The sequence below is a fragment of the Heterocephalus glaber genome, unplaced genomic scaffold (genome assembly GCF_053883595.1).
Source record: "Heterocephalus glaber isolate CG9 unplaced genomic scaffold, H.glaber_assembly_v1.0 deba00001442, whole genome shotgun sequence".
NCBI classification, from domain to species: domain Eukaryota; kingdom Metazoa; phylum Chordata; class Mammalia; order Rodentia; family Bathyergidae; genus Heterocephalus; species Heterocephalus glaber.
In genome coordinates, this window is record NW_028258296.1 from 12,768,245 (window position 1) to 13,012,037 (window position 243,793).

At 41.2% G+C, this 243,793-nt stretch overlaps 2 protein-coding genes, 1 long non-coding RNA gene and 1 pseudogene across 5 annotated transcripts; 2 read left to right on the forward strand and 2 right to left on the reverse strand.

Annotated features, from left to right (window-relative positions):
• Positions 1–53,620: 53,620 nt before the first annotated feature.
• LOC147827602 (uncharacterized) lies at positions 53,621–65,583 on the reverse strand. 2 transcript variants are annotated; one of them, XR_015451936.1, is made up of 4 exons: positions 65,393–65,583; positions 64,499–64,617; positions 64,270–64,324; positions 53,621–56,192 (listed from the first exon to the last, which is right to left on the reverse strand). It is a non-coding gene; the product is annotated as an uncharacterized LOC147827602 (long non-coding RNA). The 2 variants fall into 2 exon arrangements; XR_015451937.1 differs by lacking the exon at positions 65,393–65,583 and adding an exon at positions 65,083–65,347.
• A 9,450-nt stretch (positions 65,584–75,033) lies between these two features.
• St6galnac5 (ST6 N-acetylgalactosaminide alpha-2,6-sialyltransferase 5) lies at positions 75,034–242,667 on the forward strand. 2 transcript variants are annotated; one of them, XM_004841423.3, is made up of 5 exons: positions 75,053–75,430; positions 76,127–76,339; positions 222,595–223,004; positions 229,354–229,461; positions 240,192–242,667. In XM_004841423.3, exons 1-5 carry the CDS (start codon positions 75,416–75,418, stop codon positions 240,421–240,423), a joined length of 978 nt encoding a protein of 325 aa, XP_004841480.2. In that variant the 5' UTR covers positions 75,053–75,415; the 3' UTR covers positions 240,424–242,667. The 2 variants fall into 2 exon arrangements, with proteins under 2 accessions (XP_087069050.1, XP_004841480.2); XM_087212924.1 differs by lacking the exon at positions 222,595–223,004 and having other exon boundaries at positions 75,034–75,430; positions 240,192–240,376.
• On the forward strand, positions 190,142–215,065 carry LOC147827603 (leucine-rich repeat-containing protein 37A2-like). Its single transcript, XM_087212923.1, has one exon. It carries the CDS (start codon positions 201,272–201,274, stop codon positions 206,816–206,818), a length of 5,547 nt encoding a protein of 1,848 aa, XP_087069049.1. The 5' UTR covers positions 190,142–201,271; the 3' UTR covers positions 206,819–215,065.
• On the reverse strand, positions 215,008–215,666 carry LOC106009121 (fibronectin type III domain-containing protein 5 pseudogene; annotated as a pseudogene).
• Positions 242,668–243,793: the final 1,126 nt, after the last annotated feature.

Genomic DNA, 243,793 nt, shown 5'->3' on the forward strand with positions numbered 1-243,793 from the left:
TTCCTCCTCTTGTAGTTTGGGGGAACTGATTCTGTTTCAAAAGGTCATTCTGAGGATAAATTGGGTAATACTTGCAAAGTGCTTCACCCAGTACATAGCATATAGTAAGCTTTCAATAACTGATAACTGTTTTTATTACTATCAGTAGCAATTAGATGTCAGTTTTACCATAAGTGAATTTCTAAATCTTTTCAATCTTTAATTTTCTTACCTGGAAAATGAGTTGAGTTGAAGTTACCTCATATGGCTATTGCAAGAACTGAGACAACCTATTTAAAAACCTGTGGCAACGTAATTGACACCTATTGGGTAATTAATAAGTATTTCTCTCTTGCCCACCCTGATTTTCACACTACTAGCTGGAGGCTACCTTCTTCACTTTATGAAGAGGTGCTTCCATGAACAAACATTGCTTCTTGTACCTATTTCTCATAAGTTCTCTCTTGATACCTTTCTCCACCTCCTAGAACCACTGTTTTTTCTGTTATTTTCACAACTGGCCATTGGGTGGTATGAGTGTAGGTGACCTGAAATGTGTGCCTGAATTTTTCCAGAAAGAGATCCTTCCAAAAACCATCTCTGTCACACATTTCACACTTCTATGCTTAGAGATTTATTTCACCATGTTCTCCATGAGACAGAAGCACATTTTAATACATTAGTTGCAGTGGGTTTTATAAAAAAACTTTTTTTTACAAGAAAATTGAGGAATCTAGAAGGCCCTGAAGGCTGGAGTAAACCCAGGTAAAAAGAGGTTTCACAAGGAAAAGCAGAAGAGGTGACAGTTCTTATAGAATGCACTTTTTTTTTTTAAGAAATGGACCATGGTCTTCTAAAATTAGCTTTTGTACTTCCTTGTCTCTCTCTCTCTCTCTCTCTCTCTCTCTCTCTCTCTCTCTCTCTCTCTCTCTCTCTCTCTCTCCTCTCATTCTTTCTCCCCTCTGCTTTCCTTTATCCCTCCTCTTCCTTCCTTTTCTGATTGGTATTTATTCTTGTCCATTTAAACACCTATACCTGCTGTCTTTTTTTCTACTCACAGTGTTCTAAACCATTTCCTTTTCCCCTTCTTAGTTTCAGGTACCTTTTTTTTGGTTTTTTTTGTTTGTGTTTTTTTTTTTTTGGTACCAGGGATCGAACTCGGGACCTTGCACTTGGGAGGCAGGCAGCAGAACCACGGAGCTAAATCCCCGGCCCTCCAGTACCATTTTTACTGCATTTGCAATCCCTGCGCTGACACAGCAGCATTCTCCTCCCTCCCCTTTCCCACCTATATCAAATACTATGCAGAAAATTCATCCTGCTCAGTGCCAAATGCCAGGTCCACTTTGGAGAGGCATTATTTTTGTTCTGAATGGGTTTCATTCTCACTCTTTACCATCATAACCCCTCACAGTACACCAGTATACACAAAGACAGATGCACTTGCGCGTGCGCACACACACACACACACACATTGCCTGGCCAGTAAATCAAGAAACTATTTTTCAGACCCTTTAGAGCTGTGTGGAAATACTAGACAGTGAAAGCTGAATCAGTTCAGAGTGAATTAGTGCCCCAAAGCTAAGAAGAATGGAAGCTTATCTGATCAAATTTCTTTTTCCCCTGAAATGTATCCCATCTTTTGCATTTGTGAAGTGAATGAATAATGTGGTGAGGAACAGATTTCTCCAAAGGTTTGCATAGTCTCCAGCTTCTCTTTAAGCTGAATTTTTAACTAAGAACAGTCTTTCCTTTTGGCAGTTGCAGAAATTAAGGTCCAGGGAAACAGGATGGACTCAAAACGGAAAGACACATACCCAAAGGTAGCACATCTCTCAAGACACTGTGTAGTCACTTCCATCTGAGTCCTTTGTAAGCCTAATACCTCGACTACTATGTACTCTGGTTAACTCCTATTGGATTTAGGAGCAAAAGTGTAATCAAAGACCAAAATTACTGGAGAATCCACCTAAAAATGCCCTACACCTAAACCTCAAACATGTAACTCTTTGGGGGCAGCGATGGTGAAGTGGTTAGGTATACAATAATTGTGTTCCTGTGTCTCTGTACACCTACTAGACTCCATCTCTTTGAATGGAGGCTTTGTGTGTGACTAATATTTCTGATCTCTGAACCCAAGCTCAGTGCATACAACGTGGGCTCCATAGATGCTCTTTGAGATCTGAACTGAGCAGATGTTAACTAAAGCAATCTTTATTTGGTTTTGTTTTGGTTGTGGTACCGGGGAAAGAACTCAGGACCTTGCACTTGCAAGGCAGAGAGCAGCACCACTGAGTTAAACCCCCAGCCCCTAACTAAAGCAATCTTAAGGAGTGACGCGCAACATGAGCTGATTGAAGATATGTTCCACTGTGTGGTCCCAACCAAACTCCGCACAAATCGAAATTCAATTTAAAGTCCTAAACAGTGGTCAGAGAATACCTGCCTTTCACCCAGGCTCTCTTCCTTTTTCCCCCCTTTTCTAACAGTGCTATGCATGTTCACTTATTTGGTCATGCAGTACCGCTAGACTGTGAGTTGAGACAGTCAATTTAGGCACAACCGGAAAGGTCCTGAGAAGCAGTCGCGTTGCACTGAGATAGTTTTGTCCTGACCGGAAGGCATTGGTAAAAACTTCGTCGATCCCTGGAACATTGGTCTTTCTAAGACTGAAACATGGTTTTTCTTTGAGCACCATCTCTCATAGAAACCTGGAGTGGAAATCAGGAATCTTGGTTTTTACTTCTGCCTTTTCCCCTACTTGGCTTTGGGAGCAGAACCACTAAAACCACTCAGGACTTGTCCAGTGACACTTAAATCTATTTCCACATGTCTTATATCATTTTTTCTCTCAGTGCAGCTTTTTAAAGTGAGTTGTTTTCATCTTTGATCTACAAATTCGTTCAACAGCACATGTTTGTTGATTACTAACCATGTTCCTGGCCTTGATTCAGGTTTGAGGGTGGAATACATAAGGTTCAAAGAGGTTTTGTAGTAAGGCTGTCACCTAGAAATTTCTCCCAGCAATGACAGTCTAGATAATTTTAGTCAACCCACTGAAAACAACAAAAAAGAGGGGAAAGTAGCTTTTAAAGACACTTAAGAGCTAACACCATCCCAAGAATGACTCTGTCACAATCTAAAAGCAGCTGAGCATCCACAGGCAGAAAGCTACTTCTGCCATAAGCACAGTCGCTGATGGGCAAGAAACTGCTGTAAAATCAAGTTGTGGCTCTCATGGCTTTGAAATAAGACTCCACAACCTGCACAGTCCAGGAAGCCTGACGATCCCTCCACATTAACAGGGAACCCTAAAGAGTCTCAAGAGTGAACCTGAAATAAACTAGCCCTTGCTGGATGTGCAGTCCACACTTATAGCAACTAGAGGTCATGGGATCCCCAAAACAAACTCTGGTTAACGTTATCCAAGATCAGTGTTGCCCCAAGACTAGAGCAGAGGTCAACAAAAATCCCCTTTGGAGAAAGAGATCATTAACCCAAGTCACCAGTAACTTACATAAGTATTTTTTAAATATAGTATTGAGTTCAGAAATATAACCAGACCATAAGGAAACATGGTATTATAAGCAAGGTGAACAGGAAAAATGAAGAACAAACAAAAACCAAAAGCAGAAACAGATTCAACATCTTTATATTTTTTTAAATGCCCAGGGTAGAGACTAGGGCCTCCCTACATCCCCAGCCCTCAGATTTACCACCTTAGTGTGGGGTTCACTGAGTCAAGGATTTGGGGGAGAGGGGGTAGCCAGCAGAGGTGAAGTGACACAGGGAAGAGAGGATAATGACAACCAGTAAAGACTGCATTGCCAAGCTAGATTCTCTTGTGGGAAACCAGTCTCAGTTCTTCTGGAGAACTATGGGGTCAGGAAAAATACAAGTCTCAGATTTGTCTGTCTTCAGGGGAAAACACGAGAGGCAAAGCTACTCCCAGAGGATGTTAGTTGTGCAGCACTTCAGGCCCGTGGGTGTAGATCACTTGAGGAGCAGACGCTGGCAGGAGAGACTGGGCTGCATTCAGTGAACTGGTAATGGTAATGGTAATGGCAGCTCTAATGGGCCAGCAAGCAGGGAAATGGCAAAGTCTAAGGGAGTAGGGTTGCGCGAGTAGTTATCCTCTGTATCACAAAGCCTTGATATGTGTCAATTATCAGACAGAGATGATAAAGTAATACATTTGGCTGTATAAAAGGGATGCTGTAAAGCATCTGTAAGAAACAAGAAAGTATGAAAAGTTACAGAGCTAAACTTAAATTACAATAAACAAAATTAAGAATTAAATTGCTGCATTGAAACCACGCTAGACTGAGCTGAAGAAGGAATTGGTGAACTAGGGAAAAGCCAGAAGATAGCCCAGAGAAGCCAAAATATAGACAAGGTAAAACACATAGGAGATACTATGAGGTTATCTAACACACACTGGAATCCGATTCCCACAAGGAAAAGAGAGAAAGAATGAGATGCGAGCAATATCCGAAATGACAGTGCCAGCTGATTTTCCCGGAGAGTGGAATTAAACTCAAGGCTTATAGCTCCGCATATGCGTCATCCTTGTGTTTGGAAGAGACTTAAGACTTCATCACAGCCTTCTGTATTATTCAACTTTCATTTTTCCTCTCCTTCACTTACTCTTATCACCTTCTTTGGCCTATAGAAAGTTTGTAATATCTCTAGTCCTCAGAAGAAAGTTGATGAGGCAACTCCTCAGTGTCTTAGAGAAAGAAATGAGGTAGAGAACTTAGTGTGTGGCTCACACAGCTCGTTCCTTGTCAAGGGATTGGTGCTGCAACGGTGTCTGCTTTAAATGGTGCTATGGAGAATACAGAACAGCAAGCCAGCTAACTGCCGTGGGGCACTTGGAAAGCCTTCCTGAGAAGATGACACCGCAGCTGCATCACACAGTGTCTTAAGGGATGAGTGGGATTTGTCAGCCTAATGAGGTCGAATGGGCATCCCCTGCAAGAAGAGGATGTATGCAGGCATCAAGACACTGTGGCCTATGGAGTGTCAGGGCGACAGAGGCCACTGATGTGGCTGGAAGGTGGATCATGTGACAAATGAGGAGGGGAGGACTGCTGATAAATGAATATGGCACTTCAGCAAGCTGGGCACCTGTTTAAGGTATGAGTGTTAGTTCCAGTAATGCTCAGACTGGAGTCCATGGAGCCTCAAGGAAGAGGAAGTGAGAAACTCTTGGAATGCAAAATTTCTCAAAGAAAAATTGTCTTTCTTTTCTCATTTTAATGAGAAAAAATCTGAACAAAAGAAAACAAAAACCCTAAATGAAAGACACATATGCTCGGGATCTTTCAATTGATACCATATTTAGTATCTGTGGCCATATTATGGTCACCCTGGATGCAGTATGGGAGTTGAAAACTCAGTAGAGTTCATTCTGTGAAGAAAGGATCATGCTCCCTATGAAACAGTCAGAAGTGGTAGGGCTCAGACTAGTACAGACATTTTATGTTTCATTTTAAAAAGCATTCAAATCTAGTTTTAAAGAAATAACTCTGCATGGTCCAAACAAAATACGACACTACCAGTTTCTAAACCTGACCTAAAGTGACAATTTTCAACTTTTAATGGGTTAGTTAGTAAGTGTACTTGATTGTATGAGGTTAGGATGACACTTCCAAATGGCAAGGATGACAATTGTCCTACACTGAGTTCATTGTATTCCTGTGAAATTATTGCACCAGTTATAATAACAAAACCTTTCTTGTGATAATTGCAGTAAAATACGTTTTATTAAAATGTGATTTTTTTGTTCTTTACAGTGGACAATAAATTGAGATTCTAATGTGAAACCATGGCAAGAATATTGTGCAAAGAAATATGGCTTATACCAAATGAACAGAGACAAATTTATTAAGTTAATGCTTTGTTTATGCCAAGTAAAGGCCAAATAACATCCTGGGATACTATGTAAAGAAGGTTATTCACAGGAGTTATGTAGACTTTCTCCCTAATTTCAGGCATAATGGAAACACAGAGAAAATATGATTTGTGGCCAGGCCATTTCAACATGGCTCGAGTGGGTCACTCCCTCTGGCTCTGTCCCAGGCCCTTCGATATTTTTACAACATCTATAAGGAAAAAGAGTGACTTAGAATATTATTATCATGTTCACAAATCCAATAATAGTTGGATTGAGTAATCATTTAAGGCAGATTTAAATATGCCATGATGATAACCTTATCTTCAAGTGAACAAGGTAGCCTCACAGGGATTGACAGACAGCTCATTAAGACTGGCATATGATGATTACACCACAGGCAGAATTAGGATACCTAGGCGGTCTCAATATCCCAAAATAATAAACAAAATTTTGATGTTACTCACTAGCATTATGAACAGCATTATTAAGTATGCAGTACTGCCCTCTTTACCCTGTTTAGTATTTTAAATTTAAGATACTCCCACAGATTAAAGACAGAAATTAGAAATATAGAAACTTTCATTTTATCTATTATCAATCTTTCAAATTAAAATAACGTTGCCCACTAGCATTTTATTGGTGCCATAATTTTGTTTATAGTTATGGTATATAGTCTTACGCCACATGTTTCGCTCAACATCAGATCCATGTAACACAGGGGTCCCATAGGACTCTATCACTTCGTGACATAGATGTCTTAGTTTGTGGTCTATGATGTTCACATGATGATGCAATTGCCTAAGGGTCCATACCTCAGACTGTGGCTAATGCCCATCATTAGACAACACATGACTGAACTGACTTTTGGATTTAGATTTATACATTGTCTATGAAGAATAAAATTGTTATACCGAGTCTCGTGCATCTACAGATTTTGTTAATATTATAATAAATAATTTAAATCCACTGAGAGTCCAAAAGAATTTCTTTTCATTTAAAAGAGAAGCACCACGATAGGCCCCTTGTGCTACTGAAAGATTTAAAAGGGGGGAGACAGTGATCTGATTTTTCCTTTACATTTACCTTCAGAGAGCATGTGAAGGCCAGGATGCAGACAGGCAAGACTTGAGGCAGCAGCTTGTTTAGGGTGCTGTTGCATTAACTGTGTTGGGAAGAGATAAGGAGTTAACCAGAGGCTGCTTTAGGACAAGAGGAGGGGCTTGGGATGTGGCTTGCCAGGCTGGTCCCTTGTGGCTAACCCCCTACTATACACAATGAATTGAGATATATGTTGCCAGGGCACAAGGCAAGGGTTAAGGAGTAGGCTTTATTGAAGAAGAAAATAATGTACAAACTGCCTTAAAAGAAGTCAAGAAAGCCAAGGATCTCCAGATCTTAATATTACCCGTCAGAGAATTGTGCTGGGGCCACACATGCATTCGGGTCTGTGTTCCGGTGGAAGTGTGCCCCCGAGTCAGTGGTGGGCCTCTCTCTTTAGGAGACAAGCTTACAAACGACCTTGCCACTGAAGAAATGCACAGGGTGCCTGGGATGAGACTGTCTGAGTCGGAAGGGCCAGCAGGGTAGGAACGGGTCTGGAATGCTGGCTCTTTAGAATCTGGAAATCTTTTGTTCCAGAAATGGTGACCCGGGTGGAGAGAGGAAGCCTCTTGATTGATGGGATCCGACCATGAGATCTGGTGAGGAAGATCCCCTGGCTCGAGCTCCCCAGCCGTTCAAACAATGAGTGAGCTTCCAGCATCACTTTTGGACAATTCTTCTTATGGCACTAATAACTGAAAAGTTTTTCTATGGATAGAATTAACCAAACTTGGCTATTAATGGGATTTGAGCGTGTATATGAAACAAAGAAGATTCATGAATTACTCTGAGGGCTACACCTTGGCTAATTGAGTGTATGGTGATTTCATTGATGGAGATAAGGGGTAAGGAGAATGAATAGGCTTTATGGAGAGGGAGATGGGGCATTCAAATTTGGAAAGATGGAGTTTGAGGTCTCTAGGAGACATTCATTTGAAAGAAAGGGAGACCAGGGGATACTGATTTGGAAGTCAGATTGATTGGTTAAAATTGAAGTTTGGGAGATGAATGGCAGTAACATTGTTATCTCTAGATGTGAAGCGAAGAGACAGGAACTCAAACATTGAAAAGGCAATTTCACCACAGTAGATCAACTGTTGAGTGGGAATGAGGCTGGGCATGGTAAGAGAAAAAATACAATTAATATTTCAGATCTTGGAAAAATGTGATTTTAGAAGCCAAGGAGCTGTCAACAAAATGAACCATTTAGACAATGTGAGAATTTTCAGGAAAGTGATGAAAGCATAGTTTGCGGTTGCCTGAGATATGGCTGAGCTGGGAAAAGAGATGACTTCTTCAGGGAGTTTGCTGGTGAAGAAGAGACAAAGAGGGATGCTGGGCTAGGAGCCAAAGGGGAGGGAAATATACTACTTATGTTACTATAAACATTAAAGAATCACCTTCTGAGGCTTTAGCGGTCACATTATGCACAAAATATGCAAGAATGTTGGATCATGTTTGCCTACCTCAAATGCTTCTTGTGATTATTGTTCTTTAAGATGCTTACCAAAGAAGATGTTAAGTATAAGATAGATCTTCAAGATAGTTTCTTTATTTCATTACCCTTTGACTCCATTTTAAGCACCACCACCACCAATTCCCAAGGTCTTGGTTATCAATCCAAAAGAAATATCCAGTCTCATCACTCACATGTTCATGCCTGATGCCTTCTATGATTTGGTCCCTGACCAGATTCAAACATCCGCTTAGTACCCATTAATTGCACACTCCTACACGCAGTCTAGCAAGGGAGGGAGAGGTGAGCAAGCATTCATAATACAGCGTGGTGTGGGCTATCATAGGCAGGAGCCTAGGAACCAGGTCTAGAGAGTCCCCAGTGTGTTGATTGCTGGGCTGAGTCCCAGGGGAAGGGAGCGGAAAGTTGCCTAAATCTCCCATAAATGCTCCTGACTCTGTTCTGGCCTTTCTGTTTCAGGTTTTAAGGTCTTTGTATGTATGCTTCCTCATAACTGAGATCCCCATCCCTATGCCTACCAGCCTGTGGACGTCCTGTTTATCTTCAAGATGTCACATATCACCTTTTCCCTGACACCTTCTCTTACACCAAGGCTTCCAGGCTAGGTTAGGTGCCTGACTGGGATCACAAGGCATGGTGTATCTACTTCTGCATACATTGTCATTACACACATCTATGGATGACAGGAACATCTTCTCTCTAATTGCGCCTTCCTGGCATATGATAAATATTCAATAAATCACTGAATCAATATAAATTGCTTGATAAGTGAGCTATGTGTTCTAGAGCTTTTTAGGATGAGAGATAGAAGGATACTGCAACATCTTTGAAAAACATATCTATCTTTCTGATTTCTAGCTGTGTATGTGGCCATTGACTACTAAGCTCCCTTAACACAACAAAATCCTCTAACTTGATTTGACTCTGTGCCTATGAAAACACATAAGATTTGATTACTGAAGCACATCTTCTGTGGTAGAGTCTGATAAATTAACTCATTTGACACTCAACCATATTTATCAAAGATTTATTCTGTACAGAGACATGTGTACAGTGCAAGTATCAACCGTGCAGACAAAGGTCTTATCCTCTTGGAGGTCATGATCTAAGGAGAAAAACAGTGAAGAAATAAGCTTATATGTAAATGTGATTTGGCATTAAAGCTATGAAGGAAAAATAATATGATATACCAAGAGAGATTAACAAAGAAAGCCTAGTTTCAGTTACAGGGCCAGAGCAGGTCTACTGAGTGAAGCGATTAAAGCTAAGACATAGTAAGAGTACGCACAGGAAGTAAGGAGAGAGCAAAATCACTTGCTAAATTTGAAAAAACCCTTTGAGAGGAACCTCCATGTGTCCAGAGCTTGGTGACAGAGGAACAAGGCCCTGGAGATGAGGTTGACAAGCTGGGCAGAAGGTGATGAGACTTATGGGCCAGGCTAAAGATTCTGGAATTATTTCTACAAAGAAAAGGAAATTCTTAAAGGGTTTTGAATAAGAAAATGATATAATCATTTTTGCTTTAAAAGATCGCTTGTGTATGGCCTAAAAAAAGGATGTGTAGGAACAAAAGTAAATGTGAGAGTCCGATGAGAAGATATTGGTTAAGAATTTGGATTTGGTTGCTTATCGTGGAAAACTCCAGAGAAGAATGAAAAATGAGCAGAAAGCTAGGAGTGTTCTCTCCTCTCAAACGAGCAAAAGTCTGAAAGAGCCGACCTAGAGCTTTGGAGATGCTTGAGCATGTCGCGTTTGCTTGGGCACGAGGTTTCTTTGATTGTCTGAGTCAATCTCTGTGAGTAGTCATGAGATAAACCATTTGTCAGCCCACCCATATCCAAGGAAGAAGGAAAGGAGAGGCTGTAAGGTCAAAAATAGAACAGGTCAGCATCTGTCTCTACCCATTTTGAATGACTTTTCCCAGAATCCCATGCAACAATTTTTACTCACATGTCACTACCCAGAACTATGGGACATAGCTACCTGTACTGCAAGAAAAATTGAGAGATGTGGATTTTTCTTTTATAAATGGATCTGTCACCAACTCAGAAAAAAATAAAAGGGTAAGCATGGTTTGTGTACATGGGAGATGGCTATATGTTATGTTAACAGAAGCATTCTGTCCTTTCTAAGTTTAATCATGGGAAGAGAAAGGTGCTAAGGAGGAGGTTAGGAGATTCCATAAATTGACTCACTCTAAAAGCGTTATTCATCTCTCTTCTAATTTGTTTTCTTGAACTAGACTTTTCGCAGCTAGGCTAATGGCTTATCATCTGGTTTACATCTAGTACACCTATATTATTATCACATTCTGGATGCAGAAATCAGCAATAGGTAGTGGCGTATCTATACTCAGAGATACACAGAAGCTGATCAGCTTTTCCGGCAAGAAGTAACAGAGATGTATAGACCCTGGTGCTGCTGAAGTCTGTGTTCTCAATCTTAAGCTTAATAAGTGCCACACTGTCCCGGAAGTGGTTGAGTATTTTTCTGTATGTTGCTTCTAGCTGTACTGTTCAGTTATGAAGTATTCAAAACCAGTTCTCTAGCTCTACTATAAATAGTTTGAGTCAACCATTTTCTTTAATTAATATTGTAATGCTACAAAGAGCTAGAGTAGATTCAGTTGTCTACAACTAAGGATCCTGACCAATATAAGAAATACTAGCCTATGTGGCAGGACATAAGCAGTTTCTTATATTGCCGTGACTACACAGTGTTTATAGAACATGATAAATACATGTGATTTTATTAAAGGCTACGTGGCAACTACCTAATTAACACTCTTTTTGTTATCTCAAAGATGCCTCAAATGCCACATGTCAAACAAAGAACATTTTTGCCACTTTACATTGTTTTTGTGTCTTTGGGTTATACAATCCAGAAACCAGAGAGGCTTTATAGACATTTCCCTCAATTCACATGTCTATTCCTTAATCAAGTTCTCCCTCCTAAATATTTCTGGATTTTACAATCTTTTGTGCACTTCTACTGCCACCACCACCTTCATTCAAACCACCATGATATCACTCCTGAACTACTAAATTAGTCACTTAACTAATCTATTTGCAACTTTTCGGGACTTGCTCTAGTTTTGACAATTTTGTCACAGTTTTCAACATGCAATGAGATCGTGTTCTCAAATGGTTAAAATCCTCAGTGGTTTTGGATTGTTCTTGGGATAAAGACAGTCTCACGAACTCACCCCGAAGTCCCTGAACAATCTGGCTTTTCCTTTCCCTGTCCCTTGCTGTCCATTTGCCTTCTTACTTGCCACCCTCCTAGCCTTTCACACACCTTCTCCTCCTCTGAAATGCTCCTCCTCACCTTCTTTCCCTGGGGAACTTATGTACATTCTTCAAGCCTCAGCCTAAGCACTTCCTACTTGTCTAGGATCAGACAATCATCCTTGTTGACTCTTTATTACAGCAGTGATTTTTAATTTAACTATTATTTAATACTTAGCTAAATCTGCTAAACTATCAAGTTTCATGTAAAAAAAAAAAAAGAACAAAATTTGACGTGTTCCCTCTTTATTGTATATGACTTTAAGTCATGTCTTTGATTACTGAGACTGAACAGTCTTTTGAATAGTGAAGAAAAGAATAAATAAGTCAGGTAGGTACATAGACCATTAACAGTGCTCATGTCAAAGCTGCAAAGCAGACATCATTTCCAAATTTACAGATCAATCCCACAAATAGTTCCTGGCATAAAGGGAACTTAAGTCTGGGCATGTCTGAATCCAAACCCTGAATTCCCCCCACTTCACCATCTAGACTTCCTCTCTTACGTGAAACAGTGTGTGAGAGAGCACTTTGTAAGAAATATTACTCAGTGTTGGGTGTTTTATCATCATTTAGGCTGGAAGCATGAACAAAAGGCCCACATTCAGTATAAAATGTCAAATAAAGAAGGGAAACCCCTGGCGCCCCTCTGTCTGCCCGGCACCACACTGTCAAGCACCTTGGTGTTTTGGTTTGGCTGGCAGTCTTGGGCACTGGGTATTTTATTAGGTGTCCTGTGGTAGCAACCATTCAAAACACAATTCATCTTGATTATTAATGTCTCTTCAGTATTTCTGCAATAAATATACTGTTCTGGTCCAAACCAGATAAAACAAGTATTTGATTCAAATCTCTCCATCTCAAAAAGCCATAAGTCATCAAGGACTAATGTTAGAGACAAAGACCAAAAGGGTGGGAGGATGAATATGGATGGAACCTACTCATCATTTTCTTCCTTCTGAGGCACGCAACCTCCCTGCGTTTCTGACTAACTCCAGCCAATTACTTTGATTTGTGGCTAGGAGTTGGCAGTCTCCAGGTAAATACAGGGTCTACTCCCTCTAGCAGAATATAACCGGAGAGAAAATGTGAAATTTCCTAGGGTCTCAAGAGGACCCCACTTCTAAGGGCAGTAACAAAAGCAGACTGAGATTTGGGGAGCATTGCCAAGGCCATGAAAAGTAGGGACTCTGGGCCTGTAAATGTGACGGCTCACTGATGACCAGAGACTTCAGTCTCTCATCTCAAGAGACCAGGAAGAAAACAAAATCAGGACGGGTTTTCCAAGGTCAGCAACATGGCCAAAATACCTTGTAAGTGCTGATAAATGATGAAAAAGAATGCTCCGTGTGCTGCTTTGTTAAAAAAAGTAACATTTATTATTTTGCTATTGATAATTCACAAGAAAAGAGAATGTAAGAAGTAGAAAAAACATCAAGTAAAAAGTAGCCAATAGTTACGAATAAACTTTGCTGATTTTTGATCAGACATATTTACTTCCAGTATTTTATATGACTATCTCCACACAGCTGTTAACAGTCTAGACAATTTGGTATTATTATAAGATATAATGTTTTCATTTTACCATATCATTAAATATTCTTTGTAAGTGTAATTTAAAATTGCACTACCTCATTGCACAGATGTACATATTGTACTTAACCCTAACCCTGATAAAGGTTTTCCTTTTATTAAATAGCATCATTGTAAACATTTTTGTTGTTAAATATTTGCCTATGTATGTCATTATTTCCTTAAGTTAGATTCTGTTGAGGGGACTTTTGCATCAAAGGGTATGAAAAATAAGATCTTTAACACAAGTCTCCAAATTGCTTTCTACTGATAATGTGAGTTTCTTTCATCCATATGTTCAGCAGTCCAAAATCTCAACAATTAAAAAATATTTAACATTCCAACAAGTAATAATAGTTTTATTTAATTTAATTTCTTTTTATCTCTAATGGGAGTAAATTAGGATATTATATTCATTATTAATATTTCTTCTTTTGTAAAATATGTTTACACACCCTTTGCCCATTTCTCTATTGAGTAGTGCTCATTTTCTCAAAGATTTATGTGAGCCACTTGTATATTTATTCTTATTATTTTCAATTCATTTATATTTATTGAACAAGTTGGGTTAAATAATCTTCAGAGAAAGGCAGGAAACAGTGGTACAAAACCAAATATAGTTCTTTCATTTTGTGCCTTTCTGAGCCCTTTTCCATATCATCTTTCTTCTAGTGGATTTCCCTCAATATCTGAAATACTCAGCCTTACCTCATTCCCCATGGGAATGTAAAAAACTAAGGTTTATAAATCACTATGTTTCCTGAAATCAATAGAGTTTGGCAATACATTTGACTGTAATTCATGTAAATTACTGCCAACATTTAAGAAGATGCCAAAAGATCCTGAAAATTGAGAAGACTAAGCATGATTATGTTTTTTCCAATCTATAACCAGTGATCTTTAGGTAACCAAGACTCCCAACAAAGCAGGCATTTTTTTCAGGAGGAGAGGGGAGCTCCAAAGACTTATAGACTGAAGGGAATTGCAGAATTTGCCTTCAAGGTAAAAATTCCACTTGATTTCCTGTCTAAGTGGTAACCAATTATGAGTGTCAATATGCAAACAGAACAGCAGGTAAACACAATAACAGGAGAAAATTCAAGGAATGCCTTTCATGTTGCTTTAGAGTTCTAGGATAATCAGTCACTAGACAAAATAAATTACTAGAAGATGAACAATTAAAAAATACTCCAAACATGCAGGAAACAATAAAAAATCAAATATGAAGAATGGCCTAGAAGATGGACATTAGGGTGTGTTTTATTTCTAGCCTATGAATTATATTTCTATGTATGTATAATTAACTGAGCAATAAAGCTGTGGAAAAAAGTATCTCAGATTATTAGCAAGTTCAACAAAATTAACAAAATTAAAATAAGGAGGAAAATAATACTTTGAGAGCTGTAACAAGTCTATATGGTTGTTTATGAAGAGCAAAATTGGATAACTTCTCTGCAGTTTTCAGAAGGAATAGCTAAGAAACAATGTGTGATTTTGAGTAAGCTAGGCCTAGACCCAAACACCACTTGTTGGCTTAGTTATCTTAGAAGATTCCTTAATCTCTGAACCTCAGCTTCCTCCTATGTGAAAAAGACCAGTAAGATATCCTCTTGCAGGACAACTGAGAAAATTAATGAAAAACTATGTACCACAGTTACCATATGATGTCACAAAATAGATATTTAGGAAGTGGATCCATATTACTATTTTTATTTTTAATCATTGTGTCATGAACATGCCACTTCTTGTCCCGACACGGCATATCCGTAGGATATTCACTGACTTCCAGAGGAAAATCCAAGACAGGTACCTAGCAGCTAGCGGCCCTGGGAGCCACTGCCTATGAGTTCTCACTGTCAGACAAGCCTTTGCCTAAGTGCTTCTTGTGCATCAACTTATTTCCACCCTCAAGCCATCATCTGAAGTCCTTTCACTTTATCAGTGGCAGACAGAGACCCTGACACTAACGGGGTCTATAAGACTTGGACAAGAGTTGGTAGGTTGTGGAACAGAATTTGACCAATATATGTTTGACTTCCTAGCTATGCTCAGAAGCACTGAAGTGTTTGACACATGAAATCTGGATGAAGGCATACCGAATGCAGCGAGACTATCCCCAGGGCTAGGGGTGTCACTGAGAGAAATCTGAATCTTGTCCCTGGTGAATTTGGAATTCCAGCTAAGAGACAGGAGGACCCAGGCACCTTGTGCACTTTAATTTATTCTTCCAATAAACATTTCTGTCTCCTTAAGAGAATTCCTCAATATAGGAGGTTAGGGGAACAGGATTCAGCTGTTAAATCCAACTTCTGACAAGAGATAAGATACACATCACAAATGCTAAAAGAATATATTTGGAAGAAGATTCAGTGACCTGACCAAGAAGGTTTTAAATTGTGATGTGAGCAAAGGAAAACAAAATAAATAAGACCACCAAGCCACATCCAACAGAAGACATATGACAAAGAAAGGTGCCACCTTGAGGGTAGAGCTGACAACTGTCAAGGAAAGACTGTGAGGAAGTGGATCAGCCACAGCCTTACAACACTAGGCATGTCGATATGGCCCGGGTGCCAGGAAAGACACGCACAAAGAATAGAGAAAGCTGAGGGTGGAATAGCAAGGGAACTGCAAGTGATTCAACATAGCTAGGAGCCAGAATGCACAGGGAGAGATGAGAAAGAATCTACTCTATGTTTGAGTTTTATCTTGAAAAACAAGAGGAGATACAGTCAGGTTTTATGGAAGGCAGTGAAATGACCAGTTCTGTGTTTTTTATGGAGGCTGAATGGAGAAAGACCACGATAGTCAGAGTAGCGGTTTGGGTACATGAAGTAATTAAAGTAAGAAAGCATGGTGACCTAAATGCAAGACCAGGCAGTGGAACTGAAGCAAGGAGCTGATTCATGAGCTGTCTAGGAAACAGAAGCTCGAGACCTGGTTTGTGTGGGAGGTAGGACCGTGAAGCATTGCAAATGACTCATCACACTTGAAACATCTGCAGTTGATTCTTTTCTCTCGTTGTGTCTCAGTTGAAAAATCATTTGATCAGAAAGGTAGTCCCTGATCACCTTATGAAAAATAAATCCCTTTCTCAATTTCTATCCCATAGCCCTGTTAATATTTTCCTTCACAGCAATCTCAATTTGGAATTATTCACCAATTTGTTCTTTAGTCTTATCTGTCTCTCACCTCTCTCATAAATTCAGTGAGAAAGGGGACTCTGTCTACCATATTCATCAATACGGGGCTAGCTGTATACTGAGTAGTTGTGTTTCTGCCAATGCCTGAGTTAGAAAATAAAAAGCAAAATAGGAGATTTTTGTGAAAATGAAGGAGAAAGATGAGAATTTCTGCATTAGAAGTGAGCAGTTTTAGGAGTTTTAGAAATTGCAAATGGAAATATTCAATGGCCAATTGGTCATACAAGTGTGAAGCTCAGGACAGAGTTGTGGCTAGAATGAGTATTTATAAGCCAACTATATTAAATAACAGCAATGGAACCATTCATCTGACAAGGTACTGTGTGTTGTCACCAATTCAAGATGGAAAGTGGAGGCTGAAACCCAGCCTGGTTATGGCTTATGCCCTGAAGTGGACCTGAAGTCTCAGGAGAAAAGGATGTTATTCTTCACCAAAAGGAGCTAATTTCTAGACAAGCCAAAGAAACTGTGGCACCCACCAAAGCAAAGGGGAAAGCTTTTTTCTAGTCAGGACAAAATCACAGTATAGGCAAACAGCATGCCTGAATGTGAATGAAGACTACCTGAGAATAAAGGCTGGTGGCATAGCTCAGTGGTAGAGCACTTGCCCTAGCATGTCCAAGGCCCTGGGATCAATCCCCACCACTGCCAAAAAGAAAAGACAAGGAGAAGCAAAAGTGACAATACCCAAAGAAGACAGAATGGACACCAAAGGCCCTACTTCAATCCTCACTAAGCCAGGATAAATTTCAATGCGTGGATGAATGCTTCAGGTGAGAAGATGAGGAAGGCAGAGTTTAGACTCCTGGGTGTAAGTTAAAATCCCAGCTTCTGTGCTTACCACCTGTCACCCCAAAAAAGCCGCTCTACATCTCTAGCCCTCACTTTTCTCATTGTTAAAACTGAGGGCCTAATGATAGTCATCCCGTAAGACGCTAGAGAAGCCTCGATGAAATAATGTCAGCATGCACACAGCACAGTTCTTCCGATAGGCAAAGGCCTGCAAAATGCTGATTGTCCGTATTCCAGTTGTGGTGGACCCTGATGCAGAATCATGCAGATTCTTCAAAGAAGGGGGGCTTTGTTGTCAGTGGAGAGTGCTGCCAACAGGACGCTCTTGGTTGTCAGCTTCCGCAGAGACAGCCAAGCCCCTGAAGCCACCTTTGCCTACATCGCAACCCCTTTCTCAGGGCAGCCAGCATCCAACGGCAGATCCATGTGGGACACAAAGGCCCAGCTCCTTCATCCCAGCTCATCTCAACTTCATGCCTCTGTGAAGGCTCACACTGGTTCAGGAATTCCCCTTAGGGTCAGCTCAACCTCCACTGTGATTGTATCCTGGCTCAACTTCTCCTTCTGCCCTGCCAGGCTTCCTTCCACAATTGCAAACACCCTCAATACAAATCACACAGATCAATCCCCACCTCACAGTCTGCTTCCCAGGAAACTAAGTCTGAAACACTTAGTGCTGGGAATGCTAGGAGGAAGAGGAATTGGAGCAGGATCTTGGAGCCTCATCATCCACCTCCAGCTGGCAGTGAGAACCCAATTCGGGGTGAGGGGGCACAGATAGTTCCTAGTACATGGTGCGATCGTTAAAATTTTCACCAAGGGTAAATTGAGACAGTAAAGCATTAGCTAGTTGATATACTGAGTTTTTTGAGAGAGAAGGAAAACTAATAGCTATAAGTAGAAGAAATTGGGTGGCTAAACCAATTGCTAAGCCTAATTGATCTCAAGAAGAAGATAAGAAAAAGTTGAGAATACCTATTCCTCAATTAAACTGTTAGTGTGAAGGCCAGAGGATTTGTTTGGAAGGATGTAAAGATAGTCTTACCTCGTACAGTGAGAGGGTAGAGAAATAAGCACCAAACCCAGGACTTTCCAAAGAAAGTTAATTTCCCAACCAAGGAAGGTCTGTTATGCCCTACTCAGACACTGGTTGATAAATAATATGAGCCTAGATGGGGACATCTGGGTTCATGCATCTGAAAATATTGAATGCCAGATTCTCTGAGCCCTCTGAGCCTGCAGATACAGCCCAGTCTTTAAGAAGCAGCAGGCCTCTCTTGCTTAAAGATGATGCAGAGGCCACTGTGTTTCTCCCCAGCAAGGCCTCCATCATCCCTCCAGGTCACTAAGCAAACAACTGTGGTAAATTACAACATAACCCAGCTAGATACATGTTGGGCCTGATAAAGAGGAAAGGGAGCACAACCCAAAGGAGCTGCAGGGCACAGTGAGTACATAAGAGCAGGACCAGGGAGTATGCACATGGAACTTAGTTCCAAAGGTGTTTGCTCAAGAAGGTCACACATACGGTCTACTTGATAAGAAAGAGCGTAGGAATTTGGGAGCATTCTTCCAGGATGCAATATTTAACACTCTAGTAAGGATTTGGGGAGATGACGTGAGAATCCTACTAGATTAACACCTAGAAGATGGTAAAATGATGATCCACACAAAGAGAGCTAAAATAACTATGGCAGATGGCAAAATAAAGGAGAAGGAGACTCAAAGAGGTGGGCTGAAATAAAGTGGATATACTGTGTAAGTCTGAACAAACAACTATGATGGTGGTTCATGCTACCAGTGTAGTATGGGATGCGCTGGGAAGATGGGCACTAGTGTTACTTAGAATTTAATTGTGTGTCTTCCTTCTGCAGCCTAGAGGTGACCAGTGAACATTAGATTACAGCACTGGGCTGACGAATAGCATGGCATCATAGGACCCTGACACGTTAAAGGGCAGGTAAGTTCAAGTGGTGAATGATGAAGACAGAAGGGCTCCCAGTAGCACTGGCCCATGGCGGATATGGAGACGGTGAGTTGTGCATTGCGGTCTGGAGAGGGAAATACGTGGGCAAACAAAAAGTGGTGCTCATCAAAATCAAAGGTACAGAATCAAAGAAATCAAGGGTACGTGAAGTGAAGTGAGGAGAATCAAGGAAGAGACCCAGTAATAAATCATAATTCCTTGCCCAGTTTCCAGGCCAGAGCCAGATTTCAGACCCAGAATCCAAATGTGTGGGTTTTTATTTTCCCACACCAACCAGTACTCTACCACCAGTGGGATGACCTACAATTCAGTTCTATTCTCACACTGTCTACCTGGAATTAGGATCCGATGGTACAAATGAAGGGCTCAGTCTCACAAAACTCCCCCGCTTCGGCTGCTAACTGTAAGTCCTGGGGTTCCCACACTTCTAAACCACCAGGCAGCAGTGAAGGTTCCCATGACCCCTCCCTGAGCTTCCATAACTTGCTACAATGTCTCATCCAACCCAGGAGAACCATTTCCTTGCTACTAATAGTCAACTATAAAGGGTACAACTCAAGAATGGCCAAATGGAAGTGGCTCACAGGACCAGGCAAGGGGGCAGGGGCCCGGAGCTCTGTGCCCTCTCTGGGCATGCTGCCCTCCCAGCCTCATGTGCTGACCAGACCCTGTAGGGTTTCTACGGAGGTCCATTATACACACATGATAAATTAAATCACTGACTGTTGGTGACCTCCTAGAGGTTGGGGGTTAGGATTGAAAATTCCAACCCTCTAGTCAACATGCCCAGTTTCTCTGGCAGCCAGCTCCTGGCCTGAAACTATGGTTTCATGGTTTCTCTTGGTGTGCACACCAAGAGGAACCTCATTAGCATAAGCTCAATTACGGGTGAAAAGTTTTCATTATCAGCAATAAAAGGTGTTCCTCTGAACCCTATCACTCAGGAAATTATGGCAGTTCTAGCAGCTCTGTGCCAGGAGCCAGGGCTAGAGAGCTAATAAGTATTTTTTATTCTATCACAATGTAACACCCCCACAATGACCCTCAGCCAGTTACTTTGGTAACTGTACACTTGGGCTATTACCCAAGCACTGAGAGGACTCTTGGACACCGGATCTGTGTCAACATCGATACCTGGAGACCCAAGGTAGCATTGTAATCGACCATTAGCATGAGGAAATAGAAGCACCAGACAATAAATGAGTCCCTGGCCAGACTCAGGTCACAGTGAGTCCTTGAAGTTCATAACCTACCTAACATTCATTTCCTCAGTCCCCTCATGCATAATTGGTATAAACTGCCTACTATTTGGCCTGATATGGGTGGGGCTTAGCCTGTAGGGAAAGAGCTAGCATAGTAGGAAACCAAATGCAAGCCACTGAAATTGCTGCACACTCTAAGCCCAAGATAGGAAATTAAAAATAATATCACATCTGGGCAGAAATTAGCGCCTCTTCTACATCTAAAGGATGTAAGGCTAGTGATCCCCTCACAGCAGCATTTCGTTCACAATCTGGTCACCATAACGAAGCAGGTGGTTCTGGAGGATGACAGTGTAGTTCTGAAAACTCAAAAAGTAGGAGCTTCAATGGCAGCTGCTCTGCTAGACATGTTATCCAAATCAGATGAGATTAACACAACCTCAGATACATAGCATAAGAGGTATTGATCTGGAAATGAGTTCTTTTCCACCCCATAAAAAAAGGAATCAGAAATAACTACACTCACTTGAACAGAGAGAAATATGTATTTGTAGTCTTGTCCTAAGACTTCCTGTAAGGGACAGACCACAGGACATCAAATGACCACCCAGCCAGAACTGCACATCAGGAGCTGGGCTCTGTGACATTCACCAGCTCATAAAATTGGATGGGCCCAGTGGCAGCAAACCACCTTAAATTACAAGTGATGCAGCCAGGATGCGCAGGAGCGATTCCTGTGTACACAAGCAAGCTACATATGGAAAAGGCTCGGGACCTTAGTTCACAGATAGGCTGGCTTGCTACGGGAGTAAAGGCTGAAAATGAAACAAGGCAGTGTGCAGCCTTTCTGAGAGGTGTCCTGATAGACAGTCACGAGTGGAAATCCCCTATCTATGCTGCACCTGGTGCAGTTCAATGGGTCAATTTGTATCAAAAAAACAAGTGGCTCAGAGGTGAGGCTGTACACCAATGCATGGACGCTGGCATATTGCTTGGCTGGTTAGCTGGGTCCTAAAAGGAGAAAGACAAGAATACCAAGAAAAAGGAGCTCCAGGGAGGACAGAAGGGATTTAGTCAGTGACCACTGGGTTGATTATAAACCACTGAGGTTATAGTGTGGCTCAGTTTCCTCTGCACAATCCTCTCTGCTCTTCTTGTTCCTCCTTGTTGAGCCACAAACACAACCTAATAAGTTGCATTTCAGAGTCTCCTCCATAGGGAAAGCAGCACACAAAAATTACCTAAAGCTTTGAAATCATATCTCTATTCTCTACGGAATTCCCAGTGCCTAGTTCTGTCCAAAACAAACAAGATTCTTAATAAATATTTGTTGAACAAATGATTGAACCTCAAGAAGGCTGATTCGACAGCTCCCCCACACTCCCTGCAGATAAATGTCTGAGCTCTTGCCAAATGTAACTTCTTGCTTTCTTGGCTCTGCTGCACATTCAGTAGCCTGAGCAGGGCATAAAATAAGATCATTTCTGCTTTATTTTGTCACGACTGCAAATTTAACACACAGATGCATAGAGAGACATACTTCAACAGATATGCCAAAACATGCATTTTGGTGTGCAGTTTGAACAGTCAGATTGTTTATTAAAAATTTGTAGGGGCTGGGGATTTAGCTCAGTGGAGCTGCCACCTGCCTCGCAAGTGCAAGGTCTCGAGTTTGATCCCAGGTACCAAAAAAAAAAAAAATTTGTAAAGTCATCAATAACATAACAATATCATAAACAAATAGTTATTGAACTCATTCTGAGTAAATTGTTTTTAAAAACATTTCATAGATTTTGGGCTTTTTGGTGCTATTGGGGATTGAACCTACAATCTTAATTTTTTTATTTTGAAATAGGCAGGGTCTCCCTACGTTTCCAAGTTGCCCAAACTGGGTTTGAACTTGCAGTCCTCTTGCCTCAGTTTCCTAGAGTTCTGGGATTACAGGCATGCACCACCATGCCCAGCTTAGATAATTAATTTTTAAAATTATTTTTGTTAAATGCTGATTTATAAAATTTTCATAAATACTCTAATGCAATGCACCAACTCAGTTGAAAATGTCCTACACATTGTAAAGAACATTTTGTTTTCAAATATTTTAGTATATGTGCTGCCAAAGCAAGCACTTTATTTTCAAACATTAAAAATAATAGAAATATAAATTTTGTGAAAACATACATAGTGTTTGTTGCAAGGGATGCACCACAGGAAAAAGCTTGAAGGGAACGTGGAAATGTCCTTGGTGATCTTAAATGTTGTGCATAATAGCACCCTTCCTAAAAGGTGAGAAATTAAGTACCTGGTTGGTCAGGGTCTCTCTCTAACTTGCTCTCATAGTCCATCTTCCCACACAGAGAAAAAACTCAAAGTTCTGTCTGGGGTGATATAATGTGTGGGGTGTTAGACAGTCTAATTTGTATCAAAATAATTTCCTATACAGATAGGCCAAACAACAGGATAGAATTTACGTTCTTATACAATTTACTAGAACTGTGATGATCCAATCTGGGTATAGGAAGTACTGGTGCCTTCCAATGTCCAAGGTCTAATGGCAGCAGCAACAGCAGCCTGTCTTCCTTTTCCAATGTGCAACAGAGCTGTTGGGCCCTTTTAGGAAACAGGCTTTTAATAGTTAATCATTGGTAGCAATTCATATATCCCTGTGTGCATATATATATTTGTTATATATATTTTGTCTGAATGTTTGCTAAAATTCTAAGCTAATGTCTATTGCTGGCCCATTTTATTTGCTTTTTTAATATTTGATTGCTTACTATATTATAAAAATAAAACTTTGCACTATGAAAAAAGTGTTAAGAGTAAAAAGTTATGATCTCCACCTTCACTTCCCATGTCATCATTACAAACAGATAATGTGGGAACGTAGTTGTATAAACATTTTATATGCATTAATTTTTATTTCACTGTGATTATAAAACCATGCCAATGTTCTTGCTTTTTCAATCTTTTGCTAGATTGTCTGTATTTTCATTTTATTTTGTTCAGCAAATTTTCTTTCTGATCTCCTTTTAGTTCTCCTGGGGTTGCCTTGGTAGTGATATGAAATACACATATATCTCTGTTTCTTGGTTTGACAGTTTTGTATTGAATCCTGTCCTCATTTTTATCAAAACCCCTTCTACCTAACCTCTTTGGTTTTGCCAATTGTATTGTTACTTTTCAGTTGTCAAGTATAAGATCAATTTACACATTGATCTGCAACCATAATTCTCATAGTTTTCTAGTCCTTTATTTCTTGCCATGGCTGTCTAATACCAGAGCTCTTTATTCGGATTCTTATGACTGGCTTGATTTATTAAGGGACTACAGGACAAATATTTGAGAATACTTTTTCTATCTTTATTCATAAATAACTTGGATACAAATTCTTGGGTTACTTTTATTCCATCTTCCCAGACCTCTAAAAATATTCCTACAATATTTCTAAACCTCAGGGCCAATTTGATATTTCCTTCCTGAATATCATTTGTTTTTCTTCTTGGATATCAATGGAGATTGTTTTTTCCCTTAATGTTTATTGCTTCGGCAGACTGTGCCTTTGGGTTATTTCTGTTTTCTTTTGATGGGAGTGTTGTTTCTGAAACAACTTGATGTAAAGTTATAACACACCCTGCTAGAGGTCAGAAGACCCAGGCTCTAGAATTTGATATGAATGAATGGTTTGGATGTCACTGATGCTCTCAGATTTAATTTCCATATAGTATTATAGAGTAAATATTACAGTATCTCTAAGGAGCCTTCTAGCTCCCAAAGCCAATGATACCCACTCAGATTCATGGCTTTATGCAATATTTATTAAGCTCCTGCAATTTGAATATGCTGAGAGTATTAACAAGAATAAAGTTCATTATAATGAAGAAAAGAGAATAGGCATCTTTTAGCTCTTCCTCCTGGCTACTTATTCAGTGAATTACATTTCATATAAATGAATGTTCAGATGTTATAAAAGATTAGGGAGAATAACTAGAAGGAAAAATCTGACTCAGGTTTTATTCTTAGGGTCAAAGCCCACAGGTGCTTAGAGGCATCAGAGTGAATGAGAAGAGGGCGGGGCTGTGAGTGCAAAGGTCTGGGTCCTGGTCTTATTAATTAACGGCCTCACCGGTAGGAGCTGGCCAATCAAAGCAAGTAGACCCAAGTTTTAATCCTGGCTTTCCTACTTCCTAACTGTGTGATGCTGGCAAATTACAAAGCTTCCCTGAGGCCCACATTGCTCTGTATGTAAGAGAACAATAATTATTCCAACTTTCTAGTGATAGTGTGGGTACTAAATGAAGCATATTTATTTAAATGGATGCTGAGTTCTCTGCTTCCCAGCCTCTCACTCTCTGAGCTATCTTCCCATTTTAACTTTCTATGAGTCCAATTCTAATTAAAATTGGGATAATATAGTGTATTATTCATTTCCCCCCTTTTTCTCTGTAAAATTTTTGTAGAGCGCTTGCCGTTATAGTTTGGATATAACATTTTTCTATTACTTGGAAATTTCATTTTTAATGAAATATTTGCGGAAAACCCATTTATAGTCCCTAATTAGCCATGACAGATGGGTATCCCCGAGATCACCACTTAGTAATTACAAAATAGGTATCATAAAAATACATAAAGAAGAAAGCTGCCTGATAGCAGCCAATTCTTCTTATTCTCCTACCTAGCAGTTTCATTAGATTTTGGGAATTCTCTGAGGTCAAAAAGAAATTACATGTGTGAATAAGAAACTTGATATTTTATTTCTAAACAATCCATCTGCAGAATCTGAATCTGACATGAAATCTTGCTCAATTAAAGTAAAGAACAAGTGAAATATAATATTTTTCAAACAATAAACAGGTGTTGGTAAGTCTCTGTATTCTGGTTCTGTTAGAATTGCAAAAGAGAAATAAAATATATGCTTAACTGCTTTAACTATTTTAACTTTGTTTCCTGAAGCCATACATCATCTGGCTAGGTGATTGATGATATCATTTAAATTCAATTCTCAAAAAAATTAGTCCATTAGTTTGCAAATAAAATTGTCATATTTTCCATTTACAAAAAGAAAAGGTAGGAGATGAATAAATTAAAAGTCTGGCATCCTCCCTCAGGGAATCTTGCATTAAAGTCTTTTTAAAGTAATGACCAGTGGGGCGGAATCAACCCTGAGATGGGAACCAATCAGCACTGTGCCCCGGCAGTGTGACCCCCCCACCAGGGAAAGCACTCAACCTCTCTGAGTCAGCTTCATTCTCTTCATCTGTAAAGTGGTATAAAGCAAAAATCAAAGAAAGAACCCAAAGATTTTCAGAGGATATCATAAAGAAAATGGCATCATTAAGAATTACTGGCTGATCATTATGATAAAATGATGACACCCTTTTTTGCTCTTCATTTCCCTGACAACCCCAAATGAAGAATAACTTTATATCTTCTCTTTTTCTTGATTTGTAAGGGAAAGCAAGAATTTTGAGAAACTCTCAAGATTTTAGCCTCAAATGTAAAGCCTTAGTAAGAATCTATCGAACCAAGTCAACTCATCTTTGCTGAGGCTGCCAGGTGCAATGCATTGCATTAGGCCCTGTAAGAAGAGAAGGAACCCAGAGCCTTGTTAACTTGTGGGACGTTAGGAAACAGACTCGCATTAAGCAAAGTTTGCCTTCAGCATGGATGGCACTGAACATTTGAGGTGACCTTCGATGAAGAATTCAGTCCTACTCAACCCTTGAGCCAGGATCTTCTTTTGCATCTACAGACCCACCTCCTGGCTTGACCATCTAGTTCTCTGCCCCTCGAAGGCTGGCTTGTCTGCATAGATCAGCAGACTCCTTTGCCTGATTGAGTTCAGTCAATGAGGGGACTGCAGGAGAGAGAGTGGTGAGGGGTGTTTCCCAGCCCGCTTTTGTGGGCTGGCCATGTCCCCAGCTGAAGGTCACAACTTCTTCTGCTGGGAGGAGAATCGCTCCTTCCTCTATTCTTGCTAGTTAAGGCACTGTCTTGATGCCATATTACCCTTTATTGTTTTGCTATAGCCTGTGAATCTTGTACACAGTCTCTTTAGTAAACTCTTCTCAAATTACTCAGTTTAAATGGTCTCTATTCACTGCGGAGACCCTGGTCAGAACATCAACCATCTACTCCTTCCAATTCCCCATGCACCTCCACATCCATTCCCAATGCCCTGATGTGAAAAGTAGTATTTCTCCTCAACCTTCTTAGAGTCTCCAAATGGAGAATTAAACTAACCTAAGACAGAGACACAAAAGAAGAGCACACAAGCTTCAGTTTTTTGAAAATTGGACATGAGAGTCTTCATAAGAAAAATAAACACCCAAAGAAGCAGAGCTGAATACTTATGTACAAGTCAAAGAGTACTCAATGGTGAAAGCAGGAAAGGCGAAAGAGTTTGGGCTAAGGTAACTAATCTTGGAGAAGTAACTAGGAAGATAAGGGCTCCTTTTCAAGGTTTGTTTGTAAAAATTTCTCTTGGCCTCAAGTCCTGCCTTTGGTGATAAGAATGTTTCTTCCTCCTGAGACAAGGAAGGCGTCTTTCACATGGGAGCTTTGCTTCCTTCTTTCAGGAAGAAAAGGGACACCCTGAATCTCCGTCTTCCATCTGCCATTTTTCAAGTGTCTTTAACTAAAATAGTCAATTTACCAGAGTGGCATGTCTTGGGGTCGTACCTCCTAAACTGCATCAGGTGTGGTTTGGTGTCTGCACCAGGGTTTCTTGGACTTAGGAACTTGTCTACCTCTGAGGATACACTACAACCTCCCAAGAGTCTATGAACACCACTCAGAAAAGCATTAGTTTATCTAGTATTCCATCCACATTCCCCAACAGAAGAGCTATGGCTAACTCTTTTTCTATTTAAAGGTATCTGATCTTTTTAGAAAGAAGACAAAGTAATGATTATGTATTTTTGTTGTTTTGCTTTTATAACATTACATATTTTTAAATCTCAGTCTATCAGACCTCAAATTTTAGCACTAAATTTTAGTATTTAATCTAGTGCTTTCATTTTTTAAATGAATAAACTATGATTTAGAGAAATTAAGTGATTTACTCAATGCCATTTTGCTCTTATTGATCAAAGCTACAATCTGTTTCCTGAGTCCTAACCTAACGCTATTTTCTGCCCAACACCTGCTAGCTAACACTATCTTATATAGAAAATAATGAGAAAATGATGTGTGCCTGAATAGGAAGACTTTTTAAAGAATATGTTCCTAAAAGCGGGGGAGAAATTCTAAATTTATGAGACATTAGTGCTGAAAGATACTTTCTGAGTTTATAGACAGGGAATCTGAGGCCTAGGAAAGATCAATGCCTGTCCTTGTGCTCCCATATTTCCTGGAGTATTACCCCAGCATGCTCTTTGCCACTTTCAGAATCTCTATAGAACTCTGAATAATTTGATAACCAGAGTGTCCCCATAAATCTATCATCTTTCCTGATGCTAGGAATTTCAGGCTCAAAGAGCTACAGGAGTCAGACACAGAATGAAAACGCAAACTGTGGTATCTGAAGGACAGTCTCACAAGAGCTGACCTGCGAGCTGACATATGGGAAAGTTAACCATGCCCTTTCTACCAGCTTAATGGCAACTGACAAAATTCTCTGAAACAGGACATCCTTGACCAGCGAGCTCTGAAGTCAAGGCCCCTGCAGCGGTGGTGTGCTGTTCCATCAGTGTGCGCTCTGGTGCTAACGCTTTTGAGGGGCCGGCATCATCACCAGTGCAACACATTGGAGATAAAGTTTTCCGTCTCTAGTCTCCATCCATGGAAGGAGCAGCTGCCATTCAGTCCGCTGGAACACTTTCTTGGCATCCGGAGATGCTATTTACACTGAGCTGGCATCGTTTTTCATCTTCAGGGGGATATTAAATAAGCACGGTAAATTCATACAGGTGAACCTACACGGACTAGCCATAAAACAGCATAGTGTGCAGGCTGAATTCTTACATGAGTGCTTTTTCTTTGACTAAATTGCCAATAACTTTGTCCCGCTGTTAATATCTATATTGAGGAAGGCTAGGAAACTGAGGTCCCATGGTCCCCGCTATGTTATAATCAGCTCCAATTTTCTTCTTCTGCCATCATCAGTAGGTGCAGTGGAATCTGGACAGAGATCCTTGAGCTTTGTGCTTGGATGACCCTTTCAGGCAACAAGAGGCATCTTGTTGCTGGTATCTGGTCATCGCCCTTTTCTCATCTCTAGCTCAGAAAGGCCTTTCTGCTCAATCAGGTTCGATCGACTCCACTACAACAAGAGAGGTGCTACAACATGTCAGAGGTCCTATTGAGGAAATTCATAAATTATGAAGATAGTTACATTGGGTGACCCCAAGGTTGCTTCCAACCCTCTGATCCTCTGGTCTCAAATTATCCCTTGTTTCTGTCATTTGCAAATCAATTACACCGGAATAACTGTATAATAATTAAATAATTAGCTGCAGAGTAACCCAGATTTCCATGGGTCTCACCTTCAAACACTTCTGCTCCTTTCCCCACTCTACTCTCTATCTCTAGGAAGCTCAGACTTGCCTGGCCAGGACTGCAGAGCTTGGCCCAGGCTGTCCCTCCTGTGTAAGTCTTCCAGATTGACCCCCAAGTGAGAGGGGCCAGGACTGGAGCCCAGGGAGATATCAGAAAGCTTGGCCCCCACTTACTGCAAAGTGAGGTCCCTCAGTTACAGTTTTAGGTTTGAATCCTGATACAACTTAGTCCAGCTGATTAACCTCTCTGAAAACCAATGCTCTTGTCTGTCAAACTGAGTACTGGAAGTTGGGCCTGGGCCCTGGGCTTTGGCCACAATCTGGTGCTTAGCCTCAGCTGCAGCCGTGGTGCCTGGAAGACACAATTTACCTACTTCATCATCATTTCTGCCGCGCCCCACTCTGCGAGTGATCGATGATTATGTGTTCTCATCAGCTACACAGATCAATGAGATCAATAAGAGCCAAGGGGTTCTAGTCATATTCATCATTAATGTCTTTATATCCACCTAACTTTGCTTGGTTTTTCTACCTAGTCCTTAACACTGATTTCATAATATAATAGCATTCAGTATTTTTTCTGTGTTTCTATCTTCCTAACTCATATGGAAGCTATACCAGGGAAGGAATTTCATCACTTCTATATATCACAGTATCTCAAATACCTAGAATAGCACCAGCCACTTCATAGACATGCAGTAAACAACTGTTGAATGAATGAATGAATGAATGAATATATAAGCGGCAGATCCTGATATCTGTCCTCATCCTCAAGTGTGAAGAGACATCTCTATTTCCTCCCTCCCTGAGCCAAGCTGCTCTCCACCCCGTCCGCAGTGGTGTGGGGTTCAGCCCTTATTCTATGGTGGGCTGTACCCAGAAGGTGCAGGCCTTCTGTGGTGACAGTGACGTAGGGTGGACACCACAGCCACCTTCATCTTCCCATGCTGCCACCCACAGAAAGGTCCTTTCTGCTGCTCGCTCTAAGTCCTTATGTCTCTTACTCCACCAGGCTTCTTTGGGGTTAGTGCCTCTTCCTCAACTGTTTTCAGGACACTCTGGAGCACCCATGGATCACTGGGAGCTCCCACCCCACAGGGGACTCAGGGATTCTGAGTCTCCAGGTCTCGTCTGCCAAGACGCCCAAGGCTCACTTCTCTTCAGGAGCCCGTGGGCTGCCGCAGCTGTCCCAAGACTGGACAACACTCAGAGTCGCCCTGGGAGCTTTCAAGGCTGAGTCTGTGCTGGCCTGGAGCTGGGCCCAAGGTCCAGCACACAGAGCTTCTTAGGACACTGTGGTGTGGCGTGGCCCTCTGACCTCTCCTGCCCCCATGAGAGAAGCCACTCCAGTCTTCGTGGGCGCTCTGGGGCCTTCTGAGTCTGTACTCTGAAGCCCAAAACCAGGAAAGCGTTTTCCTTTCCTCTCTTCTACATAGTCACTTTTTTCTTCAGAGCCAGCAAACTTTGACTCTTTTAGCTGGAGAAATGAAGGGAAGGTGTGAAGGAATAAAATGAAATAGGAGAAAAACATTTATTAGCATTTCCAAAGTATCCTGTCTCACACACACACACACACACCTGAGTAAATTATAAATATGAGCCCAGCTGTTTCAGCCTTTCAATGAGGACAGGGGAAACTGCAGACCAATTTATGCAGGAGCTCTCAAACTCTCCTACTGAACTTCCCGGTCCTGCACACTGTGTCTGGAAATAGATCCAGTATGAAACTCCCAACACAGCACCCTGTCAGTGGGACCCCTCTGCTCACGCTCCTCACCTCTGAGGAGTTTGGTATTGCATGGTCTCCTAGAACCCTTCCCTGGCCCCCTAATAGAAAGACCACCCATCCCTACCAGGGTCCCTCGATGTAGTCTGCCGCATTCGTTCAATCGAGGTAGATTTTAAGTTGCACAAAATTCTAAAAAGCAATATTTTAACAAAAATGCTTTTTTCCTCTCATATAATAAAACTGGAACATCAGAACCCAGGCTGGATTTTGGCCTCATTGTCACCAAGCATCTAGACTTGGTGGTAACTCTACTAAGAAGCTGCAATACTCTCTCCCTATGAGACTTTTCACCTCGGGTTGAAGATGGCTGCTCAGGCTCCAGGTATCACATCTACATTCCAGATATGAAAAAAAAGGAGTAATAAATATATGTTCGTTTACATTCAAGAAACATTCCAGATGTTATGCAAAGAACTTATGATTTTTTTGGAGGGCTACAATATAGGTGGAAAATGGAATTAGGAAAATAGTATTTTTGCCAAAAGACAATATTTTCACATAAATTGGGGGTTTTTATTCGTAAGAAAAAAAAGATAAGATGGAAACTATAATTCATCTAGCACTTTAATTCTGCTCCTTCTTATGAAACGGTTACCACACTTTTTTACTTGTCTATGTTCTCAAACAGAAACTAAGCTTCCAAAACCAAACAGTGTCGGTTTTGTCTCTCTTTCCCACATTCCAGCACAGGACCTAACTGGAGTGACACTCAGTAAATGTCTTTTAATGCAGGAGAATTTAGAGTACCTAAAATGTACCAGGTACTTGATACATAATCTCTAGTTCTTTGTTAAAATATAATACAAAAACCAAAAGAAAATTAGCTTTAAAACAACCTATCTTCATTCCATTTTATGAAAAGATAGAAAATAGCATCAGCAGTACTGAGTCACTTCCGCAACATTTCAGATCTCCTGAGTGGTGGAGGTTGGATTTATAGAGAGCAGTGTCTGACGCCAAAGACACCCTCTTTCCGTTAGGTGGCGCCCCCGCTGCTGCTGCTGCTGCCGCTGCTGGTAAGGATCCCTTCCACAGTAGTGATAGCATCAGGGTTGTAATGTGGGTTTTCAAACATTGGTCATTGACTGTGCCTGACCACTCTAGCGGGCAGAATGACTGGTAAGAGCAGCACCCTCCAGAATTTTGAAAGTGAAAGCTTGGTGTATCCCTTTCATTTGCCACAAAAATCCTTCCCCACTTGATCTTACACTTCACCATCTACTCCAGTCATTCCTTCCCTCCATCTCTAGCCCTACCCCAGGGCTGGCTGAGAAGACCACGCTCTAACTCTGCCTTGGTGACTTCATTTTCCTGGAGTTTTGCTCATCCTAGTAAATTGAGAAGGCTTCTGGATCTAGACCAACAAGATTCCCACTTGTAGAGCCCCAATCATAGAGTCCAAGATTTCTGTCTCACCTGATGAAGCTATTATGGTTGCAATCTAGAATGGCCCCCCAAATCTCATGGGTTCAGAGGTGAGGCTTTCGGGAGGTGATTGGATCATGGGGTGCTATAGTGATCAGTAGATTAATCCATTGGTGTGTTCATGACTGAATGTGTTATTAGCAGGTGGGACCAGTTGGGGAATATGATCACTGAGCACGACTTTGGAGGGAATATTTCTCCCTCTGCCTCTTCCACTCTCTGCTCTGTTTCCCGGCTGCCATAGATTGAACAGCTTTCACCCAGCAGCCCATTACTGCCTTGGTGCCAGCTGACCATGGACTGAAACCTCTGAAACTATAAGCCAAATAAAGCTTTTCCCCATTAAGTTGTGTATGTCAGGCATTTGGTCCCAGCAATGAACAGCTGACTAATACACAGCCTGTGTATTGACCTTGGCTGTCATCATTTTTATGGACACAAAACCAAAAGATCCCCTACAACCCCCTCCTCTCCATTTAAGAGCATCTTAATTAAAACAGCTTACAATCCAAACTCTATTCCCTTAAATTCACTAATTCTGTTTTCAGTATTGTAGTACAAGCCATTTCCAAACATATGTAATAACCACATAACTATAAACCCTCTAACCAAATACATTTTGTATGCTAAGTAATTAAACTAATAAAATTCTCAATAAAGTTTGACACTAATCTACATTACACATCACAACACCTGATATTGCCTCTCGAATAGAGAAATTCTTAAACACTTTTTGCCTGTGACTAGATAACTAGAATCAGCCGCAGCTCAGGATGAGAATGTAAGGTCTTCCGAGAAAAGCACAACTGTGCATCTCCAGTGTCCCTTTCTCTAGCCCTCACCCTACTATGCATCATTTAAACTATCACTTATTTCTCAGGTTGATCCATGCAGGATTAGAGTCTCCAGCCAAGGAACATCCCCAGCTGTAAATGTTCTTTGCCTTCTCTATAAAACAATCTTTTCAAGAAATCAATTACATTTAAGAAGAGAATTTTGCCCAATCCAGGGCAGACATTTCTCATTCCCCTCAGGGAGTGCTTCTGAGGGTCCTGCCATCACCTCACTTTTAAATAAAATTATAGGAGGCCATTATTTTGGACGAGACCTCAACAGACCAGATCGAAAATCAAATCAAAATGGAGTCTAACATACTACAGTGCTGTGTCACCAAACCAAACTAAATTGTTCTCTGACCTTCCTAGAAATAGCCAAGTTTCTCAAACAGACCGCTTTCAGTAGCATGATAGTAAAGTTTCCTTTGCTTCGGTCCCTTCAGAAACAAACACAGTTCTTTTCTGTTGTTCTCTTCCCTGTCCTACCTTACCAGGAGAGTAACTTTGAAATGAACAAACCCTCTTTGTTCTGTTTCTCCTCAGCTCATCCCACTGAAACACTTACTCTATTTTACGAACTGAAGTGTTGTTTGATTCTAGAATTGTAAATAAAGCCAACTAAGATATTGAAATTAAATTGCAACTTTTTCTTTGGTCATCAGGAAGCCTTTGATCACATCCAGAGGCCAAGTTCAAGCCCACCAGCATTTCCTAGAGATGGAACAGGAGAAAAATTTCAGGAGCTTTCAAGGGACTAGAACCTAAGATGCATTTGAAATGCCTAAATTTTAAAAGAACATAAATTCATAAAAAAAATTCTCTTTTAACTAAATTTAATAAATTTGCATTGCATGTCTATTACACACTAACCACACCAACATTAGGCTCCAGGGACACTGCTGAATGAGACATACTTCCCTCCCTCACCAGCTTTGTACACTTCAGAGGGAGATCGAGGTGTACCCATTTAGTTGATGCTTGCCACACTGGGGCATGAATTCTAATACGGACATAAGAATTCTTCTGAATAAGAAAATAATACAAACACAAACATAAGCATAAGAATGGCTAATATTTGTGAGTGCTTACTGTGAACTCTAAATGCATTAGCATGTTTATTCCTTGTGGTAACCTAACAGGTAACTCCATTTTGCAAACAAGGAAATGCCACTGGGATGAACAGAAGGGACTAACAAATTCTGCCTTCGGGCAGTGGAAAAGTCTTTGTGGAAAAAGTAACATTTGTTGGGATCATCAAATCTGGTTTCTAGTACAGCCCCCAGCAGGCAGCAATGGAACTTCATAATAAAGTCACTAATAGAAATCACATACTGGAGAATTTCCAGTGAAATTGCTAATGGGGAAACTGCCTAGATTAGATGACTAAATATGTTGTTCTGGGTCATTAAAATTGTATTATGCATATGCTGAGGTTGGGATTGGCTACAACAGCACAAAATGCTGCTAATCTGATCACTGGACCATGCTCAGTAAATTTGTTCAGGGATGAGCCTAAGTTAAAAGTATAAATCCAGCTGTAAATAAGGAAATAATTGGACCTTCTGTGTCAGTTGATGACAGTCTGGGGCTAGTGGAAAACTTTTAAAAATTTTATTTTTCATGAAACATTTCGTATAATCAAAAACCATATCTATACTGAATAGCTAAGCCATAAAAATAACTAAATGAACATTCAAGTGTCCAAAGCCAGTTTAAAAAATAAGAAATTACTAATTTTGGTAAAGCAATTGAAATTCTTCTCCATTACTTTTTTATTTTCCTGCTTCCACCAAGAGCTATGGATCACAGAAATAGTTTTATTACATATGCATGTAACCCAGAAATACAAATTGCTCATTTTTGTATATTTGAAATTTATTTAGGTGGAATCATCATCTGTGTATTCTTTCGTAATTTGCTTTCTTCATATTTTCAGTTCTTATCCATGTTGAAGCACTTAATTGTATTCAATCATCTCCACTGCCGTAGAATATGAAACTTATTGATGGAGCCTCCCCTCCATGGACATTTAGCTGGACATTTAAGTCAATATGGAATGTATATTCATATACATTGTGCACGTGATCAGGAACTTCTTGACAATGTACATCCATGAATGAAATTACTAGGTAATAGGAGATGCTTTTTTTTCACATCAAAAAATAATGCCATCTGGATATAGAATAGTGAATAGTAAAGGCCGGAAAAGGGAGAGGTAGCCAGAGGGAGACTGGACAGTGGGTACGAAATCATAGAGAGAAGTAATAAATTCTAGTGTTCTAGCACAGCAGGCTGTCTAGAATTGACAGTAACTTTATAGAAGCTTAAGGGCTCTAAGCATCCAGTAATGACAAGGAGATGGAAACATTACTTACTCTTGTTTGGTCAGTAAATATTGTTTTCATGTATTGAAGTATCATGCTGTTTCCCAATTATGTGCAATTCTTTTGGGTTAACCACGTTTTAACAATATCTAAAAAGAAATACTAATAGTACTGATATGATCACCAGAGATTGTATAAATACATTGAAGTACTACACTGTACCCCATAAATATGTACAACTGAAAAAATAATTATTACCAAATAATTTTCCAAAGTGGTAATGTCAAGTTATACTCCTGTGAGGTCTGTGTCTCACATTCTCACTAAAATGAGTAGTGTTCAACTTCGTCAGTCTGATCCGTATAAGATGCTCCATCATTGTCGCTGTAATTTGCTTTTTCCTGATTAGTAATTAGATTGAATGTTTTCTTCATATATTTAGGAGCACTAAAGCTTCTTGTTCTGTGAAATGTCTTTTCACATTTTGTGCCTCTGTGTATATTAGGCCTACTGCCACACATTCAATGTCATCTCTGAATACTCAGTTTTGCTTATTTCCATTCATGGTGACTTCAATTTCTTTTTCTTGCCTTATACCAATGGCTAGAGCCCTAGCACAGTACAATGTTGAATAAAAGTAACAGTGGTTTAAAATATTGAAATGTTTCAAAGACGTTCTAACACAGGACCCTTGCTAGAATTCTTGAATGCATTTTATTGTTAATTTATGTGCCACCAAAGGGAGACACAGCTAAATTCTTCTCTCCCGGGTGGCAGTGGAACTTCCCAGATGGACACGCAGGGACCTAAGGAGATGATTTTACAGGTGAGCTCTCCCCTATGAAAAGAAAGAGACTGCTACCTACCAGACAATAAGTTCAGCCCTTGAACTAGAATCATCCCTTTGACCATCAACTTTTCTTATCTTAGCATCAACCATATGATTCATCGTGTGTTCTCTTACTACAACCACCTTGAAGAACGAGAGATATCTCTGCCACACAATGAGCAGGAGAGTGCAGTCAAACAGATTATCAGTCCTCCAAAGGACCAAATTTACATTCAGTGTAAACATATTTGATTATTTTGCAAGCCCTAGGTGTGTCATCTTTATTGTCTAAGTAACCAAATCAATGTGCTGGAGCCTTGGCGAATGCAGCAGTCTCTTGCTTTTCTTCTAAATCTCTATCAGGTAACTCAGAATTTCAGCACCCAGGAGCAGATGTTGGTCCATACTACTTTTTCCTGGTATATGAGCATTTCGGTTTAACTCCAGTAGCTACATAGTTTATTGCATAAATCAGAATACTTCTAAGAGTAGGCAGGACTGATAAATAGACAAGGGGCGTAAGCACAGGTGTAACCTGGAACCATCCTGAGAAAATCACAGCACACAAGCACTCTAGCTAAAACACTTCCATAAATGCCACGCTTCCTCCAGCTCCTCTCCCAGAGGTTTCCTCCTGTCCTATTTCATCCTCAGTTCAAGCATTTTTCAGTTCTATTGTATGAGGGATGTACCTAATCACTGTCTGACCTATCAGTCCACTTGGAAACTATAAAACCACAAAAGCAGTATAGCTTAAGTACCTCGGAAAATGATTTCACAGCACCTCTAACTGACCTCCACTGCTGCTTCACACCCTTTGTAGCATTGCAGAAGATAAGGCTCTAATCTTCTCATCTGCACTTTTCCCAAATTACACTGCCCACATTTCCCGTTACCATGGATGGCTTGCATTCCTTAAATATACATGCACACATGAAGAGTAAAACATAAACGATGGTTTTTGTCACTGATCTGGGAAACTTGCTACAAAGAGCACCACATCAATGTGCTCTTTGGTTCTGCTTCTCATGGTTCATCGGTGACACTCAGGAAAGCATTTCAGCTGTTTTCAAAGAACATTTAAGTGTGTTTCCAGCTCATTCTGCTAACATGACAGGTTGCTGAGCTGCTTGTCTCCCAATGTCTCTGCCATAAGCCCACGTCCTTCTACACTGGAGTTATCACTTATTAATTGCATTTTAATTGGTCTTGACTACTGCCAGCTAACAAGAAGAGGTGACCATCAAATGCAACAGGTGTGAGCTTGAAAGAGGGGAGGAGGGACTACACAGAAGCAGCCAGTTGGAGAAGTGGCTTATCTGAAAAAGGAAATAAAACTTCCACAAACCGCATTTCCTGATACTGAAATAGTTTCCTGATCATCTCCACTTTTATATTTGCATAAAATTATAATATTTCTTTGCCAAGCAAGATGAATTCAAAGAAATAGATTCAAAACTAGCACTGGGTCTAGTCTTTTACAGGTACATGGAGAATAACAAAGTCACAAAATAGAAAATGACAGGGCTGGGGATTTAGCTCAGTGGTTCCAGAGCCTGCCTCGCAAGTGCAAGGTCCAGAGTTCGATACCTGGTACCAAAAAAAAAAAAAAAAGAAAGAAAATGACAACTTTAGTTTCTACTATGTACCCAGTAGTTATCATGTCAGGGGCTTAATATGTATTATTTAGTTGAATCCTCAGGTCGCTGTGGTGTAGATACTATTGTCATTTCTATTGTATAGTTAGAAAACTGAGCAACTGGCTTAAAGTGGTAGAGCTGGAGATTGCCTCAGAGCTGGTGCCCAGGACACAGTCTGGCCTGCAGTTTGTATAAGCTAAGTGTCAACGAACTGATTCTTCAGAACCTTCTACCACCTTATTCTGTAGACTCATCCAGCAGGGCATGCTTTATTTCTGGTAAGATAGAAATTTATGTTGGGGTTTATATCCATAGGTGGGGCTTTGGGGAGATGATTGGATCGGGGTAATAATCATCTGTGGATTAGTCCTCTGATGAGTTTAAAGCTGAAAATGATGTTGGGAGGTGAAGCCTCATGGGAGGAGGTGGGTCACTGGAGTTGTGGCCTGGGTGGGTCTGTCTCCCTTATCATACCTCTCTGCTTCGCTGCCATGTCGAGAGCTATTTCTCCTCTGCGATGCCCCTGGTACCTGCCTTGGAGCCAGCCAACGATAGACTGGTGCTTCTGCAAACTGTGAGCCAAAATAAACCTCTCTTTCCTTAAGTTGTAGATGTCAGGTATTTGTCCCAGTAATGATGAAACCAAGACAACTTAATCATTCACACATCCATTCATTCACCCAAACATAGACTGGTAGAGCCATGTAAAGGAGGGAAGCTTGCTTTCAGACTGTTGTAATACAGCAAGATTTCACAAGTGAGCTTATAGTTAACCTATGTTTTCTAAAAGTAAGGATGGAAGTCCTTCCAAGTGGAGGAAACACAATGTACACAACACAGATAGGAAAGCACAAGGATTGCTTGGGAAATATGGTGGCTCATTTGTAGATGGTGCAATGTGCCATGCTGGGAAATGCACTGGGAAAGACAGTTCGGGGCCAGATCACAGAAGGTATTAGACTAAGCCAGGCAGCCCTGCACACCTCAGAGTGACTCCTAGTTCCTTAGGGTTATGGATCACAGCATTCATCGTAGTGACTCCCTTCCCCAATGGAACATTAAATGGTGGCTCATTATAGGCATTCGTAAATATGCTAAGCATAAAAAGGAATGAGAAGTCTTCCCCAGGCAGTATGCTTTATTAAAACATAGATGAAAACCCTAAGGAAATACATTCAAATGGTGTGGTTGAGTATCATAAGAAGCTAGCGGTGAATTTAAGGAGTTAGCAGTATCTCATAGAACTCCTGAATTAATGATAGCTCACAACTTCCATGCTTGCACTGTGTGCCAGCCAATGTCCTCAGTATCACATGTAGCATCTCACCGTACCTCCAAAAACCCTATCATTGCAAAAAATTATTATGCCCAGTGTCCATTCACAGATACTGTTGAATCATTAGTAATCGTTATCACATTCAACTAAAATTAATGTGTAACTAGAATTTACAGAAGCTTCTAATTTTGGATTCAACTAAATCTAGCTGCTCATAGCCTGGCAATACTGGGAACATTCTACTGCGTGGTTTACAGTAGTTAGATCTCACACTTCCCAGGAAGAAGTTGTTATGAGAGCACCCCTAATATTGTCCTGATTGATCATGGCTTTCAGGACACATTATTCTTGCTTTTCCAGTACCGTTCCTTTAGTCTCATTGTTTTTATTTTAATTTTTATGGGTTAAACTCTAAAATTGGCAATGAGTGCTTTTGGTTTATAATTTCTCAATAATAACATGGAAGAATTTAAGTGTGGTTTTCATTATTTCATTCTTCTCCAACTTTTTGTCAACCTAGAATATTTTTGATATTGGACAGTAAGAATGAGTTAGATGAATCAAGGAATATTTTGATGTGCATGTGTAGGCTTCACAAGAAAAGGAGGCAAAAAAAGGAGGAAGGAAGAAAGGGAGGGAGGGGGAGGGGGAGGGAGGGGGGAGGGGGGGAAAGAAGGGTGGCACTCCAGAAGAAGGCTACTAAATAACTTTCTCCACCCCACTGCCTCACAGTTGCCTTCTCCAATCAATGACGGCTGTCCCTCCCACTAATTTAAGATACAGTCTCAGTATCCTTCTTTACTTAGCATTCCAGACACTATATGAGCAGAGGAGTAAGCTATTAGTTTAACCTTTGATTGGAAAAATTCTGCAACACATTCACTTCTTATAAATTATTGTTTTCCTGGTCACTTTGGGACTATCTAATTCAACCAACATCACAACTCACATAGGCATGTTTAGGCATTATGCTAACAGCTTCCTGCATTATGTCCTTTAGTCTTCACAATAAACGTACGAGGCAAGTACAACCAACCACCAGTTTGTTGTAGTTCCCCAAATTATTACCTTTAGGCAAAGGAAGGAATTCCTAGAAGAATAATGTAGAAATGCTTTAGACACCACATGTTTAAATAGTCCTGAAGAAATATGAATGTAGATCCAATCAACAAAGAATATTTGTAAAGATAAGGAGATGATATAGTGGAAATTTTTCAAGGCCAACACCATTAGAGCTAAAATTAAGCCTCTAGAAAGAATACAAAGACCAAAAATATTCTTAACTGGTGTGCATTATGTCATTACATTTTATTTCCATAACTATCTGGTAAGTGCTTATTATTAGCCCCTATTACAAAGAAGAAAAATAAAATTCAATGGGATTAAGTCTTTTTTCAAAGTCTCCTCATTAGGAATCAGAATTCAATTTGGGCCACTTGAATTCAAAGTCTAGCTCCACTGTGAGAAATGAATTGGTTCCAGTCCTAAATGATTTTCTGATTGGGTTTAGAAAGCAATGACATTAACATTTAGAGTCACTGGGTCCTATGGTTTTGGACTGGCTGTGTTCTGTGACAGACTGAAGAACAAAATCTAAACAATCTTTGCAGTTAAGTATGGAAGAAGAAGAAAAAAAAGAATGATCCACACATTTGAACACTGTCTTTCCAGGTCTTTCATTTTAAATATTTCTTCTCTCTGCTAGAGCAAACTCTTATCCTTTCTTGCCAAAGTGTAGGTGCCAAGGGCTGTCATCATTCATTTTCCCCCATTGTGTTGTCATCAGACAAATGATGCTAGTGATTATTTCTGCTCAAGTCGTGCCAGGAAAATGCATCAGAAAATGTCAACCCTCCATTTCTCATCTTAAAGACAACAGCCTTAAATAAGAACAGAAATTCACACAGGTGAACCCATCTGTGCTAAGCATAAAACCACACAATCTCCAGGATGAATTATTTCAGCCCATGAGCTTTTTGCATCAGATGGCCAAGTTTGCCAAATTTTTAATGTGTTGGGTGTTTATCTCTTCTCTCAGGAAGAGTCTGAATTCAGAAGGAAGTTCTTGCTCACACCCCTTGGAATCTGGACTTTAAAGGGTTTCAGTGGCTCTGGTTTTCCTGGTATGTTGAAAGCAATCTGGGTTTAGAGCCTGTACCTCTTTTCCTTTGCCTTCACTAGCTACTTGTGTCTCCTGCTAATCCACTCACCAGTAGGAAGTTCCCGGATCTAATATGCTTCCTCATCTCTCCTTAGAATAATGACATAGTGGGGCCAGGATTTAGCTCAATGGTTCTGCCGCCTGCCTCGCAAGTGCAAGGTCCAGAGTTTGATCCCTGGTACCAAAAAAAAAAGATTAATGACATAAACCAAACTCCATTGAAACCTTTCTTAGCTGATGTTACACATATAGCAGAGACTCATAAAAAACTATAAGGGTCAGAATTAGAAATCTGTTTGTCTTGCAGCTCTCTGTGCCTTAATTTGTTTTAGGTTGAAGGTAAATGTTCTTCTTGTCACAAAATATTTCTCTAAATGAAGCAGGACTTACACATTCATTGAAAGCCTTCATGTTCTTCCCCCAAGAAAGCAAATTAAAATATAGTTTCTTGTATACTTATATGGAATGAGCACTATTTTCATTTCACTTATTATCCTCTGTGTAAATAAATAATTTTGCTAATTATTTTTGTTATCACAAGAGCAGTACATGCTTCTGAGATATGTTTTGCTAAAAACAAAACAATTAAATTGGCCATAGTCTTCTATCCAAAGGTAAGCTCTGGTGTGTTTTGATGGAGAGGTCCCTCTCATTTCCTCATAGGATGAATTAATACTCAGATGATGAATTCACTGGAAGTGGGCAGGGGAAGCTGAACTGCAGTAATTCAAGCAATAGGAGGATTTGTAATAAGGATATCTGGCTCTCTCTGAACTCCTGGGTGACAATGCCCCAGCCTCAGAAACAGGGGAAGGCACTGCAGGCCCTGGGAAGGTCTGCCCATTGCATCCTTCACCTCTATTTCTTCACCTTGTGACAGAAAATATCTAGTACCAACATCTTGTGATTTAAATTCCCTCTATTCAGACTGAGATTCTATGAGATATACTAAAAAATAATGCAAATGTTTAAATTTTTAAATTTTATTACAGTAAAAGACATATTACCATTAATCCCCTTAAAATGTTCCCCCTCACTTCCAACACACTTCAACATAAACTTAACGGGAGCTGTCTAAACTCCTCTAATAATAAATACATTTTCTCTCTGCTACAGAAAATTCTTCATCAGGTATATGAGGTATGATAAAAATACAATGAGTATCTAAATTTTAAGAACTTACTATGGTAAAAGACACATTGCTATTAACCCTCCTGGAAATACTGCCCCTTGTTTTGAACACACTTACCCCATCATCATTCTTGCTACTTTCTGAAGCAGTTCTGGAAGTCCTCTTCTGTGAGTGCCTTTAACTGTAGCTCTCATGGCTGCATGGATGTTCTGAATTGATTCAAAACACTTACTTCTTGTGCTCACTTCGGCAGCACATATACAAAACATTTACTTCTTGTGGTCATTTTGACTTTAGGGAAGAGCCAAAAGTCACATGGTGACAAAGGGTAGATGAGGACACATGGTAATCTTTTTACAAGCCTGCCTTTTCATGGGATGGCACTCGGTAGCAGCACTACCTGTACTTTCGATCACCCCTCATAAGACACTCATGAAAGAGGACTTCCAGAACTGCCACAGAAAGTGACAAGAATGATGGGATAATGTTTGAAGAGTGGGGAAGTATTTTGAGCAGGGTTAACAACAATGTGTCTTTTCCATTAATATTTTTTTTAATTCAAACATTCACCTTATTGTTTGATCACCATTTGTACATTCTTGGTCACAATCCCAGAGCCCCCAGGAAGGGAAAGGGCATGTGTGTGTGTGTGTGTGTGTGTGTGTGTGTTCTACAAACATAGCTGCTTCCACTGTTAACTGTGTATTTGGGTTGAAGAATACAACATAGAGACATGAGTTACTGTGAGCCGGGGAGACGGCAATGCATACACACTAGAGATAGTTTTCTATTTTTATTTTGCAAAAATGAAATAAATCTGCTGTGCAAGCGCAAGGACCCAAGTTCAATCCCTGGTACCCCCCCCAAAAAAAATATTTTAGGGCCGGGGATTTAGCTCAGTGGTTCCACCGCCTGCCTCGCAAGCGCAAGGACCTGAGTTCGATCTCCGGTACCAAAAAACCAAAAAACAAACAAAAATGAAATAAACCATACCTACAGCTTTATACTGTCCCCCTTTCCTTAAAACAAATGGCTAGTGTTTAGATAGACTAGCTTTGTTTTCCCTTTATTTTAGGTAGAGATAAAATTTTCTCAGCATATTTATTTCCCAAATTCAGTCTTCCTAACCTCTTAATTACTTTTTAGTAAAAGTGCATAGAAAATAATACTTGGGTTAACAGCCCTCTAAATTAAACTAGAGGAAATATGAGAATATGTATAAGCCTTACTGTAAAATATATTTTATTTATATCATAAATTATGACTAAAATATAAAATTGTAAAAGATAAAATTGAGAAACATATTACACATTGAATTTATGTAAAGTTTCCAGTTAAAATATTTTCAGGAGGTTTAATGAAAATGTTAGCTTGCTTTCACACCTCTAACTTTTATTTATATCAGGTTTTCTGTCTTAAATAATGATACAAAATTCCTGATGAAGATTTTTTCATGACGACTTTTACGTTCTTCATAATTACCATCATGAGAAACTTTGTTTGAACAGGTAGGCGATAAAAAATAGAAATACAATAATTCAATAGAATACAATAATTCAAAAATGGACATGTTTAAATTATATTTAAAGAAAATAATAGGTCTTCCTCTTTTACCTATTAATGCAATGTTGAAATTTCTTATGATAATGTAAATGGATTCTGAATCCATTCAAATTTTCCCAAAGTCAGTAGTTCTAAACTAATGGTAATGGTCTTATTTTCAAAATGAGTGCAGATTCTTAGAAAGACCACCCCAAAGCTACCTAAATTGTCACTACGAAGGCACCGGCCAGAACTGTGTTCCATATACATGTAAATACAGACAATGCGGTTATCACAGAGATCCACACCCAGGACCCTCGTCCCCTGGGCTAGAGCTGAATTCCCCACCCTACTCTCAACACTGGGACACACTGGCTACAGACCTCTCATGCAGGGTGGACCTCCTAGCCTGTGCTCTGCGACGACACTGTGGAGAGAAGAGGCATTGCCAGTTTGTGGGGACCAGACCAGCACACTATCAGACCACTCCACCTTTCACAGCCCTGGATGAGGCAGATCCGAGTCAATGACCATGGGATTCCAGCAGCCCTACAGCTGCCCCACCACCCCAGTGCTAGAGATCGAGATCCCCTGGCATGCCTGTAATCCAGTCACACATAGCACTCATATGGGTTGAGGAAACCCGGGGACTAGAGTCTTAGGTTTGCTTTCTCTATCTCAGTCAGAAAAGCTTTCACTATAATCTGTTTTATATTTGGGAATGTGGGAGTGTGAATGGGGTGAGGGGAGAATTTCCATTGCCCCAAACAAAAAGATTTTAACCTGCAGTATTGGTGCTCAAAGTTTTCTTAAAAAGAAGATACATATATTTCTATTAACATCAAGTATCACACACACACACATACCCTCCCTACCAGTCAGCTTTTGTTTAAATTATCTAGGAATTTAGATCTCAATTATTTTTATTACATTATGTATCTTCTCTTTCTCTGTATTTTTGACATTTGCAGTAAGTTTCGTAACTACATTAGCAATATAATCTGAATTTAATGCTATTGCACTGGTTCCATCTTTTACTACATTTTCTTTGATAAATCTTCCTGATTTTTAAATACTTTATTATGATTAATTTCTTGGCTCACTGGAGCACTTATTCAAGTAATTTTTTCAGGAAGGATACATTAACAGTATGATTTCTGAAACCTTGCACAGTGGAGATTGTTTTTCTTCCACCCTCCTACAGGAAGACAAGTGTGGGCAAGACTAGAATTCTGAAAATATAATATTTTGTCCCTTAAAATTATATGGACAGGGCCAGGGATTTAGCTCAGTGGTTCCGGTGCCTGCCTTGCAAGAGCAAGGTCCTGAGTTAGATCCCCGGTACCAAAAAATAAAAAATTATATGGACAATATCCCATTATTTCCTGTCAGTGTGCTTTCTGAAGAGTTCTGATGTTAACTAGATTATCTTCCTTTATAATAGATCCATTTATATCTCTTCAATCTTGCCTTGAGGTATCCATTTCATTTCAACTCTAAGATTCCAGTTTTCACCCACTTAAGACTATTTTTATTTTACTATTTCTTTAATTATTTCTTCTGTACACTAATTATGTCCACTCCTAAAGGTGTTTCAATTATGTTTCATCGGATCACAAAGATCATACTCCATGTCTCTTTTCTCTCATTGTTTCCAACTTAGTGCCTTGAAACTAGTCATCAAGTTTATTTCTCATTCATTAATTCAGTTTTCTACTGTGTTCCATTTACTGTCTGCTTCCTTTATTGTATAAATTCAAAATTTATGTTTTTCACATCCCAGAAATATTTTTGATTTTCAGATTCTCTTTTAGGATTGCCTGTGTCTCCATCACAAATGTAATATCCTCTTATTGAAACTACAAATGAGATATTATCTGAGAGTTTTCCTTGTTCTTCTCATGACTTGCAGGGTAAATTTTTCCTGGTCTTTTGAGTTGCTATTTCTTCTGACAGGAAGGTCTCTGTCATTCTGCAGAGGGTCAGATATGTTTGCCCAGCATGAAGAGTTCAGGCATATGGGTCCCTGACTAAATATTTAAGCTTCAAGACAAATTGAAAAGGAGAAAATGAGGACTGAATATAGTTTCACCTGTCCTCAGGAAATTGGAAGGAAGCTGTAACCCCAGGATAGTCACCTCAAGGGACCTCATCTTTCTGCCAGTGACTCTGGTTCTTTTCCATATGAGTGGGGAGCCAGAAAGCAAGCTGGAGCTCCTGCTTCCGATCTGTGACTGGCACAACTACCTTCATCAGGAGACTGCACAGTGTAAACTGAGCCAGTTTCAAATCCTGAGTGGGTATTGGAGGTGTCAGTTTCCTCATCAATACACAGGGAGGACAGTGTTTACTCCTGGTCATAGTGTGATGGTGGAATGAGTGAAGGTGTATAAAGCTGGAGGAGACTGCCTCGTGTGTGGTCAGCAAATGTCAAAGTCTGCTGTTTCCATTTGGTCACACTCTGGGAATTCCAGTTCCAGCTCCCTTCCTCAGAGGTTGTTATAGTTTTGGTCTAGAGTGTCCCAAAGGGTCTTTCATTGAAGACTTGGTCCCTAACTGCAGCACTATTGGGAGGTGGTGGAAACTTTAGCAGTGGGTGCCAAGTCGGAAGAAGCAGGCCATTGCTCATGTGTGACTAAAGGGTATGTTGGGACCCTGCGCTTGTTCTCTCCCTTTCTTTTTTGGTTCCTGGTCACAGTGAGGTGAGCAATTTTCCCTGACATGCACTTCCTGCTGTAATGCTCTATTTTGCCAGAGGCAGAAAGCAACATAGCCATGATACCATGGACTGAAGTTTCTGAAGTTGTGAGCCAAATACATTTTTCCTTTTTAAAATTATTTATCTCAGTATTTTGTCACAGCAGCAGAAATCTGACTAACAAGGAAGTATAAGTGAATAAAGATCACACAAACACATGTGCACACATGCACATGGCACGTGGAGTCCCCACTACATACACAAATGGCACCTTGGACTTCTGCAGTGTCTCTTTCTCTTCACCCACTTATGGGCTTTTTCTCCACACACAGCAATTTCAAAGCTAGGCAGCATTTCCCTCAGTCTGCACTTACCATCTTTTCCAATTACATTAATCTGCTCTTTCCAGTGAAAAATTGGAAGAGTAAGTTTTTGCTCCATTCTGACAGTACCTGGCACACAGTCAGTTCTTAATTTAGGTCTGTTGAATGAATGATTATCCATAGCATCAACGCTCCTCTTAATTTTGAAATCTTCATGTTTATAGTGTGAGGAGGTGACCTAATGTCACCTCTAGAATGTCAAGGCTTACTGAAAACAGTTTTATCACAGTTGGCAGCAGCTGACACCAATCAAAGTCCAATTAGTCGATGAGAATGTCAGAGAAATGATTTTAGACTCCTTTTGGGCTGGGAGCTGGAAAGGCAATCGGTCACTTGCTTAAGACAAAAGCCTTGGAAATTTACCAAAGATTTTTTAAAAGATTTGGGACACTTAAATGAACATATCTTAATCAAAGATAGGCTGAGCTGCTAAAATCTGTTCAAAGGCTTTGAAAGCTTTAGCACCAAGCTAATATTAATCAACATTTTTAGATAAGAGATACACAGGTCACTTTGGATTATTTAGAAATGCTATGTAAGGTTTAAAACCAAGAGCGAAGAAGTGGAATACGTGATCTACATATTCTCCCTTGCTCCAAGATTGCAGAGGTCCAAATAGTTCCCTACAACATAAGACCTGGTGCAGTTTCTGGAATAAGTTCAAAAGAATATTGAATTTGGAAAATAGAATGGGAATTCATTTCGGAGCAACCAGAGTAATCATTAAAATCATGGTGCATCCAAAATCAGAACAAATTTCAAAATGGCAAGAGTCAAACTATATAAACAAATCCTCTGTGAGATTTGGTGGGCAAGGGAAAGAGAATCTGAAGGACAAGAAAATAAAAATGACAATTTAGGCCTTCATGAGGTCCCATCCCAGTGGATTTGGTTAAATGTAGTACAAAGAGAGACTGGTCAGGTAAGTTCAAAACCATAGCTGTTCACAACAGTTGGTTTAGCAATGTCTAAAAAAGAGGTTAAATTCCAGAGAGAATAAAGCTCCACCTACCCTACTGTAATGGAGACCAGTAAACTCCTCATGCTAAGCCATTGAGATTTGAGGATTTATTTATTGCTTTTTTAATGTACTTTAATGGAACCAGTTATGTACTTTACTAGTTCTTTAATGGTACCAGTTGGCTTTCACTAAGTTTTTTTCCATTTAAAACAAAAGCCACAAAGTATAGGTGGCTTATAACACTATTAGATGTTCGCACCACATCATATGCGAACTGGCTGTGTCTTTATTTCAGGATTCAGGGTGAAGAAGCAGCTCGAATTCTGTCTTATGGGAGATGCAAGAGAGCTGGTGGAAGCAGCCTTTAAACCTTCTCTTTGAAAGTGGCACATGACACTTATGTTCCCATTTCATTGTTCAAAACCAGTTATATTCCTTAGTCTTAGTACAATGTGGCAGAGATCTGTAATCCTTTCATAGGCAAAGCTGCAAATGATTGGAGATAATAACACTCAATGTGGCATTGGGCTTGTGGTAAAATGTTGAGAATATGCAAAATAAAGTTGGTGAGACAGAGATCTACGTAATATATTTAGTAAAACCATCTCCTGAGATGCTGTGGCAGGCTTATCATGTGTTTTCTGGACAGGCATCTTAAGAGAAGAGGTTGAAAAACCAAAACTCAATAGCCTATGTTTTTGTTATTGGCTGTTTGGCAATATTATAAGACAAATATTACCTCAGGAAAGAATGGAGCAATTTCTAACAGAAATGAAGTGCCTAGAGAATTCGAAGTGTAGGATCTTCCAAGACTAGAATAATTGAGTGCTCTCGTCCCTCAAAGGCTAGACATATCTTGAGTGACAAGCAAATTAAAAGGGAACTCTGGTGGCATTTGGTGCCAGACTGCCTACTCCCTCAGCCCATAGACTCATCTAGCTGGGGGGTCCTTCCATGAACGATAAACATCTGCCTTGTTTGAGCAGGTTTGGGAGGGTCTGTCTGTTACAGCAGCTTATCTTGTGCTTGAAGAACACACACCGTAAAGTCACTGTAAGCACCACTACTTCCAAGACAGAGGTGTTCAGGAGACCTCATGGAGCCCAGAACAATTGTCTGCTTTTATTTGACCTGTGATCTAAAATAACTTCTGCTTGTTCATTTATCTTTTGTAATTCCCAAAAGAGAGACTCTTACCTATTTGATTTCCTGCTAAGAGTCAGTCATAGGAAATACCAAGGTATTTAAAAGCAAGTTCACTGTTGCACAGGAAATTATAATCTCATACAGAATTTGTATTGAATTTGAAGATCAGGGAAAATGCAAGGTCAAATGTAGGAGCTAACATTCTCATCAATTCAGTTCAATTCTTCAAATGTTTATTGTGAACCAGACAGGTAGAGAGATATGCCATATTTTTCTTATTTTAATACTGTTTTATTCTTAAATTGCCTTGTTTTTCAAATTGGTTGATTTTTCATTGTATGTGTTTGTGATACACAATAAATACATTCATCATGGGGAGTGTGTCCCTACACATATCCTATCTCGATCTTTTGTCTCCCTTTCCCCCTCCCTTCCACCTTCCCCCATTCCAGATCCCTTTCTTTTCTCCACAAAGTCTAACTTCCTGTTTCTTGTAATCTTTTCTTTTGCTCTTTAAATTATTTATGCTTTGGTTTCTCATACAGTACAAGAGAAACCATCCAATATTTAAACATCTGTGTCTGATTTATTTCACCTAATAATGTGATCTCAAAGTGCACCCATTTCCTACAAATGACTAAAATTTATTCCTCTTTATGGCTAAGAAGTGTTCCATTATGTATATTTACTACATTTTCTTAATCCATTCATCGTTGATGGGCATATTGGCCACTTCCAAGATTTAGCTATTATGAATTATGCTGCTATATACACGTGTATGCATGTATAATTGTGATATGATGTCTTTACCTTTTTCAGAAAGATACCTAGAGCAGGAATATATAAGTCAAATGGAAAGTTGACTAATAGAAACATCAGTACATGACTGTGACAGAGCAATACGTGGTGTCCCAGCAGAAAGTAAACGGAGTGCTGTCAAACTCAGCTGTGGATGCTTGCCTCAGATGGAGGGAAGGGCTAAGGACAGGTTTTGTAGAGGAGATATACTACAGTCTTCACGGAAAAAATGAAGGAAATAGCCTGGAAAAGAGGGAGAGAACAGTGCTGCAGTCAGAGAGAGCTATGGGCACTAAGTATATGGAGACATCTCTACTCTCACCCTAAGGTCTCTAGGTGAATCGTTTTTCCAGATCTATCACTCTGTAAGCACCAGGCCATGAGAGGTGCACACTCCCTACTCTCCTTGCCTTGCTTTTCTTAGGAACCATTGCCAGAATTCCAGCCTTATACAGTGGCCTTACGTACTCTTCATGTGTGTTAAAGTTGCTAACAGTTTAACATTCTATCACGTCCTGAGTGACATTTCTACATAATGTTTTACTATCAACTTTTGTTCAGCACTATCTTTTCAAGGATATCTGTAAAACAGATAGCCTTGGAAGACAGAAATAGTGTCTCCCATCTGGATGAAAATATTTATGTCCTGACCCAGGATAATAACATTAGACAATAATATCTTCCTCCAGAGCAAAGGTTGGGTAGGTTAACTAGAAGCCTGTTTATTTATTTTTTTTAAGAAGCCTGTTTGAAGATAAGGATTTCCTCATTCATGATGCAAAACCAACGTGTGCACACAATTCGCCTAGGCATACCTCCATATGTTCTTAGTGGGGCTCAGGGGCAAGGGAACCCAATGCTAATTGCTGGCTTAACAGTTATAAAGTGCTTTGCCTCTGAGCCAGGAGTCTCATGTCTCCTGCCATCCTCTATGAAGTTGTAGCTAGCTAATCTGTCAGCTTGCCAGTGAGGAAAATTTCAGAATCCTCACAGTTCTCGATAACCCAGAGATATTTTCATTGTGGAACAAGAAATATTCCCTTAAATCGAGGGGATGTATTTGCAATGAAGAATTTCAAACAGCAGAAGCAGATAAAGAAGCATTTTTAAGTGATAAATTCCTCTGTGGTGTCACCACTCTGACCCACTATGTGTTAGGACAGCCCGAGCTGAGTGCTTGGGCTCTTGCTCACCCACTGAAGCGAGGGGCTGAGAAAGTAGGGGTGGGCAGAGCCTTTAGACAACTACTGATACTTTTCCACGTATTACAACAAAAAAACCCTGGAAGCTTGCAATTTTCAGATGTGTGCTAATGTCTTCTCTATTATCAAATGTGTTGTGTCATATTCTAGAGTGTGGATCTGTAGTTAAGCCAGCTCTGTGGGAAACCATACCTGTCAAACTTCCAGCCCTCTGAATTATTAAGGAATCTGTCATCTCTGAGGGAATGGCCCTGGTCATGCCATCAAACATATTTCGGCAGCACCGTGCCCATTCCCAGCCTGTGCAAAAGCAGAAAGTGAGCACACAAAAGGCAAGCACGTTTCTCTAAGGAAACTAACACAAGGCTGCATAATTCTCTTCTACTTACACCCTTCTGGGGAAACTTGGTCATACCTACGTGCCTTTAGCTGGGTTGCTTGTAGCTATGTGCCCTGATAAGATGTGGCCAAGTTGAACTAGGGCTCCATAAACACAGAAATGAGGGGAAAGAGAACACCAGGAGGCAGTCAGTGATCTCCTTCATGGACTAAAAATATAATAACCCACTCCACTCTGCATCCTTGCAATAAACCCAAGTACTGAAGGGAGTCTGGATGAGTCCATTCCTGTACAATCCAGCCGCTGCATGTGTAGGTCCCCAACAGGTGTCTCTTTCTCTTTCTAGATGCAGAGTGATTGTGACAGACCCCAGAAGTCTCCAGTAGCTCCAGGAAGAGGGTCAGAGCTGGAGATGCCCACGTTGAAATAAAAACCCCAGGGTGATGAGCTGACTAGATGAATTCATCAAAGAGCAGTCAATATCATTCATGTTAGAGAATGAGAGACACTCATCTCACAGTGTTTCCTTAGACTAAAAGCCACCAATGGTGGAGGTGGCAGGGAGGGCAGGATTAATATTCCCTTCGTCCATTTGGTGGGCCTTCACAGGGAGGAAAATGAGAACAGAAAAGAAGAGGGGGAGAATCCTTCTTTCCTAGACTCAGGTTGTTTCTGAATAAAGAAGAGAAGTGATATCCAGTTAAGACTACTCTGTTTTCTCTCTCCATGAACTATCTAAATAATTCAGCAACATATTTTCTAGCTTGGTGTAAAGGATGAAGTTAAAAACATGCCAAGTACCATTATATTCTGTATTTGAAGGAATTTTGAAATGAGTTACTAAATTAATTTGGGTCTTCGGAGTGACTGAAATCCAAGTGTGAGAAAAGAAACCAACAAGCCCCCATCCATAAGTGCTTACATATGTTAAATGGCAACACGCTCCACTCCATGAAAAGCATGTTGGAAGGCGAGGGTCATAAACAGTCTTAGTCAGCAATTCCCAGCCTAGGGAAAAGACCTCCCTGGTGCTTAACCCTTCCCCAGGAAGAGCGTGCACCATTGGAATCTGAAATCTGCCCATTCCTCAGTGTGCTCTTAACTCATACTGCATTGGGTTGTTGGTGGTTTCCAGGTGGTGTCAATTCTAAAAGGACTCCGCCTCCTGCATTTCCATTACCATGTGCATTCTTAGCTGCACATTTCTCTTTCCTTTGGTTCTTCCACATGGTGGCCAGTATAATCCTACAACACAAGTGTCATCATGTCCCTTTTCAGTGTGTTTTCACAGCCAAAAATAGTAGCTCTCAGTGGTTTCCCCACTAAACTGCACAAAATGAATATAATTTAGATGGATGAAGTCACTCAATCCTGATCCAAGCTCATTCTCTACATTTTATGGAAAAGAAGACCAAATAGCATTACAGATATTTTTCAGATCTTTATATATTTATAGGGTTGGAAGGAAGCAGATTCTAGGATGGGGTGTAGGGAGGAGCTCAAGGAGGCAAGGGTGCAAGACAGAGGGAACTTCTCATTGAAAAGACTACCTTTTCCTCATTGTGCATTTTTGGTGCCCTTACTCACAGTCAACTTTAGATGCATGAATTTATTTCTGGTGTCTCTATTCTATTCCATTGGTCTGTGTGTCTGTTTTTATGCCAGTGCCACACTGTTTTGATTACTATAGTTAATAATATATTTTGACATCAGAAAGTGTGAATTCTACAGCTTCAATCTTATTCAACGTTGTTATGATTATTTATGATTTTTTGCAGGTTTCTGTGATTTGGGGAATTGAGGTTTTTTTCTGTTTATCTAAAGAATGTCACTGGGATTTTAAAAGGATCTCATAGAGTCTGTAGATCATTTTGGGTAGTATAGATATTTTAAAATATTATGTATTCAAAACCATGTACATAGGATGCCTTTACATTCATATATATATATATTTCTTTAATTTTTTATCAATTTTTATAAATTTCAGCATATAATCATTGAACTCTTTGGCTAAATTTATTCTTAATTATTTTCTCTTTTGTGTTGATATTGTGAACAAGATTGCTTTCTGAATTTTTTTTTCAGATAACTTGTCAGGGCACAGAAAATCAACTGATTTCTATATGTTGATTTTATATCCTGCAACTTTTTCAAATTAATTTATTAGTTCTACCAATTTTTTTGACTCTTTAAAATTTTCTATTTATATGACCACGTCAGTGTCAATCTGCACGCAGAGATAAATTTACTTCTTCATTTCTGGTTTGTTTTTTTTTTAATTTTTTTTTTTTTGTATTTTTGTGTTGAATATAAATGGAGCAGGTAGGCATCCTTTGACTGTACTCAATGTCAGAGAAAAAGCTTAGTTTCCCCATTGATTATGATGTTAGCTGAAGATTTTCATATATAGCCTCTGTTGTACTGAGATAAGTTTTATCTATACCTATTTTGTTGAGAGTTTTAATTCTAAATGGATGCTGAGCTTTATCAAGTATTTTTTCTGTGTCCATTGAGATCACAACACAGTTTTTTTCATTTAATATGTGATATTGACTAATTAAATGATGCTAAAGCTCCCTTTTTTCTCAGCAATAACTGCCACTGGGTCTATTTTTAATTTGCTGTTGAATTTGGTTTGCTAGTATTTTATTGAAGGTTTTCGCATTTGTTTTAAACAGGAATATAGTTTTCTTGTGGTGTGTTTTTTGCCTTTACAATTAGGGTGATGATATCCTCATAAAATAAAATTAGAAGTGTTCTCTCTTCTGTTTTTGTTTCTTGCATTGCTCTTGAATAGTTTGAGAAGGGTTGGCATTAATTATTTTCTGACTGAAAGAATTCACCTATGAATCCATTTTGCCTGGGCTTTTCTTTGTTGGGACATTTTTAGACTGCACATTTATTCTCCTTAATTGTTTTTTATCTGCTCAGACTTTCTATTTCTTATTGGTTCAGATTTCATGGGTTGTTTGTTTCTAGAAATTTATCCATTTTTCTAAGTTATCTTATTTGTTGCATAAAACTATTCATGAGTCTTGTATGATCCTTTTTATTTCTCTGGTATTTTTTATAATGTTTCCTCTTTCATTTTATTTTGAGTCTTCTCTCTTTTTTCTTAGTCAAATCATTCATTTGTTAATTTTGCTGTTTTTTTAACAACCAACACTTTTTAATTTTCCTATTATTTTTATTTATTTTAATTTTTCTCCTCAAATCTTTACTATTTCCTTTCTTCTGCTAACTTAGGACTTAGTTTGCTTTTCTTCTCTAATGTCTTGTGGAATAATGTTAAGTTGCTTGAGATCTTCTTTTTAACATAGGCATTTATTGCCAGAAACTCCCTTGTCGGTAGTGCTTTCACTGCATCCTATAAGGTTTTGTGTATTGTGTGTTCATTTTCATTTGTCTCAGATATTTCTTAAATGCCTCTGCTATGGTTGTGTTTTGATGTCTCCCCAGATCCTCATGCTTTTCCAGAGGTGGCTGGATCTACAGTGTGAGATTGATTCAGGGTAGGCTGGAGGGCACTAGGATTAAGAGCGTGAGTGCTACCCACCCTAAGTAGTTTGAATGAGATAAAAGAGGCAGAAAGATGCTGCTAAGGTCCCTTGTTGCTTTTGCTGCCTTCTGCTGCTATGAACTGTTGCCTCTCTGCTATGTGCTACTCTACCTTGGAGCCAGCCAATTACGGACTGAAACCTCTACAAACTGTAAGCCAAATAAACATTTTCCCCCTTAACTTGGGGTATAGGGTATTTTATCTCAGCAATGAGAGAAAAGAAACTAAGACAGCCCCTTTGATCCAGTGCTTATTCAAGAATATGTTATTTAGTTTTCATGAATGTGTCCATTTTTCCCATTTTCTTACTGTTTTTGATTTCTGGGTTCCTTCTGTTTTGGTTGGTAATGATACTTGGAATGATTTCAATCTTTTTTTAATGTGCCAAGCTTTGTTTAATGACATAACATGTGAACCATCCTGGAGGCTATTCCTTGTGTGCTTAACAATATATATTATTCTGCTTTTGGGTGAAAATGTCTGTATATGTCTCTTAGGTCCATGTGGTTTACAGTGTTGTTCAGTTATGTTATTTCCAGCTAGTATTCTCTCTGAATGGTCTATCCATTATAGAGTAGGGTATGGTTCTTTTCCACTATGATTGGATTTCTTTCTATTTCTCCCATTGGGTTTATCAATGTTACCTTTACATATTTTGGTGCTTTCATGTTGGGTGTATATATATATATCTATAATTGTTATATCATTCTGTTCTATTGACTCTTATCATGTTATGACTTTCTTTGTCATTAATGATAGTTTTTATTTAAAGACTATTTTATCTGATATTAATATAGTTATTCCTGTTCTCTTTTGGCTACCATTTATAAGGAATATCCTTTTTTATTCGCTCACTTCTAGCCTATCTGTGTCCTTGAACCTCTTTAGGTGGTTCTCTAGTAGTCATCAGTAGTAACAGTTCTGTTTTCAGCCATTCAGTCACTCTACATCTTTGGATTAGGTAATTTAATCTATTTACATTTAAAGTAATTGTTGATAAATAGAGACTTATTCTTGTCATTTTATTCATTTCTTTCTGTTTTGTGGTTTCTTTCTTCCTCTCTTATATCTTCCTTGGTAGTTTGATGATTTTTCTTGCAGTAGTATGATTCGATTTTTTTCTCCGTATCTTTTATGTATTTCCCAGTGATTTTTCCCTTATAGTTACCATGAGGAAAACAGAAAACATCATAAAGTTACAATAGTCTATTTTAAGTTCATTACTATTTAACTCCAATGACAGAAGCTCCATACTTTCATTTCCCTCCACTGTACACTTTATGCTATCCATGTCACACTAAACATTGTTTTATGTTGTGGATCCATTAACAAATTATTTTATCTGTAATTTTTAATACTTTTCTCTTTTAACTTTTGTACTACAGTAAAAAGTGTTTTATGCATTACCATGTTAGAGTAGTCTGAAATTGACAATAAACTTATCTTTACCCCTGAACTTTATACTTTTGTATGTTTTCATGTTACTAATCGGTATCCTTTTGTTTCAACCTGAAGAACTACCTTTGGAATTTCTCATAAGGCGGTTTTGTTGGAAACTGACTGCCTCAGCTTTTGTCTAAAAAAGTCTTTATCACTCCATCATTTCTGGAGGATAGGCTGGCATGTACAATATTCTTAGATGGCAGGGGTTTTTTTTTTTTTCTTTCATCACTTCGAATATACCTTCCAATTCTCTTCTAGTCTGCAAGTTTTCTGTGGAGAAATCTGATAGCTTTATGGAGGTTCCCTTTGTACCAATTACATTTTGAAATGATCACGTTTTTAAAGTAATAGGTTAAGTGAATATATTATTACTGCTAATTTCACCTGATTCTTTCTTACCTTTTGTAATGTAGCTAGTAGAAAATTTCAAATATTTGAGCATACAAAAGGGAAATATATAATATTTTAACACAAGAATCTTGATTTGTAGCACAATTCTAGGATTTTAGAAGATAAATTAGATAATTTACTTCAACCAGGCATGACTCCTGTTGTTTTATAGTCACAGAATTCACACTCTCGCCATTAATTCATTCACTCATTCATTTAAGCATCTCTTAAAGTATGGGGTTCCTAGTACAATGCTAAGAAAATATAAAGATTGTCCTTATGATTGAGGGCTTCTCAATTTATGGCAAAGTGAGTATGCATTAATACTGTGTGGGGTGTTTGGGGATTTTTGCGTTGTTGTTGTGCTAATTTGTTTGTTTGTTTGTTTGTTTTTTGAGACAGAGTCTCTCTATGTAGATCAGACTGGCCTTCAACTCAGGGACATCCTCCTGCCTCAGCCTCCAGAGTGGTGGGATTACAAGTGTGTGCCACCACGCCCAGCTGTGTGTTAAATTCTATACCAATTTTTGTATGTTCTGGGGTCTGGTACTGCAGAAGCGATCATCTGCATTGAATGTTTTTCAACTGTCCTTCACGCTCTCCTTTCCAACCTTCTCCATGGTGCTTAGTGCTCCCAGGAAGCAGACCTTATGGAGATTTCAGCTGCCTCACTTTCCGCTTTTAGACTGCATGCAGACTTTGAGGCAGAGGCTGCAAAGCTACCGAGGAGGACAGGATATTTACCTCCAGCCCCTCCTGACAGGTAGCTGCAGGTTGTGAAACAGACCACACTTCCTGTTAGGGCCTCTCCTGAGGCACTGCCTCCTCCTTCCCGTCAGGCTAGGGGTGGGTGGCTCCCAGCTATGGCCAGCCCCGGGGCTGCACACTATCTTTGTGGGTTCCCCTTAATTCTGTCTACACCTTTGCAAGTAACCCCTATACTAAACTCTCCTTAAACTTCTCCAAAAATAATACATGTAATATGCAGTTCATATATTGAAAAAAGCTGTCCTAAAGAATAAAAGGTCTGTAGTATTTAGAAACATCATGGATGTAAAAAACACAGAGAAAGACTAAAAAATTGTACCAGATTGAAAGAGTCTGGAAATACAAGACTAGAGAGCCAGTTCCACACTTTGTTTATCCAGTTTCTTCATAACCAGACTCATACATGCGTTCCTTGTAAGTACAGTATATTATTGAAATAAATTTTATATGTGTATCATTAAAATAATATCAGTATGTTATTATATACTATTTATATATTGTTTTATAAATGTATTATATATATATAACTTATGAGAGGAGGTAGGGTAAGATTGCTAAAATGCTCATAATTAGAAAACCCAGGTGAAGAGAAACTGCAAAATATTTGCACTGTTCTGTCAACTCATATAAGTTTCTATTTTAAAAAATAAATAATAAATGTATCCATAGGTAAAATAAAAAATAAATAGGAAGTAATGAGGGAAGTAAAACTCAGGAGCACCATAACAATGCATTGCCACTACAATCATCGGGGTCACCTCGGGCCTGGTGGCTGACTTCCTGTGCTCTGTGATTGAGAAAGGATGGATGGTAATTTGTGTGCAATTCTTGGAGCACCGGTTAAAATTCCATTCCATTCTCTTCCATTCAGGAAAGCAAATCAGAATCCAAGTAGACAAGGCGGATTTATAGAAAGGACAGCTTGAATCTGCTCTAATTTATAAAAGAAGCAATGTGCCTATAAACCTTGACATTTCAACTAATATTAGTATCAAATTGTGCCCTGATAGACAAGCATGCTAACCACTTCACAGGTGAGCACTCCTCACTTACACTTGTTGTTTCCTGTAATGGAAAGATCTCTTCTACTTTAAATTCTTCTCTGAATATCACAAGGTAGTAATTCCACAGATTTTTATTCAAACTGCAGATCGGGTTTGGTCACATGTGGATTCTTACAGGCTTTGGTTTTTAGGCTATGCAATCACTAGGGATCCATAGGCTAAATATTGGGAACCACCGAAGAAGGATAAAGCCTTTCATGATTAATTGTGTACTGAGTGCTCTGCTCTGAGCACTTGGGGTTATTCGGACTTATTGTGCTGTTTGAGACCATCATGGCTTTGCTCACATCTTCCTTATACCAGGAGTACCTGGTTCTCCTTTTCCTGCCTCACGTTCAAAATGTTTCCATTCTAACTTAGGTAGGGTGGTTAGATTCTAACTCTCTGATTAACACAGTACAATACAAAACGAATGTCTTGGCAGGACATCAATTCACAAGATTGAAGGGATATTAGAAGAACCAGACTCAGGAGAGGCGAGAACAGGAACAGCCCCTGAGATCCTGGTGATGGGAAAAGCCAGTCATGGTGCTGCACCTTGGGATGAATCCACTTCAGTCAGATTTGGTCTCCACCTTGGCATCACTCACAAGCTCTCCAGTCCTGGGAGGGAAAGTCTGGTTGGCCTAGGACTCATGGGCTGTGTCACAAACCCACTCACTGACTAGAGGAGGCAGAGTCCCTCAGCTAAGAGTGACATCACGGATGACATACTGGGACAGAAGTAATTTTCCAGAAGAAAACCAAGAAAAATGGATTCTGCGCAGCAAGAAAACTAACAAAACTTAATTGTATAAGCTTAAGGCTTAATTAATAACTTTATCATCTGAAATAATAATACCATGACAAGCCAAAAATGTGCCTATTCTCCTGAAAGGAAGAATACATCAATGTAGTATGATTTGATTTTTGATTGATTTCTGTCCCCCACTCAGCTTGTATCCTAAAATTAGGCTAGACCAAATTTCTTATTTTCCTGAGAGGAGCTAGGATAAGGGTCAAGTTAGAGTGACTGCCTTCCAATCATTTGGAATTTGATTAATTCCGTATGCAGAACATATTCTGTGCATAATAGTTGATGTATTTCCTGCATAGCTAATAATTTAAAACATTGCCTTTTATTTCATAGTGACTAAAAGACCAAGTAATAAATATTATTTTTTCACCAACCTCATAGTAGCACAATTTTTAAAGTGTTGGGCTCCACTTTTGATGTTAGGCTAGAGCTTTACTCTGGATGGATGGATAGATGGATGGATGGATATGAGAAAGTATGAGTCAGAGCTAAAAACCTATATTCTCTTGCTTTAACCATCAATTAATCACTGGGGTTCTTTAAGGCAGATTTTCATTCTTTAGGGATTTGGACACTTGATAGATCTGCCTATGAAGGGTGGTAAGAGTTAAGATTCCCCGCAGCACTTTTCATTCTTACTTTTTGTATTTCTCTCTGAATAATAGCAAGTCTATTTTGCCTTACTACTCAAGGTCAACCAGCCCAGCTGAAATATAACTTCTTTTTGTGTGACTGACCAGTGGCATGAAGAACCTACAAGAGCAAGACAGCAACAGCAGCTCCCCATTCAAAGGAATATTATTGTCTTTCCTGGTAGAAATAGAACCCGCAGTCATGGGAATAAGCACAAATATTGCTAAGCTATTAGGTATAATCATACAATGTACCTCTCCCCTCTACCTATAGTTCTCAGATGTCTATATCTTATTCATGGAAAGTAGCAGGAGGAAAACAGACCATGTATTGATTTCTGGTCCGTAGCAACACGTAGAGAACACCAACTTCAGAGAATGTTGGAATCAACCGAGAACAGCAGCCACCTAAATGATACTCTCTGTTTTAGAAGAGGATGGGGAGGTATATGATAGCAATGCATATGTGCATATGTGACTTCCATATGCACAATCCTATTGCCCTTTACTCTGCTATCAGGTGCCTTCTCTGGTCCCCTATTGTATACTACCATAACACTGCATGAAACTCGGGTATGCTCAGACTTGGTGTCTGGAGGCATGAAGAAGGGTAAAAAACAAATCCAAATCCTCTTATCAAAACTACAATGTATGTATTCTTACTATTTCAATTTTGCAGTTTGAGGAAACCCAGACAAAAGCTAAGTAACTTGTGTCTGGTCACACAGTAAGTGGCAGAGTCAGAATTCACACCCCTTGCATGGCTCTCAGGCTGACAGCCTGAGAAACGCTCTCTTTCATGTTTAAACCACTAGGCCTCTCCCCAGAGAAGAAACTAGATGACTCAATCAATGGAAGAAACAATGGTCTTCTAATGACTGGCTTCCTGCTCTGTTCTCTCTGCTCTACCACCTGCCGGCTGGACTCTGGAAAGAGAACACCAAGGATTTATAATCCCCAGGAAAGGCAAAGTAAACATTCTTTACACAACCACTGAAAGTACTAAACACATCATGATGTTTATCTTACAAAGATGAAATGTGAAACCTCATTAATTTTTAAGCAGCATAGATTTAGTAGCATAGATTTTCATAAAACAGAAGTAAACTAAAATCATTGTCACTCTCCTCCTCCTTCAGCTATCCCTACTGTCTTTCAAATAAAGTACAACGTCCTTAACCCAGTAAACTTCATAAACTGGCCCAGCCTACATTACACACACTTCCTCTCCAGCCTCTTTATTCATGTTGCATTCTTACTGCGGAGCCCACACATACGCAATACAACCCATTTTTTCCACACACCTGGTCATTTTCATAAGTTGAACCATCTGCCCAGAAAGCCCTTTGCCACCTGGTTTAGGTTCCTCCTCCTGGCTGCCCTAGCCTCACTTGGTCATATTAGCTATAATTTTTGTTTTGTATATTTTGGTGCTGTGACATCTTGGGCTTTGCAGTGCCAAGGGTTAGGTAATTCCTAGAGAGAGCCAATAACCACAAAGGAAGCGCTCCTGTGATGGGCAAACTAAGCAGTCCAAAGGCCACACACCCCCAGATGCCTCCTGTGTCAGCTTGCATCCACCTACCGTAACTACCCAGTCCCAACTACCAAACAACCAGGGACAACCTCCTGCTCCAGAGTCTGCGAACATTGCTCAAACTAGCCAGTCCTAAACCCGCTTACCCTGCCTCTCCCAAACACAAGGCAGGCTCTTGCTCACACTGTACTTTCCGTACACACCTAGCCACCACCTACCGACCCTGCTCCTTTTCCAGGTGCCTCCAAAGCATCTTTCTGTGCAGTCATCTGTTGATCTCTTGGCCTCGTCATACCTGAACAATAACAAAATCTGCATTGTAAGACTTGTGAGTTGACTGCTCCTGCTTTTCTGCCACCACCAAGCTATGACCACAGTGCTCTACTGCAGTCTGCACACACCACACAGCAATCCTTCTCTGCTTGTAGCCCAAGAAACCCTCACCTTCATATAATCGGCCCCTGGCCTGATAATTTACTGAGTGCATCCTCTTAATAAATGCTTGAGAGGTGAAACAATTAATTAATTAATTGATCTGAGAAGTTGCTGCATGTGAAATCACTTCAGTGCAAATCTCACTTGTCAATTGGCCCTTCTGTTTACAACACATATAAATCCAGGTACCCAAATTATTTGTGAAAAATTAAAACTCTCCTCATCGGTACACACAACTAGTTAATGTAAGTGTGAAACAATGCCAAACACAGTATGGTAGCAAATGTCCAAGTTGAAAATCAGTTTTACAACTGCAAGATATTATTAGGTTACAAAAATGTGTGTGCAAGAAGTTCTGAGCAAAAGTGTGGAATAGAGCTTTATTGCCTCAGTTTTATACTGTGCATCCCAACCCCATGAATCTGAGGGTTCATAAATTCTATTTGATGATAACTTACAAAAGGAAAAAATGACCTCCATATATTTAAGTCCTTGATGTATAACAATGCATAAATTGTGACTGATCACACGGTATTTCAATTCAGCCACCGTGTTCTTCGGGAAGAGGGGAAATCACACATCACTGAGGCTCTGTTAGGTGCCTGGGCCTGTGCCAGGTGTGACCTGAGTTGCTGAGGTGAAGCCTCCTGATATTCCAGCAAGTTAGGAGCTATGGCAGCCCTGTCCCTTCAGCATGGCCCTGCTAAAAGAGATCCCAGCCTCCTGCCTGACTTGAAAGGGGACATAAATTTACAGGAGGAGGTAGCCCTGGTTGGAAGGCGGTGGGAGGGAGATTCTGAAGATAGCAAATGAAATACCAGGTGCCTTGGGTAAAGGAGAAGACAGAAGATTCTGGAACATGGAAGGACTCACGGGGAAAGATTGTAGGGTCTGGGTTAAGGTGGTGCAGCAAAGAAGTGGTCGTCCAGACTGCACACAGGAGGACAGGGGCAGGCAACGGGGCACTCACGGGTGCCAAGGGACAGGACCAAGACAGAGGAGGTGAACGAGTCTGTGGCTGGGTTTCTGCTTCAGTATTTCTGGCCAGTGCAAGAACCATGTCTGATTCATACTTTGTATTCTATCAGTATTTGTTAAATGACTGAACAAATAAATTAACAATTTTCAAACAGTTTAACTTGTTATTTGCATATAAATTGTAACACTAAACCCTCTCGATGTGGCATTGTACCCATGTTTGGACTCATAACAGCGAGCCCAAGACAACACACTGTTGTGGTGGTCCTTGTTTGTCATACTAAAAGATGCAGGCGCTTAGTTGTGGAATGACAGGCAAAGTAGTTCTGTCAGAAGTGTCTGGTAAGTCAAATAAAGCACTGTATACAGCATACTGTATTGAGACCCATCAGCCTGTTTTCGTTTTCTGCTCTTTGCTTTTCTCTGTCAGCCTTAGGAAGGCCAGTGGTTTCCTTGTGGTGTTTGTTTTCCAAGGAGCTACCTCAGTGGCCACCCCGGAAGCATAGGAATGAACGTAGGCTTCCCACTCCTGTGCCCACCAGAGCTGCTCCAATTTGCATGCACACAGTGAGCCTCCAGGTAAGATTTGATGGTGATGACAATAATAATTTAGGAGGCTTTTGTGAAGTTTATGATGTGCTGCAATCCAAATACTAACACTGCCATTTAGAAGCTATGCAACTTGGACAAGATACTATGGTTATCTGTGCCTTAGTTTCCTTCTGTGTAAGAGGGATAAAATAACATCACCTAATCGAAAAGACTGTTAGGAAGACCCATGTTTTGGTAGCATATGATGTCCCTGGTTTGGTCCCCAAGGTGGTGGTACTGGAAAATGGTAGAGACCTTGTAGAAGTGGGGCCTAGTGCTCTTGGGGACATTGCCCCCAAAAGGGAATGGTGTTCTCCCAACGTGAGTTCTTACAAGAGCTGAAACCTGACCTGAGTCTCTCTCTGGTTTCCTGTTCCAAGATACAAACTCTTCCTTTCACATGGGCTTCCACTGTTGTGATGCCAGCTACCATCCACCATGAAGTCCTCACCGTGGCCCAGCCCATGTTAGCACCTTGCCCTTGAATCTCCTGAATCATGAGCCAAACATAAAGTTCACCTGTTTCTGATATCTTGTCAAAGAAACAAAAATGAACTTGTACAACTAAGTAAAGAGAAAATACATATCAGATACACTTACCATGATCTCATTGGATTCTTCCTCGGCCCCTCTGAGGAAGCCTGCTACGGTCTCCCTGGCGAAACAGAAGGGAATATACAGAGACTATCTTTTTTTTTTTTGGTACCGGGGATCAAACTCAGGACCTTGTACTTGCAAGGCAAGTGTGGTGCCACTGAGCTAAATCTCTGGTCCCAAGACTGTAGGGTCACAGTCCATCAGTGACAAGAGCTGGGATTGAGACACAGACCTGGCTGACAATGGAGCTTGTATCCTTAACTTTACACAGAGATGAAGCGGAGGCTCCAAGAGAAAAAGCAATGTGAAAATCACCAATTTAGGGCTTCCGTTGAGACGACAAGATTCCAACTGAAAACAAAAAAAAATAATGTCTTTTAAAACTTTAACATTTCAATGCTGCTTAAATAAAATTATTTTAAATGAAATATGCAACATTTCCAAGTAAAAGTAAGAAGACATGAGAAGATAAAAATCAGCTTGGGAAGAGAGGTAAGAAGATGCCTGTGTATCAGTCAGGCCTTTTACATTAGCAAAAGTAAGGCAAAGATGGCCAAGAAGTCGTTCAATTCATTTTGACAACTCTCAGGGGTTGCATTCCAGCTGCTCCCCATGTCACATGCTGCATTAAGAGCCCATCGAAGGACAGGGATTTAGCTCAGTGGTTCTGGTGCCTGCCTTGCAAGCACAAGGTCCTGAGTTTGATCCCCGGTACCAAAAAAAAAAAAAAAAAAGAGCCCAACGAAGCCTTCCTCCCTCCATGTGGCCCGCACATCCCTTGGCTTCCCAGTCCCTCCAGGGGACAGGGAACTTTACCACACGGGTCCGGGTCCTCATTCAGCTTTCCATTGCTACACTGGGTCCCCCAGCAATGCTCCCGGAATGTTTGGAGGGAAAATTTTTCTTCTATGGGGGAGCAATGGTATTGATTCCTGTTTTTCGTTCCCGGTTTTACTTTGAGACATTATAAATACAAAAAATATCAGTTCTTAATGGGTAACTGTGGGGAGCAATGCTACATAATTTTAGGGAAAAACCATTTGATTAGGCCTAGTTCTCCTGCCTACAGGCCAGCTATGGCATTTTGAGCCATAACTCCATTTTGGCCTCCTGTCACAGCTAAGACCTCAATGATCCGGTGATGCTGGGATTCTCCAGGACAAGATTACACCAGCTGAAGACATCCTGGGAGGAACAAAATCTTCATCTACTCAGTTCCTCATTGTTCTGGGATTGTTACATCTTGTTTACGTCAATGTACCGAACTCTCTGCAAGTCATTTGTTACATTTGTTTCTCCAGACATTCGATAAACTGGGAGCTTTCGTCTTTGCCCCCCAGAGCAGCACTGATCAGACCCTAACCTCAGCTTCTTCTCAGTCTCAGTTTTCTACCTTTCCTGTAATTCGCCTTGTGCTGCCCTGGCTCGCAGGAGACTAGGACTTAACTGCAGAGCTTCTAGTAACGTCCCCTTTCCCTGTTCCGTACAGGTAAGGCTTCCCTCAGTGAAGTTTCGTGGTCTTCCTTTGCACTCATTGCTCTTCCTGCAAACTCCCTTCATGTTGGGTTAGGAGTATATTTGTGTTGTTTGACCGAAGTCTTTTTCCCTCCTCCCTATCTCCCCTATTCCCTATCCATATGTTCATGTAATATCGTAATAGAACTAAAGAATAACAGGCATTGTGCAGCGATCCTGGGCTCCAAACTGGATCAGTAACTAGTGAGGCACAACTTCGTGCCCTTGGGAAGCGCACGTGTGCTTTTGGCATCTATTCCCACATACTCCTCGCTCACTCTGTCTGCGGGGTGTACAAACTCCCAGCTAAGACTCATCCAGGCCCCTTGCTGAGCTATGCTGCAGTTCAGGAACCCTGGCGGGGATGCAGAGGACATGAGTTCAAGTCCTTTCAAAACTGTTGGCAACTTGCTCAGCTCTCTCAGTCCTCATGTCAATAACATTAAAATGGCGATGATAATAACCATTCGTTCCTCACAATTTCCTAAGTGCCTACTGTTTGCTAGGTGCTGAGGAAAACCTGTGACTAATACAGTGGCGATCAGGCAACAGGTATCTCAGTAAATCGGCAGTAAGGGAAAGAAGAGGGACTGTACCAGCCAGGTGTCCCTCTACAAAGCAGCTGGCTGGCAGAAGGACCTGGCCATTCCTAAGAGCCGTGTAGCCTCCTGTTTTGCTGCCTCACAAGCTTATGGGGAGGCTCAAGTGAGTGAATGAATCTGAATCCTGGGAAGACTCAAGAGCAATTTCTATGTGCAGCAGATGGGGTGTGCCCACCCATGTTCCTGTGCCTTTGCCACCTCTGCAGAGATGGGGACTCCAAACCTGCTCATCTGGAGGGGACTTCTCCAGCCTCTGCATGCCAAGGAGTCAGTGCCCACTGCCCTCCAAGTGGCCCTCAACCCATCCACCCCACCACCCTCTTGCCCCACAAGAGGAATAACTGAGCCTGAGCTCTGCACTGGCTGCTAGGATTTTCCCAGCAGAACTGAGCTGCTCTGCTCCCCAGCCCCGTGGAGTTGCCTTCACCTGCCAAATAAACACCGAAAAACGAATCCTTATCTCAGGGTCCGCTGCTGAGAAAACTCAAACCAAGACAAAGTGTAAACCATGTTTATTATTATTCTGTAGCGTGCTTCAATGTGACCAGAATGGTCCACACTATTTTGCATGGGAAAAGCAATGCTTTTTATTTAGAAACCCACTTATGAAAAGTTAGAATGTGATCCGCACTAGCCATTATAACATAATACCAAAGAATTTCTTGAATCCATCCCAGCTAACAGTGCTATGGTCAAAGCCTTTACCTCTCACTTACATTTCTGCAATAGTTTCTTAGCTGCTCTCTGGCTCCACTGTTTTCCTCCACAAATCCATCCTTCTCTCTTTGTCTCCAGCCACATCTACCTTGAAAATAATTCTGAGCCGACTGCCTCCTTCCAAAATAACACTTTCATGCAAATTTATAAAGGGTCCTGTTTCTTATAACATTCTACTTCTATCTACTGGGAGACTGTAGTAAAACATTCTGAAATGTGCAAAGCAAAACACTTGATGGTCATTCTCAGGGAGACTGACAAACTACACATGAGATCTGCGGTTCTATGGTGAGTGATACTTAGGTGTGTATCCTCCTGTACTGCACAACCTGCACGACTATATGGAAACATCCTGGGGCCGGGGATTTAGCTCAGTGGTTCCGCCGCCTGCCTTGCAAGTGGAAGGATCCGAGTTCGATCTCCGGTACCAAAAAAAAAAAAAAAAAAACCATCCTGGTTCTTACAACCCCGTGCCTCGCTCACTGTTCCTCTGTTCCCAGCACTTATCATGAGGTTCTATGAGATTGCACCTAGCATAGCAGGCTGTAACTATCTGCCTATCCTCTGATGCAAGAGCTGACTTATTCCACTCTGCATCTGCAGGATCTAGTAGAGAGCTGGACCTGCGGTTAGAGAATTTTGAAAATAATGGAATCTGGAATGGAGAGGTTGTGAGAAATGGCTCTGCAGACCTCATCAGGTTTTGGTCTGTCGCTTTCTAGCCCTGTGACCTTGGACAAATGACATCACATCTTTACTGCTCAGTTTCCTCGTTGGTAGGATGGAGATGACACCTTTACTTACCTCGGTAGTGTGAGGGTTAGATAAACTGAAGTCCAATGAGTCAGCTCAATGCCTGACAAAGGGCACAAATACGTAGTAACTACTTTTTTACTCTAAACGCAATAAACATTTGAACGATGAATGCACATCCTTGCTACCCAACAGGCTGTCCCCTGTGAAAAATGTCCCTTTAGACAGATCCAGCTGTATACCCAGAAGAGTGACAGGCACTTTACATAATTATAAATCATCTACACACCACTCTGCTAGAGGGGCTTGACCATCAGCCTGTTAGGAACCAGAACACTGAGAACAGCAACCAGTGGCTTCTCTTAAGTGTCCAAGGTGGGGCCACGTCTGGCCTGTGTGAGTCCAAACTGTGCTTGGAGCATAAGCAAGGAGCCTTACTTTCACCCAGAGGTTTAGGAAGTCAGGCTGCTGGAAGGGGTAAGGCTGAGATGTGAAGGAGTAGGAGGTGGAGCGACTTCTCCAAAGACTCAGTGAGTGACTGTAAATACTGTAAATTCAAAGACTCGTGCTTAGTTTAGTTCCAAGGGCTCTCATGTTGCGGGTCAGGAGGTGCACTTAAAAGGGAATGCTGAGCCATAGTTGGAAAGGACCCTAGATGCTAAGCAAGGATGTCTTGCTTTATCTGAAAAGCTGTAGAATTTTTTGAAAAGTAAAGGACATTTAAAAGACTACCTGTAATCCCAGAACTCTGGGAGGCTGAAGCAGGAGAGCCACACGTCTGAGCCCAGCCTGGGCCACTAGTGACTTAGAGATGCCCCACCTCAAAGTAAAAAATAAAAACGGCTGGGGTGTAGCTCAGTGCAAAGGCCCTATATTCAATCCTCAGTAGCTCCAAAAACAATTTTTTTAAATCTGACCATAGCAACTGCTGACAGGAATGTGCAGGAACTTAAACTCATTTATTGTCGGTGTGGCCATGAAATGGTACAAATAATTTGCAAAACCATCTGTCACTTCCTTCTGAAGTTAACCATACACCCGTCATATGGCCCGGCCATTCCACTCAACTCTTAGGGATTCACACAAGAAAAATGAGAAAATGAGAGCATGCGGCTACAAAAAAAAACCATACAAGAATGTTCTTAGTGGCTTTATTTATGAGAGCCTCAAACTGGCAACAATTCAAATGTTCATTAACAAGAGAGTGGATTAAAAATTGTGCTCTATTCACACAATAGAATAGTGCTCCATAATAAAAAGGAACAAGCTATTCATATATTCAGTGACAGAAATAAAAATATTATGCTAAGCAAAAGAAGTCAGACTGAAAGGTATATATGCATGGTGTCATCTACATTAAGTTCTATATAGGCAAGGCTAATCTAGATTTATGAAAATCAGAACAGTGGGCCGGGGATTTAGCTCAGTGGTTCTGCTGCCTGCCTAGCAAGCACAAGGTCCTGAGTTCGATCCCCGATACAAAAAAAAAATCAGAATAGTGTTTCCTTACTTGATTTCTGAGTGAGGATAGGATACCCACAAGGAAGCAGGGGGGTGCTTTCTAGGGTAATAGAAATGAGCTATGCCTTGATAAAGATGTTGGTTAACAGGTATGTGACACCGTCAAAGCTCATTAAATTGTACACTAAATGTTATGCATTTTATGATATGTATCTTGAAAGGTTAAAGCAGCAAAAAACGTACATCATGAAATGAGAAACTGCCTTTGGAGATGGATATATATTATATATATATATATTTATTGGATCTTAACTAAGCTCGAATTTTGTGTTGAGTAAAAGAAACTGGCTGTGGGACTCTTACAAAGCTTGTATTCATTTGTTTTTTAACAAATATTTATTTGTTTTAACAAACATTTATTATGCCCAAAGATGCTGTTACTGTTATTATCTGGGTGACTTTGGGCAAAGGACTCTCTGACTGGAAGTTCATTCATTCAGGAAATGCAGATAGAGACAGTGCCTAACTCTAGGGGCTGTTGTGGGGAATAAATGAGTTAATATACATAAATCTCTGAGAATAATGCTGGCACATAGTAAGGACTAGATAAATGCTGGTGATTAATATTATCATCCTTAGTTTTGTGCTGGGCTTGGTAGATATAAACAGTGAAAAGGCACCAGCCCCAGTTCCAGAAAATTTATAGTTTAGAACGGAGGATCAACACTAAATAGAAAAATAAATGTGACCAAATATGCTTTATATGATAATAGAATTTGAAAAGTGCTTTGAGAACATAAATGACTAACTGCCTTGGCATGCAAAATCCATCCAAAATGAAAATAATCAGCCACCTAAATCATATCAAGTTCAGATCATTTACTGTTTTCCAGAACTGAAGCTACTATTCATAACTCTTCCTTCTCTTGGCATCTGAAATTGGAGCATCCAGGGCTCAGACCTGTGACTTCTCCTTTTCTGAGTCCTGGCTCATCCCTAGGTGCTCACAAGCATGCCTGCTGGTGATGCCAATTCCTGGATCCAAGGCCAACATCGTCCCTGAGTGGCAACTTCCAGACTGCTCCGACTGAGCGGGCCTACAGCCAAACTCCATGCCCTGCGCCTCACACCTGCTTCTCCACAGAATGCCCACCTTGGAAATTCAGCCGCATCCTCCCAGTTGCCCGATCCTGAAGTCTTGAACTTTGCCCCGCTTCTTCTCTTCTTGTAGCTCATACCCCCAAATCAGCAAATCCTCAGTTCAGTCCTTTATAAAAGCAGGTTGACCCGCTCTCGCTCAGCCTGCTGCACTGGTCTCACTGCGCTCCCCGTTCCACTCTTGCTCCTCCAAAGGCTGATCTTAGTACTGCGTTCAGGCAATCTGCCAAAACATTAAGAACCCATGGCAGCCTCTGTCTATGTCGAACCCTCCGTTTCCTTTACACTGTCTGTTTCATGGCCCACAGGTCCTAAACCATCTGTCCCTAGACTATTTCTCTGCCCTCCATCCCTTCTACTCTTCTTCGGGCTCCATCTACTGCAGCAGTGCCGACCGCTTCCTATCTCTACAACATACCCGCAAGCTCTTTCTTCCCTTCAGGTCTTTGCATGAGCCGTCCCCCTGGCATGTACTGCTCTTCCTCCAGATAGGTTCATGGCTCACTCCATCATCCACACCTCTGCTCAGGTGCCACCATCCCAGCTTAAACAACACATGTGCCCCACTTTCTAACTACTTCTATGCTTTCTGCGTAAAATTCTATTGTATCAGGCTTTGCCCTCACTTGAGTATCATCCTCACAGGGCTTGTCCCTGTGTGTCTTTCACATTCCTAAGGCCTAGAAGAATGCCTGGCATATAGTGGATGAAGAATTCTTTTTGTCAAATGAATGAATGGGCAATTACTTTTACTAGTCAACTTTCTATCACTGTAACAAAATGCCTGAGACAACTGACTTTATAAGAGGACAGATTTATTTAGCTCACAGTTGCGGATGTTCAATGCCATGTCACTTGCATTGGGCTTAGTTCTGGTGAGAACTTCATGGAGAATGGCAGGTGGCTGAGTGTGTCAGGAGGAAGGATCATAGGAAAAGCTAGGAAGTAGAAAGAGTTGGGATCCAGAATTCTCACAGAATTTTGTTTCCCAACTTGCTGGTACCCAGAAGTCTCATGGAATCACTTTTGAGGGTCTACCCCAATGACATAAGGGCCTCCCATTGAGCTTCACCTCTTAGATGTTCATGCCATCTTCCAGTACCACCACCCTGGGGACCAAATTGCCAATGCATCAGCCTTTGGATGGACACAAACCATATCCAAACCATAGCACTATTAGGTTATGCAAAACTTCACACAGTTTACAAAGCAGTCACATAAACAGTATCTTAAGCCGTCTAACAATTTGTGGGACAGGCTTTGTTATCACCATTTTATAGAGAAGCAAACAGTCTGCTGAATATATTTTAAGTCTCTTGCTCAAGGTCATGCAGCTATTGGATATAAGGATCAAGCCATGGTGTTTTGCCTCCAAGCCCAGCTTATTAATCACAATCAGAAAGTACTATTAACAACTTGTATCACTCTAGACACTTCACCGGTAGTATCTCATTTAACATTCACAGCAATGCTTTGAGGTAGGTGCTATTTTGCAAATGAGGAAGTTAGGACACAGCTAAGTAAGATGCCCAAGGTCACAGAGGTTATAAGTGGTAAGGTCAGAGTCTCAGTATGGGCACCCCGATTCCAGGAACTTAATCTACCACTGAGCCTCACCTCTGAAATGCCAACAAATGACCAGGCATCGAGTGTATTCTGCCATTATCTTATTTCATGCTTTCATTGCATTTTGTGGTTCTTTCTCTTTAAGACCATCAGGTGTAAACAGGTGTATCCTAAAGTCAGTTTGCATTGTGTTGTTTTCTGCTTTTCATCCATCTGTGAGATGTGTGAGGTGTTTATTTCTGAATTAGGAGTCACATCGGATTTGGGCGGGGTTAGGGGACCTCCAGCTGTCGGCCTCTCTTCCCCCTTGGGCGGCTTTGTGCTCTCTGCAGCTACGTGCACCAGCCAGTGTCCCTCTGAGCACCGGATTGCACCTGCTCCCTCATCCTCCCACCACAGGCCTTGTTTCATACCTTCTCACTTCATTTCGTCACACAACCTCCATTGTGGCACACTCAATTTCTTTTCCAGTCCATTCCTTTTTTTTTCAAAAATAGGAATCTATTTGTTTGGACATGTTAGCACGTGAGGCAGAAATGTGGCAAAATTTTAAATGGTGAGAAATGTATCTTGGCTACCTGGGTTTCAGAAAGCAAACTGTGACTCCTCAACTCACTTGGTATTGAACTGTGCAAGTTAGATGAACCAAAAATGCTTCATTGACTTGTCCACCTGTCTGCTTGTCTCCAGTTCAATCCGGTATTTGTGAATGCCACCTATTTTGTGCTCTTCCTGGCTATTCAAATTACTAGCTTAAAGGTGTACATGAAGTTACATAAAGAATGCATGGATACCTTTGAAATCTCAAATCTTAAATCTCAGACAGAGATTTAAATCCCCCTCAGATCTTAAATAAGCAGACAGTCAAAAGTGGAAAGACAAATCAGGCCTGTTGATTGTTCTTGGTTCTTTGGAGCATAAAGGTTTATGGCGCTTATCTGAGAATAGGCTGGGAACTCGAGGGGCTCTACTGACACAGGTGTTCCCAATGCCTGCTACAGAGCAGCCATTCCATAGAGTAGGTGATTAATACAGTAGGTGCTTGATAAATATTTGTTGAATGTATAACACTGTCTTTTATTGTCTGTTCATGGACTTGTCTCAGTATACACACACGCTGCGCTCTTACAGGAAAATGTCTATTTCATTCAGCTCTGTGTCTAATACAGAACCATCCAAAACCAGATAATCTATAAGCGATCAAATTGAATTCACTTGTGTCACTTGTTTTATCAACCCCCACCTTGTCCACTTGGCTATTAATCCAGATGCCTAAAAGAGTCCCATTAATCAACTCAAGTAATTGAAAACCAGACACCTTGAAGTCGTTGACATGAAGCTCAAAATTAAACATTTACATTAACCCTGGTCATCTCATAAGTAGCCTCTGCAGCTAGCTCACTACTATCTCAGGGGGGAGAAAAAGCACAAGCTTAATGAATTTTGTTGGACATACCATGTAGCGGATGTCCAACATGCTGCCCTGAGCTTAAGTCACGAATATGATGGCTCTGTGTGGGATGGCAGAATATATTAGAAGTGTTTTATCGGTCACTGGGCAACTTGATAGATAGAGGGAAAACAATTCAGAAAAATACAGGAGCTGCCTCCAGTAGCAGCTCAGAAAGAGTCCTGGAAAAATACAGAAAATCTGCTTGCAATGATTCATTAAATTGGTCCTTTGTTTCATTAATTCGAATGTCAAGTGCAACCATACAATAAAGAATCGCCAAGGCCCGATAAGATTCTCCTCTGACTGCTGCTTTTCCTGCCCTAACAACTGGTACCATTCATGCCTAAAGCACAAATTGAATAAATAGCTTCAAGGCTGGCAATGTTGGGCAGTGTTTCCAATTTTGTGTTTTTCCTTGAAAGGCTGAATCACATGGGTTACTTACCCTCTCCTGAAAGCCTTGTGCTGATATTCATTGTCGGACCAATCATTTTAACTTTCTCAATACAAAGTAAGGAAGGATGCTTCATAAGTTAAAAATAGTTCCTGGTGTATCACCACTCCAGCAGTAGATTAGTGAAGATTAGAAGAGAATTGTAATGCCTTCTTTGGCCTTGAGAAAGCTCTTATTGTGCCCATGGTTCAGTTGTCCTGTTGATCATTTCCATTTTAATGTAATCTTAAGCATCACACCGCCACAGGTGAAGTGGTAATACATTAAGACAACTATTTTCACTCGCTGAGCGCTTACACAAGAAATATATATTTAGCTAAATTAGACACTTAACAAATGCCATTTGTAATTAAGTGCATGGAAGAGAGTATGCTTAAAATAAGCTATTGATGTGTATTACCCAACACCTGAACAGTAATTATGCTTTTAATTTTTTTTTTTTTTTGGTACCGGGGATCGAACTCGGGTCCTTGCGCCTGTGCAGCAGGTTGTGAAACCACTGAGCTAAATCACCGGCCCTATGCTTTTAATTTTAATTAAAGTTCTGAATGTGAAACTACATACCTTCGCTGCAGTAGCCCAACATAAGGAAAGCACTGAAGACTTTAGAGTGCTTAGGAAAAGTTCTATCTCTAGTAGCTAGAAATTACTGATGGAAATCAGGAAGAATCTATTAAGTCCAGTTAGTCACGCATGCTGTGACGTGCTGAATATTTTCAAAAATGTTAAAATCCTTTAGATGAACACTAAGAACCTCAAAGGTCAAGTAAAATACAAATTGTAATCTCTGAAGTAAATAGCAAATGAAATAATTTAAATGAAATATTCTGATCTAAAGACTGCATGAAAATAACTGAATTTGAAAAAGTAAATTAAGGGGAAGAGAAAAATAGAAAGTTCCAACTGCAATGATGTAATTTTTTAGGAAGAATAATTTTATGATAGACTTCTCCAGACTGTGAACATAAATGCAAAATCCCTAAGTGGGTTTACTGACGTTTCAGAGATTGCCCTGTTTTTATCAAAAATCACAAAACAGATTATCAAATGGCCATCGCAGGCAGGATTCAGTTGGGTTCTCCTTCCTTTCTGCATGATGACTTCATAAAAGATTTTCAAAAGCCCTCGAACCCAGAAGTGGGTCCACTGGCAAGGTTAACTCTCCCACCCCAGAAATTTCACTGGTGAACGCGCGTTCATCTGGGGGCGGGGAGGGGGAGGAAGAGGTCTTTAGGACCCAGCGGGCGGCGGCAGGCGGCAGTTGTGTAGCTCGGTGAGACTACGAGGGTCCGGTTCAGTTTTAATTCGGTGTCTAATCTCTGCTACGGCGGCGCTTCCCGGGTCCCGCGGCTCCAGCCGCCGGGCGACAGTCGGAGCCACCGCTGCCCCCTCACCCACCATGGAAACCCTCCAAGGAAAAGTGGCTCCGGACGCGAGTGCCTGAGATTCCGCACGGAAGAGGTGCCCAAAATGAAGACCCTGGTGGTGAGCCTGTTGGTGCGACTCGGCCGGGCAGCGCGGGGTCCCCGGGCTCAGCGGCGCCGGGGGTGCCTCACCCTGAGCCGCGAGGTCGCCTGCTGCAGAGGGACAACTTTCCACCTGCTCCGCTCCCCTCCCGATCCCCGGGCTCTGCCTGGCTTGGAATGTGGATGGCGTTCGGGTTGCCTTGGCTCTTGGATCTCCGGCGAGGGTCCGAGGGGCCGGTGGAGAGGTGGGGGAGTGGGGAGACTGCCCCGGGGTCGGGGGTGCCCCGAGCAACAGCCTGGCTGAGTGAGAGGGGCGGAGTGGGGGGACCTGTGCAGACTTTCTGGGTTTCCTCGTCGGATGACAAACTTGTGGGGATCCCCAGGGCAGCGTCTCGGGGGCCCAGCAAGGAGGGCGCGCTTGGGAACCGCGTCCGGCTGCTGGGCCGGGCACGGCCCCTCCCCAGAGAGCGCGCCCTGCCCTGCCCTCGGCGTGGCGCGCTCGCCCGCTCGCCCGCCCTCCTGCCCTGGGCACCGCGCGCCACCTGCCCTCTACCGGGCGGCGCGGGCGGCGGCCGAGGGCGACGCGGCTCGGATCCTCTCCCGCCGGCCGCGCGGGGGCCGCGCTGGGGCCCAGGCCACCCTCGCCGGGGACCTGAGCGCCGCGCCGGTGTCCCGCGCCCGACTCAGCCGCTCTCCCGTGCTCTCCCGCCCGCAGCGCCACGGCCTGGCAGTGTGTCTCGCGCTCACCACCATGTGCACCAGCTTGTTGCTCGTGTACAGCAGCCTCGGCGGCCAGAAGGAGCGGCCCCCGGCCCCAGCGACCGGCAGCGCGCAGCCCGCGGCGGACAGCAGCCCCCACCCGCGCCTCGCAGCCCCCGCCGCCGCCCCGCGGCCGCTGGACGGGTACCTCGGCGTGGCCGACCACCAGGTGACAATCCGGGACCGCGCACCTGAGCCTTCCCCTTCCCCGGGCCGGGAGGCGCTTCAGTAGGTGCCGCGCGCGCTGGAAGGGGGAGTGGACCCTCCGGGGTCGGGGACGGGGATGGCGGAGGGCTGGAATTCCTCCTGGGAAGGGACCCTATCTGGCCAGAGGTGCGAAGTTTTTAGGGACTAGGGGGGAGGTGAGTGGACCCCCCAGAGCCCAGTTCCCTAATAGCCACCGGCCCTGAAGCTGGAATCCTCAGCCCCAGAATTGCAGCCTAAGGAGGTGCAGGTCCGGTGGCTGAAGCCTTGGGTTTGGCAGCAGAGTGGCGCCCTGGAGGCAGGAAAGCCCAGGTGGCGCGGGCCCGGCGCCTGCGGTTCTCCGACCCCGAATGGGAGGGGGTGACGCGGCCCTGCGCCCCACGCAGGTTCGTCCGCCTCCAGGCTCTCCCTAGTGCCCGGGGCTGCATTCCCTGGGCCCCGGGGAGCGGAAGGCTGGAGGCGCAAACTGGGCTTCCATTGGCTTGAAAGGCTGTTTTCCTCTGCCTTCCGGGAACCTACTGTTCGTTGGCTTGGCTAATAATTAATAAGTTGAATTTTTAAAAATTGAGCCTTCTCTCCCTGGAATAATGAATCTCTAGTTTTAGTGTATGAAGCCTCTGGGAGAATCCTAATCAGGTTTCCTGATTCTAAAGATATTTTAATACAGTTTAAATGTAGCCCTCATTTGAAGCTGCTAATACACTTTTATTAAAACACACTTCCACTCCGTAGCTGTTCTATGAAGCTAGAGGATTTCTTGAGCTCCCCCAATTCTTTTACTTTTTATTTTACTAAATTTTACGGCTGTGGATCAAAGCAATATTTTGCAGATTCTCCTTGTGTGTGAAAAGATCATTCTTAGAATGCACGAAAAAGACAAACTTTTTAAAAAGTGGCAATCAAAATATTGCCACCCATTATGCAATGCCTAATGCTAGGGTTTGGGATGTACAAAAGAAATGAAGGCAGAACCCAGCCTTTAGAGATCTCTGAGTGCCTGGGGCGTGATACCATGAAATGGGTATAGATAGATAAACTGGTAGATAGAATGGATAGTAAATGCTACTTATAAACAGTTCAAGTGCAGAGAGGAGAAGGAAGACGCCCTGTGCTGTGAGGAAAGTCCCCTTGAAAAGATGGAACTTGTATTGGGAAGGTTTCAGGGAAACGGAAAGGAGGGGGCGACTGGATCAGGGTGCAGTCTTGATGATGGGTGGGTAGACTCTTACAATGCTAAAACAGAGGCCCTAGAATTTACAATTACACCTTCAGTTTTCTTTCTTGGTTGTTGATTGACTGACTGCACTGGATCTTCATGTCCAAGGAGCTCCTGAGGGCTGAAGTTCTAGGAAAGTATAGAAATGTGGCTATGGATGGATGTAGTGTTTATGCATAACTGGTGTCTTATGAATATACTGAACTCGTGAATTTCCATATGGTTGTTGTTTAGTGGAAATGGCTAACACTTGGGAAGCTATGATTAATAGGAGTGTCAAAAGATCAGTTCACTGAAAGCTCCAATCTGCTTTTGGGAAGATGCTCTTAATACTTTTCTTCATGCATTCTACTGTTGGACAGACACCAGCTAAGAGTATTGATAGTTAAAGACAAGCCATGATGACCTCGTGTTCATTTTCAAAAAAAAGTTTATTCACACAGATATGTTTGATTCCATTTTCAATGTATTAGTGCCTTGAATAATTAAAATAACGAAACAGCCCTTCTCTATATTGGAGGACAGGTTGAAACTTTACATGAAAAAATGAAATTATTTGCAATAAAAGGGTTTTATAAACTGTGAAGTACTATGCAAATGATATTGTATGAAAGTCCTTGGAATTCTTGTTAGAGGATCTTTTTGCAGATAATTATCGGTATCATATCAACATCTCACGAAGTTTCAATGAAGCTTACCCCATCCCAAACCAGAGAGCAAACACAGATCTTAATATTTGTACTTTCTCTTCAGGCAGCACCCAATAATCCTGCAGAACTAAACTTCTGTAAACTTCTGATCAAAATGCATTCTGAACCTCTTTACCGCTACTGTTTAGCTGGCTGGAAGCTGGGCAGAGTCCATTTCCGATGGCCAACAAAAGGTGCATGTGTGAAACATTTATGTCCTCTCCAAAAGCTGCTAATTAGGTTTTGTTTGAGATCTTCCTGTACAGTCTTGCTTAGACAGAGGTAGAAATCATTTATTAAAATGTTGCTAGGAATTTTTCCCCAAAATTAAAACAAAGAAGATTAAGAAATGAAAGCTTTTCTATTCTTATTATATTGCCAGATGATACTCATAAGAAGCCTGAAAACAATTATAGGGTATGCACAATGTGATGGCGAGAGAGCCATATGCTGCTGCCTATTGAATCCGAATTCCAACAGACTTTTTATTTGCCATTGATTTAAAGAATCTGGAGAGAGTTACGGATACTATTTAGGAAACTGTTCGTATCTATCTCCACGTATCTCCATCGCTGGAGGTCTCAAAGACTGATAAATATGCACTGTTTATGTTCAGTTACAGGATGGCATTAACATTGTAACTCCAAGATTAAATTCAACAGGTGGTCCTAATCCCCAGCACCTGAATTTCACAAATTGCAGCCTGTGTGTGATGGTGGTCTTGTCTCCTATGACTGCAGACTAAATTACTGTGGAGATTAAATCGCTGTGTTTGTTGAAAGATACGCTGTAAGTCAAGCCAGTGATAAGCAGTATTCATTGGAGCTTAAAATATCCCTTTCCATGGTCATATTCCCTACTTCTGCTTTCACTATGGATGTGAGCTACAGTTGTGATTCCAATGGGATAAAGGCATTTCGTTTTCTGGTAGATTCCCAAGCCCTCTTCCCAGATCTTTGCCCACAAATGACCCACCAACTCATTCCCATCTTGGTACTTACCTGTGCCTGCAGCTGCTGTATCTGTATTTTGCCCTCAGTCACCTGGTCCCCATTTTCAGAAGCCATTGCTTTCTGATCAGATTGGCCAGACACAAGTGAAGAAACCAATTTTCGTGGCTGTGGGAAACTTTTGCATTTAGAACTGTAGCTTAATGTGTGACCCAGCTACACACACACACGCACGCACACACGCACTGAATCAAGTGACTCTCACGGGAAGCGACATGTCTTGCAACAGAGTGGAAGGGGTCTGGATCTGCTGTGTGTAGATAAAGTTGTTCGCCACCTGGTGGGCCCTGTGAAGTGAAAGCCTGAGCAGATTCCCGTTTCCAGTGGGCAGACAGACCCTTATCACCAAAGGCCCACTGTCCCCGGGCTACCCTCACCTGGGATGGCTTAGGAACAGACAGTGAATGATGGCTGAGCAGCTGTCTCCTCACTTCAGAAGTAGCCCCTGGGGATGGATTTTACCCAACCAATGACATGCTTGTCCTTGGTTCCTTCCTTCCTCAGGCACTCAGTTATTCAGACGAATCAAAGCTGTTTGCGGTAATAGTACTATTACTATTAATATATAGATGTCCAGCTGAAATCAAGCAAGTCAATGCAAGAACTAAAAAATAATCTAAAGACAAAATAAAGGAAGATGCTGTGTAACTTACTTTGAAACGGTATCCATCTTTTAGAAAAGGATATAAACTCTGACAAACAAGTTTCTGCCATACTGCTTGTGATACATTTGAGTAATCCAGTGAATGATAAGTCATTTGGGTCTCAAGGAAATCCAAAGAGAACTCATTCTCAGTGCTCAGGTGCTATAAAATATAATCTGCCAGTGGCGATGAAACCCTGTTACACAAAGTGGCAAGCAAAAGGAATCATGCAATAAGCTACCTTATTGTGGATAAGGATTTGCAATAATATGGTCACTTCTAACAGAAGTGTCTGTTTAATATCTTCACTTTCCTTAATTCTGTGATAGCTAGGAGCATTTCTTCTGGGGAATAACCCTAATAAACCTCCACCCTCCTGTTCCTGGTGGGTGAATTTGATCCTCTCAAGTTACAGACATCCTAGCTTGCTTTCTTGGTTCTTTCTTACCTCAGGACCTTTGCACTTGCTGCTCTCTTTTCCTGGAAACCTCTTCCTCAAGGTCTTTTGCACGGTTAGTTCATTGTGGTCGTTCAGTCCTTAGATACTATGTCAGTTTATGGACCAATTCTTTAGTTCCCTCCTCAACAGTCATTCTCTATCTTATTCACTTGGTTTGCTTTTCCTTGTAGCGCACAGCAATATCTGAAACAATCTTTTTGAGTTTATTTGTCTTTTGTCTGCCTTCCCTAACTAGAATCTAAATGCTATGGCAGTGAAGTCTGTACTGCTGACTAGTTTGTTTCTAGGACCTAGAATAGTACCTGACATTTAGTGGGCACACAACAAATATTTATTGAAAGAAAGAAGAATGTGAGGTTGGAGAGAAGTATAGAGCTACTTTACCTTGTGTCAAGTTCTTTCTCCCCAAAATATTTCAGTTCAGTCCCAAGACCCTATTATGTCTTGCCTTTCCTAAAATTGTTTTGCAAAAGAAGAGCAACAATAATAATAGTGGGGAGAAGGAGGAGGAGATGGGTCAGAATATTAGCATCTTTGGGAATGAAACACAGAATCTGCATCTCAATAAGATTCCCTTGACTCTTACACACATTAAAGTTTGAGAATCACTGAACATTTTTAGTGTTCACAATCAATAGTTCTATAGCTAATGCACTTTGAAGTATTTGGAGTAAACCTAGCCCTTAGTAAATACTCACTGAAGGCCTAACAATTTCAAAATCAGGCATTCTGGAGAAAGAACACAGTCCCTATCGTTAAAGAAACTTTGATCTAATTAGGGAGAAAAGACAAGCAAGGAAAGTTAAATAATAAACCAAGTGCTGAATAATAATAAGAGGCCAGGAAACAATAAATCAAGGCACCGGCACTAAAAAGGAGGCAATTTCTGTGATCTTTCTTCAACTATGAAGTGAGTTAAATACTATTATTACTTTAGAAATTTATAAAGCTTTCAAACTAGCATTCCATTAACTTGTTTAGCTCCGTGTGTGTGAGATAGCCAATTAATAATTAGTATCAGCTGGGATATGAAAATGGATTGATTTTTATTTCAAAACATTAAGTTCTTCTGTGATAGGATCTCGTGGACTCTTATAGGGGACTAACCTGGTTTAATTGTCTCTGTAACATACGATAACCTTCATGTCCAAGCTAAACCTCACAGTTTGCGCTGTGATGAATGTGAACGTGTTTGTCACTACCCAGAATATTTGCAATCAGATCTGTCCCAAAAACATGATACCTGTTCAGAGGTGATTTTTCCCTAACCTCTAGGGCCAAGTGGCAGTCCAGTACAATGTGTGTCCTGCACATTCTGGGAGAAAGGGACATTAAAGATAAACACTTCATCAATCAATAAGTATTCTTATTATATACTCTTTGAGGGACTGGGTAGGATGTTAGGTCATAGAAAGGTAAAGAATAAGTATCTCTTAATATTATTACCCTACTTTGAATTTGGTCTAAGGGAAGAATTCTCTTGGGAATCAATGAATTTATGATCAAATAATTGCTAAAATTGGGGAAGGGTCACTTATGAGACACACATTCTTTCAGTCTTAAATGCTTGTTCTAAGCCTGGGACAAATAAATATTTTTATTGCATGCTGTATTCAATATGATTTCCCAAATAAAAATCACAGGGTTGCATGTTCTCAGCTTAGACAGCCAGTCCACAGGGAAGCCTTCCCTGACGTGTACCCCAGGTTAGATCTGAGCTGTACGTTTTGTCTCATAGCTGTAATCCCATGATAATACTTATCTGGCTTATTGTTATTTCTTGTCTGAAATAGTCTGCCTCCTCTGTTAGACAGCCAGCTTTCAGAGGCTGGGGATTTTTCTCACTCTTTTTTTTTTTTTTTCATTGTATTCCTAGGCTTTACCATAATGCCCAAGTCTTCAATAAATATTTGCCAAACGAATCAGTATTATCTATGTAAGGATTTTAAATTTCTTCTAAAATAAGCCCACCTCAAGAATTTCTGACCATGTGGAGTTACTGAAAAGGAATAGCTAAGCATCATAAATATCAATTTCTCCTGCCACAATTTGTAGTTCTATAACTAATTCATTTCTACCTTCTTGCTCTAATCAGATCTCTTAAAACATGCTCAGAATTTTTGAGCTACATGAAAAACTTAAAAATCATCAAAAGGAATTCACAAGTGGTCATATGATTTGCCCGAGGTCACTGGTTAGTGGCAGATGTGGGAATAAAATATGAGTCTCTGAAGTGAACATCACTAGCATATGGAAAATTCAGTGCCAGTATCTTCTAAGAAGTGACTTAACATTATTTGGACAGAATTTATTAAAATGAAGAGCTTAGGCCTCCCCAGTTATTGGAAAGAAAGAAATATTTAAACATCTTATTATTCTGAAATGAATATGAGAATATCCTAGATAGAGACTTACACCAACAACTAACTTTGCAACACTCCTCGAAAGAGCATAAAATGCGTGGGACTAATGTAATTGGAACAATCTGCAAATCAGAGTAGGTTTTGCCTTTAAAAAGTCCACTAAGCCAAAGGGAGTGTCATGTTTCATTATTTCAGAAAATGTCATGACCAGACCACTCATTTAGCTGATTTACCTTCTCCACGGTAGGGAAGAAAACATCACCAGGAAGCTCCATCAACCAAGTGTTGGAAGAGCTGCCATTCTGCAAATATCATTGATTTCCCCTCAGTTCTGAGATGGAATATTTATTCAGAAGTACTTCTGCCAGAGAAGAAACCATTTTACCTATGGTAGAGAATAATACCTTGAGAGTTGTAGGTCGGGATGAAATGGAAACACTATATATTTTTTTTCATGGCTTATTAAGGAGGTGTCTGCAAAGTTCCTGGGAATTCACAGCATCTCAGACTACTCTGCATTCGAAGTACACTTAACCAATTGTCTTATAAGGAAGCATTCTGGAAATTAATTGCACATATGGAACATCTCCACTGAACTTCAAACACTGCTGCACTTGTACTTACAGATCTGTTTATCCTCCTTGCGTGCTTCCGGTGGCTTCCTGTGGGCTAGAGGATGGGGCTCAGATTCCTTAGGACGGCTCAGCAGGGTCTGGCTGGACTGCTGCTCCACCTCACCGCGCACAGCTCTCCGCAGCCCAGGTTCCAGCATCCTGGGAACACAGCTGTCTGTCTCACACATACCTACGTTTCTTTGGCAAGAACTAATTCCTTGAAACCCAGCTCAAGTATCTCCCTTCTGAAGTTTTTACAATTTCGATCTCCATGTAGAGTAGATTTGACATTCTCTTAGGCCACTCACACATCAGTCAGTCAATCACATTGGCTGAGTACCCTCCTACTATGTGTTAGACACAGGCCAGGGGGCGTGAGACAAAAGATTTAATCCCTGCTTGTGAAAAACCAATGAGGAAATAGATACAGTCATGTGTCACTTAACCATGAGGACACCTTCTGAGGAATGCATAGACCACTTTGTCACCACATAAACATAGTGTGTACTGAAACCTACATAACTACAACATCACTTGGTGATGAAATCTAATGAGACTACCATCATATATGTGGTCTGTTGTTGACCAAAATTCCATTATGCTGCACATGCTTGTACTATAATTACTATACCTTGATAAGTGCTAAACTATTCATTGTATCCTGTACACACCTCTTGCAGTTATTTGTCCTCATGTTGACTCCGTGAGTAGACTGCCTTCCTGAGGCCAAAACATGACTTGGCCATCTTGGTATCTCCAGAGCCTAGAACTGTTTTTCATGTGTGCAGTTCTCAGTGAACTTTGTTGAATGTTGGGTAGGCAGAGTCCCGTTGTGATTATGTATAATATGAAGAAAGTTGAGCAAATCTGGCTAGTAGATTCATTAATCATAAGAAAGGATAGGAATGATAAATGAGGGCAAAAGGACTTCACATATGCAATATGCCGATCTTTAATTTATGTTTCCCCTTTGAATACAGAGCAGCATTTGATGACCCTTCCAGAATGCTAGACCAGATGTTGAGATGCAGTAATGCCCATATTTCAGAACAGGGCAGTATCACACGAGACAGGCAGACATGCCCACACTTTTTCCTTGCCAAATTACATAACTTCTAGTTTGAAGAGGAAGTTAAATGATATTTATTCATTCCTTCATTTGTTAAATAATATTGTATTCCTACCGTGTATCTAATGTGTTAGTCTGCTTTTCATGGCTGGGACAAAATACTCCAATACAAAATTTAAATATGAAAAGTTTATTTTAGTTCACAGCTTCAGAGGTTTCAGTCCATGGTCTGTTGGTTCCAGGGGAGAAGCATCATGGTAAGAGGGCATGTCAGAAGAATGAATGGTTCTTACCTCATGGCGACCAAGGATCAGACAGAGGGAGAAAGAGAGAGAGGAAAGGGGCAGGGATGATGATTTACCCTCCCAGGTTACACCCACAGTGGCCCAACTTCTCCAGTGTGGTCCCACTGCCTAGTGGCACATTCAGCTAAGAACCCATCAGTGATTAATCCATTGATGAAGTTAGTGCCACAATGATCTAATCACCTTTTCAAAGTTCCTGCCTCGGAGCACATGAGCCTTTTGTGGGACATTTTAGGTCAAACAGTAACGCCCAGCTTTATGTCCCGCAGTCCACTGAAAGATGAAGAAGGTGCGGTCCCTGACTATGTGAAACTTACATGTATTGGAAGAGACAGAGAAACAACCATAAAAGTATAGTGCAGTGTAGATCAGAGTATTTACATGCTATGGAGATTGGATTTTGTCCTGAAAGCTTTCAGAAAGCTTTGAAAGAGTAAATTGGAAGAGAAACTCCATTAGGTGGGTGTTTGAGTAGATCACCTTGGCTTTAGCATGGCCTGGCTTGGAGTAGTCACAGATTATAGGGAAGTGGACCAGTTAGTGGACCCTTGCTGTGGTCCAGGTAGTGGTGCTGGCGGCCAGAGGTTGAGGGTAAGAGCTCTGCCTCCTCAGGTTTCTGGGATGACTGCCCCACTGTGTCTGTGCAAACAGCTGGAATGCAGCTTCTCCAACAGCAGAAGGTTTGTGGTTCAAGATTGCTCTCGATACTTGGTAAAAAAGAGTGTGAGAATGGTCCCAGATGGCACTTCAACTTTGTCTAATTTCAAACCTTGCTGTGCGTCATAATACCATTTCCTAACTTGAGCAAAACAGGAAACAGTGTTATGGTTAGGACTGAAGCAGGCTGTTCGTGGAGAGGTTGTAATGCATGGTGGTAGCAACAGGAATTAAACCCTCCACCTGCGACAGAGCCAGTAGGATGTGGAATAAATGTGCTGGCAGGGACTTTATTATGTAACAGTTCTACAGTGGGGCGGGCAGATCTTATTCTAGACAAATCTTGTCAAGGGAGACTTTGTTGCACAATAAATCTCACCAGGTATAGATCTATTGGAATTTGGGGTAGAAAGTGGTTTCCTCTCCATTTCCCACATAGCTATAGAGAGAGCAATTACCATTCTTTTAAATCACTTAAGTTTGCTAACAACTTTTAAGGAAAGTAAAGTTTCCCTTCTACTTGCATCAGAAGGAAATTGGCCATAAAGTAATATACAATTTGTCAAGAGTGAGTCTGGTTCCTAATTCACTAGAAAGTATTTGATTGGGAACAAAAATGTACACTGTACATCTAAATGAACTTCAGGTTTATGGGACCGATATTTGGAGTTATTGGCAGTGTCACACCTGCCAGGCTGCCGCTGAGGATGTATCCAGGATGTCTCACATTACCCGAAGTAGCATCTGCTTCCACTCTACTGAAAAATCATAAAGCTCATGCGCTTCATGTTTATTCCGCTTGTATAAGTTTTGAATGATGAAAGTCCAGAAAGTGAGTGCTCATTGCTTATGTTCCAGAACACAGAGGTGGGGAAAGGGTCAGGAAGAACTGTGTGGTCCCCACTTCCAGTGCTCCAGCCACTCAGGGGGCAGCTTTGCACTGCTGTCCTGAGGAATCCTGCTCATTGCTCTCATGAACAACTGTGTGTGCTTTGGAGCTGGAGATGCAGTGGGGTTTTAATCCCAACACTTGGAAATAAATGTCAGAGAAAGAGACAGTGAAGAACAAGGTATCCTGACAGAGTGTGCTTACAGTAGTGAAGGGAGTTTTTAGTCTATTGTATGCTGCTATTACAGAATTACAAATTTGTTAAGGACAGAAATTTGTTTCTGATTGTTCTCGAGGCTGCAAATCCAAGATCAACCCACTGATACTTGATGACTGGTGAGGACTGCATCCTGGAAATAGGGGAAAGTTTCCTAACAGGACTGAAGGTGAAGGCAGAACTCCCTCTGTCTGGCTCCTTCATGAGGGGCTCTAATCCCATTCATGAGGGAGGAGCCCTCCTACCCACCTCTTAATACTATCACACCAGCAACAGCCAAATGTTGGATGAGACACATCCAAACCACAGCAGGTAGAGATGATGTAATTAGACCTAGAACTGAGAATAAGAACCAGAATGAAAACTAATGGAATCACACAGACATGAAATGTTGACTGGGTTCCAGAAAGGCAACTGAGGCTGGCTTGTCAGGAGCTCTGCATTGACCATGAGAGGTCACAGTTACTTGATATCATTACATTTGAATATGTTTGGTTTCCAGTTAATAACAGAATCACCATGGACAAAAGAATCAGTCAAAAATAAGTTCCTCCCATCAGGACCCAAGACAACAGGGGCAGAGCAGCAACTAGGTCTTTTCTGGGAATGGGCACTGTAGTACTGCTCCATGAAGGGCAGACTCGGGCCTCTAGAGAGATGTGAATCTCCACATGGACTGCTCTGCTGTTCTTAATCGGCCCACAGAGCAGCCAAACCTTTGGAAGGTTTGAATAGCGGAATGGGACCAGATGTTCCTTTATGTATCTTCTGGGGTTCTGTGCCACTCTGTGATCACCAGACTTCCTCAGTTTTCCACCCGAACACCACTGGTAGGCCATCTTACAGAGCACAAGATGCCTGTTTGGGAAAATCTTCCTCTGCCTTGTTCTCACTACACATATCAAAAAGGAAATAAGGACCAAGAGAGCCAGAGTGCTGGTTTTGAAAAGTGAACGTTACCATATTGTTTGTAATTGTAACCCCATATGTACTCATTGACTTCTCCGAATGACTAAAAAGTAAAGAGGGAAAAGTAAAAATTAGTCATAACTCTACCACCAGAACAATTGCTGTTGACATATATTTCCTTACAGAGGTTTTCATGTAGATCAAGATATACACCCAAAATAAAGAGAAGTCTACTATTGTACCAACTGTATTTCTTAGTCTAAAAATTTCTGAAATTTTAAGAAAATAGAAGAGGGAAAATATTCCCATAATCTTAACAGTTTGGTATATGTATAATTTTGGTTTGTTTTTGCCAGTTTTTTCACACAGAATTCTTTTTTAAACCTTAATGTGAGTATATTATGCATGTTTTTTTAAAGTACATATGATTTTTGTCTGTATTTCCGTTTTGGTGATATGAAAATAGCCATTAAATTTTCCTTTCCCAGGGGCCGGGGATTTAGCTCAGTGGTTTCGCCGCCTGCTGCGCAAGCGCAATGACCCGAATTTGATCCCCAGTACCAAAAAAAAAAGTTTTCCTTCCCCAAACACTAGTTTGCTTTGTACATTTTTTCCACTTCATACTTATCTGTCTTTCTGAGTTTTGTGCATATCCCCAGCCCCTAATATTTGCAGTCTACTCAATAGTACGAATGGAAGCCCATGTACTTTATATCTGTTTTACTCAATAATTATGTCATTTAGGGAAGATTTTCAAATTTTAAAGGTTTTAGTTGATGTATTCAGTTTTGGATTTGATCAAAATAATTCTCTTGCTTGTTTATTTTTTGATCAGTAATTACATTTTCATTAAATAAGAATGTGTCATATGCTGCTTGAGAATTTTTGTGGGTGTCACTTGACAGAGGTCTGCCAGGTTTCATTATTTCTAGTATTGCTGTTGTTTATTTTTCTTTTGTTAATTCCCCCTTATTTCCAGTGTTTAAAGATGTAAGCAGATTGTCTATTTGTCCTTTTTTCCCAAAAATTTCCCCTAAGATTTCTTTTCATAAGTTCTGTTTTACCACGATCTCATTCTATTGTACTGATTCTATTCTCCCTTCTTGATAGATATGGAAACAGTGACCAGATTTTTAGCAGTGGCAGAACCTACAAACTGCAGCAGGAGATGTAGGGTCAGGAATGTGGAGAGCACTTTTTCTGAGTGTGATCAATATTGAACACAACAGTGGAGGTTTCTGATTGTGGTTGGTGCTGGGACAGAATGACAGAAGTCTCTCTCATGGTCTTTAATAAAATTCATGTCTTTGTGATACGCTATGCCACTGAAAGTGCTTCCCAGACATTAATGTAGAATTCATGACGATGCAGATTCTCAGCCTTTTGGGTAACAGATTACAGGTGCGCATCCTGCATGCATCACCATGCCCAGCTCACTTTCCATTTTTCAGCCTACTTTGCCTCTTTCCTCTGTCTCTGCCCACCACTCCCCCATTCTTTTCCATTTTTTTAAACCTATACTGGTTTAGAAATTAAGAGTCTGATTTCTCTTGTTTTAATATCATTCTAGAGATTTGAACATTCATACTTATCAAAGTCTTAATATAGTTCAAATTTATTTTTAAAATCACAAATAAAATTCTGTTTTCCTATTATGAACAATACAGTGTTTCAAAATGTTTTTGTATGTTGTGGAATTACTAAATCAAGCTAATTAACATATGTATCATCTCACATACTTATCTATATAGATTTATCTGGATATTACATATTTCCTTGGTATGGTTTTAGTTTAAACATTTTTATTTTGTTTAGATTGGTTATTTTCTGAGTATTTTGAAGTCATTATTCCTGTTGTTTTCTTTCTATTATTATTGATACTGAATTTTCTGTTAGACTAACTAGCATAACGTTTTTGGTATACCAAACCATTTTCTCTCCTAAGTACATTATCTCTCCCTTACTCTGTTCCTCATAATCTTGTATTTGCCTCTCTGTGCTCATTCTGGTCAGTTTCTTCTGCTATTTCCTCCATTTCACTAATTTTATATCCAACTATCTAATCTACTATTTATCTCTTCCATCAATCATTTTTCCTGTGCATTTTATTTTAATAATTATATTTATCATTTTTAGATTTTTTTCAAATTGCTCTGATCCTTTTCATGTCGTCCTTTTACATACGTTTCATTTCTGTATCTGATAACTTCATTATCTTAAATCTTTGCAGGCTTGAATATGCTTTTTATTTCTGTGCTGATTTTATTCAAAGGAACTTATTTCTCCCACGTGTTTTATTTGTGTAGGTATGTATGCTTATAGGGATTCTACGCTCCTCTGGACTATGTCTTGGGGAATTCTTAGTGACCTGAAATTTACTCCTCCAAAGAGATGGCATTCATTCCTCCCACTGCCTCATTCTGGCTGGATTTTTCTTTTTCTAGTTTGCTTTTGCCTTGGTTATGGATTTTGTGGCCTTCCAGCTCTCTGCTTGTTGTTTAGGCCTGAGACTGCCCCCTCTTAGTCCATTGGCTTTTGAAACACAAGGTCCTAAGGTAAAGGATCAGCAGTTACTCGTAGGTCAGCAGTTGTCTTCAGTACCTGTGATTCTGCTAGATTTATACTCCAAGGTTATTTTTGGTACTAGGGATCTTCCTTAATTGTCAGCTTACATAATAAAATATCTAAACACTTTCTTTTACATTTTTAGGAATTCTGTAATGTGAGTGCTTATCAATGGTAGATTTTAAAATATTGTTTTTAAACTGATAAATGATTTTATGGTTAACTTGAAAATATAGAAAAGTAGAAGAATAAAGTAAAAATCTTCAGGAACTTTTATAAGCTAGAGAGAGTCCAACTATTGTAAAAATCATGAAATGTTTTCTTAAGGTCATTTTCCTATGTACATTTTTGTACAGATGAGATCACACCATGTAATATAATATATAATACATGTACACATACACATATATCCACTTAATCATCATTAAAATATAGTCACAAGTGAGAAGATGGAGAATTTATAGGCAGATTGGCAGCAAATAATAGCAAATCTTTCCAAATGAAAATTTCAATTCTCAGGTCAACCAATATAAATTTTTAAATGTAATAATTAATTGTGTTTATTTTTAATAATGAAACTGCCCATTATTCAGACCTCTAAGTACTATTTTTTGTGTGGAATGCGTGCTTTTATTTTTCTTGGGTATATACCAAGTGGTACAATTGCCAGTCAATCATATGGTAACAGTTCTTTAGTCTTTGAGGAACTGCCCAATGGTTTTCCAAAGAGGCTGTACCATTTACAGTCCCACCAGCTATTATGTTAAAATTTATCTACATCTTTGCCAACACATTATCATGTCTTTCTTTTAACCATACTAGTGTCTAGTTGTGGCTTTGATTTACATTCCTCTAATGAATACTGATATTGAGTGTCTTTTCATGTGCTTATTGCCACCTGCTACTTACATATCTTTTCTGGAGAAATGTCTATTCAGATCCTTAACTCGTTTTAATTGGATTATTGGTATTTTTATTGTTGAGTTGTAAGTGTTCTGTTTATATTCTGGATACAAGACCCTATGATTTGCAGATTATTTTCTCTTATTCTGTGAATTGACTTTTCATTGTTTTGATAGTGTCTTTTGAAGCAGTAAAGTTTTTCTTTAATTTTCATGATTCTAATTTATCTATTGTGTTTTTCACTTGTGTATATCTTTAAAAACTATCACTTAGTTAAAGGTTGTGACTACATTTTCTTCTAAGGGTTTTATAGTTTTAGCTCCAACATTTAGGGTTATGGTCCAGTTTGGATAAATTGTGTAGAGAATATGACACCGAGATTCAACTTTTATCTTTCACATGTGGATATCTGGTTGTCCTAGCCTCATTGTTAAAAAAATTGTTCTCTCTCCTCTTTAGTTGTCTTTGAATTGGTGTAAAAAAGAAAGAGAGAGAGTGAGAGAGAGAGAGAGAGAGGTCCAAATTTAAGGTGGGTGTGGACAATGCTTATCACTAGTCATAGAAAAGAAAACCCACCTGTGATGTCCAAAGATCCTGTAATGATACCTGTGCAGCTGCAAATTTGTTTTATTTATACAGACTAAGAATAAGTCTACTTTTTACCTATTGAGTAAGTAGTTAAAAATTGTAAAATATCTTGTCTCTGAGAGCTCGCATTTGTGAGAAGCTTGATTTCACAACTTGTACATGACAGTTTCAAATAAAAGCACTCCCCTGAGAGTGTTACTAGGGACAGAGAAAAAGACTACCACTTTCGCTTCTGCTGTTGTTATTTAGGCCTTGTTTTTTGATGTCGTTGTTTCAAAAGATTGCATTTTGCAATGAGCAGCAACACCTCAGGATAGATCTTAAATAGAGAGAACCGTGTTTAAGATTTTTTTCCCCTTTAGTCACACTGCTTTTCCATTTACTCTGGATGGCATTCACCATTACTTGTAAACAATGAAGATAAATGTAGCTTCTGATACCATCTTTATGAATAGTCTATATATATATATATATATATATATATATATATATATGAATAAGAACAGAGCTAGAGTATTGCCTCAAACTTCTCATTCAACTCTAGGAACATCTAAATGTATTTCAAATATCTTACCTAAATTAATCTCTCTCCTAAATAAAACATTACATATCTGAGGTGGAGCAGAAAATAATTTTTGGCCACACCACACATGAATATTTTTTATAGAAGGAGAGAGACGTGTTGCTGATGTAAAAGAAATATTGGAAAGGAAAACAAATTTTCTTGTATCAGGAGTTCTTTAAGCAATAAAGGAACTGCAAAAAGTATATATATAAGCCCTGCATATATAATCAAATCTTTTCTCAAATTTTTGTGCCTTAGTGTGTCTGGTTGTGGAAAGAAAGAGGATTATATATGCAATTTAGTAGCAAGGGCCTCTAGCAGCTTCCTAGGCAACTTCCCTACAGGAATCAATGCTTGTCCCTTGCTCTCTGTCACTTGTTTGTCCTCACCAACAATTATGTGCTGGGATGTCCAGATTTATGACTTTGGCCCCAAGGGTATTAGATTCCTAGACAGCAGGATTTTGTTTTTAATATAATTTAAACATTCACTCTTTAACTTATACCCACAGTCTTGGTGGGCGTAAGGAGTTTAGTGGTATGAAAAAATGTAGAGTCTACCCTCAGGATTCTGTAATATTTAGAGATCCAGTGGTTAGAAGGTAGGTTGGCATGGAGAAAATGATTTTCTAAAAGTTTGTTAATAGGGAAGGAAGAAAGAGGAAGAGAGGGAAGGAGAGAGGAATGGACAGACTTGGGTTCCATCCTTCATACCAGAGAAAGATGAAAGGAGCATATTAAGACATAGAAGTGGTATAGAAGACAGGAGGAGATGAATTAAAGAACGTGTCAAAAGAGGAAAATTATAGTAGCATAGTGCTTAAGCGCACTGGCTTAGGTATAGACCAGAATTAAATATTATATTTGCTAATCACAAGTTATAGTTTTAGGCAATTCACTTAATTATTTGTGACCCTCAATTCCCTCTATAATGCATATGAAGTAACAGTACCCGCTCCATTGGATTATTGGGATGATTTAATAAGAAAATAACTGTAGGGCCGGGGATTTAGTTCAGTGGTTCTGCCGCCTGCCTCACAAGCACAAGTACAAGTACCCGAGTTCAATCCCCTGTACCAAAAAAAAAAAAGAAAAGAAAATAACTGTAATAAAACCCTCCTTATTACAATATCCAGCAAATAAGAACTCATGAAATAACAACCATTAATAGAAGATACTACTCACATTCAGCTAAAGTGTGGCTGTGATACACAAATGTAAACATTTTCAAATCCATCCTGTGTAGTGAGAGTCTAGATTTTTTTCCCCACTTTTGAAATAGATCCAAGATAATACTGTCATGGGGGGGGGGATTTGATGTATTAAATCAATAGATAGTTAAATATATAGATGATAGATCTAGTACCATTTGCCTTTATAAAATCTCTCAAATCTCTAAAGATTATCTCTGACATTCCTAGAAGCTTGGACAAAAACTAAATCATCATAAAACACGTTGCCTCTATTTTGGGTACTGCTTAAATGAGGTCTCTTGCTAACTGACCTCTGTCATCCCAAACATACCAGTTCTCTTGTACTGGGGCACACTTTCTGTCTACCAGCCCCTGTGGCTGCAGTGTTCAGGAGCCTGAGAGGCTCATGTGAGGAGCAGTGACAAAAACCAGCCAAGTGTGCATAATGATACCAGGTGACTCCGGAGCTTGGATCACAGGACAGACACGGGGGAATCTTTAGGCAAGGAAACTTTGTGTCCAGCTGTGCCAAATGGGCCTTCCCTGTGAACTCAATGGACAGACACCCTGTCATCACTTGTCACTCAGTAATTGAGGTCACATTCCAGGAGAAAATAAAAGCTTTTTTTCTTGCATGGTGTCATCTTTCAACAATGCAGCTGTACGAGTGAAGATGGTGAATGCTCCAGCAATTAATCCACTTCTTTAAAACGTTACCTAATTCCTTGTAGGTACTAGGTCTGTAATAAAAGGAGATTGGAGTGGGATTGGCATTGAGATTTGTTTGGGATGTGAACCCTTATATAAGCCTTATACGAGTAAGGGTTAGTGTTTTCACCACAACCATGAGTAATAAGCAAGACTTTGGATTCCTAACTACATTTATTAAATGTTACATAAGGGTCAACATACTGGACATACTAGTTTCTCAAAAAAGCCTTTGGAGTTCCCCAGAAGTAGGCCACGCTTTTGCAAGAGAAAATTTTTATCAAGTCTGCCATAAAGAGAAGCCAATCATTTGTTTCTTTCTAGGCTTTTAATAAATTCCCTTGCTATATAGTCAACACAGTAGAACATATGTTGAACAAAATGAAAGAAGAAAAGTGGCCATTTTAATTTCAAAGTGAACAAACTTACAAATATAATTATCACTGCCATTATTTCCAATCTTCCACTTTCACACTTTCCAACTAGAAATAACTTGTCTTAAGTGTGTTTCTTATTTCTTCAAGTGGTTCAAAAAAATGACATGTAGATACATTTACTGCTAATGAATATTTTCATAGTTTAATTGGCTTGTTGAGAATTTTTTGAATATATAATTAATAGAGATAATGAATTCCGAACAGTAATATGGATTAATATTTGCTTGGAACATCAGTATTGTAGCACATAAGATAGTTACAATCAGCACATTATTAGCCTCATTAAATGTCAATGAAGTTCTCACTTCATATGCTATAAATTTCCTCAGTAGTCTTGAATAAGAAAATATTCTATTTTAGAGCATAGAAGTTGAAGAAATGGAATATTTGGAGTAAGTATTCCTGTATGTTAATCTCAGCATCCTTTTCTGATGAAAATACGTATTGGTGAATTTTACACATCAGCGATAAGGACACAGAATATTTTCAGGACAGAAAGAGTTATGAATTCCCCGGGGCAGCCTCTTCGGACTTTGCCCACGTAGGGCTGAAAGGAGCCTGTGTACTCCTACTGCAAGTTCCCTATGCCTTTCTAGCACCTGCCACAAGAGGGAAGCACTGAAACTGTCTCCAGCCCTGGGATTGGTGGATGGTCTTGAAAATATGTTTGTACCTAGACTTACTCTGTATATGGAAGAATTGCAATCAGGTTATGGTGATATATGTCCTTGTAGTGTCATTTTAGCGCTTTATTACAAGTCCTCAAACACTATTCCTGTGAAATATAAGAATATATTATAGTACACTTTAGAAAGTGCTGATTAAATAGCCAGAAACAAAAGAACAAGGCATTTTGAGAATACAAGGTCTTTTGAATGAGAAATGCTGTGTTCTGGCTATGACTGAATTTTCTACTTGGAGAGAAGCTCTATTTCATTGGTCATCTCAATTAGCTAATATTTTCTTGATCCTTTATCTAGAATAGCAAATAAAATCCTGTTTAGTCTTTTAATTTTGAGTTTCCAAAATATCTTTATTAATTTGAATTTTACTTTCTCACCTTAATTTAGCTGATTTTAAATTTCTCTTGGGTGTATTCACGAGGTAGCCATGTAAAATGGAATACACAAATGGAACCTGTTTCTATTAGCAAATACTACACATCTTGTTTTTGTTTTGCCAAATCAGTTATACAGTCAGCTGAGAATGAACATTGTATCACTTTGGTCTTGAATTCTTTTGCAGATGACCATTTTGGGTTATGGAGAAGATGCTATCTTCTCATCTCCAGAAAACTAATGTAAAATGATACATTGAGGTAATCAGGTTCCTTCTTTATTGTGATTACATTTCTATAAAAATAAAAATGGACCTCAACGTATAAAGAAAATGTTAAGGAATACTCCAAAACAAAAAGTGAGGTAAACAAGGTTGCAGGATGCAAGATCACTATACAAAAACCAGTTGTATTTCTGTAAACTTACAATGAACAGACTGAAAATGAAATGAAAGAAAAAATTCCATTTATAATAGCATCCAAGGGATAAAATATTTAGGAATAAATATGACAGAAGAAGCACAAAGCTTATACTCTGAAAACTATAAAATCTTATAAAAAGGTTTTAATATGCATAAATGAAATAACTACCTTATATTCATGGATCAGGAGACCTCATATTATTAGGATGATAGTACTTCTCAAATTCACCTATAGATTTAATGCAGTAACTTCTGGAATCACTGCTGTCTTCTTTGTACAAATTGACAGGAGGACCACAAAATGATATTGGATTCACAATAAGGGTAAGGAATTCAGAATAGTCAAAATAACTTTGAAAAGAAGGGAAAAGAAAAATATGAGAAAAGGAAAAAAATGGAAACAAAATCTTTGTAAATAGGGAAGAGTGAAGGGAGGGCTGGGGAATGGGGAAAAAGTAAGAACCAAGATACATCATGTGCAGGTACAAGCTCCCAATGATGAATGTAACTGTCTTGTATACCTAAAATGTACCAATAAACTTAATAGGAAAAAAAGAAAATATAAAAAGTACCAGGGAGTAGAAAATAAAGATCAAATAATGCCAATATCCAGAGACAAACTCTGTTCATATTTTTAGGTGTACTAGTTCTGGGTAAGATTATTTTTTGGCACACTTAAAATATATACCATACACAAATGTAATATCCTGTCTCTCCTACTAATTCATAACATATACATACCCATATATGTATTATATGCCAATATGTAATATTATAAAATGTGTATCTGGACCACTTCCCTAGCTTGGAAATTTTTAAAGCATAGTTTAATGGCATCATTGTGTGTATTTCCATTGTGTCAACATAATAAAATGAACCACTCTCTCTCAAAAAAAAAAAACTTTGAAAAAGAATAAAGTTGGGGGCTTCCAAATTTCAGTACTTTCCAATTTCAAAATTTATGATAAAATTACAGTAATCAAGACATGCATTACAATATAGAGGCAGACATAGATCAGTGGGGTAGAATTGCAAGTTCAAAAATAAAATAAATCAGTTGACTGTGATCAACTGATTTTAGCAAGAAAGCCAAGACTGTTCTTGAAAGAATAACCATGTCTATAAGTGATGCTAAGATGCTGGATATTCCCACGTGAAAGAATGAAACTAAACTGCCTACCCCATGCCATGTGAAAAATAACTCAAATGGCTCAAAGACATGAGTGTAAAATATATGTAAATATAAAAACAGAAGAAACATTCAGGGTCAATCTACATGGCCTCAAATTTGGCAGTAGATTCTTAGGCATGGCACAAAAAGTATGAGCAACAAAAGAATAATAAATAGATTTTCATCAAAACTACATTTTTCTGTGTTTTAAAGGCCACTGTCAAGAAAATAAAAAGTCCACAGAATGAGAGAAATTACTTGCAAATCATATATCTGATATGACATGTATCTAACATATGTAAAAGCTCTTATAAAACTCAATAATGAGGAGAAATAACGATTTTAAAAATAAGAATCAGAACAAACATTTCCCTAGAAAAGCCATACAAATGGACTGTAAGTGCATCGAGTGATTGTCAACATCATTAACAATCAGAGAAATGAAGCTCGGAACTGTAGTGGATATCACTTCACACTCCCTAGGATGGCTGAGTCCGAAAGATGTAACAGTAAGTGACAGCAAGGATATAAACAAACGATTCCAGACTGAGCAGGCATGACACTCTGGTTACAACATCAAGCACAACAAAGAGGAGGAGGGAGTGGAGGAGGAGAAGGAGGTTAAGAGGAAGAAGGGGCAGGGAAGGAGGGAGACAGAGGGGGAAGGGGAAAGGGAAGAAGAAAGAAAGCAAAAAATATTGGATCCCTCGTGCACTACTAATAGAAATGTAAAAAGGTACCCCGCTCTGTAAACGGTGTAGCAGTTCCTCAAATGATTACACCTAGAGTTACTATTTGTCCCAGAAATTACATTCCTGATATATAACAGTATAATGAAAAAATAAAAAATTTAAACACCACGCTTATAGAACCATTATGTCCCTTAGTTGTCAAATGGGTAAACGTGACATATCCATGCAATCAAATGTTCCACCACTTTAAAAAGGAGTGAAACTATAATACATTTTACAATATAAATGAATCATGAAGCCAGGAGACTATTACACTAAGTTAAAAAGATGATCACAAAAAAACACCAATTATATGATCTCATTTTATGAAATGTCTAGAATAGGCAAATCCATAGACACAGGAAGTAGATCTGTGATTGTTCAGGGCTGGTGGGGGATGAGTAGGCAGAAAAGTGATAACTAAAGGTAAGAGTTTTCTTTTTGGAATGTTAAAAATCTAAAATAGACTATAGTGACAGTTTCATATATCTCTGAACTTACTTAAAAAAACAAGTCCATGGTACACTTTAATGGGAGAGTTGTATGCTATGGGAATTAGACCTCGATAAAAATGAAACAAAACAGCAGTGTGATACTCTACTTGTCTTAGGCTCCATCAGACACTCCTTGTCCCTTCCACAAAGGAGTCCCACTGGCAAGTAGACAGGTAATTTCTATGGCAAAAGGTGAATAGATGCCAGTTCTTAGCCCCAATAATACCCATCAGTGTTTGAGCAAATAAACCGCCATGTTCAAAATCGAAAACCCTATGACAGCAAGAGTGAATAAACTTCAAAAGTACCCATACAAATGAATCTTACAGACGATATCATATGAGAAGAGCCATTCACAAAAAGATAGACTGTATGATACCATGTCTCCAAAGCTCAAACATAGACTAAATGAATCTGCTGTGAGAAGGTGGGTTAGTGTCTGTCCTTGGGGACTGTGCAGGGGAGAAAAAGCTGTAGGTGCAGCTCTTGATCTGGGGGAGGTGTTTACATCATTGGCCTACTTTATGAAAATTAACCAAGTGGTGCACTCACTTATATGCCTTTTCTGTGATGAAAGATGAGGGAAAGCAGAGAACTTTGTGTACTCTGTAGAGATAAGCAGTCAATTGTGTTTAACCTAATTGGAGGTAGATATGCATACTGCCCAAAGATAGCATGGAAGGATAGTCACTGAGGGGGTGAGAGTTATGGGGTGTTACCCGAGTGTGGGAAGAATAGACCTGCTTACACTTTAGCCATTTCATTTTTATTATCTTGGAAACAAACTCTCCAGTGGTTCTCCCTGATACCAGGTTAGCAATGGTGATGGTCATCTCTTGCCACATTGGTTAGGCCAACCTCACATTCTCTCTTTCAGATTTACACAGAGAATGAGGTTTAAGCCAGGGTGCTAATGACATAGGGGACAGAGTATCTACCGCCTGTGGACTTGGGTCCAAATCAAACCATTCTCTTTCTTGATCATTAATCACTAAGAATTGTTAGCTATCAGGTACTGTTCTTCAAACTGCAACTGGGAGAAGGACTTTTTCCTTGAATTCTGTGCTTTGATAATGAATAAAAATAAGTTTTCCACTTGTGAAGATAAAACTTTATATTGCAAAAAGAATCATACCACAGTGATATATGTGCACCCATGTTTATAGAGGCACAGTTGATAATATCTAAAACTTGGAAACAGCCCAAGTGCCCATCAACTGGAGACTGGATAAAGAAGATGTGGGTTTTTTTTATAAAATGGAGTACCACTTAGCTATAAAGAACGAGAGACTAGAGACACTTATAGCTAAATGGGTGCATATTGAGGCCATACTCTTAAGTGAAATCAATAGGACACATGTGTAAATACTGAATACTTTCTCTAGTAGGAGAAACTGAAAGTGTAAATAAGGATCAAAATGTATAATAGATAATGTGAAATAGGAAGAAAAGGTCCAAAGGGGAAAGGGAAGTGGGAGGGGTAGAGGAAAGGAAAGAAGGGAAAGGAACAAATATGAGAAAAGGAAGAAACAGAAACAAAGTCTTTATAAATAGGAAGGTTTGGAGGGGTTGAAGGGGGAATGGGAAAAACATAAGAACCACAATGTATCATGTAAACGTACAAATTCCCAATGATGAATGTCATCATATTGTATACCTAAAATGTACCAATAAACTTAATGAATTAAAAAAACTTATTGCAAAGTTATTTGCATAGAATAAAACCTTAGTTTCTTAGGTCAGTTTTCTGCAAATTGGGATTCATGTGCAATTTATTGAGAAGGTCTTTCTGCCCAATAAGTGCAGTACGGTATGTTTAGGTTGGTTTGCTATATACAGAAATATTTGGGCAAGGAGAATGATATGGTCATCTCTGATTTGCTGCAGTCTTTCTCCGTACCACAGCAATTTTTTAACTAGTGTTAGGATTGGAAAAGATGCTGTTTATTGTGCTGGTTCTGAACCACCTTACTCATCAGCACAGAGTTAGCATGACCTAACTGCTTGAAAGAAAACAAAGTGCTGCAATTTTAAGCATATTCATCAGTTTGGAGAAGGAAAAGCCCTAAGGAGCCCTTCCTTTCAGTTTCTTACTTGAAGAATAGCAAGTGATTTTTTAAGTTGTTATCTAGAAACAACAAATTCAAGCTGATATTTAAAAATTGGACACTTTCCTTTCTCTAGGTAGTAATATAGCCAAGGTAAAGTCCTTTCAAGATGGAGAATGTCACAAGAATAGGGACATGGCCCCTAAACAAAGTGGGCTTTCCAAGATCTTCCAGAATAAAGCCACTCTTAAAGTTTTCACAATGTTGTTTGTTCTCTGAAATTATTTCCTCCATGGGGAAAATAAAGTGGTGGTATCTTTCATTACGGTTGGAAAAGATGAAGAATTTGAATTGAGAAAAGAAGTTAAAATAATTCCTGAACTTTTAAACTTCCTGATCAGGTAATTATTCTTGAAAGTCTGTAGAAGATGGGAGAAAAGAATTATTCCACTTAACATGTTGAATTCTGGAGGAATACCATCATTAAATGTCGTACTCCTACCATAATTTTTATATTGTTGAGTAGAGACACGACAAGAATTTTAAGAAGACACTGATGATTGATAAGATAGAGTATAAACAGAAAGTTCTCTTACATAGTGAGGTGTGTTTGGAAATTGGACTTGTCTCTTTTGGCTTAGCAGTGTACATGATTAACATATGATGACTACCTGTATCTCCACCCCAGGTCTCCTCTGAGCTGCAGATCTATATATTTAACCAATTATGAGATAAATCCCTTTGAGGTACACCACAGGTACACTAATTCAACATACTCAAAATAAAACTCACCAACTCAGCCTTCTCCTGACCATCGAAATTTCCCCACAAGGGTTTCTTGTTTTCATTTTCTATTAACCATTGTTTATCCAGTTTCCAGAATCATACATCTAGGTATCATGCTTGGCTTTTGCTGTCTCCTGCTACGTACCCTAATCATTCACCTTCCATAGAGAGAGTCACCTTCTGAATTTACCCACTTTCTATATCCTCACTGTGGCCATCTAGAGGCCACCATCATTCCTCCATTTGACTCCTTTTACATTCTTTTAGCTAGTTTTCTTGTGACCTTCCTGCCATAAGCCCTTTAATCCCTTACAGCAGAAGGATCATTCTAAAACTCAACTTTAATCATATTATTTCTCTACCTGTTATGGCTTGTGTCTGGATGTCCCCACAAAGTCTCTATGCACTCATAGGTGGGATATTTGAGAGGTGGCTGGATCTAGGGTTGGTGATGCTGGATTAGGGTGTGTGGTACTGGGATTAAGGTTGGGTGTGGCTAATGGAAGCTCCAGCCTGAGTGTGGATAGCACCAATCAATAGGCTTAAAGCCTGGATGGAATATAAAGGACAGAAAAAAAGACAGGCTTGATGCTGCTGCTTGCTGCTTCATTGCTTCTGCCTGCCATGCAGTGAGCTGTTTCTCCTCTGTGATGCCCCTCTGCCATGCCACATTGCCTTGAAGCCAGCTGACTATGGATTAAAACCTCTACAAACTGAGCTGAATAAACCTTTTTTCCCTTAACTTGTAGACATCAGGTATTTTGTCCAAGTAAGGAAAAAAGTAACTAAGATACTACCTAAACCCATTCATTGGGTTTCTGTTGTTCTTAGGGTAAAACCTCTAGCGTGGTTTATAGGATCCTAAGTGTAAAGTTGAGGTCAAAGCAGGTGTGGTTGCTGAAAAGGTTAATGTCATTTAGAAGACATCAAATCCTTTGAACTAAGACAAGAAAGATGCCTTAAGGTAATCAGCAAGACTGCACCCATTGCAGGCTCAAGGGTGAAAAGTGTAAACCTTTTATTTGAGAAATGATCCCCTATGCTCCTTGCTCCAGAAAAGCCACCTAGGGAATTGTTTTCCTGGGTTCATTTCACTGTATTCAGCTATCAGGACACTCAGGCTGCTGCAGCCCTGGGCCGGGGGCCTGGCTACTGATTTAGCTGGTTACAGACCTTGCACCATCCGTCTGATGCTGGTTGTTCAGGCATGTAGAATGCAAGAGCTGTGGGTCATGGAGGCTTCCACCTAGATTTCAAAGAAAGGCCTAGGAGACCAGGCAGTGTCCCACTGAGGTGGGTGCATGAAGCTGTGAGAATGAAGCCAAAGGAGCAGTGGAGACCCAAGGAAGTCAGAGATGTCAGAAACATGGAACATCTGCTGGGAAAGCCATGGGCAGTGAGCAGAGCCAGACTGAGAGAGGCCCAGTGGACTGCAGACAGGAAGGCAATGGAGGTAGTGTGGCCCAAGCACTCTGGAAATCACATCTCACCACCATATTCCCTGGAGGTTGGACACGGAACTACAGGACTTAATGTTTGCTTTCCTGGGTTTCGGTCTTCTTGATCCTATTCTTTTCTTTCCTTATATTCCTCCCTTTTGGAATGGAAATTTTTACCCTGCACCATTGTGTATTGGGATTGTGTCATTTGCTTTTTTAATTTTCATGGGTTCGTAGCTAAGAATTTGCCTTGAATCACAAAGGAGACCAATGCTAGAAGGTTTGAGAGCTTGGGAAAGGCATCAGGCATTTGTGGTTGTACACAGGATACAGATATTTCTCCTTTAATGACCTACCTGTTAAGACTTATGACTGAGGTGTGCTATTCAGACTTCACAACCCATCTTTTTTTCTGTACAGTTCTGTACATCCTGTTTATAGAGCCTTGGTGCCTTTTTTCTACAGTATACTTTGTTTATACAATTTTTGCTGATTATACTATACAGTACTGTAGTTTTAGGTTCTATTATACAGTACATTACAGTACTGCATGTAACAGTTATGCAAATAAAAGCAAAGTCATCAGGTTGGAGCATCCTCTGACCCTTTCTTTGTTTTGGATGTCATAATGTACATACTACATACAATTCCTCATTTAGCAATCAATTTATTTAACAACCTACTCACAGTAAGAGCTCAGTCGTTAAACAAGGACTGTCTGTAGTTAGCATGTTAGGAGGAATTGTGACCTTGCATTTGATTGGAAATAAAGCATGGTTTAAGGAGACATGTTTGGATATGGAGTTGACAAAGGTGGAATGTGACAATTAAGCTTGTCAACTGGATTGCTTCAGAGCTGCATAGGGGATCACTAAAGCACACGCTGGGTATGCCTGGTGGGTCGGGAGGCATGGCCGTGGGGTCTGTATCTAGTCTTTGGCTCCTTCCTCCTGTGCTGGTCCCTTGCTCTGTTTCCTGGCCACTGTAAATTAGCAGCTTTACTCCACCTCTACTATGGTGTTTTGACCTCAGAGTCAGCCAAGCATGGACTGGACACTTGAAACTCTAAGCCAAAATAAACCTCTCCTCCTTGAAGTTATGGGTGTCAGGTGTTTTGACCCCGTAATGGGAAAGCTGACTGAGGTACCTGGCTACTGTGTACTTCATTGACATGAAGTTTGCTCTTTACTCAGCGAGAGAAGAGAAGTCCCATAATGAGGACAATCAAGTCAAATGCTTGGACCAAGTCTTTGCCTCTGTTTCACTCTGGCTGTATCCTTAGCTTACCTTAGTTCTGAGATCATCCTAGCTCCCTACTTTATATATTTGGATTTTCATTAACCATAAAAGTTAAAACATTAATTTAGTGTATTACACCCCGTTTCTCCTATGGTTAGCACAAGAGCTATTTGCAGCAGGCAGGACCACCTGCAGAAACTCTGAAAAGGTTTATTTCCCAAATGCACAATTAGCAAAAAGCCCTTTAATGCAATAGATTTTCTTTCTGATTATGCTACTTACCTCTCTCCACCTTCTCATTCCTACCCATTGCTCTAAGCAGACTGAATTTCTCTTGGATTATTTTTGCCATGCTTTGTTTTGGTCTCTTTGATCTGAGTTTTCATCAATTTTATGTTGGTAATAACATGATATCACAGACTTGGTTAAGTTTTAAAGAAAATAGATCTGTTCTGGCTCAGTGTTCTGAAGGTCTAAGGTCAAGAGCCTGCATCTGACACAGTCCTGAGTGGTGCAGACAGTCATGTGACATGGAAGAGCGAACAGTGTGTTGAGGTCTCACCCCACTGTCTATAAAGCCACCAGTGTTCAGTCATTATGGATTAGTCCTGATGAGCTTTCCTAATGCTAATCACCTCCCAAAGGCCCCACTTCTAAACACCATGGTTGGCTTAAGTTTCCATTCTCTTAAACTTCACAATGGAGCTTAAACTCCAATGTGAGCTTCGGAGGAGATAAACTATGTTCAACCCCTAGCCAGTTACTATAACAAAATACCATAAAGAGGTTAAGTTATAAATAACAAATTTATTTCTGACAGTTCTGGAGCCTGGGAAGACCAAGGTCAAAGTGTTGGCAGGTTCAGTGTATGATAAGGTTTCACTTCCCTGTGGACAGTGGTCTTTTCACTTTAACCTACAGGAAAGAAGGGGCAAAGGAGCTCTCGGGCTGCTTTTATAAAGACAGTAAGCCAGTCATCTCTCAGAGGGGCCACCTCCTAACATCATCACATGGTAATTAGGTTTCAACAAATGAGCTGGGGAGGGACACGACATTCTGACCATAGCACACTCTTTCCTCCAGATACTGGAATCTTAGCTCTCCTCTCTACTTGGCTACTTCATAACATCTGCATAGACCTCTCTTCTGCCAGGACATCTAGGTTAGACCTTTCCCGTTGCCTTTGCCTTCCCTTCACGTAGCCCCCAGTGCACCCCATTGGTGGATTTTGAGGGCTGTGAGCCCGATATCTGCAAGATGCTTCTCTTCCTTGTTTATTCTCGCATCTTCAGACTACTGTAGCAGCTGACCCAGTGCAAGTACTTAATGCTTATTTGTTCCTGAATGAACAAATAGATTACTCTATTAATCAGATAATCAGTGAATCAACAAATTTACAATTATACACAGTTCATTGGTGCGCTAAGATATTGAAATTTTATTTTCTTAAGTTACATGTTAATTTTATTTCTTAAGGAATGTGCTTTATTCTGTACTATAGATTGTCACTACACGATATTTATTAAAGCTATGGCACTGTATAGTAAAATAATGAAGCAACTAATACTGCCGTAAGAAAGTACCTCAAATAGCTTTATTTTCATACTAAAACTCTTCAAATCTCTCTGCACTTTCCACTTCATATTGAAATCATCGTTGTTTGTGCCTCTCTTACTTGTAAGACATTGAGTGCCTCAAAGGCAGGGAACGTGTCACTGCCATGCTTGTATCCGCACAACCTCAAATCTAGAGCAGGGCTGAAAGTCAGGAAATGTTTCTATAAATGATTAAAATAGGCCCATTTGCATCTTGGCTCAACTCCTTGGTACTCTCTGATAACTCTCAGTACTTATGCTCTCCAGGCCTCAGTTTCTACATTTGTGAAATGGGAATTCTGTTGCCAGAAAAGTTCAGCTTTCAAGGTTGTTCTCAAGTATTACATAAAAATCAGCACAGGGCGTGCAACATTCAGGAACTATGAATACGCTGGAATGAAGAAAAATCTGAATTCCTTTGTGAGGACTTCCAGTATGTCAGATTGTTAATTAGCAAATTATGGTCTGAAATCTAATAAAATAATTGCAAAAAGAAATAAAAGAGGCAAACTTTATATTAATGATACTTGTCTGAAATATAAAACAATGTGAGAAATTGGGATATAAATAAAATACATCGTGCAACAATTTATGGAAATTCAAGTATATGAGTCCTCTGAATATTTGTTCCTAGAAGGAAAACAAATTCTACAAACAACATTCCTAGACTATAGTCCTTATAAGTGGGATGTATACTTGAAGAAAGCTTGTAGAAAACAGGATAAGAAAATCATACCAAGACCTGCTCTTTCCTAATTAAAATTCTATACAGGTGTTTGTGTTTTATTATCCTAGTAATTTTCCTTCCTCTTTTCTTTGAGATAATAAGAAATCACCAGGGGAAAATGTAGTCATAACATGTTTAGGACACTCAAGATGTTAAATATTCATGTTATAGGACCAGAAAAAGATTTGAAAGAAAAAGCTTCTTAGGCCCCCAGTTTCCCAGTATAATGTCATTAAGTTTGCTAAGATTAAAGTGTTTTTCCAGAATGTTTACTGTTTTATGGATGGGTTCATCTTAAAACATTTTCTTTTCTTACACTGGTTTGTCTGATGATTTTCATATCATTTAGTATTATCTTAGTGGAAATTTGTAATTTTTTTTCAATTGTTGCCTATTACTCTGTAATTATTGTAATTACATCTTTCATAATTTGTGTAAATATATGCAATCATGGAATTAGAACATGCGGGTGGTGATATGCAATGTCACAATTGTACTGGTTAAAGATGTATAATTTTTTTTAAGCTTTGAAAAAAAAAGCCATGTAAATGTAGCAATTTCGGGAGAATTTTAGCTGTCTAAATTGCTTGCCCAAAGAAATCAACCAAACTATTTTATTTATATGTTGATAAGAGGTTTTATTTTTGGCCTATTTCTATCATCTAAAGCTTTGGAAATCTTAGTTTTAAATAACCAGTTTGATGCCTGGTAAAACATTTTTTAAATTCCAATATTAATTTTAAAACATAAAATACTGAAGATCATATGCTTCTAATTATACTTTTACTGTGGGTTGTTAAAGGTGAAAGTTTGAAAGAGCATTTATTAATACCATACATTGGTTATACAATGGCAATATTGATGCCTATACTTACAAAGATATACATGTTTATGTTGAAACAGGTAACGATACCGGTATCTACATGGTGGTGATTTATGTGATTTTCAAAATCCCTGTGCCTATAAAATCTATTTTTCTGACTACATATTAGTAAATATACTATTAGCAAGTAGTATATTTAAAGAAGTGGTCAAGGCCGAAGCAATGTAGCATGAAGTTCAGTGCCCACCAGAATCCTGGCTGACTGAAACCAGCCCTTAATCAAGCTAATCCTTGCAGTAGAGCATTCCATGTGCACCAAGAGCACAGTCTGTTGAGCTACATTCATCTTTAACTGGGGAAGCAGAGGCTGGTGTATGTCTCTGTGAAGATTTTAACACGTTTATAAGACTTCCCTGGTGATTATAACAATCACTTTGTGCATTCAAGAATTTGAAGGTGAACAAACTTTCTACCAAAGCCAAAGGCAAGACAGATTTAGTGACCTCATGAAAACAGAAGTCAGCTCACAGAAGTGCTTGTGTAGAATAGATCCTCCACGGATTCACGCTGCATTCAGGGTTTGTAGAACAGTATCGTTTACCTTTGAACCAAGAAGAGAATTCAGATTTTGATTGAAAGCATTCCTGTCCCATCTCTGAGTATCTCTGAGACATGGCATTTGCAGGTGGGAAGCGGGGAAGCTGGGTCAGGCAGCACATCAAGAAGGGACAGAACTGACCCCCCCCCCAGGTGTGCACAGCTGCTCCGCTTTGTCTCTAACAACTCATCCCTTGCTCCGCATTTTGAAACAGCCATTCATTACCAGAGAGACTGTCTGTCTTCTTGTTTTCTCTTTTATTCTATTTAAAAGAAAAAAAGGAAAACACAACTGTATGCCCTATTCAGATACCATACATTGGTCCCAGGGACTGGAACTGAAAACTTTCATGATCAAAAAATGTTCTCTTCCAATTGTGATGGCAGTGTGAATTTCATTTTTCAATGAATAGAAATTTCCTGAAACATCGAGATTTTGGCATCCACTGGAAAGTGAATGATTCGTAATAAGAATGTAAGGACTTATGTGACCATCATTTAGCAATCTTGAGCCCCAGGCAACAATGTAAGTTCTAGTCAGAAATCTGGCAGGTTTTCGGGTTAGGCCAAAGGCAAGCGTTCATTTTTACCAGACTTTTTGTTCCATTCAGATCTTCAGCTGATCACCTGAGGCCCATCCATCCCCACTGGGAAGGGTCATCTGTGTCAGTCTGTTGACTCAGGTGTTGTATCAGCTGGGGTTCACCAGAGGAACAGGTTTAATATAGGACATATAAAGGATTTACAAGGTAGGCTTACAGTGGCCACCTGCAGAGTCAGGTGTGGAAGAATCCGAAAGGGCTGCCTGCACACTGGAAAGCACTGCAGAGTCTGTGCGAGTCTGTATGGGGAGGCCACAGGCTCTGTCCTGGAAGCCTGGAGATGGATGTCCAAAGGCAATGGCGAAGACTGGAGTGCAACCAAGGAAGCAAAGCGAGACTGCCTTCTTCTTTCTCATTGTATTCCTTCTAGGCTAAAAGCCTATTGGTTGGTGCCACTCGCACCCAGGTCTCCTTCCGTGGTGAGTCAGTCATCCGGACACACCGAAGCAGTGCTGAACCAATCAGCTCGGTGTCACCACTATTAACCTTCACCGAGGTTAATCTCTTCCAGAGACGCCCTCACAGGTACACACACCATAACGTTTGGCCAAAGGTCGGGTGCCCCTAGGCCCAGTCTGCTGACACATAAATTAACCGTCACACTATATAACATAAAAAGTTATTTTTTAAAAGAAAGCTACTCAGCTGGGTGGAAATTGTCACCTTTCTAGAAAGCAAGGACATAGAAGAGAGGCAAGCTGATGATAGGCCTGAAATCTCTTTTTTCCAGCTTTTGTTACAGATTGAGAATCAGGAGAAGAGAGTTAAGGCAAAATGTTTCTAGTATGTGGGTCATTTTTACCAAGATTGCTGGAAAGCCAGAAGAATGAGACCCCAAGAAGGGCACCAGACACTCCTCATCCTTTTCTCTGCTTTTGTATCTGCCCAATTTTGGTACTAATAGACACTGTCCTTAACTGGAAAGCAGCATGAAGAACTCTGTTCAATGAATGGTATTTAGGAGAGAGAGAGACTGATTCTATAGCTAAAGGACTGTATTCCACCTACTTCCTGTTTTCTTCTCCACTGAATAGGTTTACTGCAATATCATCAGGATACTGTAATACAGCATCAAAATCCTACCTTTTAGTTACCTCAGTCAGTACCTGGGCGTTCCTTTTACCGGTGGCCTGGCCCTTAGGCCTTCGTATGTTTCTCTTTAATTTTGTGAACAGAAAGGTCACCACCTCTGATTTTACTCCTTCCACTTCACCTTCCTACGCAGTTGACTGAGTGATCCCTCTGAGGAACAAATATGCCTGCAGCTGTGTCAGCTTACACAGCTCCCAGACTCCCTCAGTAACCCGAGGATTGCATCAGGGCTCCTCTATGTGGCTTGGGCGCCTCCATCTTGCCCACTCACCCCTTGGCACCCCTCCCCTAGCCATACTGGTCTCCGGAAGCACTAAACAGCATGTGGATCTTCACAGGCCACACCAAACGTGCTGCTGTTCATGCCGAGTCTCACTCCTGGACTCCGCCATGTCCCTCAAAGCCACACCTTCCCTTCATGACTTTCTAATGATTCTTCAAGATGTCGTTCAGGCATCTTCTCTCAAGTTTTCTCTGCAACTCTCTCCCTCTAAGCACAAGGAGCCTTCCTGTGTTGCCCAGTGGCCACCACATGGGGCATGCACTCAACTGTGTCTCATCATCTCCCAGGCTGTAAGGTCTTTGATTGTGGAACCATATTAATTCATCATAATGACTCCGGTGCTTGCAGGTGCTAAGTGCTAAGTAAATGTGGGCTGAACTAAGCTAAATTCCCACGATTAAGCCAAGAGTTCTTAGTTCCTTTTTATAAAAAATAAACTTCTGACCTGTCTTCATTATAATCTTGGCAAACTCAGAATACCTTTGCCCTAAAGTAACTTGGTAATCAAGGAGTTGAAGGTGGGGTGAGAATGAGAATTGTAGTGATCCCAAGTGAACTGGCTGGCACCGAATGTGAAATCCTAGAAAAGCCCCGCAGGTGGGTTCACAGAGAACTGTTAACAAACACTAAAGAAAATGCCATAAATATGGCATTAAACAAGGGGGGAAACAGTGCTGAAGCTAGAAGATGGAAATATTTGTGGAAAAACAAGGCAGTGGGAAATAATGTCCTCTATCATGTTTTTACATGCTCTTTTCTTTCTGGTGACAACTTTATTTTACATGTAAATTAGAAGAAAAAGGGGGGAAAGGATATATATGCGTATCTTTCACTTCCAGGAACAGAGAGTCAGGTATCTTAGAACAGCAACTTGAGTCAGCTCTGGGCTTAGAAAATTCCTGTGAATTTTTAAATCCTGTCTTCTACAAAAAAAAGAAAAACCCTTAGAAATTAAAATATTTAGCTTCTGCTGGGCACAGGAACACACTGCTATAATTCCAATTATAAGGGAGGTTGAAGTAGGAGGATCACAAGTTCAAAGCTAGTCTGGGCAACTTCCCAAGACCCTGTTTCAAAATAAGATTTTGAAAGAGGCTCCAGAGATGTAGCTCAGTGGTTGGGCAAAATAAACTTACTATAAATGTAATGACTTTCCATGAATTAATCTCATTACTTTTGACATTGTATATGATTGATAATCTTTGATGAATTTCAGCTACATGTGCAACAGATGCTGTGAAGAAATTTAAACCTGAAAGTATTCATACTTTTTTAAAGCTTGCCAGTTTTGATGTAATGTTTATCATTCAATAATCTACTTAGCTCTTCTACTAAATATGACCAAAACCCAAAAGACATCAGATGTACACTCAGTACAGAATTCTACATTGTGGTTTACAGTGAGTGCTTCACAGAAGCCCCCTTCTGCTGACAAGATTCTTCTGCATAGTCACCATGCTAGGTATCACCCTTCTTTCCTGGGCTGGTCAAGCTGACTGGATCAGGTAATGGCACCTGTTCCCAGAGACAGCCAAAAGGCTATTGTTACGAATAAGTGTGGCCAATTAGGTATTTTTGCTGAGAATGACTAACCAACCAATACATAGTCTCGTGCAGAAACACAAATACAGAGTGATGCTTAAGGCAAGAAACAGGTAACCAGCATGCTGTGAGCAGAAGCTACAGAAAACAACAGTTGTAGCTGGAAAGAAAAACAGAAGTCAAGTCAGTGGGCACATTATAAACCACCATGTAGTGGGCAGTTAGCGTCAGGAGTAGAAGCTGGTGAGCAGAATCAGAGTTAAACTGAGTCGTGTTTAAGGCAAAATCACGCCAGTAGATAGTCACTGAGAAGTAAAATGTAATGGGAGACAGTATAGATGATGTTCTTAAATGTTTGGGGGTAAAAGAAAGCTACAGCAATAGTTCAGTCATGCTGGGTGAAATTTACTTAGGGTGTAATGGGGGAGCAAATTTATCAGCTAATGAGTAACTTAAATATGAAAGAAAGCAAAGTTACTGAACATGACACAACCACAGAGGGAAAAAACTAAAAAATTAAGAAGGGCGTGTTTAGCTTTAGAAAGGAGAAGAAAAGAACTTTCCTCTAATGCAGAAGGAATGAAGAAAGGATAGAATAAACCAAGAAAGAAAATTATCAAAAAAGAGCTCTTTTCCTATCTTGGGGACTTGGTCTTCAATATAAAGAAGAGAGAAATATAAAGCAAGAAAACAGCGGAGAAAATCAGTGAAACAAAAAGGTGGTTCTTCAACAGAAGTCAATAAAATCGATGAACTTCCAGCAAGACTGATGAAGACACAGAGAGAAGACACAAATCATCAATATCAAGAACAAGATACAGATATCACTACAAATTTTTCAGCCATGAAAGGGGTAATAATGGGGTGCTGTGTGCAGCTTTACCCTCATAAACTTGACCAGGAGGAAGAAATAGACCAATTCTTTAAAAATCACCAGTTACAACTAAGCCTCAACCTGAATAGTCCTGTAACCATAAATGAGATGGAATTCGTGCAAGCTAATTCACCACTTGAAAGTCTGTCAAATCACCATATTAACAGGCTATTAGAGAAAAACATCTTATTAATTGACAGAGAAAAGCATTTGACCAGTTCTAACACCCATTTGGAATAAAAGCTCTCAGCAAACAGAATAGAACTCATCAACTAGGTAAGAATATTACAAAACAACAACCAACCTAAAGCTACTATTGTTCTTACACTAACAGACTGACTGCTTCCCCTTTAAATCAGGAACAAGGAAAAGACGTTTGATACCACTCTTACTAAGCATGGTACTGAAAGTTCCACCCCATAAAGTAAGGTAAGAAAAAGAAACTAAAAGGACATACGTTTTTAAAGGAAAGAAATTAAACTGTCTAGGAAATTCCCAAGAATCTATTTAAAAAGGAAAAAACCCCTAGTGCTGAAAATAGGTTAAGTAAGTTGAGTGGTCTAAGATATAAAAGATCAACATACACAAAGCAGTTGTATTTGTCTTTATTCACAATGATCACACAGATTGAAATTTAAAACTCAAAACTATTTACAGTCTGAAGTAAATGGATAGTGGGATATAAACTTAAAAACACATACAGAATCAGTGTGCTAAAACCACAAGATATGATCAAAGAAATTTTTAAAAAAAGAAAAACATTTGTATTAATGAATTAGAAGAGTCAACATAGTACAATGTTAGTTTTTCCCAAGTTATCCTATTGATTTAATACAATTCTTATCAAAATGGAGCAAGATTTTTGTGTAGCCATACATACGGATATTTCACAATTTAAAAGGAAAGGTATAAGCTGTACAATAGCTAAAATAATCTTGAAAAAGAGTAAAGTGAGAGTAACCTCCCCACTTAATATAGCTATAGTTATCAATGTAGGATGATACTGCAAGCAGAACAGACATATAGATCAATGGAGTAGGACAGCGAAACCAGAAATAGATCCACACAAATATGTCCAACTGATTTCCAGCAAAGATGCCAAAGGTTTTCTGTCGGGAGCAATGGTACATAATTTTAGGGAAAAACCATTTGATTAGGCCTAGTTCTCCTGCCTACAGGCCAGCTATGGCATTCTGAGCCCTAACTCCATTTTGGCCTCCTGTCACAACTGAGACCTCAATGATCCGGTGATGCTGGGATTCTCCAGGACAAGATTACACCAGCTGAAGACATCCTGGGAGGAACAAAATCTTCATCTACTCAGTTCCTCATTGTTCTGGGATTGTTATATCTTGTTTACACAGATGTACTGAACTCTGCAAGTTGTTTGTTACATCTTGTTTACGCAGGATGTACTGAACTCTCTGCAAGTCATTTGTTACATTTGTTTTTCCCAATGGTGGGGTAAGATGGGGGCTTTCGTCTTTGCTGCCCAGAGCAGCACTGATCAGACCCAAAGCTCAGCTTCTTAGTCTCATTTTTCTACCCTTCCTGTAATTTGCCTTGTGCTGCCGTGGCTCGCAGGAGACTAGGACTTACTGCAGAGGTTCTAGTAACGTCCCTTTTCCCTGTTCTGTTCAGTTTTCAATGAAGAAAAGACAGCATTTTCAACAAACAGCACTGGAGTGATTGGCCATCCATGGGGCAGGGGTGTGAACCTAGTGTGAGATCCTGTGATGATGAGATAGTTTATCTCTTGGTTGTATCAATGTTGCTGCGCTATACTTTTGCAAGGTGTTACAACCGAGGAACACTGGTAAGAGGTGTACCCCATCTCTATTATTTAACTCCATATGAGTTTATTTCAAGACAAAAAGGTTATTTTTAGAAATTAAACCATGACATAATGAAAAGGAAACAAAACAAAAAGAGTGAAAGATCAGGGAAAGAGATTAGAGATTTAAAAGCCCCAGGTTGGAATTTGGAGCAACCCATGTTGAAGGTATTTCTTTTGTCCAGTGGAGATGAATAAAAGGATTACCCAGTTTGGTTGCCAACCCTGCAGAGGTTAGATCCCATGAACGTGTGGCAGAACATTAGACATATTTAGTGGGCATGTTTTGGAAATGCATGATCCAAGATATGCCCATCCCCTAACATCTAATAAACACCATTCAGATTATCCCAGAAACTATAATGAATCTGTTTCTACTCTAAAAATATTGCCCCATTTCAAAGAAAAGTTACTGCATATTGCACTCAGAGCTTTTGTGAATGCATCAAATGAAAATCCTATGGAAAACATGGTCAAATAAACACAGCATGATGGTACTAAAATGACCATTAGAGCCAAGAGGGGCGAAATATGCCCTGCTGTGATACCAAAGAGCAAGAGAGAATGCTGCTGGGTGGTCCTAATATATGTGGGGGGGTGGGGGTGGGGGGGTTGTGTGAATGTATCCACATATGCCTAGGCCTGAATTAAGGACCTTTACTTCTAGATAAAAGAAGTGTTATTTCTAATTTCCAAAGCCTCAAAACCAGAATCTGTTCGTGTTTGGTGGCTTTGGCTTCATACTCTCCACTAAGCCCTTCTATTCCAATTTCATGTGGAAGTAGCCAACAGCTGAACACTGCAGGGATATTCTGTTACCTAAGTATCTAGAGACACAGTTTCTGTTTGGAAGGTTCATTCAAACCGTTTCTTGAAGGCAGGTCTACCTCATGCCTCTTGATAAATCAACCAGTTACTTTTATTTAGAGGCCCACAAGTTATTTGTTGAGTGATTGCATGAATCCACACATTAATGAGATCAAGCTTTGTGTCTGATATTTTATTAGACATTATGCAAATAGCAAAGCATTTAACACATCATCCTTTCCCTAAAAGGTTCATAACCAGAATTTTGCATGTCTCCTTTTCTCTGCAGTGGCAACTACACTAATGGGCAAGTTCAGACATGTTTGTTTATCTTCCTCACAAACTTTTGTACACACAGCCAACTTCTTTTCCCTACCTTGGGCACAACAATGGCAGAGCATCTTGAGTTCCATGAGCTCAAACACCCAGTTTTAGGCCAGGGTGATCTCAATTGAGGGCTCCAAGAGGGTTCAAGAAACATTGAGGGTAATCCAAACACTTCCTGGTCACTACAAACCCATGAGCAATAATTATATACTTTATTCACTTTTTTGAAATTTAAAAAAAGTAATTCTACATAGCCTGGTTTCCTTAAAGATTCCAGCAATCTATTTGTGTTTGCTAATTAAAAACCGAAAGCACATTTTATGTTTGTCATTAGAGTAACTCACTCTTGAAGGATCACAAGGCCAAACAAATCCATTTTTCTGCCACCAGTCAATATTGTTCTCAGATTAATTCCAAGTAAGAGCAATCTGATCTTGGCTTTAAATTTTCAAGTTTCAGAGCCTCTCTTGGAAATGCAATCAGAAGTTTTAAACCGACATCATTAGCTATAATCACTCAAGGCAAATACATGCTATCTGAGGAAGAAAAGCAGTTAAAGAAGTCTGTGTGTCCTTCATGATACAGCCATGATTAGTGATGTGTTTTTAAAGCAAATACATAAACAGAAACCTCGACTCTAAACTTTTTCAGGAGTTCTGATAATAAATGTGGACATTTCCTCTATTCTTGAACTGCATACATTGCCATTTCAAAAACTTTGCTTATTTTGTATTTGCCAACTTTAGAGAGACAATATTTTTAAAAATAACAAGTGATAAAACTCCATAGATATATGCTGGGACCTAGACTGACCAGTGTAATTCATACAAAAACAACACTGAAACCAGGACTCAGAACACACCTGCAGCTTGGGAGGGATCCCCACGGAGGTCCTACGGGCAGTCTGGTGTTTGTGGGGAAATTGAGAGGATCTGTTGCTAGGCACCAGTAATTCCATGGTCTTGTTCTTTTATTTTATTATTACTGTGTTACGAAAATGAAACAAAAGTAATAGTAAATTTCATAAAATGTTTGAAAGCTTTAAAAAATGTAATTTCACTATCAACTGATAATAACTTCTGTCTTTGTACACAAATATATTTCTAAAACTAAACCGCATACTTTGAAAATTCAAGCAATATCAAAATAAAGGTGTCCCAGAACCCAGAGACAACTATAGTTAATATTATCAGTGAACACGCATTCATCTTTGTATTCATACCCACACTCAGTTATTCCTGTAATTTATGGAAGGGATCATTCTCTATATCATGCCCAGCTTTTTATTAAATTGAATTTCAGGGAGATCTTTCCATTCTAGGAAATATAGAAAAACATTTTTAATGATTATAAATAATTCCTTTAAATGAATGGATATATGCTATAGAATATTACATGACTAATCCCTTATTTTTTTTAGTACATAGTTTCTTTCTAGCTTTCTGTTTTCTGAAATAATGTTTCAGTAAAGTTCTTGTACATGTATTCTTATGTGTAATTTGATCTAACAGCTCCTTGAGATAAATTTCTAGAAGATGAATTACTGGGTTGATTTTGATATTTATTTTAGGACTGCCAGAAGAAAGGTTGTGAGAATTCATGTTTTTGCCAGCAATACATAAGAAAAGTAGGTTCTCCAAGCCCTTGTTGGTATTACTAACATTTCCCAATTTACCAGGAGAAAAATGTGGTATTTACCCCAGTTGTTAGGTAAAAATAATGAGTCATTTTTACTACCAGTTTTTCATTATTAGTAGAGTCAAACATCTTTTCATATATTCACTGATCATTTTATTTCTTTTGCAAACTTTCCATTTCCAACCTGGGATTTTCATCTTGTTCAAAATTGCTTTCAGAAGGTTTATTTTATACTATAAATGTGTACTTCATGCCTATTATATACTGCAAATATTCTCCCAATTTCTTGTTTGCCTTTTGAGTTGTTTATGATGTTCCTAGTGCACAAAAATTTTTAAATTACATATATGTTTTAATACTTTCAAATAATACCTGATATATAATTTTATATGTGGCTTTGTTCTTTTTAACATTGTGTGTTTTTATGTTATTAAAAATTCTGCAAAAAATATTTAAACAAAAACATGAAATACCTTTTAGGAACATTATTTCTTGCTATTGACTATATCTCTATTTTTTGTCAGTTTCTCACTACTCTAAATAGTGCTGTGTTGGAGGATAGCGAGGGTGGGCAAAGGAAGAAAATAAAGGAGTGCCAGGGCCAGGGATTTAGCTCAGTGGTTCTGCCTCCTGCCTCGAAAGCACAAGGACCCGAGTTCGATCCCCAGTACCAAAAAAAAAAAAAAAAGAAAAGAAAATAAAGGAGTGCTGATTCTCAAATTTTTAAGAAGAGAGATCAAAATGAAAGTGAGAGCTGGGGATTTAGCTCAGTGGTTTCGCCACCTGCTGCACAAGCACAAGGACCCGAGTTCGATCCCCGGTACCAAAACAAAACAAAAAAATGAAGGTGAAGGGCCGGGGATTTAGCTCAGTGGTTCCGTTGCTTGCCTTGCAAGCACAAGAACCCGAGTTCGATCCCTGGTACAAAAAAAAAAGGTGAGACTGTTCTTCCCTTATCCCTATTAGGAAAGAAGAAAGATTTGGCAAAGGCCCAATTGTGATGACTTGAAGAGATTCTTATTAACAAAAATTGAGATTCTTACTAACAAAAAAACAGTCCTGGGAGGAAGGAAATACGTTTTCTTGTGTGTTTCAGTAGATTTAGGATTTTAATTGGGCCTCCACATTTTTGCTCTGTGCTGGTCCCTTTTGTTTTAATGGGACATGAAATCTTTTTTTATCCTTTACTGTAGGACCCCTAATGGTCCCTACCACATTTTGTTACTTGTGGCAACAATAAAGTGTTACCTTTCTCTTTATGTTTGTCTAATAAACGGCATTACTGCATGATTCAAGCGTTTAAATTTGATTGATGAGTTTATCCATAGAGGTTATTCATAAATCTGTTAAAGCCATTTATTTGTGATTCTGGTATAATTGTGCATGTCAGTACTACTGCTGCTTTCCAGAAGATTAACCATATGTTGTAGGGCCCAATTTGGGGTTCAGAGTGGAAAGTGGTGATCTTTTCAATGTATGATTTATTGGAAGAGAATAAAGCTTGCTGGGGACAATCTGTAAGTGCTCGCTTGGGAGGGGCCCTCAGAAAGGCCTCAGTATAGCTTTGCTCTGCTTCAACTTACACTGTGGGACTTTAGCACCAGCTGGGTGCGGCGCAGTCTCGTGCTTCACCATCATTCCTGTTGTTTCTCTCTCTTTTCCATACTAAGGCATAGAATGGAAAGGTAGACAGCTTTATCTGAATCTGAAATGTTTTGAACACCGTACTTGTATTTTCTTCCTTCATTGACTTTTAGTGTGATGTGATGCATTATAACAATATTCATTCTAGTGTGCCACGCCAAAATTATGCCTTTGGAAACAGGGCTTTTACTAAAAGGCAAAGCTTCCAATTATTTATATCATATCAACATCAAGTCTTTGATACACCTAATTCAGTTGGGGTGTTTTGCCCAATTTCATAACAGTAAAAACAGCACATTGGTTCCACTGCATTACCTAGGTTTTAGAGTTGTTTTGCTTGCGGTTTTGGTGACATTTCACCTAAATCAGACAGGTGAATCTACCGCAGCTACTCTAGGGCTCAGGATAGCTATAGTAAATGAAAAAGGTGCCTTGTTTTGCAAATGTTCATGCCTACTTTTACCTAGCCTCATATCTGTTACCTTTGCTCTTCAGGTTGTGACCTCCTGCCATCCGCACTTCCCTCCCCCTACCCTCTCTCCGGCGTCCATTAATCTTTCCCAAGTTTTCCAGGTTCCATTCCACACCCACCCATCCGTTCTCTTCTGTGCATGGTAAGGGCAAGTTCTGGATCTGTCACCTGTACTATCTGGACCTCTCTTAGGCTGCGGCACATGTGACATTTGACAAATTCTACTGAGTGAGGCCAATTTCATTTTCTTAATACACTGAGCAATTAATGCATGCAATTGATGGTGCAAACAAAATCCATCAAGCCTTCCTTTCAAGAATGTCTGTTGAGGGCCGGGGATTTAGCTCAGTGGTTTTGGTGCTGCTGCTGCTGCTGCTGCTGCTGCTGCTGCGGCCACGGCGCAAGCACAAGGACCCAAGTTCGATCACCGGTACCAAAAAAGAAAAAAAGAATGTCTGTTGAGTGCTTGCTATTTTGTGGACACTGTCCTTGGCACAAAGAACAAAGCAGTGAAAATGGTAGAAATAACCTTTGCCTTCAGGGAGTTAAAATCTTATGGAATAACTCAATAATCCCATTCGTCCAATTCCCAAGCTTTCAAGCTTTAGTTTGCATGAACAAATCAAGTATCCTCTCATATTAAAGAAATAAATTAAAAACTGAGTCTGAGGCTTTGCTAGTGACAGCATAGTATAGCAGGATCGCTTGGGTGCTGTCTGTTCCAGCAACTCACTGCCACCTGAGGCTGTTAACACAGCATGCTCGTCTGAGTTGAGACACACCGTAATTGTAAACTACACACCAGGTTTTGAAGATTTAGTATTTTTTAAATGTCAAAACCTCAGTAATTGGAAGATTCATTATGTTGAAATAATATTTTTGACATTTTGGATTTAATAGCATGTTATTAAAATTCATTTTGCCTGATTGTGTTAATCTTTGAACATGGCTGCTGGATAATCTTAAATCGCAGGTGTCGCCTGCACTTGTGGCTTGCATGACATTGCCATTGGATGGTTTCAGGGCACAGCGAGACACAGCTCAGGGTGGAGGTCATTTCACACCCAGCAACTTATTTAATCTGTCTTTACTTCTTTTGTCTTAGCATCTTATAAAATCAAGGTATCGGTTGTCCCCAACTGATACTATTGCTGTGAGGTTCGCTTAAATCCCTTAAAACTCCACCTCTGGCACAGAGCACCTGTCTTGATTTGCTGTATAAGTAAATAAATCCACTGGTCACTTGCATTTTCACCTCAGGAGGCAGAATTATTAAAGAAGTAATGTTTTTAAACAGCAGTGTTATAAATAACCTGTGTTTTTCTGGGAACAATAATAGCAATTGTAGTCTTAACATAGTGAACAGTTTTGGTGGTTTATTCATCCAATTCCCTTCTCCCCACCCTTTTCTTCCCCCTGAAAACAGGTGGAGGAAAAGGGATAAAATTCAAATGAATTAATTCATTACTTTCTAGCAGACTCCTTGGGAAAAGATTGCTAAAATGAATGGCAAATCTACATGTTTTGCGATTTCCTGTTACTTTGTGCTGCTACCTTGAAGGAAACCTAAGTATGAAAATCCAAGCTTCTGACTTGTGAATGTGTTCATTACAAAGTCGATTCACTGAAGAACATGATCATAGGCCACTTACAGACAGGCATGTATTCCATAATGAGAAGAGACACCTGGAGGTCGGCCACAAATTAAGATATTTATGACATCAATAGGGAAGGAAAATACATAATGCTTGTGCCAGAGAGATTTGGGATGCCCTTGTTCACATCCTTGAGTGATGTCCTTGAGTGTATGCAGGAGCTGTGACTTGCTCCTAACCATGCAATAAAGCAAATGTTGGGCCATTGTGACTACAACTGTGTGATAACAGGCCAGAAGATGGTGACCTCATATTTCTTCAGTTCTGCGTGCACTCAGAGTACAGTGGGCAGCCTTGTTGGGTGACTCCCACAGCCAGAAATGCTGGAAGCTTCTAGTAGCTGAGCTCAGGCTCCTCCAGCAGCCAGTAGTGCAGGGCAAAGAACTGACTTCTGTGAACAACTGGCTTGAGTTTAGAAGTAGCTCCTTCCCCCGCTGAGCCCCTGCTGAAACCCAAGCCCGGTCAACACCTTGATTCCTTCCTTGGGAGACCCAAGAAAACAGTGCCAGGCTCCAGACCACAGAAACTAAGACCCCAAAAGTGTGTGTGTATTTAAGCTGATTTGTGGTAACATCTTTGTTCCTCCATAAACTAAATTACTCGTACTTTGACTTACTCTTAAACAACAGCTACAGGGGATTATAGAGTCTAGAACAGAGCTTTCCTTACATGGTGGAAGAGATGCTCACATTTGTTGGCCTTGAAGACTTCCTCAAAGAGAAGCTGTCAGTGTAAGAAAGGAAGCAACCATGGGCTGAGGGCCAGTTTAAGAATTAGTGCTAGAAGAGGAAGCACACTTGGCGTTCTCCCAGGCCAGAGGGAAGGAAACCAAACCCCACAAAATCTGAAAGCAACATCACTGAAATCTTTCTAAGTTAAAGGTGCAGGGACTTGGGGTCACCTTGGCAGAGTGAGAACCCTGAGCTTGGGAACTGTCTTACAGTGCAGCATCCAAGGCTGGTTCAGAGGCCCTCGGACCTCCTGGCTCCCCTCAGCCTCCTGGCTGGCATGCTAGGCTCATGCTTTGTTTTGTGTTAATTTAGCAAGATCATGAGCAAAAATATCTTCAGATTGGAAGTGAGCAATTCATTTGTAGGAGATGCTTTTTGCAGTATGTGGAGGGGTGGATGCTCCCTGCTTGTGAGAAATGTTTTCGGTGCTCTAGGTCAGCTCTCCTGTTGCTGGGACAAAATAGCTGATATACACGAGCTAACTTCCTCTTTTATTAGTGTATGTTTGCAATGTCTCATAACTACATTCACCTAGGAGAACTGGCTATATGTATGTGTATATATATATGTGTGTATATATATATATATATATCTTTTTCACATCTTAATATTTTTTATTCTCCTTTTTCTTTCCACCCTCCCCTCTCCCACCTTTCCCAGATCTCCTTACCTCCAGCATCTACCTCCCTGTTTCCTACCATTTCTCTTTCATGCTGCTCTTTAAATTATTTCTAATCCGAGTCCCTCATGTTATAAAAACTATGTGATATTTAACCTTCTGTGTCTGATTTATTTTATTCAGCATTATGGTCTCAATAATGCTAAATATTGGTCCATCCGTTTTCCTACAACTGACTCAGATACTCAAATTATCCTTTATGGCTGTATAATATTCCATTTAAACGTATAATTTTCTTCATCATATGCTGATTAGCATATATCCTGCTTCCATAATTTAGCTATCGTGAATGATATTGCTGTAAACATACATATACATGTATCACTGAAATGTGATAACTGTAACTCTTTCTGGAAGAGGTTCTTTCACAGAAGAGGTACTGATGGGCCACATCTCACCTACACAACTTAAGATGGTCATTGTGGCCCAGTCCCAGCGGTTTCAGTCCGTAGTCATCTGCTTGAGGGCATGGGGGGGAATGGTGCTCGAGACTTGGCAGCCAGCACAGAATGAGGGAAGGGCCAGAGAGAAGGGGATGGGCCAGACGCAGTTCCCTGGCCCCACCCCCACGGACGCACTCCCACGCGCCCAGAGCTGAGCTTTCCTAGTTTCCTTAGAGCAGGACTGGCTTCTCTCAAGTCCGCCAAGTGGCTGCTCAAAAGTGCCTACCTCCCTCTCCCTCCTCCCAGTTTAAGGGAGACAGGGTAGCAGGCGTCCCTCATCTCTCTCTCGGACTGGCTCTTCTGAAACCTGTGCACCTTGCAACTCTTCAGAAGTAACTTGTTTTTCTGCTTCAAAAAAATTTTTTTTTTAGTACCGGGGATTGAACTCAGGACATTAGTAACTTGTTTTTCTTGAGAAGCCTAAGAACATGAAACTGGAATTGTTTTCTATTCCTGCTCTTAAATAAACTTCCATTTTTTTTTCTCTAGAGAATTGGTCTGTAACAAAAACATTCTTCTTATCAAGACCATCTGTGTATAGATAGTGCTCCGGCGTGGCTATGCCAGAGCCAACATCTAGATCAGTCTGATCTCCAGATACAGACCTTCATTTCAGGGAAATACGTGCCTGTGAGCATGTTGTGGGAGGGGATGTGAAAATAAATGATTCGATAAACAGGTACAAGAAAAAGGCATTTCCGACAGTGATGAGTGACAAGTATGAATCAATGAACACTGGGGAGGAGACGGACAAAACTGGGAAAAGCCCGGCTGAGATAGCCTGAATCTACACAATTCAGATTTTCAAGCTGCAACCAGACAGCGAAACAGTCTGTGAGTGACTGGACAGGAAGATAAATAGCATAATTCCTGCTGTGTCCGTATTTTGGGAAAGCAGAAGCGAAGTTAGAAGTCAGTCCTTCCATGAACTTTGACCTGTCTGAGGTTAGTGTGGGTGGTCCCCCAGCTCCTCTGCCAAAAAAGGAAAATGATCCAGAAAACCAAAAAGGAAAGGGGGCAGAACGCCTTGAAGATGAGATGAATTACTTTTTTGGGGCGGGGGGGTGGTGGGGTAGCGGGGATCAAACTCGGGCGTTGCACTTGCGCAGCAGGCGGCGAAACCGCTGAGCTAGATCCCCGGCCCGAGATGAATTACTTTTTAACACTCAGTCTCAAGTCAGGAAAGGGTCTTATAAGTGTAGTGGCAGCCAGGACTCTACTGCTATTACCCCAACTTTATCTTAAATTTTCAAACTATCTTTTGATTACATAATGTCACCGCCTCTTTTTCCCATATAAATATTCTCAAACCTCCATCTTTTCTTTTATTTCATACTTGGGCTCTGAACTTTGAGTTTCTTGACTACATTCAGACTCTGAAAAATGAAGGTTTCTGAGGTTACATTTGAAAGCTCTTTGAGTGACAGGCTCCCTTTGGCCACACTGAATTTCAAGAGTGGAATAAAAAATGTGGATTGAGTTCACCTCCGGCTGCTTTTTCACCTCAGAAATGGTATCTGGCTGTGGCTAGCCCCAGGGAATGTAAACAGAACCTTACCTGTAATTAACCTAGGGCCTTGCTTGTTCTCAATGCAAATGGAGTTATAATTGTATTTCCCGGTGATAGAATAAAAAGCCTGTGTGGCAGAAGGGAGCTGGCAGTTGAACAGGGGACGAGCTCTCTGTCTAACTGTGACAGCACTCTCCTATCTCCTCCTAGAAAACCTGAATGATAATAAAACTCGAGTTGCATTTGATGTAAGACATATGGTAATTACTATAATAATATTATCATCCAGTTTCTGCAGTGGTTTTGTCAGTGAGGTGCAATTTCACATATTGTCGGTGATAAAAATCCGTTTTTGGTTATTGATAGCAATGCCTTCCTAAAATGGTATAGGTGTTTTGTGACAGCTGCGAGGTTCCAGCTTCATATCCAGGTAATTGGGTTGAGAGTGAGGCCTGCATGCTAAAAGCTGATGATAGGAAGGCTGGTGAAGGCCCAGGGAATACTGTGAATATTTTGGTAGTTATTAACAGGCTAAATGGGAAGTCTTTGCTAGTCCGTTCTTCTGAAGCAATCTCAAAGGAGGAAGAAGAAGGAGGAGGAGGATGAAGAGGAAGAGGAGGAGGAAGGAGGAGGAAGAAGAAGAGGAAGAGGAGGAAGAAGGAAAGAAAGAAAAGAAAGGAAGTCCTCTGTAGAAAGCCTCTGTGAGGGCTTCAGTTATGATCTTGACATTTTTGAGCCCCCAAGTGTATTGTGAATTTGTAGGTACTATTTAAAACCTGTGTACAGTATTCACAAACTAAACTATACTTGCTTTCAGCTCATTTGCTGTCAGTTGTTTCAGAAGTCAAATTTGACTTTGCTTAATTGCTGGTTTAGTAGAATTTATTTCAGCAGAATAAGTATGTAGGCATATAATAAACACTTCTATTTATTTTTCACAGAAGGAATTGGTTCTGTAGTAGGTTAGCTTGGGCTTAGCTATATATATTCAATTTCACGGCTGTTTCCAGGAAACCAAAACTCGTAACAGCATGTTAAAATGGATGCTCTAAATCCTTTCTTTGGAAATATGTGTAAAATAAATAAGAAGTAATGACAGTGTGTCAAAGTGATTTTATTGCTTAGATTAATAAAAGGAAACTAATACAGTGTCTGCATGAGGGAAAAACCAGATTATAGGGATTTTTCCTTTTTAATGTCATCCCTTGTGCAGAATTTATTTTTTAAAATTCCCACCAAAGACCCATAAAGTAGTGAGTTCTATTCAAGAGTTATTATTTAGGCACAAATCATCAGTAGTAGCAATATGCATCCAGTGTGGCAAAGCATACTCTTGTTGAATTGAATAAATATGTATATGTAAAATGGAGTTTAGCAATTTACTTCTGTTATGAAGGGCTAAAGAACTAGAAATAATGTGATTAATTTGGGGACAAAATTGGCATTGTATTAGATGGTTGCTATGATTTAAATTCCTTAGTTGCTTCTATCTCTTTTTTCTTATAAAGGGGAAAATTGTCCAGAATGTCAAACAATTAAATTGCAAAGTTAGCCCAACAGTTAAAGACCTTTGGCTCTATTATTTATTAAAAAAAAAAAACACAACCATTTGAGATTTCTATAAAAGACCTACAGCAAGGTAGTAATTCTAATCATTTTGATGCAATTTAATTCAAGGGTTATAATTATTATTAAATGTCTTCGAAGTCTAGACCCTCTCTAGGCCCCGAGGATGCAGCTAGGAACAAAATTAAATCCGACTCCCATGCGCTTACACTGATTAGGCATGACTTCCATGCCAGATCATGTATATTTGATCATAACTTCTTGAAGTAGCACAACAATTTTTACCAGATGAAGTTGAGATTCTGAGCTGTCATTGTCAATAAGAGAAAAAACAGGATTGGTTCCTGAGTCCCCAAGCATTTTGGACTATCTTCTAGTGTAGCCAAAATGTTGTATAACCTTTGAAGTAATAAAACATTATTTTAGGGTGGAAGGATATGATCAGAGTATGTTATATGCACATAAGAAATGCCTCAATGAAACCCAACATACTGTATAATTAATATACACTAATAAAAAAATTTTTAAATAAAAAATCTCAAATTTCCAAAATAAGTTTGCTAATGTAACAGGCAAGAAAGATAGCTCAAGGCAGGGTGCACATTTTTGCACATATTTATTTGTTCGTTGTACTATTTCCTTTCATGAATTGTTCTTTGGCTTTTGCAGGAGTCCTAATATTTTTATATTCACTTGAAGCTTTTTGCATAATTGGTATGTTATGCTTTTCATACGGACTGCATAGTGTGCCTGTCTATCAGGTACACAGCTTTTAAAAGCAAATGTCTTATTCATTGTCTTTAATTTGAGAAAACATATCTCTCTTCAGATTATAGTAAGAACCAAGCTTTCAGTTAATTTGGTTGTACATATACTAAGAATGGTTGCATGCTTGCCTAGTATGTATGAGGCCCTGGATTCAATCCCTAGTACCACAATAACAATGATAACAACAACAATAATAATAATGATGCTGGTTTCTTTCTGTGAATGCTCCTTCCCCTTGGAATAGATTTTGTGTGTAGGTTCCATAGAAAGATATTCTTCCTCTGAGATCTTACATGTATATGTTACTGTAGTCTGAGGAATAATTTCATTAATGGGGTTAACTTTTAATTTAAAAAAACATTATTATAAGACAGTTCAGTAGTGTTTGTGAGGTTTTCCAAATGGAGGAAATTTCATAAACACTTATCTTCTGAAACTGTGTTAATTGTTCAACTATGAATAATGAACCTTGAATAGCAAAAAAATTGTCTAAGGCCAGAGGTTATATAGTCATGTTTTGAGAAGAGCATTAGATTTTGTGCCAGAAAATGTGGGTTTCACCTACAGATGCGAATGTAAACTAGATAACTATAAGGCCATTTTAGAATTTTGCAATTTTAAGACCACTGGGAAGGTCTTTTAATTTTTAAATGGGTATCCTCTTTTCATAACTTCTCCTCCTTCCTAGACTATTTAAAGAGTTCAAATATTTAATTGTACATGTTGAGTCTTAGATATTCTTAGTTGTACGGGTTTGGAATACATGTGAACAAGTGAAACTGAAGTTACATATTTGAAATTTTTAGTAGATAAATTTTTTTAAAGTTGTGAAAATGAATAATGGGAGAAATATGTGAATTTAGAAAAATTAGGGATGGAACTCTGATAAGTTTCAATATAATGGTTCTATGGAGGAACAGATGGCAAAGGAGACAGTGGGTCCCTTGAACAAATATGTCCAAGGCTCAGTGATGCCATTTGGTTCTAAGTGACACAGAGTTGAATAAAGCATCATGGTCAGTGTCAAGACATTAACACAGATAATAAATCAAGAAAATAAATAACCGCAGTCTTAAATGAAACAACAGTGAAGGTATTAGGGGTCCCTGTGACACACCTTTAGGGATGTTGTTACTGTCTCAATTCCTGTATAATTTGGGTTTAGAAGGAAGAGGACCTATAATCAGTTTTAAAGAAGAGAGGGACCAGGAAAGTCTTTATGAAGGAGGAAATAACTAATTTGAGCCTAGAAGGATGGTGGGAGAAGTTGAAGGAGAAGACATATCAGACAGAGTGAAGTAACTAAGCCAGAACTGGAGAAGGACCTGAAGAGAATGTGTTCAGAAAGCAGCACAGGGCTGAGCAGCTCTCTCTAGGACTCACGGAAGGTGGAAGGTGGACAGGTAAACAGGTCCTTATTGTACAGTGCTCTGAATTCCTACCTGAGGAGCTTATTCTTGGCCAGCAAAGTAATCAGAAGTTACCAGATGAATTCAAAGTAGAGAAATTTGTTCTACATAACTATTTAAAATGAACCTTTAGAAATCATAAAATTGGAGAAACAGTATCTAATTTATTTGATAATGAGCTAACATTTCAACCCCCTCAACTTGGAAAGCTTCCTGTGAGTGGAAGCAGAAGGTACGACTAGAAAGAAAAGCAAAAAGACTAGAGAAGAAAGTGTCCCTCTGCGTTTACAAGGCCCGCTCCATTCTCCCCCATCAGTTTCCTGAGCACCTCCTAGAAGCCAGAGGCCTGCCACACTCACCTAGTGTTTATTATCAGAGGAAGTAGAGTGGACAGCTGACCAAATGCCCGATAGCTTCCCTTTCCTCCTTACTGAAGGAAGGACTTCTAGACAAAATCTGAAAGGAGACAAAGGTGTGCTGGAGTTTATCAGGGATTTCCCTGGTTTCCTCAGGTACTCATAGCGTGTGTTCCATCCTCCATTCAGCAAATACCTGCCAATCTCAATGCCAGACGCTCAGAAAATGAGCTGCATCACTGTTGATAGCCACAGGTGGAACCATTAAGATGATTTTCAGGATAGTCTGACTTTTCTGCCCTACCTGAGCTATGACACTTGCTGTCACAAGTCCTCCCCCTCTGCATGGAAGAACCCAGGCTGCTCCTGACCAGAATAGAAAGCTGGGAATAGTTATTTTTTTCTTTCACCAGTCACCATCACTCTGTATCACTCCACCTGTCTGAGAGCTCATTGTGCAAGATACAGGGGAGCAAAGAAAGCATGGAGTCAGTCCAAGGTGTGTGGATTTCTTCAGGCAAAAGATGAGGTCTTCAACGAAGGCAGTGACTGCAGAATTAGACACAGAGGGGTGGGTGTAAAAGCTCTTTCAGAGGGAGAATGGAAAGGACTTTGCAGCCTGTTGAAGGTGGAAGGTGACAGAGAAAAGAGACTCAAAAGTGGCTGAAGTAACTGTGTGTGTGTGTTTCGTTGGGGAGAAAGTGGGACAGGAAGAGATTCACTTTGGACACATTCTCTGAGGACAGCACGTTGAGATATTTTATAGAGAATGAATACCATCTCCTTCTCCGGAGCATGCTCTGGGCTGGAGGTATTAGGTCTTAGGGTCAAGAACACAGAAGAAGTAATAGGAACCAAGAAGAAAAATAAGATCTCTCAGGAAAGGAATAAAGAGCAGAGGTCCTAAACTGGCCCTGCAGGTGGCTTTTGGCTTTTGTTTATCATTTCTTTTTGCTTTGTTTTGGTGGGTTTTGCAGTAGTGGTTGTTGTTTATGTTGTCACTCTATGTGTATTTGACTATATAGACTTTCTGGAAAAAAAGATAAATTCTTTTCAGAATAATGCACTAAAACTAACAAAAGTTATGGGGGAAATAAAGATGTGACGGACCACTGAAATGCATAGGATTGCAACCATAACACTAGCAAAAGGGCCAATACTCATTAAATTATTAGCACAGTTAAAAATAAATCAGATAGGGCCGGGGATTTAGCTCAGTGGTTTCGCCTCCTGCTGCGCAAGCGCAAGGACCCAAGTTCGATCCCTGGTACCAAAAAAAAAAAATCAGATTCCCAATTGTTTTTCACATTTCAAAAATGACTGACAGCTGGATGGAAGGGGGCTGACTTGAAGAGGAAAGAGCAGAGACAGATGGCCAGTGGCCACTGCCACGCGAGTTCCTGCAAACTTGAACTCAGTAGAAGAACCGGTGATGAAAGCACTCAGCCAGCCACTGCTCTTTAGGACCAGCTGTTGTTATCTTGGTGCCAAACATTAGGGTTGCAATAAAAAAACAATGTGACTCCATTCCTGGTGTTGTTAGCTCTATCATTACCAGAGCAGAAGCACATTTACAAGGAAGAAGCATACTTTTTCTTCCTCACCTACCTGGCTGGTAATGTTCGTACTTGTAGCTCATTGCTCATAGTAAGAACCCTGAAGAGCTCAGATCTGTCTCTATTCTCAATCCAATGCTTTCAAGAACCCAGCATTCCATATCCATTTGCTACAGCCTCCCCCATTCCCTATTTCTTGTCTCATACACCTCATCTCCTACGTGTTCCATATTTCTGTTGAGTCTTAGTTTGCAGGCACTTAGGTAGAGAAGAAAAGAACTTATTAGGAAAGATCACAGTTAAGGGCAGGCCAAGAACTAAGAACTAATCATTAGAGAGGGAGAAAGAACATTAGACAAAAATTATAGGGCTGAAATCAAAGAAAGAGAATTTCAGAAGAACAGAGCTGTGAGTGTAAGATCTTGTAGTGAGGTCCCATGAGGTCACTGGATTACCCAGGCGGACAGCACTGGTCAGCTTAGTAAGAGCAGCTTTTGCACAACATGGAGGTGGGCCTGGGCTGCCACCCCAGGGAAAGGAAGCTGCAAGCGCCAGGGAGGGGATGTGCTCCAGCCTTTCAAGGAGTTTGATGAGGGAAGAAAGGGGGGCCAGGACTGGCTGCTTCTATGGGGAGACATGTTGAAAGAATTCTCTTTGTCGGATGACAAATACTTGAATGTATTATTTTTAGACTGAAGAGAAGTAGCTACTGGGGAGGAAAAGGGAAATGATTGAAGACGAGAGAGCAAGAGCAAAAGAACAAATGGAGCAACTCTCCAGAGAGCCAATTTCCATTATATAATTCACTAAACAAATGTAGATTCATCTTTGTTTCATTTCTAGCTCCCTCTGGCTGGAATTGTGATTTCTAGCAATATATTTATAGAATCTCCTCTGCCCCCTTCAAACACTCCCCAATAAATCTCTGGGTGGTGATACCTGTCCTGTAGTAGTTTCTACCCCCAGATACCTTCAGATCTCCACCAAGCCCTGATGCAGGGTTGAATCCTGAACAGCCAGAAATTCTTGTAGGCTGTTACTCCCTGACAGGGCCCTGAAGGTGCTCAGCAGAGATTCAGCAAGAGTGGGCCCCTTTATTACTGATAGATTGCCTGCCTAATTATGCTTAACATTTCAAACATTTTTAATTTTTAATTGTTTACATTTAATTATCTGCATTACTTAAGCATCCAAATTCCACAGCTAATGTTCTTGATGAAATATTTACTAAACAATCAGTCCTCTTGGATCCCACAGAGCTACAGGGTTTTGATTCACAGCAAGCTTTCCCTCCTTTGCACACTGGGGTTCTGATGGTGGCTAACGCCTGGGTGGCTTCCTTTTCCACGCAGGGCCATCATGCTGACTGTGAAGGGATGAATCATCTGCTGGGCATTAGCATGGGTGGTGGGTGCCATGGGGACCCTCGTGCCATCTCTCTAACCTCTTCTCTTAGGTTAGGGCTGGAAAATGTACTAAGAACTGATTCTGGGGACTGGAAAGCAAAACAATGTTATTTTGAGGTCAAAAGGCAGAGGTAGGATGAAAACCCATCATTGTTTCTGTAAGTGACAGTTACTCAACTACTGATGGACCAGGAAGCTTTACCAAAACCAAATTAGGACTGGCAGTGGGAATGCCCTGTATTATAGGGGCCAAGGGAACAGGTCTACCTACCCCTAGATCCATCCTTTGTGCAGAAAGAGGGGCCCATGGTGAGAAGAACATGAATTGTTCTCAGTTGGTTTCCAGGAAGGAATAGAAGCTCACTAGAGCTGTACCTTGGTCACCAATTACAAGATCACCAAGAGGGCTGATTATGTGGCCTGTAAGGCATATGGTGGTTAAGAGTAAGGAATATGAATTAGACCTTCAGTCATTCCACAAGTATTTACTGATCACCTACTGTGTGCCTGGCACTGGGCTCCACCCCTGAGAGATAAAAGCAAACAAGACAAATGTGGCAGCTGCCTTCATGGAACTTTCAGTGCAGTCAGTCTGAGATTCCTTGGATTTGAGTTGCAACAGCAACCTACTAGCTACATCCCTTTGGAGCAAGTCACTTAACCACTCCTCAGTTTCCTTACCTTTGCAGTGGGAATAATCCAGATGCCTTCCTCATAGGATAGTCACGGCGATTTAATTGTTCATAAGCAGCTGCACATAAAACTCAGAAATCATAAGACCAGGACTTACATCTGGCTTCACTGAGTTGTCAGAGATTAGTTATGCATGTGTGGTTTCACTAAACACTTGTATCTGAAGCCTAACAAAATTAGCATTTTAATTATGAATGTTAAATAAAAACTGTCCTTACCGAGCACAACTCTAGTTTAAATAGCGGTTGGAGAGAGAAGCAGAAGATAGGGCTGGGGTGACCAGATGTTAAAGAATACAGATTTCTGAGCTCAGGCAATGAGGAGTCCGACGTAATGCTGTTAATACGTGGTATGAAGTAAGTATTCAATAAATGCCAGTGGCTGTCAGTGTTGTGATTATCATTATTAAGCCCAAAGAGCTTCATAGTAATGTGACACTCATGATGAGCTTGTGCCTGGTTAAGTCATACTAACAATGGAGTACTAGTGTGAGGCTTGGACATGTCAAATAACTAATGAATGCTGGCGGCACACACGTACACACCCATACTCACAGCTGCACATCAAAGTGGTGTTTTTGTTTTTATTTTTGCAGTGCTAGGGACTGAACTCGTGGCCTCCTATATGCTAGGCAAGTTCTCTGTCACTGAGCTACCCTCTCAGCCTGTCAGTGGGCATTTGTAGATTCCCTGAAAACTTTTGTTTGGAGTCACACAAAATTAGCATTTTAATTGGGAATATGTAATAAAATTTGTCATTACTGGGCACAGCTCCAGTTAAGTGGCTGTTGGAGACAAGATATAGAAGATGCAACCATTCTAACTGCAGATCAGGATTTGACAGCTCTGCAACCTTGGGTTTGGGTCATTGTGAAAGTTCTTGTCTACACAGTAGCACTCAAATACTGTCCTTATGCTTTCTTAAATAACTGATGTTGTGCTCAGCCATTTACACTGGACATACAATAGGCAGCACACAGGAAAGTTAGCAGGCAGTGCCTTCTAGTATGGACGGGATTTATCCTTTTATCCTCCCAGGGAGTTCACATAATAGTCAATGTAATAAACACTTCCTCACTGTCTTCACATGAGGTAATGCACAGAATTCTGCTTGAATCCCACATAGTGAATTCAGAGAACAGGATGCAACCTACTTACTATGGTGGAGTGAATGATGGCTTCCATGAAGATATTCTAACTTACACCCACAACCTGTGGCTGTGACCGCATTTGGAAAAAAAGGATCATAATGGAGATAATAAAGTTGATGGTCTTAAAATGAGATAGTCCTGGATTACCCATTGTCTGGGTCACCTTTTCTTCACTGGGACAAAATACCTGACACCCACAATGTAAAGGAAGAGAAGTTTGTTTGGGCTCCCAATTTTCAGTCCATGGTCAGCTGGCTCCAAGGCAGGAACATCATGGCAGAAGGGTGGTTAAGCAAAGCTGCTCACTTCCAGACAGCCAGGAAACAGAGCTCAGGGGAAGAATATCAGTAAGAGATGAACACTCCACAGGCTCAACCCCAGTGACCCATCTCCAGCCGAGGCCCCTCTCCTGACAGCACATTCATCTATGATCATCAGTGGCTCAACCCACCGATTGATACAGCACCCACAGGATCTCACCACCTCTCCGAGGATGTCTTCATCCCAATACCCAATGGCAAATGTCCTTACAAGAGATGAGAGAGAAGACCCAGTACAGGCTAGAGATGGCATGAAGATGGTGGCAGGGACTGGCATGGTGCTAAGGACACCCAGAACCACCAGAAGCTGGAAGAGACAAAGAAAGATTTTCCCTCCCAAAAACTTCATTTCTGACTGCTGGCCTCCAGAACTAGGAGAGAAGACATCGCTCCCGTTCTCAGTCACTAAGTTGGTGGTAACTGGCTACAGCAGCCCCAGGAAACAAATGCACCTTGCCAGCTGAGAGGAAAGTACCCTTTCCTTGTCCGAAAGGGGTGCGAGGTGGGACAGTGTCTCCATTTGGTTCTGAGAAGCCCTGTCACGGGATGCCTGTGTGGTTGGCGTTAGCAAGATGAAGTATGGAGAGGCCTGACACTGAGATTCTGGGGTGAATACTTACATATTCTTCTGCACAGCCCTTTGCTTCAGACGAATTGCTTGACGGCCTGTTTGGACACAGATGCTTCTATTTCCCCCCCTCCTCACATATAAACAACCCAAATTTGCCTTTTTCTTTAAACTCCTACTATGAGAACAACTTGAACTTCACAGCCAACTTCTTTAGCAAGCATCCTTCCTTAGTTTTTTTACCGTTTCTGTGACTTATGTAAATTAGAGTTCAGATTTCTTCTTCTACTGTTCATTCTAGAATGTCTGTCACAGGAAAAGTCACCATCCTTGAGGGTTGGGAAGATTACTTGCAGTAGATAAACAGGCTCTGCCCCACATATGTGGAGCAACGGATGCTCCTGTGTGTGCCTGGCACTGGGTCAGGCACAGGTTGTGCCCAGTGGTGTGTCAAGAGAGGTGTGGCTGCCTCCCAGAGCTCTGGGCACAGCTTCTGGATCTTGGTAACTCTGGGCTTGGTGTTTCTGAGATCCCTTTGGGACTGAAATTACTCAATTTTCTCTTAGAGATCTCTCTCTACACGCAAATCAGAGCAACCCAGACTCCAAAAGAGACCTCTGAAATGAATGAGGTCATCCACAGGGCTTCTGGGACCGTGGGATGACTGTTGGCGGAAGTCCCCTGTCCTTGAGCCCTCTGCCTCCCCAGACATCTGAAGCAGCTTGCCCAGCCCCAAGTCCAGACAGAACTTGCCTTGAGATCCACAGAAGCTATTTGACACTATTTGTCGCAGACACTTAGCAACCTGACCAATTACCCTTGTAGAAGTGTATTGTGAGGCATCATAAATCCCATAAAGAAAACTCTATTTCTCTCCAAGGTGATAACAACATTAAGAGTAGAAATGGTCACTCACCAAGAGCCTGACTCACCAGCGCTAGTTGTTTTTCACAACTGGCAATCTCCAGTCACAACTAACATTAATTGAGTCTCACTGCTCTAAAGGTTTTAGTGGATTGATTTATTTGATCCTCACAGTAGCCTGAGGCCGGTACTATTATTCCCATTTTACAGATGAAGAAACCCAGCTAATGAAGGGTTAAGTAACATGCCTAATTTCCAAGCCAATTCAGCAGCAGGGGTGGGATTGAAACTGGGATAGCTTAGCCGTGCTAGACTGCAGTCACCCACGTGCATCCTTAACCTGTCTCTGACTGAAAGGGAGTAAGCTAAATAGCAGCCAGACTGCAAAGAACCCAGATTCTTTGACCAAGGGTACTGATCTCTCTGCTCAGGGTTATCATTTTCAGTTGCAGGAAAGGGGAAAACAGTATTAAAGAACCAAAGCATTGCACTGAATCCTGACATCTGGCTGAGTTAAGTGCCCATGATCAGAGAACAGCCTTTTCCCAACCAGCCTTCCACATCCTGGAGGATGAGGCCCAGCTGGCTTGACTTCTGTCATGAATTTTGCAATCCTGGAGCATTTCCAAAGGCAGGCAGGGCACCCCCCAACCCAACAGGCCCTTCTAACAGTTTGGAGAGGAAGATATCAAATTCTCTATGTCAACCACCAGAGATATAAGTAGCTAGCTTGAGAGTTTAACCAGAATCTTTTTCTTTCTTTGCTGTTATCTCAATATATAGTTTGTATTTTTAGTTCAGTATTATGACAAGGTAATACATCGAATTCATGGAAACACTTAAAAACTATGAAGGCATTTTAGTAAGCAAGATCTGATAAGCACACATCTCAAATGGTACAGGGTTCTTCAGAGTACAATACCTGAGTATTGCACTCTGTGAGGAAAGTTGGGGTGTGGATTTGCACACAGAGGGAGCAGGAGAGTGGGGGGCCCAGCAGGTGATTTATTTAGTGGTCATGTCCTGAGTGCCACCAGGGTCCAAATGGAGGCGGATCAAATGAGGGGAGGACTGTACGTTCCTGGCACTGCTTCGCTCCCCGCAAGGCTGCCCAAGGCAACAGTTTTCATCCTGGTAGGACACAGCCGTGCTTCCCCTGATATACGGGGCCAGAAATCTGGGGGAAAACGTGCCCTAGTCCTGTCTGAGAACACTGGCAACAATTCCTTCAGAACAGCTTTCATTTTGTAAAAGAGAGGAAATAGACGGCTGGTGTATCGCATCTACAGCTAATAGTGTGTAGGTCAAGCTGATCTGGAGCTAAGAAATGTGATGTGAATTATGATCGTGTACCAAACAGAAAGAGAGAGTTGTTTGGTAAAGAGCCTTTTTTTTTTTTGGTACCGCGGATCGAACTTGGGTCCTTGCGCTTGCGGGGCAGGCAGCGGAACCACTGAGCTAAATCCCCAGCCCAAGAATTTTATTTAATCACAAGCACCAGAGGGTGAGTACAGAGAGGTATTTAGTGAACTGAGAATAAGTGAGATTAACCCTCCTTTTCTCATGCCAATAATTATTTATTACCTACCCAAAGGATGGGAGGCACCCGAGGGCAGAGATTTTTGTCCATTTGTTCACTTTGATATCCCCAGTGCCTTGAACAGAGTATCACTGTTAAGTGAATGAATGAATGAATGAATTGCAATCTGCCAAATTGTCCTTTTCAAACTATAGAGATACATGCATGCCTGTGTTTATAGCAGTGCAGTTCACAAAAGCTAAGTTCTGGAAATAGCCTAGGTACCTATCAGCAGACAAATGAACAAAAAAAGATGCATCTATGCACAAAGAAGAATGAAATCATGTCATCCAAAAAAAAAATCATGTCATCTGCAGGAAAATAGATAGATCATGAGCTCATAATGTTAAGTGAAATAAGTCAGACACAGAAAGTTACATGTCACATGGTTTCCCAAAATATAAATAAGTTAAAGAGTGAAATAAAGGAGACATGGTAGAAAACAGGGTGGCAGACTTTTTGGAATGGAGAAAGGAACAGCTACCTAAAGGGATAGAAAATTATCAAGAATATAAATATATATATATATATTAAAACTAATATGACTATTCTGTACCACAAACATACACTGTTTTTAAAAAGTGTTCATTTGATTCAGTTGTTAAGATGAGCTAGCACACTGTCTCTAAAGCAGCTTCCTTGATTGAGGGGCAAACTCTAAGGTGAACATGAGGCAGAGTTTGCAATTTTCATACGTAGCCTAGAGAAACTGCTTCCCCTTAGAAACTTTTTCTCTGGCTTTATCAGTATTTACTTTGGATCCCTAATTATAGCTTTTACTATCCAGAGTTCACTTGAGGAAATATATGTTGTCCTTACCTTCGAAGCTTAGCAAATTAAGAAATGCCAGCTTAGGCAGAAGTCTGATCATCTTTTGAGATGTAAAATGCTGGAAACTCAAGACATCATCCCACTGCTGGTGTGGGGACACTGGGCATTGTGGCCTTGGCCTGAGGTTGTTCTCCAGGAAGTTGGGGTGACTCTAGACTCTTACAAGACAGCTCCAGAGTTACAGGGTAAAATGGCATTGGAAAGGTTCACACATAACCATAAGGAGGGTCTGTGAAACCCTTCTGACCTGGGCTTAGGCTGACAGTCTAAGCCTCTAAGATTCCTCTAAACCCGGTAGGAAGTTTCCAGAGGTCTCAGGTAGAGAGTGAATTCTTCAAGAACAGGATTATGGATGCCAATAAATTGCATGTAAGATGGTTGAGATGTTTGTAGCAGCAAAAAAAGAGGAAGATTAAAAAGGCTGTGCCAAAAAACTGTTTTGATTAGACTAGAAGAATAATTTTAGAAAATGGAAAATAATACAATGTAGAAAATGTGCCTGGGCCCTGCGCCCTGGGGACAAACCAAGGTTATAAATTACCCCTACATTCCCTATTTTTCCACTGTGATGTTTCTATGTTTTGTAGACTTTAATTTCCTACATGATGAAAAATCACCAATGCACGGTCCCCTATATTTGAGCTTGTATTATTATATTTGCCATCTTTTTACTTTATGGAGGTTAATTAATTTCTTGTTTTCAGGAATATATGATGATGCTATGCATTACTCCCTTATGAAGGAAAAAAATGTCAAAGGAGAACGCTCCTTGGTTTAGGGAGAACTAATTGGTAAATTTCTCTCCAGTTCTGCAGGCCTGTGGCAAATAACTTTCTTCCTGAGAACTGAACTTTGAATCCCAACCTCCATTAGTCTTAATAGAAGCCATGCATTCTCTCCCCCTCGCTGTGATACAAGAATAATTTTTCCTCTGAGTGGAATAATGGTTGTAAAGTCATTTAGGTATTCACAGAAAAAAATAGCCCTTTACTGTTGTTTTTTATTGATTCCAGGAATGAGGCTGAGAGAAATCCTGTTCCATTTTACTGTAAATACAATTAATCCAGAGATAGATGAGTTCTTAGTGTACAGAAATGATTGATTTGAATTTAAATGAGTTAATGTTCTGCATTTCTATCTAGACACAGATAAACAACAAAATTATCCAGTGACTGGCTAAATTTTAGAGTTGCTATTTAGAATGTCTAAACAAAAGCTTGCATTTTCAGTGTGTGTGTGTGTGTGTGTGTGTGTGAGAGAGAGAGAGAGACTAAAAGAAAGCTATGTTCCACCATCCTGATTAGATGCTGAAAGTCTATACTTCAGCAACACGGTTTCTGATTTATTCATTCCTGACCTTATTCCTCGGAAACTCACCCATTTACTCCACCAGGTCTAGGACCAATGTTTTAAGTAGAAAGTTTCCCCTCAGAAAAGTCAACTTGGCTTTTTTATTTGACAAAGTAGAGAATAGCTTTGGTGCTGTTTTAAGAGAAGGATTGGGAGGCCTGATTTCCAATCTACAAAATAAGACAACAGAATTTAAGGCTGTCTTTAGCACTCTGCATTAGCCACAAATAATTACCTCCAAGTAGAATGAGATGAGAGTCAAGAATGTCTCCAAGTAATCCAGTGGAAGTGCTGCTTGCCTTATTGAACATGCTAATACAAAGCCATATTTCGAAGAGTCAAAGAAGAAACATGTCTCCAACTCAAATTGCCTTGGGAGTTTTTCATTAGAGTGGTCCAGAGTGGTTGGTAGATATTCACAATTTTAAGTTGGAGTTGTTTAAACATATTCACCTATGGATTTAAATAGTTTTGGATCTGTGCTTTTGTATCTAAATTGAATGATGTCTCCTGGATACACAGCATAAGCACACACTTTTTGTACATCTACCTTATTTATTTTCAAATGGGTATGTCTCTTGCTCAATGGATAGGGGTCATCCTAACAGATTACTAAATTAAGAGACAATGAATGCCACCACCTGCCTCACAAGTGCAAGGTCCCAAGTTTGATCCCCAGTACAAAAAAAAAAGACAGAGAGAGAGAGACAGCAAATTGCATAGTTTTAGTTTGTGAAAATATTAACTGAGTTCAACTTCCTTTTGTGAAATACTAAGCTTATAAAACATACTTATCAAAACTCAAATACACTTTTATTGACTTATAATCACCCACAGTTCTGATCTGCATGGGTAACAATTCAAACTCATGACAATAATTTATTTATTAGTAGAGTCACTTTGAGAACAGAAATGCAACCAAGTTTGGAATTCACGAATTGACATATTTTCATTAGATATTAACCAAAGTTTAGGATAATATATTTTATATATCTAAGTTGATAATAATATGAAGAATGCCAGCCTGAAAACAATAACTTAGTTTTTTTTCATATCCTCTATTATATGTCAGGACATAAAGAGAAATTAAAGTCTTTCAACTAAAAAATTGAAAAGCTGAATTGTTTAAACTGAAGTTAAATTATGATTATTAGAGAAAGGTTCAAAAGTATTGAGCATTTGCAAAGCCATCTGAAATGTTTAATTTACCCTAGAAGTTTTTATTTTTATCTTAAAAGCTTTTCAAGCAGACATTTAAACAAAATAGGAACAATTAAGAGAGCAGGACTTTGGGAAGTGTTGAGGCAGAAGAGACTCTAAATGCAAGCCTGTGACTTCTCCTCAAATCCCTTTACCTTTACTGCATTCTTGTCTCTCTGCCATCCTCAAATGAGGTAGGTTTGACAGATCAGAGGGAAAAGCTAGGGTAGGAGAGGCCATGCTTCAGTAACAAGTAAACCCGAAAGAGTGTTTGGCATACAAAGCATTTACTTTGCACCTAACACCCAGAGTGCTTCAGATGGCCCTCTGCCATCTTGCAGGCTGCAAGCTTGCTGTGAAAGAGAGAGCTGAAAGTTCACACCAGGTACGTCTGCAAGAGCCAGGTCTAGAAGTACCCGTGGTGACACTCCAACATCTCACTGATCAGAGCTCAACCATGTGATCCCACTCAAGGAAAGGAGGGTGGGAGAGGTGTGGCCAGCAGGAGGACAGGAAGTAGATTCCACACTTCTCACCGGAAGAGGCTTCCTAAGGCCCTTGAGCTCATCTAGCCTTAGCAGGTAGCACCTCCTATGCTCTCTCCTCAGGCTTACACTGGGGGCCTCTGATTCATTCCTCCAAAAAAAGGAAACTTCCATCCTGCTGATATTTTCTGAAAGCATAAAAAGAGACAAGCACAGAAGAGAGGGGTACTGAAATAAGAATGTACACTTATGCTATTGAAATAACATAAAAGAGAATATATTTCTCTGTTGTCTTTCCTTCCTCCATTATCGCTCCTCCCATGAGAATGACCATGACAAAGTATATTTCTCATATCTTTACTCCAAACACATGTCAGGAACCTTAAGCCTCTTTCCTGAGCCACGCACTATCAACCTTACCCTCATTGCTTAGAGTAACTGAGTGACACTTTCTGGAGTCCTCCGGTAAACATTTGAATGTCTCCCAAGTGCCAGGCCTTGTGCCAGCTTGATCTTTCCTTCTCTCAAGAAGCACCTGGTCTGGCAGATGACTTCTGAGTCCCCACAGCCTGGTTTCACGAAGCACAAGTGCTGATTCTTGTAGCCCACACACAGAGGTGTGTCCCAGGCTTTTGCCTGGTGTAAGAGAAAAGGGCTCCCAAGTAATTGTGCTCGGGCTCCAAATGGAATACATCCAAGAGAAGGCTTTGCTGTTCTATTGAGAGTTAAGAATTGGAAATGAGCTTTTTCCCAAGACCAGTTTCAACTCTGCCATACTCCTGATCTGTCAGACCTTAATCAAGAATTGGTGCAGGGAGAGGAGGGTGGTCTGAACATTACCTGTTCGTACTTTCTTGGAATGCACTGTGTCACCAGAGATACCCAGTGTGAATCCAGTGTGAGTGGGGCTGGTGGGAGGAACGGAAGTCCTGAGCCTGGACTCCAGGCCCAGCTCTGCCGTAACTAACTCTGTGACCTTGGAGGTGTCCTCTGGCCTCTCTGAGCCCCAGATTCCTCATGTATAAAATTGAGTGTCTGGACTAGACAAGAGCTCCTCCAGCTTTGACACCCAGTTATTCCCGGTGCCTGTGTTCCTGCCGCTGTAATTGAGGTCACCAGCCCTGTGGCCTGCAGGGTCTTTGGAGAGGATGAACAGGAGCAGTGTCACCAGATTGATCAACTCGAGAGGTGTCCCTCTCACAGGTCTTGCCGAGAGGAAAACCATCAGACGTGTCACCACTGATGGCACTGTTTTGTTTTTTTTTCCTATAATTTTCAGTGGTCACTATGGTCATAAACTGAGGAAAGCAATAAATCTTGTCCAGTCAGGACAGTCACCAAAGCGAAATGGCCAGGTGTCTTTGTCCCCACAAATATATCGCCAACACAGCACTGGCCCCTCACTGAGAGAGACCCCATGGACTCAGAGACAGGAAGTCAGAGAAGATAGGCACTGCCTGTCACTCGGAGTCCAGCACAGCCCAGCCTGAGGGGACTTGTCACACAGCATGGTGCAATTACAGACCATCACAGCTTGCAGAGGAGGCAGCCGAAGCTCAGAGAGGCACTGACCCTAGCAGGTGCACAGTGGGCAGAGCCAATTGCAGAACTTCGTCTGCTGCTGACTCCTGATTCTCAGGTCGGAACTCGCACACTGCCCTGTGCTCTGTAACTCCTGCACCTGCTCACTGAGACCTGAACCTGGAATCCACAAGTCACACAGTAGCGACAGTGCCAGTAATGGAACTGTGTATCACATAATTATTCTAAATGTAGGCATGTGCATTATATTATTTGTTTGGTTGGTTTTTTTTGGTACCAGGAATTGAACTTGGGACATTGTGCTTGCAAGGTCATATCTTATTATAATCATCTCTTATCTTTATTCCCAACTTTCAGGCAAGAGAGCTGAGGCCCTGAAAGAAGAACCAACTTGCTCACTTTGTGACACTGTGGCTCATTCATTCCCTTGAGCCAAAATTTTTAAAGTTTTTACTACGTACAGACAATAAATTAGTCACTGTGATTAAATTCAAGCTAAGGTAGATGTGATATAAGGTAGACAGATATATGTGGCAGTAATGTCAGAAGAGAGATGTGGCCAGTTTCTGGGTGAATTGAGAGGAAGAGATGTAATATTTTCCCACATTGAATGAAGTAGGTAGGGAAGGAAAGCTACACAGAAAGATGTAACAACTCAAACGAAGAGCAGGTTCTGGGTTCTCGAATTGAGGGTGAAAAGCCAAAATAAGCCTAAAAATCAAGAGCCATGCAGCAGGCTACACAGCAGGTTGAAGGTTGATCCTTAACCTGTTTCTCGGTCACAACAAAGGAATAATAAAACATTTAGTATTAGGTAAAGTCCAAATATACTTCATCTCATGAACCACCTGCCATGAAGCAGTCTTGCTTTCTGATTCTGTTATAGCAAAAGAAATTGAAAAACTATTACAACACTTGAGAACTTGGCGTGCAAATACACGCAAATTGGAACTGACCCAGATCACTGTGAGGATGAGAGGAACTGAAGCATTTTCCTATAAAGTCAGTGGGGTTTACAATTGTCATAGGCCATTGATTCTGAACACACAAATCTGGACATACCATGGGTCAAACCAGACTCCCTGGGACATGGCGTTTGCAAAAAAAGAAAAGCCAGATGCAAACACAATTAACCCACATGAACACTTTGGATAGCAGAGCTGTGATCATCTCCACTGAAGAACAGAGAGAAGACTTGGTTTAAACTAGTGTTGTAGTGATAAAGGTTTAAATACCGACTCTCCTTAAAATGTTTGTATCTGCATGGTTAAGCTTATTATTAATTTTACTAATAAAAAGTAATGCAACTCTGATTTCTCTTCAGATCATGTAAATCTTTTGCCTTTTACTAAAAAAAGTAGCACAATTTACAAATAACATTAAAATGTGCAGTACTCCTTTTGTGGTAAATTCCATATAGCTGATCAGCTCTGGAAGAATGCTTTGTTTTTTATTTTAGCCATATATCTTCAGTCAACCTGAGCTGATGATGAGTGAATACAACTCCAACATGAATATGATTGATAGTTTTGGTTACTTTACTAAGAAGAAAATGAAAGGAAAAAAAAACACTTGTGTTGGAACTTCACTGACTCCTCAATAATAAAAGTTTTTACTGAATCAAAGAAATTTTTTCAAATAACAGAAAACCATCTTTCCAAATCTATACCATTCACAATGATGTAATGGCTACAAACATGACACACTTCTAAGTTTATAATATTTACATTTTCTTCATCAATTTTTTGTTTGTTCTTACTCTTTAATTTTATTTCAATTAACATGATTGCACATATTTATGAGGCATATATAATGATATTTCAATACATCTATATATAGTGTACTGATTGAATCAAGGTAATTAGCATATACATCCTTAAATATCATTTCTTTGTGTTGAGAGCACTTAAAATCATCCACTTTGGCTGTTTTGAAATACATAATACATTATATTGTTAAATACAGTCACCCACTGCAATAGAACACTGGGATGTGTTCCTCCTGACTAACAGTAATATTTTACCTATTGATTCTCCATCAGGTTCTTAACAATCAACAGTACAGTGCACAAAGCCCTGATTTGGCACTGTTCATTTCTGTGATATAAATATTCTATATGGCTCCTTTCTAGCAACCAATGAAATGTCACTGAATATGAATTTGGGAAAAAACACACTAGCAGACTTCATAAACTATTTCCTCCATGGAGGTCCAAACTTGATCTGTTGAAACCCTAACCATTAATGTGTAAGAATTTGGACATGGGCCCTTCGGTAGCAAATTAAGTTTAGATGTGGTGGCAAGGGTGGACCCCCTATGAGGGGATTAGTGCCCTTATAAGAATAGAGTTTGGCTATCCACGTTGGACCTCTTTTCATGTGCTTATTCGCCACCTATATCTCCTCTGGAGAAATGTCTTTGCATACATCTTTCCAACTTTCCAAGGCAACTGTTTCTTTGCCATTGAGTTTTAAGAGTTCTTGATGTATTCTAGATTATCAAAATTCTATAGATACGTGGTTTGCAAATTTTTCCTCCCAGTCTGTAACTCTTAAAAGGGTCTTTCACAACACAAAAATTTTTAATTTTGATGAAATACAACTTAACAATTTTTTTCTATTATGGATCATGTTTTTGGTGTCATGTCTAAGAACTCACCTAGATTTACATCCTGAATATTTTCTCCTATGTTTTCTTATAAAAGTTATAGGTTTACATTTAGATTTTGTCTGTGATCCATTTTAGATTAATTTTTCTATATGGCACAGAGTTTTAAATCATGGTTCCTGTTTTTGTCCACAGATGACCAATTGTTCTAGTATTGTTTGTTCAAAAGATTACCCTTTTCCCACTAAAATTTGCTTTGCTTTTAGTGTCTTTCATTACTTTGTAAGTTTAATTTTTAATTAAACAACTAGCTCACATGAATTCTTTAAACTTAACAATAGGCCTGGTGCCAGTACAGGCTGTCCTCTGCATATGGTTTAAACTTTGATCTATTTGTGGATTCAGAGGAGAAAAGGGAATCATATGGATGACTACAGATGATGTTTTCAAATGCTGAAATATACAGCACATTATAAAAGCAGCAAAGCCGGAAGGTGGCTTTAGCACCATTGTGTAGAAAACTGAAACTTAGATTTAAAACTCACACTTTACAGGGGGAGAGGTAAAGGATAAAATGTAACTCATTACAATTTGAGATTGCTTGATACATAAGTTTCCTTCAAACCAACTGCATAGCCAGGAAGCTGGATAGAGAATGGCATGCAGAATCAAAAGCTGTGTTTAGTAATTTAACAAATGTTTGGTGAGAAGGGACTGTGGATATGGCAGTAAGCGAGGTAATCATGATTTTTGCCCTCAAAGAACTGACGGTCACTAGTGGACAGTGATGAAAAAAACACATCAGAAAAATGGGATTCTGGTTGTTTTCAGGCATAAAGGAAAGAAAGCATGTGATAGGATTGAAACAGACAAACAGAAAACTCTTCATTGTTCCTAGCACTCAGAGGTGGCTGGGTAGTGGCTATTTTGTTATTCTACATTAGGGTAAAATCAGTGTGGCATAGACCAAGATTTGGAGGTGTCCTTCCGGGGATGACACCTGTCATTACTTTACGTATTATAAAGTCTGCTCTGCGTAGAGGGCTGAGCTGGATGGGCCTAAGCCCCGCCTCTTACTCTCACAATCTGTGACCACCCCGTGTAATCTGATGATGGAATGCGTTTAATGTTTTTTGCACAAAGATGCGGGTTAATTCAGCAATTAATATAGTAGCCATTGGGTCAGATACGGTGTAGATTCATATTTTAATACTATTTTCTACCACATTTCCTACTCATTGTACCCTTCCTTAAATGGGCCAAATTACGATAAAAGATTTAAGGATCTAGAATCCTGAAACCTAAGACTACAAGATGTGTGCTGAAGTGTTTACCAATTTTATTTTCAACTATTGTTTATTTTCAACACATCAAGTTTTGTTTGGAAGTAAGTTACTGTTAATCAATGTTTTTTTTGTAATGAAGCCCATAAATCCTCATTAAATAAACATCCAAACTTATTGATGTTCTTTTGCTCTACTGCTTGACTTTGTATATTTTCATCAGAATAATTCACTGAATTCAATCTGATGAGTTTTTAATTGAATTTTACTTTTTCTGGCTTTTCGCTAACTCTTCTCTTACCTACTAAGCCCCCAGCTTCCTGGGCAGGACAGGTATGTGTCTCTGATGTTTCTACTTCTAGGCTGCTGTTTGTATATTTTGGGGAAAAAAATAAAAGAATAACCTTTTCTCCTTACCACTATCTCTACCGTTTTCGTTTTTCAGTGGGACAATGAGTGAAAGGGACATAGTTATTTTGTTTTCCTTCTTTTTTGCTATCAATTAATTGTGCCTTAATGTAGGAAACTTTGGAAATAATAACCACAAAGATGAAAATAAAAATTACCCAGGTGCTCCTGGTAGCAGTCTTCTCTCCTGCCTTAAACTCAGGTATGCAGTTCCAGAATCTCAAGGTTAAACTCCATTAAAATCACTGTCCCTACCTCCAAAGCAGTTTGGAACCTAACTTAGCCTCAAGATCCAGGGGGGAAAAAAGTAACACCTATAAAATGCTCTTTTGCGAAAATATTATAAATGCTTTGCAAATACATTTCTTCCAACAACCTCATTTTTATAAAAGCAGTGAGAGACAGAACCTGAATTCAGTCACAGAGAGACTGGTTCCAAGAGTCCACAGTCTGCCTACAAAAACTGATTAACCATTCCAGCCTTCTCCCAGCACACGCCCTCTTGTGTAAGCCAGACCCAACACTGACTTTGTTCCTAATTTGACTAATTATAAGATAGTGCCTATCACTCCTGTGAACGGAGGGTCTGCTTTATCCTTTATCAGGCCAGCTGCATGTCTGTGCCTGAGCAATCCGACTCCCAGTCGTCTTGCCAGTTCTGAACACCTGGCACTTTCACACCATAATCAGTCACATACAGTGCGGAGCAGAGATTTGGGGAGGAGGCAGGGAAATGATTAAGCGCGCTTGTTAACATGAGATTCAAAAGGTTTGCTGAGGTCCAAGGACTCCTCGAGACCATCGGGGAGAGAACCTCTGTTGAATGGTGTATTTCGTTGAATTTCTTTTTCACATACTTTTTAATGTTTATTTTTATTTTACCCAACTTGTGATTTTAAAATAACTTAAACCCACAGAAAAGTTTAAAATATTTTTATCAAGCACTTTTTTTTCTCTTTACCTACTGTACCAGCTTCCTAGGGCTTCTGTGATAAGTGACACAAACTGAGTAACTTAAAATAACACAGATTCGTTCTCTCACAGTTCTGGAGGCTGGAAGTCTGAAAGAGAAGTGTTGGTAAGGCCTTGCTCCCTGCAGAGGCTCTAGGGGAGATCCTTTCCTTCCTCTGCCTAACCTGATTCTTGCAGATGTGGTCCTTGGCTTGTAGATACTTCACTCCTGTCTCTCCCTCTGTGATCACATGGCCTTTACCCCATGTCTCTGTCCCCAGGTCCCCTCTCCTCAGAAGGAATTCAGTCATACTTCCATTTAGCCGCCTCTGCCAATCCAACATGACCTCATCTTAATTACATTGGCAAGGATGCCACCTCCAAGTAAATTCACACAGCAGTTCTCGGTGGGCTTGAAGTTTGGAGGTACACTAATCAACCTGTGTATGGCTTAGATCTGGAATGATCTGCAAAACTCTCATGCTTTCAGAGACAGGGCTTTTGGAAGGTGATTGGATCTTGGAGCCGCGATACTTCTCAGTGGATCCATCCACTAATGACTTCAGCAGTTGAGTGTGCAGATAGGAGGTGGGGCCAGTTAGAGGCAGTGACTTGTGGGTGTGACCTGGGAGGGTGGATCTCCCTTCCTGGTCCTCCCTTTTCACCGTCTGCTTCCTAGCTGCCGTGATATGAACATCATGAACCTTTTGCAGCAGGCCCTACTGCCATGCTGTTTCTGCCTAGAGCCAGGTGACTATGGACTGAACCTCTAAAAACCATCAGCCCAAATAAACCTGTTTTCCTTTCAATTGTGAGTGTTGAATATTCTGTCCCAGCAATGAAAAAATGACTAAGAAAAAACCCAGTGTACCTACAGTCATCAGTCATTAACATTTTGACATTTATCCATCCATACATACATACATACACACAGATTTTGTTTACTGATTTTGTTTATATCTGAAAGTCCTAGTACGAGACATGAAACTTCACCCCAAACTCTTCAGTCAGCTCGTGTTACCTAAGAAGAAGGTCATTTTTTACATAACCATAATGTTATCACTGCATAAGTGCTTTGATGTCACAATACTATGTAGGCAACATTCAAATGTCTTTATTTGTTTCAAAAATATTCTTTACAGCTGATAAATACACAGTAATGATGAGGAAAAGAAGTATTTCCCAAGTCAGGATTAAATGAGGAATCATATATTGTGTTTTATTCATTATGCCTCTTGAGCCTCATTTTAGCTAATCTATCCCATTCCCTTTTTTGTTTTTTACATTTTACCACTATTTATTTAGAGTCCAAGCCAGTTGTCTTTGAAATTGTCCTGTATTCTGGATTCATCTGATTTTTCTTTATTGCATTCAGGTTCAACATTTTGGAGAAAATGCTGCACAGATGATGTTGTGTACCCCTATTAAAGCCAATCGCATGCCTCTTTCTGCCTTTGTTCTGTGATCACTAGCTGGGTGCTGACAGTCTCTTGTCTTTATTGCAAGGCACATTGTTTCCTGGTTCTTTCAACTCCTATTTCCTATACTCTTTCTGTTTGTCCTTTTCTATTATGACCCTTAGAACTTCCAGTTAGAAGTATTTTTAAAATACCTGAAAACACTTTTTTATAGACATTTAATTCAGTTTGGGGGTTGTGATAGAGTTTACTTCTGCCATGTCATATGGAGGAGGACGTTTTGCCCACTGGAATCTTTTCATTCTCATTGTCTACAGAAGACTGGCATTGTGGGGGCTGTTATGTGCTGTTTCAGCCCTTGTCTTGCATTTTCCTGGACCAGCAAAAACAGATGGTTCTAGACAGTTAGCAGTAGGTTTTAGGGAGGCCCATGTAAGCTTTCCAGCTCTGAGCATGTTCTTCTGTAGATACGGGGAAGTTCACTTTCTTTACAATGGATGGTGCAGTTTGTGTGGTGGCTTGGGTACTGTGCCTTCTCTTTCGGGGGAGGACCTGTGATTTAGAACACTGTACATCTTCCTTCCCTTGCTCCTCACCTGGGTCCCTAGAGCCCCTCCCCTCCCACAGGAGAAGCCTTTCTAACACTGCCACTGCCACACCTGAGCGCCTCAAGCCCCTTCTTTTCTGTCCTAGTGGCAGTTCCTATGGTCCACAGGGTCACAGACACTCCTTGGTGTTTATCCTCTCAGAAAGTGACATTGTCCTCAGTGCTGTGCCACTTCGAGGCTCTGCAGCCCCTCCTCTTTCCCCAGAGTTCTCCACCTAACTCCCCATCCCAGCTGGGTCTTCAGCGCTGGCTCTAGGGGTTTGAGACTTTTATGTAAATTGGGATGTGCGATATTCCGTCTCCTGGTTAAGTGATATACAAGGGTCATGGGTGATTTTATTTTCTTTCCTTGTTCATATCTAAATTTTAGAAAACACACAGGGAAAGATCCATATTTATTAAATGTCTAGAAACACAATCCTGCACATATTTCTTTGTCTTTTTTTTGGTGTTTTAATATAAATACGGTTCTGTATTTCACATTTTAAAATCTAATATTGTAATATAATTATATCTATCATTTTCCTCTCTTTTCTGCAGTTTGCTTTTCACATTAACTCTTTCATTGTCCTGGAATCACTGCTTATTTTTGGCTTGTTTATTTAGACCTTCTGTTCTTGCCTATGGGCGCAACAGAACATAAGGAAACATGGCCTAGTTTGCTTAGAAATGGACAGATGCTTAGAGAAATGAGGGGCAAGCTAGGGTCGGGTCCAAATGTAGCTGATGCTTTCTGAAGCACAAAATGGACAGGGGCAGGGGAAGGCTTGATTGCAAATTTCTTAGCAAAAGTTGAGTGGCCAGCCTCCTGGCTCTTCAGTCACTCACTCCTGCTGAGTGCTTTGAGTGCCAACTGCCCTCTGAATCTGGCAGCTCATCTGATTCCTCAGAACAGCATTATAAATTGTCACAATCCTAGTCACCTGCTTATGTCCCAGATTCTCTGTTAAGGCTTCTTCTGAACATTAGTCCATCCTTCTCTCCTGGGGCATCAGCTGGAGCCTTGGCCAAAGAGGTTCTCAGGAGCTGTTCAGTCCCTTAGAAAGCTCTGTCTGGAGATCCTAAGAGGTGTTACATCAGATACTGTTTATTTTTCCCTGAAGGCTGATTTAAAAAAAAAAAAAAAAAAAAAGGCAGCTCTACTGAGCAGTCCTGAATACAGCAAGCACTTGTGGGCCACGCAGCCTCTGGGAAGCCTGACTCAGTAATATCTTTAGCTTCTTCATTTTGTCCAAGAAGTGAGGAAAAGGAGGGCTGCCAATGCTTGCCTTTTCAATATATATTTTCTGGGTGTATTCAACCACAGCCACCTAAATAGCCGCTTGTGCATTGCCCATGAAGCCCTTTGGAGAGGCCAGATTATGAATCCAATTCAGAATCTGTCTGCAAATTCGAAAGTTCTCTTTGAAGTTCTGAGAGTGAGTGATCTTGTTTGCAGTTGTCATCCGTAGCACACACGTGTCCCTGGAATGCAAAGGAAGCCAGAAAGGACAGGGGAACGGGGAGCCTGACGATTGTATGCTGTCACCCACCCTTGTTACTCAAGTTATCCCTTGTTATCCTGCAGTGGTTCCCCTTGACCTGGAGTATGGAACCAGCCCTAACAGAACCTGTAAGGTTGTCCGGGCTCTGCCCGTGCTCACTTCCCTGGAGGCATCCACATCCCCAGCTCTGTCACTCTAGGCATCGCCACATGGCCTCTGCTCAGTTTCTCCACTGTGCCCAGCGTCTTCCCAGCACAGGAGGTTTGCATCTGCTGTTCCCACTCCCTCGAAGAGTAACTCCTCTTCTGAGTTACTGCTTGGATGTCACTCAGACCCAGGGCAAATATCCTTTCAGAGAAGTCTTCTTCAAATAGCCCGTTACACATCCTCATAGCAACTGACCCTTCCAGAGTATTTCTTACAGTTCTAATTTTATATGCTTTACAGGATCCTTTCACTAATAACATTCTCCTCTTCCTCCACTGACGAGAATCTCCCTGAATGTTGGCAGTTCACTTTTGCCAAGCATTGAATTTCACTTGCTTAGAAAAAGACTGACTCACAGGAGAGCTGAGTAAAATTTTGATTATATACTTAAGTGATTTAATTAACATAAAGCAGCAAATGAGGGCTAACTATCCAAAATGAAACAACCATTGGACAATCATTAAGGCAGGCACACAGTTGGCTGATTTTTTTAAGTCTTCCTTTAGTGATCTCTGACACAGATGCTGAACTGACTGAATATATAGATAGCCTGTGAGACAGATGGAACAATGAAGAGGGCAAGTTGAGGAAGAAGGTTGAAGAAAACATGTTTAAAAATTCAGAGCTACTCACTGGCTGTGTCTGAAAGCAGTGTTTATTTCTAGTCACATCACTGCCGCAAGGAATCGAAAGATACAGAAGGAGAGGAGCCTGAGAAGGGCGGCCTGGATGATCCGAGATCAAATGTCAAGCAGCTCAGAGAAAATTTAGAGAATTACAGAGGACATCAAGAGAACTTATGGGAGATGCAATGACATATTCAAAGTTCAATGGCTGCATGTGATAATGTCACCTCTTTCATTTTAACAAATGCCTGTTTACATAACATAGATCCTAAACTGGCAGTCTGGGAAATTCAAAGTGAATCTATGAGGTGTTTTTATTTTCAAAAGCAACTAAAGGACCTAGAAGCATAAGGTTGTGAGTAGCTTTAAAGTTGCTATTTAAGGAGAAAGCATTGTTGCTTCTGGGAATGAATTTTCCCTCTCTGTTGCATGCCCAGACATACACATTTGTTTTAAGAGATATTTTTTTAAAGCATATAACAAAAAGATAGTTTTAATTTGGAGCTTTTAAACCAAAATACTACACATTCATCTTTGCATTTTAATCAACCTCTTTCTTCATTGTCTGAAAGAAACAGAAATATGGTGGTTGTTTTCCACTCATTAGTGTATTCTATTGACTCCAAAAGTAAAGGGAGATTTAGAATTCCTTACTGTTTCTAATACCATTAAAGGAAATGGCTGAACATTGACTTTTTATAGAGTTGTTTCTGTTACACATCATACTGGTGAGGAGATGGAATTGGCTTCTTAAAGCATAATTCCTGAAATATATCCCTCCAGCCCCTGGAAATTTTGTACATAGTATTATTAGGGACATTTGTGAAAGATCTGGTAAGACTAGAGAAGGTAGTTGGTAAGATAACTGGGGACAAAGCAAAGGGTTAAGGTAGGATTCACAGTAAAGAATGTGGCTGAAGGCTTAACTAGCCTTACATTTTTTCCAGTTAGAAAATAAATTTAACACAACTTGTCCAAGATTTCTACACGGTTATAACCACTGCTATTAAAGCAGATGCAGTCCTGCCTACAAAACAACTATAGAATTGTGCAAGAGCAGAGAAGTGTGTTGTGTGGCTGCTTTTGTCTTTGGGAAGAGGAGATTGCAGGACTGAGAAAGATGGAGATGAAGGCAGACATTCAGGACAGGCCTGTATTGAAGAATGACTTGGGTTAGTGATCATCATAGACAGAGCAGGCTGGAGTATAACTTGGCATGTAGAGGCTAGAAGAGGCCTCCAGACTGCTTCTCAAAGGCAGGGGAATACTTTGTGTCCTTTCCACTCCACTCCACGCCTTCCCATGTGGTCGGAAGACTAAATACCAGAAAGATGCCCACATGTCAATCCCCGGGTCTGGTGATTGTGTTACTTCACAATTCCCTACCTCACCCTATCAAAATGGACTTTGCAAATCGGATTATAGTTAGGGGCCTTGAGATGGGAGATTATACTCCATTATTCAGGTGAACTCAGCCTCGTCATATGTGTCCTTAAAAACAGAGAACTTTGGGCCTGGAATTTAGCTCGGTGGCACTGCGCCTGCCTCGCAAGCACAAGGTCCTCAGTTCGATTACCTGTACCAAAAGAAAAAGAGAGAGAGCTTTTCCTCACTAAAGTCAGAATCAAAAAATGATGTGGCTCGAAAACTGGTGAGTTAAGTGATATCGCACCTTTTGAAGCTGGAGGAGGGACCCTGAGTCAAGGAATGTACATGATCTCTAGAAATAAGAAAGAGCAAGGAAATGCATTCCATTTTCAAGTCTCCAGGTAGGAGCATGGCTCCACCAACTCCTTAATTTCTGTGCCAGACTTGTAGTACACAGATCTATAAAATAATAAATGGTGTTGTTTTAAAGCCCGTATGCTGGTGATAATTTGTTATAACATTACCAAAATGAACACAATCCCCTAATCCAAGCCACTAACATTATCATCCGAACTACTTATTGCAGTAGCGTCATACCTGGTCTCCCTGCGCCCAGGTCTGTCCTTCTAGAATCCATGAATGTTCAGAGTCTTCTTGAAACATGTAGGCCAGTTATATTTGCTGGATTAAAACTCTTCAGTGAGACCACTGTCCTCATGATAAGTACCCTAAATGTCCACTGCCTCAGCCTTGGATCACCTCCACACTCAGAACATTTCTCCTTCCCACTCCCACCATAGGCCCAGAAGTTCTTCCTCAGAGGTAACTTTTCTGATTTCTGTAATAATTGTTTTCTTGCTTTTTCTTCATCATGTTACCAGCTACATATATGTCACTAAATTGTATGATTTAGTTTTGTCAGTTTCTTCAACAGTATACAAATGAACAATACATAAGTATTCCTTCAAATATGTCTTTTATTGAGCACTATCATTGAAAATTGCACATAGCAAATTTATTCATTGCATTCTAACATCTCTTGTTAAATTCTTTCACATTTGCTACATAAATAACTACATCATCGTTAATAAGGAAATTTTTGTTTCTTCCTGATAAGAAACAAATATCTCTCCCAAATTTGATATGTAGGAAACTTAATCCCAAAATTTATGTTGATGGCTTGTGTTGGGGGGTGCTGGAGAGCTAATTAGAATTTGATGAGGTCAGAGGGTGGGGCCTCCATGCTGGCATTAGTGGCTTCATAAGAAGAAAGATCACTTGCTCAGTTTCACCATGGGTTGCTGTCTGCCTGGCTGTGATACACAAGATAATGCCCTCTCCAGAGGCTGCCACACAAATGCTGTTGGACATCTCAGACTCCAGAACTATGACCCAGTTACACTTTGTATTTTTATAAATTTCTCCATCTTGGGCATTTTGTCATAGCAACAAAACAGACTAAGACACCTTCCAAACTACTTTTTGTTGTTATTCTTCTTCTTTATTGATATGTTAAAGCAGTAATGGCAACCAGTATTGTTTAATCTTCAATTTCACAAAAGAAAGATTTCAGCAAGTCATTACTAGGTATAAAGTTGGTTGAAAGTTATTTTTTGTTTTGTTTTGTAGGAAGCATTTGTCATATTAGGGATGTTCTCTCCTATATATAACTTGCTAAATATTTTTGATATGGATGTATGTTGAAATTTGTTATAATTATTCTACATTTATTGAGATGATCATATTCTTTTCCACTTTTTTATTGTTAAAAGGTAAATTATGTCAATTTCTGACACATTAAACTAACTTTGTATTCCTGAAAATAAACTAAACTTAATTTGATCATGATGTGTGCGTGTGTCATTAGATTCAGTTGCCTAGTATTATATTCAAGATCAGGATTTTTACAACTGTCAAAAATGAAATTGGGGCCAGGGATTTAGCTCAGTGGTTCTGTTGCCTGCCTTGCAAGCACAAGGTCCTGAGTTCAATCCCCGGTACCAAAAAAAAAAAAAAAGAAAGAAAAAGAAATTGTCTCCTCATTCTCCTTTCTCGTAATGCTCTTATGCGATCTTACTGTCAATATTATGCTGGCTTTATAAAGCAAGTTGAAGATTGACCTATCTCTGTTCTGCATAAGAGAGTCATTTGTTTTACATGTCTAAGAGTTTAGTCCTGTACTTTCATCATTGGAAAATTTTAAACTTGAGATTCAGATTTTCCATTTCTTCTTGTGTCAGTTTTCATAAGTTTTGTTTTCCTAAGACTCTTCCCACAATACTCTTATTTCATTTTTTATCATCTATCATATCATTATCACCTGTGCTATTTTGCTCCAGGAATTATCAGTTTTATTAGTCATTTCTGAGAAGCGATTGCTGATTCTCTCTGTTGTTTATTTCTTTACTATTTGCTTAGTCCTGTTCTTTATTATTTGCTTTTTAAAATATTCTTTGGAAAATTTTGGATTAAATTTGTTCTTTTTCTAAAATATTCAAATGGATAATATGAAGTTACAAATTTTTTAAAAGCACGAATTGAGCTGTATCTTGCAAGTTATATTTTTATTCTGTTTAAAATATTTCCTAATCACTAATATGATTTCCACATTGACATCTTGGTTTATAATAGCATTTCTTAATTTCTCAACATGTATTTTCTCATGTGTATTTTTCGTTACTCATTTCTACCTTAATTGCTTTAAGTTCTGAGAAACATACTACACTATTTTAGTTATTTGTGCACCAGCATATGGTTGCTATTCATAAAGTCTTGTATGTTTCTATAGAATATACACATTGCAGTTATTGGGCTTTATAGTTGCCAATCTTAAAAGCTACCACATCATTTTATCAATCTTCCATGGATTTGAATAAAATTTTTATCTAATTTTTCTACATTATCAGGAGAGTAGTATTAAAATCTTTTACTGTTTATTGATTTATATATTTCATTTAGTAATTGTGCCAAATTTTGCTTTACATTTTAGGTTTATAATTTGGAACAAATGTAGAAATGTATATTCCCAAGAGGTTAGTTCTTTTATAATCTAGTAATGCTCCTCATCTTATTTCTATTTTGTCTGATAATACATATAGCTACACTTACTGTCTCATGGTATACTTTTTTTCCAGTTTTGATTTATCAAATTTTTTGTCTCTATTTTAGATGTCTCTAGCCTATACTTTAATCCAGTGTGTCAATTGATGTCTTTTAACTCAAAGATTAAGTTGCTTTAAAATTTAATGAAATTAATAATATCATTGGGTTTAATTTTATTATACATACATATCTATGATTATAGCAGTACAACTCATAATAACTAAATCTTGGAAGCAGTCTGTATGTCTATCAACAGATGAATGGATAAAAGAAAACATGGTATTTGTACCTGATGGGGTACTATTCTGTTATAAAAATGAATACATTGGAGACGTATGAAAATATATGCATCTTGAGACTACAGTGTTAGGTGAAATAAATCAGACACACAAGCTTAAATATTGCAAGGTTTCTCTTATAAAAGAAACCTAAAGTATAAACATAAAGTAAGGATCAAAATAAAAATAGACAATAGGAAACAGGGAGTAGATCTTTTGCATATGGGTAAGGGCCCAAGAGACAGAGAGAGGAGGCTGGGGCGGAGGAAGAGGATGGAAAAAGAAGTAAAATGTGTTATGTACACGGCCCACGCCTCACAGTGATTGTAATCAATATGTACTATGTACATGTGCTAATAAAGATAAAAATTTTTAATTAAAAAATGAAAGAGAGGCAAAACATTAAAAATTTTTATTCTGTTTTGTCTTTCCAGTTACACATTCCCTTTCCCCATATTTTGGCTTCTTTTGGATTGACTGCCCAGTTTCAGTTGCTCCAGGGAGCCCCTCTACTAACTCAGAATTTGCATTACTCTTTCATTGTTCTTTTAGTGGTTGCCCTAAGACAGTGATTCTTAAGTTGCCTGTGTATTAGAACCTCCTGCAGGGCTTGTTATAATACAAGTGTCGGGGCTGCTCCCTTGATTTTTGAGTCCATAAGTCCGGAAGAGTGTCTGAGTATTTCAAATGATGCTGCTGCACCTGGCGCAGGGACCACATTTTGAACCATCACGAGAGAGATTAAAATTTCCATCCTTCACCTAATCATAGTCTGGTAACAATTGACACTTTAACCTCTTCCTGGACATTATAAGGATCTTAGAATACTTTAACTCTGCCATCCCAGTACTCCTGTCCAGAATTATGTGTAATTGCTTTCATATATATTAAACCTCTACGAATTTTTAAATCACCAAATCATTATTGTTGCTGATACAGTTAATATTTATTTAAATTTACTCGAACAGTTGTATTGCTCTTTATTTCAATCATTTGATTGTGCCTGAAAACTCTTTTCATGTTTTTAGTGTTGCTTTGCCAGTGATAAATTCTCTTCACTTTTGATTATATAGAAGCATCTTCATTTCACTTTAATTTTGAAAGGAAATTTTCTGAGTATAGAATTCTAGGTTGACAGATACTTTCTCTAACACTTTAAAGATACCATTCTGTGATAGGGTTTTTTTGGTTCTTGTTGACTTTTATTTTTATTGAGAAGTGGCTTGTCAGTGTAATTGTTGCTTTGGTTGATTTCATTTTGTTGTTGTTGTTGTTTGAGGTATTCGTTTTATTTTTGTTTGATTGTGTGTTTTGTTTTGTTTCTTTGGCAGTGCCGGGAATTGAATCCAGAGTTTTGCATGTGCTAGCCAAGTGCTTTACCCCTGAGCTATATCTCCAGAACACCTTTTAATTTTTTTAACTTTTTGCCAGCCTAAATTACCATAATGTTAGATGGGAATGTTGTTTTATTACCACTCTGCTTTTGGTTTTTAGACCTTTGAAAACCTGTGGATTAATATTGGTTTTTTTCCTTTGGTCCGGGGGAGGTCCAGCCATTATCTCTTCAAATACGAGTTTTTCTCTTAGTCTCCTCTTTTCTTCTGGGTTCCCCTCATGCATGTGTTAACCTCAGTGTAGCTACTACATCTCTTTGTGCTTCACTCTGAATATTTTCTTTTGACTTGTAATTCACTGATTATCTTTTCCACTCGTATCCTCTGTTTTTAAACCTATCTATTAACTTCTTAATTTTAGTTATTGTAGCTTTTAATTCCATAGTCTCCATGTTATTCTTTATTTTTCCAGTTATTCACTAAAATTCTCAACCTTGCCTTTTTCTACTCACAAAGTAAATACACTTATCTTAAATTCTGTATCATATTTAAATATCTGAGGTCTCCTTGGGTCTGTTTCTATTATACTTTTGTGCTAAGCTATCTGTTGCTGTTCCAACATTGGCAAAGACCTCTAGAGAAAAGTAATTCCAAAAATTCAAGTTCCACCTTCTCTTTTTCTTGATACCTCTGGATTTTAACTTAGTGCATTTTACTACTTCATTAATTCTCCAGTGCGTTCAAAAACTTGTAAGGATTTTTTTTACATTTTTTAAGTTGTCCTTGGTGAGTAAATTGTCTAAATTACCCAGTTCTCATTACGCAAAGTAATTCAATTATAAAACAATCCCTATTAATGTTTGCGAAACATTGTTCCAATAGGACAAAGAATAAAACATAATAGAATGAAGTCTTCTTGCTGGTAAAGACCTTCATCTACCCAATTTGCATCCCTCCCTCCATAGAATATAATTGTTTTAAGCTGTATAGATCCTTCTAGAAATATTTTATACACATATAAGTCAATAAAAGAATATCTTACTCTACCCCTCCCTTTTTACAAAAGTTATACAAACTTTAAAATAATTTTGCACCTTGCTGTTTTAAAGCTTAGATTTTTAAAAGCTTCTCATATCATCCATACAGCACTACATTTTTATTTAATAATGTGTAGGTTTCTCTCATATGCATATAACATACTTCATTCAGTCAGAACCTTATTCATGAAATGTTTGGTTGTTTCTTATCCTTTGTCTTTATGAACCTACAAGCATTATACATACGTCATTTTGCACATGAGAATATATTGTGTGTAGAGTAAATTTTTGGACATGCAGTGCTGAGTCTATAAGTAGATGCATTTTTCATCTTGATAGATAATGCCAGTTGCCTTCATGTGATCTGTACTATTTTATACTCTAATCATCAGTTATTCATGCTGCCTCTTCCAACGTTCTCAGCCACAGCAGCTCATACCTTTAAAGTTTTGTCACTCTGAAGCTAAGAATGATAATTCTGTATGCTTTTATTTTTATTTCTAATTCTGAGTAGTGAATATCTTTTTCAGAAGTTCAAGAGCTATATGAGATTGTTCATCCCCTTCTCCCATTTTTCTGTTGGTTCACTGGTCTTTTTAGAATAAGTAGGAGGAGCTCCTTCTCTGTCTAGGACAGTAATGATTTGTCTGCACAAGTGTTTTACCCAGCTGGTGAGATACATTATTATTATTCCACGTTTCCAGTACATAATGATTGCATTTGTCACGGGGAGTTGGTACCCGGACATAACACATCTTAGTTCTTTTTTCATCCCCTTCACTCCTCCCCCTCTCTCCACCTCTGTGTCCCTTTCTCCTTTGCAAAACCTCTATCTCCCTGTTTTCCTATGATCTATCTTCTATTTTGCTCTTTATTTATATTTTGGGTTTCTCATATAAGAGAAACCATGCAATATTTAAGCTTGTGTGTCTTATTTATTCTGCTTAACATTATGGCCTCAAGATGCATCCATTTTCTTACAAATGATCCAAATTTATCTTTATAGAAAAATAGTACTCCATGGTGTGTAAATACCACATTTTCTTTCCTTTCACCTGTTGATGAACATATAGGCTCTTTCCAGGACTTAGCCATTACGACTTGTGCTTCTATAAACATGAGTATGCACGTATCACTATAATAGGATGTAATTACCTCTTTTAGGAAAATACCTAGAAGCGTGAAATGTATTCTGATTTTCCTAAGGGCAAAGAGGTTGGTTTGGTTTGGTTTGGTTTGGTTTGGTTTGGTTTTGGTTTGATTTGAGATAATGACAATTTTTTTATACATGGTATAGATTTTTATTTCAAGTTTTTCTGTATTGTTTAGAATTCTTTAGAGAAATAGAACCAATAAGTTGTATATAATTACAGAGGGAGATATATTTAAAAGGAATTAACTCACACAATTATGAAGTCCACCAAGCCCCAAATCTGCCGGGCTGGCTGATGAAATAGAAATCCACAGAAGAGCTAATGTTCCAGTTGAAGTCCAAAGACTGTCTACTGGAAGAATTCTCTCTTCCTCTGTGGTAATAGGTCTTCTTTTCTATTCAGCCTTCCAACGATTGGACGAGGCCCACCTACCTTACAGAATACCATCTGCTTTACTCAAACTCCAACTATTTGAAGAATAATCTCATCCAAAAAGACCTTCACAGAATGGTCCAGAAATATTGTTTGACCAAATATGTGGCACTGTAGACCCCTGTCAAGGTAACAACTATGCACTTTCCTTTATGGGTTCTGGGTTTTTGTTTCATATTTAGAAAATTCTCTTTCATTCTGAAATTATAAAAGAACCCTCCTATTTTTACCTCGAGTGCATTTATAATTTCATTTTATTTAGATCTTTCATTCTTCTGAAATATTCCTTGTGTGTGCAAACAGAAGATATAATTGTCCCAACATCATGCATTGAATATAGTCACACTCACTTTTCCCTTTCTTATTTAAGATGCCAAATTTTTACTAAAGTTCCATGTGCATTTAAATCTTTCTTAAGCTTTATGTTTTGATTGGATTGACTTACCTGTCTTAGGCAACAGGACTGACTAGCTCAATTTACTGAAGCATTATAGAATATTTTAATTAATGAAAAGCTAGTTCTCTTTCTCGTTTTTTTTAACTATTCAAAATTATAAAAGGGAAAAGCAGATGATCGTATTACAGAAGAAAACATGTTAGTGTTTTTATTATATTTTAATTAAAATTACAAGTTAGTGGAGATTCACATTTTTGTCATTTTGAATCTTCGATTTAAAAAATGTAATGTGCCTTTTCATCTATTTAAATAGTCATCTATAGTCATCAATGTGTTTTAGAGGCTTTTTCTTTTCTAATAGAAGCCTGCAAATTTTCTTGGTAAATTTATTGATAGGTACTTTATTATTTCTGTGGTTGTTGTAAAAGGGGTCTTGTTTGAAGATTATTAATTTCTGTACACAATTGGTATATAATTTGATACATTATTGCATTTATGTCTTGTATAGATTCTTATGTATAAAATCTTACCTTTCCTTTTCCTTTCCCACTTTTTATACCTCTAATTTTTTCTCAGCATTATTTCTTGAGATTGCAAAGCTAGTATTATTTATGTCTCTTTGTATTAAATAATAATGTTAATGCTTGGTATCTTTTTCTTGTGAAGCTACTTCTATTGTTTCTCCACTAATAACGACACTAGCTTTGGGGCAGAACTAGATACATGATGTTCTGTTAAGCACCTATCCACTGATTACTGTTTCATTGAGTTTATCAGGCATCAATTTGGCTTTTCAAGTGGTTTTCTATATCTACAGAGATTATCATATTAATTTCCCTGGTGACCTGTTAAAATGATAAATTATATTCATGTATTTTCTAGTTTTGAACCATCTTTGCATACCTGAAATATATTCTTCTTAATCGTAATGATTTGTTTTAATTCTGCAAGGCAAGAATGTTTAACGCTACATTATAACATTTGAAGACTGAAAATAATTCATTTTGTCAACAGACTAACAGATAAATTGGGGCATTTTTGTACCTGAAATACAATACACGAATATATTATCAACATATGCATTAAGAGGGATAAATTATATAAATATAATTTTACACCTTCTATACACCCCAAAAAACAAGACACACAATACATATGACAGAATTTCATATATAAAGTTCAAACATGAGAAAAATTTAACTACAGTATTTAGAAATGCATATTTTAAGAAAACAATTATCATAAAGGTAAGGATAATAATTACCTTCCACAAACATAAAAGTGATCGGGCAGAGTAATAAGGTACTTTCCCCTGCTGGTATGTTTGAATTGGCGTGTACTTCATAATAATTCATGGAGCTTTACATTTATTCTTAGTGTAGTTTTCCTCTATATGTACATATTGGATTATCAAAAGGTCTTTTAAATTATTTTCTAATAATTTGGGGTTTTTGCATCACTATTCAGAAGCGAAGGTGTCTATAGTTTCTGCTTGCTTTATTCTTTTTGGAGGTTTCATGTGCTCCCTACATAAACACATGGATATTTCCTTTATTTGTCTTGGCTCAGAAAGTGCTAACATCACTGTGCGATTACTTGTTCTATAAAGATTTAGGGGAAGGGTCCTGTGGATCGAGGTGAGATTGTTGTATTTCTTATTGGAGAGGAGGCGATTCTTTAACAGTTTTCTATATTTTTGTCTATAAAATTTGGTCCATTTAGGTTTTCTCAACATCATTTGATAAGTTGAAGTGTTGTAGAAAAATATGCATTTTATCTAATCTTTGTATTTTGTATCAAAATGAAGCAGTCCCTCATGTTCTTTTAACTTCCTGTATTTTTATAGTTTTCTACCATATCATTTTATAGTTGCATGGGCTTTCTCCTCCTTTTCAAGCACAGCACCTGGAGTGCTTTTGAAAGACTGATTCTGCTTCAGTAGATCTGAGTTCACCCTGGAGATTATGCATTCATAACAGATTCCCAGTGATACCAATGTTGTGGCCCCATGGCCCACACTTTGAGTAGTAAGGTACGGGAGATGGAAAAGGAGGCCTTCTCAATGAGCTACATCCTCATTCTTTTTTATTTTTATTTTGAGATAGGCTCTCACTAAGTTGCTGAGGCTGGACTCAAACTTGCAATCCTCCTGCCTCAGTCTCCCTGAATGCTAGGATTTCCCATGAGCCACAACACCTAGCAAAACAGATACTTGATACACTTATTTTTGTGTGATTTTATTTATTAATAATTTAAGCAAAATTAGGTCTTTAAAATCACTTAAGTAAATTAAGAATTTATAAATATTAATTTTATGAAAATTGCTTTAGTACTATTTAGTAAATTTTGATGTGATATTTTTACTACCATTTTTCTAGATACTTGGATTTTTCAGTATTTGTAACCTGTCTGGCCTAAGAATTGCATGAAGAAATTTTTAACATTTAAGTAGTACTGACTTCCATTTTCTGAATTTTAATCATTTCTCATTTTTTTGCATTTTAATCAGATTATTACCATATTCTTTCTCCCTTTTTAGTTTTATTGATGTTTTCTTTGAGGCCTAGTATGTGACTAGTTTTATGACTGTTACAAAAAGAGATATTCTTAATTTTCAGAGTACATAGTTTGAGGTATATTAGATTAGATATATGTTCTCTAGTACTACATATTATGTTATTTAGTACTTCTATGTCTTGCCTAATTTTCCCCACTTAGTGTAATGAATGGAAAGAGGAAGATTAGAACATCCTAAAAATGGAGAAAGAATAATTTTTTTTCAGCAAATCATGAGAGGACAACTGGGTCTGCACATGAAAAAGTTGTACTCTTAACTCACACTATACACAAAAATTAACTAAAAATGAATCAAAGATCTAAATGTAAGGACAGAAAGAAAATACAGATATAAATCTTTATGACCTTGATTAAACAATGCATTCTTAGATTCAATCAAAAATAGATTAATTAGAAATTATCAAAATTAAAATGTTTTTGCTTCAAAGAACACCATTAAGAAAGTGAAAAGACGACCCAAAGATTTGAAGGAAAAAATTGACAAATTATGTATTTGGTAAAGAACTTCTTATATATAAAATATATTTTAAAACTATGATGGGGGCCGGGGATTTAGCTCAGTGGTGCTGTTGCCTGCCTTGCAAGTGCAAGGTCCTGAGTTTGATCCCTGGTACAAAACCAAAAAAACTATGATGGTTCAATGATAAAAGGTAAATAATACAATTTTTAGTCAAAGGTTTTTAATAGATATTTTTCGAAAGGAGACATACAAATGGTCAACAAATACATGGGAAGATGCTCAATATCACTCAAGATGAAGGAAATGCAAACCCAGACCCACAGTAAGATAGCACTTGATGCCCATAGCTATATTCAAAAAGAGCTAGAATAAATAACAAGTGACAGTGAGGATGTGGAAAATTGGAAATCCCATACATTTCTGTTAGAATGGAAAATGATTGGGCCACTTTTGAAAACACTCTGACAATTTCTCAAATTATTAAGCATAAAGTTACAATGTGACCCAATAATTCCACCCAAGAAAAATGAAAACATGTCCATACAAAGGTATTGTATGAGTGTTCATAGCAGCATTATACATAGTAGCCAAAAGTAGAAACAACCCAAATATCCATCAACTGGTGACTGGATTAATAGAATACGATTCATCCGCGCAATGAAATATTAGTCAATAACAAACAGAAAATGAAGTGTGAATACTTGCTAGAACATGAATGGCCCTTTAAAACATTATGCTGAGCAAAACAACTGAGTCAAAAAATGGCCACATAGTATATATTTTCATTTACTGTGTATGAAATGCTCAGAATAGGCAAATCTTCAGTTACAAAATAGAGTAGTGGCTGCCAAGGGCAATGGGGATACAGACACAAGGGAGAGTGGGGCTAATGACCCTAGGTACAGTATTCATTTCAAGATAATAAAAATGGTTAAATTGATGGTAGTGATGTATGCACAACATTGTGATTACACCACAGGCCATTGAGTTGTTCACTTTCAATGAGTAAAATGTATTTTATATGAACTATATCTCAGTATAGCTGTTAAAAATTTAAAGCCCCCTTTACTACAGTTGTTCTCCTTATTTCTCTTTGCAAATGTCCCTTTCGATCTTACTGTGTCAAGCTTGATACTACTTTCTCACTGCATATATAGTTCATGACTTACATTCTGCACTATGAATCCTCTTAACGTTCTTTTTTTCTCATTTAATGCTTTGTTCCCTGGATACACAAAAATGTCATTATTCACAAAATCTGGATTGACCAGGTTTAAATGCTGACATTACCACTTACTGCTTTTGTATTTTCGTGCCACAGTTTATCTGGGGGAAAAAATGAACAGTGACAGTAACTATGCCATTGGGCTTGAGGGAAGATTATATGAGTTCATATATGAACAGCATTTATTATAATATCTGGAATATTGTAAGTGCTACATAAATGGATGCACTTTGAGACCACAATGTTAAATGGAATAAATAAGACACACAAGCTTAAATATCATATGATTTCTTATATGAGAAAGTCAATTATAAATAAAGAGCAAAATAAAAGATAATAGGAAGTAGGGACATAGATCCTTCTCACGGATAGGAGATCAAGAGATAGAGGGAGCAGGGAGAAGGGCACGGAAATCAGATGAAGAAGGGAATTAAAATGTGCTCTGTGGGCTGGGGATTTAGCTCAGTGGTTTTGCCGCCTGCTGTGCAAGCAGTAGGACCGGAGTTTGATGCCCGGTACCAAAAAAAAAAAAAAAAAAAAAAAAAAGAAAATGTGCTATGTGCATACACCAGCTCCACAAGGAATCTAATTATTATGTACTGCAAACATGCACTCAGTGTCAGGTTAAGTATTGTCTATCAGAGAGCTATATTAAGACCATGACTTCTGCTATCTTTTCCTTTACATGCACTTGATGTACTTGTGTCTATTATTTGATTTTTTATTTACTTTTTAAAATCACTCTATTTTAAATACTCTTTCTCTCCTACACTAAATATTTCTTCTAAAATTCATTTTCATTTACTAAGTAATTTTGACCTGATTAAATATTTTGTATCAGTTCCATCATTTCATCTTATATTCTTTCATCAAATTTTAAATTTGAATTGCTTACTCTATGTTCAGTTTCCTCACTTAGCTTTCTATATGAAGTTAGGGGGCAGCTCTTAGATAATTTTATTCTTTTAGTTATTTTTATAATACTAAATTACTCAGAAATTACTCATAGTTTTTTAATTTAGTAGTTGCTTATTCTTAATACCTGTAACTGAACGGTTAAACAATTTATATATTTTCTCCTCTTTATTTTCATCTTCTAGCATATGATGTTAGTTGGTATTATTTGTCTTGGTGTTTGCCTAGATACAATTGTGGTTATGTTTTATCACTTGGTTTGTCAACTTTAAATGAAATCTTTTACCTTCCAGCTCCTGTAGGCGGAACAGCAAGCAGTCTCCAATTTCTTTCCCCTTTCCTTTCCTGGTTTTTTTAGTTGTACTATAACTCTAGCCCACATTTCTTCTAGATTTAATGGAATTGTTAAATATATTTGGTGTTCTCCAAACTTTTCCCAAAACTTTTGGCATATCGAATTTTGTCCTTTATCAGTTTCCACAAAGGGGGATCAGTAAAATAATAGTCTCCCTGTTTTGGAACCCTTAAAGCTGTTTGCAGCTTTCATATTTAAAGAATTTCCATGTGTAGTCCTTATCTCATACTCTTTTCCTTGGAAATGCTGTAGGTATTATATCTCGTGTTCAATGTTACTGTATAAAAAAATCATGAAATGAGCTTTTTTTCTCTCCTTATACAGCTAACTTCATCATTTCACCTGTCTACCCAAAGGATTTTTTTTTAATCTTAGCCCCATAATGTTCTGTTGGTCATTCTGGATGTTTTCTGGTTGCTATTTCGTGCATTGATGTTTTCATTCCTATCCTTTATGAATCTATTGTGTTTGCAGAGAACAATTTATGCTTCTTTTGCTTTTTTAAAAATTTTTCCATCTTTTTTCTTACACACTTTTTCTAAGTTCTGCCATCTCTTCCCTTATCTCCTACTATCTTACCATATTTTCTCTGCATTCTTCTGTTACTGCATTATTAAATCTGCCCTTCTGCATCCAGGTGATCACAATTTATTTTTATTTTTCACTTCCAAATTCATGTCAAAATATTTCTTTACAGTATCCACTTACCCTTGGATAGTATTTTACAGAAGGATGTAGTTTGTTAACAAATTTTGTCCCTTTTTTCTCTTAGAGTATCTTTGTAGAGAGGATGTAATCGTTGTTTTTTATTATTCATCACTGAATGGTTTTCATTTTCCTGGCCTTGGTATTTTACGAATTTTCTTGAGGCAAGGCCAAATCAGCATTCCTATGTAGCATGGTTACACAAAGGCTTTCTTCTGATTTCCTTTGATTTCTTCATTTCTTCTGCTTCATTGAACTCACTGTAGTTCTGCTGGGGTGGAGAATGACCTGGCGTTTCTGCTGTACTTTTGCCAACAGGGGCACAGCTTCCACCCACCCCTCAGGAAGTAGACCTCTCACCTTCAGGAAGTGATTGTGGCATGTCCTGAGATTTGTCAGGGCTCTCCTCAGATCATGCACTTTCTCCTCCGCCTCTCTCTGCTTCTTCCTGGGAGAACTCAGTTGCTCTTAGAAAATCTTAGACATATATGAAACTTTCTCTAGAAGTTTTACTTAAAATTTAACTTTTGCTTTGATCTTTTCCACTTTTTTTTCCATCTGTGTTAGTGTGGTTTCCAGGTAGAGAAGTCTGTGTCACACAGCCATGTATATGTATTGGGAGCTTCCTTTCTGTCTCCCAGTCTCCACCAAAAAGATATTCTTTTATGCTTTTCAAGATTCTTTGTCCTGCCACTTTATTTTCTTTGTACAGTGGCCAAAAATAGTACAAGAATATCTTCTGTGTAACTGCAGGCATTGCTCATGGTATTGCAACCTGAAACCTGATTTATGGAACCTCTCCACAGAATTGATGGTTCGGAGCATGAACTCAAACAGCAGTTACCTGAAAATCCAGATACATGAGGTTTCATCCCCCAGTCCATCAGCTCTGTCAGGGTGAAACGTGTGCCTTCCCGGCCTCCTGCTGTCTCTTGTTGCTCATTGCTGAGTGGCTGAGGAGAAAGGCCCAAGAGGAATGATGTTGGCATGGCTCCCAGGCACTCTGCAGAGAGCTCAACCCTAAAAGAAGACAACCTGTACCTTCCCGGGACTCATTCCTGCCTCATCTGCCCCCTAATCTTCTCAAATACCCTCCTCATTTAGTGCTAGTCCATGGAAAACTAGGTCACTAACAAACTACCGTATGAAATAATCTTTCCCTGGTAGCAACCCACTTAGATAGCACTCTCAATCTGGGTTATTAGAGAAGTTAATAAGGGACTATCATTAACCCTAGGGACTCTGAGCCCCCTTTCAGGGCTTAGAGAAAGCAACCAAGGGAGAGTGCAGTATTTTGGAGTTTGTAAATGGCAGGGAGCCTTTATTCCTTCTAGCTCTGAAAGGGCCAAGCGTGGGAATGGTGTGGGACCCCACAGAAGGCGTTGTCTAGACAAGGCTTCCAGAAAGGAGCTGTGGCCCATGGTATGGGGTGTAGACTGCAGAAGGAGAAAAGTCCAAGGGGAAATGCCGACCTCTCCGGCCCTCACTTTCCCGGCACCTGCCAGTGCCTGCATGGACAAAACCCAGTTGAAAGCCAGATGACAAATGGAATCCTGGAGCCATCCCTAGAGGTCTCCTCCCTGGAGGGAGAGTGGGGATGGACCTGGAGAGGCTAAGAGAAGATAAACAGTGCTCCAGGGAGCCACAGTGGACAAGGCAAAATGTGAAAGGGATCTTATTCCACAGCAGACATGTTGCTAATGTTGTTGGATTGCAGAAAGCAAATTGAAGATTATTCTAAAGAAAACATAAATTGGAGGCCATGTATCAATTACAAGACGAATTTTAGGGCAGAAAGGAGTTATATATCATTATGTTCAAAGGAACAAACACTTAGATTTGAAAGCTAAGGCACTGAGTTATTTAAACACACAGAGAGAATTACCCACAAACTATCAGGTTGTTCTTTGTCATTTTATCCTCAGTAACCCTTCTCTTTCATTTGCCATAAACAGTTCTCTTCCCACCCTTATTTCACTACTTGGGTTTTCTACCCGTGTCTTCTTCTCTAATAGTTCTACTCTTTCTCTTGGGAAGGCTTTCTTTTTTCTTTCAGGTTTTTAACATCAACTGCCACATCTTTTCAAGTTTAGAATCCAAACTATTTCTCTGGCTCAAGCTTTTGTAAACACTTAGCCCAAAGATCTAGCTGCAGACTGGACATTTTTACCTAGATGTGCAATGAGCATCTTAAATTTACATATTGAAAAGCTAACTCGTTATCTTAAACCTTCCCTCCTCCCCATACCGTGTTCCTGTACTCTCAAACTCATTTACAGTTTTATGGGCTTAATTTTTGTTTTCTAACCAAAAAATAAGTTAATCTTTGGAGGATAATTTTTTGGTGGAGAAATAAATCCTCACAATTTTTCATCAGTGCTTCCTCCAATAAAAGGAAAATCAACACTGTCTGAGTGTATGTAGGGATCAGTGTCCTGAAACCATGCTTCAGTAGGAAGCACCAGTCCTTTTCCATCACATCTGACATCCAAGTGGCCCTAAGTCCGCCATGAAGACATGCAGTTCATGCATTCCCGCCCTGGTTTTGTGTTGTTTAAATTAATGAGTGGCTCTATATCTTTCAACTTTACCTTTTGACTATGTCCACCTCCAGCCCTTGTCCACCCCTGCTGCTACCACCTCGACATAGGCCCTCATCATCTTTGTTCAAGAGCCTGAAGACCCATGCTCCTTTCTGCCTCCAAATATTCTCTCCCTAACTGTTCCTCTTCACTGAAGCAAATTCACTTTTCCAAAGTGCAATTCTGCTCTTACTGTCCTTTTTTAAAAATACAATAAAACTCTCACTACCTCTCCCTTCTTTGCTGGGTCTCCAAAAAGCTCCTGTACGTTTTCCCTGTGTGCCTTGAGTTTCAGTCTGCCTGCTCTGAGACAAGTTGCACCTTCTCCACATAATCTGCTGGCCCCCGAGCCTCCTTCCAGTTTGCTACCTGTCTAAGACCCAGCTCCTTAACCTAGCAGTCCACCTGCCTGCACAGTCACATCTCTCTCTCCTCTCCTGCCATTCTCTTAGAGGTTGGACCCCTCAGCCTTCCGTAGCCTTGTGCTATTCCCCCTCTCCTTTCCCTGGGGAGCTCCTAATCATGCTTTAAGAACCACCTCAAATAGCACCCTACCGTGTGCCTTTATGAACACTAGCATTAGTTGTTCCTTCCTCATAGATTTCGTAGTACTTTTTCTGCCTTTGAGCTGCACAGTAATTTCACCTTTATATTTCTCTCTGGCCAGCATAAACCCCAAAGGGCCAGACTGTGTTGTACATTTGTAAGACCAAGGGCCTTACCAAATGCTCTGAGGAGCTGACTGCAGCGAAGAACACCCGGGAAGGAACACACCGGACAAGTTGGAAAGTAAAACAGACCTTTATTAGTCTGGCCAGACGGCACTCCCAAAGCAAAGTAGCTTAGAGAGGCAACTGGCTCAGAGTCCAAAACTGTTTTTATAGGGGGTCACAGGGGAAGTTGGCAAGCAGAAATACAAAAGCGGAGGAGAGAGATAAAACAGACCGCAGGGGAAGTGGGCAAGCAGACAGAACACCATGCCCACAACAGACCTTCCTGGCACAACAACAAACACATCTCTGGAACTTGATGTCTACCTGGTGATCCGTAACAGAAGCAGAAAGTTGGGGCCCTATTACAAAGATGGAGTAACTGTTGTTCAGTCTTACACATTTTCTTCATCATCTCACTCAGTGCAAAATTGGAAACATAGCAAGAGCTCTATCAATGGTTGCTAAATTAATGAACGCTTTATTAGCCTGCATTTATGGTGCATTCTCAGTACCCACTAAACATTACCATCTCTCCCTTGTCTCCAAGTTGTGTTTCATTGCAGCCTTCACTGATGAGTTTTGTGAGAAATGTGGAATATTGTCACACTATTGTTTGGTCACATGAGGCTTTAATTTCTATTTATACTTTTTTGTATTAGAAGTAATGGCTGTGGGCCGGGGATTTAGCTCAGTGGTTCTGGCGCCTGCCTCGCAAGTGCAAGGACCCGAGTTCCATCTCCGGTACCAAAATAAAGGGAAGAAGTAATGGCTGTAAGTAGTTATCTGGCAAATCCCTGAGATTTCTGCTTAAGAAATTTGTTAAATGTTGGAGGAATTTGCAAAGCCTGACTCTGCCAGGATTCTATTTCTTATATCTAAGTGCTTAAATTCTCCATTGTATTATGTTTAGCTTTCAGCTCTGGAAAATGCTCATTGTGTGCCTCCTTTGTGCAGATTTATCCAACTGCCTCCTCTTCCTCTCATTAAGGGTTCCCAAGGAGGCCATTTTCCTTCTGGTTCAAATTGTGAATTTCTCTTCACTGGAGCTTCCTGACTTAGAATCTATTTGAAGAGTCTTTGGTGGAATAGGAGAAAGAGAGGCAAAGGAACTGTTTAAAAATTTCCTTCCTTCACCTAATATTGGAAAGAAATTTTTTTACTATTAAAGAAACTTCTATAAAATAACACATACTGTGAAATAAACATACAACCACAATGTGGTTATAAATATATTTTTCATATCAGTGAAAGCAACAGGAAAATCAGCCTGTCCTGCGAGGTTATATTTCACAGGGACAGCTGAATTTGCCCAGTGTTGAATTATGTTATAAAGCCAGTGATTTAGCATTGTCATCTACTTTGATTGACACCAAAAGCCTTCCAGGCCAGTAAATGTAAAAACGTTACCAAAAACTTCACTTAGAAAATAGCTTGATAGTTCCTGTTAATGAGTTTTAAAATGTGGTATAACAACTTAATCAAATCCGACAGCTCCATAAAAGAATTAATTTGGTCATTGGCTCTCTTTCCAAAATGACTTTGTTGCACTGGTGAAGGTGAAAATTTTTCTGTGACCACAACACTCACAACTACATTGAGAATGACATGACCTGGGATTAAGGTATGCTTTTCCCCAAGCCTCTCAGTGGCTGCTGGTATGGTAACCAGTTGAATGAGATTCACGCTTAAGTGTCCTTCTAATGAAGGAGAATGTGGAGGAAATGTATTCATAACCCTGAGTCCATGCTTAACATCCTCCATTTGGGCCAACTTGTGTGTTGAATTTCAGCAGAATGACACTGAACTGCTATATTTGGCCACAAATAGGAGGGATTGAGAACATTATCAAATTGTCCCAGACAGTAGCAGGTTATTTCCTGAGATCCAAGAGAAAATTACATTCGAGACAACAACTGGCTGAAGACAATGAAATCTTGCTTTATGTCCTGGAAGACTTCGGGCCCCAACTCTAGAGGAGATTTCTAGGAAGGTGACTTGATCCCCAGAGAAATGTGGGCTTATGCCCGATGTAAGGAAATTCACGTCCTGTCTCCCCAGCATCAGATTCCAAATTCCTTATGTACCTCAAGACTAGATTTGGTTTTTAAATCAGCTTTAAGGAGATTACATATGGTCAGAACTACAAAAATTCCTGGTTCACTCACCATTGTTATAGATCATAGTCTGTTGGATTAAGTGCCAGACGAAGTAGTCAGATTGCATTTTGGTTTATGTAATATCAAATTTCGTATCTTTAAATACTAGAAATAAAATGCTGAAAGGCAATGAGGGACAGGGAAATGACTCAGACTCACAGACCCACTGATCCATTGCAAACTGGCTTGTTAGTGGGCAACTTACTTCCTCCTTGGAAATTGTTATTTCTCCTTCTCTCTGGCCCTCTCCCCCCTCCCCTCAGTTTTACTGAAAGAGAGAAAGCATGTGAGTGGCACACATTGAAAATAATGAGCACCACTTACAACCTCCATTTGGGGTATGTGTGCATACTACCAGTGCCTGGTGTGTTTATTGAGCTTACATCTGTGAGGCACTTGGTTCAAGGTGAGAAGAACATCTCTTTCTTATTAGTACATGTTTGCAGTACATAATAAAGACATTGAGCACTGGGCACTGGTACTTGTACATATGGCGTCTTACTCCTTTTACCTACCCTTCCTCACCCCTCCCTTCTCTCTCCCTGTATCCCTAGATCCCCTTTGCATCTGCAAAAGGTCTACCTCCCTGTTACTTATCGTCTGTTTTTTATTTTGCTCTTAATTACACTTGTGTGACATTTAACTTTCTGTGTCTGGTTTATTTCACTAGGCATGTGGCCTCAAGGTGAATCCATTTTCCTACAAATGACTCAAATTTCCCCTTCTTTATGGCTGAGTCATCCTGAATCATGTGTACATACATTTTCCTTGTCCATTCATCTGTTGATGGGGCCTTGGCTCTGTGATTCACCATTTTATTCCCAGCAACCCACACAGAGCCCCGGGAGGAGCTGATTATGTGTTAACTAGATGAGAACAGAGATGGAAGAGAGAGGCCAGTAGCCATCAGTATCTTAGATAACATGGGTCCATCATGCTGTAGCTATCACCTCAGTGTACAAAGAGCTTCCACACTCATGGCCTTATCATGTCACAGGCGTGACTGTCCCCTCCCTTATTTTGGGGAAGAAATAGCGGTTTGAAAAGGCTGAAGGACTTGGCCAAAGTTACACAGCTAACTTGTGGCAGCACTGGATTGTGAACCACTGTCTTCTATCCCTGAGCCCGAGGAGTTGATGTTCCTCATAGCCTCACCCGTGTTTGGGGGGTGCCTCTCTGTCAGAGCCTGCAGACTCGTGCCTGCAAAAGGCAGGGATCACTCCTCACTTAACAGAGGTGATCCAGTGTCTACAGCAGACACTGTGCAAGGCATGCGGGGGCAACCATGGATGAGGATGAGGGTGGTCCTCACCCTCAAAACACTCCCCTTCTATGCTAGCAGAGTGTTTTGAACATGTAAATGTCTAATTTAAACCAGAGAATGTTTTTATGGTTGAAATCCCTCCCTGCCTGCAGCTACGATAATACACAGGTTGAATGGGAGGGAAGGCAAAGATTGGTGGCTCACACATACATTAACAACTGCCATTTCAGATTTGGGAGATTTTAACCTTTCTGCACATGTATTTGGAAGCCACACAGAGTGCATATTTGCAGAGCTAAAGCCAGGAGCTTTAAATTTTAGAGCGAGATTTGAAACTTCTTTCAGCATGTACTGTTGGAATGAGGCTGTCATTGTCAGGGAGCTGCTCGGGAAAATGCAGGCAGTAAACACGTTTCGTCTTTTCCCTTATTCCAGAGTTAGTGTCTCTGCAGAATTCCGAGTGCAAAAAGAACCTGCCCAGGTGTGAAGTGGTAAGCATATTACATGTGGGCAGGTGAGATCGTCAGACATGACAAGGAAGGAAGTGGTACCTCAGGCATGAGAGTAATCTAGGACTTGTACCAGGATGTGTTATATTTTAACAGAAATGAGTTCCCAGAGGGTCAGCTTCAGGAATGTCACGTGAGCCTCCAGAAGAGAGATAGTCGATCCACTGTCACACACAGAGCTTGGGGATTTGGGATGAAGCAGAGTGAGGAAGAGGTGAGAGCCCAGCAAGTGCAGATTACAAAGCAAATGGATTTTTTTTCAAAATAGATGACTTTCAAACAAAATGAGAAAAATAACCCTGCACATCCATAGAAAGTCAGAAAGTTAAAGCTGAGTGAGAGAAGTTAGCTTTTATGTATACACAGAGTACACACTGAGTATTTACACAGAGATTTTGTGTGGCTTCCTGGTTGTAAGAAAAGGTAGGTTTTGAGGGAGGAGGTTGTTGGGAACAGTGGCGCCAAGGTTTGAGGGAAGGTGACAGGGTGCTGAAGGACCCCCAGGAGTGGCTTCCTGAAGCATAAGAGAGGATGGCTGCAACAAATTCAGCTGGCTTTGGTTCAGAACAACCTGAACCCTTCCATGGGAAGTTTCTGACATAGCAGTGTGATGTATGGAAGACCCTACCATGTGGATTGGAGCTTTTCTAGGACGCTGAGTAGTTGATCCCTCACAAAGAGGATCCAGGCAACTAATTACCACTCACTGAATGCAGTGGAGCTCAGCATTTTCTTTCCATTTTACACTAAAGAAATATGATCAGGTGTCTAAAGTTACATTTGAAACTAAGAAGCTTAGGTTGTACCCACAATAAAAACACTCTAGAAATGACATTTTAAAGGAAAAATATTTAGGACAATTATATTGTGTACTTGAATAAAATGTATTATTCTTTTGGGTCCAGTGACAGTCTACAATGACTGTGGACAAAGTGATGAATTATGTTCACTGCTGAGCAGAATGCAGGGCATTCTTTGCCAGAAAAAGAAAATTTAGTTCCCTCTACATGCCACTTGTACGTTGCTCCCCCGCCCCACCATTATTAGAACTTAAATTTTTAAAAGTTTGGAGTTTAAAATTTCCCACAGACTTCTGCAAAACCTGAACCATTGCTAAGTAATCCATCAAAAATCCAGAGGCATTAAAAGTTCCATGACTAATAGGTGTGAAATGTTTGAAGATGAAACTCCCTTTTGTAATTATACACCACAGAATATAGAATAGTTTCTGCGTTGTGAATTACCTACCCGAGGATACTATTTGAAAGTTCTATCTCATGTGAGTAATAGTCAGTCTCTTACAGAAGAGAGACAGTGTTTTCATATCTGAAATGGAAATTATTTTAGAATCATTTCCATGCAACATTTTTTTCATTACTGCTTAGATGTAGTGTCTGTGAAAGGAAAGTAAACTCACACAGCTAGCTCTTTTCAGACACAGTGATTCAATTTATTCTTGCTCCAATATTGCAGGAAAATAAAAAGGTTAGAATTACCTTTTGGATTTAGTATGGTATTTCCCCTGGATGCCTAAACAAATGGAAGTCAGGCAGATTTCCCAGCTTTGAAATCAAAGATAGGAAGGGATTTTCCTTACAGTGTGTTTTATCTAAAATATGGTGCTTTTCCATAATTAGGTAAGGGATTTATGTATGGAACTTAATCCTCCAAACACAGCCAATAACTCTTGACTTCTCCAGATATCGTCCTGGCTCACAATGAGGCAAGACTCACTTTAACTCTGATCTAGTGTATGCATGCCTTTGAATTATACAGAAACAGGTGGGGGGATAGGAAGATCTAGTCTAAACTTTCTCCTGCCCTGGAGACTATGATTTTGTTGGTCTGGGGTAGACTCTAACAATGCCTAAGTTTTGGATTTCTTTGAAAACTGTGGTTTAAAAAAATTACACAACATAAAATGTACCATTTTAATCATTTTAAGTGTTCACCTCAGTGGCGTTAAGTACATTCACAGCATTGTGTCGTCATCACCACTGTACACATTCAGAAATTTTTCATCATCCCAAGTAGAATTTCTGTATTCAGTAAAAATACCTACGACCCTCTTCCCCATGTCCTTGAACCACTATTCTACCTTGTGTTTCTGTAAAACTACTTTGGGTACCTCGTATAAGTGAAATCATATAGCATTTGTCCTTCTGTATTGAGATTGTTTATATAGGATGTTTCAAGGATTATACATAGTGTAGAATGCATCAGAGTTACATGTTTTTAATCTCTTCATCCCCTGTGGACAGTTGAGTTGTTTTCACCATGCGGCTATTGTGATTGATGACTGTTTAATTATCAGCCTGACTGGATGAAGAGATTTCTAGAGAGGTGATTGGATCTTGGGAGTGCTATGCTCACTACTGGATTAATCCACTTATGTTCACAGCTGAATGTGCTGCTAAAAGGTGGGGGCCATTGTGGTGGTCAGTGGCCTTTGGCCTTGGAGAGTGTATCTCTTCGTGGTGTTTTTCCCTTATGCTGTGCTTTCCAGCCACTATGAATTGAGCAGCTTTGCTCTACCATCCCCTTCCACAATGATGCTGTTGTACTGGAGCCACCCAGCCATGGACAGAATCCTCTGAAACCTTGAGCCAAATATACTTGTCCTTTAAGTTGAGGGTGTCAGGTATTTTGTCCAGCAAAGGGAAGGCTGACCAGTACAGTCAGTGAAAAAAGTGCTACTGCAGATCTTAATATACAAATGTATCTTCAAGCTCCTGCTTTCAATTTTTGGGATGGATATCTAGAAGTGGAATTTTTGGATTGTCTGGCAATCATATGTTTGATTTTTGAGCAAACGCCATGCTATAGGAAATACATGATTTTTAACCAGTGCTCAGGGTGGTTTTTAGGATCAGAAACTTTGAAAAACCTTTAATTATCAGTTACCTATTGCTACAAAAACAAAGCACCCCAAATAATTAATGATTTCAAATCGCATCTGTTTATTTGGCTCACAACTATACTGAGTGGCAATCCTGTGCTGGGTTGGGCTTTCGTGCTTTCGGTTGTTTATGCTTTTGTGCTCAGTTCACCCGTGAGTTGAGTGCTGACTGGTCACAGATGGCCTCAGTCACGTGTCTAGTATTTGTCTGGCTGGAGCAATCGGGTGACTGAGTTTATAATCCCTCATTTCCCCAAAGCTAGCCAGGGCTTGCTCACAGGGTTAAAAGGTACCAAGAGCAGCAATGTACACCCACCTCCAAGCCTTTGCGTGCCTTATGTTTACTTGTCCTATTGGCCAAAGCCAGTCACATGGCTAAGTTTAAAGACAGTAACCAGGGCACTACCAAGGAGGCTGGACACCACGTGGCAGCGAGAAGGCTGGGACTATCACTGTTATCACTCCACCACATAGCTCCCTGATGAACTCAGTATGCTGCTGAAAGTATATGGAGCATAACAGAGACTGAAGTTGTCTGCATGCCTCAGAACTACATGCCCTCACATCTCTAAAGTGCTTTGCCTTTGTGTATTCGTTCATTCATTCATTCATTTACTTTGAGACTACTGTGTCTGGGACTCTAGGTCCTGGGGATATAGCTCTCAACCAAACAGTCCAAGCTTCTGGTCTCTTAGGACTTACATTCTGCTGTAGATGGAAAAGTTTAGGGAATGAGAATAAGTGTTCACATCTCCACTCCCACTCCTACACATATCCAGAAGTTGGTGTTTTATTTTGTTTGAGATGAAGCCTGGATAATATTCTTCACTTCCAATTCTTCACCACTTTGTGCTTCTATTAATACTTGAATGTAGAAAAAAAAAAGTTTGGTTAATTACAAGTTTCAGTTATTTGAAAATGAAGCAGCAGATGCCAAGCTAGACTTGAGAACTGACTGTCAACTTGTAATCTTGGTATATGACACCGAATTGTTTCTCATTCTCTTCACACTTCTGCAAGGTTTGGAGCCTAAAACTTATGTCCCTGTGGCTGCCTGAGGGAGTGCAGCTGATCTTTCCAACTCGGCAGGCACTGTTGAGTCACATGGAGTGGAATAGTGATGGATGTCTAGAACAGATATTTGGGGGGGCATTTTTTCTTGTTTTTGTTATTGTGTGTGTGTTTAGTCCTATGGGAGTACAGTGGAATTCTTTATTTTTAAAGTAGCACTACTTTAGCCGGGCACCATGGCACACACTTGTAATCCCAGCACTTGGGTGGCTGATGCAGGAGGATCGCCATGAGTTCAAGGCCAGCCTAAACTATATAAGGAGACCTTGTCTAAAAACAAAATACTAAAATAGCACTCCCTTGTTGGGATTTTTTTATTTTTATAAACTGGATGTGTGTCAGCCCCTGGAAATGAGATCAACTTCATACCCAAGTGGGTGGTGTGCCAGGACACTCAGGACAACTTTGCCAACTAAAACTCACTTCAGGCACCAGCACTTTGACTGGGTGCCAGTTGAGCTTCACGGTTCAGTGTCACTGGGCATTGCAGCTGGGGAGAAAGGGGTTAGGAGGTGGCAGGTAGGAGTGTTCAAAGCACACACTTTCGAGTCAGACAGGTGTGTCCGCTTCCAGTACTGACCTTGGACAAATGACTCAACCTCTCTGCATCTCAGTTTATCTATAAAATGGGAATAATAACATTATCTTCATCACTAAATTAGAAATGCTGAGAATGCACTGACACAAACAGTAGCTAACGGTACTGGGGGTGGAAACCAACACCTGCACACTGAGTGGGATATATCCCCAGTGCCTTTTACATTTCTTACTTTGAAACAAGGTCTCACCAAGCAGTGGAGTTGCCTAGGCTGGGATGGGACTTGCAATCCTCCTACCTCCATCTCCCAGGGTGCTAGGCTTACAGGTGTGGGCTGCCATGCCCAAGTTGTTATCTTAATAACTGCTGCTCTAATTGTTTTGTAACCACCACAGCGGGGGGGGGGGGGGGGGGGGGGCTGACTCTCAGTGTCAGAATTGAAAATACAGGGACAGTAAAACATGACCCCCACCCTAGCATCCTCCTCACTGAATTATCTATGAAGCTGCATTTTGCAGTGTTCAGTCCAGAATACCCAGCTGTCCTGGAGCCACAGGTTGAAATGACTGTCACACACTGAATCTTCTGAGAGTGGCCACCCTGGGCCACCCATTTAGAAAGATAGGATCTCTGGCTGAGATTGACTGATCCAAGAAGGAGGGAAACACTTTCCAGAGCTGCCAAGTGCTACTTAGATCCCTGACAGTCTGAGACCACACCTGGAGAAGTGATTGTTTTAAATGGTAGACCAGCTGTCCAATCACTAAGTAAATGTTTATCAAGCACTGGTGGTGCACCAGACCCTGTGTTAGGACCTGGGTAAGAGACAGTGCATCCTCCTGTCTGGAGTGCTGTCACTTCATGGACAGCCACTGCTAATACCAAGGACTCGGGGGGAGACATTTTAATGCTTTCAATAAAAACTAAACATGCTGTTAATGCTTTCGCTAAATTGACAACCTCGTCATTCAACTTTTCTAGTTCCAGTCTAGAAATTAGAAAGCACAGCAAATGGGAAGGGATCAAGGTCATTCTTCAGTATTTTCTTTTTTCCTTTTTTTTTTTTTTTTTTTTTTTTTGTACCAGGGATTGAACTTGGTTCCTTGTGCTTGCAAGACAGGCGGCAGAACCACTGAGCTAAATCCCTGGCCCTAGTATTTTCTATAAAAAAAGGAAATTGGCAATCTGTCCTGAGAAAATACTCTAAGAGTAGTAAGAAACTTAAAGGTACCTCAATTTTCACAGTGATGGAATTATGATTTTCCTCAGAGGGATAAAGATCACCTATAATAAAGTAAGAGGTAAGACAAAAATTGAAGAGAGAAATACAGCCCCTGGGGGAAAAAATCCAGGCAGGCAGATCACCTTCCTGTCACATGGAAGAGGACAGGAAGACAGGAGTTTGCTACTCTTCTTAAGGATGTTAAAGATCATGCTCTAATTACTTGGGAAATGGAATTTCATAGGTGATTTCTCAAAGCAATTGCAGCCTGAGGACAAATTGATTCAATTCACCAGTTCTCCTGAAAATGATATTTGAAAGGAAAGTTGAGCTGCCTCTATCTTCCCAAACAAATCTACTTGACATTCAGATGTTGGGGACCCTCAAGAGCCAGAAACTTCCTCACCCCTTGATGTTTCAGTGCTGATTAGAATGTTTGATCATTTTCCTTGAAGTCTGATCTGAGGCTGTTGCACTGGCTTCTGAAAAGCGGGTACCGCACAGCCTCCTACTTTCCATCAGGTAGACAGCTCCTTGCTGGGAAGAAACTTTAGCCTTTTCCCAGATCTGCTAGTAACATGGGAGTGTCACTCCGTAGGACAATGACAATTAGAGCTAATGAGAGCTTTTTTGCTTCGAGAAGGATGGCTTTTCAAAGCAGAATTAGGAGACGTGGACATGATTTTGTTTTATGAACCTTGAAACCTCTGCCTCATACAAGGTCACCCACACATTCAAACTGGAGTGGATCTGGGGGCACAAAAGTGTGGCTGGTGGAGGCAGCACCTTGTTAACCTCTGGAGGAACGATGCTCACTTGCTGCGTGGAGATAGAAAAGCCTTCAGAGATACTCCCTGGGAAAGCAGCCTAGTTATTTTTGGTTTTCATTAACTACTCCCAAGTGATTCTGGAGCGTTTCAAGATTTGGGAATTATAGTCCTTAGGAGCAATCTCCCATTTGCAGTTTACATCGTTGTACCTTAAATTAATTGAGTTTAATTTTGTTTTCTATATAATAATGTGGGTTTTTTTGTATAGATAATATTTTTACTGTTTATATTTTGTACATACAGCAACAAATGCAGTATACAATCAGCCCTCCATATCTGGTGGCTCTACATCTGCTGATTCAATCGTGTCCAAAAATATTTGGGAAAAAATGATTGCATCTGTACTGAACATGGACAGATATTTTTGTCATTCTTCCCTAAGCAACATAATATAATAACCATTTACATCACAATGTTAGGTAGTGGAAGGCATTTAGAGTTCTTTAAAGTATATGGGAGGATGTGCATCCCTTATATGTAGATACTACACTATTTTACATAAGGAACTTCAGTACCTGTGTCTTTCTAGATCCCTTGGGGAAGGGGTCCTGGGACACCTCATCCCAGAATTCCCTACAGATATAGAGGGATGACTGTAATTATTCCCCATGTAGTAGTTTCACTTTGTAAATAGTGACAGCAGTATATTAACTGTGCTTGTAAAACCACTAGTCATACACAAGATATTGTTCTAAGTGCTACATATACATATTAGTGACTTTTTGACAGAAGAGTTATTATTCATCATTTTGATTTTACAGACAAGACAAGATGGTCACACAGAAAAGACGTGATTCACTCAGAGTTCCACAGCTGGCAAGTGGCGATGTTGGGACTGCTGCCCAAACCTGGTGATCTGGTGTCTGAGTATTTTAACTACCAGGGCACACTGACCAAGGTGACCAGACTCTGCTGAAATGTCACTGGACAGAGTTCAATCACTAGGCAATCAAGAAGTATAAAAGTCTATGGGGACAGAGGAAATGCCCTCACTGCCGAAGTGATGCTTAGGAGTTTTTGAGCCTTCAATAAATTAGGCCATCTATTCATGGCCAGCAGCCTACTCCTGTGATTAATGTCAAACCTATAGAAAAACAGACAGCAGAACCTTCGAAGTCAGTTTCCAAGAGGAGCGCAGACTCTGCGGGAACAGCTCAGTACCTGCTCTGGAAATGAAGAAGGGAAAGCATCATCTGCAGCAGCTCCTGAGCTTCAACCCACGTGGGAATGGGAGGAGGGCTTGCCTGTCCGCGCCAGTCAGTAATCCTAGGGACAGCAGGAGAAAAGGTACAAGCCAGGAATAGATCTTTCCCATCTCTGATTCAAAGCCCTAGAAGCTTTTCTGTTGTTTGTGCTCTGGTGGGAAAAGCTAGCTGGGCTAGACTCCTGTTGGTGGGCAGCCCCTGGCCACTTCGAGCAAGTGCCAGGGCTTTTCTAACAAGCTGATGCAGATGTTTCTGAGCCGAAGTTCCAGAAAGTGATGGGTGAATTAGCAGAGACTTGTAATAGATTTTAAAATTACAATGCTCGCTCATAAACATGCATGCGGTGCTGGTGATGAACCAACCAGGCAGCACTCTAGGAGATACAGAAAGGGGAATGTGGGAGGGGATGCAGAAATGAAGGAAGAATTCTCTCTACCCCTCAAAGCCTGCAGCAGCTCAGTGAGGTGTTTCCATGGGCACACCAGAGTGTCACTGAGGTATCTAAGAGGCAGGGATGCTTAAAACTTCACACAGGCGGGAAAGTCAGGTCCCAGAAAGCCCGCCAGAGAAGGAGGCCTTGCACCCATGATAAAGTGCAGACTCCCAGGCCAGTGTGGGAGGGTGTGGCCAGCCCAAGGTCCGTAGGTGCGCTGTGAAAGAATAGAGCCAGTCCATTGGCCACCACTCTCCACTCTGCCAGAGGAGGGCTTCTTATGGCTTCTGTCTAGATGTCCCCCCAGAGCCTAGTGTGCTCATAGGTGGGGGCAGTGGCTGGATCTAGAGTGTGTGACACTGGAACTGAGTCACAGCACAATGCTATGCCCAAGGGCACGAGGATTAAGGGTGTGAGTGCTCCCTGCCCTAAGCAGTCTGAATAAGATAAAGAGGGCAGAAAGACTGTTAAATTCTTTCGCTGCTTTTGCTACCTTGTGGGTGCCACAAACTGTTTCTCCTCTGTGAACCCCTCCGACTTCCTTGTTGCTTTTGCTGTTTTCCACCGCCATGGTCTGTTGTCCCTCTGCCACCCTGCCTTGGAGCCAGCCAATTGTGGACTGAAACCTCTATGAGCTGTAAGCCAAATAAACCTTTTCCCCTTTAACTTCGGGTGTTGAGTATTTTGTCTGAGCAAGGAGAGAAAAGTAACTAAGACAGGGCTCAAACCCAGATCCAGGGCCCCTAAGTCCCAAGCCGGGTCTGTATCTCAGTGTGAAGCCAGGCGCCCTGTCTCAGAGCTTCCTCTCTCTGGTTCTCTGTAGGTACAAGTTCCACCTGAGCAATGAATGCTTACATCCAGCCCATTTTGTGGACTTCGACTTGCCAATGAAGAAAGTAGCTCATATTTCCTAGTCACTGTGTTCTAAACACAAGGCCAGGTGCTTTTTGTTTTGAGGGGCTTTTTGTTTTGTTGGGTGGGGCACATAAATCCCTTTACTACCAGGTCTCACCAACGGTAGCTACTTGCCTTCATTGGCCATGGAGAAGCATCTTCTCAACATGCAGTGAGTTGTATTCTTCTGGGCTTATGTTTGCCCCTGGATACATTTCCTTCACTTGAGAGGAGAAGCCATCCCTAAATCCTAAGGCTACGATGTATTTCTCAAAGTGGCTGGTCACACTCTCAGCCGCCATTCATCCCTTAGGTATGATTATGTTCACTTACATTGACATGGTGGCTCACCTCCATAAGTGAAAGGATAAACAATTAATGTCCCAGCTCCTGGCAGCAGGCTGGCCTTTCTAAGATGCCACTAGGACTTTTCTTGAGAAGGCTGTGCAGAACAGCTACCTAGACTGAACTTTAACTAATTATTCAATCAATACCTTGGCCAATCCATCAATGGGAAACAATGTACAGCTGGCTGAAATTGATCACACTTCATTTCCCATCCATTGCCAAGCCAAATTGTGGAGAAAGTCATAAGTAAAGGATCATTGCCTGTCATTCTTGGGGCTGTATTTCCCTACCCCTTCCACTTATTTAGACCCTAAGCTAATCTATAAAAGCAAGAATCTTCTGCTCTTACAGAAGAAACCAGCATCAAATGTTTACCACCTTCTGAGATGGAAGGGGAAAGGAGAATGTTTTCTATTTCATAATTGATGTGGCTGCAGCCATATAATCTGCTAACCTTTTCAGGCAGGTTGGATGTGGAGGATGAATTTTAAATCCCATGGTCCATTATGCATCACTTCCACATCTATTACCCTTCCATCGGCCAAATGACAGGTTTCCCCATCCAGGCCCCTGACTCTGTGGGGCTCTTCAACTTTATGCTGGTGGAGAGGCTCGTGGAACTTCACACCTGAGTGATTTACAGGTAATTAGCAGCAGGCGATGGCAGGTTTAGTATCACTTTCCTGAAAAGTTATGAATAAAGAGTCTAGAGAGAAAGACTCCTCCCCACACCACAATGGCCTACCATGATGTAAGCAATGAATTTTGAGATACGAACTACTGCCCACTTTGAAGCTACTGTAAAGCAGAATGTATCCTTGACTAAGGTGACTGGCAGCTTCTAAAACCCTCCATTGGTTCAGATTTGTAGAGCTCCGCCGGGTGGGCCAGAAGAAGATGAAGAAAGTAGAGACGTACACTCAGGTGACAGTCAGCTTTCTCAGCCCCCCATTCCCACAAAACACCTGGCCTCTTGCACATTGGGATGGAGGGGCTGTTATGCAAAGGCCCCTGGGGTATGGGATTTTCTAGGAAACATGGCTGTGTGCAGAATGATCACATTTGTTTCTCACAATGATTTGTGAAGTGGAAAAGATGAGGTTTTTAAATCTGTACTTTTTTTTATTCTTTTATTGGTACATTGTAGGTATACAGCACAGTTACATTTCTCATTGGGAATTGTACCTTTACATGATGCATCTTGGTTCTTATTTTTTCCCCATTCCTAGTCCTCCCTTCACCCCCTCCACCCTTCCCTATTTACAAAGACTTTATTTCCATTTTTTCCATTTCTCATCATTTCTCCTTTCCCTTCTTTCCTTTCCCCTGCTCCTCCCACTACCCCTACCCCTTTGGACCTTTTCTTCCTATTTTGCATTATCGATTATTCATTCTAATCATTGGTACATTTCAGGTATACAATATAATGACATTCATCATTGGAAATTTGCACCTTTACATAGTCTCTCTTGGTTCTTGTTTTTCACCCTTGCCCAGCCCTCCCTTCAGCCCCTCCAGTCCTCCCTATTTACAAAGATTTTCTTACTATTTTTCCATTTTCTCATATTAATTCCATTCCCTTCTTTCCTTTCCCCTAGCCTTCCCACTACCTTTCCCTTTGCCCCTTTTCTTATTTTACATTACTTATTATACATTTTAGACCTTATTTACACTTTCAGTTTCTCACACGAGAGAAACTATTCAGTATTTATACATGTATGTCCTATTTATTTCACTTAAGAGTATCGCCTCAATGTGCATCCATTTAGCTATAAATGTCTCTAATTTCTCACTTTTTATGGCTGAGTAGTACTCCATTTTATTTTTAAAAACCCACATTTTCTTTATCCAGTCTCCAGTTGATGGGAATATGGGCTGTTTCCAAGTTTTAGCTATCACAAACTGTTGTGCTATGAACATGGGCCCACATATATCACTGTGGTATGATTCTTTTAATTCTTTGGGGAAGATCCCCAGTAGTGGAATAGCAGGGTCAAATGGGACTTCTAGTCCTAGTTCTTTGAGCTATCTCCATACTGATTTCCACAGTGGTTGCACCAGTCTACACTCCCACCAGCAGTGGAGCAGGGTTCCTCTTTCCCCACAGCCCTGCCAGCATTTGTTATTGGTTGATTTCATGATAGCAGCCATTCTTTCTGGAGTGAGGATGCCCATTTTCAGATTGGGTCGTTAAATTTGCGAGGTCTGATCTTTTTAAGTTCTTTATAGATTCGAGATAGTAGACCTTTGTCTGAGGAAAAGCAGTCGAAGATTATTTTCCACATTGTGGATTGTCTCTTCACACTGCTGGTGGTTTCTCTTGCTGTGCAGAAGCTTTTTAATAAGAAGAGATCCCACTTGTTGATTGTTTGTGCTAGTTCATGGGCACCTGAGGTTTTGTTCATAAAATCTTTTCCTACACCGATGTCTTCAAGAGTTCCACCTAACTTCTGTTCCAACTGGTTCGGCATTTCTATTTTAATATTTAGATCTTTAATCCATTTCGATTTTAGTTTAGGGCATGGCGAGAGATACAGGTCTAGTTTTAATCTTTAGCAAGTTGAAACCCAATTTTTCCAGCACCATTTATTAAAGAGGCTATCTTTCCTCCAGTGAGGGTGTTTGGCTCCTTTATCGAAGATGAGATGGCTGAGTGTGTCTGGCGTTGTTTCTGCATCTTCTAATCTGTTCCACTGGTCCTCAGGTCTGTTTCTTTGCCAGTACCATGCTATTTTTATCACAGTGGCTTTGTAGTATAGTTGCAGGTTGGGGATTGTGATATCCTCTGCCATGCCTCTGTTGCCCAGAATTGCTTTTGCTATTGTAGGTCTCTTCTTGTTCCAAATGAATTTTTGGATTGTTTTCTCAAGGTCTGTGAAGTATGCTGCTGGGATCTCAATTGGAATTGCATTAAATCTATATAGCAGTTTTGGAAGTATGGCCATTTTCACTGTATTAATCCTTCCTACCCAGGAGCAGGGGATGTCTGTCCATTTTCTGATATCATCTTCAATCTCTCTTTTCAGAGTGCTATAGTTTTCAGAGAAGAGGTCTTTGATTTCTTTCATTAGGTTGATTCCTAGGTATTTCAGTTTTTTGGATGCTATTGTGAAAGGAATTATTTTCCCTATTTCTCTCTCAGTGAGTCTGTCATTCGTGTAGAGGAAAGCTATTGATTTTTGTGTGTTGACCTTGTAACCAGCTACTTGACTGAATTTGGTTATTAAGTCTAGAAGACTTTTGGTGGAGTTCTTGGGGTCTTCTATATAGAGTATCATGTCCTCTGCAAATAATGACAATTTGACTTCTTCATTTCCTATCTTTATTCCTTTTATTTCCTTCTCTTGTCTAATTGCTGTGGCTAATGTTTCCAGAACTATATTGAACAAGAGTGGTGATAGTGGACATCCTTGTCTTGTTCCTGATTTTAGTGTGAAGGAGTTCAGTTTTTGAACATTTAGTATGATATTGGCTGTTGGTTTTTCATACATGGCTTTTATCAGTTTGAGGTAGAGACCATCTATTCCACTTTTTTGTAGGGTTTTTATCATAAATGCATGTTGGATTTTGTCAAATGCTTTTTCTGTGTCTATGGAGATAATCATATGGTTTTTGTCCTTGGCTCTATTAATATAGTGTGTTACATTGATTGACTTGCGTATGTTGAACCATCCCTGCATGCCTGGGATGAATCCCACTTGATCAGGGTGTATGATCTTCTTGATGATCTTCTGCATTCTATTTGCCAGTATCTTATTAAGGATTTTTGCATCTATGTTCATTAGTGAGATTGGCCTATAGTTCTCCTTTTCAGTTGGGTCTTTCTCTGCTTTGGGGATCAAGGTGATGCTTATTTCCAGGAATGAATTTGAGAGTATTGCTTCCCTTTCAATTTCATTGAAGAGTTTAAACAGTAGTGGGAGTAGTTCCTCTCTAAATGTTTTGTAGAATTCAGCAGTGAAGCCATCAGGGCCTGGGCTTTTCTTAGTTGATAAGTTTTTGATTACGTTTTCAATTTCATTGGTTGATATTGGGTTGCTTAGAATTTTTAGGTCTTCATTCAACTTTGGTAATTCATATATATCTAGGAATCTGTCCATTTCTTCTGTGTTGTCCATCTTACTGGCATATAGGCTCTGGAAGTAGGTATTGATGATCCTCTGGATTTCTGCTGGGTCTGTTGTAATTTCACCCCTTTTAGTCCTAATTGCAAGGATTTGGGCCTTTTCTTTCCTTTTTCTGATAAGATTGGCTAAGAGTTTGTCAATTTTGTTGATTCTTTTGAAGAATCAACTCTTGGCTTCATTGATTTTTTTTTTTCTGTATCTTTCTCTTAGTCTCCATTGCATTGATTTCTCCTCTGATCTTTATAATTTCCTCCCTTGTATGAGCTTTGGGGTTGTCCTGCTCTTCTTTTTCTAGAAGTTTGAGGTTCAGCATCAAGTTGTTTAATTGGGCTCATTCCGTTTTCCTAATATGAGTATTCACTGCTATGAATTTCCCTCGTAAGATTGCTTTCATTGTGTCCCATAGATTACGATATGTTGTATTGTCATTGTCATTTAATTGAAGGAACTGTCTGATTTCTTCTTTAATTTCCTCTGTGACACATTGGTTATTCAGAAATGTGTTGTTCAATTTCCACGTGTTTATGAAATTCTTTGAGTTTCTTTTGCTATGGATCTCCAATTTCATCGCACTATGGTCTGATAATATACAGGGATAACTTCAATTCCTTTGCACTTACTTAAACATGTCCTATGTGTGAGTATGTGGACTATTTTGGAGAATGACCCATGTGCAACTGAGAAGAATGTGTATTCTGATTTTGTGGGGTGGAAGACTCTGTAAACATCTGTTAAGTTCATTTGTTCAAGAGTTCAATTGAGTTCTAGTATTTCATTACTTATTTTTAGTCTAGTTGATCTATTTGTGACAGTGGGGTGTTGAGGTCCCCCACTACAATTGTATTAGTGCATAGATGACTTTTCATGCCCATTAGTATTTGTTTTATATAGTTGGATGCACTAGTGTTTGGTGCATAGATATTTATGATTGTCATCTCTTCCTCTTGGATTGTTCCCTTTACAATGATATAGTGTCCTTCTTCATCTCTCTTAATCAGTGTTGGCTTGAAATCTACTTGATCTGCCAAGAGGATAGCTACTCCTGCTTTTTTTCGGGTTCCTGTCACATGGAGTATTGTTTTCCACCCTTTAACTTTCAGTTTATGAGTTTCCTTTTGAATGCAGTGTGTTTCTTGTATGCAGCATCTTGTTGGATTTTGCTTCTTGACCCATTCTGCCAACCTGTTTCTTTTGATTGGTGAATTGAGACCATTAACATTGATGGTTATAACTGAAAGGTATTGACTTATTGTTGTTGTGACTTTTTCTTTTTGTTGGGTTCTCCCCCTTTACATTTAATTTCTTGTTGTGCTAGATGGGTTCATTCTGCTTTGCTTCCTGGGGTTGTGATCCTCAATGTCTGTTCCTAGGATATTGTGTAAAATTCTTTGGAGTGCTGGTTTGGTATTCATGAAGTTCCTAAGGTGCTGTTTGTCATGAAAATATCTTATTTCTCCATCCATTTTGAAAGATAGTTTTGCTGGATACATCAATCTGGGTTGGAGGGTGTTTTCTTTTAGGGCTTAGAATATGTCACTCCAAGCTCTTCTTGCCTTGATGGTTTGTGTTGAGAAGTCTGCTCTGATTCTGATGGGCTTTCCTTTGTATGTGATTTGTTTCTTTTCTCTAACTGCTTGTAGAACTTTGTTCTTCTGTTGTTCTGGAATCTTAACAATTATATGTCTATGTGTAGATTTTTTTTGATCAAGGCTATTTGGAGTCCTATGTACCTCACTTATCTGTATGTCAAGTTCTTTTCCCCTCCTTGGGAAGTTTTCTGCCATTACTTCTGTGAAGAGATTTTTTATGTCATCTGCACTCTCTCCTGTTTCTTCATTGACTCCAGTCAGTCATGTTATTCTTCTTTGCATCATCTAGCAGCTGCTGGATTGATTTCTCATGTTCCCTTATAATTTTGAAACAGTTTTTCTTTTCCTCATCATTAATTGCAATCTTATCTTCTAAATCTGAAATTCTGTCCTCACATTGGCTCATTCTGCTGTGTAGACTTTCAATGGAGTTTTTTATGTCCTGGAAATCTGGTGGCATCTGTTTTATGGATTCCATTTGTTTCTTATGTTGGGATTCCATCATGTTTCTGAGCTCCTCTCTAGATTTATTAATCATGTCTTGCACTAGGAGCACAGTTTCTCCTGTTATCTGAGAAATTATTTCTGATTTCATTTTTTCCAGATCTCCTTTTGTTGCCAGTTCAGTGGGTCCAGGTGGTTGAGTATCAGAGTGTTCCATCTCATTTCCCTTTGGGGTTGCTGTAGGTGATCTGGAAGTCTGGTTTTGAGACTTATTTATGTGTTTTCTCATTTCGACTGGGGGACAGGCAGGGGGCCTGCTGTTGGTGTCCACACGGCTCACCTCCTCTGAGCTGGGAAAGGTAGGACAGGAGCCAGGAGCGGCAGTAGGGATGGTGGCCCGAAAGCCCCTTCCTCTGGGCTGGGAGTGGTGGGACATTTGGTGGCCTGGAAGCCCCTTCCTCTGGACTAGGAGCAGTGGGACGGCAGCTCAAAAGCCCCTTCCTCTGGGCCAGGGGTGGTGGGATGGATGGCAGCCCAAAAGCCCTTTCCTCTGGGCTGGGAGCAGCGGGAGGGATGATGGCCAGGCAGCCCCTTCCTCTGGACCAGGAGCAGTGGGACAGTAGCTCAGAAGCCCTTACCTCTGGGCAGGAATTCTTTAAATGCTGAGAACTTGATAAGCTCCAGTACAGTGGTCTGGTGGTCCGGTGTCCTCTGCGTCTTTGTAGTGTGGAACCAGGTGGCTGTACAGAGAAGAGGCCAAAGGAGCGGGGGGAGGGGGTCCAGTGGATTGCTGCCAGGGCACAGGCTGATTCGGTGTTTTCCATGCGACTGGCGACCTCGAGACCACGTCCACAGACCTGCCTGTCTGCAGCAGGCTGATTTGGTGTTTTCCACGCAACTCTAAAATCCGTATTTTATAGCTGAGGAAACCATCTGAAGAAATTTGAATGATCTGCTTAGAGTCATATTGCTACATAATGGCAAAGCCAGGTTTAGACTCCAGATGTCCAGAACCAGAGAGTTTTTTCCTGAAATTCCAGTATCTCTGTCAGTGGATTGAGATTTCCCAGTGTAATATATATATATATATATATATATATATATATATATATATATATGAATTTATGAGGAATTGGCTTATGCAGTTTTGGGGGCTGAGAAGGCTCATCATTTGCAACCTGCAATTTGGAAACTAGAGAAAACCGGTGGTGTAAAGCAAAGCACCCCAAGGGCTGAGAACTGGGGGAGCTGATGGTTGGAATCCCAGTTTGAGGACAAGAGAAGAAATAAGATGTCCCAGTACAGCAATGAGGCAGAAAGTAGGGGGTATGGAGAGAGCTGTTTCCTCCTTCCTCCACCTCGGTTCTATTCAGGCCCTCATGGATCAAATGATGCCAACTCAGTAGCAGAGCTAGTGCACTTCACTGAGTCCATCGATTCAGATGCTAGCTCATCTGGAAACACCTCTACAGATACCCCCAAAATGATGTTTCACATGGAGCACCTGGGGCTCAGTCATACCCACCCACAAGGAGCTTAGTGTAGTGGAAGAGACCAGAGAGCAGGGAAAGATGGTACAACATGGACAGCAGCAAAAGGGTTAGAGTGGGGTTGCTTTGGAAGTACAGAGGGGACATCCACTTCATGCTGGAGGGAGGTGTCTAGCAAGGTCTTTTCTGAGGAAATGACTTAAGTCTGGAGGATGAGCAGGAAGTGAACCAACCTCAGAGAACTTGTTAGGCAGAAGGAAAGGCATGTGCTTAGCCCAGGCAAGGTTAGCAGGCAGATGACAGAAGTAGTACAAGGCATCAAAGGTAAGAGGTGGCTGGAGCCTCTGGGGCAGGTGTATGGAGGAGCCTGTGAGCTTGCAAGTGGCTTCCTTCTCAAAGGAGGCAGGCCTCAGTAGTCCTGGAAGGCAAAGGACTCAGCTCCAGCTCTCACTGAGGTCAGCATCCACCGCTCCTCCTCGCTAGAAGGAAGGAAGATTTGCTTTGGGTCACCATCAGCACTGCCAAGGGGATGCCCCTGGTCCAAAGGCCACAATGAGGGTTACTCTCACCAATATTCCCCGGCCGCCCAAAGGAAGGCCATGTAAGCTAAATGACAATACCAATAGTGCTTACTGTCATCAGAGCAGAAGCTGGGATGAGAGGCCTGGCTTCCTTGCCTACAGCATTCAAATGCTTCCTTGGCCTCTTTGTGTGTCAGTCTCTCTACTCAACAAACTAACTGGGATGCACATCCTTTAGAATTACAGCTTTCTTTTCCACATTATTTCATACTGAAGAAAATAATTCAAGCCTTTGAATTGTCCTACATCCACACAAAGGAGGAAGAACATTGTGCTGAAATTAGGATCTTCAGCAACTTCTTACGTGTGTCTTTTCTAATTGGGTGAAAGTAATGTTCTCAGAATTGTTTCAGAAACACTATGGTAAGCCTCATTATTAAGACCTCTTGTTTCTGAATGACACAAGCAATTTCAAAGTAAGGAAAAATAGCAGTGGCAAGAATGGTCCATTATGTGCTGCAAGCCTGGGTACAATTGCTGAAGAGGGAAAGAGACAGACAAGATGCTTTCCTGTGCCAGGTCGGAGTTGGTGACTGTAAAGGGACAAGGAATCCAGGCCAAGCTTTTGTTTCACATTGTGTAACCAGGAAAAGACAAAAAGAAAAAATGTGTAGATGCAGTCCTATCTCCCACTTCCTCCTGAGCATAAACATAAAACACTGGGGAGCACTCAGAGTTAGAGGCCATTCTGACATCAGTTTCTAACTCTTTCAGCATCAGTGCCAATGGAGTAGAACAGAGGATGTTTCTGCAGATGTGGTGTGAAAATGACAGGGTCTTACTCGCTGTTCCCTGCAGAAGAGTGGGTAGCTCCCCACCTGGTACGGTACCAGAGCCTGCAAAGACCAATTTATCCAGGAGCCAGGAAGGAGTTCTCATATGTGAGACTGGTCCTGGTCAAAGGCACAGGGACAAATGCCTTCTCTGAGCAGCAGCCCCAATAATAGTGAGCATGAGGGAATGGGGACCCAGGGACACCGAACCAAAGTATTCAAAAGAAGCTAAAATTCTGGGTTTTGTTTTATTTCTTTTACATTTTTAAAAGAAAAACTTCATTTTTGAAATGTGGTGTTGTTAGAAGTTACTAACTATGATTTGTGCTTTTATTTGGTAGAAGAAAAAAAGATGTTTACACCATGGAAAACTCTTAATGTAAGACATTGGAAGGCTCAATAGCATGAGAAATAATGAATGCGCAATAAGAATTTGGTATTAGATTTTGAAATCAAGTCTTTTTCAAAATACAGATGGCTTCTATATTTTGAAATTGCAGAGGTTATATGTGAAGAGAAGTGTTAGGATACAATGGAAAGAGCAGTGGGGATGGCATAAGAATTGCTAAGTTTTAGAGTGTCCAAAGCCAAAGGACTTAGCCCTGCCCCTGTTTCTTCATCTCTAAACCCAAGACTTGGTTCAGATTGCATTTAAGCCCTCTTCTCCCCTTAACCTTGGCAACCACCTGACATGCCCCCCACACAGTGAAACCCACATGACACCTCATCAAGAATCCCCTATCAGCACTGACCAGTTTCTCTTTCATTCTAAATGATAGAGTTCTTTCCATCACTCAACTTCAGACAAAAAGAAGAGTCTATTCAAGTGTATTTAGCAGATTTCCATTACTATAATAAAATACTTGAGTTGGGTAACTTAAAAACAAGAAAGGTTTATATTGGCTCAAGGTTTTGAAGGTTTCAATATGAACGTTAGTTGGCTTTGTTGCTTTGGGACCTGCAGTGATACAGTGCATCATGGCAGCTGGGAGTCAAAGAGAGAAACAGGAAGCTTCCAGGTTCCCAGGATCCACTTGAAGGGCTTGTGCCCAGTGATGAAACTTTCTTTCACTGAGCCCCACCCCCTAAGGTTTCTGCCTCCTCCCAATAGTGCCACAGACTAGAGACCACGTCTTCAACCCACGAGCTTTTGTGAGACATTCAAGATCAAATCTATAGCACAGACATTCATGGAATAAAAAGGGGGAGAGCTCCAGATAGAGCCACTCTTCGGAAGAATTCTAGCATACATGAATTCTCTTGCCATCAGGATTTCTCCAATTTTCTGCTTCTGGTGCTAATAATTTTATAAATTGCAACTCATTCTCCCATCATCAGTCAGGAATTCTGAATCCTACCAGCTGCCACCATCCACTGATCACTCAGGACACACAAGACCCTGTGCCAGGGCTACATACTTTCCTATTCCCTCTGACCAGCCAGGCCGTAGCTTTCCATACACATGTTGCAGATGGGAGACCTGAGGCTTAGACAAGAAAACCAACTTAGGCAAACTCACACAGCTAGGAGCAGGCAGGTAACCCAGCACTCTGACTCCCAAAACTTTGATCCTTGTCACTCCCAAGAAACTAAAATGTGAGCCATCCCACCTGCTCTTGGAGGCAAGCCTCAGTTTAAATCCTGCATCAGCCACTCACTGAAAGTCTCTGAAATAGTGATTGAACTTCAGCCTCAATGTTCTGCTCTGTAATGGGGAAGAACTCAACACCTGCCACAGGTGTTGGGGATTGGTGATCTGTAGGGAAGGTTTGTCAGGTACATAGCTGAAAACTGGCACAATACAAGCATTCAATGAACAGTGATGACTGTTGCTATTAGTCCTTTATCTTTCACTGATGTCTTCCTTCTTACTCAACTGCCAGCAAAAGGCCACAAAGCCAACCTGTCCTGCAAAAGAGTGAGGAAATCACTTATCAGATAAATATGACATTTCACAAGGGAATGAGAGACTGAGAAAGGACCTGGACAGCCATGGCTCTGCCAACTGGACGGATCACTTCCCCAAAGACCCAGGGAAGCAATGAAACCCCATTAATTCTCCTGAGCTTCTGGGAGGGAAAAAACACCATCCCTGTTTAAACTGTTCCCTTGTGCAGAAATCACATCCTGCTGATGACAGGGCAGAGCAAAAGTACCCTGGACCTTCCCAGAGCCATTTGTTACAGGCAGAAGTAGTGTTTCCCACAGCTTGACAGCATCAAACATTGAGAAGGATCTTTCTCTAGATAAGACCTGTGAAGGGAAAAGGAAGCCCCTCCTGCCAGCAGAGTGGAGAGTAGGGCAGTGCTGTCACCTCAGCAGTGCCTGGTAGCACAGGTGACACTGGACAGGACATTGGACACTTCCACGCAAGGTTGCTCTTCATGGCTATGTCCTTATCACATTGCAAGGTGCAACGCTTACACCGTTTCTCACCAGGAGAGCCTGCATCTTCATACCTAAGGAAAAGAGGAAGTTTGAATGCCATTCAAACTGGCAATTCCAGCAAAACATTCCCTAAACTGTCTGAGAACTATCTCAGTTCTTCATTTTGAGTTAATCTGAAAGGCTGGCCTGGAGGAACTTCTGCGCAGAATGTATAATTAGTCTAGTTCTGTGAAAAAGTCAGGCCTGAGTTATTTGTTCTTAATGCTCTAAGTAGCAAAAGGATTCCAGAAATTTCCTACCCAGGTGTAATTACAATGTTCAGAAGGTTCAGTCTTTCTGCTAGAAAACCCAGATTGGATATGCTCCTGGCATTGGTACATATATTCAAAATGTGCTTCCATACTGGGCATGGTGATGCACACCTATTTATTGTCCCAGCTACTTGGGAAGCTGAGGCAGGAGGATCCCTTGAGCTCAGGAGGTTGAGGCCAGCCTGGGCAACATATGGAGACCCTATCTTAAAACAAACAAAAAATGTGTTTTGTTGTATTTAAAGATGGCTGTTTTGCCCCTAGTTATGGAAATGTACGCATGTCTGATGTTTCATTTCTCCTGTCCTGATTCCTCTTTGTACTGCCCCACAAGCTAGTCTGTGAATGAAATCACAAATAGCCAAGCGTGGTCTCCAACCTACTCCTAAACAAAAGACCCAGACCATATTCTAAGGGAGAGGCTCCTGAAATAATGTAAAGAATTAGGCCAAGTATCTGTGTTATTTTGATATTGGAGAAAACTAATTATACTGATAACTCCAAAGTCCTTGGTAACAACTCAGAAATATAAATTGGAGGTGATTCTTCAACTGTAGAGTTTCCTTATGAGCACTGAGGACAAGAAGTGTGTTTGAGGGGATGCTCAGTTTAACTGACATTTTGAAAGTGTCTTGAATGTGCTACTGAGAAGCACTGGGTCTGTGGTCTTACTCCCATGGGGTAGTTCCACAGTATTTTCAGCCACCTTCTCATTGTAGACCTACAGTTTTGGGGAGCAGAGGGAGGAATGGTGTTTATGTCATGCCTCTTCCTGAATGTAACAGGGATAAATCACTCTAAGTAGTGTAAATCCCTGAGACTCATTTATTCTTTTCTCCCAGTATCTTAAGCATTGACCAAATCCAGTTGGGCAGGTGTCCCTTAAGACCCGTCAGATTCTGTAGTTCTCTGGTCACAATTAGATAGATACTTGGGGTAGAATGACTGAAGTCTCCTTTATGTTTCTGAGGACTGAGGGCGGCTGCTGGCTGGGATCTTAACCAGAGCTTTGGACCCGAACACCTACAAATGCTACATGGTCTTCCTTACATCATGGCCATGGGATTCTAGAGTTAAGTGATCCAGACAGAGTGAGCAGAAGCCAACTCAATATTTTTAATCTCACCTTGAAAGTCACAAGGTGACACTTTCTGTTTTATTCCATTACGGGGAGGCAGTAAGATCAGCCCATATGTAAGGCCAGGGGAATGTGATAGCTAATCTTGATCATCAACTTGACAAGTAGGAGATTAGTAAAGCACTCTTCTAGGTGTGTCTGCCTAGATCATGGGGTTATGGCCCTAGGGACTATATCTGGTCCCTTGATCCTTCCTGTTTGGCTCTTCCTGCTCTCTGTGCTTCCTGGCTGCCATTAGTTGAGCAGCTTTCCTCCACCACACCCCTCCGCCATGATGTTTCTGCCTTGGAGCCAAGCAACCATGGACTAAAGCCTCTGAAACCAAGAGCCCAAGTAAATCTGTCCTCCTTTAAGTTACTTAAGTGTCAGGTATTTTTTCTCAGCAAGACAGGTGACTAATACAGTGAATTGGACTCCACCTCTTGATCAAAGGAACATCAAAGAATTCCAGGACATGAAAAATTTCAAATTAGCCTTTCAAAAAATGTCAAAATCCTACCTTTTTAAAAAGACATTCAAACCTTTCCTCCCTCTCAGACTTGTCAGCTCACATCTGCAGAAATAACTACTCCAATAATTTCAGACTTTAATAAGCCAAATTGGTTTGGGCTAGATATGTTGCTTTTTATCATTTCCAAGATGAAGTTATCTGAGCAACAGGAGTACCAGCTTCTCTTTTAAACATCTCTGAAGTTAGCAAATGATTCTCAAGTAGTGCAGGTGAGACTGAGTAGTAATGACTTCATTACATCCCAGTGCCCTCGTATCTACAGTCCCAAGCTGCAAGATGTGATAGTCCCTCTCCGCCATTCTCCTCAAGATAAGCAATAGGCAATATCCATTGTGTGAGAACCTGCATTGTTCACATGCACCTTTCTCCTGGATAACAGCTCCTGTTCATCAATGTGATACATTGCACTCTGATTTTCTACTTCTGTCTTTCTTTGTGGATATTCCTTTCTCTTCTCTGATTGCTTTTTCTTCTTAGACCATTACTCTCGTTGATAGTGCCAGGTTATCATTGGATCCCATCTCCCTCTCCAATAAGCCTGTGATTGATACTAATCTTCCCTGTGGGACACATTTTATAGGATGCACAATGGAAACCACTCTCTAAATCTTAGCTTTCTATGTGCTGACAGTTTACAAGGTTGCACCTCACACACATCTCAGGAGGCTTAAGGGGAAATTTGAGAACCATGTAATCAGACCTCCTAATAAGAATACAAATGCCTTTCAACCAGAGATGCTGTCATGCCATTCAGCAGTCTGTGTCTGTATTTTTTTTTCCTAGCCAACAAATGCACATCTAGGTAAGTGCTATTTGGGACATGGCCAGTTCCTAGAAGCCCAGCATGCATCATTTCCCTCTTCTGAGGAGAGTGGTATTTTAATTACTCTAATGAAAGCTTTTGCTTGCCATCAAGTCCATAAAAACAGAAAATTAGAAGTGGTTGCAAACACCTCATTGAAACAGAAGCCTTGCTTTATGATGTACCTGCACCTTTCCTAGGAAAATTGACTCTTGGGAGATTGATAAATATAAATTGTCACCCTCTCAGCATAGCGCATGATTTTGGATTGAAATTATTTTCCCAGACCAAAGAGTATTTTGTGTAAAGTTTTGGTTTTTTATGTGGTGTGTGCCCTAAGATATGCTGGCCAAGGAAACCGAACTAATGCAGTGTTTGCTTACAGTGGCAGTATTGGATTCAGTGTACTCTTTAAATGAGGGCTTGGTTCCGGACAAGAGTGGCTCATGGGACCCAAAACTTTCAAGCAACCCAGGCTATATTCATGATTTGCTAGCTACATAAATGTCAGAGGAAGAAGTTTCTGTCTCCTTCCTATACCTCATGGTCACACTGAGGGCCAGTAAAACTTGGAGTTAACTGATTTTGTTTTACATTTTAATATAAAGTTTCAGATCCAGTTATATCTACTATGGAAAATAAATATACAGAAAGTATTTCTAACAGCTAGATTTCACTTTCATCCTTGTTCTACATCTGAATGTGGGGTTCCCCTTTGGGTTGGCCCTTGTAGGAGAGGTAATGCCTCAGAATCTGCCTATTTTTCTTTCTCAAATAGCTGTGGATTTTGGGGGGGGTTTTTTTTTGCAAATTGAGTGTTATGAGTTGAGTGGAGCTGTGTACCCCTAAAATTTGTATGTTGTGGTTGTAGGTACTGTGTCCTCGGGTGATGACTGTATTTGATAATAAGGCCTTTACGGGGGTAATTAAGTTAAAATAGAGTTTTAGAGGGGCATAATCCAACGTGACTGTAAAAGAAAAAGAGATTAAGACCCAGACAACACAGGAGTGATCACAGGAAGACATGGCAAGGCAGTGGCAGTGGCCACCTGCAAAGGAAGCAAAAAGGTCTCAGGAGAAACCAACCTTGCCCACACCTGGATATTGGACTTCCAGTCTCCAGAACAGTGGGAAAATAAGCTTCTGTTATTGAAGCCACTGTTGTGTTATGACAGGAAGCGTGTTCCTGCATGTACATACCAGAAACTCATTATTTCTGGGTAGCTAACAGTTCCTTGTGCAAGTGCCGCTCTGTGCCAGGTGACAGTGGCCCCGTCGACTATGGTGGAGCTAATGCTTGGCACCACTCAGCCTTGGAATCTGCAGAGTCAGCAGTCTGTGCCCCAAGAATACATACCCCTTTGGCCCTTCCAGCCCAGCCCCCGAGAGGCATGAGGGATGGAGGGAGGTCTGCTCGGTCACAGTAGAGTGTGCAGGGCCACCCGAATTGTGGGGTGACACAGTCAAGGCGGAAGCTCCATAAAGGCAGACCTGAAATCTGGGACAGTCTCAGAAATCATGGGCAGAGGAGGAGAGGGGAGCTTTCAAGGCTGGAATTCAGGGCTGGCTTTTTCTGTATCCGCTGCACTTTTTTCTACTGTATCTGCACAGCACAGGCTGCACAGCAAGAGGTTGAATGCGGGAGCTGGGGAATCGGGCGCAGAGAGGAGCTGGGGGGCATGGGCTTCAAAGCAAGCGGAGCAGGTTTTCAGTGAGGCCAGAGGAGGAATTAGTGCAGATGCCCTTGCAGGTGTCCTGTGCTGTTGGCAAAATCCACCCGCATGAGCCTCTTTTGTATTTTAGCTTCAAAACTCAGTCCGAGTTATAGAAATAGTTGGAGAAAACTGCCATGGAGAAAGAGGTCACCATCAGGGAGCAAGTTTGGAGACAGCCCAGGCGACATGCTGCAGCCCGGGCACAGGCCTCAGAGGGAGGACACCCTGGTTCATGTGAGCTGTGGGCGTTCTCAGAAGCCACGCCCCAGCTTTCTTCAGCACCCCACCAGAAGACTCCATCAGCCCCCCTAGAAGATGTTTTCCTAACCCTTTGCACTTTTCTTTCATAGCATCCATTGCTGTTGGTGATTCTGGATGATCATAATTGTATCTATCCTCCCCATCATATTCCCAGTCCCTAACGTGGTCCCTGCCAAGAGTAGACACTCAAGAAATATTTGCTGAATAAGGGAATGAACTGATTGAGTTCATTCATGAACTGATTTGCTGAACAAGTGAATGTTGAGATCACCTTCCAAAGGGAGCCTCCCCCTTGGTGTGGAACACTGAGGAAGCATGGAAGGGCAAGGTCAGAGGGACGGCCCGGCCGGGACTAAGCTGAGCAGCCTGTGCCCACCCAGCCCCAGGATCTCAGGTTAGGGACCCCTGCAGACCTGAAGAGCAGCTCGTGTCTGGGCAGCTCCAAGTGCTCTAGAAGGCCTGGGAAGCCCTCAAGAGCAGGGCTTTGGGGATTTGGGAAAGGACTTGGACATGTGAGCCCCAGAAAATGTACAAGGGAGACAGAGGACCTGCCTCGCCTCGGCTAGAGATGTGAAGTAGGCCAGAGGAGGTGGCGTGCACACAGCTGTCAGTGCCTCCAAGCCTTTCTCAGAACAAACTGGACCAGACAGAACTTTATTCCCCAAGGGTTTCTGCTAGGAGGCAGGATCATGCAATGAGAAAGAAACTGGCTGGAAATTGTAACCCAAAGTCTAGTCCTGGCCTTGACCCTGACCCATTGAGTGACCTTGGGCAAGCTCCTTCACCTCCCAGGGATGCTCTCTTCCACAGTTTGTTGTGCGGCTTATTTTAAGGGTCGTGCATGCCACCTGTTGCTGCCATTTTCACACGGGAGAGCCCTGGGACCTTTTATTAAGCCAAGGTTGCTGGCTCTCAACCAGAGGCGACCTTAATGCTCAGACACTGTGAGCACGTGGGATCAGCCCGAAGCCCTCTCCTGCTAATGTCCTCTTTCTCCTCAGTCCTGCTGTCTCCATGTAAGGGCACAGCATGGACGATTGCCTTTAAAATTGTTTCCTAAAAGGCTCACAGGGCAGACGCAGTGAAGGCAGGATGGCAGTTGGCACCTCTTGCAGTTCCCACTGAGAGTGACAAAACCTTGCCGGTATAGGAGCAGAGCTCTGGACCCTCGGCCGAGGCCTTGCTTTGGATTGTGTTCACAGCATTCTCCCAGTTCGGCTTCTGCACTAGACTGGGTTGTCCCAAATCCCACAGTGGCCCATCCTGGGCCATTTCTGAGCCATCCAAATGTACTCGGCGAGCAATGCTCAAAGAGCCCAAAAGGCCCGTGACAGGAAGCTGCTTTTCCAGAACCCCCTAGTGCGATTTTGTCTTGGGACCAATCACAGGCAGTGACATGGGGCCTTTGCCCTGAACTACCTACGATGCCGAGAGCTGCCAGATTACTAACTTGGTCAGAGAAGATCATTCAGATGAACTCCGCTGAATCAAGAATGTAGTCTTTATTTTCATGGCATGGATATATTGGGTGAATGTGGCCTATATAATAATGAGCCACTTTCACGTGAGCCTCAGAAGGGGCAGGTACGGACTGGCCAACGTTACCAGCCCTGCCCAAAGGAAGCCTGAGAAGGGGCAGCAAGACCCTGCCCAGAAATACTCTCCTGCTTCAAAGCCCTGAGGACCCAGACCCTGAGAAATCCCAGCTGAGTTGTTCACAGCCCTGACTTGCTCATAAGAAGTGGATCTGATTGGTCTCAGCCTTCCCACCAGGGCAGCCCTTCCTGTGAGAGTCTCACTTCTGGGGTCATCTGCTGGGATTTCCATCGGTGTCAGCACTCAGTAACAACCTTCAAGAACCAAACTAAATACCCAGCAATTCTGAGCAGCCAGAGGCCCAGTCCTGTCCACCCCACCTACCCCATGTTCGGGACCCACCGGTTCTGAGCCCCACATCCTGCCTTGTGATGGGGGAGGCTGCCCTGTACGAGGCCACTGTCAGCTCTCCTGGGGAAGGGGAAGTGGACCTTGTCACTGGGGGGGGAAAGTTCCCTCATGTGGCGCAAGGCCATCTGGGCGTGATGTAATACAGGTTTCCTTAGCAAAGATGTCATAAACACAGGGCGAGGCAACACATGCCTGGTTCCCAAGGCTCAAGGCAAGTGGCTGCCAGAAGGGTTCTACCCTACAGGGCAGAGCATCTGCACTCCACTAGGCTGGATTGCTATATCGCACTCGTTTTGGTCCTTCCCCACCCCCACCCCTGCCATGTTCCTGCGGTGCCCCTGGGTTCCCGCACTCCTCATCTGGCAGCAGTTGTCGTTCCTGGTCCTGGCAGCCCCACTTTCAGAAAGGCACTGGGTCCCGCTGACCACCAAGCCAGAGTTGTCCGCTGAGCCCTGGTTGCCTAATCTCCTGCCAGAATTGCCCGATGCCCTTACTCCACAGCTACAGCCGGAGGGCTTTGATGACCTAGAGTCTTCTGCTCCCTCCCTGGAGTTGTCCCCAATTCTAGGATCCTCTGAGCAAATTGAACTTCCTCAGGTCCAGCCGGAGGCCCAAACTCGAAATCACAAGCCTGCAAAGGTCCAGTCCTCTTTACCTCTCCAAGAAGTCAAAGATCAACTCTCACAGCCCCCCGAGGAAGCTGAACCTTCTGTAACCCAGCAGGCTCCCCGCGCTCAGTATGAACTTGGTACTGAGGAGCATACAGGTCAGCTGTCGATGCACCAGGAGGCAAATGCGCCATCTGGAAGTAGGAGTGAAGCTCATCATTCAAACATGGCGTTTGTCACAGTGAGACCTGTGGACATGAAGGTTACCACATCTGCAGAGGCAGGGAAAAAGCCACAACCTACTTCAAGCCACCAGCAGACCCTGACCGAAGCCCCAGAGAGTCCTGAGGAGGAGGAACCTTCCTCAACCCTAGAAGCAATCCTGGCTCAGACTTCAGAGCTCTCTGAAGAAATGGAAATTTCCTCAACCCACCAAGAGGCCCCAGCTCAGCCTCTAGGCCCTCTTGTGGAGGCTGAACTTTCTGCCACTAAGACAAAGCCAGCTCAACCTTCTGAGTCTTCCAGGACAGAAGAACCTTCTGAAATCCAGTTGAAAGCCCCAGATCAGCCCTCAGATTTGGAAACTGAAGAGCTGGAAACTTCTCCAACCCAGTTGAAGCAACCAGCTCAGCTTTCGGAGCATGGTGAAGAAAGAGTGTCAATTCCACATCACCACAAAGCTAAGCATCCACACTTGCTCCACGTGACTGGTAAACCTCTGAATCTGCAGCTTGCCAAAAACCCAGAACCCACCACAGAGGAGGGAAACTTCCCAGTGCTCCCCGAGGCTGCAGCTCAACCCTCAACTCCAGTGAATGATGTGGAACCTCCTCTAAGTCAGCAAGAGGCCCCAAGTCTGTTTTCGGAGCCCTCTGAAGGAGCTGAGCGCTTACAGTTTCAGCAGGAGGCTCCAGCTACATCTGCGGAACTCGCTCAGCAAGAGACCCAAGTTGGCAATCTGCACACTTTGGAGGAGGGTGAACCATCTTGGACCACTCAAGAGGCTGCAGCTCAGCCTCCAGAGCTCCTTAATGAACTCATACCTCAGCCTCCAGAACTACAGGAGAAAACAGTCTCTCCTCTAGGTGATGAGCAAGTTCAGCCTCCAACACTGACCCGTGGCGCTGTTACTCCTGCAGAGTCATTGTCTAGTGAGGTTGAAATTGAAAGTTCAAGTGCACAGGAGGCCCCAGCTCAGTCCTCAGTGTCCCTTGAGCAGCTTGAACCTCTCGGAGACAGTCAAGAGCTTACAACTCCACAGCCAAACCCTGCCGTAAAGGATGAACTCTCTCCATTTGATAGGGAGGTTCCAACTCCACGCCCAGAGCTTCCTGGGGAACATTCCCTAGACCAGCCTCAGAGCTTAGCTATGTCCCCAGGCTCCTCCCCAGGTGTAGCAGTTTCGCCAATGCAGCAAGAGCTCGTAGCTCAGTCTTCAGGACTCCCCGGGAAGGTTATTCTTTCTCTTTTGTTGACAGAGAGAGTAACATTTTCAGCCCAGCCTTCAGAGCCACCTGAGGACACAGAACCACTTTCAGTCCCCTGGGAGGAGGATGCAGCTCCACTTTCAGAGCCACCCAAGGAGACGGAACCTTCTCAAGCTCAGCAGATGACCCCACCTCAGCCTGCAGAGGAGGAAGAACCATCTCCCGCACCACCAGCAGCTGCATCTCCACCTCCAGATTCTCCTGAGGAGGTAGAGCTTTCTCCAACCCAGCCCATGATGCTCCCTCAGCTTCCAAGTGAGCCACCCAGTGAGAGCACAGCTCACCCTCCACCCCGTTCTGAGACGACAGTTCCAACTCCAGCTCAGGGTCAAGCTCAGCAGCCAAGCGTCGCACTTCATTCTTCGGACCTGGAAGCCACCATCATTCCAGAACGTACTATAGATGGTGAATTTTCTACAGCCCTGAAGAAGGCTACAGCTCTTCCTCCGAAGCACCATGAAGTGACACTTCCACCTCCAGACTGGGTTCAGACTCGGCATTCAAAACTCAGTCTGCTCACAGGCCGACCTTTGCACGGGAAGCTTATCAGCGCTCCAGGAATTATTGCAAAAGTTAGGTCTTTTCCAACTATGCCCGAGGCCCCATCTCACCCTCCAGAACCACCTAAGGTGGTTCCAACTCCAGCATCTCATGAGGTGAAAGTTGGAACTCCGGGTCTGGAGCCAGCTCAGCATCCAACACCACCCACAATCACAGACCAACCTTTGAACCCGGAGCTCACAGCTGCAGTACTCACCATAGAGACTCAGGTTTCTGTACCTCTGCAGGAAGCCGCATCTCCTCCTCCAGAGCAGCCTAAGGTGATGCTCACACACCCCGAGCAGGTGCAGGCTCAGCATCCAAACCTGGCTGAAGTCACCGTTCAGCCTTTGGATGTGCAATTTGTGGTCACTGAGTATTCTGTGAGTCACTCTCCAGGAAAGGCTTCCACGGTGCAAGAGAAGCAGAATGCCAGGACACACACGGACATATGTGAGCTCTGTACCTGCCGGAATGAGACCTTGTCGTGTACTGGTCTCAGCCCAAAGCACAAGCTCCGCCAAGTGCCTGTATTAGAGCCCAACAACACCTTTACCACCTTCAATTTCCAAGAAAATGCTATTTTTCACCTCGGTGAGAATAGTTGGACAACATACAGGTGGGTGGAGAAACTAAATCTCAGTGAAAATGGCCTGACTGGATTACATAAAAATTCCTTTAAAGGCCTGCTGTCCCTCCGGTATTTAGATTTATCCTGCAATAAAATACAGTTTATTGAAGCACAAACATTTGAAGCACTACCCTTTTTGCAGGTTTTAAATCTTCGCTGTAACTTACTTACACAGATTAGCTTCGGGACGTTTAGGGCATGGCATGGAATGCAGCTTTTGCACAGAGTCATCCTCAATCACAATCCTCTGTCGAGTATTGAAGATTCCTATCTTTTTAAATTGCCAGCATTAAGATATCTAGACTTGGGGACAACACACACGCCACTTCCGGCGGTCGAGAACATCCTCATGATGACACTTGAATTGAAAACACTGATCATACCGAGGCACATGGTCTGCTGCCTCTGCCAATTTAAAAGTGATATTGAGGTTGTCTGCAAGACAGTCAAGCTGCACTGTGACAGTGAGTGCATGACCAATCCCACACAGTGTCTTGAGGAAGCCCCTGTAGGGAACCCAGAAGGAGTCTTCATGAAGGTGTTGCAGGCCCGGAAAAAGAACACCAAGACCGAGCTGGTGATCAAGTCTGGAAAGTCATCTTCCGAACAAAGTGATGTCAGCTGGTCAGACTTTATGGACGAGGAGCTTGACTCTAATGATGAAAATGATGTGGCTGGAGTACTCAATCATATCCTGCCATATTTCTCAGAGGTAAATCTAGAAGATGTAGACTCATTATTGCCACCCATTCAACTCCTTTTCTCAGCTATCCAAAATGAAGCTAATCCCCAGGGTTACATGAAAGGCAATATGAAAAACCCCTCTCATCAACCTGTGTCCAGCAGTTTGGCTTACAGAAATGAACTGAAGAAGCTGTATTTTCTGCAGAGTTGGTCAGATGCAGAAATTCAGAGGAAACTTGAGGAGGTTAAGAAAAAAGAGAAAACAGGCATGCTTACGCAGTCCAGCCTTTCAAGTCCCAAATTTCACATCATTCCCGACGTTCCCGAGAAATTGGCAAGTGCTCAAGCACAGGAAAACTGGCTGGTGGAAGATCAGCATGAAGGGAGAAGACAGCAGACAGTGGACAGGGTCCTCAAGGGCCCGAAGGGCATACGGAAAAGACTGCTCGAAGAGAGGCAGAAAGAGAAGGTGAGGGAGAAGCAGAGCACCCAGCCACTGGCCGAAAACACCGCAGACAGACGGAGCCTCAGGAGCCCCAGCACAGAGAAGCCGGGGCAGAATGAGGGGGTGCTGGGGCCCGGGAACCCGCTCCCTACAGAACAGAAGGTGCCCATGTCTTCCGCCCTGCAGGATCCCCTGCTGCGCAGGTCGGCCACCTCCGCCTTGCCCAAAGCCCCACATGGGGCGAGGAACGGACCCAAAGACCTCACCAACAGCATTTGGGTTTTAGAAAATGCCAGTATGAGAGTTAAAAGCATGAAAGCTACCAAACCGATCTTAGGTTCTAAAAATGGTCATGACTTTCATACAACTGCCTCCCTCAAGGCCCACAGAACACTCGAGGCTGACCCCAGGGAGCAGCTCACGGAGGAAGACACACGCGGGAAGCTGAAGATTGCAGAGGGGCCTCTGTTGGCAGCACTGAGGAGCCTCATCCATTCCCCCTCTCAAGGGTTCCTCTCGTCCTCTGGAGACCCACGTGTTCAGGCCCATCCTTTCCCCGAATTACATGATCCTGCTAAAACCACTACTGTGGAAAACCAAGCTGCAGGAAACACCCCTGAAAAAAATGTTTTTGCCACAAACTCTCTGATTTCTGCCACAGATTCTGCCCTCACCCTGATATCCACCAATGACCACACCAATGAGAGACACTGGGAGTACACCAGCACCAGCTCTGAGCCACCCCCTCCGGAAACTTCTGTCCCCTTGCTGTCGTCCCCCAGAGATGAGTTTGAGACCCAGCTAAACCAGCAGCTTCACGTCCTCATTCCCAACAAGGAGGTTAGGAGGTTCCTTTGGTATATGATAAGAACTTTCAAAAGGGACTGTTCGGAGCCCAGCATGCACCTGGCCTGTGCCAAGCTCATCTCCAGAACAGGCCTCCTGATGAAGCTGCTCATGCTCAGTGAGCAGCAGGAAGAGAAGGTGGTCCAGGCCCAGTGGGACACGGAGCAGTGGAAGAGCGAGACCTACATCAAGGAGAGCTCGGGGGTCTCCAGCAATCAGAAGGCGCAAGGCAAGCCAAGGGACCACACACAGGAAGTTCCGGGACACGACTACAACAAGAAGCTCATCCTGGCAATATTAGTGACAGGGACCTCGATGCTTCTGATCATCATCCTGTGTCTCATCAAGATTTGCTCCCACAGAACAGCTTCGGGGAAAGATGAGAAAGGGTCATCAAATAGCGTTTGCAGGCGGAGAAGGAAGTACTCAAGGAAAAAGGACAGTCAGGAGGGCTTCTCCCGGTTTAGGCTGCCGCTGTGGCTCAGGGACCTGAGCAGGCCTCTCAGCGTCACCCAGCATCAAAGCATGGTGCAGAAGCTGTACGACAAGTACTCTTTGGAGGAGGATGAGAGTGTCCTATTTTGGCACTACATAACCTTTGTTCCTTTTTCTCCAGCCCCATTGTGATTAAAATGTGAGTTAATGGATGGAGATGCTTGTTAGTCTAGGGACGCTAGATAGGGATCTGTAACAGACCTAGAGTCCCAGAGTAAACTACTCAACTCTTTGTTTACCTGGAACCGACATTCCAGGTACCACAATTGTTAAAACAAGCTGCAGATGTCTGCTGACCATCAATATGTGACCACTAACCTTTGTCCCCTTTTCTTTAATATGTTAACTTCCCCCTCAACCCCCTATGAAAACAGCCTCAGATTCTGAGCTAGTTGCCTCTCTAAGCTATTTTGCTTGGGGAGTGCCATCTGGCCAGACTAATAAAGGTTTGTTTTCCAACTTGTCCGGTGTGTTCCTTCCTGGGTGTTCTTCACTGTAGTCAGCTCCTTGGAGCATTTGGTAAGGCTCTTGGTCTTGCATTCTGAAGACACCGCTGGGATCCCTGGGTGTGCTTCACTAGTCAGCTCCTCGGAGCATTTGGTGAGGCTCTTGGTCTTGCATTCTGAAGACACCGCTGGGATTCCTGGGTGTCCTTCACTAGTCAGCTCCTCGGAGCGTTTGGTAAGGCCCTCGGTCTTACAATGTGGGAGGCCAGTGAAAGCCCCCTCAGAGGCAGAGGAATCCACAAAGTCAGCTGAGTGACCCCTTCCCACCTGAGGTGAGTTCAAAAAATTTTCAAAATGAAATCCCAGGTACACATGCACATCCTGGCTGTGCTGACTTTGGGAGGAGCTGGGAGGAATTTGTTCAGGAGCCCAATCCCGGCCCTGGCCCTGGGTTGTGGCGGTGTCATTGAGAGGGGTTTTGAGGGCCAACCTTAGTGACTCTACAAGGCGGGGGCCATGGAGCCCTGGCTCCATGCGTGAAGGAGCAGTGTGGCCCTAAAAGGACAGCAGGTGTCAACCATGGGACACGTTCTACTTATTTCACTGCTTAGCTGTCCGACTTCCCTGTGTGTACGTGGATGGACGGATGGATGGGTGGACGTTAGATACAAAGGACATGCCTATGAGACATACTTTCCTTTGTCCTGGGGATGGAACCCAGATCTTTCACACTGAACTACGTCTCTGGCCCTTTTCAACTTGTTTTTCATTTTGATACAGGATCTTGCTAAGTCACTAAATTGCCCAAGCTGCGCTAATACTTACAGTCCTCTGCCTCAGCCTCCCAGAGTGCTGAGATTACAGGTGTGAACCTAAACTTGATCAAGAGCAAAGCAGGTAGAGGTCCCGGGTCATGGGCACGGTGCTTTGAGTCATCAGCCTTTTGCCCCAGGGTATTCCCCCAGGTAATGGATGCTGATGGAAGAGGACCTTCACTTCCACTCCAATGACAGAACGCAGAGAATGCTCATTACATAGAGGCAAGTGACCAGCTCCCGCTCCAGCCACCAGTGCACAGTTGCTCGTGGTCCTTTTGCTGTTTTACACAGTAATTAACCCCAAAAGATATATCCCCTGCCCCTTAGTCACTTACAATAAAGATTAGTGTCATCCTTTACACTGAGTAAGATTGAAACCTGTTCAAGTTCCTTTGTTCTTAAATGTGAGACTGAGCTGGGCTCCAAGGGAGCAAGGGTGAGGAGCTGGCTTTCCTATTGGCCTCCTCTGATTGCCAGACCCCTGCACTGGAGATGGAGACCATTTACAGAGCATTTATCATGTGCCAGACATTGTGCTAAGCTGTAGCTAACATCCCCAAATTGTCTAGACTCCAGCAAGGAACCCTGGCAAGTAAGCCACCTGTGTAATAGAGATGGAATCACTCAGGTGCATGGTGGTGAGAAGCTGAACTTTGGTGTTGCCAGTGGGAATGGAGAGACGTGAACAGAACTGAGAGAAACTGAGGACAAAGGAGAACAGGGCTTGGCTGAGGTGGGAGGGGAAGGGTGGGCTCAGTGTGGCTGACTCCTGGGTTCATGGCTTTGCTGTCTGGCAAAGACAAAGGAGATGGGTCCTTTGCTGCGTGGAAGGAAGAGAAATGGATTTGAGGAGACTGAGGATGGGTTCAGCTTTGTGTGTGTTGATGGCGAAGTTCCCATGCTCTTCCAAGGGGGGGAGTCCATTAGATAGTGGAATCATTTAATACAAGATACTGTTGAAAGAAAAGAAGAAATTATTTTATACACACAAGCTTAAAAAGTACATGGGTTCTCTTATATGTGAAACCCATAATATAACAAAAACCAAAATAAAAGATAGATAATAGGGAATAGGGAGATGGATCTTTTTTGGGAAGATGGATCTTTTTTATTTTTTTTTTTAAGTTCTTTTATTGGTACATTTTAGGTATCCCAGTTCGTTTACATTTATCACTGGGTGCTTGTACCTGTACATGATGTATCTTGGTTCTTATTTTTTCCCCATTCCCTGTGTGCCCTTCTCCCCCTCCACCCTTCCCTATTTACATAGACATCATTTCCTTTTTTTGTTGTTGTTTTCTCATAGTTTTTCCTTTCTGTCCTTTCCTTTCCCCTTCCCCTCCCTTCACCCCTTCGTCTTTGAACCTTTTTTCCTATTTCAAATTATCAATTATGCATTTTAATCATTTTAACCGTTGTTTACACTCTCAGTTTCTCACACTAGAGAAACTATTCAGTATTTACACGTGTGTGTCCTATTTATTTCACTTAAGAGTATAGCTATTAATGACTCTAGTTTTCATTCTTTATGGCTGAGTAGTACTCCATTTTATTTTTTAAAAAAACACATTGTCTTTATCCAGTCTCCAGTTGATGGGCACTTGGGCTGCTTCCAAGCTTTAGCTATTACAGACTGTGCTGCTATGAACATGGGTGCACATATAGCGTTGCGGTATGATTCTTTTAATTCTTTGGGCAAGATGCCCAGCGGGGGAATAGCTGGGTCAAATGGCACCTCCAGCCCTAGGTCTTTGAGGTAGGGAGATGAATCTTTTGCAAAAGGGAAGGGGACCCAGCGATGGAAGGAAGGGGAGAGAATGTAAAAAGCATTAAGATGTGTGATGTACATGCGCCAACTCCCCATGAGGAATGTGATCGTTATGTACTCCAGACATGGACTCATAAAGATAAAATCAGAAAAAGGAATAGGGGAAGCCTGTTGGGTGGCACATGCCTGGAATCCCAGCATGCTGGGAGGCTGAGGCAGGAAAACTGCAAGTTTGAGCCCAGCCTGAGTGAATTACCAACTGACCAAAATAACAAAAGGATTGGGAATGTAGCTCAGTATGAAGACCTGAGGGAGGGAGGAAAGGTAAGGAAAAAAGAGAGGAGAGGAAAGGAGAGAGAGAGAGAGAGAGAGAGAGAGAGAGAGAGAGAGAGAGAGAGAGAAGAGGGAGAGATAAGTTTTATTGTTTTAATAGTTTTAAAATTTGATACTTTAGAGACACGAGAGCCTGCATTTGACAAAAGGCTCATCTACGGCTCTGCGATCCTTCCTAAGTCTTGTTTTTGAAACAAACACTCCATCAATTCTGAGAGCAGCTGAAGAGCAGCCAGGCCAGACCAGTGGGGAATGCGGTCTGCATTGAATAGTATTGCTCGGTGGCCTCTGCCCTGCACCTCCTGCACTGTCCACCCTGAAGGACATTTAGTCCTTGCAGCCACCCATTTTTTTCTGTGTCTTCTGAATGCATTTCCTATCTCCAACACCTCAGGTATATCCAGGAATAAGCACAAAAGAAGCAAGTGACCACCGTGCTGAACCTGGCCACAATGACTCTCCAAGTCTTGTGCCTTTGAAACCCAAACAAAAACTTCATAGTAAATCTGGTACCCATGATCAAAGGGTACACAGTTTTGCTGTGTTGGCAAAATGATAGCAACCTCTCTGAAACTTTAAGACCTTAAAAAGTCTTAGCAGTCTCTGATTAGAATTGTTTGTTTTAATAACCACAAGGGGCTTCTGTGTCTAATGTCCTCCTAGAGGAAGCAATTGCAGAATGACCTTTAAAGGAAACCTCATTGGGGAGCTAGCGGAGGTGGCGAGGTAAGCCGGACAGGAATCCCAGGAAGAATGGGCTCTAGCATGGGCTCATCCTGCAAATGGGCTGCCTGCACCCCTGCAAGAAATCTCTACCTCTTGACACGTGCTGGATGCATGCACCATGCACCCTCCATACGCTGGCATCGCTAGCACTTCATCGGTGTTCAGAGTGTTTAATATCTGTGTCGTAGAATAAGTGGGAGAGGCAGTCAGGGAGATCTGAAGGAGGTGGCTTTGGAGCTGTGACTAGGGATGAATAGGGACTAAGGAGCCAAATATGTGAGTCACTGCAGAGGCATGGGCCAGGGACCAGCCCTGCTCTGGCAGGAATGGAAAGGAGATGCATGGCCGGAAGGGCTGGAGGGTGAGGGGAGCATGAAAGGAAGAGGAGGGGGAGGGGTAGGCAGAGGATTCTCAGTGGCTGCAAAGTATCCCAGGGCCACCGGAACAGATTGCCACCGACTGCGTGTCTTACACCAACAGGAATTTACTCTCACACATCTGAAGCCTAGAAATCTGCAACTAAGGTGTTGGCACAACCCTGTCCTCTTTGAAAGCTGCAGGAAAGAACCCATCCCTGTGTCTTCAGCTTCCGGTGGTGGCCAGGGAACGCTCTGGGTTTCTGTGTCTCCCCTTCCAGCTTTGCCAGTGACTGGACTGAGCCTGCCCTAACCCAGGATGCCCTCATCTTGATTCATTCGTCAGTTACACCACAGAAGGTTCTTTCCTCGGTGGGGAAGAAGGTCTTGACAGCCTCGGAGGGCTGAGCTGGGGTGAGGAGGCCCAGTCGCCTGCCCAGCCACACACAGGCATCCCACATCTTTGTAGTTGGAGATAGAGACGTTTTCTAGCTACTTCCATCTGCTTACCCCAATCAAGCAGCCAGTGGCCCTGCCAAGTGAGGGTGGCTGGTCAAAAGGATCTAGCATTCATCTATCTCTGCAAAACCACTTCCATTTTTAGGCCCCCATCTCAAGTGTGCCATTCACTCATGGCTTGTTTTCAGGGAGTCCCCACTGACTTGGAACAGTAAGGACGTAGATGGATCTTTGTAGGTTTTCAGGAGCGAAGAGACCTGGGGTTCAGCCCAGCTGCTCCCTGTAGGATGTGGCCTAGAATGCATCCCACAATGCCCTGAGCTTCAGCTTCTTCTGTACGATGGGGGAATGAATGTGGCACAGTGGTTCTGACTGGTGAGGCTGGATCAGAGTCACCTGCAGGGTTCTTCAGAACAGCAGCTGATTCTCTAGGTGTGGGGTGAAGCCTGAATACGCATTTCCACCAGGTTTCCTGACCTTGTCGCTGCTGCTGGCTAGGGAACCACAAGGTGAGAATCACTGTCCCAGGTCATCTCTGAGATTTCTGCCACACATACTACTCTGAGCTTCTATGAACTGCATTTCAGTGTGATATGACAGCTGATATGAATTATCCACTCTTAGTTAACAAAAATTTGGATTCGATATGGAAATATAGCCTACCCACCTTATTTTTCCTTTTGGACTTACCTCTCCAGACTTAAAGATGTTGCTTAAATGCCTCTTCTTTCTTTTCTCTGGTGTAGTTCATGGACCCCCTCCTCTAGCTACTGGGTTTGACACCCAAGGCCTCTGTAGAAGTGAGCAAATCCAATGGAATCACCTATTCTTGGTGGCATTTATTTAGAATGGAAGGTGGGGTGTAATAGACAGAGTTAGAAACCTTAAAATAATGGCGTACATTAGACCCAAAACATACACAACATCATTAGTCATTAAGAAAATGCAACTCAAAAGTATAGTTAGATACTCTCTCACCTGTTAAATGGCTTTGATAGACAGGAACAATACTAAGTGTTCAGATGGAGAATTTAAAACCCTTATGCATCATTGGTGGTTATGTAAAATGGTATAGCAACTTTAGAAAGTAACTTGGCAATTTCTCGTAGTGTTAAAAGTTTCCTTGCAAGCGGAAGAACCCGAGTTCGATCCCTGGCACCAAAAAAAAAAAAAGATTGAAAAGTTCCACTCCTAGGTATCTTCTCGAGCAATGAAAATGTATGTCTACATAAATCTTTGTCTGTGGATGTTCATAATACTATTATTCATAATAACCAAAAATGGAAACAATCCAAATGTATATCCTCTAGTAAATGGATAAGATGTGGTACATTCATGCAGTTGGGTATTATGGCAATAGAAAGAAACAAAGTACTATTGCATGCTGCAGCACAGATGAATCTCAAAATTATTAAGCTAAGTGAAAGAAGCCAGATGCAGCAGACTACACAATAATCAACCCTTTTATATGGGGGATGCATTTCCAAGGGCATAGCCCAGTGGATTCCTGAAATCACGAAGCCATGTATACACTACACTTTTCCTATACATGGAGACCTTTATATTTTTAAATAAAGTTTAAGTTCTGAAGTAAGTATAGTTAGAGATTAACAACACTAATAAAATAGAACAATGTGAGATGGTGCAAGTCGTGGGTGATAAGATGAAGAGAGGAGGACGATGAAGGTATTGTGATGTGGTTCTAGGGTCACTCAAACACAAGAACCGCCATCCTGATACCGAGTTAATCAGTCCGATAACCAACTAAGAGTGCTGCTAAGTGACTAGTGATCACCTACGATATGCAGCGTGGGGACCCTGAGCAGAAAGATGATTCATTTTCCAGGCAAATAGCACCAGGACAGCATAAGATTTCATCATACTACTCAGAGAGACACACAATCTAATTGTTTATTTGTGCAGTTTTCCATTTAGATTTTTTTTTTTTGCCTTTCCATTTGAGTTTTTATTTTACAGTTAAAAAGTGGTTATTGCTCTAACCGGATCAGAGGTAAGGACCTCTCCCTTAAGGATCCTTGACCTCACAGCCCCATTCAGCAGGGATAGAAGCCACAAGACAATGAGTGGAGCCTCATGCCCTCCCAGGAGGAAGCCCTTCGTATTGCTGACATCTGCCTTGTACCCTGTCTCTCCTCCCCTGTGCTGTCACACTTGACTGAAGCAGAGAGCTCTTAAGACTGGAAGGAATGGGCAGTCATTGGGTGATGGCTTTCAGCTCTCTGTCTTGGGTGCCAGTGCTCTTAACATTCAGCACAGCAAATATTTACCAAGTGCCTGCTGTCTATCAGGCTTGTGCTAGGCACATCCTCCACACTCCCCTTCTTGGCCACCAGTGGAAGATGTAGAGTCCACCTCTTCCCATGCAGGCATTTGGCAGCTGTAACACATCAGTCGCAGGGAAGAGTCTGCCTTCCCTCATCAGGCACCATTGTTTGTTTTTAACCAGAAAGGGGCAGTGGAGAGAGAGACCTGTCACCTCATACCACTCAGGCTCTAGGGAAGGACATGAGGACCCTGGGTAACTGTCACAGAATCCTGATGAGATGGTAAGATATGAAGAGCCTAGTTAGTTGTGACAGCCAGGCTGTTCTGCCTGTCTGTGTGAATGGCTCAGGCCTGCTTTCCAGCAACTTCTACCCCACAGTGGGTGGGTCAGCAGTCCCCAGGATATAAAATGTGGATGTGCCTTTTCAGTTGTTCCAGCTGGCTCTGCTCAGATTCCTAGAGATGCTTCCTTAGAAAACAGGGCCAGTACCTTCCAGGTCTTCTTAAAACTCCAGAGTGATGATCTCACCATCAAAGTAAATGTCAAAGAAGATAGGGAGGATACAGGCAACCAGCTCAAGTCCTGGAAGAATCCTCTGCCCTCTGGAACGGAGCCCTCCAGTTTTGTTTTTCAAGAGACAAAACAGGCAACATCTTACACACTCACAAGGGCATGTATCACACCCCAAAACAGTCTCTGATGGCTACATCCAGAAAAGGCTTGATGGCAGCCATGCCCCTGCGCAGCAGGCAGCTCCACAGCATCTTCCTTCCATGCTCCCTGGTCTAAAAGACACAGCATGAGTCAATCTTAGTGCTTGTCATTTCCCAGAGCATTGTGCATTTTCTCAAAGAGGAAGCCAGTCCAGGAGAGATGAGGCAGAAGGCTGTTTCATGCAGCTTTGCCTTTTCCAGGATGGGGCCAGCCCTTTGAGTTTTGTGGCTTTTTATTATTTTTTGAAGAATTTGGTTTGTAGTTCAGGCTCTTTCATCAGACTAAGACAGAGGGAAGAAGGAAAACTGCAGCTAGTTGTGTCTCCTCCCTTGATGCAGTTGGGCCTCTCCCTGTGCCCAGGATCTGGGGACCAGCAGAGAAGAAAAATGAAATCCTTCCCTCTTCAGACAGCCAGTCACCCTTCGATGATGTTCCCTGAGGGCTTGTTTGGAAACTTGCTGTGGAGGAGGAGGGCCCCACCACCACCCCGGTGCTCAGGAGTGCTGGTTTCAGATGCACTCTTAGTTTTCTCCTTGTTGTTATTGGGTTCATTGTCCTTAATAATGTCATACTGGAGGCAGAAGAGGGCAATGACACCTGCCCACATGAACAGGACCAAAACGGTGATCTGCATCTCACCTGTCCCCAGCTGTTGGTTCCTTCCGATCTCCTTCATGGTCACCTCATCTTTGTTCTCGGAGCCCATCTTCCCAGCCCCTCAAGGGCTCGCTAGCTGGGCTCTGTCCCTCAATGGAGATGGCCTGCATGTGCACGTTGTACTCTGTGTCCTCCTCCAGGTCCCAGAGGGCACATGAGCAGGTGGTAGTGTTCATTTCCTGGATGAAGCGCATCATCCTCACATCCTTCTTCTGCTGAGAGATGGCAAGTCCAATGACAACCTCATCTTCCAGGACATCCCAGCTGACCACTGCAGAGTTGGCCTTGAGGTGCCTGACGGTGACGTTCACTGGAGCTGAGGGGCTGTCCGGCTGCACCAGCGTGAAGCAGACGCAGCCCAGCCAGAGGTGGAGCGCATCGTGGGGCCGCCAGGCACACGGTAGCCCAGGGGGCATGGCAGCTCCTCCGGCCAGCGGGCCACCTGCATGTCGGCTCCTCAGACAGCGACTCCCACGCAGCAGCGGTGGGCGCGTCCACGTCCGGTGCCCGGGGGTGGGGGTGGGGTGTGGGGGTTGCTGCTTGTCCTGGGGACATGCTTCAGCTGTGATCTGACCAGTCCGGGACAGGAGCTGGTGGAGCCAGAGCACCCTCCCTCCCTTTCCTTTTTCTTTTTTCCATTTAGAATTTTTAGATTACAATTGACCATGGATAACTGAAAGTGCAGAAAATAAAACTTCAGTTAAGGGTAACTATTTATTGTATGTTGTGTGAGTCCATTTATGTGAAATTCCCCCAGGAAAGGCTACTCTGTAGAGACAAAAAATAACTCAGTGGTTACAGAGGGCTGGGCGTGGAATTGAGAGTGACTACAAGTGGATGTGAAATTTCTTTTCAGAATGATAGAAACAGTCTAAAATTAGATTATGCTGATGGTTGCCCAACTCGTGTTTAAAATGGGTCAATTTTATGGTATGAAAATTCTGTACCAGTAAAGCTGTTAAAAACATATTTTAAAAAATAGAATGCAATTAAATGCTTAAAATGGGATTTCCTGGGCCTCTCTTTGAAGGTCTATTGCTGACAGTGGTTCTGAAATGTACACAAAATTCCAAATACTATGCTTTAGGAAATAACACCTAGTTACTCAGTCAAAAAATGGCAAGAAGTGGTTACCAGTACACTGGCGATGCTCAAATATAACACACACATCTATTTCACATTCTTTGTGGACCAAGCACTGTGGTGAGTGTTTTCTGTGCCCTATCATTCAATTATTTGTTCAAAAATATTTGTTGAATATCTTCTCTGTGCTGGGCACCATTCTTGGGGCTGACAATACTGTGTGAATAGGAAAATAGCTTCCTTTTGTGGAACTTACCCTGAGAAGAAAGAAAAATGATAACATGTGGACACCAAAACCAATAATTAAGATTACTTTAGATAGTGATACACAAGTTAAAGAAAATAAAACTAAGCATGGATAATTGGCGAGAGTGAACGGAGATGGGAAAGGTGACTGATTTAGGTGGCGAGGTGGAGGAAGGCCTTGCAAGCAGGGAGCCAGGTTGGGGTAACACCTGAAAGCATGAAGCGGGAGGTGTTGAACAGGCATCTGGAGGGGAGAGGCTTGGGTGGGGTCATCTGCCAGCATACAGGTCTCCAGGGGTCTATCGGGGTTGATTTAGAGTTGGTTTCTTATTCCTGGTGCAATAGGGAAAAACCACTAGAAGATTTAAGCAGATGAGTAAAGTGACCTGATTTACATATTAAAGATGGCTCCAGGCCTAAGCGACAAGGGTATGGGGGAGGGAGAGGATGAGAGAAGGAAAGTGAAGAGCTCAGTGCTACAGGAGCCCAGGAGAGAGGGCAGTGGCTTAAAGGAAGGTGGTTGCAGTAGGGATGATGAAAAGCGGTAGCATTGGGAATGTAGGTCAGAGGAGAGATCTGATCACATTGGATGAATTGGAGGGCAAAGAGGGATATCAAGAATGACCTTTGAATTTTGGCTTGAGCAGCTGAGGGGCACACCAGTAATGAGATGGCAAACCTCTCCATTGAGATTACCTTTGCTGTGTTCCAGATACAGATGAAAACATGGGCTCAGAAAGCTACAAAACTTTGCCCCAAAATTGCCCACCTGAGGAATGGAAGAAGCAGATTCAAAACTAGTGACAGGAAAGACCTTACTTTACACGTGGCTCAGTACTCACTACTGCTTTCTGCCGGAGGAGTTTGTCTAACCTTACCCAGTGGACGGAAGTCAGATAAAGGTGGCTGTTATGGTTTATATCTAGATGTCCCCACAAAGCTTTATGTGCTCATAGGTGGGGTTTTGGGGAGGTGACTGGATCATGGGGGCATGGTACCTATCAGTGGATTAGTCCACTAGTGAATTTATAGCTACATGTAATTTGGAGGTGAAGCCTGGTTGGAAGAGGTGAGTCACTGGGGTGTGGCCTGAAAGGGTCTGTCTCCCTCCTCCTCCCTTGATCCCTTCTGCTTCCCACTACCATGCCATGAATGACTTCTCTGTCATGCTGCTTTGCCGTGCCACCCTGCCTTGCATCCAGCTATGGACAGAAAGCTCTGCAAACTGTGAGCTTCCTCAAGTTGTAGGTATTAGGTATTGTGTCCCCGAAATGAGGAAATAACTAGGACAGTCCTGTTGGGTAGAGAGAAGATGACTTCTTGGCCTTAAAGGATGGTGGGTGCACTTGTCATTGAATAAAAGGAAGGGGGGCTTCTTGGAAAAATAACATTTTTCTAGCGAATCACATTAAATAATAGGCATAGCTTACACCCAAGTGTCAGCCTGAACTGAGATTGACAGCTAATAAAAGCCTAGTAATTACAGGAAAACATCAGATTGGAAAATGCTGAGATTCTCACAGCACCTGAAGCCATTTAGTATATCTTATGTTTGCTTCAGACCAACAGGCAGCTCCCAGAGCAGGACCGGTCTCATTACTGAGCTAATGGGCATTATACTCTGAGGTACATTTCCTTCTGCCAAATAAATCAGAATTTTATTTTATTTTATTTTTTTGGTACTGGGGATCGAACTTGGGTCCTTGCGCTTGTGCAGCAGGCGGCGAAACCACTGAGCTAAATCCACAGCCCTAAATCAGAATTTTAAAAAGTTAATCCTGGTACCACCAGGCTGCAAATGTTTGAAAGGACATCACCGAGTGTTTTAGGTGTCAAGTTTAATTTGACTTGGCCTGGTCTATTCTCTCAAGAAAGGCTCTGGAGGCATCCACGGGGTCACAGAGAGAATTCCATCTGCTCTTGCTCCTCGGGCTGTGACAGAAATCAGACCTTGATTTCCTGAGCATGCTGCCCCAGTAGGAATTGCTCCTGTCACCACAGCCCAAAGGGGTTAGTGATGAAAGTGATGAAAGTTGTTGCACTTCCCTATTCTCTAAGCTTGGGGATTTGTTTGTTGGTTGGTCTCTTTAAAAAAAATAGGGGTAGAGAGGAGGGAGGAAGGGTGGTGGAAGGAGAGACTCATTCACACATTCTAAAATATTCATGGGCCCCCACTGCCCTAGGTTCGGGATGAAGGCAAATGCTTACAAATTATAGCAGTGCAGAAGGGATGACAAGAACAATAAGCTCTGTGTGTGTGTGTGTGTGTGTGTGTGTGTGTGTGTGCACGCCCGTGCGCCCCTGCACAGCTGGCTGGTTCCCTGCCTGCTCCCTGCCCACTTGCAGGGGCAGGACAGTGGCTCAGAGCCACAGGGGACGGAAGAGAGGGTAACTCCTCCATGTGCTGTGAATTTTCCTGGGCATTTTTCACCTCCCAACAGCTCTAATGACTTTGGCATCAAGCTCTTACTGGGGATTAATAACTGGCTGGGCTTAATGGCCCTTACTGCGTCCTGGGCCATTTTCCCAGCCAGCCATTAATTCCAGGCAGTGCACTGGCCTTCAGCCATTATGGCTCCCGGGCTGAGAGGTCTCCCTGAGGCAAATGGCCACAGCCTCCTTCTCTAGGACAGAGGTCTCCATGGCTCAGTCCCCCTCCTCCCAAAAGCACCCATACCCAGGGCTGGGCTTGGAGACAAATTATATTATATTCACTTTGGCTGTCTTCAGTGGTTCATTTTCTCAGAGGACAGAAAAGCAAGAGGCTGATTTTGCTTCACTTAATTGTCTACTACCATCCTTTCTTCTATTCACTATGAATTAAAGGCTGTTTATGGGGCAGGGTGGAGGAAACATAGCAAGACCAGACTAGGACATTTTCTACCGATGGAAGGAGCTCCTCATTTAATGGGACTTTAAGGAAAATGTCCCAAAGAGTCTGGGAGGCTGACTGCTGCAAGGAGGAAGACAGAGAGGAGGGAAGGTCTTGCTAGGTGGAGAGTCCACTGGGGGCCACCTCCTGTCCTGTGTCCTCAGCGCCATAGTCACCCCCAGGCTGAGGGGCAGAGCCATGGGTTAAACTTCCTGTCCTCTGCTTAGTGACCGATCAGCCCAGGGACCTTGTGCTCCAGGGAACAACATGAAAATTCTGCATCAGGAATCTTCACCCACAAGGTGTGACTATTTCCACTCATCTCAGGGTGCCAAGGAGTCTAATGGCACCAAGAGGTGCAGGAACAGAGGACTGTAACACACCCTCAGAAACAGGGTCTCCCAGGGGCCAGGGATTTAGCAGGGTGGTTCCGGGGCCTGCCTTGCAAGTGCAAGGTCCTGAGTTCCATCCCTGGTACCAAAAGAAAGAAAGAAACAGGGTCACACAAACTGTATCATTTTTAGTCACTCTGCTTCCAAGACATCATTAGTCCCTCTGAATGCACCCGAAGCACTTCATTTCCTCCTTTGGAAGTGGTTTCACCCTAAGTACATGCTCTTCTCAGCTGCTGGAAGGGTGACACTGTGTTTGGGACAGCTGCTGTCATCTTCCTGGCACCACTTCCCGAAGGGACTTGAGGTGCAATTCAGACTTCATCTCTGCATCTGCATTGTGTGGGCATCTGCACAGCTCAGAGAAGGGGTGTCAGTGCCGAGGAGACAGCACGGAGCTCCTCTGGCTGGGGGGCTGCGTGGATCCAGAGCATCTGGTGGTGCCCAGTGATCACAGAGGACCAGTGTAACACAGTCGGTGGGGAACACTGAGTCTCCCTGAGAGACTGTCCTCTGGGGAAAAGAGAGAAGGAGAACCAGGTCCTTGGGATGTGTCCACCTGGTAACCAAGCTTCTCAATGAGAATCCCAGCACAGTAATTCATTACAGGGGAAACAGTTGCTCCTGGGACCTTCTACAGAACGTTTCCCCGGTAACAGTGAGCACACAATCTGGAAATGATAAATAGAACTGGAAAACTCAGGATAATTCTAGGAGATTCTAATGAGAAAAGCCAGGTTTCCATGGCCCTAGGTTTTTTAGGATGAACTTAGAGTAGCCTTTTAAAGAAAATGCACTGAGTTATACAGAACCTCGAGGATGTATTAAATGCTCAGGAAAGGTCTTTTGAATGAATGAATGAATCAGTCAGTGTCATCTCACCATACATACCTAGTTTGAAACTAGTAAAATGTATTAAACAGGTAACAAAGTTAGTTAACATTTGTGGGAAAAGTCAGCTTTCAACTCCTGGTCTCCTGAAACCCTACTTATTACTAAGTAACAGGCTATTTACAGGTGCTTTTTATCACTTTTATAGAAATATTTTAATGGTCTTCTCCATTAGTTGCAATAGTGAGAGCAACCATTCTGGCTTGCCTGGGACCAAGGCATTTCCCGGGATGCAGGACTGTGGATGTCAAAACCCAGGCAAGCCCAACGCACCAGGTCGGGTGGTCACCCTGTGTTCAAGTCAGTCCTGTGGCTCTACCACCCTCCACCCTCAGCCCCTATCAAGCTTTTGCAGTCAGGCTTTGGCTTCTCCTCCCTCACTTCCACCCAGAGTTAGTCTCTATCACCTCTCTTCAATGGAGACTGTGTTGGTGAAAGTCATCAAAACCAAAGGACACTTCCAAGTCTCGTCCTGTCACAGTTAATGACACTGTGAACACTCCCTTCTTTGTTGGTTTCCACAGCATAATCCCTTCCTAGTTGTTCTCCCACCTTTCTGGCCCATCTGAGCAGGCTCAAATGTTCCCTCATCTTCAGCCCCGTTTCCCAGTGTGCCTAATGAGTTATCGCACTTACTGTGTGGCTCCGAATTGTCTGGGAGCAACTTCAACCCGGACTTGTGCTCCTGGAGGAGGAGGTATCTCCCTGATCTTTTCTCTTTAGCATCAAGTTCAGTGCCTGGCACATAATAGGAACTCCATCGCTGATATAAACTCCCTCTTCCTCATTTATGCATGGGATGTCCCAGGAAAATGAGGGGAAGGAGAGTATTTCCTCTACCTTTTAGCTACTGAAATTGTCCCTCGACCCTGGAGTTCACCCAGGGGATTCAGAAGGATTCCTTCTTCCAGTTTCCAGCAGTTTCCTGGGAGGAATAGAGACCCTTTTCTGGGGATCTGGAAAGTGGCCCTTCCTCAGGAGGAAGGGCAAGTCTTAGTCAGATTTCACCATCATGGACTGAAGAAGGGTCCAGATAGATGAGTGTGCTGTGAATGAAACTCGAAAGGACAGAGGAATTGGACAGAAGACCTCTCACTACTGCACCCGACCGGCAGGCTCCTGGTGGGGAGAGGTGGGGTATGCAGTGGGGTCAGTAGCCATCCCACAACATTCTCCTCATCCTGCTGTGAGGTATGGGAATCATGGTTAATCCCATGGCCTGGGTTTAATTCCCAACTCTTCCACTTCCTCCATGTATGATCTTAAGCAAATATCCTGATTGTCACTTCAGAATCATGGCATCGAAGGGGTTACAATCTGCTGGCCACGTCTCATGTGATTCTTGGAGGACATTTATTTGGGGGTAAACATTTATGCATCGTCCAGGAATATTAATAAAGGCTTACCTTTTGAGGCGAGTTTTGAGCATCAAAACCAGAGTCCTGACAATTTGCAGTATAGCCCTGGCTTCAATTTGGGGAACTCAGGAGTTGGAAAGATCTAGCTTTGAAAATACAACCCTGTTACTCCAAAGTCTTTCGTCCTTGGGCAGATTTCCTAGGCCCCAACACCCTCATCAATAAAGTGACCCTGGGGCTAAGTTAATGCCTCATGATGGTCATTTACAATCAGAGAAGCCCCAAGCCATTGTTTAGCTGGTCAGTCCCAACTATCTTTCTCTCTTGTCCAACGCCCCCTGTCACCAGTTTGGAAAAGAAAGTAGGGATCCATGAAGTCACAGCAGCCTGAGCGGGAGAAGAAGAGGGATGGATGCCCTTATATTGAGGCCGGAAGTAGCTTCCTGAGACCAGAGGAATCCTTTGTGCCTGACCCTGACCTTCTCCTCCCCCTGCCTTCCAGCCCCTGAAAATGCACTGCAGGGACTGTGCCCTGGTGACCAGCTCAGGACACCTGCTGCGCAGTCGGCAGGGCCCGCAGATTGACCAGACCGAGTGTGTCATCCGCATGAACGACGCTCCTACTCGCGGCTACGGGCGCGACGTGGGCAACCGCACCAGCCTGAGGGTCATCGCGCACTCCAGCATCCAGCGCATCCTCCGCAACCGCCACGACCTGCTCAACGTGAGCCAGGGCACCGTGTTCATCTTCTGGGGCCCCAGCAGCTACATGCGGCGGGACGGCAAGGGCCAGGTCTACAACAACCTGCAGCTCCTGAGCCAGATGCTGCCGCGGCTGAAGGCCTTCATGATCACGCGCCACAAGATGCTGCAGTTCGATGAGCTCTTCAAGCAGGAGACCGGCAAAGACAGGTGCAGGGCGCGGGCGGGCCTGGCTGATCCACTGAGAGCAAAGCTTCCGGAAGGGCGTGTGGGGGTCCCGCTGGCCGCGCCACTGAATCGAGCTCCTGCGGGGTTCCCACGGCACATCTCTGCTACTGAGCAAAGGCTGCGCAGTTGCTGGCCTGCATTAGTAAAAGGTTCAATATAAAAGATGTGGTTGAAATGTATGGTGAATATTTTAAACTTTTTTCAATGTAGTAGAATACAAGACACATTTCCTTTCATCACCCTCACTTTGGACACACTTACCCCATCCTTCTTCCCACTTTCTGAAGCAGTTCTGGAATTTGTCTTTTGTGAGTCTTTAGTTGTGTTGTCCTGGCCTTATCAATGCCGACTTGATTCAAAACGTTTGCCTTTCACATTCAAAGTCTTTTTTTGGGGTACCAGGGCTTGAACTGAGGACCTTGCTCTTGCGAGGCAGGTGCAGTGCCACTGAGCCAAATCCCCAGCCCCAAATCGAAGATCATTTTGACCTTTCATGGTCAGCTTGTGAATGAGATGGAGGAGGACATAGCGTGATGTTTTTAGGAGCCTGCCTTTCCCATGGATGTTACACAGCAACAGCATTCACTGTATTTTTGATCACATCTTGTAAAGACCTTAAGAAAGAGGACATCCTGAACTGCTTCAGAAAGTTGCAAGAATGACTGGATAAATGTGTTACAAGCAAATAGAGAGTTTTTGAAAGAGATTAGTGTCAAGATGCCTTTTATAGTAATTTTTGAAATGTAAATATTCACCATATAGTTTGATCACAGCTCGTAGTAGCCTTCATACATTTCATTTTACTTTGTGAATACTTAGTGAAAAGAAGTGTGTGGATTTACATTTCCCTTCGAAAGCCAAACATTTATTCATTCAAATGGTATTTATCGAGTACCTGTTACTTGCTCATCACTGCCTGCTGCTGGGGACAAAGTAAAAAACGAGATCCTGCCCTCTAAGAATATAGTCTTAATCATTCACCCAGCAGTGCCCAGTGTGCTGAGCATCATGGGAGAGGGCCAAAATGGCGGTGTAGCATGGTCTCAGGCAATGTTTCCCATACTGTTAATTAAAACACAGAAGCCAGTGTAAAGAGGCACTGAAAGATTGTTGAATAGAAAAGAATAGACAATATCAGCATTCATCCCACAAAGCAGACAAGGCACAGTATTGTTTCAAATACTTTTCAAACATTAGGTAAATTGATGAGAGGCTTTTTTAAGTGGTGAAAGATGATCACAAATTAGTAGTGATAGTTTTATAACCCTGTGCCTGTACTAAAAACTAATGAATTACACACTTTAAAAATAAATAAAATGAAAAAACATACATATATGTGTATGTATGTATGTACTCTCAATCATGATGTAACCTGTTTCTCATTATAAATTGAAGATTTTTGCAAATTACTGGTGGATGTAAGGAAAGGGCTTTGTCAAAAAGGTAAACTGAGGTGGAAAGCCAGGCCAGTGAGTATTTATCCAAGCAAAGACGAGCAAGAGTGGAGGAAAGCCCCCAGCGCTGCACTCAGGAGAAAGGGTTGTTTATATAAGATGAGGTCGAAAGAGGGTCTCGAGCCAGCCAAAGCCTGGAGGAAAAGGACAGAAGTGTGCAGGTCCTGGGTGCAAACACACAGCTCCCGGCTGGAACTCAGGCTCTGGCACTCTCTGGTAGAACAGCACTGGGCAAGTTTCTAACCTTTTAGGAGCTCGGTGGCCTTGTGTGTGGACAGGGGACAGTGAGTACCAACCATTGGGCTGCTACACCAGTTAATTCTCCTTCATTCGGAAACATGTGCTTTCATAACATTTAGTGATGCAATTTACCATTTTATAAAGTGTCACTGAGCCAGTTTCTTCTCTTAGCACAAAGAGATATGATAGGTAAAATAAAGATGAAGTACCAAATCCATTACTTGTCCAGCACAGGCAGCACGTTATCAGAAAAGTCTTAAAGAAAGACCAAAGCCCAGTGGCCCCCAATTTTTGTGTGTGGAAGAACTATCTTTTCAAACTAGCATATGTTTGTGACACGTCATTACTTCTTTCAGGGAATTGGTGCACACACATATGGCATCTGAATCATTTTTATTCCCCTTTCTCTCCCACTCCCCCACATCCTCTTCCCATTTCCAAAAAGTCTATCTCCCTCTTTCCTACCGTCTCCTTTATTTTGCTCTGTAAGCTATTTATATCTTAGATTTCTCGCATAAGAGAATCCACGCGATATATATCCTTTTGTGTCTGATTTATTTCACTTAGCATTATGATCCCAACAATTCATCCATGTTTCTACAAATGACTCAAATACATCCTTCTTCGTGACTGAGGAGTACACCATTGTATGTCTAGACCACATTTTCTTTATCCATTCATCTGCTGATGGGCATATAAGCCACTTCCATAATGCAGCTAATGTGTGTTGTGCTGCTATAAATACGCGTATGTGTGTATCACTGTGATATGATGACCTCCATTGTTGGTGGAAGTATAAATTAGTATAACCACTGTAGAAATCAATACGGAGATTCCTTAAAAAACTAAAGCTAGACATTCATTTGCCCCAGCTGCACCTCTTCTGGGAAGAGCTATCTTTTTAAACTCTGGGCATCTTGGGACCAAGGGCTGGCACTGCTGGGCTGGGCTTCGGGTTGGGGATGAGGAGCAATGCTGCTGCCATTGGTACTGTGGGCCCTCCACTGAGGCCCGCCTGACCTGGGTCAGCATGAACAACAGGGCAGACAGAGGGTCTGGGCCACACCACAAGCCGCCATGACATCAGCCAAGTGCTGCCCTTCAACCCTGCTCGCAGGAGACACTGCCGCTCACTTAAATGAGCGCTTTAGCTAGGAAAGCATTTTGTAAGGGATGAAGAAGGAGAAAGTTGTTTACGGTTTATAATTCCACCGCTTGAAATTTCAAAATAAGTAGAAACTATCTCTTCAATAAAAAATAACCCTTTTTTAATGTAATGATTGTTTGTTAAATTTAAGAAGCCTTGAGCCTCTGGTGCAGGACAGCTGCACATTCCTCCAGATCTCCCTAAGGGAACTTGTTAGTGGGTAACTTGGAAACAAAATCTTACCACCCTGTGGCCACTTAGGATCTTTGGGAAACAGCCTCACGCCAAGACGTCTCCCCCCCATCTCTAAATTCTGACCAGTAAAGCTCTGCTCACTGTGTCTGCCTCGCTGGTGCTCCCAGCCAAAAGGAGAGACCTGAGTCCTCACAGAGAGACTCCTGGGCCCCTTTCTGCAGACCTCGTGCTCCGGGGCCCTCTGCCTCTACACAGGGGATCGTACTTAACAGAGTTTAGTGCCAGAGTGCATTAACCTTTCCAGCATCTTTGTGCCTCCAGATTTTAGGAAATTATCTTTACAAAATTATTATTAACTCAATATTCTTCTATGTCTATGTTCTTAACCTGATGGTTGCTCCAAGCTAAAAGAACCAAGTCAGAAACAACCCCTTCAGAACAACATCATTTCTGTCATTTGAAACACAAAATATTTCAGGGTGCAGTGGTGTTTTCTCTATGCTTGAAACCCAAACAGTAGCATGCACTGAAGATATATGAAGGATGGAATATCTAATTTTCAGATCTCGTGATCAGGACATTCATTTCAGGCTACTGTTTTGAAGAAATGGGTAACTCAATAGATTTTGATTTATCGAAGTCTCACTCTACTTAAAAGTGGAGGAAAAATGGTTCAGAAACACTCTGCAATTCAGAAGCATGACAAATGACATAGATGGCCAAGTGGTATTCTTTGATATTAGAAAGTAACTGTACTTGAAAATAACTTTATAATTGAATAAGGGTACATTAGGAAAATATGATTCAGAACCAATATTATAGTAATTAGATAAAGGAAGCATAAATGAAATAACTGCAGGAAGAATATTTCCATAGAGATTATAAATGAGATTCTCGTAGAGCAGAAAGGCCTTTAATTGTAATTTAGTGTGCACTATAGAATTAGCAGCTCAGTGTGTTACTTCATCATATAAAAGAATATCTGATCATTTTCCCTAATAAGCACATGACAGCTCTTCATATTCTTTCATTACAGCTGATTAAGTGTAAAAACAGTAGATATTCCTTTGTTGGAAAAAGACTTCAAGTCTCTTTAGAAAGACAGTACAAAGCAGTTGCATTTTCTACTGCACATGATTCCAAAAGGCTATTATTTAGGAAGTCTGGGGAATTTTAAGTGGCACTTTAAAGAACTCTTCACTTGAGTTTCTGTAGTCCTCTACTTCGTATTCTCCCCCATTTTTACCCACAAAGCTTTCTTATGCAGAGCCACAACCTCCTTTATTTCAGGCTGTGGCTTCGGATCTGCACTACATCACAGGAAAGAGCCGAAATTTGGAGAGCCTCTGGCCCTGGGCTCAGCCCCTATTGGCAATTCCCAAAGCTCTAAAAGCATAGGAAATGTAGGCATGAGTCCCAGGACAAGACCCTGAGGACAGAAGTGAACGCTGGGTCAAGAATAAGTGGCCAGTGTGTTGCCACAGCACAGAGGGTAAGACAGGCTACAACTCAGAGGAAGGCACTTTCCTCCCTGCCCCTTAGCCCTCAGGCAGCTCTGCTCTCTCCTGCCCCTCCAGCCTCCAAGGTCTCATGAATACTCAGCCCTGGTGGGGTGGGAAGGAGACTGCTAATACCTGTGGAAGTGGAAGGCTTCTGAATTCATATTCACTGCCCTGACTGCTGTGGTGGCTCCCACTTAAGACCCCGGTGTTGGATTTTCTTCTTAGGTACTAAAATGCACCACCGAAAAGGATGGGTGGATTATTTTCTTGTTTGTTTAACCTAGCCACTAGAGAGGAGGAAGGATCTTGAGGATCTACACAGCACACTGGATGTTTTCCTGGGTGTTCTCTCATTTAGTTCTCAAATTACCCAAAGGACAGCTTCCTGGGCCTGCTTTATAGGTGGGAATCCAGGGTCAGAAAATGCAGTGAGCTGCCCCAGGCCATCTGGCTGGGATAGCAGAGCCAGGTCAGAGACGAGCCCATGACATCTACATCTTCAGGAGCTACTCGCTGTACTTATGGGTTGGGACTGGCTGTGGATGGAATGAAATGGAGGGGAAAGTTGAGCAAAGGGCTTAAGAGCCAGAAAGTTGGAGCCAGGACATAGGGATGACTAAATCAGTCATGCCTGTCAGGTATTTGATGAAACAAAAGACTCCTCAAAAATGCTCTCTTTTATTCTGTTCTTATATGAAATGGAAATAATGCGTGCTGCTTAACACAGTCTTCCTTGTCCTCAAGGAGGGTGCTCCACAGGGCAGGGAGAAAGCCCTTCCGCAGCTCCGCTGTTCACAGCACACATGGGTATTGTGCTACGGCTGGGCAAAGTCAGAAGTCTGACCTTGGGGATTAGATGTTTGAAACTGGCTAATGAGGCATGCCATGGGCACTGGAGAAAAGGAGAAGCAGCAACCCCCGAATAATTGAAATTAATATCCACAGCAGCATAGTACAGTAGACCCACAAGTTGTTCTCTCAGGGTCAAATTAAACCTGGATGCTGTCTCCACCATCCGCCCTAGGCTTGGCACATTGTTGAGCTCAAGACAGAAATCCAAAAGGCAGTTAAAGAATAGTGGAATGTACAGATTTGCGCTCTATATTTGTTGATTTTTAGCTTCTAATGAAAGCTTTCAGAGGCCCCAGAATGTTCTGAGGGAAAAATAAAGCAAATACTCAGTTAAATATAAACATTTCCATGGTCTATCTCATCCCCCACCCAAAAAAGTGTACTTCTCCAAAGGAAAGACATTCAGCCAATCTGCTGGTGCTATTAAGTCCATTGAAGGCAAGCTTTGACTTTAAGATTGATCAGTCTATGAATAGATCAATTGACAGATGACAGACAGATATGGATAGATTATAGATGTACATGTTTAATCATTTAAATTATTAATTTATTACGTAGCCTGTTTGGAGTAGGAGAATTTCTAATCACCCAAGTATTTTAGAATTGTCACATAAATATTGTCATCATACAAAAAAATTGACCAAAAAATTGACTTAACAATTCACTTAAATGGTGAAACATTAGTCATCTTTCTGATGACCTAGAAGTCCCATGAGCAGGACACCTTCATGTCACAGATCCGCCATGACGTAGCATGAGTATCAGTTATGATGGTGCGGTGTAATATAGAGATATGGGTGTGAGAGTTTGATTTGATAACATCCCAATACTGACCAAATGGAGAGAGAGGATGTGTGTGTGTGCATCTGTTTATGGTCAGGCGAACTCCGGAAAGGATTTCAGAAGGTTGTGGGTGTAACTGTGACTTTACCTCTTTCCAGGAAGATCTCCAACACTTGGCTCAGCACTGGCTGGTTCACGATGACAATTGCACTGGAGCTGTGTGACAGGATCAATGTGTATGGCATGGTGCCCCCGGACTTCTGCAGGTAGGATTTATTCTGCAAGTGTAATTCATCAGTGCTCTTATGTAGGGCTTATCAATAGTCTCATTCGGAATATCAACCACGAAACATATCTGTCTTCTTGAAGCGATTAATTAGCATGTCCCAAGTTCTGGCTCTGGAAACAACAAACTGCATTTAATTATGTGATATAAAATACTGAAAGTTTTTGTTTGTACTTCTGGAGAATTAATTCATCTTATGGGCTTCATTCATCCTGTGACTATTTATCATCCAAAAGTAATGCAATAATTGGCATAATATTAACAGTGAACAAACATTAAGAAATACTAGTTTTATTCTCATTTGAAAGGAATGTGGTAATTTTTTAATGAGTTAAAGAGGGCATTTCCTTTGATGGTGAAGCCTGTTCTCTAAAATTGAAAGATTTCTTTGAGCCTCTTTTTCTTGCATGTCAGTTCCCTAGGTTTGCAATACTTAGGCCCAAAGCTCAGGCACAGTTACTATGCTTTACCACTGCAGAGGTAGCGTGCACACATCTCTGCTCCTGCCGAGGCCCAGGCAGAGTGTGGTGAGTACCAGGGATGCAGTGAGCAGTACTGGGGCCTGATTGCTAGAAGCACGCTTGAGAACTCATGTGTAATTAAGTACTGAGGCCAAAAAACTCAGAAACATCTCGGGTTTCAGGAATGCTCAATACCCTGCTCATGGGTTCACTCCTGGGCAGCAACTGAGCAAGTGGACAAGACCATGTCTCAAAGCCTAGATAGATATAGATAGATAGATGATAGATAGATAATTGATAAATAGATAGATGAGAGAGAGAGAATTGGGGATGTAGTTCAGTGTGAAGGCCCTAGGTTTAAACCCCAGGACCTCAAAAAAAAAATGTTTTTAAACCTTTGCTGGTTTAAAACTTCATGTGTTTTAAATTTAACAGTTCAAAAGCCCAAAGTCATAAATCAAAAGCTACAATTTCAATGTTGAAAGCAAGGATGAAAAAGGGTACTTAATCATGCAGGTCTTAGTCTGCTTTCTGTTGCTATGGCTGAATACCACAGATTGCATAATTTATGAAGAATAAAGGTTTATTCAACTTAGGGTTGTGGAGGCTGGGAGGTCCAAGGCCAACGGGCTGCATCTGGTGAGGACGTTTTTGCTGCTGGGAACTCTCTAGAGAGTCCTGAGGTAGCACGAGGCATCACTTGGTGAGAGGGACATGCACAAGGCACATAGAAGCCAACTGGCTTTTATAACAGACTCTCCCTTGGAATAACCCATCAACCCCTTAATCCGTCCACAAGAGCAGAACCTTCCTGACCTAATCACCTCTTGAAAGTCCCCTGTCCTGTTTCTTAATACCTCCCAATCAGGATGAAATTTCAACATGGTTTTGGTGTGTTCAAGCCAAGGTGCTGCCATCACCATGTTCTACTTTTCTCCACTCTTTTTAACCCAAAGATCCAACACAGCAACAGCATGGCCAGTGCATATGCAAGAGTCAGGTCACAAAGAGAGGGAAAGGCAAGGATAGGGGCTAAGCGGGTCCTGCGCGGCAGGCAGATTGCAAGGTCAAAGCCCAGAGTCTGTCTCAGTGTCCTCCTTATCTGTGCCAGTGATGCCCTGACGGTAACAGACTGTACCGGAGAGTCGTGGGTGGATTGAATGAGTTAATACGTGTGATGGGCTTGGAACAGAGCCTGGAACATGGCAAGCGTGAGACATGGTAGCTTGGATCCTTACCCAGTTCCTCATCACTTAATCCGCTGGCGTTGTTTCCCTGCTTAACAACCTGTGCACAAAAATAGGTAGAATGGTTTAGAAAAGCAAAGCCTCCCCAGACCCCCAGCCCAACAAAGGCAGTGGGAGAGGCACTTACGGACTTGCAAAGAGCCATCAAATTTGATGGCTGTGGGGCAGATATAATTAGGCAATATTGCCATTAGGACGACAGGAAGAAAAAGCATGAATAAATTGAAATGTTAATGACTTAGAGTGTTCGAGAACATATTCCATTTATTATGGAAAAGAAATGAAAAGCAAGTTAACCTGTCATTTCTCTTATTCAAAGTTAGTTCATCACGACTTCGTGTACAGTAGGATGGAAACAATTTATGCAGTGATACTAACAAGGAAATTAAGATAATGTCAATGTGCCATATGTTGCCCCACCCCTGGATTTCTGCTCATCAGCTGCCATTGCTAAGGTTCAGTAGTTGTCTGCTCAAGACGCTTTTAGCAAGAACTCTTCAAAAGGAAACTTCCCCATCCAAGAAAAAGATCCCTGTGCCCTGGGATCTATGGGCGGGGGGGCGCGGGCCGGGTGTCATCTGGATGGGAAGACTCGGGGCCAGAGAGGCCGCAGTGCTCTCCATCCTTCTCCCTGCCTGGGAAGGCGAGGGGGAGACCAGGAGCACTGAAGTCTGATTGCCCAGCTCCTTTCCTCTCCGCTTCCAGGACATGTTGGCTGAGCCACCAGACACCAGTTGCCAACTCTCATCCTGAGCCTTGTTCTTCTCATCTGTAGAATGGGGATAAGAAAATAAGAAAAGCAAAGAGGTCACAGTGAGGATAAAATGAGACAGCGGGTGTGGAGTGCTTGATGCAGTGCCCCACACACAGTTCGTGAACAGGAACAATTACTTAGTATCATTAATATTACTAATTTAGGGATATAATATTATTAGAGATGTAAAATAATTTATATGATCCCAAGCATTGTTTTAGAGTTGCTCTGAAAGATACCGAGAATTTGGGGGGCTGGGATTCAAAGAATAAGACTCAGCCCTTCCCTCCTGAAGGCCTAGTGTAAGCCTCACCCACACCAAAATAATAAGGAACATGGCAAAGCCACTTGCCATGTGACTGTAAAAAAGGCAGCTTTTGCAATCCTCTCATAAGCATCATACAAACAATACCGTCTGCTTCTGCAAACAATATCTGCTTCAGAGAATCCAAAATGAGCTTCTAAGTCAGCCCTGCTACTAGTCTAACCATCCTACCTTTATTGCTTCGTTTTGAAAGTAGCTGGATTACAATGCATGTGTCATAACCTGAGAGGTGCAATATCCCAAGGACCCCCAGTCGTTAGGCATGATTTTGTAAGATGGCAGATGTTGTTGAGCTGGTTGAGTCCACAGGACTGTGAGGCCAGAGACTTGTGTGTGCTTGACACAGAAATTGGAGCCCTGGAGCACAGGACAGTAGGTGTTATTGTCCCAGCACAAAGCAGGTGCTTCGTCCAGATCAAATGAGTAATGACTGTCCGCCACTCTCTCTTGAGAGCTGTGTGTAGGTGAAAATAAGCATTTCTGCCACTAAGGATTATGTGTGTGACCTTTAGAAAGTTATCTGACCTCACTGAGACTCAGTGACCTTGGGCAAGTTATTCAAGGACTATGTTGTAGAAGTCTTCACTTCCACATTTGTAAAATGCCCATGAGCTGCAGTGGCCCTGAGCATTCCTAGGATGGTTCCATCAGGGTGAGGCCAGGTGTGCTTAGCCCTGTTCTAGGATAGGCTGAGCCCACAGCCAAGTTTCCAGGTGCAGGGATTCACTGACCTGCTCTGCAGGCATCTGTCAGCACATTTGATGAAGACGCCAGAGCACGAGGAATGGTGCATTGAGGGACAGGAAGCGACGTGAATGGCCTTCTGTGTGAAATGGGCCTCTCTCTCTTCCACCATTGACAATTGGGAAGGATGGAGGGGGCAAAGGGAGGGCAGGGGAATGAGGAAAAAATAAAAACCAAGATACATCATGTAAAGGTACGAGATCCCAATGAGGAATATAACTGTATTTTATACCTAAAACGTACCAATAAACTTAGTGAAAAACCTGAAAGGAAAAAAACATTTAGTTTGCATGGTCATTTTCACTTTGGGAAAGAGCCAGATGTAGCATGGTGCCAGATTTGGTGAATAAGGTGGATGAGAACACGCTGTGATGTTTTTATGAGCTGCCTTTTCCTTGGATGGCACTCGGTGGCACCAGTCACTGTACAGTATTTGTGATCACAACTCACAAAGACTTCTTTCCTCCTCTCTCTCTCTCTCTCTCTCTCTCTCTTTTCCCCAGTGCTGGGGATTGAACCCAGGGCCTTCACACTGAGTCACGCCCCCAGCCCTTTCCTTATTTTTTACTTTGAGACAGGGTTTCATTAAGTGGCAAGGTCAGTCAGACTGGGCTCAACCTCGGGATCCCCTTGCTGCCCCCTCCTGTCTGTGTCTTTAGCACTTGCCACCACATCTAGAATGCAGTACATGTTCAGTATAGATTGGTTCAGTGATAAACAAAATGAATTTTCTTCGGGGGTATTGTAGAGATTGACTCAAAACTTTTATTGCCCAAAAAATGTACCAGGTGAACGAAAAGTGTAATTAGCAAATTCCAAATTCAGATTTTTGAGGAGGGCCCAGAAATCAATGGTGGCCACACTGTTTTATTCTCAGCCAGGGCAGCATTCCATTCTCACAGAGGAGCTCAGGCCCCAGCCCCTACCTTCCCACCCTCATCAGACTTCATCCTCATCAGTGTTCAGAACCCTGGAAGAAATTAATGTCATGTTACACTACAGACAGCATCAAAATATATTATTCTGAGGACAGTAGACCCTTAAATCATGCCATATGCTTATAGGAAGCCAAATCTTTTCTCCCTAGATGGACTATAAATTTCGGTGAAAAGATCTGTTATCTTTCTAAAATAAGTTATGGTGAGTATTTTTAATCTTACTTTCCTTGGTAAAGTATTGCAATAATTGTGGACCAAGCATTTAAATTCTACCTAATAGTCTTATTTCCAGTCATACTTAGCACATAACCAAGTTTACAACTCTCTGTTACCCATCATTCTTGAGTATTAATTAGTGGGGTAATGATTCAGAGTGATCACTGTCACGGAACTAAATTAATATCTCATCCATAATGTGAAGGACATCTCAAAGGTATCATGAATACCAGAGAGTTGGTTCTGCTAGAATTATTAGCTACTGAACATTAATAAAGCTGCCAGTATAAGTAACAGGAAAAGTTTCTACTTGACAATAGTCCATTGTGCAGAATCAGACACACATAATAGGTGTGGAATGGAAATGCTACCTGTGTGGTCTCTGTTTCGTGAGTTAGAACTAAAATATATTGTGGTATTTCTTCCTGGAAGTTTATTGTTTCTTCCAACTTTGCCATGGTTTGACCAACATTTACCAGTCACTAGGTGTTTTCATTGTCTTCTGCCTCCCATGGGTACCAATGATCCATTCTGAGATGTTCTGGCACTCCCTGAAAGGACTGAGTTGGTGGCCAAGTGGGGCTCTGGGGACTCATATGGCTCTTCATTTCATCAGGGCTGAGCAGTTGCAGGTTCTTGGTGCTCCATGCACCACAAACATACAAGTGGTAATGCCACAGGCTTCCAAAGTGTGCAGCTGCTTTCCTTCTGAAGAGGCTCCAAAGACAAGAAATGGAGACAGCAGAACAGAGGTGGCTGAGTAGGTCTCACAGCTCTGAAGAACAGCAGGAGGGGCTGTTGTAAAAGCATTTTCTTTTGAATACTATATGGTGTTCCCCAAAGTCCTTGATGCAAGCTAATTGCAGAACATCCATTAATTTAGCTCTAGTCTTCAAACATTTCCTGACTACCACCTCTTTGCCAAGAAGAAGAGTGTCTTTAAAGGCAGTGAGGGCTCTGGAGAAAGCCAAAGACAATATTCTCTTGTTGGGACATTTGTGACCTTTGGATAGACCATCTTCAAATCCAGTTAGCAGGGTCAACCTAACTAGTACTTGTCTTAGTTACTCTTTTCATTGCTATGACAAAATACCTTATACTCACAAGTTAAAGGAGGAAAAATTTATTTCAGCTCACAGTTTGTAGGGGTTTTAGTCCCTCATTGGCTGGCTCCATGGCAGAGGGGCATAGCAGAGGAGAAACAGTCCATGGCAGAGCAGGCAGTAGGCAGCAAAGCCATGAGCCTGCCTTCCATCCTTCCCCAGTCTACAAGCCAACTGATTGGTGCAATCCACAACCAGGGTGGGGCTTCCATTATCCAAATCCATAACTATGCTAAACCAGTTTAGGTATCACACGCCCTTACTTCCACCATCAAACACTTAATCCCAATATCACACACCCTAGATCCAGTCTCCTCTGACAAACCCCTTTGGACAATGGGGATTGATCTAATGATAATAAATGGAGGAGAGGAGCAGATTTAGCAAGGCCTGTTGGTTCAGATTCTTCTTGACATCTCTGTGTCTCTGGATATGGATGTTCCTTTCCTGAGTATAGGAGGGTACTTCTGGGATGAAGATTTTATAATTTATTTTAGAGGAAGGTTAAGAATTCTTTTATGACCTGCTTCAGAGAAGAACGAGGGAAAAGTGACAGTGAACCTCCTGCCTCTGCTGTTTGTTCACCTGCAAAGGTGCCACATTTAGGGGTAGCATCTGAACCTCATCAGAATCTAGAAATGGAAATATCCACCTTTGTGTTACTATTATGAGATGTCCCCTAGTTGTACAGTGCAGCCCTACAAGATACGCAGTGGAACATTGCAAATCCCTAGTGCATTAATATTAGTGGCAGAATTGTAAACGAGCCTCAGGTCTCTGCTTAACACCCTGGCCAGGTGCACAGAGCAAGCACCACACATAAGGTGCGAGGTACCAGGATGAATGCAGCCAGGACAAGCTGCCCCAAACAGGTGCTGCCCATCGCAGCAGAGCCTGGAGTATTGTTAGGACAGAGACCCCCACCTTGGGAACTGGAGTTCTCTCCGAAACACAGAGCTTCTCTCTTAAGGGTAAAGAATCTGTGGTCAACCAGCTTGGGGTCCAAATCTTGGCTCTGAAACGTCAGGGGGTTTGGGGCAGGGGGAGGTTGGTACAGGGATTGAACTCGGGTCCTTGCACTTGTGCAGCAGGCAGCGAAACCACTGAGCTAAATCCCCAGCCCTGAAATGTCAGTTTTTCTGGCCATGAGTTTCTCATCTGTAGAACAGGAGTAACGGTAGTATGTCTCTTAGAAGGGAATTGTGGGGATTAAATGAATTAGTATGTGTAGCATGCTGACCCTGCTCTGTGGGCTGGGATGGGTAGCTAGAGCCCCATAGATGGTCCCTGGGTGAAGCTGTGTGCCCAAAGCCAGGCACAGACTCCACCTGGGTACCGTGCTCACCTGTCACACAGAAGCAGCCAGACTTACCCCAGAGGGCTGACAGAGACAGAAGGGAGCTCCTATAACACACACTGAAGCTGAGCTTCCAACCCCAGCCTTCAGAAACTGGGCTGCACTTCAGAACCTACTAAGGAGCTTCTTTTTAAATACAATATATATATATAATTTATATATTATAATATATAACATAATAATTATAATATTATAATATAATATATATTACTTTTATGTTACTTTTTGGTTTTAAATAATTTTAGATTTTTTAAAAAGTTGCGAAAATAGTGCAGAGACTCCATATACCTTTTATTGAGCTTCCTCAAATGCTGACATTTTGTATGCCTATGGTCCAATTATGAAAACTAACAAGTTAACATCAATATCTGTTAAACTAAGAGGATTTATGAGATTTTGTCAGTTTCTCTGTTGACATCCTTTACCTCTTCCAAGACCTACTCCAGGATCCCCTTGCACTCACTTTTTTTTCTTTACTCTCTTCAAATCTTTCCTTGAAGATTAATGCCTTTTAAGAGTACTGGTCAGGTGTTTTGTAGACATACTTCGAGTTTGTCTGGTATTTTCCCCACGATTAGATTGTGGTTATGCATTCATTCCCAGGAAGGAGTTCACAAAAGGGATGAGTTCTTCCCATACCTTCTATCAGGAGGTACATGGTATCCTGTTTATTTGTTTACTTGTTTGTTTTGAGACAGGGTCTCTCTATGTAGTCCAGGCTGGCCTAGAACTCATGGCCATCCTCCTGCCTCTGCCTCCCAAGTGCTGGGATTACAGGCCTGCACCACCACACCCAGCCATAGTGTCTTATCATGGACCATGTTAACCTGGGTCATTGGTTAAGGTGATGTCTGATGGAATTATCCACTGTGAAGTTACTACTACTCCTCAATTGGTCCTCAGACCAATCATCACAGACTTGTGGACATCTGTTTCATTTTATGGGTTGTCTTATCCACTGCTGAAAATTATTCATTTGGATGCCCAAGCCTACTTTTAAATATACCATGCTGGCCACATGGTGGTACACACCTGGAATCCCAGCCATTCCAGAGGCTGAGGAGGACTGAAAGTTCACAGCCTGCCCCAGGGGAACTTGGCAAGACTTTGTGTCAAAATAAAGAACAAGGGCTGGGGCTCTAGCTCAGTGGTAAAGTATTTGCTTAGCTTGTGTGAGGCCTTGGGTTCAATCCCCAGTACTGCTGAAAGAAAGAAGGAAAGAAAGAAAGAAGGAAGAAGGAAGGAAGGAAGGAAAAATAAAGAGAAAGAGAAAAGAAACCGAGGGAAAGAGACGGGAGGTAGCTCAGTGGTCAAACAATCTGGGTTTAAAAAAATGTTGTGGGGCCAGGGGTTTAGCTCAGTGGTGCCGCCACCTGACTCGCAAGCCCAAGGTCCTGAGTTCAATCCCCAGTACCATAAATAAATAAATAGTTGTGCCTGAAACCTAATTTAAACCAAAGTCTATGCAAGCAGCACACTCACCAGCAATAGTATTTCTTTAAATCTGTCCAAGTACACTAAATGTTGGTTCCTTCACTCTGCCTCTGCTTCCCCTACAATGCCAGAGAAGAACCCTTCTTCACACTGCACTGGAGGACTCATCCCCACAGAGGCCTTTGCAGGGCACAGAGCAGTCTGCAGCCACCGGGAGCTGGCTCTGTGACATCTCCTCCCTGTCCCCCACAGTCCCCTCCTCTCCTCCAACTTTACTTGACTGCGGATAGAAACTTGAGCACCTGAACCTTTCCTTTTCCCGTAGCCTCTGTGCATGGAAAATCTGCTGAAGGTTTTGGTTGTTTTCACTGGAGTCAGGCAGAGGAAGAGAGCTATGGCAGCCTTTAGGAAGTCGGGTCTGAGAGGAGACCTGATGCATTCTAACTGTAAACCGGGAAGGACTTTCTACAGGGAGAGGTGGAATCCAGCTGAGAGCAGGCTCACAGCCCTGGGAGCAGCGCTGCGTTCCCAGGTCACACAGAGCTCTTCTTTGCTGCTTGGACAGAGGCTGAAAACATGGGAACAACTCTGTCTTACACAAGAGGCCCATTTGGGTACCTTTGGAATCAAAATACCTAAATACGGAATTTAATTCTCTTGCTAGGTGATCAGTGTGGAGTCAGATAAGTTTTCATTCAGAGAGATGGTCTTCCAAGCAAGGAAATTGATCCCATAGCATCCCTTAGCTGGGCTCCAATTACCCTCTATTCCTGGGTGCCAAATCAATGTCAGGATACTTTTAGAAGCCTAATTGTTTCTTTAGCCAGATGGATGCCAATAAGACGTCCAAAACTTAGATGAGTCAGATTTAAAACCTGATTTTCGATAGAATAAAAGCTTAACCCTGAGGATACCATGACGCTATGGCATGGTTCTGCAATTGCACCATGTAAACTTGCAGAGGTTTCCCTCACAGGTTTCTACACCTTTTTTGTTTATTTTTCTCTCCATAGTGGTCAGTTCCAGTCTAAATCCCACCCCCCACCCACCCACACATGCATTTTCTGTATTAAAAACATCTTCTATTCAAATTTTAAGGAATTCCAATTTCTAGGGTAAGCAAATCAGTGAAATCTGTCACAACTACACAGGGCAGGAGCCAGAGCTTCACTGGACAACATACCCTTTGGACACAAGCAAATTAGAGATCAAGAGATTAACTCAGCACAGCAGCCACGCCAGGATGAAGGATGTTTAGATGCTACATGACAAAAATAAATCTCTCTTCCTGGAAGAACTTTAACCTAAGAGAAGAAGCTGCTCAAAGGTTTATTGTTGTCAGAACCACAAACTTGACACCTCTCTTGATAAAAGACTTCGATCCCTGACCCCAGTAAAGTTGCTACTCTAAAAGCCATTTGTGTATTGATTCCTCTGAAGAAAACGAATAGGTGGCTAGCAGGTTGACTATCTTTGGAAACCAGGCTCCTGCCTGGAGGGGACCCCAGATCCTTGAGCTAAGAAAGAAGCTGGGCTGTGTGGGTCTTTCGTCTCCATAGTCCCTGCAACAGTCCCAGTTGGTGAGTGTAGCTCAAGCTAGGAAAGTTTGTCTGCTGGGAAACCTAGATTTTGTCACCTACTCTTCAAAAGACAGGTGGGATGGTTGGTCTAGGATGGAGACCAGTTTGAGATTAGTTCTTAGTGACCCTACAATGGCTGTGCTCTCGCTATGACTAGAAGTCTGTGGAGGGTTTGAGATGGTTCTCTGTAAAATAATCTGCTTTTGTTTCATAAATATCTCTGTAGCTATTTGTACTAAATTGTTTGTATGGGAATAAGAGTGGAAACAGTGTAATTGTGACTACAAATATGTAGTGCCTTGATCTTGGAAGACTGAATGTCCTAAGAAGATTTTTAATTTCTGTTTGATAATGTTGATCACTGCATTTATTTCACATCTCAAAACCACCTCATCTGCTTACTGAATACACATCAGAAAAACCATTTGGCAAAATTCATTTGACTAGAAAATAAGATTTGTGCTTAGCAGCTGATTAAAGGTAACATCTTGTCTGAATGGGTCACCAAAAAAAATTTGGCTTTAATCGGTTATCTCATTTTTTTCCTGCAGGGATCCGAATCACCTTTCAGTACCTTATCATTATTATGAACCTTTTGGACCTGATGAATGTACAATGTACCTGTCCCATGAGCGGGGACGGAAGGGCAGCCATCACCGGTTCATCACAGAGAAGCGAGTATTTAAGAACTGGGCACGGACATTCAATATTCATTTTTTTCAACCAGACTGGAAACCAGAATCACCTGCTGTGAATCATCTGGAGAATAAACCTGTGTTCTGAGGAACGAGTACACAAGATCCTAACCCTAGACCGGGTACCGGTCTGATGAGTGTTGCCCCTTTGAAAGGAGCCACATTGGAAACTGAATGCTCATTTCAGCGATGCTGCTGTGGCTGAAAGCATTTTGGATCTCTTTAAGTATTGCCTTTGAAACCCGAACGAGCAACTCAACAACACTGGTTGCATTCCTTTATAGAAACACCATGTCAGAAGACATTTTTCTATCAAGTTGTATTCTAACCCAATCTATAACCTTTGCCATTTGTCAGACTGTTTGTGTGATTTGTAAAAAGCAGCCTGAAAGTACGGACATGGTTTTCGAAGAGCACATCTCCACTGACTGACTTTCATAAGGCAAATGTTCGATATTTATTTATTCAGAGTTTTTTAGTGCACTGTAGGCCAGTATTTTTATGAGTACAATTACGTGGTAACTTATTCTTCCTAACTCGAATCTTCAATGATGGTTGGAAATGGCCTAGAATTGGGTCGATGAGTTACTGTGTCCTCAGTGATCACTGTCAGCATGCTGTTGGTATTTGACTTGAAAATGTTGTTTAACGTGTGTTTTGGACCCCTAGGCTTTGGGAAAATTGCTCTTTCATAGCAAGAACAGCTATATCATTTTCTAATGAGCAGACATGCTCCAAAAGAACAAAATTGAAAACCAAAAACTGTGTTATTAAAACAAAAAGATGCTAGCAAGAAACTTTAAAGATAGTTTTCTTTAGTAACAACTGATATGAGTAACTTCTCTTAAGGCCTAGTTTCCTCTTTTTTAGAATGATCTCATTGTACTGAAAGATCTCTTAGGTTTTGTTCCTCTTCTGAAACTCTATGGGTCCTCATAGACTTGTTTGAAGACTGTTTATATTTCAAGTGATAGGGTTCCATCTTTACCAAGAACTGTGTTCTGCAGGCATTTTATATTCCAGTACGACTTATCTCTGTGTGTGTGGTTAGAGCACTTCCTCCTGGATGGATCCCCATTGCCTAAATCTATCCCATTTCTCTGGAAGCAACACAAACGCACGCACGCGCGCGCGCACACACACACACACACACTTCTGAAGAGTTTCCTGACTGCAAGTGCAAGGAATTGACCTTCTGTGAGGAGAAAAGAACAGGAAAAGATTCCCTATCACACAACTCATTATCTTAATGCACTATTCAGACTCACTGCAAATCTTAAATTACAGTCACTACCATTCCTTGGTCTGAAAGAATATGAAGGACTCAATTTATACAAAGCAAGATCAATTAATATGATAGATTTTCATTTAAATATAAGTAATATTGTTCAAAAACAGTCTTTTGAGAATACACTAGTGGTTTTTTTACACATTGCTTTGGAGGCATTAGTTCTGTAATGCAAAATTTGAAGATGCCGGCAAATACTATGTATGGAGACTCTCATGACTCAATTTGTGATTTAAGGTCTCTCCCTTACCTGTTCTTTTCCCTCTTCTTAGTAAGAAGATTCCATTTTCTCTCACTGACTAGTACTATTAATTATCTGGACTACTGTTGTTGAAACACAAACAGTCCAAGTATTCACACAGCAAAGACAAAGTTGGTATTATTGTGGTGTGGCTTGAGCTGTTAAACACAGTAAAATGTTGAAGTAGCTTTCCAAAGCATAATGGAATTCGTTTTTTAAATTTTGTCATAGTTTTTAAAGGGACTATGAATTTTACTCCAACATGATCTCTTTGCAGCATGGACTCTGAACACACAACGTTTCTGTGAACATAGAAAGTATATGACTTTTATGCAACTGATTTATAGGCCACATTTTGCTCAGATGTCGACTCTTTGACAAGGCATATTTTTATGGCAATTTGGAAAGGCATAATTACAAAGATGTAACAATATCACCTTACCTATTTGTGTATCTTTAGTAGGTCTTTCTTTTAAAAAATTGTTAGGATAGCCCCATCTTTTTGTAACTTCTCCCTCTGAAATACTAAGAGTGGAAAGCAACAGAATTTTGAAAGTCTTGGCTTTGCTGGGAAATGTATCTAGAATTTGATCATATTTTTTTAAATATGCTACAAATACGTGTAAGAAATTATCGCTTAGGTACTGGTTTTATTGCAGCATTAAAGAATATGCCTAGAACCCTGATGGATTATGCTGATGGACCTGGTTGTGGGCAATTGAATTCTTGTCTTGCCACTATCATTTCATGACTATCAGTCTTAACGCCATTCAATACCATTAAATATAAACCCTGATATAAAAGATGACTACCAACCATGTTTGCAGACCTGAGCGATTTCAGTATATGTGAAGCATAAGTCAGACTCATTCCGTAACACACCTTTTCCTTCTCTCCCTAGCTGTGTCATCAGCTTCCTCCCAGCTTTTAGGACCACAGGAATACAATGCCACAGCTGGCCGACCCATGGCTTCTGTTATTTCAGTGCAAGAACATTTGGCAGGGGCCATTACAATAGATAGCCATTACGGGCAAAGATACAGAAATTCACAAACAAAATCAATCACTTCAAATGGCCCATAAAAGAGGAATCTCACATTTAATATTCTACAGTAAATATTCACCCAAGAAAGCTTACATTAAAAGAACATTAGGAGGTAAATATTCAGTGCACTGCGTGGGGACTTACTGTGTGATTTCCATTACTGTTGATGGGTGTTTGGCAACTAAGTCCCTGTGCTCCGCTAACCCTGGAATGCACTCCTGAGGGCTTGATGTAAAACCAGAACAATTGACCTCCAGGGTCCTAGGCTTTTAGAGTTCAATGTTTCCTTTTAACAACTTAACACAAAGTACTACACGTAAAAGAGAAATCTGTGCAGCCTGTTGGAATCTTTAGGTTAATACTGGATTCCAAAGGACACCTCTCATCAGATGAACTCTCCTTCCCCAAAGTTTTCTCCTTTATGGATCTTTCTGAATTTCATTGCAATGCAGGGGAATTTTCTTGTTTTTGAAATAAACACTTCCTTCAAAAACTAAAATTAGGATTTAGAAGTTAATGAACGTTAAGCAAAAGTGGAAGGAAAAAGTTGAAATTCTGTTAAGTTTAAGACTGCTATTTCAATGCATATACATTTATCTAGGGCCTGCCCAGATACTTGCCCTGGTGTAAGAGTGACCTTATTTCAGAAAATGCCCTGGGTTCCACCGGGGTGATGATTTCAGTTGTTGCATCAACCTACTCCAAGAGAAGGTCTGGGGTCCTCTTCTGTCTCTGCATGGCTCATACCTAACCCAGTCATTTCTCCCATCTTCATCGTTTCCCTCCTGAGCCTCATTCTGTCTCTTTGATATCATTCTCTCCTGACTTCATTCTTCTGTCTTCAGTGTGCTCTCAAACCAGCAGTCTTTGGGGCTGTCCGAGTC

Excerpts from the sequence above, each read along its gene's own strand:
- St6galnac5 (XM_004841423.3), top strand. Across the intron at positions 76,340-222,594 it reads TCGGCGTGGCCGACCACCAG|CCCCTGAAAATGCACTGCAG; the intron begins GTGACAATCCGG and ends CCTGCCTTCCAG. Across the intron at positions 223,005-229,353 it reads CAGGAGACCGGCAAAGACAG|GAAGATCTCCAACACTTGGC; the intron begins GTGCAGGGCGCG and ends ACCTCTTTCCAG.
- LOC147827603 (XM_087212923.1), top strand. The coding sequence starts at position 201,272 with ATGTTCCTGCGGTGCCCCTGGGTTCCCGCACTCCTCATCTGGCAGCAG.